The sequence below is a fragment of the Meleagris gallopavo genome, chromosome 1 (assembly GCF_905368555.1).
Source record: "Meleagris gallopavo chromosome 1, MGAL_WU_HG_1.1, whole genome shotgun sequence".
Lineage (NCBI taxonomy): Eukaryota > Metazoa > Chordata > Aves > Galliformes > Phasianidae > Meleagris > Meleagris gallopavo.
Genome location: NC_139404.1, coordinates 33,442,888 through 33,731,245, shown reverse-complemented (window position 1 = coordinate 33,731,245; position 288,358 = coordinate 33,442,888). Strand labels below are relative to the sequence as shown.

General features: G+C 42.1%; 3 protein-coding genes across 18 annotated transcripts; 1 reads left to right on the top strand and 2 right to left on the bottom strand.

Annotated features, from left to right (window-relative positions):
* Positions 1-84,160: 84,160 nt before the first annotated feature.
* Positions 84,161-167,824, bottom strand: MSRB3 (methionine sulfoxide reductase B3). Of its 12 annotated transcripts, none has more exons than XM_085220592.1 (9): positions 167,684-167,824; positions 164,592-164,702; positions 150,276-150,402; positions 146,195-146,299; positions 137,452-137,560; positions 135,562-135,639; positions 125,173-125,201; positions 91,459-91,556; positions 89,401-89,914 (listed from the first exon to the last, which is right to left on the bottom strand). In XM_085220592.1, the coding sequence occupies exons 2-9, from the start codon at positions 164,619-164,621 to the stop codon at positions 89,774-89,776; spliced, it is 717 nt and encodes a 238-aa protein (XP_085076718.1). In that variant the 5' UTR covers positions 164,622-164,702; positions 167,684-167,824; the 3' UTR covers positions 89,401-89,773. The 12 variants fall into 12 exon arrangements, with proteins under 12 accessions (XP_085076729.1, XP_085076745.1, XP_031409391.1 ...); XM_085220641.1 differs by lacking the exon at positions 89,401-89,914 and adding an exon at positions 89,921-90,379; XM_085220636.1 differs by lacking the exons at positions 89,401-89,914; positions 91,459-91,556 and adding exons at positions 99,199-99,383; positions 99,894-100,007.
* A 199-nt stretch (positions 167,825-168,023) lies between these two features.
* LEMD3 (LEM domain containing 3) lies at positions 168,024-216,959 on the bottom strand. 4 transcript variants are annotated; one of them, XM_019611253.2, is made up of 14 exons: positions 215,443-216,959; positions 198,367-198,420; positions 196,875-196,912; positions 194,679-194,745; positions 188,781-188,848; positions 187,516-187,595; positions 187,289-187,437; positions 185,405-185,506; positions 184,439-184,541; positions 184,012-184,190; positions 175,683-175,764; positions 170,683-170,788; positions 170,522-170,600; positions 168,024-170,235 (listed from the first exon to the last, which is right to left on the bottom strand). In XM_019611253.2, the coding sequence occupies exons 1-14, from the start codon at positions 216,863-216,865 to the stop codon at positions 170,072-170,074; spliced, it is 2,694 nt and encodes an 897-aa protein (XP_019466798.2). In that variant the 5' UTR covers positions 216,866-216,959; the 3' UTR covers positions 168,024-170,071. The 4 variants fall into 4 exon arrangements, 3 of the variants coding, with proteins under 3 accessions (XP_019466798.2, XP_085076683.1, XP_085076691.1); XM_085220557.1 differs by lacking the exon at positions 198,367-198,420; XR_014882375.1 differs by lacking the exons at positions 168,024-170,235; positions 170,522-170,600; positions 170,683-170,788 and adding an exon at positions 177,314-177,437.
* A 14,513-nt stretch (positions 216,960-231,472) lies between these two features.
* On the top strand, positions 231,473-273,166 carry WIF1 (Wnt inhibitory factor 1). 2 transcript variants are annotated; one of them, XM_085220575.1, is made up of 10 exons: positions 231,476-231,717; positions 231,804-231,943; positions 254,325-254,433; positions 258,730-258,870; positions 262,824-262,919; positions 264,454-264,549; positions 265,598-265,693; positions 269,268-269,363; positions 269,663-269,758; positions 272,338-273,166. In XM_085220575.1, exons 1-10 carry the CDS (start codon positions 231,585-231,587, stop codon positions 272,457-272,459), a joined length of 1,125 nt encoding a protein of 374 aa, XP_085076701.1. In that variant the 5' UTR covers positions 231,476-231,584; the 3' UTR covers positions 272,460-273,166. The 2 variants fall into 2 exon arrangements, with proteins under 2 accessions (XP_085076709.1, XP_085076701.1); XM_085220583.1 differs by lacking the exon at positions 262,824-262,919 and having other exon boundaries at positions 231,473-231,717.
* The last annotated feature ends 15,192 nt before the right edge of the window (positions 273,167-288,358 follow it).

Genomic DNA, 288,358 nt, shown 5'->3' with positions numbered 1-288,358 from the left:
AGATACATGGGACCACTGTAGTAAAAACAAAGGGATTGTATGGGTGGGAATAGGAATAGATTTTGCAAGGAATGTGGATTCCCAAAGGAAGTGGTAACATTCATAAACTCTTGAAAACCCATTTTCCATACCCGCCACTCTCAACACCTTCTACTTATAAACTGTGCTGTTCAGTAAAACCTGCACTTTTCTGGCCTGCTGTGCCGTGGTATTATGGTTGAACAAGTGGGGTGAAAAACAGGCATGTGAAATTTTCACAGTGCAGCACACACCAACACAAAACCTTGCCTGGTTTCAAATTTCTTTACCAATCCAAAACCCAGACAAGCTTCATTGAAAGGTTTGTTAAGGTTCATGAACCGCAGGATGAGTTTGGGGGGGTGCCAAAAAAAAGAAAGGTCTGCAAGAGCAAGCAGAAACTGAACAGATCTGCTCCGCGCTCTGCCATGCACTCACTAGAGGTCTTGAGCAGCTCCTCTCCCTTCTCTCCAATAGCATGGCATAGTAAGGCTGCTGATTTCTGCGTGCCCCAGGAGTGTTGAGAGGATGAACAGCCAAGAAGCGTTTGTATTTGCAGAGTCCCACCAAGACTGGAGGGGGCTGTGGGGTCTGGTCCACAGTATAGGTACCTGTGCTTGGTCATGGGAAGCTGTGATGCCCTACAGAGACTTTCCCAGTAGAACCATACCATCAAAGCTCCAACAGAAGAGTCACTGTAATGACAATATGTGCTATTTTGCCAAAGAGAATTTCTTTTATTTCTAACGTACACAGTCTCATGGATTTTGCAAGGATACTCCCACTCCTTTGAAACAAGGGAAGTAATTATAAAATGCAATTTACACAGCAGGGCATCAGAAAGATAGACTTTGGCCTCATGAAGGAGAGGGAGGTGAATGGCACAGCTCTGCTGCAATGTTCACAGGCAGGCTGCAGACCGTACATGCAGAGAGAGAATCCTAGCAGTGTACAACAACTCCTTGCAAATCATCACGATGTCACAACTGTAATTAGTTTGCTAGGAATGGTTCTGAACCTGGGTTCAGTTGCAATAGAGTCATTTAACTTTTTAGAAACTGCTTTACTGAGCATGTAGGAAAAGATGCTGAGAAAGAAAGAAAAACAAAAGGGCAAACATGAGAAACACAGTTAATATTTACATAATTAAATGGTCCAAATACCAATGTTCTTTTTGAAGGAAAAATCATGCCAGTCTTGATCACAGCTCTACAATTTCCAAAAAAGAAAAAAAAAAAAAGAAAAATGGTTGTATAAAAGGAGTCATCACTCTGATGGCTTCAGAGAAAGCTTTGTTTTAAAGCTGAGTAAACACGCTAATCTGTTGGCTAATCTACATTGCTGTTTGGAGAAATTGCAACTATTTAAACTTACGAGATTCTGTGTTAGAAGTATTCAGGTGTGTTACAAATAATTATATATAATAAGGTATCCCACCATGACTCTACATGTAATCAGGCACCTTATTTTGCTGTTTAAACTTCCATGATTGCCTTTAAGAGGAGCCGTGTGGTTTCTGACCGTGTTATTAAAAGTACTTAATGTATCTTGTTGTTTTGTCTATAATCTTCATTTAAATGTTGCAAGTCTGCAAAGCCCTGCCCCACAAATTCCTCAATACTAGGGGGAAGAAAGGTTTTTCATGTCTGTAAAATAATGTTACTCGGTATTAAGATTATTTGCAGCAACCTCATTCATTGTGGATTGATGAAATCAGAGACTTTGTGACAATCCCGTAGCATGTGCAGTGGAGTGTCGAGATACTGATTACAGCAAGCAATTTTGTGAAAATTTGATTTTGCACCAGCCATACCAAGCAGTGTACAATACATTCAAAAAGGAATTTTCTGCGTGTTAGTCTAGACATAAGGTGTAGTGAGGGAGAGAAATACTAGATGTGATATTTGCAGCAGGAAACAGAGGGGTCTCTGCATTTTTACTTCATACATGATGAAGTGAGTTGCAAGTTCAGATGGTTGAATGATCGTAGATTGTGTTCTGAAGTATAGCTATGCAACAAAAATATATATTTTTTATAGGAAAGGTGCAGAAATCAAGGATTTCAGCTGCAAATTCCTTCAAAAAAGGGGTGCCTCCAGCTTTCCAATACTTCATACGATTCTCAGCATTTATGTGGGGAAGAATTCATTCCAAAATGTATGAGTGGAAGTAGAATGGCATGCATAAAGGGATTCATTTTTGGGGAACTAGACATGGCCTCAGCCAATTCATAGAATTGTAGAATTATAGAATCATACAATCATAGAATTGCCTGGGTTGAAAAGGACCACAATGATGATCTAGTTTCAACCCCCCCTGCCATGTGCAGGGTCACCAACCACCAGACCAGGCTGCCCAGAGCCACATCCAGCCTGGCCTTGAATGCCTCCAGGGATGGGGCATCCACAACTTCCTTGGGCAACCTGTTCCAGTGCGTTACCCCCTTCTGTGTGAAAACTTCCTCCTAATATCTAACCTAAACATCCCCTGTCTCAGTTTAAAACCTGCCTAAGAAAGATCAGAGGCCAACCACAGTGAAATGTAAAACTCATCTACCGAACATGTTTATCCTCTCACTACATGCTTCAGAGTCCGTGTCTGTGCTACTTTTTCGTGTACATGGGCACATGTGCACACGTCCACACATTCAGATGAACCCCCATTTATCCTACAGACAAAAAGAACAAAAGAGAATGTTACTGCAATTTTCAGGTCTAAACAGCTGAACAAGAATAATCATTAAGTTAATAATGCACCTTGAAAATAATACAAAGATGTAGGATAGTTTCCAAAAAATAAAAGAGTTGGTATGAACAGATCCATCAGCCACATTAAAGTTTCATCCTGCAACTTTGTCATTTCTGTGTTCTTAACACCACTAAATGTACTGTAAAGCCAATGAAATCTGAACATATTATTACTTCCAATGTCTGCATGATACCAGTTAGGAGTAAATTAATGTTTATGCCACTTTACATTTCAGAATATTTTATGAACGCTGATTAAATATGACATCCTATGTAAAACTTGTCAGCTCAAATTAGGTACATCAAGTATATTGTTTTACAAGAGATTTTTTAGAATATATTACATCATGCTTGCATATCACTTTCCAAAAAAAAAAAAAAAAACCCACACCAAAGCAACCAAATGCATTTTTCAAATTAATACATTCTGTCGCAAAACAAATGTTAGGAAGATGAGCACTGCAGGATTATCTCCTATGTACTGATAACAAAACTAAGACACGGGCTTAGATCTTTGCTGTTGTGATTCTTCTCTCGCAGTCTAACCAAGTCCTATGTAAAAACAATAAATTAATTTACTCTCAGCAATGTTTTAACCATCATATTTAATGACTTAGGTGGTTTGTTGTTATGATAAATAGTCACTGAGTTTTATTTGAAGGATGGGGCATCAGATTCCTCTCTTTTATCAAATATCTGAAGCACTGCTATCTCATCTAGGAATGCAGTGTTTCTGGAGGATGCTTAAATGTTCAATCAGGTTCCCCCCCAAAAAAGACGCATGGAGGAATCTTAATAACTGCCTACTTATAAACTTAATACGTACTGACTGTGTGTAGTTTCTTAAGAGCTGTAGACGTCTTCTAGCACTGTGACATAGCTGCAACCCCTTGAAACCATAAAAACCCATTCTCTGTCTAGTGTCACAGGCTCTCTGGGTGCGATAATCACGTTAAATGCGCACTTAACCTCTTAGCAGTGCACACTGCAAAGCCACCAGGATGTGTGCTTCTCTATGAGAGCTCCTGAGGAACGGGAGGCCGGAACGTCAGGATTACAGGGCTGCCACCGCTAATGACTGCTCTCCAAACAAGTCCTGTGGTCATTGACTGGGCAAAGCTGGAAAGCTTCCAACATGGATGTTTAGACTGCCTTGACTAAGTGATACGTGGGGACTTCTTTCTACAGTGCTGTTAGCGTCTTATTGTTAACATGGAATAGGGCTCCCTGAGAACACTTTTTTCCTTGGAGAAAAAAGCAAAAAAAAAAAAAAAAAAAAAAAAAAAAAAAAAAAAAAGAGAGAGAGAGAGAGAAAGGGAAAAGAACCGGGGGGGGGGGGGGGGGGGGAGGGAAGGGGGGGACGGGGGGGGACCAACAAGAAAAATAAACAAAAAACAAGCCAGCATCACATATTAGCTGGAGGAATGACTGAGGCGCTCCCAGCTGACCAGCAGTCGCCGCAGGGGGGTATGCGGCCCCACCGGCGGGCCCGGGAAAGCCTGAGGCGAAGCATCAGTTCCGGGCTGGAGGCACCCAGCAGCCATCCAGCCCGCACCCCTCGCTGCAGCCCGAGCTGACGGAGCAGCTGCCGGGGCACTGTGAGGAAAAGGCGTGCAACGGCGGTTCCCGCCGCGCGAGTAGCCGGGCCCAGGCTCCTCCGCCCCTCCGCACCCCGCGCCGCACTCCGAGCCCGGTCCCCCCCTAGCGGCCGCCGCTGTGCCCCGTGGCTGCTCGGCGAGATCCCCGCGAGCCGCAGCGAGAGCCCCACGGGCCTTCCCCACAACCCCGTAGCACGCCTCGCGTGCCCGATGATGTGGTGCGTCGTGCTGTTGTTGGTACTACGGGCCCTGGCCGTGGTCAGCACTCTGTGACCCTCTGGCCTTGCGTTTACAGCTCCTCTTGGGCCTAAATGCACAAATTGTGGTCGCTGGTTTTGCCACCACCGTGATGTGGGTCAGCATTCCAGCCTATCTCAACATGGAGAGGAATGGGCGCTGTGGGAATGGCAGGATTTTTTAGTGGCAACTTAAGAACGTTGTTTCAAGAATCCTATTCCGAATTCCCCTTTCTCTTCAGGTCTGAACCTGCAGGTCCCACCCACTTGGGTTCAGATTTTGTTTAAGAAAGGCTGCCACGAGGCAGAAATGAGCTGAGAGAAACCGTCTGTTTCCAAGTGTGGGAGTGCATATGTATCAGGAAAGGGAGATGTTATATTTGATCCTACATATGTTTATATGTGCACAAATAAGGCATGCTGTGACATATGGATTTCCTATATTTTGCCTATATAAACAGACACATAAAATAAATACACACCAATGGACAAAAATAGTGCATGGAGAGAACCTGCTATGCAGAAATTCTCTCCCTGCAACTGTAGCATGAGTATGAAAAAGCAGCCATAACCTCATCTTTGCTTTAATAACCACAGCAGATATAAACAAATATCAAAACTGGAAAGCCTGTAAAATACAAGATAAAATTTTGAGGGGGAAAAAAAGAACATTCATAAAAGTTGTCAACAGTGTAACACATTCCCCATGCGTACTGAAAGCTTTGCAAGACCTTGAATGCAATAAAATGTCCCCAGTCCTAATGTGCCAGGCTTTATTTCTGTTGCAGAAATGCTCTCTTAGAGCTGTTTTCCAAAGACTGTCACAATTTGTGACAACGTTTTTCTTCTAATTTGTATACACCAAAAATGATTTCTGGAGAAGCCCGCAGCACTTTGCAAATAAGCAAATATAATAGTTGCAGAAAGATATATGCATATCTTCCAGTAGAAAGAATGCTTTCCTCTCCATCAAGTCTTCAATAGAGGAGTTGAGTTCTCTGTATCGAGAGATTTGTAGAATTTGTAGAATTCTGGATTTATCTTATCCGGAGTCTATACCCGGTCTCCCACTTCTTTCTTTGTACTCATAACTGTTCTCTCAGCTTCTCTGCCTCACAGCTGCTGCACTAATAATTTATCTGCCTGGTCACCTCCCTCATATGAGCTGAGCTGAGTTTTCTTCAAAGCCGAAGGAGTGAGCAGCAGGGTTGCATGCGACACAGGCAGCACTGACAAGGGGGGGTGAGCAAGCTACTCCTGCTCTTTGGTCATGAGTTCATGAGCCTTGTAAAGCTTCTGGGTTGGGTAACCAGAGAAAGCAGAGATTAAAGATAAATAACCTTTGAGATGAGACCACATCATCTTTGATCTAAGGCAAGTTTGCTGCACTTTTTCTGCAAGCTTGCACTAAAGCAGACCTAGCAGGCTGCAGGGGTGCCAGTGGAAGAATTGTCTGATTGGTGCTGGGTGCAGATGATGCTTCATGCTGCTACCATCAGTCATAATGGCACAGATGAGTCTGAAGGCAGTCAGGCATCTCTGTGATCCAGGTGCTAGAGCAACCCATTGGGAACACCAAGCATTGGCACAAACAACAGCAGCCTCTAAGCTTCTCAGACCTGTACTGGAAGGCTCTTCAGCAGGACAAGTCAGGAACTGAGGCAAAAGAAAAGTGGTGGAGTAGTACTCTGTGCTTGTAAGAGAGAGCAAAGATTGGAGCCAAACTATGATATCAGACAAATATATGATGAGTGCTCCAAAAGAAATGTCTCCTTTTTTATTACATTGGCCCACAGTGTCAGAGGCAGATGTTGGTGGTATGGCAGTAGAGGCTGAACCTTCTCACCTGTATCCCATTACATTCTCTTGCCACATGACAGATAGCAGCAGAGGGGCACTCTGACACAATGGCATGTGAGATGGAAGTGTGTATGAAGCAAAGGTATGGAACTGAATTCCTCCATGTAGAAAAAAAAATCATCCACTGATGCTTGCTGAATGTGTATGGAGACCAAACACCATGTGTCAACACAGTGAGGCAGAGGCTGTCACAACAGTGCAACAGTGAGGCATCTCCACTGGTGCAGATTTCTATGAGCACAGCATGCAGGCTCTCTTTCATCACAGGTTAAGGTGCAGAACTAATGGTGATGACTATGTTGTGTTTTGTAGTTCAGAATTTGCTCTTATCAAATAGTAATAGTACTCTTTGTTGTAGCTTCCATGGAAATGAATAGGAGGCATTACTTTTGGAGCAGCTTACATATAAAGTGGATTCATCCACATCTGGAAGTAGCAGCCAGGCAAATATATGCAATATCAAGCATTTGGAACGGGATAGCTTCTTCTGAGTCTCCATGACATGACCCAGGCCATGGAGTGATAAAAGTTAATATACTGTATATGAGCTAAAAAGTTATTTCAGGGCACAATTCCCTCCCTGTTGCATCCCTCTCCCTTCATCTTCTGCACTCCTTTGTTTGAATGGCATTCAGTGCTGAGCCAAGCTTCCTCATTTTTATTGGTTTTGCTGTTCACTTTAACGTTTTCCTTTCCTTTACCTTTATACCTCTCACAAAGGCTGAACAACCTGGTGCATGCAAACACACTGCATCTTTCAGCTTCTGGTGAGCAGACCTCAATATATATTCTTGTTGATCTATCCAAGCAAGACTTCAAGACAACAAACTTACCCTAGGCTGAGTGGCTGTAGCCATGAGTGTGGTGTCTGGAGGCCTCAGATTTACCTAGATATCCACAAATCTGTATGGGGCTGGCAGCTATGGCAGAGCCCTTCCAGAATCACAGCTGGAAACCAGGGGAGACATCATAGGTATCTAATGCATCACCAGATGCAATAGATAGACAAGATCCCAGCTGGTCTACTTAGACTCATGCTGGTGCAAATTGGAGTAACTGCACTGCAAGGATCTGAGTACATTTTTGGTCATGTTTTAATGATGTGGAGAAGAACAAAAGGTAGATGATTCTAGACTGAATCAAGTGATGGGATAGAGAAGAAGCCATGCTCTTCAGGCCCAAAAGCATGTCCCATTACAGCATGAAGAACTGCTGCCACCAGGGATGCCCCATGGCTACTGGTTTGTAAGCAAACTACATTTGAAAACATAGCTTCAACAAGAAAATGGACAACCCCTAAGTCTTTTTAATTCCTCCTCGAAGATGAATTAAGAGAAACTAACTTTACTTAACAAGAGAGTTATACTAACTATTCTTGTGTTTCTCAAGGAGCAAAGAACATTTGTTCATTTGCTTGTACCTACCAAACTGCACATGCTGATAAAGACTGCATATTTATGCCATCATTAACATAATTTCCTTAGTAAACAGTTCTGTCTGAGAATCCAGATCCTTTTAGAAGCCTTGTCCCTGTACTAACATGGGTACATTGAGTTGCAGAATGGGACTGAGACTTTCCAAGAGCTGGAAGGGAGCCAGGCACCCAGCCCTGCCTGGCTGTCCCTGAAAGCCACACATCTCAGTCCCTTTGGAAAATCCAGCCTAAGCGATTTGCCCCAAGGTCACGCAGTGAGTCAGTATGTGAAGTGGGAACAGAGCCAGGCTATCCTGACTCTCTGTTTCCTATCCTAACCACTGGACTACTCACAGGATATTTGGTCATGCAAATCTCATTGCACAATATCTTGTCAGCAATGTTTTGCCATGAAAAAACTGTCATCCCTAACAGCACATGGGATGCCTTGAAGATAGAAATAGTAAAGTTAGGCAGTTGTATATATTCAGTACTACAGATGACACATCCCACGGTCAGATCTCATTACAATCAAACATTTATGGTGAAAGGGCCAGTATGAAATGATGCAGTCCTGATAAAATGGCCATTAAAGACCAGATGTATGCACCTGGAAAATGAGACAGAGTGCATTAAGAATCAGGCCACAAGTATTCCATTTCCTATTTGGGGTCAGATCTAAAGTCAAATGAGATCACTTCTCATGCTGAGAAGACTCTTTGCATTATTAAAAATTAATGTGAAAATGTGAAATAATGTAAGCCAGGTATTTATATGGGTTCATCTAGCCCACAGAAAGATATGTTGCATTTGTATATATAAACTCGGTTAGCTGGTGAAATAAATATAAACTTGTTGCTACATCCAGAAAGTTTGGCACTGTAGATTGAACTGTCACCAGAGTCAACTGTCTATCCAGCTATATATGTATTTTTAAAAGTATGTTTTCAGCATTTACCCTCTCAAATATGGCAGTGGAATGAAGAACTGTTATAGGTACCTTCCAATTGCTCATTTATCTTTATAAATTACTATAAATGTAAAATAAAATATGTAAGTAAAATGTGACGTTTTTATTCCATGGGAAAATAAGAATCCAGAGAATTAATTAATAATACAATGCATTTTTCTTCTTGATCCAGCAACAAGTAAATACAACTGGAATTTAGAAATCATTTCCCTTGGTAATCTATACAAAGAATGAACATGCTGGAGGCTTTGCAGTGGGATGTCTGTTAACTGAGTATATAATCTGTCACCTTTCCATTACAATGTCTTTAGTTGGAACACAAGACCAAGAAAAACACCATTTTGTCTTAAAAATAGCCACAATCTCCCTCAGAAGCAGATTACACTGAGCTACAACAGGCTCTCTGGATGGGGAAAATGTTCCTCATTTCCGCATGCCCATAGATTGTTTGCATTATTTACACTGTGGGACTTCCGAGATACATGGAGGAATGGAGTTTATCCTCCTAAGCTCTGTGGAAACATGTCATGAAAAAATAGAACCTGCCTGTAGATAGAAATTTTACACTTACACGATGCTTTTCTGTACTGTTTCAACAGTGCAAATCTGTTCCAGCTGCCCTTTTCCCATACATTTGCAATGCCATAGTTGGCTCTGGGGTACATGGAAAACACTAACATCGCTTTTTATCATGATGTACCACCAAAGATGGGGAAGTGGAGCAGTCAGCCAGCTTTGTCTTTGCATCCAAATGGATAGAGGATACTGCAGGAGCAGATCTTTCCGTACAGTTGTGCCTACAGGAGTGCTAAACAGGTCAGGTGATCTAACCTACAATTCCATTCACAATGAAAAGTAAAAAAAAAAAGCAAAACCTAATATAGCTGAGCCTCTTTGATAGAAGGGGACATGAGCAGCCAACTCTGAGGAAACATGTCTATGGCAAGCACTGATATCTTTAGTGTTGATTTCTTTGTTACTAAAATTAAAATGCAGGAAATGAGTATATTTGGAAGCTCACATAGCTGAAAAATGCTTCTAAGTGGTTCACAATTGCTCGATGATTTTCCTCTTTACCAGGCTGCCAGCACCATTTTAAACACACTCCTCTTCTCTTCTGCTTTTTACCTCCCTGGAAGTGGAGTTCCAGTGAGTGGTGGCACAAACCTAGGTAAATAACAAAAGGTTGTTGGAAGGAAGCAATCAAACTCAGGTGCAGATACTCCTGAGAAGTCCCAGTGAAGCATGGCCACGTCAGTTGTGTGTCTACAGTGACCTTTACATCCTGCCCTCCCCTGAGAACTTCCTTCTCATTCCTGTTACCTCTGAGTCTGAACTGGAAAAACTCTTCACCAAGAGGATGGCCTAGCTCCTACTAGGGATGTGGGAGTTACCAGAGAGCTAGGCCAAGTGGACAGTGAGGTCACATTTTCTACCTGGGATCACTGCTCAGCACGGAGCAGAGTCTGTTGAAGGAGAGCTACACAGTGGCAAAAAATGGCCGTCAGCCATTCTCAGAGGTGAGGGTGAAGTCTGACGGGGCAGCAAAGAAACATTTCCCCTCTGTTCCCCTGGTTTCCCACTGAAAAAGTGAGTTCAGGAAAAAAAGGTAGCCTGTTCAGTATGTTTACTGTTTTCTCCTGAGCGGTATCTTGCACAAAAAGACAGGAGATTCAGCATGCGGCCCATGTGTGTCTGAGTCCATTTCTTTGTGCTTGGAGAGATTTCTGTGCAAAGACAAGGTTCACACTTTCCATTGGATCCTGAGAGAGGGTGCTTCCAAGTAGGTAACATTACACAGCAACATCTGTTTGACAATGTCCCTAAAGGGAGAAAACTCCACCAAAGTGAAGGATGTAACTGCTTTTCCTTCCACAAGCAGGAAGATCACAGAGGCCTGCACTGTGTTTATACAACCCCATCTCCCAGATTGACCGAAGTCCTGAAGGTCGGAGATGCGCACAGGTTCTGCCAACTGCTATCCACAGCAAATGCAGGAGAACTTCACTTTGGAGACTTCAGATCCCTCTAATTGGAGCTGACAAAAACTCGTAAGCAAGACCAAAACTTTACAGTGAGTAAGGCTGTGGGTACTTTGATGTTTGTGTCCATCCTGTTCAACTGAGTCAGGATCCAGATGCAAAAAATTCTCTGTTCCTCAGAGTAACAGGATAGCACGAATCCTCGTTTTTCTGCTCTCTCTCCCTGAGTCAGTTTGTTGTACATTTTGTTCTCTGCTTCCATCTTTCACTTCTTATTTTCAAAAGATTCTGAGATTGACTTAGGACCCACTTGAGTCATATCACCACCTTGATGTCACCACCCTGATTCACACTGTTCAGCTGTCCTCTGCTAAGAGAACACAGCTTACAAAGCCTTGGATGAATCAAACAAACAGAGAACATTTTTTATGAAAGAGGTTTCAAATGAGATTTCAAAGACAGGTTTAATGCTGTGTGACTAGTGCTTGGGCATGTGACAACATCTTCCTCTTAACAAAGCATTTTTTCTCAAAAATAACATGATGATGATACAAATGATTAATCTCTATTTCCCCCTGCTTTGACCTTGGATCTCCTGGTTGTTCCCATGAAATATACAAATATAATCTACTCCAGTAGCATTTCAGTGTCTTAGAAAAAGAAAAACAAAGCAAAACAAAACAAAACAAAACCACCACCACACAACAGCTATAGAACCCCTAAAAAAGTACTTGCCTACAGTAGGATGTTAAAGCCATTTCATTATTTCATTTAAACTCAGCCAGTGCTGGCTCTGGATACACTGAAGGTGTAGACAAAAATAAATACATTGATCTCTTATGGCGCACATGGCTAAAATTCTGTTGCAGGAAAGAAGGTCAAAAAAAGTAGGCATGTCTTCTTCTGATGGGTTACTTAGGGCAAATCTCACCTATGTGTGCACATTTCATTTGTATTCCAGTCCTTAGTTTGGCTCCTTCACTGAGAATGACCTGTTTTGTCTTAATTTTATCCCTCCCTGAAATGAGGGGTTTGTATAAGAGCTACACAGCACAGCTGCTTGGACCATGCATAGGCCAGTTTACATTAGGCCGGTTTTTCTCGAGAAAGTCATAGTTTAAACAAATGGTTATGTCTATTTTAATCATTTTTGTCTTCTTTTGAAGTGTTTTTTCAAACATTAGCTTTTTTCCCTTCAAAATCATGTTTAGTTTTACAAATTGGTCTGCTCTGTCATGTCCCCTTTAAACACAGCTGTTACTACAGTGTAAACATAGGTTTTAAAATGTAGATAAACAGTTACAAGAAAGAGGGCTTCAAGTGTTTTTAACACATGGTCAGTTCTTGCTTACTTGCTTTTCCTTAGTTTAAAATTAGAATTCATAATACATGCTGTATTTCACAGATGTCAGCCCTTCAATAATAACACTTACATAGTGCTTTACATTTTCAAAGTGATGAACAGAGAGACACCAAGACACAATCCTCCAAATGCCCCTGTGAAAGAAGAAAGCATTATTTTATAGGTGGCAAAATGGAGTTACTCTGGTTGCAGTAGGAAACATTTGCAACATTTTCCTACCATTGCAAACAGTTACAGTCCTGTCAGCGTAAGAGCTGCTGGAGTCCCACTAGTGCTGCAATTACTGTATAGTACTTCTTTATGTAGCAGCAGCCTCTCCAAGTACAAGGCAGAGCCCAGGGCTTGCTCACTGTAACAAAACAGTTGGCCCCTGTTCCAAAAAAAATTATGGAAAATCAAAATCAGTGATGCAAATTCCAAATGTGGATGTAGAGGTAGACCCCACGCTGCCACAAGAGACTGGTCAAAAAGGGAAATGAAGTAAAATGGCCAAGGCCATCACAAAGGGACTCAGTCATGTGAGTTCAAGTCAAGATTAAAAGTTCCTTTGCTGAGTCTATAGGCACTGGTCCCCACCAGGCAACACCACCTGTCTGCAACAGAGTTATTCTCTTCCCTTTTTCGAAAATGTCAGTATGTTTAGCAGCGAATCTCACCGGGACGTTACCTGACCTGTTACACCCAGTCATGTAACAACAAAGTGTGCATTATTTTAATGTGAATTCTTCTGTGAATGAGAGAAAGGTCACGGGGATCGTAAATCTGAAGGGAATATTTTCCTTTTAATGAATTAAGAATGACTTCAAACTTAGGAAGGACTAAAATAATATGAAATTATGAATGAGTTCTCCATTCATGGTTATCTCTAACAACCAAAAATAAAGTGTATGGCATTTGTGCTGCTCTTATATCAGACAAGTGGGAATGCACACAAAGCCAATAGAAGTCTAGCATAAAATATTATGCCATTCATTTTTCTACCAGACTGCACACTGGTTTCCCTAGATGAAATTACACAAGTGCTTTCATCCCAAAAACTCATTTTCAGATACTTAGAACTATGTTAAAACATCAGCTTTTTGGAATGTGTGTTTCCAGTGCTGGACTGAGCCGCTTCAATCAAAACTGGATAGGCCTTTTGAGAAAACGGGGAGTGAAATACTATGTTAGAGGTACTGTAAAAACTACTTGCGTTTTTTTAAACTGAGACCAGTTGCTTCATAGGAAACACTTAGTGCTTCTAATTTGCCGTGAATGGTAGAACTCAGCATCACATGTCCTTTGTAGAGTTAGGCACGCAGATTCCTCCTGAGGCCATGGTCTTTCTATTGTAGCTTACTTCCTTTGAGAAAACCAGTTCTGAATGGACAGAGTTCAGACTGGTATGTTTGCAGGTGCACAGTAGATTTTGTCACACAATGGGTTATTGATGTAGGAACAAGGATTTTTTATGGTGTAAGGTGATGAAACTCAGAAAGACACAGAGAATTAAGTCTTATTTCACTTTAGCTACCAAAAAATAAAAAAATAAAAAAATTGGTCCCTAAATTCAGATAATCTGCGGTCATTGATAAGAGACAGAACACCACAAAAGGAAATTTTGACTGACATAAAATGGTACCTCTGAAGAAGAGATGAATCGCTCCTTACAAGTGTTCTTGTTAAAGAACTACCTTCCAATTAGCTAAAATGTTTGATATAAAACCTCATTTAATATCAAACCCACATCAGAAAAATAAAAGAAATTTCTTCACACACCCTGTATTGCCTACAGCACATCTTTTGTTATGGGTATCTATGGTGTGTGATATGAAAAGAGAAAAAATGGAGGTTAACTTTGCACATAATACAAAGCATACATAATAGCAGTTTTCTGATATTCTATGCCAGCATACTAATTGAAGGGAAATTTCAGTCCTGTAGCTTCTCTGCTTTTTTTTTTTTTTTTTTTTTTTAATAGTAGAATGCAAGTAGGCAGAAGAAGACTTACACTTTTATTTGGTGGATGCTCACTTTATTCTGTACGATATGCAAAAAACAAGGCTGTATCAAAGGGGGGAATCCCCAGTGAAGATCTTCTACTCTCTGGTACATTGTTTCCAGTATTTTTTTTTTTTTTTTTTTTTTTTTTTTTTTTTTGGTGGAAGCCTTGCCTTTTTGAGCATGAAAATTGTGCAGACTGCAGGAGCACTTGAACTGCTGTCTAGAAAACAAGGGAATCCCTTTCTCTGTTTACACTTTTAGATACATCTAAGAACTTCCATACCACCCACTTTCAGAAAAAAAATAAAAATAAAAAGGTGGGAAAGAGAGAAAGAGGAAAGCAAAAGGAACAGGAACAGGAAAGAAAGAGAGACAGGGAGGGAGACAAAGAAAAGAAAGAAGAGAAAGAAAATAAAAAGGAAGAAAAAAAGATGAAGAAAAGAAAGAGTGAAAGAAAAGAAGAAAAAAGGGAGAAAGAAAGAAAGATAAAGAAAGAAGGAAAGAGAGTAAGAAAGAAGAGAAAGAACAGAAAGAAGAAAGGGAGAAAAAAAGAGAAAGATTGTGATTGAGATTTTTATGATGTATCCCATTCTTTTTTCCTTGGGAACAGAATGTGAGGTGGACAGTGAAGAAAAGTGATAAGGAAAGAACCAGTTAGCTCCTCAGTGTCCTGTTTTCAAAGCTAAAATTTTGCTAACACTTTCAGAGAAAGGTCCCTTTTAAAAGAGAGAGGCTAGCGATGCTCAGGACCTTTGTGGGGCCACAAAGGCACTCCTGAAGCGACTGCTGCCATGTTTGACTAATGGACACACATCATACAGGGAAACACCTGCTGTTTCCCCACTTCCTATCCCCACCATGGACACGATCTAATCCAGGGTCATTTTTTTTCAGTAGTAGAAATACACATGTCACGCACCTTCTGTACTGTCACATAAACAGCTCATCTTATGTGCCTGTGCACCAGGCTACACAGACTTTTTGGTAAAGAATAAGGCAAGAAATTTCATGTGTTAAGTTATACACCAGAGGGAGTCCCTTGAATGTAGTACAAACATCCAGATACTACCAAAGAAAAGTTAATTTTAAAAATGACGGGACTCAAGAACTGTGGTCCATAGTTCACTCTTTGGCTCCTCCTGTCTGCAAAAGTTCATGACCATCCAGTATCATTTACACTCTACGTTTTATAGGCAGCCAAGTTCAGGATCTGTTGAAAGTGAAATTGCTCCTTTTTTATATATATTTTTTCCAGGATGGATCCTTAGCTATTTCTCATTGAGAAAACCATATGAAACTGATTTGTTGTAGGCAGTATTAGATACCAGGTTTCAACTAGGTTGATATGGAACAAATACACTTCTCACATTTAGAATTGCTTTCAGGCAATAATCAAGCCACTCAGCCCTACATGGTGTGTGCAATGATGGAGAGCCCTACTCTTCTCCCATTTCACCCCTTACAGTGGACATGGAGTTTTAACATCAACCCATTTGCTGAAAGGAACCTGTTAAATAATTCATCTCCTGTTTCCATCCATTACAATTCCTTTACCCTGCTCTTCTAGGAACATTACAGATTTCGTGACAGAAGACAAGCCATTCTGGTTCTTCCTCTCTACCTTTTCATTTGTATGCTAGTTGGTAACATTAAGCTGCCTCCAGAAATGATGTTCAGGAACCTGCCATACGCTTAACGACTTCAGGAGTTTACTTCAAATCCAAGCTTTGAATCATCATGGAGATGCAGTGGGTGAAATGAAGTTCCTAATATTTTGACAGGTACTCTTTCTCACTTTTTTAAAGCAATGGAATGGACCTTGTATTGTCTTCTTCATTTCATTGGGCTCTTTACAGAATAGGTATACTACGCAGCTGATTTTTTTTTTTCCCCCGGTAACATAATGCCAAAAAGGCAGTGTCCTCATTGGAGGCAACTCTGTTAATTAGAGGAAAGGCTCATATTGTGTGAACATTTGATAACTGACTGTGGGCTGAGCCGCTGCTGCTCTTTGTCTGAGAAATTCTGAATCCATTAGGCTTATAGCCACTCTGTTCTTCTGAGGAAACTACAGCCCTTGTGGCCCTTCCTGTTTCCTTTCAACATTCTTAATGTGATAGTGGAAGAGGATATCCTAAGGTCAGACATTAAAATGTAAAGTTGTGAGGTGATGATTAAATGGGAACACAATGAAAACTTCACTCTTCATTATTTTAATATAGTACAGCCTTTGCTGATATAATCATTTCCAGCAGATATTTAAGATAGTTACAGAAATGATGAAAAGAAAGGGTTTCCATTTATTATCTTAATTATATTATGTGTGTTATTTTCATTTTTTTTTTCTTTTCTCAGAAACCAACATTAAACATTAAGGTTTATGTCCTACAAGCACATTTTAAAAGACAGTAACATATTTTCAGCTCTTTATTGCTCTTTGATCTTTCAAGGTATAAAGCCTCCCAAAGTGTTACAGCAGTGACTACTTCAATTAAGAGTCAAAAACATTTTCCATCATAACCTTCTTTTGGCCTGAAACTGTCCTTCCTCAGTCACTGCCTGATAGAAACTACTTTCTAAAGTTGGGGAATGTTCACTTTGTTTTTTTTTTTTTCCTTGTGGTAACAGTGGAGAAAAAGAAGCAACACTTTTCTTGAGGTAAGTGGTTTTTTGAACATAGGTATAACAAAAACATCTGAAATTCTCATTTTGAAGCTCAGTGACCATTCAACATCTTTCCATAGGCTGACTGTAATTGGTTTCTTCTTCAGATATATCAAGCCATGCAAGCAGCAGAAGTTACAGACTCCAGGCATGCAGGTAGATGTGTGGGTAGATGTGAGCTACTGGCTTGCAGGAAAGTTATGACTCAGCAATGGGAGAGCCCAGCAGAACTGCTGATGTGCTTGAAAAGAGAGACACATTGTGATATCTTCTTAAAATGGACTGTAGCTAAAGGGCAAATCCAGCTCGCAAGCAAAGAAAGCAATGCATACTCCCATTTCAAAATCACAAAGTAAAGTGCTGTGCTGTGCCCTACATAGTGATGGAGGACACTAGGACTATGGCAACTTTGCTTCTCAGTTGTGAGGGAAATGACAGCAGAAGGTGGAACTGGCAAAAGTCATGTGCATCCTGCACCAACTTTAGAATTTTAAGAATGTTAATGCAGAAATAGAGAGACAACTTTTTGTTCCTCTTTTCCTTGCAGAACACAATTGTCAAATATGTAATTATTTAGGGTTTTTTTTAGGGTGTTTTGTTTTTTGTTTTTTAATAATGGAGATTCCAAAATACAGAGGACAAGCAGCTAAGTTAAAGATTTCTATAGGAACTCCACTTTTGCATCTCCAGACATTTTTGTGATTTTAACCATTTGCCTGTAGCAAAGCAACAGTCTAGGCCTTTTCCCTCCATTTAATTTTAGACTGAGTATAGGCTGTATATTGTGTGAACATTTGATAACTGACTGTGGGCTGAGCCGCTGCTGCTCTTTGTCTGAGAAATTCTGAGTCCATTAGACTCATTATTAGTACAATAACTAAATTAAAAAGTCACATGATTTCCTTTCTGCAGACTGAACGGATGTGTCTGCATAGCTCTAATGAAGGAGAGTTAGCACAAGAATAGAGAGCTTGCACTCCAAGCACATCACTGCTTGTACAGCGAATGTGCAAATAATGAAAGCCCATGTGAAATTACAATTTCAGTGATGTATTCGGATGAGTTGTGATCCTCTCTTATCTCACATTAGGTCTTCATCTGGATGGAAAGTAAGATGGAAGTGGATGGAAAAAGCTTAGACAGTGAAGATGTGCTAATATCAGGCACATCAGTAAAAGCTTTGAGACTTGGTCTCTAAGTTGTTACACCTGGCTTTTCCAATTCATGTCCAGCACTTATTTGGAGCATGAGCTCACTGTGGGCTTATGCAAGAGGTCATGAATTTGTTCAGTTTTAACTCTGAGACTGAGATTTTTTATTTTCCTTTTTCTCCATCCTTCAGAACTGTTAGGGCTGTCGCTACATCACCTCAAGGAAAGGGAGCAGACTCAAGGCATTTTGAAGAGACAAAAGGGATAGCTGTTGGACGGTGCTGACCTCTTTCATGTCCCATTGCATAGAGTCAAAAGCTGGCAACGCTTTCCAGGAAGCGTTCAGCAATTTGCAGGAATGGGTTCTCAGGATCTAGGTCACCTAATGAATTTTAACAGAACAGAATCACGTTATGAATAGAAAGTACCAAATAGCAGATACTTTTCTTTATTTAAACTGCCTGCCCATAATTTCTGAAGTACAATTGACTTCTTTCAGTCCCAGTGCTGTTGCAAAATTGTGTGGGGATGACAGAAGGATTTGGATAGTTGAATGTGCAATTCTACTCCAAAAGCTAGCTTCAAAATGGCATTATGTATTAATGATTCCCAGAACAAATTTGCTTGGTTCACAAGTGAAAAGCCGAGGGGTTTTCTAACTGCCAGCTCTGAGAATTCCCCCTGGGATGTGAAGGTCAAGCTTGTGCTATTTCCTTCTCACACATCATCATCACCGTCATCATCAGCAATAAAGATTATCAAGATCAAATTATGCCTCAGTTACAGGGGGTTGCACAGACGTAAGGAACTGTCATCCTGTGGCTGCAGAGTTGTGCTGGATGGACATGTCACCCCGAGACCTGAGAGTGGGACAGGCTCCAGGCCACTCTCCTGTGCCCCATGGGGCCCTGCCTGCATGTGACCCTGCAACATCACCTTCTGTGATGTGAGCTGCCAGCCCAAGTGGGCCCTGCGGGGATCTGTGGATGGAGTCAGATACCATGCAGGCAACCTCACCCAAACAGAATGTGAAGGCTTCTAAACACCATAGCTGGATCCAGGGTGACAGCTAGGCCTTGGTGTGGATGATCAGGACCCAGACATAAGCTGGGGTTGCCTTCTGGATCACAGGGTTCAGACCATGGGCTATCTGTAGACTTGGGCACATGCCTGTGTGTGAAGAGCAGCTCCTGCTCCTGAGGAGGTAGAGGAGGTAAACGACTTCTCATAGCTTTCTGAAAAGAAAGGCAGCATTTCAGTGAGATTTAACTCACTTCATAAAATAGTGCCTAATAAGGAGCATGGTACCTGGAGAAAGAAGTGTTATTTTCACTGAGTAGTGTTATTTTTTTCACTCCTAAAAGGAGGCTGAAATTCATATCCATCTCAGGGTGATGGGGGTGTCTGAAATTACAAGCTAGCACGATATATGTCATCTCTTTGTCTCTGGAAGAACCAAGACATGCTCCAGCATTTTTTGGGAGGTTCCCCGTTGTACCTCCCCATGGAGATACCAAATTAGACAGGGCTGGGCAGGAAAGATACCTCTGCAGGATTTCAGGATCAGATTTCACATGACTTCTAAGTCATTCCATAACACAAGTGAGAAGGCAGGTGGCTTTGTGTGCTTTCAGAGTAAGTTCAGGGGCATTGTCAGTTGTGTAGTGGTTTTGTCTTTTTATTGGCTTGTTCCATTTTTTCTGTCCACCTGTGTCAAACTGTGCGTGGGAGTACTTCAAGGGCTTCACTGCAGCAAAACCAGGAAGAGATAAAAGAGAACTACATTATGTATTTGTGAAACCATAAGCTTTTTGATGTCCAATTTTCTTACATTACCTTTTGAGCAATGTAACTTTTTTTGGACTTGAGCACCTCCCCTACGAAGACAGGCTGAAGGAGCTGGGCTTGTTCAGCCTAGAGAAAAGAAGGCTGCTAGGTGACCTCATTGCAGCCTTTCAATACCTAAAGGGAGCCTACAAACAGGAGGAGAATCAACTTTTTGAAAGGGTAGATAGCAGCAGGACAAGGGGAAATGGTTTTAAGTTGAGGGAGGGAAGATTTAGGTTGGATGTCAGGGGGAAGTTGTTTACAGAGAGAGTGGTGAGGTGCTGGAACAGGCTGCCCAGAGAGGTTGTGGATGCCCCGTCCATGGAGGTGTTCAAAGCCAGACTGGATGGGGCCCTGGGCAGCCTGGTCTAGTATTAAATGGGGAGGTTGGTGGCCCTGCATGTGTCAGGGGGGTTGGAGATTCATGATCCTTGAGGTCCCTTCCAAGCCTGGCCATTCTGTGATTCTGTGATTTTGTGATTCTGTGAGTGAAGGATATTAAGATCCATTTTCCAAGCAGTGCAATGCACAGCCTACAAAACTCTTCTTAAAATGTTGCTTTCGCAGGACTGCAGAATTAAGCTTTAATGGTACCATGGTACCATCAACCCCATGTCCTGCAGAGGATGCTTGCAAGGGAGAGGTTGCTGAAAAGAGGGAGAGGTTGCTGAAATCCTCACCTTTCTCTTTGCATTCCTCTGTCACTTGCTCTCTCTCTAAAATACCCTTGACACTGATGCTTCCATTGGGTTTCTTGTTCTGGAACTACTCTGTCCCAAGCCATTCAGATTTCCTTTACTTTTAGTATAACCCTTTTGTATGAAGAGATTGAAGTGGGCATTTCATTTTCATATCAAAGATATTATCTCATTCCAAGTTTTACTCATACATCAAACTTCTATGTATGTGAACTAAACAGTCATTTTTGAACAGATATCTTGCTGGGCTTCTTTGGATCAAATTACTCTGTTTATATGATGAAACACCAAAACAATTACCATGTGTCTTACAATACAGTGGGAGCACAGAGCTCTGCTGGGAAAATCTTGTGCTAAACAGACAAGCCAAAGGCTGTAGGCACAAAGAAGTGAAGAGACCTACTGTGCACCTTCCCCAGAGCTGCAAATGAAATACTGTGAAAGCCAAGCTTTGCTTCTGTACTGGCGTCCCCATTCCTAAAGATATGAATCAGGTGCTTCTTCCCATATTATAGAATTTTTGCATACATTTTTGCCTTGGTATGAATCAAAAAATGAAGCAATCTAAGGTTTGAACATGACTGTTTTATACACTTTTAGTTGCAAAGAAGTGCACTAGATTCACATGTGCCATTAACACGTTATTATTTTTGTATATACATACAGTATATGTTTGATCTATAGCTAATGGAAGTCCATATATTGCTAATAATTTGTACACTGCAGACAGTAAGCCCATGGAAGGGTAATAAAATCTTTTTATAATTGTTGACCACCAAAATCACTTTGGGTTCTATACTGCTAGAGACAGAGAGGATATTTTCCAGCTTCTTCAAGTACATTTTTTAATGTCGTGCTTCCTTGGTGACTCTGAAATTACCAGCCAGGCCTCCTAGAAAGCTGATTCAGAAGCAGCATGAATTAGTTACACATGGATGATATGACTTACCTTTCTGGCAGGGAAGGAAAGTGTACAGGACTATAAGGCACTGCTGCTGACATGCCTCAAGGACCAAAGAGTAGATTTCAAGAGGGAAGTCAAGAAGCAGGGTGAAAAATGTAAAGGTACCTGCCATGTACTCCTCACAACCTCTTGTTAATAGTTTTTCCTGCAACAAACTTGACACTTGCTCTCAACAGATATCCACTTACAACAGTTTACAGTCAGGTAACTTACAGCACCATATTTCAATCTCATGCTTAATCTTGCACAAGGAAATATGATAAGCAAGCACTCTAAGACATCATATAAATCCCCTTTGGATTAAATTAAATGACCTGCCAATTGCTTCTAATGCGACAGTAGTCTTTTATTTAACAATAGTTAAAAAAAAGGCAACCCTTCCTCAGTAAGACTCAAACATCTATGGAAGCTTCTGTTTTTACTTGTAGCCTTTAATGTTATGCCCAGACAAGTTGTCTGTTATCATTTACTTTTACAGCAGGTTTCACTGTTGCATTGTGTAATAAACACATCTAGTAATTGCTAACATTGAATATCTAATAACTTTTGGAAAACAATTCTGGTTTGAGATTGTATATCTAAGAACTGCTCTAACAAGTAAGATTGCATGATTACTGCCATTAATAAAAGGAAAAATGAAATTGCAGAAGTCCTGGGTTCCCTAGTATGTTTTAGGAAATCATCTATCTTTGCATTGTTTCTGAGACTCTGGTACCACTGTAACCGTGATGCAAGCATTAATGCACTAAAACAGATACTTAATACTCTCTTTTTGAGTATGAAGGAGTTCATCCCCTCTCCTTCTGATGTATAACTTAACAATAACAAACTTTGTGTCCTCTTCACACCAATTTGTCCTCATCAATCTTTCACATAGACAGTCTGCTAGATCTACCTTGACTCATGTTGAGTGATTAACTGAAAATTCAGACAATTATAGAGCTTGCACGGACCTCTAAAGGTGCTGGGACACACAGACCAGATCCAGCCCACCAGAACAGCCAGATCATACCACAACTCCATCACACTCATACTCTATGCTCTTTTTGAGAGATGTGGTCCTGGATGAGCTGTCACAGCAACCTGCAGCTGCTCCCTCTGGCATTTCTTGCTGTGTGACTAGATATGCATCCCTCAGCTCCAGTTTCTAAAAGAAAGGTCCACATACAAGATGATATTTATGTATCCTCCTCAACTTTTCTTCTACTCTGATTAATCAGACTTCATCCTGAATGACCGTTTTCTGCTCCTTTTTTTCTGCATCTCCATTCCCTTTCTGGTGAAAAGGAACACAATTTTCTCTAGGTTTTATATCAGTTGTTTCACAGGCCATGTACAGCTATTTTCTGCATCTCTTTTGGTCAATGACCAAGCTGGACCGTAGCAATGCTCAGTCTAGTTAGAGGATGTATACAACACCTTAGTTGGTTATTGTATTCATCTAAGACTGTAACTGGAATTCTTCCCAGTTTAGAAGAAGGCCTATAATTTAAACAGAGGACTGAACCATCTTTTATCCAAACTATTTTGTGGATTTCATGTTTCTGTACTTATTGTTCCTAACAAATCAGCACTTTACTCAGCTTATATTGATGGCTGATATTGAGAAGTTTGAAATTAACCAATGTATTCATGTGTCTATATGTATGCATATGTGCATATTTATGCTTCCCACTACTCCCAAAAACTACTTTTTTCACCTCCTACTGGAGGACTCCTCACATTTTTCTCTATGGGTGTGAGTATGGCTGTGGAGAGATGCTCTGGTCTCTGGTAGGAAAAAAGAGAGAGCAAGGACAGACAAGAAAAGAGCCAATCTGCTCTTGTCTGCTTCCTGGCCATACCTACATCCCTCCCATCGTGTGGCTGATATCAGGCAGACTACAGGCCCTTGGCTCCTTCCTGGCATAGCTCCAGCATTGCTGGGCAAGGGGACTCTCATTGGGAGGAGCTTGGACTGCTCCACATGTTGTGGACATGCTCCTGCATGTGACAGAGAAGCAAACTGCCCTCACCGCCACATGGGATGGGTTCTGATCCCAGCTGCCCATCTGCAGGGGTGGCTTGCAGAGCCTCCTCTGTGGTGCTCCCCTTCTTCCCTTCCTGTGGGTTTTCCATGAGCTCCTTGCACAAAAGGAGTAAGGCTAGACATCATGGAATCTCTGACCCCAGCACAATTAGTCCTGGAGGTCAAGGGGCTGTCAATTGGCATCTTATTTGTCTTGTTTTCCATGTTAGGATCCCTGTCCGAGGCAGGAAAGGAGTGGTTATATAAGCAAAACATAAAGGCAATTGTTTTCTGGGCAATGAACAGATCAGGTGAAGGCTGTTTCCTTTCTCCCATCTGCTGCATTGTAGACACTCCTAGGCAGAACAAGGGACTATACAAAAGCCAGGGGCCAGCTATGTGGTCCAGTATTGTGTGGATCTAATTCTTTAATCCCATGCCATTCTTACTAAGTGATCAGTGACTGATTGAAATGAAAAATCCCGAAGTATTTATTTTAACAGTGCAAAATTAGAATAACTTGAACCATGCCTAATTAAAAGGAGGCGGCTGTACCTTCAACAACAAGCGGATCAAATTTAGCTAGCTGTAGGATTGACATGTCTCCAGTGTCATCTACAACAAGAACCAAACACTAATTGCCTGACACTGTTGAATACCTCATCAGCTATGACTTAGGGCTCTCCCTATGCATGACTTCAAAAAGCAAGCCCGTCTTTAAGCTTATCCTGGTTTTGTGTTTTTCAGTGGACCTGTTTTCCAATGCTAATGGAGTTAATGTTCTTTATTGCTACTCTTTCACAAACTACTTTTAGTGAAGCGCACTGAGGATGCTTTCACACAGTCTGGATTCGCTAATTGGAAAAAGAGACAAATCTGAACGGCACCGTGTTTCCCCATGTCATCATGGAGCAGCTGATTCTGTTCAAAAGACCACAAGGAACGGTGGTGGCATACTTCATTTTCTCAGAACTCTCAGGAGAAGGAAGAAAACAGGAAGATTCTAATAAAAATGCTAAGTACGATATATTATCTTGCCAACAAGATCTTGTCCCATAAAGCCACTATTAAGAACAAGGTCAAAATATAAAGAATATGACCACAACTTTTTCAACTACTTTTTCTGAAGTCAGAATATGATCATGGGTTTTCTCAATGGTTGAGAAAGAGTTAAATCAAATTCACAGATTCTATTGTGCTGCAAGACAGTCTGTACACTGTCAGAGATATTATATCTGCAACTAGAGTAATCTCCAGTTCTGAAAACTGACTGCTATTGTGGATCATGCTATGCTGCCTTTTCTTGGCAATCTATCATCAGTAAGAAGAACTACTCTTCATTAATATCTGTTTTAATGGGCAATCTGTGACCTTGCCTACTCTAAGGCATGCAGTATAATGTTGTGAAATGAACTCAGCTAGCTCATGTGGCAAATCATATGGGAAAATGTAAAGGAAATGGTGATGTTGGAATTTAGAAAGACTTAAATATTGACTAGAAAATGCATGGAAAACAAACAAACAAACAAACAACTACTTACTTCAGTCTATGTACCAGATCAAAGGTGCACAGTATTCTAGGTACAAACCCAGGAGGAAGTTGAGGGTGAAATGACTGGTGTTTTGAATGGGAATAAAACTTCCAGAAAGATATCAAGAGCTACAGAGGAATCCAAACATCCAAACTGAGAAAAGAAATTGTATGGACTCATCAACTTTGAAATAATACGTTTTAATAAATATAATCCATGATGTGGACACTCTATCTGTAAAAGAAATAAGTATTCAAGGAGATGTTGTTACTATTTCAATCAAAATCACTTGATTGATTGATCCACTTCTCATCTTAAAACTTAATAGAAACATCCTAAAAGATAACCAAAGATAATGCAGATACACTTCACAATTTTTAGAAGCTAAATTTCAGTGAAACTAAATCTGAATGAAAGAAAAACAAGGAGTTAAAACTTAAATCATAGATTGCATTAGAATCTCTGCATCAATATGATTATTTCAAAGAGATTCTGACTTGCAGTTGTAATATTTCTCCGTACTTATTAAAACTTTGCTTTATATAGATATATTCTATATTTAGGTCTTGACTCAACTGCTACATGGTTTTATAAGTCCACCAGAATAAAAATAGTGACCTATAGCTCACAGCTGCTGTAGACAAATTGTTTTCAAGAAAGACACAATCAATCATGTGCTGGAACCTTTTTCATATTTAGAACTCATGTTTTATTAATACTGAAACAGTAAGGTTTGTTTTTTTTTAACATGAACAAATGGTTCATTTTTAACAAAGTGAGATTAGGTAGGTTCTGCTCCCTACTCTCACCCTCTTTTTTAAATAGAATCCCTAAATTTTGAGGAAGAGAATAAATCTGTTACCCCAGTCCCAGTGTCTTGTGCTCTACATTTTTGTGTGGAAATGCAACATGAAACTAATGAAAAGAAGTAAGGTTTCCTTATCCGTATGGCTTTCATTCAGATCTTCTTAGTCAAGACTGCTGAGCCATGCTATTAAACATACATTTCAAAATAAATTTTGTTTTACACTTTTATATATACTTTTATACAGTTTCTTTATTTCACAGATGAATTGAAAAAAAAAAAACAATTTGAAAACAAATGTTTATGGTCTTGTGAGCCTCAATTGCTAAGAACTCTTGCAAGGTTAACTGTGAAAAAAATGAGGCAGATTTTGATTTTCACTTTCCAGGATAAAATAAGAAATGTGAAAAAGAAAAACAAGGCCACAATAGTTAATGGCAAGTGCACTGGATTTGTAAAATGTTATCTTTTTACTAGGATGTCATCTGTCACATGAGTGGAGCTGTGAGTACAAACTTTACTTTTATGTGCAATAAGTCTATTGATTTGTACCGTTTCTTCAGCTTGCACAATTGTTCTGCATCAAAGAAAATACATCCCTTTCCAGTCGGGCAGTAACTGCAGCCAGCACCTCTCTCATGCCGATCACATACCTTTTTTTAGGCAATATATTACATACAAAGAAACCATTGTACTTCCTTTCCTGCCAAATGTGATACAGCTTACATGAGACAAAAGAGCAGAATGGTTCCTTTTAATAGATCTTGAACCTCCAAGTAAATATATAGAAGTTGCTCAAGCGCTAACCTCTGAAAACTGAACCCTGCAGCTTTGATTGTAGCAGCTCAAACAAACCCAGCTCTTCAGGGCTTGCCCAGCGGTAATTGCAATAAACAACACACAAGAGCTCCCAAATATTGCTCAACCAAGCAGGGTGTTGGCCGCTAGCCAGCTGTCTGATGGCCACTTCTGACCCGAGTGCGGCAGCGTGGTGGAACAGATGGTGGCAGTCTAAGGGACCGTAGTGGCCCTGCTCTGCAGACTCTGGGGATCACCTGAGGAGCAGAGGGGAGCCGCTGGGTAAATCTGTGGACATCTGTGGATCACATTTGGCTTCTGCACTTCCCCTGGTGTTTAGGCAGAAAGAGTCAAGGAATGATACGCACATACACGAGTTGTGGAAAGTAATAATACAATGGAGCATGACAGTTTAAGCCAAAATAAATTAGACTAACAGGACTTCCCATTCGGAGTAGCTACTAGTAGCAACAGTGAGTTTTTTATTACATTTACAGCAAAACAGTGTAAGGAGAACTTGGAGAGGAAAACAGTTTGGGTTGAGAAAAGCTAGCTTCCATTCATGCTGAAGTCATTGACAAAAGGATGAATGCCTTCCTGAAGAGCTGGGTTGGCCCAACATGAATGGTGATTCTTGTGGGTAGTAACACCATATGTTCTCCATGGCAGAGCCCTAGTGAAACACTTAGTGGTGAAGGGGGCAATTCCTAACCACTGTGAACAGTATGGAACTTCCCAAATACCCGGGGCAGTTCCATTGCAGCCTCCACTTCCTATTCTCCACTGCCTTCCCCAGAAAATATGTCTGAGTCCATAAAACTGACCTTTTCACACAGAGAGGTCTTCTGAGGAAAAGAGGAAAAACAAAATTTGAATTCTCTTTCAGGATTGCCAATATGGCCAGTGTTGCTTAGTTGTAGCTTCCTGTTGACAAGAAGCTGAGGGAAATAATATCTGCAGAAGTGTACCAAATGAAAGAAGCCCAGCTAGAAGACAGTAATGAAGAGACCAGGCAGTGACAGCATACAAATTAATCTGACATGATGCTTTGTGCAAGAAAACCAATTGCTATTTTTGGACACATTCCGAGGGAACCCAAGTAAATCAGTGACATAAAGCATTCTCCTTTTCAGAGCTCAGGACTCAGGTGTGAGACCCTGACTCATCTTGGTGAGTACTTAGTCACACCTGCAGACCTACCAATTCCAAGAGCTTAACTCACGTAGTCTGCTTTGATCTGGGCCCTTTGGTTCAGATGAGCCTATGATAAACCAGGGCAGTATCAGATCCAGCCACACAGTTAAAATGTCAGGGGCCATGACCTACAGGGAAAAACAGGTAGATTTTGCTCAGGTTGGAGAAGATGTGACAATTGGCATATCCCTGTTGTCAGGAGATGATGCAGGTGTTAGTGAATGATTAAAAAAAAAAAAAAAACTCTAGAAAATAAGTTCCATCAAAAAGAGAAAAGAAGGTGCAATAAAACTGTTGTAGTAAAACTCCTGAGTGCAACAGTATTAAAAAAAATTTAGAGAAGTGTTCAATCAGGCAAGAATAAGCATATCCTGAGAAATCGCCAAGGCATATAGAGCCTCCCTGAATAGATGCAAGACACAGCTAGACTTAATACTTAGAAGTGTATGTTCAACAAATACAGTATCAAAGTAACAATATTAATAAGCAGTGCAAACGTATCCCCTTCAAAACCAAGGAAGTTTTTCTAATCGTTTCCATAACAATTCTGTAGTACTTAAAGAATGCCCCAATCTCAAGAAAAAAAAAAAGAAAAAAAAGTCAAAGGTGTATAGATAAAAACAACCGAAAAAAATGATTAAACATCAACATTGTTCCTAATTTTATCACGGTAGGGAAATTAACATAAATAACATTTTAAGCCTTTCTTGGTGTGTGGCAAAGACAAAACAAGCTAGATTTCAGAAAGAGGAAATCCCATTCTGTCGGGCTTTTGGGAGATTACTGATATGCCAAATGGCTTGTGACTGCAAAAGCAAATCGGTGGTGGACAGCTTGGGTAACCAGTCTCAATACAACCAGGCTACTTTCTGGAGATTTGCACAGCATAAAGGCTCACATATGCTTCACTGTGTCTTGAAAGGTACTCAATCTAAATAAGGCATTTTTATACGGAATATTATCACAAGACTTCAAGACCACAGTAAATAAGTTATAACCCAGCAAGAGTACGAGGTAAAACATCCAGTCTCAGGATCAGGCTTCCCAAGCTGTTGTGAGATAAATAGGGAAATTACTTATGCAAAGCACATAGCTGGAAGTCACAGTTTAACTTTATAGCCAACACAAGGCTTTCCAAGTCAAGGAGATATTAAAAATGGTGCCAGTATTATTAACCTGATTCACAGTCTCCAGATAAGTCCTTTCTAGCCAAGAAGACAGTATATCTAGCAACAATATTTCTGTCTTTCCAAAGCTGAAGACAAGACATTTCAAACACAGCCAAATAGCAATGACATTCAGACATTCCTCCATAACTTAGACTGAACTTACAGTGTCCATGTGAAATACAAGATGAGTATTGTCAATATGCTCTACCTTATATTTTCTAATGATCTCCCCAGCTGGCTATACTTTAAAAAACAGACAGAAAAGCTGACCCATATTTCAATCCTCAGTGATGAGTTCAACCAGCCATCACTAGGACTGAATTCCAGCACTCTGAAAGGACAGGAACCACTGGAGAGCAGCTTCAGGTAAAACAACAGTATTATATGCTGTCTATTGATGTATCTATCCATGAACAGATACATCACTATTTGCCAAGAGGTCCAGCAGGAGCAGGAAAAAAATTACAGCTTCTTTTGCATGATATTGGCTCCCAGGAAATGATGGAACAACATCTGAGCAACATCCTCTAGATGGAAGAATCATTACCTCTCTCAAAAAGGAGGAGATTTATGGTTGGTTGTCTCTGGAAGGTACTCCAATAGAAGAGATGATTTCTTGAGGAGGGTGAAATGGCCATATATTTTAAAATAGCCAGTGTTTAATCTTCCATAGATAATGTGTTAATAATGACTGTGCCTCCGCACTTGCCTTAAGTAACTGTGATAGAGAGAATTATACTTGGTTGTTTTCAGAACATAAGAAAGTTGGATGTGGCCCCACCAGAAGCTGACCTGAACCCACGCACAGAGCAATGGCTGATGAAAACTCCAAGTTCCTAGTCTATAGAAAAGAAAAAAAAAATGCTAAAAGCCCACTCACCTTTGCCAAAATGAGTAATAAGAAATTATTCGTAATACTTTATAGAAGGTGGGTATAGGAGGTGATAAGCTGCAGCACATAGCACTAAGGATGCTTGTATTCCCTGTCTTCAGACATGACTTTCCCTCTGGATACCTAAAAGCTCCAATAAATGATCAAATTCCAAGATCCTCTTCAGCAATTTCCTCTCCAGGCTCTAATCCAAATGCTTCTGCTCCACATCCTTTTAAACTCCAGTGGCTTACCTGAAACTGAGTAGCAACAGGCTTCACCTGTCAAAAAAAATTCCCTTATGATTCTTGATGAGTCACTTTCCTAGCTAGATGAGTAAGCTACATCCATTTGTCAGTAGGGTCGAGCACTGGAGGAGGCTACCTAAGAAGATGCAAAATCTTTACAGTTGGAGGTTTTCAAGCCCTAACTGGACAAAGCTCTGAGTGACCAGGTCTGATTTCAGTGTTGATCCAGGTTTAAATGGAAGGTTGGACTGGGCGATCTGGAGACAAGCCTTTTGGTCTGAATTATTATTCAGTGCCGCGACTTGACCTAATATAAGAGCAACTAATGTAAGATGGATCTGTTATGCTGAAAGATAGTCCTGAAAGATTTCTACTACAGCATTAAGAGCAAGGAGGAATACTTGCCTTGTCATAAATGAAATGGTATTTCAATGAAGATCTCAAAACCAATGGCCTCCGTATCATGGGTCAAAGCCTGATGAACAGCCCCACAAATGCTTTCTGCAATAATATGAGTACAAAGTTAAATTCACAGAGTGCCAGTCATCACGTAAGGAATCTAAGTTATATTAAAATCAGAGTCACAGAATTGTAGGGGTTGGAAGGGACCTCCAGAAATCATCGAGTCCGACCCCCAATCCCTTAAGGACTACTCTCCAACACCATTGCCAACAACTCCCTAGGATCATAGGAAGATTTGTTCAATGGATCTGTCAGTTCTTTGGACTGTAAAACTTCAAGTTTTGATCTCTCCCATCAACAAAAACAAACAAACAAACAAAAAAATTAAAAACCACAAAACAGCCATACATTGCTTTTACTGAAAGACAGAAACTTCTGACGAATGTGAGTTCACTCACCTCTCCCATCTTAGTGAGATCGCTCAATTATCAGTGGGAACAATGGGGACTTCTACAATGTTTTGAGGTAAAATGTGTTGTGTGTAAACCTAAAAATAAGTGGTGAAACTACAGTGTTACTTGTAGCTGTTTAAAATTCTTACATTAACGTGTTTGAGTTGATTCAATATTTAATTTTAGAATTCTTAATTTCAGTGATAAATCTGAATTTCATTTGAAATAAGACATTGCTTGCCTGATACCACTTCAACCTTGCAGACCTAATGAACACATTTGAAAAAATCAGTTAAAACAGTAAGAAAATAATTGAATATTTTCAGACATTTCAAGATTCCTTGCCAAAAGTTTGAGAAATAAATCTGAATATTGCTCACTTTCTTAAAAAGATTTTTTTTTACCTGTAGACAAAATTCTGATTTGAAAATTTTTTATCACATTGAAAAGCAGAAACATTTTTAAACAAATGCATTTTCCATTAGGAATAATACGAAACAGGTGAAAACTCTGAGCAAAAAAGACTTAATTTTGACAAAAAACGTTTTTTCATACCCACATATCAACACTTCCTTGGTGAGAATTCTTTGTGTCTGGAAGTTACTTCTGATATACATGGTGTAAGGGAGGGAAGAATGAAGCTCTGGTATGTACAGCACTGTCAGACGTATTGGAATAACCTCAAAGGTATATGAATGAAAATCCCAGTCAGACTGTCTCTACAGGAAACAGTCCATTCAAGGTCTGGATTCCTTTCAGAGCATTCACTAGCAATATATATTAGCATTTATCAGTAAGCATTAAACAAGTCTTACAGGTATGTTACTGTCTGTTTGTTAATGACCAGTACAAGACTTTTTCCAGGGTCACTGGCTCCCTGTTTGACTTTCATGAGAACAGAGCCAGTGAATCTCTGGGGCATGATAATTCTTCATCTCTTGCAAAAGACACAGATTTATCATTCAGCTCTCCAAGGGGAACGCAGCACGCTTGGATTGCGACAGTTACTTTCTGACATCTAGTATTTAATGTACAATATGTTACTTTTTGCATGTATGATTGGAGGTGACTTTTTTGTTTTTTTTTTTTTTTTTTTTTTTTTACGTATGTTAATCTTTGATTTGTCATCTGAGGGCTGGTTTATTTTCCAGGTCCATTTGGAAATACGTGGAGTCCAAAATGATTAAAAATTCCAAAGTCTGGGTTCATTTCACTAGGAATGAGCATTTCGGAAAGAAAGAAGGAGACTGGCAAACTGTCTTGCATGCAGAGCTAAGGGCCAGGAATCCCTCAGCTCCAGCTCCTGCACCCAGGTACTTTTGTACAGGTACCAGGTACAAGTGAGTGTTGTCCACACGTGTACATAGTGAATAAGTACATAGAGATCCTTCTGACTGCCATTTACTATGACAGTGTTTGCTTTTCTCACTCTTCAGGCTGTGCAGACTGGCTCTTCATGCTGAGCTGTTCTCATTTCCCTTTTAGTCTCTAAAAACAAAGACATTTCAGATTTCGGGTGGTATGATGCTATATCCTTCCCCTGGCATCCTCAACTGTAACCAAGATCCGTGATTAGTGAGAGGGAGTATTTGGCAATATAAAAAATCTCATATTAATTTACTAGACCCTATTTTAATACCTATGCAGACAAACAGCTTGAGTTTTCATGAGTTCTTTATTGAATTATGAAGATTTCATTGTCTGACTGGGCATCAGTTATTACATTGCTTCTTTAATCTAAAAAATCCTCAGAATACTCAGCTGTGAAAATTCTTCCTGCATTTGTTGTCTAGACGTAGGAGGAATGCTGACCCTCTTCTCTGTCAATGGGCAGCAAATTCATGGCACCACATGAACTAAACCTCTGTAGTTTCAGGCAATGGGTGAGGGACATCTTGATCTGCAGGTTTTATCTGGGCAGTCATTGCTCAGTAGCCATCAGCAGACATTTCCTCCTTGAACTTGTCCTAATCTTGTCAGTAACTCATGTATCATTTCAGTCCCCACAGCATCCTTGTAGCAGCAAGCTCCATAATGTAATCATGTATTACGCGAAGAAATTTGCGTGACTTAAATCTTGTTCTGCCCAGGCATTTCACTCAAAGGCCTCATGGATTTTGATTTCCCTCCTCCCTTTTTTCAGTCTATTATGTCTTCTTCAGCTGCATTGCTTTCTAGTTGAGGATTTTCAGCATATTTAGCTTTTTTGGTATGCTTGCTGTTCCATAACTGCTTATTGTTGTGATGTTCCCTTTTCTGGTATGCCCCCATTGAGATGGATACATGATTTGACAAATACATCCAGCATGGATTTGTCCAAAGGCACCATGATGCTCCTTGTGTTCTGATGTCCGCTAGCAATTCTTACCACCCAAAGAGACACTTTATGTCTGTCAGAAAGCATGGCAAGCACACACAGAGCACTCTTTATTACACATATCGGAGTTGATTTGTAGGCTTCTACTTTATGATTCCTACAACATTAACAAAACAAACCAAATGAGCAGAAGCGAGAAGCCTGTGCAGGATGAATCATCTGGCAGCAAGTAGCATTTGATTGTATTTACCACAGTGTGAGCAAAGCACTTGCTGTGAAGCTTCAGAGAAGGCTGAGTTGCATGCGGTCACCCCTGGGCCAACCCTGGCCTCTACTGTGCTTGCTACTGTATCTCATTCATCTCTTGTCTTTGGAATTTCTATTAATCCTTGAAGCATCACAGAAGTACAAAAGGTTTTCATTACATATTGCTGAGTGTATTTCCTTAAGAAGGTTCTTGGCATCCCATGGAAGTAAATGAATCACTGGCTCCTCTGGCTGCTGCATAACTACTTATTGTTTTATTGAACAAGAAAGTAAGAAGTCACATAAAACCTTGCATACTATAAATGGCCAGGGTATAATTCAGACCTGCCCATGTGCACATTAATTTATGCATTGGTCTTTTTGGAAAAAATGTCAACTGAATAAATATAGCTTAGTCCGAGTACTTGAACCACAAATGACTTTTATTATTTTTTTTGTTAAATTCCATTCACTTTTTTTCCCTTCTTTTTTTGGCTAGTGAGCTTTTTGAGCGTGGAATGAAACCATTTGCTAACAAGAGGAAAGAGAGCTAGGGCTATAGAAACAGCACATACCTTTTCCAAAGTCATTAAGAGCAACTTTTGGCACTTTCTATATATCAGACATAAAGCTTTATGAACCTAACCCTTAATCTCTAGGTTCTCTAACTGATTTATATGTTTACTTATGGCATTGTGTCTTTTCTACTTCTAAAGAGTGCAGTCAGGTCTCTTAAAATTCATACGCAAGAGACCCTCTTTACATCAACAGAATGGTGTGAATTTCAAGAAGTACTGCGAGCTCCTTAATGCTTCAGCATCCCCGGAGTCTCAGTTGCACGTGTATTTTTTGGAAAAGCTCAATCTTAGTTTCTTTCCCACAAGCCCTTCAGTTTGTCATAGCTTTTCTCAGAGGCTCTCCCAGGGCCTGGTCCCCTAAGTGCCAGCTGTGAGGTGCTAAGTTCCTTCAACACTGACTGATGTCCACGAGTCACCGCAAAGAGGTGTTGACTAACTGCAGCTCCCTGGGAAGCTGATGGAAGGAGCAGGTGCCCAGCATTTCCCCAGGGGATGGCAAAGGTGGACGGGTAACATTGCAGCAATGGAAAAAACTGGAAGAGGAGTATGATCACTCAGTATGATCTCCACAGATTTCTTTCTTCTTTGGACACTCCTTAGATGGTGTGCCACTGATACTCTATGCAAAGGATGCAGACAATTTGCCTCTCTGCAAAAATGATGACTCCTGAGAAACGGCAACAGGAGAGCTAGGAGAAACAGCATACATTATGTGTACTAGCCAGATGGCTGGAAGGAAGGAGAAAAAGCAGCAGCCAAAACCAAAATGGTCACTTTAGGACTACAGCTGCATGTCTGTCAAATATTGAGGGCAAGTTTTGCAAAAGCATGAGCAAAGCATAGTGGGAAGCTTTTCAGAAAGGCTTCCTATAAATAGGCAGTAAGAATCGAACAACAATTGCGTACCAGACTGTTGCTGAGTGGTGAGCTGATGGTACACCCTATATGCACATATGCAGCATAGACGATGTAAAACGTCACGAACAACCTGACATAGCTTACTTGTTGCTTCTGTCCCACTGAAGGGACGAAATGTGCATTATGCTGTTCCACATGCATATCGGAGGCAGATCTGCAATAGCATTAAACTAGAAATGTAAATAGATGGAAGACTGATGCTTGACATAAAAGGAGTCATACATTCAAAACTTTTCAGAGGAACTGAATAGTAAGTTCTTGCTCTATGTATAGCATTGGCTTTACCAGTATCTCGGAATGCGCATGTCTAGTTGGGAAAGCTGAGCATGGCAGATAAGTTAACCCCATTTATGTGCAGAATTGCAAATTACATAGGAAATCTGAGCTTTAAGTAATCCTCTAGATGTGCAAAATATATTTACTGGTCTATACAAAGGCACACATTGCCACCATTTCTTTTTGCACTGCTGGGATCCAGATGTTTGGACTGATTTCATATTGATCTGCTTGAAATGACGGAGAGCTGGTGAAGCTCTGCTCTGGAGCAAGTCCTATTTTCTTCAGAACTTTCTCTCTCCAGAACAAAATAAGTGCATGGACATTTACTTTCAGAGATTTTGACAAGTTCTGCTTTTCAGAATAACTACAGAAGTTCCCATTGGTGGAACCTCTTAAACTCCTTTGCTGGTTGATCACTGCTCTTCTCTACAAAGAGGATACTGGAAAGTTCTGCTACTGAGATGTTTTGTAACGTGTTAGAGAGAGGCAGGATGAAATTTATGTCACCTAATTGTAAATGACTGCATTATCAATTGCCAGACTAACATAAAGTTACTTTAGGGTAAAACTATGTCAGTGTCTTAAGCTGAATTTGGATACTACTTCTGAAGCAAATACCCTAATTGCCACGATTTTTTTTTTCTCATTTTGCATTGTGAAGTCCTCTCAGGGTGTGCACAATGAATGGATTCCTTTTGGATGAAAACTAAGTCAGAAAAGGATCTCTAGAGGAGTATCTAATGAGCACCTGATGAAGACACAGCTTTAGGTCCATTTTACAGTCAGTGGAAAGAAATGGGTAAATGCTAGCCTGGAAGTCTTAATGCAAGTGTCTTCTGCTACTTTTACATTTTAAGGAATAAATAAACTTCTAGCTCTATTGATGAGGATGATGATAGTCCCTATGCTCTGCTCACAATGTATTCATGAAGCACTGCCGAGTCAGGATCTCCAGGGTATCAATACAAAGAGCAAAACCATATACCAAAGCCCTTTTCTACCTTTAACATTGACCTGACCCTGGAAACTTTCCCACCTACTAAGAAACACATATTTCAGTTTTCTGTTGGCGCACCTGAAATACTACCACTTCCATGATGATACTGCAGCATTGTAAGCAATGCAGTATTTGTGAAAAGGACAGCATCCCCTCTTGGCATTTGATTTCTCCCTCTACTTTTACTTCAGTAAACAGAGATTTCCCTTTATACATTTCAAAAGCAGCAAATAAGTTAGGCTTCTCCCATGTTTATTTACTGAAATGTTGACTCCATTCAATATAACCTTCACCTTGCCTCCTCCAATTGCTACAATGCTTTGCACCAGGTATGAATGTCAGCTGGAGTCCTGAGCAACTCACTCATCTCCCAGGTTGCATGGATGCTCTGAGCCATTCAGCTCTGAAGTTAACAATTCACCTTGGCTTTAGACAGATATATGCCTAACGGGAAAATAAAGACTATGAATATTTGTGTAACTTTTGGCTAAGCTAGCCATGGAGAGACTTCCTATTTTTAATAATGAATGGAAACATGCAGGTTAAGCCCAGAGGGATGTATATGAGAGTAGGAGACATCAGGCTCAGGATGACATGATAGGAAAAAATGTCTTTATTTTCTATTGACAATATAAATGTTATAGTTTCCTCAGAATTAATGTTTCATCTTCCTCAGGAACAATCCACTTCCCTCACTGAGATAAACGACTCAAACTTTGTCATAGTTTATTCCCTTGCAAACCAAATTTATGCCTTGTAAAAGAGAGCATCTTCTCCCATTGCCCTCTTAGTGATAGAATAACAATCACTACAAGTACAGAAAACCCATCTTACTCCAGCTGAGTTCAGTTGGAGACAACTGGCTTAGATCTCCTACTATTAAGGGAGGAATGTCTTTATTTGTATTATATATGATGATTACTACCGATTATCTCTGAAAAGCTTTAAATAAACAGGGATGTTAGTGTATGATTAAAGAACTAATGAGCTCTGAGTTACTTGTTTCATGTGAGTGGAATTTAGGGAAATTTGAGATATGAATTAAACCCACAGTCCTCCCCCTTTGGAAGGCATGTCTGTAGTTTCTCCAAGACCTACTTCATCTTTCTCAGGTGATGTAAACTCAAAGAGCTTTCTTGGCAGTGGAGTAATGACAGTTTCCACCAAATGAAGCTCTGGCTCTGTTTTTTCTGCCTACCCATAGGACTTTTGTTTGCAAATGGGCAATTCTTATAAAGCACACAGCAACGTACTCATGCATTTTGCAGCCACCCTTTGAGCAATTTTGCTTTCCTGAAGAAAGCTTTACTGATGATGAAGCTTCGCTGTTCCGTGGAATTGAAGAGTCATTTCCTTCATATTTTTGCTGGATTTCTGTGCAATAAACAGGAGACATAAGCTGATATTAAATGCCAAGCTTCAAAACCCATAAAGAATCAACATCAATCAGTCCATTTATGGATCAATCCTTTCCATGGACTTCTAAGAACTTTGAATGAGCAGAAGCAGAGATGTCCTCTGTTGCTGACATCCTGCAGCAAAAAATGGATACTTAAGAAGATTAGAAAGACACTGGCACAGCAGCACTCTGCTTGCAATCAACAATGAGACTAAGGCAGTGTTATTGACCAGCAGAGATGCCAAACCAACTTAATGGCATAAGGAAACAAAGAAGTATGATAAGTATTTCCTTAAAGATCAGCTATCCACTTTGCCATTGTAAGGAAGGGAAGGAAGCTTCAAGCTATCAGACAAGACCAGAAATAGATCATCAAAAGCAAGCAGACTTCAGGAACTTTGAACTGCCTGAGATACCAAGAGTTTCTACATGGAAGAGAAGTGCTAAGGGAATTCACCAATGCTACCTCAAATTTCCTCAGAAATTCCTCAGGAAAAGGGAGCCCCAGTGCATAACTAGAAAAAAAAAAAATAGTAAATTTCACATGAAATGTCCACTGGGGAGAAAAGTGGGAGGAAGCTAGTATGTTAGTGGGCCAAGAGCAAGGGGAAGAGAGACAATATCTAGCCAGCATGTGGCCCCTTGGTTTGTCCTCACAGAGGAATGCCATGTAAGCATGGAAATGGGGCGACTTTGGGATGATGAAGAGTCCTGGACAGTCAGGTTTACGTGCTGCTAGGATAGACGACTTTCCCTTGCATTTAAACCACAAAACTGGAATTCACATATCTGATAGCTCTCTAGGTGAGACACAAATCCTTTCACCTTTTGTGCTGTAGTCCCTTTCCATAGATCACACACAGCATGAGGAACGTGCCCTCCTACTAGTTCTTGGCCAAGTTGCATCTGAACAGCACCTTTACCCACTGTAGGTGAAAGTCAATGACAGTCCTGTAGTTCCACCTTTCATCTAGTGGGATGAGTGAATGCACTTATAGCTTATACAGCAGTGTAACTCTGCATACTGAAATACATTGTGGTTATGCACTGGTAACTTACCTACTGCTTACATTAGCTGGAGCCTAGAAATCTAAGTATATCCTGTTTTTCTGTGGAGTACAATAATTTGACATTCAAAACATGGGCTCTGAGTGACAAATGAAAAGCCACAGTTTACCATTAACAAAGGTACCTTTCCAGCCTTCTTTTACTTTCTCAGAGAGAAAGATTTTTGCCACAGAGACAGTTCTGAGTGGTGATAGCATAGATTGTCACAGGGTCACTGCTCCTTCCCTTTGACCCAGCCCATAGCTCTATGTGGGGTCGGATAGTTCTGCTCTCCACAGGGCTGAAGAAAACCCATGGTACTTGCACGAGAGGGTCTGCACATGGAGGGTCCGTGACCATGGATCAGCTTGGTGCAGGAGTCACATTTTCCCTCCCACTTTCTCTGAGAAAGAAATGTGAGGCCAGAGGAGAGGCAAGAGACTGAAGCGAGGACAGGCAGCCAGGGAGGGGGAGAGCAGGGGAAAAGGGGCTGGCAGAAAGACTAGGGTGAAAACCAGACAGAAACCAGAGAAAGCGAGGATTTCTGTGTCTGCCTTTGACACGCCAGAGCAGTTCATGAGAAAGGCAAGCTTTTGATAAGGAAAATATTTTATTTTCATTGTTAACTTAAACATTTGCAGACCCCCGAGATCAGAGAAACTCTTGGGATGCAATCACACACAAAGACAGATATCACATTAAAGGCAAGAATAAGAACAGCAATATTACCCCATATTATTTTCTCCACGAGTGAGAAAAGCAATTGTCATATTGAGAGCTGGGGGATTACAGATAGGATCAAGAGGTGGCTCATAAGATGATCTCGTCCTTTAAAGCAGTTTCACACCCTGCAAGAGCTTGAGTGCATCTGCGGGAGAGCAGTCCCCATAGACCTCACTGTTATACCTCTGCCAGATGTGAGGGCCCACAGGCAGTATCTGATCCTGCACGGCTACAAAATTGAGTGAACCAGTGCTGAATGAAAATCCACATCACACACTGCTTGCAGTAAGTGAACACAGAGTGCTGCAGGGGAGATGCAACATAAAAAAGTGGGCTGCCAAATAATGTGATCTTCCTTCTGGAAATTTATGGCCTGCAGGTCTCTGTGCTATTCCCACATGAAGATATTTGCTGGCAGTGCAGCCACAGGATGGCCACCCCCAAGTGCTGTGGGTAGGATCAAGATGGAAGCATATGCTTTTCCTCCTGTCCCACTGAGCCTGCATGTGAGGATGCCTTATCATCACTGCACTGCTGCGACTCTTTGATTTCTCTTTAGGGACTTCTGGTACATTCACATGGTGGCCCACCTCTGCAAAGGGGATCATGGTCCTGTGCTTCATGCCTACAGACAGAATAGAGTTGCAGAGGCAGGCCAGTGAGACAAGCTCTCTGCTCTCCATTCTCAATATGGTTCCTCCAAACAAAAGCTGTTTGTACCAAGAAAAGGGAATGCCAACCCCACCAAGGCAGCTCTGCAACCGTAAAGTCACATACCCTCACTCCTGTCTTTTTCAATTCTGTTTTTACTAACCTCGCACACACATAGACAAACGCTACTTTTAACCTCCAAAAAAAAAAAAGGATTTTTTTTTTCCTATTGGGCTAAATGCTGAGGTGAAATGACTTCATATATTGACCAGAGTTTGGCTCCAAACATGCTGAAATATTTGTGTGAGGTTAGTGTATTGGGACTCAGCAGAGTGCCATACAGGTTGATGCAAGCGATACACTGGTTGCCACAATACTGCAGATGTCGGGATCTGTTGACTGTCCTGAACATGCCTCAATGCACAAAGCACTTCTTGCACCCAGCCTCGAGCAGCACAGCCTCACACTAATGAGGGCGGAGATTTCATTTTGCTCATTGCAGTTTGCCAATCCCCAGGCATTTTCTAGCAGAGGTACAAACCCTTCAGAGACATCACACATGGAGATGGCTGCATGGTGCAGATGAATGCGTTTTTCTTCATCACTTTTCACACACTTCTTAGAAACCATTCGTTCCTGGGCTGAAAAGAAAAAAAAACCCTCAGATTTTAATTGCACACAACATTTCAGCTTTTAAATGACTCCTCTTTGCTTCAGCAACCATACTTGGCCTGAGGAAACATGGTTTGTACTTAAACTCATAGAATGGAGGATCTCTCTGTTTCTCCTCCATTTCAGGTGATGCAGGACATGCCCAATGCACCATGAAGTCTCTGTGGGGTCTTGGATCACCCCCAGGTGTGGGGGTGTCATGGGGCAGGGGAAGGTCAGCAAGTGGCTTTGGGAGGGGGCTGCCCCCAGAGCCACCCACCTGCATGGTGACAGAGGATCTGTGCTGGACAGGTAGATCTGGTACCAAGTGCATCTCCATCTTCATAGCCAGACCACCTAGGTCTACATGAGACTTTTGTCCCCTTTTCCAATCCCAGCACCAGCATATATATGTCCTCAAGTGGCTGAGGCACAGCATTTAAATTTACTTATCCTTGGTCAAAACTTCCACTAATTTGATCACAATTTTGTGAAAGAAAGAGTTAATACTGAGCAGAGGCTTTGGGTATTTAAAAGTGAGAGATGGAAAAGCCAGGACTGACACAAGATTTTAGAGTGGTTGAATCCAGGTATCCTGGCTGCCTTCAACCGGTCCCCCTAGCCCACCCCTGGCCTCCATGCTCCCTTCTGCAATGCAGCAAGTGCTGGGGAAGCCAAGAGGCTGAGATGCTGATGGCATCCTGAGCTCCACGAGGGCCAAGGCAGCTCCTGGCCAGGCCAAGGTGCCAGGGCTGCGAGCCAGCTTCCTCCTGATGACCCCATAAACCATGCTATGCATGGCTCTGGGCCCCAGGCCTCTGCCATATGCTTACAAACACACCTTCACTTAGGAAGGCTGGAAATCTCATGCTTTTAGTACAGAATAGGTCACTCCATACAATTCTCCCATTTTATGTGGGCATTTTTAGTACTGATGCAAACACATACACATTTCCAGGTACAATCACTACCCCTATCTTGTGAAAATTCAGGTGCTTCTTGCCTACTGCCTGCAAACTTGAGATTTGTGTTTTCCATATGAGGTTTAATGTCTAACCCAGGAGCAGTTTAAATGCCCAGACAAGTGGGGTTAAAATCAGCAGAACAATTCCCTCTGCAGTCTTAAACTTGAACGTCCTTTTCCTTCAGGTGGGGCAGCCCATTCCCTGCAGCTGGGAAAATGAACTGGGTACCTTATTTCTCTCTATCCTCACTTCCCCATTAGCTGGAGTGTAATAAGGCATTGCAGGCTTCAAGCCTGATTTGAGTCACCCCTTTGGCCTCTGCTCGATGTGCGTGTCTGTGGAAGGTATAGGGGTTTTTTTCCTTTCTCTCTTTTCTGTTTCAATTTATCTCCCTCACTTAAGAGTTTGCTGGTGAATACAATGGCTTCAGACTGGAAAGTGCTGAAGCTAATTTTCTTGTTCTGTCTGAATGAGAAGCAGTTGGCTCCTGCAGGAGGAGGTTAGCCTTCTCATGTGGTTGTAATCTCCTTAACTCCCAGCCGCAGAGCTCCTAATGCCTGCTGCATAAATAATCCACCTTTCATACATGCCTGTGTTTGTCCTCATTTAATTCTTTTCTGCATTTCTGTCTCTAAAAGCTCTGGCCTTGGGAGGGTCCCACTGTAAATGTATTTCTCTGAGTGCTCTGGTTTTCTTTGTTCCTGTAGCTTTTATTGCTTGCCGTATGTCCTACCACCAGAGAGGGAGGGAAGCCTTCAACACCACAGAAAAAAAGTATAAATCTCCTGCTGTAGAAGGCAGGGTCCCTGCAGCACCCTATGTGTGTCACCACGTCCTCCACAGGCCTGCAGATGTCACCTCCATGCCCATGCTCCCACTTTTGTCTATGGTGATTCTCCATGCACAGTCCCCTCTAGGACAGTGCTATACAGCAAGCTTTGGTCTGATTGGAATAAGATCCCAAGGAAAACACTCATGAGTGTAGCTAAAACCTAAAGAAAATTCTTCACAATATCTCCAAAGGTAGATGGCTACCAGGGAAGCTGAACATGTTAAAATCCAACAAAGTTTGTAGTCTGTCATGGTGTCTTTCTGGAGGCTGGAGGAAAGTGACAAGGAAACCACAGTCTGGGATCTGAGAGCTGTTCTGACAGTCTCTCCACAGGCAATAATGACAGTCTGTCTACTTATAAAAGAAGTAGATTATTTGTTTATAGCCAAATACTGCCTACGAATGTGAGCCAACTAATAGGTTTTGTGCCCCTGTTCAGTGAGGCAAGTTCAGGTGAAACATCAGTGTTTTTCAGTCTAAATCAATGTACCGCTATATAGCTGGAGAGACCTAAGGATGTTCCCAAATGCCTAATAAGATCACCACTGGAGAAAGACCTCACTCTGTTAGGAAAAGCACAGGTGATATCCTGAAACAGAAAATGAAGCTGTTCCTGTATTTATTTCTTATAAATCATTATATGGATATTAAGAAACAGGATGTTTCTGCCTCTGACAGGAGCTTGTTGCCTCATGGTTATGTCTTGTGATTCACGGCATGATATGCACCTAACATCCTGAAGTCATCTGCATGGCACCAATGTTGCCGAGGTGACTGAATGTGCAGGTTGTGGGGCCTAGAGCAGGACCTGCAAGGAGAGGTCTGTGAGTTGATGTGACCAGAATACAGCTTCCCACTTCCTGGGAAAAGAGCTGAGGGGAGATGTTCCCTCCTTAAGTTGTTGTGTATCACAGACACCGCTGACATCAGCAGAAGAGATAGGAAGGGCAGAATTTTCATAGTCACAGGTGTTACATCTTTAGATGTAGCTAAAAGATGAGAAATGGGATTTGAGAATGATGGTTTGAGATTTAAGTGCATGATGGTTGTAAGCGTTTTTGTATTCTAGTGAATGTAACACCTAGATCTCTGAAGAAGTAAATGCAGCACTGTTGATAAGTGTACACAGGAATTGGTTACAGTGCTGAGAACAAGCTATAACATATCTATCATGTCTTAAATGTCAGTATCTTAGGGGTAAGATTTTAGTATCAGGAATCAAAACCCATAAGATGGGGGAAAAAAGACTATCAGTTTTATCCTTTTCATCAAGCATAAGTTGACATAACATTTCAATTTACTGTCATTTCTAAATGTAAACATTCTGAATGGTTTCAAACACTCCAACTTTGCCACAGCATTACAGATCCAACTCATGATGATGAAAAGTGCAAGTATTTTGCAGCCTGGACAGCATTTAGGTTCTTCAGCAGGTAATAGAGATATAACAGAAATTAAAACTTGGTGAAGCAAAATTTGAAGGACTAAATCCTCCTCCTTTCAATATTTAATTGTTAACTTGAAGGCTTTGTGTTAACATAGTTTCCTTCCAGCTTGCTAATCAACAGTTTGATTTTGCTAGATGCACAGTTCTCTTCCTCTGAATCCTAAAAGCATATTATTTATACAGCATAATCAGCAAATGAAAATGATCTTGTTCACAGAGAGTCCGATTCCCACAAAATATCCACACCCTTCCTTGCTCATGAATTATGGATGTCTGGGTCTGTGCTCTACCAGAAACTTGGCTGGGCTATGTAAAACCATTTTCTGGAGAGTGTGTTTTATTTTGAATGAAGAAGGCAGGCAAGAGGCCAGTAGGATTAAAATGGATCCTTTATTTAAAACACTTTATTTAAAACTTACAAAACACAGTAGCTCCTGCCATTTTGTTAGTCTTTCCTGTTTCTCCCCAGAACCCTTTTCCAGTCTTCAGCCAGTGCTCTCCTGTATGCTTGGCATCTTCCAGGTCCATTGGTGGGTGCCTACTACCAGACCTGGTCAGAACCAAAAGCTGACAGATGGGAGAACAAGGGGACTTTGTGGCAGCCCCAGCCACCCAGTCACTGCATCCATTCTCCCAGCCCTTGCATCAGGAAGGTGCAGCCATCTTTCTGTCCTCTCAGCTCATGGGAAAGAGTTCCTCAGAGTATCACTGCAAAATTTAAAGTTGCTAAATCATTTTGCAATGGCCTCCAATGAGAGAAACACCCCTATTAGTTTAAACGTCGTCTGTCTGTGTGCTGCCAGACCTACGGGTGTGTAGACCCTGCCCTGAGCCTGGGTCCGCAAAGCTAAAGCGCTGCTGATCACCCCTCAGGTTCATGGAGGTGCCCATGGACCCGCTACCCAACAGGTCCTCCCTGTACAGGAGTCTTTCCAGGGCTGCTGCCCCAGGGGAAAATGGTCCTTTGGCAGTCTACCCTCCAGGCAGCAGGAAAGGACTTCTCCCAGGCTGAAACTTCTTCCCTTCCTCATGACACCCTCATTACAACAAGCAGCCTTTCCACATCTTCAGTCACTGCTCCTCCTTTCTTATTTAGTCTTGCCATGTTCACTGCTTATCAAGTTGCTTAAGCTCAAGGACTTTGAGTTTTATGGGTTGTCAACACCTTAGGCACTATCCTTCAACAAGCACCCTGAGCCGTGGGAACGACATTTGCTGCCCCTGTTCCAACACCTCTCCTTCCCTGTGCCACCTCCCGCCAACTGGGACTGCGATGAACAGAGGAAGGTCCTTCTGGGAGAGGAAAATTATGCTTAAAATGAGCTAAATAAAAAGGAAATCTAAAAAAGAGCAAGATCCCTGTTAGCAGCAGTTGGCAGCCACCGTGTACTTAGGAGGACCCGGAGGGTTCCAGAAAGAAAACATTTGTCTGTATGCTTTCCAAGATTTGTTTTGAAAAGATGCCAGGCAGAGCTCTGTAGAGCTAAGTGGAAGTAGCAAGCATGATGGTGACATCTTTAAACCTGGCCGGCTACCAATGGGCTTTTACAGGGCCAAAGCGATAAGGCTCATAGATTATTTTCTTTGTTGTGAAGTCACACGGTCCTTGTTCTTGATAGCTCTGTTGGTATTTATCCTAGAACACATGTTAAAGAAATAGTTATGACACTGAGACAAGAGCAACCACCATAATTTATATGGGAAGGCTGACATTCCAGCATCAAGTAAAAAAAATCACATGGCATTTGCCTTTTTCAAATCACCTCCAGGCAGGATATCCAGTCAGACATTACCACAGCCCAATTAACCTGATAAGAAGAGAGACAACAGTTAATGTTCAGAAACACACAGCCCTCTCCCCTTCCCCTGCCTGAAAGAAAAAATAATGAGAGTAGGATTATAAATTTATTATTGTGTCTATAATAATCAGCCCAAAGGCACGGGGAAGAGACCTTTTGTTGAACTAGAAATTAATAAGGACTAGCATTGGGAGACCTGCTTAGAGTACATTAGAATTGTCTTTGAAAGGGTTTCCCGCTCCCCACCCCATACGATTCTTTGAGCTGCAGTATCATCTGAGGGAAAAATACTGCAAAGTCTGACAAAAAGCATCGGAAGAAAATGAATATATAGAGGAAAGGCTGAGACGAGATGGTGATCCAAAGGTTACAGGCTCAATGTTCAGAATGTCTCTAGTCCAGCCTTATGTTCTATCTGCAAAAGATGCTGAGTTAAAATCTGTATCACTGTTATTTCTGCTTACAGATATTATTAAATTGTACATAGTAATTTATTTCCTATACTATGTACTTTTCTGGCTCATAAGCAAACTAGCATCAAGAGCTCCACAGCACTGTAAAAAAAAGCTGCCTTGTGATGTATGAGGGTCACATCTCTGACTTCTGCTATTTCTGCTCTGAGTAACTGAGGAAAACTGTATTGTTTGGTGCTTAGCCAGCTAGAAGCTTGTTGAAGTCTATAATGCCTCAAAACAGAGAGAAGAAAGGAAGAAGTGTTTCTGGAAATGTGTAAATGCAAAAAATACAAATTTGTCAGCAGTCACCACCAGCAACGAGAGTGAGAACTGGATGTCAAGGATGCTTAATGCTTTGAGCATGTAAGAAATGGAGCCAGGAAAGGAGGGGAAGAGCAGGGAAACGCATTAAACTTCTTTCAGTGGCAAATTCCATTCTAGAGGTATATAAATATCCCCAGACAGACAGTCAAGAAAGGGCAGCAGTCAACAGGAAGATGACCTTCCCAAGAAGACAGACAGCAAGACTTGCTGACGAAATTATGTGTTTCCCTGATATGATGGCACTTGCTCCATATCCTGTTCCCTTCTGTATTTCAAAGTGGAAAGAGGAAAAGAGAAAGACATGTCAGTTCCAAGGTCACACACTAAATCAACTTGTAGAGAAAAACGGATGCTCATGAGTCTCGATCACTAAAATAAATTCTCTGTGCATGACAATGTGTCCTAGATAACACTCTCCCTGGTAGAATGCACCTTCTGCCATGTACATTAAACCTATCTTGTAATCATACCACTTAGGTTATTGCTTCCTTTCTAAGCACAGCGTAATCAGGAGAGTGAAGTGCTCCTGCCTGTAATATCCCAGTAGCAAAAGTGGTGCTGCATGAAAGAATGGCTTTCAAATGGTCTGGGAAAAACACTTTCAGGGGACGAAGCCCCACAGTCAGACACAAGAACCAGCCTATTTTTTCTTAGGCAGGGGATCAGATGGAGTGACCCATTCTGGAAAGGCAGGAATAGAGAGTGGATGAAAACTAATAGGTGTCTAGAAGTGAACTGCGCAGGCTTGAGATGTAGGAGTTCACAAGATGTTGCCTACTCTTTTCCAGATGCATGAACACCCCAGGCTGAAGCCTGGTCTCTGGCTTGTGCCACAAAGTCAGCATGGGTTTGTACTCAGATTCAGGAGAACAGCAGCTTTTTATGATTTTGCTCACATCACATGGGACAGGGTTATCATGTCTACTGGTTAAAATACATTTCAAAGCAAGCTTCAGTTTACATGATTATAGACAAGCCCTTAGTGTGAAGCAGCACGGCATTTTTTTCCAAAGCAGAGACTCAAAGCAGAGCTCTATTTCCTGTGCTATTTAAAGAGATAAAACTAACCTAAGCAAAATCACAAGACCCTAAGGAATAGCAGTTGTATGCAATTGCATGTGTTCACTGTTAAAAAAAAAAAAAGTGCATGGGAGTAATCATGAACACAAAGAAGGGAAAGGTGGTCCACCTTTAGTTTTTGCATTGTGGAATTCTGTGTCTTTTCCTGTGTCTGTGGAATTTAACACATATTATCAGTCAGCCTGTGACAGATATGTTTTAGCAGAGGGTTCAGAAAAGCCTTCCTCTTTCTATCTGCTCTCCAAGATACTGCAGTAACACAAACCATTCCTTTCTCCATCTGTCTGCACAGTTCCTCATTATTAATTGTATTTCCCAAGGTTCTGGAGTGTCTTCAGTAACCTTGGGAAATCTTGTTTTCAAACTCCAAATGTGGTTTCTTCCCTGATCCCTCTTACATCCCCCTCTTTAAAATGAAAGGCTCCCATTCATAGTTACCCTTTCTTTCCTCCTCTTTTGCCAGTTTTCAGTCCAATATGCTCATTGTCCTTCTATTCCATGACTTCAGACCTTAGACATTTTAACCAACAGTGGAGAATGTTGTCAAATGCTTTCTGAAAAACAGAGCCTATAATATCCTTTCCCGTTCCTTACCAGGGCAGTAATTTCCTCAAAGAATTTCAACAAATTAGTTAGGCATGATCTCCTTTCCCTGAATTGATGTTACCTGTCTTTAATCAAGTTCTGCTTTTCCAAGTGTTCCCTATTTGATTCCTTAAAGGAGTTTCAGAGTTTTTCCCTTTGCAGTGAAGTCAAACTGACAAGCCTGATTTTTCCCAGCATCTAGGGAAGCTGTCTTTTTGTTTCCATTAAGAAAAAAATGATAGGAAGTAAATTTCAAGTATGTCCAGCAGCCTCCCACCCAGAGACATTTCTTCCCTTGAATCCTTAAGTGCAGTCAAGAAGGGGACACATAAGAAGACAAGGGTGGGATGCAACATAACAGACAAGCGTGTGCAATTGGGCTTTGTATTTTAAAAGCGAGGAAATAAATCAGAACCAGCATTTCTGAAGTGGTCTGAGATTTAAATACATGAATAAAATTTATGTTCAGTTCCTCCCACAGGTGGGGTGATGGTTGGGAATCCTTATGACTGAGAGAATAATATTCTGCTTCTGCCTCTTTATCCTCTTATTTCCTTCTTGCCATCAAGCTCCATTCATAAAGCATCAGACACCCAAAAAGGGACTCCTGGCTCTCCAGTCTGGTCTCCTGGTATCACAGGCAATCACATTAAGTCATCCCTTTCATAAATTCCCTCCTAAATCTGGATAGGTTATCTGCTCATGTTACTCCTACAAAAGACTATTCAGAAACTCATCTCTCTGCAGTTCTAATTTTCCTTGTTCCTATTTCCAGACTACATTTTTCATGACCCATTAATGTCCGTATGTCTTTGTGCCAAGATTTTCCTTCGACTTATATCTTGTTTCTCACGGGTCGTCTTTCCTTCTTGTGCCATCTTGCTCTTTTCACCGTTTTTCTCTCCCTCTCTCCTTTTTACTCTCATCTTCTCAAAATCCTCTCTTGTGAAATACTGTCTAGAAAAAATGTTGCTGGATCAGGCGCCATTCCACTGGGCTGAAAGACTGTCATTGAGAGGCTGAATACATCAGGAGGGACATGATTTAGATACCATACATTGGTCAGACTGCTGGCAACGGACAACTTGTAGCATGCTCTGGGTAAATCATACCATTTCAAAACTCAGCAGAAAAGATTAAGACTAGTATTTGAGATATGCAAGGGCAATAGGCATGGTCATTCAGTTGTGTTGCCTATTCTGGAAAACATCCAGAGCTATCTCACCTCCTGTAAATCTCACATTGGTAGATTTCTTCACTGTAGAGCTGATGAGAATTAATTAACTAAAAGACTCTAAAAATAACCATGACCTGACAACTGAGCTCCTGGGGCCAATTCAAAGCCTGGCATAATGCAAAGGGTGAGGGTATCACCTCAGTACTGCACACCTGCTTTCACAGTCAGGGAAGGGGAGCAGGAAGCAGAGTGGGCAGCCCTGGGACACGGCATCACCTTGCAGCACCATGCCCAGCCCCAGCCAAGGGCTGAGACACACAGAGACGAGTAGGAAGAAGGAGGCAGTGGAAAGTGAGCAGCACAGCATTACTCTGTGTTTTTGGGAGGCACATAATATCAATCATACTTTTCATTACTGCAATGCGAATGAAGGACAGCCCTGCAACACTGGTGGTGGAACAAAGCAGGGGCTATTTTCTGGGAGGGGGATATTAATACACTAGCCATAAAGTGCGTAGTGCGTGGTCAGACCTTCATGCAGCAGTCAGACAACCTCCTCCTTTCATAACCAACAGCTTTTCACTGCAGTGGCCGCACTGTGACCTAAAAAGCAGCATTACCTCCATTATTAAAGCCCAATTCAGAGAGGGCTTCCAGATCTTCTCCAGAAACAATAGAACATTCCTTTGTAAAAGGCTAATATTGTAATATTGAATGCTAATATTTTGATGGGCCATTAAAAGACACGTTCTATCACAACATTTTTACTACCTTTTATCAGATTTGGCTTTTTAATAAGATTTCTGATTGACCTAGAAGTACCTGCAGTACTACACCTAGAAAGTGCATCCTTGCTACAAAGACTAAAATCTGTGCCTGGTGTTTTACTAAGATCATTCACTTTCTGTAAATGCTGTGATTCAGTCAGTTTAAAACAGTTTGATTTTGCCTTGCAAGCAGACAGTCAGCTGAAGATGTGCCTCCTTTTCCAAACCCTTCCCCCAGCCTGCTGTTCTTGGCTGCCTTTCCAATGTTGAATGCTAGGTCAGCCCCTGGTAGTCAACCACGCCGCCTACCCTTGGGCCTTACCAGGACTCCACATGCGAGCTGAGAAGTGAGGAGGAGGACCTGGCTCTGCCCCTTTGATACCCACTGTGCCACTCATCCTGACTCAGTGTCCTGGGGAGAGCAACGTGACAACTGCGACCGCTGCTGCTTGAGCAGCTGGCAAGGTTCCCCCGCCGCTGTTTGCCTTTGGTAGCTTCAAAGTGCTCCACCACCACCTCCCTGGGGGCCACCAGATGCAGGTCTGCGATTGCCTCCTTTGTACTCCATGCCCACTGCTACACGACTTTGGGAAGGAAACCACAGAGAAATGAGCTGTGAGTGCATCCCATGATCCTCCTATGGTGGGCTCAGAAGTCACAGTGCTGTAAGCCTGCCTCCACGAGCAGTGATTTCTTAGCTGACAGTTGTGCATGTGGAAGGCTAATAAGCTCTCACACTGGTTTTCAGCCAGCTAATAGAAATCAGTTGTGGTTTATAGCTAGCCCTTGCCTCCATATGCATCGAGGAAAAAGCCACTGGTACTGTCCACTGAAGTCATCAGCATTTTTTCCATGTCCAGTCAACTCTCAGTGTTATTCTCAACAGACTAATAGAGAACATATGTAAATTGGGATGTAAGAATATATTTAGTGTATTTAGCTTCGAAAAATGAAGTTAGGATGAAGAATGAACATCGAGGGAAAGAAAAAAGAATGGCTGGGAGTATTTCTATCAGGGCACAGCTAATCCATGACCTGGATGCGCTGCTCCCAGGTGATGGAGAGCTGACTGCGTTTCAATCACAAATGAGACTTTTCATTTCTGCTTTAAACCAAAGTGAGCTTGCGTTCTCTGGGCTAACCTCCATCTTTTTCTCATTGCAGAACTTGGCACTACTCAGCACAAATAGCATGCCTCACTCGAGGAACTGTGGGAGTAATGAAGCAGGGCTCTCTGGATGCTGCCTGAGATGCATTAGTGGAGCGGTGAGGCACTTCCCACAGCACCTGCCCAGGCTGCTCCTGGCAGTCTCAGAGCTGCTGGGTTTTCCCTTTCCTGATCTCCAGATGAAAACAACTTTTAAAGAGGCAGTTCCCAGTTCCCATGACATGCTCAAATTTGGCAAGTAATGGCAGACACTTAGGTAGAAATAGAGAATTCACCCTTCCCCATTTGTCATGACCTCTTTACCTTTGCTCTGTTCCACATCTGGTCCTCTTACTCCGTGCCTCCACCTCCAATGCACCTTTTCTTCTTTCTTTTTCTCATTCTTTATAACTTATCCCTCTCTTATGTTACCACCTTTCCAAAACACAATAGCGTAGACCTAACATGATGTTTCCTGCTATCATTCCCTCCTCACCTCCTCACCAGTGGTCCTGGTTTCTGCTGTGAGATCTTTAGGAAATGGCCTTCCCACCACCTCCTCTTTGCATCTACTGAGGGAGGCCATGGTGCTGCCTGATCTGCAGGCCAATCAATGTAGCTAAAAGCAGTGATAACAACTGGCAACTTGGCTCTGGCTATTTAGTTCCTACATGTGTCAAATATATTAGCTATCCTTCCCAACAAAATTGTATTTTGATTCTTTAGAAATCATATATCAGAAAATAGGAGCAACTCTATAATTTATACTTATATATTCAAGGGACAGAAGTCACCTCACCTGGCATGTGCCACTGACCCAAGAGAATGTGAATTTTGAACTTAAGCAGTGAGGATGAATTTTTCACAAAGCATTTGAAGATGGAATTACTGCCTAATTTTCTTAATCATTTTGTATGACAATCAATGAGAAGGAAGTCCTGATCCGCTCCTAAACAGTTTACAAGTCAAAAGAGTGTTGAACTTTGTCCAGTAAATTATTCATTATGAATTGTTCGCACAGCTGTGCTCTACATGCAAGGGAAGCTCAGGTTCTTATAATCTCTCCTCATGCAGAATATTTTGTTACACGGGGAAAACAGTTGTTCAGAGGATGCTCAATTTTTATATTCTTGTAATAAATTAAGAAACTGTTTGATCCTGGCATCTGTGAGGAATTCACTACAACAAACTGTCTCAGAATAGTTTTTAATGGAAATGATTAGAATGGTTGCCATTAAGAAAGAACTTTGGTCCAGTAATTACCACAGAATCCCAAATGATGTAGTACAGGAAAATATATTTATCCCAGAGACAGTCTGTGGTAACTGATGGTAAAAGTTGCTTCTTTAGGAGCAACCACCAAAACTCCATCTGTTTTAGCTAAAATATCTGTCCAAGTGACCCCAATTTCAACTTTATGAGGCTGATATTAATAGGGAATCTGAGGAAAATGAGCCAGAGTTTAGCTTCATGTCACTACTCACATTTTCAAGCTCTTTATCAAGTATCTCTTAAAAGTGTCCTGTATGCTCGAGCTCCGAGCCTGTCTGTAAGTGATGGACTCATCTTTAAAGAAACAGATCCACTTAATGTGTTCAGCTACAAACACGAGCCTATTGGTGCATATGAACTAACATGTCACCCTGTGATTGATGTTTCCCTATTACTCTGCCAAAGTACATTAAGTTAAGCTCTTTTTTGTCTCCACAAATAGTAGGGGCTACAGATGCCCCTCATTTGTAATCCTCAGGAACTAGCACAACCAAGGGATGGGAAAAGGTGCTGGTACCCATTGCCTGCCTCAAACAGATTAGGGAGATTACTAAGAATCCTATAGTACAGAGGCACTATAACAAGAATAAAGTTCCAAAGCAAGCGAAAGCAGAGAGGAAAGAGTGCTGGCACTGGCTGTAAGCACTGCCAGACAGAGCAGATGACTATATCTCTGAGCCCACACTCGCATTTGATGGTATTTCAGCAGCATTCATGACTTCCATCTTCCTATCCTTTGCTGTTTGTACCCCATGTGCCACAAGAAATGTGCACTGAGAGAAGTCACTTCCAGCGCTTTGCTGGTATCCTGGTCCTGCTGAAACCCATGGCCAACCTACCAACTGCAGCCAGGATTTCTCGATCCCCAGAGCATGTCGAGGCACGTCTGAAAGCAGTCTTTTTCTCTGCAGTGCTTGTACACAGGGAGCTCAAACACCAAGCACCTATATTTTAAGGTTGTACAAGAAAACTTCCCTTAGACTCTGTGCTTGGGCTGCTTGCTGGAGGCTTGCAGTGCAGCTGCAGGCTGTGTAAGGAACCCACTGGAAGTACTTGGAACTTGTAGAGCTAACATCAACTCTTGTAGGACACTTCCAACGTGTCTTTTCTCAAAACACTGCTGTCTGGCTTTTCACTTGGTGCACACACCAAGCAAGTTAAAGCCATTTCTGGACAAGGCATATGGGTGCCATGTTGCTGATAAAAATGTCCTCGTGCTGTTCTCGGAGCACAAGTGCACAGGGATGCATGGGCCAGTCCTCAGGACTGCTGCAGGAGGAGAGGGGATGGGAGGAGGACATCGTACTTCTCTTTTACCTCATGTCAAAGGTATTTCCATCTCTCATGTAAAGAATGCATGTTGTAACACAGATGTTCTCCACTTGACGCATATTACAAGAGTGAATTTATGCCGCTTCGCTTTAAAAATATATAGAGAAAAAAAAAGAGGAAGAAGAAAAGATAAAAACAAAGTAAAGGTGACTGCAGTTCTCTGTAAGGAGCCTGTAGGATGAGAATCAGTCTCTGGCTCTCGGTGTGGCTCGGAGGAGCAGGGCTGTGCTCCGTCCAGACAGGAAAGGAGCCCCAGTATCCAGACAGCACAAGAGATACCAGCTGTCTTTCCAGACACCATTATCTGCTCGCGCAAGTCACTGGGACCAGCTGAATGACCTTCTCCAAGGAAATCTACACAGAACTCCTTGGAGCTCCACAGTTATCCAGGGAATAGAGCTGGCACAGGTCTGACCCCAGAATCAGCACAGCCATTGATGTCTCCTCCTGGGTCCTGCTATTAGCAAGGGCTGACGCTTCACTGGTCTTGTGCTTGTAGCCACGCAGAAGGCTGGCTGGGCTGGACTCTGGCTGTGTGATAGATGAGCAGACATGGCTCTTCCATGTTTTCCCTTGATTTAGAGATGACCAAGGGTGAGAACAGAAAGGTCCTCCTGGAGCTGGCACCAACCTCTGGCACTGAGTCCACATCCCTTCTGCATCCATCACCACCAGCTTAGCCAGTATGACGTTTCATCTGAGTCCTATCACCCAACACTTCTGCCATGAAAGTCAATATTCATTATATCCTCCAGGTCTAGTTGCTCATGCTTGTGGTACTATATCTCCAAACAACACTCTTCGCATGGTGCTCATCACCTTATATGCTCCTCACTCCTTTTTTTACCTCTGTGTGCAGGGAGTGAGGCCCTATGGCATGAGTTAACCCATGAGCTTCCCAAACTTCCTGTCCCTATGCCTGACTCCAAGCACCCCATGCAGCCTCTACAAAGGTCCCCAGCTTCACAGCATCTCATGGTGCTTGATCAAGCTCTCCTCTTTCTGTAAACCCCAGGACCTTCAGCATCATGGTCATGTCCAACATCTTCTGTCACCCTTTACCACCTGTGCTTTTCCTTTTTCCCTTTTTCTTGGGCCACAAGGAGGCTCAAGATCAGCTTCCACAGTACACACGAGAATTTGGAAAGCTCCTCCCAGCCCTGGGTGAAGAAGCAGTGGGGGAAGAGGGAAAGGTAGGCAGGGCAAGGCAAAGATGTGAGGGGTGGGAGAATCTGGAGGCTGGGAGCACGGTCTGGGCAGGGATGACACTGAGGTAAAGGGTCTTCCCCCTTCACGCTAAACTGAGAATTCCTTTTCTTTTCCATTACATAGCAAACTTCATAAAATTGCATACATTTTCTTCTCAGAGTTTCTTTCTTGGATGTTGTATTCAATTTAGAGATATATCTTTAGCTTCAACCAGTTTAATTCAGATGGGATTTTTTTCATTACCTTTACAGAATCAAATGTTTCATCCTAGAACTGCTTTGTAGTTTACAGTGCAGAAGTTGTTTCAATATAATACAGTTTTAACAATCATATTTATAGAATTTCAATTAAGATGAGTACAAAAATAACATACAGCTCAAAGATAGATGGATTTGGGTGGCAACTTGGTACTGAATAACCAACATTAAAATGAACGAGTAAGTGATGACACAGGCACCAAGCAAAGTCTCCAAATGCAAATTACTGACAGAATCTTATATTTGTGTGCATAAACACATGCTTCCTTCTCTTATCTGGAAATGCTAGGGGTTGAATTTCTGCATCTGCCTTTCAAAACAAAAAAAGACTCCTGCAATGGAATTCATTAGTGCAGGATGGTCTATATTTCCAGGGCAGCTGAAAAGGTAGTAAAAGCAGAATTATTCACTTCTCTTAAAATTTAAGTTTTGCGAACACTTGGATATTTCATATCTAGAGGAAGAATGTTCCCTTTTGGAATACAAATAGTTTGATCCTGCAGCCACTCCACAACCATATGGAATGAAATTGAAAACAAAAGCCATTTTCATATCTGCTATCTGTCTTCATTTAAAAGGTGGAGCTGAGTGAACTTTCCTGTTAACTTTCCCATGAACATTCCCATGAATAAGATTCTGTTTGCAACAAAGTCAGACAACTGGGGCTTTCACATAGGGCATAGTTGGTACTGATGTGGCCATATTTGCTTTCTCAATTTCAAAGGTTTGGCATCTCTTTGCATGGAGAATCAAGTGCTTTAAGCTCCCCATCAGCAAAGATCTATGCAGGTACCTTGTTACAGAGAAAGACAACAGCCATGGGGAGGAACTGCTCAATATATTCTCAAAAAGACCTGTGGTGCGCATTGATGTGAATGTGCAGTACTGATGGAGTTCAAAGGAACCACGTGGGATAGCTTTTATAAACATATTTTAAACTTACTGACTTATTTCATTTATTATATCTTCTGGAAGTAAAAAGGTGGAGTTTTTCTCCAGTATTTCTTTGGAGATAAAGTCCTGCTTTCTTGAATAGAAAGCTATCACGAGAAAGGTTCTGCTTTCCAGTGTGTGTGGCGTAGTCATTTATATAATGGGGCCCAAGTGCATTCTGGAAGATGGCTAGGCCAAGGAAGCCAACTGTTGTTAATTTGAAGGACAGAAGTTCTTGAGAAGTACCGCAGTAACTCAAAAGTGCATAGAGGCTGATCCCATTGAACTAGCAAATGGTTTGCCGTAGACCAAGTCAAACTTCTGTCACAATTATTTATCTGCTAAAAGAATCGTAGAACAACAGAGTGACTTGGGTTGGAAGGGAACTTAAAGACCATCAGGTTCCAAGCCCCTTGCTAAGGGCAGGGACACCTCCCACTAGATCAAATTGCCTAGAGCCCCATCCAACCTGGCCTTGATAGCCTCCAGGGGGTGAAGCATCCACAACTTCTCTGGGCAGCCTGTGCCAGTACCTCAACACCTTTGTGGTGAAGAATTTCTTCCTTATATCTAATCTAAACCCACATTCTTTTAGTTTAAGACCAATACTCCTTGTCCTATCACCGTATTCCTTAAGAGTCCCTCCCCAGCTTTTCCGTAGGCCTCCTTTAGGCCCTGGAAGCCCACAATGAGAACTACCCAGAGCCTTCTGTTCCCCAGGCTGAACAAGCCCAGCTCTTTCTGTCTATAAAATCTAAAAACAAATGTAAAAAGTTGTTATTTCCAATGATACATAGCTTTCATTATTTATCAGGTAACGTCTGCTATACTGTATGTTCACAGAGTATCACTGCAGAAAAATAAACTTGCTTTTGTAGATCACAGAGATAAGCTGTTCCCTACAATTGCTGTGGTTCTGTTACAGAATTCAGTTTCACCCCTTTCACTCTCCAGAAATCCATTCTAGCTTGATTTTTTCTCTCTCAAATCTCTGTTTATAGATCTCAAATGCTGATAAGAGTCTACAGTTTCTCCTCTTACCAAACAAACCCTTTCTATAGGGTGCAAAGCATCTTCCCTGGATTTCACACAAATGAGGCACCCGTGTGTATTCCAGTGCCTCATTCAGTGTCATAATCCAGAAATATCTAGATCATCTGCTTGTTGGCAACATTTCAGCTGTTTGAGGAGTTTTCAACCATCCAGCAACCTCTACTGGGTGTACTGAGGCTTTTATTTCACTGTTGGTTCCCCTGCTGTGCTGCCAATGACTGACGGCATGCATCAGTCCCCCTGTGAGCACGATGGACTGTACATAGTTCACCAGGACATCCCGTCGGTTTGTGAACTGATTCAGGAAATACTGTCAACTATGTGTTAGTGATATATCCCAGATCTTCTCATGACTCATATCTTTAAAGGTTTTTTAAATTATTATTTATTTCAGCAATTGGTGATGACTGGAGGACGCCAAATCTGGCCAATAACCAATAAGGATTTGTTTTAAAATATCCTAAGCTAAAAACAGACTAATTTACTTCTGGAAGACTGACTGAGAATTCATTTTGCTAGTCTCTGTGGCCATATCTTCACACAAAACTTCAGCTGCATCTGATTTCTCAGCATGCACACATTTCAAGCACACGCATCACACATTCACACAGCTTACACACTCGTGGACATCTTGCACTCTAACACACACACCTGGAGCACATATATCTGACACACTTGAACCTACATGCATGTCCTGCCCTTGCAGACAGACACCTCACTCTCTTCCATCTCACGTGCACACGCAGATACCTTGCATACTTGCACATCTTGCACACACACACTTGGAATAGCACAGGATGCCATGGACATGACCACACCCAGCTCTCACTCTCACCTCACACATCACAGAATCATTTAAGTTGGAAAAGACCACTAAGGTCATCTAGTCCAACTGCCAACTCACCCCCACCATGCCCACTAACCATGTACACAGTGCCACATCTCCATGTTTCTTGAACACCTTCAGGGACGGTGACTCCACCCCCCCCGGCAGTCTGTGTCAGTGCCTCACCTGAGAATAAATTCTGAGAATAAATTCTTCCTCATATCTAACCTGAGCCTCCCCTGGTGTAACTTGAGGCCATTACCTCCTGTCACTCACACTCCTTGCACACAGCCAGTGCTGTGCCACTCCTTCAGTGGGCACTGAGGGAACTCACTGCTCATCCCCAGCTCCTCCCGAGGCTGTAATGGACCTGTTATACACCCATAAGAGTAAACCTGGCACTGAAATGGAGAGCTCTTTTCTCATGCAAATCTTTAGCATGTCAGGAGACAGTGCAGTGGGATAAAGGAACCTAGTCTCGTCTAACCAATCAATGTTTATTAATGAAGTATGACAAGCTTTGTCTCTCCCTGCCTGTAAGATAAAATTTGGATTAACCACAGTTGATTTTACTGTTGCTTTACTAGTCACAACATAACAAAACAGAAAAGAGGATGTGTTTGTTGACCACCTGTGTGTTGGCAATAGCAGAGGAAACAAAGGCAAAAGCACAACCCTTGCACCCATCCCTGTCACCTTTGTAAATGGCCCTTTGAGCCCAGGTGTGCAGTGGGGCAGCAGTGTGCTGTTTTAATGAAATGCTGTACTCGCCTGATCTCAAATGCCCACCTGCTTCTGAAGGAAGCTCCGGTTTCTGAAGATGCTTTGCTTCTATTTTAATTGACATTGACCTCAGTTGAGTTACACAGCCAACTAGCTAGAGGAATCTGGCTCATCTCATCTTGGTTGTAAGCTGATCTCTCACTTTTCCAGCAGTCTCCTCCCCTCCAGTGAGGCAGGATCTCCTCAGCCTGTGAAGACAGTGCAGGACCATGGAAGTGCCGGGGGGCTCTGACTTATTCCACAGCATGTGGAATGGAGAATCTGTCACCCCCTTAAAGGTGCACCGCTTCCCAACCAGCCAGCTAAGAGCTGAGCTGCAGACAGCCACCAGCCCTTTGGTGTCATTTTGATGTACTTCTGAAGGTTTCATCCAAAATTTTAATTGCTCAGTATGCACAGTACATGAGGCCAAATCTCATAAGATTAGAGGCAGGCTAAAGAAATAAAGCTCCAATATTTGGATGACTGACCACCTCCTTGTTCTCCTCCTATCTTATGGATAAGCAAGGAGGGTAAATTTGGACTTTTGATAGCTATTTAAGAGTAGAAAATTACAGATATGCCATTAAAGAGCAATCTACCAGGACACCACTAATCTGGTAGGACCTGTTGGCTGGAATTCGAACTGACAGGTCCTGCAGCTAGCTGCAACTTCCCAGCTACACATGCATTATCCCAGATCAGAGAGAAGTCCACAAACCGTGGAGAAGTGGTTAAAGCTATGATAATTGCTACAGTCCTGTGTTTTCTACCAGCAGTGAAATCAGTCTATAACTCCTGTATGGAAAGAATTATTCCATACCACTGTCCATTGTTCTGCATCTTTACCAGGAAACATGGTTATTACAAGATCGGGTCTCTTATGTTAACCCTGGAAAAGAAAAGAGATACATTTTGTTTTTAAAATATATTAAAGAAAGAAGAAAGAAAATCCTTTCTGATCTGGTAAATTGCTACTGTACACATTCATCGAAAAAAGAAGAAAGGCTTTGTAAAGAACATCACAGGCATAGCACAAACCAAGCAAAACCAAGAAAAATCGAGGTTAAGGCAGGCACTGTGTGCTCAGTTAAACCAGGGATAGTATATTAAACCTTCTAAAGAGAGCCAAAGCTGAGCTGCTCTGTGTAGCAGATAGCAGCTCCAGCAGACAAATGCTGCCAACTATGGCTTGGAGCTGAGTGGCGTTGTTTCTTTGCCTCTGTGTCTACAGCAGTGCTCATCCTCTGCCTCCATGGGATAAGCATGTCCTGCAGCATTGTTTGAGGCAGTCCTGGGGACAAAGGGAGCAGCAAGCCCCGTCCTGGAGCTCACCCCATCACTTCCTCCATGGGAAGTGCCAGTGAGGAGCCCCTGGGTCCCTTAGAGACAAGGCTGCTGAAGCCTGATGAGGCAGCCAAAATGATAGCCGTTAACCGTACTTTATTTTATAGAAGTGAAATGATGGCATTAATAAAACACAACAAATGGGTTCAGCACCATTGCCTCCCTGTGTGACATTCTCTTGGGGCAGAGGAGAAGGAGCTGTTTCCAAGCTTTGCCATGTCACACGTCTTGTTCTGCTTCAGTCACTGTTTTCAGCAGGAGGCAGATTTTCCCTCTCCTGCAATAAAGCTCTAAATAGACTGCCAGATGAGAAGACAAAAGCTCCCAGCCCCTTTCACCTCACAGCCACCCCACAGGCCTAGTTACTCACCATCCTAGGTCTTTGTGGCTCCTGCCTTCCCTTTCTCATTGCCTCAAGAGTGGCTGTGGGGTGAGAAATAGAGGTGGTTCCCACTAGATAGTCAGAAATCAATTCTTCTTCCATGTGGGCCCAAACTCTGCTAGCAGGACAGGCAGAGGAAGCTAGCTCTGCATCATATGAACCAAACTGCCCTCACCTGCACTGGCTGAGAAGCAGCAGCTCTGGGAGCTTCCCACCTTGCCTGCATGCATCTGAGGGCCACAGGTGGCATTTGGTGAGTGTGGGCTCCAGAACCCTTTCCCATGACCCTGCTGCTTCCAAGCCTGGTGGCATAGGCATTTTCCAGACTTTCTCATTGGCTTCCAGGGCTGGTGACTGCTAGTTGCACAGAAGTGAAATCAGAGCCACATGGGGCCTGGGACTGATGCTACCTGAGTGAGATGACGTGCCATGCTTGGGAAGACTCCTGGCCACAGCGGTGCCCTGTTTCTTGGCCATGGGAAGGGTGGCTCTGCTAGTGGCAATGATTTCGTGACATGGTTGTGCACACAGTGCCATTTTGGGGTTTCAGTGGGAAGTCAACAGGCCTGTTTGCTGCTGAAGCCACCTGAGATATAGCTGTCATGCCACTGACCAAAGCAAGCCTGTACAAAAGGGCTTTTGCACTTCTTGTCTTGCCTTTTTTGGTTTTCCCCAGATGAGTCTGCTCTTGCTTCCCTAATCCCTCTCTCTCTCTCTCTCTGTCTCTCTAAATACAAGCCTGTACATAGCACAAGTAGACCAAAACTTCTGTTGCATACTTGTGGTACTGTTGGCTTATTTCCCTGGATTAAAGTACTGCATGTTAAAGATGCCATATACACTTCTATTTTCAGGCAACTCTTTTGCCAAATACTTCCTGGCAGTCTGATGGGCTGGGTTAGGTTTCCTGCTGGCAAAGTTAGGCAACAGAAATGTAAACCTAGTGTCCAAAGTCCTGGGAAACTAAATGTCAAGCAGCAGGAAGGACTAACCTCTCTGCTTGTAAGGGGTCATCACGGCATAAATAAAATGGTCTTACTAGAATAGTTGAAACAAAGAAGGGAAATGCAATAAAGCACCATCTTGGAAAATCTGGTGAATCTGTGTCCAGACACAGAGAGGGCTTGTGAAGAAGGTTGCACTCCTGCACCTAAAATAATGTGTGGATTCAGGAAAGATTACAACATGTTACAGGCAAAGTAATCACACCCTTATGGCTTGGCAGAAAGTTCTGAGATACCTTTTCCATCACTTTTATTAGATTCAGTCTAAAAGTGTCTTGCCAGATATTTGCTGCTATCAGTCTTCTTTGTCTCCATTACTTCTGCTCTACCACCACACTGTCGTCTTAAAAAATCCCGAAGCATTCCAGTTCTTTCAACTAAAGAACAGAAGTGTTGCAGAGTCTCTTTGAGGCTTTTCAGGTGGTCAGATATTCCTTCTCAGAAACTTTCTCCTCTTTCTTCACTCCCTGAATCCAAAGCTTGCTTCTCTTCCTTGGATGCAAACAGTTTCTCTTCTTGCACTCTTCCAGTGCTGGAAGGGATTTGTGTGGAGCTCTCCAATCTCAGCTTCTCCTGTCAACACCCACCAGCACTGGGCTCTTGCCCTTTTAATGCTTTCAGCCCCCATTTTGTGCTTATGCATGTGAATATGTTTGCACATAACTGCAGGAGAGAAATTCATGGAAAAAGGAAAGGAGGTAGAACATTTCCATGTAAGTGCATGGAATTCAGGAAAAAGCTTCATGTGAAAGACCCTAATAATAATTTAAAAGACCAAGTAAAGACGATTGTGGTTGTCTGAATTCACTTGCATTGTGAGCTTACAGCCCTTAGGCCAAACAGGAGTCTGGAGGATTTCTGCTTTGGAAACAGTCTCACTTGGAAGGCATGACCAAATCATGCAGTCTTGAAGGTTCAAGACCTGCCTCTAGCTGGCCCCAGGTTTGAAGATGACTCTGCTAGCAGAAGACCTACTAATCCATGACTTGGATAGCAGGCCTGGACAGAAACCAAGAGGTTATTTCAATTCTGGAAAATAGTACAATATCTTTTTTTTTTTTTTTTCCCTGATACATTTTTTACCCATTTTTCAGATTAGTGGCCAGTTCCATAGTTCTCCTTAAAAATACTAGTTCTATATAACAATATCAGTCTTAACTTGTTTCAATTTTCATAGAGCTCTTTTTGTAATTAACAACAACATTAAATCAAGAGAGCTGTTGTTTAACATTTCAATACATTTTTGTTTGAAGTGATTCACTCAGCTCATTTTCCTGGAAGAGGTGATTTCTGGGCCCATAATCCTCTAGGTATGCGTTTCATCTTCCAATATTGAGCTGGTATGGGCACATGGAAAGAAAATCTTATCTTGTTGAATAATACCTAATACTGTTTCCAGAAAAATAAATAATGATTTGGCACCTCTCCAACTGCTAATGCTTTATGAGTAACTCCTCAGTACCCAGAATTTTCATCCCTCTTCTTCAGTACAGGAACAAAGAGTCCCAGGCATGCCAGGTGAGAGTTGACAAAACCATTTGCCTAGTTTCACAAGCACATGACTTCCATAGGCACTCACTGAAATAACAAAAATTCCTCAGTATTTTTGCGGCTATCTCATGCCATCTCAGGAGCTTGTTTGCTCTTTCCCTCTCTTTGAATTTTTACTTCAATGACAAGTATGAACTCCATGCTCAGTACAGGAGATGTATTTAATACACAACAGTTGTTCTCTTATGTGCAAGTGGTTTCTATAAAGATACCATCTATCACTGCTATATATTAAATCACATCTTTTTCTATATGGCCAGTCTTTGTGAACTGACATATGTGGGGATAAATATTTTTCCTGTAAAATAGGGAATGAACATATACCAAAGTAACTTCTGGAAGAGGGTTTTTAATCTGTGCTAAAATGACTAAACATTGCCAAAATATCTTACAAGCCTAAATTCTGTTTTCAAAAGGAATGAGGTTAGTGAATAGATGTAGATACGTAATATCCTTATATAACAAATAACCTAATGCTAATGTGGTTATCCCAGACGGTGTTTAAGATCTTCATCCCTTCATGCTTCCAGCAGTGACATTCCCTGGGTTAATACATCCATAGGATCACCTTAGAGCTTTTGAAGTTCATTCTTACTTCCCACAGAGATTAGTCCTTTTGATGCATCTCCTTTCTCAGGCTGGTGACTGATATGAAAAAACCATCATGAGCATCCCAGACTCACAACATGCTTCTTTACCCATCAAACCAATGTGGTTTCTAACTAACCAGGAACTGATAGTTTATTAATGGGTGCATATCAAAACAAATACGTTTCATGGAATTATTTCTGAATCTAGAAACATTTATCAGCCCACAAACTGGAGCTTTTTAAGCAGTATTGCAGGCTTGGTGTCTCCTGGCAGTGGCAGATGGAAAGCTCAGGTCTGGGTCAGAGCCAAGGCTCTCTGGCACTGCTGCATAGCTAGGCATGTGGCAGTTCTGGAGGTCCCAGAAAGGATGAGATGAAGGGGTTTCTACATGTCCTGTGTCACTGGAGCAGTCTCACAGATGCTCTGGGGTAGCCCTTAACTCTTCAGACCTGACAGCCATCTGAAAAGACAACCCCCTCACAGTTGTTGCATTTGTTTTTGGAAAGTGGGAAATGCAATGGTTTGAGCATCTCAGAACAAAATATTTTCAGAATTTCATTTCCATAGGAAAGGTAAGATGTTTTAAGTTTGATTCCAGTCTGGAACAAAACTGAAAATGACAGTATATCCTACAGAAAAAAAAAAAAAGCCAGGTTTTGACAAATACTAGCCCAGAAATACTTCATTTTAAAAAATAATAAAAATTAATAATTCAGTCTTCACTTGCTATGCAAAGCAGCCACAAGATGATTCTTATGTTGCACGAGGATATTCTGTATTTCCCTGCTGCCCTTGGGAGCCAGGCATTGCCAAAGTGAGCCTTCTGCCCTGCTCAGAGATGGGTGGCCAGTGGGAAATAAGGGAGTAATCAGAAAGATGGAAATAATTAATTTCTAATGCTCTGAAAAAAAAAACAACACTTTTCATCAAAAGCTTAGAAGACTAGAAAGAACTGCAGGCAAGCAGTATCATGAGCACGTGGACTGAAATTTTACATGTTGTCCTGCAAGGCAGCAGAGAGCCTCAGCTTCTCCTTCCATCCATCCTTCCCTGGGGGAGGAGGAAACCCAGTGCTACCAAGGACAGCTTCTTCTGTGGGCATCCAGCTCCTGCGCCAAGCAACCAAGTGAGTGGCTGTTATCTATAGACATTATCCAAATACTTGGGTTTTTAGGTAAAGCTCCTAGCTGAAGCTCTAATTTTTTTCTTTCTTCTTAATTCAGCACATAGAGCGTTCTAGTGGAGAAGACAAATCTCATGTATTTATCACTGTTGTCTGGACATAATTAGATTCTCTCAGTAACGAAGACCTGGATTCTTTTGTGGACCTTCTTAACAGGTCTTAACTCCCAGCTTCTTGATACCTGCAAGTGAGCAATAAAAAATAATCTCCCAAGAGGACCTCTGATCTTAAAACAAATGCTGTTTAATTCACCACTCATTAGAAGTGTATCTAGATTGATTTATTGAGCACTTCTGACCCCAAATCTTTTGAACAGCATTCCTTCACGACTAAGTAGAGAATGGATTTGGACAACAGTTCTGGCAGGAAAGAGAATGCAAGCGATTCTTAAAAACATTCACATTGTGTAACCTAATAGAAATATACTACATGTTGGCATGCATTTGGCCCAGACCAGAATGGGTATGTTTTCCAGTCAGGGTTCAGGTAACTTCTGTAGTAAATAAGGCCAGAACAATTCATTAGTTATACATTTGTGGTTGTCCCACCTTTGTGTATTTTGGAAATATGCAGCCACATTCAAACAATCAGAAAAATGGCAATATCTTTGGGCCCAAAGGAAATCAGTGTTTTTGGTAAGAATACGACAGCCCATGGCAACAGAAAACATTATATCATCTAGGGGATCAGTTTCTACTTGCTGCTTAATATTCAGAGAACAGATAAATGGAAAAAAAAACTCATCACAAATGTCCCATACTTGAGTGGCTATAGCCAGTCTATAGCCAGTCATAGACAAATGCCTTCTAGATGAGAAAAGCACACTTGTTTGCTAATTGCATCCAAGCAATTAAGAGCATGAAGAGACTTGGTCTCTGTTCTTTCAGCTGTAAACAAAAAAAAAACCACCTCTGAATCTTCTAACAGGAATCAAAAAAGTGCAGATTATAACCTTCCACCATACGCCTTGCCATTCCATTTGGCTGCAGAAACAAGACGCAGCCATGGATGATGCATGGAGTGGGCTGTTGGCTGCCTGCCTTGTTTGGCCAATGAAGGTATATGCAGTAAATCTGGTATGAGTCTTCCTGCTCCTCTGGCTTCTGGTAAGCAGGAGAGTGCAGTATTTGGCTTGTCTCTCCCTGCTGAGATCCAATAGCAGAGGATTTGCCAGAATATTTGCATACTCATAAATCACAAGGAGCAAATGTTGCTTTAGGTGGCACTTGAACAGTAAGCTGTGTTGTCAGCTCTCATGACTGTATCAGAAGATACCCAGTAACATTTTACTCAATACTGCTTCAGAGCAAAAGTTATTATTTTAATCAGATATCACATTCGCAGGAGATTAGGAACCTGAGGAAATGCTTTATTAGTGATTTTTGAGGATGTGGGCTATATTTATCCCAACTGATTTCAGGCCCAAATCAGATGCCTTTTTCTGGCAGGCTTCTTCTGTGCTAAGCAGAGGGCTCCCTCAGAGAACTAGATGGCAAGGGATGCTTCCATTGGTTAAGGACATAAATTAGATCTCTCTTTCTTCAAGATAGTGAGAACCAGGCAGAAAGGCTTACAGTTTGGACAACAACAACAGTAAGGATCTGATGGATCAATCTGAGGGCATTGCCATGCATATGGGCAGGTTCCTTTGAGTCTGCTCCATCCCTTGTGCCTGGCACACAGAGAATCAGAAGTTTCCCAAAAAGGAGTAAGCTGGGCTGGCTTCTGCCTTTGTAGTGGAGGTTGGTAGGGATGGGGAAAGGCATCCCTCGCTCCTGGAAGACTGCATGGCTGGGGAGGTTGAGCTGGTGGGACAGGTGTGCACATCTCCCTGGACTTTCCTGCATGCAGGCTCCCGCAACGTTGTGTGGCTGTCCTTCTCCTCAGCACATCGCTCTTGTGAGAGCTGACCCTGTGTGATGAAGTCACACAGGGCACTGGACACATTCGGAGAGGTGGGTGCCATGCCCACATTTCTGCAGGGGTCAAGGTGATAGCTATGAAGCTGGCCTTGCTTTGTGTCCCACTGTGGCAGGCCCTGCTGTGGTAGGGCCGGTGGGCTTTCTTCTGAGATGTGAATGGGAGCCTCAGCAGTGAGGAATGGAAACTGCCCACCTCCACGTAGTGTCCCAGCCAGGAACAGGACTGTTCTGTGCTGCAGGCGGGGGAGGAATCCTGCACTCAGTAGGACCTACACCCCAGAGAGCAATACAAAGCCATTAATTACACTGCAGTGCTAACAACAGGTGACAGAAAAAGCTTTATATCTTACACCTGCTCGCACGGAAAGTTTGTTCACTCTTCAGAGACCTTTCCAAAGGGCCACACAAGTGGCGAGCCGAATAAAGCCAGTTTCAGCCAGATCTGCCTTTTGCTTGTGCTTTCTGGATAAAAAAATATGTGGTACATGAAAGAGCTCTTTGAAGTGACTGATGTTGATGCTGCAGTGCATTTGGGAGAGAGCTCAGAATAACGCTCCTGATGGTGTCAGGCATCAAGGGGAGATCTTCCTTTGTGAGCGGGGAGAAGCCGAGGATATCTGAGAGCTCTGAGACGTTGTATATCTATATTTAAGGCGAGGGTAAATTTAGACTCTGTGGAAAAAGAAGGGTTCGTGACACCAGGGTGAGTGCGGAACAGCATCTGCCTCTCTGCAGTAGGGCTGCATCCTGTCTCGCAGTGTGTCTGCAGCATCGAGCCTACCTTTCCCTGGGTGGCTGCTACAAATTACTCTGACTGCAGGGTAGTTTTCTGACATTGGAAAATATTCTCTGCAGATGCCAGTGAGTGGATTTATTTTTAACCTAAGGAAAATTTGTGATCTAGGGTCTCCTGAATAAAACACGCAACCACCTATGGGAGGTGGTAATTTTAACGGCAATTTAAAGAGCTGCCAAATGGGCTTTCTTCTCTAGGTGGTGAAACAATTCGTTGTGCTAGAGATGGAGTCATCCACACAGAGTTGTTCTAATCTAATTAGAAAGAAAGGTGGAAAAGCATCATGAAAAACCAGGAGAAAATAACATCAACTTTGTGTCACATCCAGGGCTGCTGGAAAATCCACATCAGAAAATAGACCGGGGGTTTGTGTAGCTGGTGGAAATTTCCTTATGTGAGGGTATATTTCAAGTGTTATTTAGGGAACAAATGCTTAGCCTACCTGGCCAAAGGTATAACAAAGAGCAAAATCCAGCCTGCCTCCTCCTGTCAGGCCAACAGGCACCATGCCAAGATGTGCTCCATTACCTGCTGGCATGAAGCTCACCCACAGCTGCTCTGCCCACTGCCAGACAGGCAGCAGAGGACACCCATGACATTTTCCTATGGGACAGCAGAGGGTGGGAGCTGGGGTGACCTTGCATGGTGCTAGCAAAGGGTCATAATGGTGCTTACATGAGAAAAAAGAGCAGGAAAGCAGAAAAGAGAAGGAGATGCATGAGGTCATCTTTGAGCTCCTTGCCCCTGTCATCTTCCTATTTTAAAAAGGGAAGGCTCTGGGGCACAAAGCAGCCCAAAGATGAACTCAATCTGTTCAGCTGGAAGCATTTCCCCATTCATAAAGTCATGAGTACGTCTTACATATTCCTGTGTGATTTGAAAGAGGAAATGCAAATACTTTATAAGCTTTGGGTTATGAGATTAACTCAGCCTTATGTGTCCTATCCTGTCCCAGAGAACGTGATGGGAGGTCAGTTATCAAGTCACAGGGGGCAAGATAAAGGTCTATATGAGTTACTATTTTTTATTGTTAAAGCTTGTCTTATTGGGTCCAGTCCAACATCATCTGAAGCCAATGAAAGGACTCCTGCTGACTTTAACGGGAGCTCGATTGGCCCTATTGTCCTTTGTTGAGTAAAGTAATTTTAAAAGGTCAGGAGGAAAATTAAAAGAAAAAGAAACAACAACACTGATAAGCTATATTCAACATTCTCACCTTATAGAGAAGAAGTGTTGTCTTAGCTGGTGAGTGTAGTTCAACTTGCCCTTGTAGGCTCTAGTAAGGATAACAAAGTTCAGTTTTACTAAAAAAAAAGTGAAAATGAAAATTGCTGCTTTCCAATTTGATTATCTGACTTCTATCTGCTCAGTTTACAAATAAAACGTACTCCGAAGTTAGATCCTAATCTCAATGAAACCAACTTTTTGCTGGTGTCATTCCACTGACTTTCATGGATTTCATCCTGGCTGGTACTGGTGTGAGAGCTAAAATAAAATGCCGTGATTGCAATTGCTCTGGCTGTGGTTTGGCTTGGTCTGGGAATGTCTTGCTCCACTTTCAGTATGGTTGCTCCTCCATCTGCAGATAAAGCAAACTGGTTGCCAAACTGAGAGAAGAAAAATAAGGAAGAGAATTAGTTAATGAATCTGTAAATGGTGTGAAAATGGCAGCAAAGCACAGCTGATTTTCAAAATATTGCCTTGGTTTTGAAGGACTGAGAAGATACAAAGGAGATAAACCCCTGGAGTGTCTTCCAACTGCGCCTCTGTGAAACTACTCGCTTTTTGGACTCCGAGTCCCCTCCAACTCTAAAAACTCAGACATGGGTTTTGTCACCTTATTCAGCAGATAAAACGATTAAATGAAAAATTGCTATTTATATACAATATCTCTTCAGAGCCCGGAAGCAGACACATCTTCATCTGAATAGCCTTTGGACACAAGATGTTGGAAGATTCTATTAACAATCAGCTTCACACAATTTTTCTTTTCCAGATTATCCCTCTTCCACAATGCTTATAGAATCCAAACAGTGTAAAACCTGCTGCCTATCTTGGGAAATGGCTGGAAGACTTTGGTTTTGATTTTTAGCATTGTCCTTTCTAAGTGTTTCATGCTGTGAAATTCAGATAGTTTCCTCTGATATAGGCAGTAGCAATAGGAAAATTAAAGTTTACCCTCTCTCTCCCTCCCCACTTTATTGCCATTTTCTATAGTAAAGATTTTCTCTGCCAAGCTGTGATGAATCAGACCCATCTTTTCAGCAGATGGATACACTAAAGGGGGAGAAGCATGGCTCCGTTGGGCTCCTCCAAGACGCCCTCTGAGCGGTTCCCTTTCCAGGCAAGTTTGCATCCCAAACACAGCAGGTTCTGGCCATCAATGAAGTAACCCCTTCCTCTGACCTCACCTCCCACTGGGCAAGAATGCAGTGCATGGGCAGAGGTCACTGTTACTGCCATCTTGCTAAAAGCATCCAGCTTTCCTTCACAAAACAAACCACTTCAGTGACTTCAGATGGAAAAGGAAGTAACCCAGCAGAAAAATGAGCACAGTTTTCTATTGAGTGAGAACCAGTTTACAGTATAATACCAGCCACAAAAGGGTTGAATCAAACATTGATAAAATATATATTTTAAAGCAGATTTCTAAATGAGAATCAAGGAAAGATTACTTTGCCCATGTCTAAGCTTAATGGCACACTTACACAAATAAGATGAGAAACTGCAGCTGCGGGGAACACTTGTGCTGCCTGTTGCCGTTTACAGAACAGACATTTGGGACCTATCTGGCTAATCATGATATATTTTTCATGTAATCATCTGTTTATGTCTCTTTGGTTTATATTTCGTGGGACTGGGCTGCGGGCCAAGGGGCTGGGGGCTGGAGTTGGCAAAAACCACCAGCCCCATGGGACTCTTGGCTGGACCCACGGCCACAGCTGCCCCAGTCCCACATGGGAATGGACTCCAGTCCTCCTGCCCTCACCCCATCAGCCCATCCTTGAGGATGCAGGGTGCTCGAGCCACATGGGAAAAACCCCCGCTTTCTTCCCACAGCATGTATTGTGCTGGAGACATGGACCAGGCACACATTCAAGGACATCCACGCATATGCTGTTTAGCATACATTTTGACAAAAAAAACAACAACCATGAGGACTGATCCGCACACCTACTTCCAAAAGCCATCCATGAGAGCCCACTAAAGTGCTTCTGAAGTACAACAGCAACCTGCTGCTACATTTGCGCTCAGAAGAAACAAAACCCAGGCAAAATTCAAGCTAAGCAGCTCTTAAGGCACTGGGAAGTGTCCAGCTGCGTGTGAGAGATCCTGCATTTCTCCCACAGTTTTCCAGAGGACGCTGAGCGGATGCATTTCTGCAGCCATTGCAAATTCAGAGATGAAGGAAAGATAGGAAAGCAGGAATCTGTGCCAAGGGAAAGGAAATACAGAACAAGCTTGTAAGGGATCACAAACAGGCAGCCCCATAGCGGTGAAATGCACTGCACCTGATCATGCATGGACAGGCAATGAAACTGAAGAAATGAAAATGTGGTCTTCAAAAGCACTCAAGCTGTGCTAAGAGAAGACTGAGATGCGCAGGGTGGCCAAGGATGGGAGCAGTGTGTTGAGTTGGGCCCTGAAGGGACACCTGAGTACCATGGGCATCTTGTTTCCCTACCTTGCAATGGCATAATGCTCAAGATGTAAGAGTACGTTGCAGGTATGGTGTGTGGTATTTGGAGACATGCTGATTCGGTCCTAGTGCAGTCAGCTGCTGCCAAAATTATAGGTATGTGTTCTTGCTGTGCTACAGGACAGCTAAGGAGTAGGATGAGAAGGATGAGTCAGAAGGATGTGCCCCTTGGAGGCTGGGACATCTTAACTCATGCACTTGTGGGGAGATGACTTTTCATCTTTTATAGGGTTGGTTACACAGTATAGATGGTTTTCTTGCATCACAGAATCTGTTAGCCAGAGCCTGGAGGCCTTTTCCCCACTTTGGACATGTTAAGTCCTGTAACTGAATGAGGTACAGCTGGCCGCCAGAGAGGCTGGTGGTTGCTGTGCTGGCAATTTTTCCTTTTGCTAGTCATTTTTAGGCAAGCCAGGATGTTCCCAGTTCTCAAATCTCTATCTAAAAGCTCAAGCCTCAGGTTGCTTAATATTCTGGGTGTTGGGGAAAATTCAGATCCTTGCAGTGGGATGTATGCCTCCAGAAACTCTTTGTAGTATTTGAGACTCACCATAACATTTGAGTGGATTCAAATTTTCTCTGTCTTTTTACAATAGCAACATGAGAAAGTGCAAAGCCTCACATATCTGATGATTGCACGAATGGGATTTTGGGGGGAAAATTATTTCAGTCTGATCTTTCTCCATTATTTTTTAACTTTACATTCCTCTGTTTGGTTCTACTTAAGAAAAAAGTAGAAACAAAAAGAGGTGGGCTACACCTCTGGGCTACACTTCTGGGAAAAACAAGAAATGGGAGAGTCCCCACAAGACTGCAGGTGCTGATGGCACCCAGCAGGGTCAACTGTGATTGCCAGCTTGGGAGAGGAATGGCCTGGTTGTATGGGATGGTGACAGATATCTACCCATGCATGGAAATGCCAGGTCTGTGCATATGAAAAATAAATCTCATGCAAAATACGTGCTTTCATGGATCATCTAGTACAGGTGAACTTTTTTTTATATCATATTGCACACTAGGAAATAAAAAGAAAACTGTACTGACAGAATGCATTGACAGTGCCCTCTTGATGGCAGATTTTTATGCGTTTTCCAGAGTCTTTAATGCTCTTACTTCAGAGCCCTTCTCACTGTGGATTTACGACATGTTTCCTGCCTCCCTCCTCCTCGTCTGCTCCCCCATCTCTCTTACTTGAACTACTTTAAAGTGACATGTTGACACATATTCATGTGATGAAAGCACTGGATCCAACCACATGTGTTCCTCTCTGTCCCAGTGACCCACAGACCAGCCAGTGCCCCTGGAGACTGTTGGGTTCAAATGCACCCAACAGGCAGGGAAGAAGGCCCTGAACAGGGAGCTGGAAAAGCTCCTAATTGCCCTAATTGGCCTGCATGGAGAAGTCAAGGTATTGCTCTTTTTTCAACCCTTTGAATACATACTTGGTGCTACTAGGCGGGACTCTTGCTGCTATTCACTCACAGCCTGTGGTGGCAAGAAGCATTTGATGGCTCCCTCTGGAACAATTACTCTCTAGTAATTCCAGTCACATACCATAGATGTACTCACCTTAAAAAGCCCAAACCCACCCCTCTGCCCTCCAGCGCTGTCCCTGGTGTCCCTTCCAAGGCTACCCATATTTGGGCCCCCTTTCTGAAGTATATCTATAGCAGCAGAGATCACTTGTTCCACAGAAATGGCAGTGAGTTTCTCAACAGCTCCCTGCCACGGCCTTTATACTGGGCAGAGGTTTTTAAAGGATTCACATTTTCAGGGCTGTGTTCATCCTTTGAAACCTTTGTGTTCAATATTTGAAATAATGGGGCTGCTTCCTGCAGCTGTCAGAAGGGCTCAGGTAGCTTGGCTTCATCATTTTCTTGTTCCTTGTCATGCTGCCATAAGTTAATTCTCAGGTGTTCTCTGTGTAAATGTGGAGCCACATCTGGAAAAGCTTAATGATGCCAGAGTCTGGACTTTCTCTGTCCCTTCATCACCACATTCAGGATGCCACTAGTACGTGATATTACCGCTATTAAGGCCTTTTCCCTCACTGAAGAGTCAAAAATAGTATTTTCAGCATAATACTTTTCAAATATTTATGTGAAATTATGTAGATCTTCTTTTTGGTCTTCTTGTAAAAGCCCTTGCCAGAAGTTGTCTACAAGGATATTAAAACATTTTCCAATGTTAGCATGACTCTTAGAGCTCATCACCAAGATTATCAAGGGAATAGTTTCTGAAGAGGCCCTGGAAAATCATCACAAAACCTCAGTGCTGTGGGAGCAGGCCCTCACACACCTTTGCAAAGCATTGCCTATTTGGATAAGTGCAAACATCTGCCACCTGCAGTAAAAACATTCATTGACAAAAACCAGTTCAAACACGGTGCAATGCATTTTGATCGTTTCAATTTGCAGCACAGACCAGACATGGTTTTAAAAGGATGAAGCATGTCTGCCAGAGCTGCAGAGTGCCTGACACGCTTGGCACTTTGCAGCATCGCCTTCCTCTCCCCAAGCCCTCTTTGCCCCTCAGAAAAGATCACTTGTCCCAAGATCAGGGATTCAGCCCTCTGCCATGAGCACGAGGCCTGCGGGCAAGTGAGGTGAGCTGCCCACATTGCAGGCTTCCCTGCCATCTCATTTATTCCCACCCCAGGGATGTCTGGTTGAGCTGCTGGGCTACAGCATAAGTATTTGCATTTGAAGAACTCATGCTTGAGAAGATCTCACTTAGTATTCTCTCTCCCTGTGCTGCTGCTGGCTTCCTCCTGAAAAGTTGTAAAAAGTGAAGAAAAATTTTCCACTATAGATTCGCACCAGCCAGCAGTAAATGGATTGGGATATCCCTGAGCTCACATTTGCACCTGTATCACTGATTTTAAATAGTACATGCCTGCACTTCCATCATTTTGCCTAACACTTTGGACTGTATGTGCTTGTGCAACTTGTGCACCCCGTAGCATCCTGCTGCCCTGAGTCACACAGAACAACACTGCATTCTACTAAAAGGTGCTGCCTCTTGCTTCCACTGAATCTCTTGTTTGCAAATTTCACTGGTTCCTTTTGAGTTCTCATACCATAAGAACTGCTTGTTCCCCATCCATCTTCTCAAAATCATCTTATAGCAACCATATGACCTGCCAGGATACTTGGAATTATATAAAGAAGCAAAGTTTGAGATGGAAACAGTTTGATAGCTGCATCCTCAGAGAGCAGTTAGAAGTGTGGGAAAGAAACCCACTGTACCCAGAGAGGTAGGTGCTTGTATGACTTCTCATCTAGGTCTGGCCCCTCACCAAGAGTTCTTTTTGCCACTGTTGCACCCTCTGGAAGGTTCCTTAGCTCAGGTCAACCCACTGACCTAGGGAACACCAGTTCATTGCAGCACTAGAGTTTTGCTCTCAGCTCCTATCTGCATAAATCACAGTTGGATATCTGCATATTAGGGGGGAGAAAAAAGGAAAAGTGGATCAGTCTCTGCTTCTAAGGGCACTTCAGAGAAGTCTTGCTGCCATCTGATGTCAATTGTCTTCCAGCCCTCATCTTGCAGCTGTGTAGGGAGCCTCTCCTCTTGCAGCCTGGGACGTGGCAGTGAGCAACATGCTGCTGAGCTTTGGGCTGTGTCTTCTTTTCAAGACATTCAGACTGCTTTAGCATACTTACATTCACAGAGCCGCTCATTCCCCAGTTATGGCTTTTGGGATCTGTTCTGTATCATAGCCTTCTCTAGGTGGCATCATGTGGGTATGAATATCACAGAATCACAGAATTGTAGGGGTTGGAAGGGACCTCTAGAGATCATCGAGACCAACCCCCCTGCCAAAGCAGGTTCCCTACACCAGGTCGACAGGTAGGCGTCCAGGCGAGACTTGAATATCTCCAGAGAAGGAGGCTCCACAACCTCCCTGGGCAAATAGCTGAATAGCTCTTTTGGCATCAGCTGAATAGCTGATGCCAAAAGAGTATTAAAGAGTTTTCACATCGTGCTTACCTGGTATGTAGAGCTAGGATAGATCTTAAATGCGCATTTCTTTCTTTGTATCACAGAAGGGGCACTCAGTATCAGTTTTACTGTCATTGAAGGCTTTTACGATATTTTTTTCAAATATTAGGTAGCAGAATCATAGAATCATTAAGGCTGGAAAAGACCACTAAGATCATGCAGTCCAGTCGTCAACCCACCACTACCATGCCCAATAACCATGTCCCTCAGTGCCATATTTACACATTTCTTGAATGCCTCCAGGTACAGTGACTCCACCACCTCCCTGGTAGAAAGATTTGGTTCTCTATTCGTATAAATGGGGAAAGAGAGGCAGAGTCACAGAGCAACCAGCACAACAAGGGCCATCAGGCCGTGGAGGAGATCCTGTTGCCACATGCATTTGAGCAGTCTCAAAACAAATGTGCTTTGCAGTATTGCTCATGCACATGACACAGGGTTGCAGAGGCACCTCAGAGCCACTTCTGCAACATGCAGTGAGCTGCTGAGGAGCTCTGCAAGGAAGAAGGTGCCTATCAGCTCCCTGTGACACGGCACTCACAGCTACAGGCAGCCTGCTGGCACTACGTAATGGTCCACAAGCAGGGCAGTCTGAATGGCACCTTTTGAATCTCAGCCTTTCATGTCTTGGCAAATAGAAAAACAGACATTGATATATGATGAATATAGTGAGAATTGTATTCTAATTGGAAAGAAGACATATGTTGCCTTGTACTGGATCGAGTAACATGAAAGATTAAAATGGCTGTGCTGAATAATTGAGATCCCAGTCATATAATTTTTCCTATCATTTTAAAGTCATGCCACAGAACCAGCAATGTTCCACTAATAAAAAAAAAGGTTGCTCACAAAAAGGAGAAATATCAAAGAGCCACTGGCAACAAGGGACATTAAAAAGAGACACAGACATTTTCCCACTCACCTTTTCATGTGCGCAAGTCCTACTTTATTAAGCTTTGATTCTTTCAGAAAAATAGAAAGACAAGAAAACTGTGGCAAACAGCTACTGTAGATCACCACAGCTGTAAGATGGGGCTGAAGATGCTCTTTTTACCTTTTCACCCCTCAATGCTGCATGTACATGCAGAGCTGTGTTGCAGTGTGGAATTAGCAAGGACCGGCAAGACTTGACAATTTGAATGACTACATTTAGATGCAACTCTGGGGGCCAAAAACAGAAATATATCCAAGGTTGAGGCCAACTTCATCCAAAGGGATGGTTCCTAAATTTAGTGTTGGTAAACAGATTCCTGTTTGTCCTCGGTACCACAAAAAACCAAGGGCCAGAGCCACAGGCGCACACAAAGCCTGTGTCATATTACCAGTAGCTTTAAATTCAGACTACAGCCTCTTTTAAAAGATAGTATTTTTCCAGAAATGTTTATTTTAAATGTAGAGCTGTTATTGTTATTTCTGCTCAGTGGTGTAAAAGTCCAGTTGGAAGAATTTTCTTTCCTCTGCACTGAGGTTGAAAATTCCTGGAAAGCCATGACAATATTCAGCATTCATGATTACACAGACAGACATATTTCATGAAAATTGCATAGCCTTTTAATACTGGATTATGAATGAGCTCTAATGTTGAAATTATATTAGATTGAATTTCAGAACGTATTTAACATATTTCCATACAGCAACCTTGGGATGCCTTTTCAATAACAGTGATTATTACGGGCAGGCTGTTTTTTATGAAAACATTTGTTCAGGGTGGACAAGGCTTCCTGAAAAATGTTGTACATCTTTATGGCTGACGTTTTAGTTGTTTTGAATTAACTTTTTTCACAGCCAGAATGAAACGTTTCACCATATAAGTCTTCATGCATGTCTTCAAACAAACCTGGAGACCTTGCTGTGCATTTTCTGAACTGTAATACAAGAAAACCCTTGGTGAATGAGAGGTGAACATTTTGCCCCCAAGTTATCCTCTCAAAAGATGAATACTCTTAGCTAATGTCTGGCTTTGAAAAGCAGCATTTCTCTCAGCTGATTTGAAGGCATCTCTAAGTAGGTATCATCTTGTAATCAAAGCCAGGCTTACTCTTTCATAGCCCTCATACTGCTGGCTGCCCAGCCCACAGATTGTGGTGAGGACAACCTCTTTAGTTCCTGAACAGAGCACAGCAGAGTTCAGGTCTGTCATTGCATAATGACAAACACATGGAGATAGTGCATCACCCAGACAGCACATGCATTTGGAAAGCCAATATCAACAACCTACCTTTGGGATATGCCCGTAGGCACTGTCCCGGTCTGTCCTTGTGACTGCTCACCTGGCACAATGCGAGGACGGTCACCCAGGTCAGTGGTTCAGCTCTACCAGGTGGTCCTTTTCCCTTCCCTTTAGAAAGGTGCAGAGTTCATATTCCTTTTCCTGGAACGTTAATGGCTTAAAATGCAGTTTATGCCCTACGAGGAGCGACTGAAGGAACTGGAGCTGTTTAGTCTGAGGAAGAGGAGGCTGAGGGGAGACATTATTGCTCTCTTCCAATATCTGAAAGGTGCTTACAGTGAGAGCGGGGTTGGTCTCTTCTCATTTGTGACAGGACGAGGGGAAATGGTATCAAGTTGTGCCAGGGTAAGTTTAGGCTGGATATCGGGAAAAACTCCTTTACAGAAAGGGTGGTTAAGCACTGGAGTAGGCTCTCCAGGGAGGTGGTTGAGTCACCATCCCTGAATGTGTTTAAAAACCACTCAGGGACATGATTTAGTGGAGGGTTGTTAGAGTTAGGGTAGTATGGTTGGGCTGCGGTTGGACTCGATGATCCTTGAAGTCTTTTCCAACCTGAGCAATTCTATGATTCTATGACTCCATGATTCATTCGGAAATGTGTCCACCAGGTAAGGCTCAAGGTCAGTGAGGTGTGTTTGGCAGTTTATGTGGTTCTCTACCAGGGCTGGCCAGCTTGCTTCTCCATCGCCACCCGCTGTCATTAGGAGCACCTGAGTCACCAGACTGTGTTGATGCTGAGCTTCCCTCATTCCCACTGGTGTCAGTTGGAAGCAACTCTATGGAAAATACATTTTACCAGTGCAAGGCACTGACAGGCTTTCCCTCAACCATTAGGAAGTTTGATAGCTCTCATTAGTTTAGTCATTGGAGAAAAGAGATGTGTGTTTCCTACACTGGTGGTACAAATGCTCCCCTCGCTTTTATGCTGCTGGAAGAAATGTGTATTTTCAGGGGAAAAACAGTAATCCATTCACAGTATGCTTCTAAAACCGACTCTATTTTATTCACCTCTCTTAAATGGTCAGAGCAGTGTAACTGGATGCCACAGCCTCTATACTCCTAACACCTAATAGAGATTCTTTGAAGGGACGTTTTGAAGACATTTGAAATAGGAAGCTCTGTGCCCTATCCTCACTGCTGTTGTGAAACTCCAGGTGAGCCCACATAGATGTGGATTTTTATTACAGTTTAACACTGCTAAACACCATCTTGCTGGTTAAGAATGGGCTGAATCATCTAAAACTCACTTTTACTTTTGCCCTCTAACTTGACCCACAGAATGTATCTACTAATTAAATGTCAACAGGAAACAAATGTCTTCATGGAATAAAAGCAGTTATCTACAACAATTTTGGTTTGTGGTGAAGAGGCAAGGATGAAAAAAAATCCACACATAGAAAGTCACATACATTTTAAAACAACATTATAAACTTGTGCATGGCCACCCAGATAGGACGGGAGAGGCTGGAGACACGCAGTTTCTCGGATTCAATAACCTGTGGGGTTCTGTGCTACTGCAGTCGAGCAGCCCTCAGGTGGGATGGCTCTCAGGCTCCCAGCACGGAGAAGTGCAGCTGTGCATTTGCTTGCTCAGTTCTAGCCCTTGAGATGCAATTCCAAAGGTAAGTGAAATCGTATATGCAAGTGCCTCAATCTGTACAAATAGCTGGAAACTCTCACACTTCTTCTTGCTCCCCTATATCACCTCCTCAATAATTCATTTTTTATTTTTATTTTTTTCTCACACAAATGATTTAGAAGGATACCTAGCACAGAGAGATCCCCGTAGCCTGGATGGCTGACTCAAATGAAAGAAGAAATAAAATACCTGAAGGGCAGAGGAAAACCTCCCATCCCACTTGGCACCTGGGCATTGGAAAAATGCCGATCCTCTCTGACCAAAACGTTTTTAGATGCAACCCACTCTTGGGCACTGTCTCAACCTTTGAGGAAATCACTTTCCACTGCAAACACTGACTGTAGTCAATGTAATATATTTATTCCTCTCATCTGAGGATCCCCCACATGCTTTGAGGTATTTGAGTTCATGAGTGGGAATACCAAATATTATTCCTATTGCTCAGTTCCTGTACGTCAGTTGGCTCTTGGACGCCCTCCCTCTATGTCATGGTGTCAGTGAGGATGAGCGAGGCTGCCCTTTGGCCATACCACTGTTTGGTTTAAAACATTAGATTTGGGTCTTGCTAAAAGCACCTCCCACCACTGCTGTCCTTGTTTTCCAAAGTAAACAGCCTCTGGCGTCTTATGACCTGAACAGCCCCAAGTGTCTGACCTTGAAAAACAAAAAATATTTCATTTGCAAAGAAAATCTGCAGCCGAAATGATTTGGGGCACTGCTTTCCTTCCTCAGCAGGATGTTGGAATGTCCAGGCTCTGGTAGGATCTGCTTACATGCCACAGAAACACACAGGAACATATTTGCCCTCTAATGATATATTAGGCAATGGTTTTGAGTTGGCAGCCACTAAAAGCCCTAGCCAAACAAAGATAAAATTGTGATTTATCAACAAAGAATACTGAATTCATGGCCACTTGTGACTGGTGCTAGCCTGCAAAGCTGAAGTTAGGAATGAGGTGAAATGATCACCTTACTCAAGATACTGTGTCTCAGGGCTGAAGCAGCAAAGGTGTTTGAAAGCTTGCAAAGGAGGACGTGGAAATGGAGCAATACTGATGCAGGAAGAGTTGTAATTGGGTGGCATCACAGAATAATGCAGCAGTGGCTGCACTTCATCTGGTATGCACTTTTCCTTTGAGAATTCAGCCCACTGTCTCCAGGACTCTTGCTCCCTGTACAACTTCTCTGGAGTAGCAGGATGTCCCAAAGGCATCCTATTCCCACAGAAAGTTTTAAATGAATCTTGAAAACAACTTCTTTGTACATACCTTGAGGAACCTCTCCCAGCACACCTTCCTCTGTTCCATCCTCTTAACCTTACAGTAGCTTTGTTTTGATGAAGGCTGTGATGTTCAACAGATACTGGAGCAAAGTTAAGACTTAGCACCCATTTTTACAGGCTTTTAGCAGCTTGTGTTATTTTATTTGCAACGAGTTAGGCCAATCTCACAATCCCGCAGTGGAAATTTAGAATTTAAGCTGAGCAGATGAGGTAAACAGCAAGTGGCAAAACACTAATTCCTCCCTGCCCTTCCCACACTTCTCCTACCCTTCCACCTCTTCATTGCTATCTGCGAAGAAATGGATTGCTCCTACACCAAGGAACTCAGCCTTGTCATCATCACTGATGCTCACAAGGATACTGCCTGCAAACCAGCCCCAGCACCACCTCTTTCACAAAAAACAACAAATGAACAGCAAAGAAACCACCAGGGATGCCAGCTGTTACAGATCCCAGCCAAATGTGGTGTTTTGGAGGTGAAAGGATCTCTATACCATTACAGAGCTTCCAAGTTTCCCAGTCCCAAGGGTGTGCTTTCAAGGGAAGCAAAACCTGTTTCAGATCACTCCAGATATTTTCTGCCCTGCCCAGCAGTTACACCTGAGGATGTTCTCCAGATGTTTGTGTTTGTATGAAACATACAATAATAAAGTGGTAAACTGGAGAAGACAATGCCCAGACTGCAAGAAGGAGCTGCCTGGGAAAACATGAAAACTAACCAGCCCACACACAAAATCAACTTGTTCACATTAATGGGATGATGAAGATGTATTTTACTGGCCCTTCTGAAGAACCACCACTTTTCTCTGCAAGTAGGCACACAAGATTTGCCCAGTTTCTCCTGTTGCCAGCAGGGGAGCAGAGTCCTTGCACCTGGGCAGATGGAGCCTGAGACAACATGAAGCCCAATTGCAACTACAGTGAAAAAAAAAAGAAAATGTCATTTTCTGGAGTGCTAGCTATTGAAAAAAACAAAAGAGAAGAAAATCCATGCAGCAAGTGAAAAGTGAGGTGGTGGAAACAGATCTGCTGCACGAGGGCAGTAAAATTTCCTGGCCAGAGGTTAGACCTCCGATATCATCTGTACTGAAACCACAAAGGGTACCAAATGAGAGTGCCCTGCCTAAGACATCCGCAGAGTGAAATGTCTTCAGTGTTCAAAAGCTGTCTAATAAGAGACAAATGAAATAGGAGTTTGAAACTGGAAGCCTTTTCTCTTTCATTTTCTGGAACTGCTTCTCCTTTTCTACTGATCTATGCTGGCTAAGGGAAAGGACTGAGCAGGCTGGCTCAGAGTCCTAGAAGGTCTCTGGGGAAGGTGTCTGAGTGTACTATTTCTGCTTAATTTGGACTGCTCAAGCAGGCCCTGATCCCAAAAACATGTGGACATAACGGAGACCTTTTTTCTTAGTGCCTTTAATATTACACTGGTGGCCTGTATAACGATTTCAGGACATCACATGCCTAAACTGCACAGAGTTTGGCCATTTCAGTGATTTCACCAATTGTGGTTATGTTTAGTAGTATTATCTTGCTTTTTATTAAGAAATTAAAAAAAAAAAAAGACTGTAAAAGCAATGCAGCTGCTGAGTACTAATGTGGCTCTTATCTGAAAGGAGTAGTCAGGAGCTATAGTATCATTTCTCTCTGTAACAAAAAGGGAGCAAGAAGTGAGGCTGTAATGCAACCATTCAAATATGCCAGATTAAACATTTTTGCAGGTTTATTTTGGGACCTGTAGGTGGCCTCATCTTAATAGTCAATAAACCAAGAACTATTAGTTCAGTTTATCAACAAACTAAGCAACACTTTCTCTTCTTGCTCTACTGAATCTGGATGCTGATAAGTTTGCTTCCAGTGCAGCTTACAGCTTGCCATTTCATTCTGTATGCAAGAGGGTACAGTGAACACTGATTTCAGTGCTGGAAGTGTGGACATCTGTTTTGTCCGCATCTTTACAATCTTTCAAGGTTGCAAAGAGAGACCGTGAAGCTCTCAGTCAGGACCAGTAGAGTAATCTGTATCAACTGGTTTGCATTCCATCACAGACCACAGGTGAATAAGCAGAGAACTGCTGACAGTGCACGGACATCAACCACGGGCATTTTGTAATGTACTGAGCCATAAGAACAATGAATGTAAGTCACATATTCAGTTAGAAAAGACTTCAGCTCGTTGCTTAAGCCAATTCAGTTGGCTAAAAGACTGCAAAACAAGGATAAGTGAACCGAGATTGAGACATTTCAGTACAGCCAATAGACCACCAACATCCACACTATGCATCATATTTGGTATGATGAGTTCTTCAGCATCGCCTCATCAGAAGCACTGACTTAGCATGTTGTCTTACTGAGCTGAGGGAAAAAGTCATTATTTGGGATGGAGAAGATAGGGAATAAAATGAGACTTAGCCAGTGCTACAGAAAGTTCTTTTGTCACTGTTAAAGGGGGCAAAAACATCACGTGCCTCATGTGAGTGTGCTGGGCAGGCCTCACTTCATGCACCACTGTGACCTCTGTCTTGCATTGGGCATGGCTGGGTGCTTCAGCTGTACCTTGCTTTTCAACAGAAGAGGACAAAGCTTTTGGACGTCACTTACCTGTAAGTCTGAGAGGCTGAACTTCCTCACAAGCTTCCGCTCCCTTCCTGGAGCAATGTCTCTGCTGTATAACCCCAGATGTGAGTCTACCGCTGTCCGTATGGGCACATGTACTATAGTTGCTGTGGTAAGGCCCCAGTGTTAACAAGTTTACATACACAAAATGTACTTTTTTAGTGGGGTGCCCAGCCCTGCGTCCCATTTTGTTAGGTACCAGTTAGTCCATCAGTCTGGGAGCATCACTCCATCACAGGTCTGAGAGGGAACTACAGGCTGAGAAGCAGTATTAGAAGGGAGTAAGTGTTGGGCTAATGAACATTCTACTAAGGTGGTAAAATAAGTCTTCATTGTGTCTTAAGACGTCCAGCATGTGAATTAATCTTGCAGTAACTCCCAGGTTCCTGTGAGTAAAAGCATGGAAGCAGGTTTGAGAACAGCCTGCAAGCTCTTCCCCTCCGTTGCACCCATCTTTCCAGACCCACCACCGAGCCGATTTACTGAGTAGCACTACCCTGCTGCCCACCATGCATTCCCAACTTGTCCTTACAGACAAAGCTTTGCCAAAACCCAACTTTCCAGCCAAATTTCTTGGCTGCAGATCGAGCCCAGGCACTGCGGGGTGCCTACAGCTTGCATGTCACTTGCCAGCCCCCACATCAAATCATCTGGAAGCAGACAAAACTTTTGCTAAGGTGAAAGCCGTGCCCTTTTCTAAATATTTCCCTGTTTACTGGGCCTGGATGCTTGTGATGTTTACCCAATGGACAGTAATGCAAGGAAATGTGAGACCCTGTGGTCCTGTGCCCCTAACAATGGACTGCCTGAGACAAAGGGATGCCATACAATATTTACAGTTCAGACACAGCAAGAAAGAGCAGCTCCTGGGCTGTAGCAGGCGGCACATAAACCTGCAGCAAAAACAAATAAATGAGGGAGGAGAGCGGGATTATTTATAAAGGGATTTATTTTATATTCGTGTACAACAAATATATGAAAACAAATTGAATTTGAAAAACGTATATTTGATTTCTTAAAAGTATTGAACTCTTTTAAGTAAAAAGGTACTGAAGCTAAAATTATACTTGGATAGATATATGTTTGTGTACGTATATATATATAAAAACATGTGCAATTATTTATATATATAGTATATATAAATAACGTGTGACACAGTATTTTAAGGTATGCTATTTAAACATCTGAGTAACAATAGAGATATTATAAAATATAGTTTGCTATTTCTACACAATTTGCATTTAGTTTTCATAAGCATCTAGACAGTGCAAAATGTAAAGATACGGAAATATTCTCCTATTGTTCTATACATTGTGCTATTCCCAAATTTCCTCTGGCATGATCATAACCAGACTGAACCAAATTTGGAGGGTTCAACACTAGCCCTTCCTAGCATCTTCTAAAAGCAATAAAAGGAAATCTGTCTTGCCTTGCCCTGTGCTGTAGTATAGTTTGCACACAAGAGAGAACAATGCATTTCCTATGTTAAATGGTCTAACTCCCAGAGATCACATACACCTCACCATATTGACTCATTTCATTGCACTCCATATCCTGCAAAAATAAATCTCCTGTAGGACAGCACACATTACTGCATACTGAAGTTCAAGCAATATATTTCTTTAACATAAGGCAGAAATAGACTGAAATTTGATAACACTTAAATCCAACAGCAATCTGGAATTAAACCACATTTACGTACCACATTTTTATAGATGCTGCCTTTTTTACGTTTATGTTAGAAAATGTGGTCGAGAAAACCTACTTTTCTTTAAATAAAAGTGAGGGATCAGAGCAGCCCTTCTCTAAGAAACTGCTAAAAACCGACGGGACCAGGAGGAACTTGACTGCCTTGAAACAGCACAGGTCAGTCCGCAGCAGCCTTGTTAGTAGCTATTCCTTGTATGACATCTGGGGGAATGCTCATGCGAGTAGGTGCTCACTGCACTTTCAGCTCTAAGTATTTATCATCTGATTTGCATGTAGTCTAAGCTAAGGTACTGTATGCTTTTTTCATGCATTTGTTATTTGTATTGGCAATTCTGGCCATTCTGCATGCTTTTACAGTTGCTGTATTTTAACAGAAGTATGTTCGTACTCTAGGAAATGTGTTTATTATCACCGACATAAAAACCTCAATCCTGCTTCCATAAAAATCAGTGGTTGTTTTGCTCCTCCTGGAAATAAAACTGGATCCAAATATGTTAGTCACACGGTTTGCTAATAAAAGTGAATACTGTATTCATCAAGTCTCTCAACGCTTAAAGGCAAAGCGGTGTCAGCAAATGCTGTATGTTATAGCTTAAGAAACAGTATTATGCACAATTCTAGGCAAACTTATTCAATAAAATCTAAAAGCAGCTGTGAAAAACACCTTATGGGATGGCAAATTTTGCTGCATGAAAACTGCTGGAGCTTTGATAGGTCTTTTTTCAATTGGTTTCTTAAACCAACTCTGCACTCATGTCCTACATCGCAATTGCACAAAACAAGGGCTGTGGCCCTGCAGGCAGCACGTGTCCAGGCCACAGTCAGACAGGGCACTTCAGGTGTCTCTGTGCCTGCTGCATTCCTCAGCTCCCTTTCAGCAGAAATTGTTCTGTTTCCGAATCCTACTGTCAAGCAGCTGACCAGATAAAGATCTAGCAGTGCTCCGGTTCATCTCTGCACTTGTCCATGGAATGGCCCCGTGCAGATTTCAGCCTTAATTCGGATTTCAGGCCTCACAAAACCAAGTCTCATTAGAAGCTTGCATAAGTGAGCCTTACTGGTTAGAACCTTTATTTGAATACCAGAGGGGAAAACAGATGCTGAGACAATGTTTACACCCTTTCTAACCACACCCTTGAAATTTTGGCAGTAAGTTAGCCAAAGGATGGGCTGTGCATCTTACCCATCTCTTCTAGTTGGGAAGGAACAGCCATAAATACAAGCCTTTGCAGGGTGCGGCTGAAACTCGGAGATGGCTGAATGCATATGACCAAGGGCGCGTGCCTCGCAAGTCAGAACAAAGCAGAGATGTGCTGGGAATCCGGGATTTCTTATACCCAGAAATTTCCTATAATCTGGAGATAAACACAATTCCCATCCCCCACACAAAAAGGAACATTATTCAGACCTACAGTAAGAAACTCCTAACTCGCAATGCCAAAGCCCCTTGATTTAAGGATTCCCCAAAGCAATCTCTAAAAAAAAAAAAAAAAGAAAAAGAAAACAAAAGAAGAAAACCTGTGAAGTCAGTCAATGCATTTTTCAATCCAATTATATAGTAAAATGCACTGGCAGGCAAGGCCCCAGCTCCAGAAAGGAGCAGAAGAAAAAGGATGGTGCAAAATGCTTTCATACATTTACACATTCTTAGGATATAAGGTAGCAGGCAACTCAGAAAACATGCCTTGTGAGCTGTGCGGGATGAGAGCAGCTCTCTGCGGGTTTCCCATGTCCTACAGCTCAGCTTTGCCTGTTTGGGCAGGACGGGTGCTACCACTGCCTTCCCCGGCGCTGTTCTTCTCTGCAGGTTTGAAGGATAACGAAGCAGAGTTTATGCAGTACCGTTTGCCAGTTGGACGAGGTCCATCATCAAAAATGTGCCCGAGGTGTGCACCGCACTGAAACAAAACACAACAGAGTATCACTGGGATTCTGCACAGCCCAACGGCGTCACAGCAGCATTACGCAGTGCCGCTCCCAGGAAAGCACACTGGTGCCCATGTGGCCCTTGCAGTCGGGATCCACAACCTATGTTTATGGATGAGAGCTATCCAGGAAGATGATCTGCTGATACCACCAGTGCCTGAGATTTAAAGCCCGACCTTCCTGCGTGTTTCATGTCATGTCATTGCACGTGTCCAACTAAGCTGCTCTCTGCTGAATCCTCATAAGGAAACATTAAGCTCCCTGGTGATCCTGGCAAGGACCTGGAGCAATGAAGACACTCCTCGCAGGATGTCCCGATACTCATTCTTTTTATCTCTACAGTCTGCCATTTTGCTGAACCTCGGGGTCCTTTTGAGTGCACCTCTGCTCCCCTCCCATGGAGGGAATGGAGCTCACCCACCACCACTCATCCCACACTACTTTCTGCAGCACACGGGACATAGAGACGGGTGACTGAAAGACACCCATGGGGAGACATGTAAAATATATCTCAATGAATACTCTCTAGCTGGGGTTAATTTATAAATAGGAATGATGCTAAATTTGTTTTCTGAAAGGAATATGAAACCACAAATGGTCCGTTGACACTTCAGTGCTATATGAACTGGCTTCAGACACATGCAGTGTTATTTAGGGTAAACACAACTGCTCCTGTCTGAGGGAAAGGTACAGTCCCAGGCTTTTCAGAAAAGAACAGCATTTTGAAGTTGATCCAATTGGTCCTCATTCAAAACCAGGATTACTATCCCCGCACATTGCAGCTGACAACATATCAGGATAATATTAACTTCTCATAATTAGTCACTTAAATTCCACAAGTTCATTTTTACAGTCTGCCACGAGAAATAAAAAAAAAAAATAAAAGGTTGCACTGGAGAAATATTTATCTTCAACAGGAAAGTCATGCTGCTTTCCTAAAGAGCCTTCGCCTTTCAAGTCAATGGCTGATCTCAGTGAGAGCTGGAATGATGTAACTGAGATCACAGCGCTGTTAGCAGGCTCACAGTCAGACAGCAAAAATTAGGGAGCGCCAATTATTCTTAACATTTAATTAATTCACAGCATCCCAAATACAGAGAGGCACTACTGATTACTCTGAGTGGTGAATGAGTTAGTGATGGCAACTTTCTACCCTGCAGTTAATGTGCTGCTAATGTGCTCCTGCTGTTACTGCTTTTAATTCATCAAAGCAGTAAGAAGGACGCCTGCAGAAGCAGGTAGAGTCTTGGCTTCAGGTTATACTCTCAGCAGACTTAAGCTTTCACAGCAGCTAGGAAAGACAGAAGTGCTTCTGGTTAGTGGCAGCCCACAGAAATCCTCAGGACCTGCAGCCCCAACCTCCACATCCCAGAGCAGATTCCCAGCTCCCACTGACAAGCAGAGGGAGCACTGTAGCCCAGCAGGACTTTGCAATGATGGAAGAAAAAACAAGAAAATAGGAAAAGGCAAAGAAAAGTTGCAGAGGTATTACAGAAGACAAAGCTCATTTTCCTGGAAGATCACTGTCTTGCAACTTTTTCTTCCATTCTCCAGCCCTTACTTCATTTTCCTTTACGCTGGAGGCCCTTCTTAAGTCAGCTTGGACAGAAAACCTGAGGAGTTTCTACAAGCGGAGTCTCTCACAATGAAGCATTTCACTTTGATTAAAGCTGTTCCATACCTCAGAAAAAAATCTGAAGAAACTTAGTGTCCCAGAGAGAGCATTTTTCTAAATGCTCAGCATCTTAATTAAATCATCTCGAGGAAGAATGCTTCAAAACCTCCTGCCTAGAAGTGTTAAACAGATCTTTTCCAGATTAACGTTTGCCTGAAGATAAATCATTCCCTCTCCATTGGACAGAAACAGAAGAAGAGAAACCATAGAGAGAAACAGTATGCAGGAGTAATATACTCACAAACATATAGACTAGGGAGACAATCTATCAAAAAGGCTTTCCTCAGAAAACCTGAAAAGCTGTGCTCAAGTTCAAGGTAGTCGCATTACACCTCTTTGTGCTGGCAGAATCACACCAGGGTTGGATTACTACAAAATTTGTTACCTTTTGAGATTACCCCGCACCAAAAATTTATGTGGCAATTCTCTCTGTAGAGGACTCTATAACTCATCTGCCCTGAAAAGAAATGTAATTCAACCCTTTGTATCGCAGCATAAGAACCGCTGGCCCTCAGCTGAGAGCACAAAGAATGAATTGATTTTGCTGTCCTCCCCACGCACAATAGGTGCTGACCATTTTTCTAGGGCGTACATGTATGCCTGCAAAGCCTCCCCAGAAGCAACAATCATCTGTTGTGGCCTTATGCTCAAATATCCTTGGCAGAACGCACTGGGACGGTGACATGGTTGGAGTGAAGCATCTGAACTATGTGTTTAGGAGCAGGAAAGGGGGGGCTGCTGCTAGCTGTCAGTATGCTTGGATCTCCAGCCTCCTGGTTCTAATATGCTGCCAGGAGTTGCAGAGAGCAGCTTGCAATCAGCTGCTGCAACCCATTCTGAGTTAGGAATGTGCAAACAACTCTTCTGCAACTACAAAACTTTATTGATTCTTACAGGTACAAATAACAGCAAGGGAGACCTCGGGGGAAGGAACTCTCAAGCAGGAAAGAGAAAGAAGAGAGAGCTGCAAACAGATTTACATTATTCCTCAAATGCATTTGCAATTAACTTCCACCTGCCACTAAAAATTGACCTTTTAAATACATCCAAGGTAACACATTTCCAAAAAGTTATTTTTAGGATAAGCCGACGGATGTCTTTGCTTTATATTACGGCCATTTTCCCCTACTGTACGCTTTCTATTACGGAGAAGATTAAAAGATGTTTCTTACTCTCTCAGAGAGGTGAAAGGACTTTGAAAGAAAAATCAACTACGTTTTCATCTGCAAAAGATTAATAAGGGCTTGGGTGTAGGGTTGGGGTGCTTCCCTCCTCTTTTGCTAAGGCCTGCCATATCAATCCCGTGCATTTCCAAGCTGCAGTAAAGTTGTGCCTTTCTTTGCAGCTGCACGTGCGATTCACATTCCGACGGCTCTGAGGAGGAGAGGAAATGGTTTTGTTATGGATACACAGTGTGGTGGTATTAACTTGTGCTGAGCAGTGGCTGCAAAGATGTTTACCACTCTTCAAGCTATTTCCCTGTGTGACTTGATCGTCTGTGGGGTTACTGCACCAGGAAGCTGGCAGAACTGATCACATGTTGCCAGTGGATTATATAGCGACTTTGGTTGCATTTTTTTTCTTCAGGCTGTACATTTAGCTTTTGGTTTTGCTCCAAGTTTATGGCGTCTGTATGTGACTGCTGCTAATACTGATGGTCTCAGGTCTGCTAGTTTTGTTTGGCAACAGGCAAATGACATTCCCAGATTCCATGTCCTGACCACAGGCTGCCTTGGGCTTTGCTCCAGTGAACCCAGGAGCTCTGGCCATCTCCTGAAGGGTGTCAGCAGACACATTTTCAGCAAGCTGGCAGCACGCTTATTTTAGCACTGTTCAGCCCTAAGGAGAGGTGAAGAAAGTAAGTTACAGTTTTGATTACTCCGGTAATTACTGATGAAGCGAGAGACTCCCATCCTGTAGTCCTGTTGCTACCTTGCTAGGGAATTTAGGGAAACGGATGTTCCAAAAGCATTAAACAGATCTCCTAAACCATAACTTTAATGTAAAAACTATAGAACTGTGCACAAGATATGCTGATTTGGCCATAAATATATTGGGCCAGACCCTCTACCCAGAGTGAAGTTAGCGGATTCTCCAAATAAAGATGATCTTGCCTCTCTTCAGGAAACTTCTAAACTCTCTTTGAGCATTCATATACGAGAACTGATCAACATAAAAGGACGTGTATCATCAGCATTGAAATCAGTTACTCTACCAGCACTGCTGTCTGAAAAAAGCACAGCAAGTTCTCACGGCCCAAAGGAAGCCCTGCTTCTCTTAGGAGGAAAGTGGGTGCATGGGGCACGGTGCTGCAAGCTGCTGGGTACATCTGCCGAGTGCCTCTGCTAGGCAATGACTGCACTGTTCCCTTTGCAGAGCAGCACAAAGGGTGAGAGCAAGCAGAACAAGACAGATAACGGAAAATTTGGGCATGATGTGAATGACTACTGACTTCATTATTACGGCAGACAGGATGGACTGTGCTGGGAATGTGTGCTGGGGCTCACTTAGCACTGTTGCACGGTAATGTGCAGTGATGGAATCAGCACACGGGCAGTTGCTCCACTGTTTCCAGCTTCCATCCCAGCTGCTCACATGTGGAGGAGGTCGGCCAGGAGCAGAAGCTCCTTTGAAGGGACCCTCTTCAGGAAGACAATTTCTGTAGACTCAGCACCAAGCCTGGCCATTTACATCTGCTCTGTTAAATCTCACACCAGACAACAATGTGCATTTCAACAAGCCCTTCGTGCCTTCAGTCATTCCACCCAGCTATTATACCTACGGCCCACTGTGCTCTCTTACAATGATTACTATTTAATGGAACTGAAAGGTTTGCAAATCTTAGAGAAAATACAGCACGTTGTAATGATTTTTGCAGCCTTTGCCATCAGAATGGTCTTTGTGTGCTATAAACTAACCTGACTGCAGGATATTTCAATCCGATGCATCCCATAGGAAAAATCATCAGTGAGAGTAATTGTATCGGGACTGATCACATCATAGAAGGAAGGCCAACCTGGAAAAGAGGAACAACGTAAGTGTGAAAAGATAGTGTATATGTGGCAGAAGATGGCATTCAAAAAAGCAGAGATATAATCACACTTTGAAAAATGTTTACTTCATTCCAGAGCCTAGAAATACCAAAATGGAGATTTTAGGTCACAAACCATGTAAGTATTTTGTAATTTTTTTCTCTAAATACAAAATTTTTATTAAGCTGACTCTAGCTGTCCATCTTGTATCTCTACAGATACTCTCACACGTCACTTAGTTCAGACAGGAAAGTGGTCAGGTAAGCCAGATTCAGCCTCATCATCAACACAAAACCCTAGTGAAAAGCAATTCTATACCAGTAGATGCATATCAAGTATACCTTTTCAGCCACCCCTCAAAAACTAGTCATAGAATCATAGAATGGCTTGGGTTAGAAGGAACCTGAAAGTTAATCTAGTTCTAACTCTCCTGATCTGTTCCTATGTCCCTAAGGACAGTTTCCCAGGGGATCTCATCCAATAATTTCTTCAACAGCCAGAACTTTGTTCTCCTGATGTTCAGGATCCTGACTCCACTCTTTGCCAGGCCCATATTCCTCAAGATCAGAAACTCAACCAGGGCATGGTTACTATGGCCAGACTGCTTCCAACCTTAACCTGTTTAATGATCTTCTCTGCATGTTATGTCACTACTCCTGGCCCCACCCCTGCTCTTGAGAGGACCAGGGGCTCCGGACAGCCGTCTCCTCACCCTCGCTTCTCAGCTTTTGGAACTTCCTCTCACATGGTGAGAGGTGCTGCTCTTCAGAATGTGGCTGCAGTGATGCCAACCACCTCGGAAAATGTCATCATATGCACCATTTCCTGAAGCTGAGTTCCCACATAAGGACCTGATAGGCCTTAGGGTCATGTCAACATCCACCAGGGCCCATCTGAAATCCCACCATCCCTCTCATTCAGTCTCCTGCCAAATATTGCAACACACACAGATAACTCTTGCTCTCTGTGTATTAAACATATGCCCATGCAGAGGGAACTTCCTTGTTTGTTCTTCTAGTATCTGCTAAGCATTTGCTACAGATGATTTCATAAAATGCAATAAGCTATTAACAAACAGCAGCAGTTGTGAATCACTGCATGCAGATGAGTAAAGGATGCATACAGCTTTCCATGAGTAACAGAAGTAGAATTTCCTATCCAGTAAAAGAAGATGTGGAAGCTATCTAAATGTGGGTAAGGAAAACGTGTAAACTCAGAAAGAAAACTGTATGTCTTCAGTTGTATCTTAAGCCATTAAATAGAGAATACACTTACTAGGATGCAAGCAAAGTAGTAATACAATTTTAAGAAAAAAATGCTCAGAAATGCATTTCTCTCTCCCTTTTGGGAACCTCTGTACATATACAGCAGCATTCCTGAGCCTGCAGCCTGAAGGCACTGCAGGTCCCAAGTCCTGTGCTCCCCAGGAGCCTACTAAAATCACAAGTGTTTCCCCTCCCAGAACTCACTGCAGAAGTAGAGTCATTCTTTTTTCCCCAAAAGTATTGCAGATGGGAGAGTAGCACACAGCAGATAGACCAAAGTGCAAGAAATCTGAATAGGGAAAATATCCCACAAGACAGGAACTCAATGCAGCAATGACAACCGTAAAAAAACAATTTATAAGTTCTTCCCCTCATGCAAAATAGCCCTGCCAAACAAATACCTTCACAAACAGAAAAGGAACAAACATATGACAAGTTTTGCAGAAGGGCTTATCCTGTTGACAGAAAAATTGATGCCTCCTAATCAGTGGCACCTCTCCAACATCATTCATCATCTCCTTAGCTTGGCCTCTGTCTAATGAAAATTGAGGTTTTACAGAGAGCAGGTCAGAATATTTTTAATGAAACATTTTAGTTACTGAAATTTAAATATTTTGCAAACCAGACATTGGCTACTTCTCAGTTTGCCCTCATATGATGGCAGAGAATTTCCAAAGACAGAACTGCTTAGAGCAACCAGCTATCTCATCGTGTGAAAGCGTTTGGAGGAGGAACACCGCAGTGCTGCAGAAATCCTCAAAGGCAACCCTCCCTCCTCCACAACGGCAACAAGGGGGAAGCTTCAAAGGCTGCTACACAGAGATTGAAGCAATCTGTGTCTTGCTGAGAAAATTATCTTGTGAGAAGACTTTGGAGGAGATGTGTTTATGTCAGCTTTGACATTAAAGAAAGACCATCCATCCTTCTTTCTCCAGGCTTTTCCTTTTGGTCTTCCCATTCAGCACAGAAAAAAATTATTTGCTTTGGATACATTCCATGCACTTTTAAAAAATGAAGTCATCTGAAACCCATATAAATTGTCAAGCTCCTCCTAAAGAAGCCTTTGGACCCAAGTGGAGTAACTTCAGCTTCATTCTACACATGACACGTATTCCAAACACTCTACCATTGCCACATGTGTTCCCCGAGGCAGGGACTAGGAAGCAGCCTGTGCCACCATGGTGCAAACCTTCAATTCTCAGTCATGCTGTTTCTCCACTGCGGCTTAGGCACCAGGCTCACTAGGCACTGGGACAAACTGGTGACTCCACGAGGGCTGACTGAAACCTGGGCAAACCTTGGGACAGAAATGTTCTTGAGGGCACTGTGAAACACTCTGCCAGTCAACCCTGATGAGACAACAAACAAACTGCTCACCAAGTTGCGGAGCTGATCTCACCAGGAAAATCAGTCCCCCTCTGCTGTCCCATTTCCCCTCTTCAGAGCTAAAGTGGAAAACCTATTTGATAGTTTGCTAAGCCTTCTCTGGCCATCTCTTCTACTATAAAAGCTGCCAGGAACAAGCTGTGGAAGCAGTCTGCTTGCCAGTACATCAGGCAATACCCAGTGACATTGGAAAACAAATTAGATCGCTGTAGGTTTTTCATATGCTCGCTCTTTCTTCGTAAGTGCTGAATGACCCAGCAGTGGATCGCCCTTGCAAGCTCCCAGCTACTTTTCCTGCCATCCCACTGGCTGCTGTCAGCCACTCCTTCCCTTCCCAGTGCCTGTTCCTTCCTACTATAAGGCTGCAACATGGCTGACTCACTACTTTAGACTGCTGCTGACTGTGCAGGAGCGCTCTGGCCTGCCCCTGAAGGCTGTTTGGCTGTTTGGCTGGGAAAACTTCTGCACTGAAGCAGGAATGGGTTGGAAGGAGATAATTTTGAATCTCTTCTGCTTCTACTAAGAGAAACAGTAATCCTTAGATCTGTTGAGATGGAGCTGTGAAGAAGACCCTTTAAAATGGTGGTGCTTAGTCCCAAACGTCTACAGGTTACGACCATCTGTCAGATCTGTCTCAGCACATCTGATGGGCAGCAGGAGCAGGAGTGCTGCTGTTTGAAGGATGGTAAACCATGACAGCCAGGAAGAAATAGCTGCAGGAGGAAAGGGGCAAAGGGTAATTGCAGGAGACAGGATGGAGCAGAGAGGGGATCTCCCAGCTGAGTGAACAACTTCAAATGACATTTGCCCAATTTCTCTTGCGAAGAACAGCTCAGCTTTGTGCATACATTTATCCCAGAATGTAAAGTTTAGTCTGAGGGAACATATGACACTAGAATGGTCAGCAATTCTTATCAAATTATAGATATTTAGACTGGGATCATTCTTACTTTCACAATCATTTGACATCATACTGGCAATATAAAGCAAGAGTCTGTTGTGTTTGTGTTTATTCTAGTGACCCTTCATGCGGGAATCAGACCATTATGTTCTAAGGGTCAGTTTCTGGTATGTTAAGCCAGACATGCAGATGAACGGTTATTCAGATATAGCAGGTATGCTTTATTAGACCTAAAATACACCAAATAAAGGAATGATGTTTTATTCTGTCCAGTACCTAAGTGAAAACCATTTGGAAACTGAATATCACTGACAGATCTTTTCCACTCTATCCTGCATGAGTAATAGAAGAGATCTCATGCTACAGGGCATCACACATACAAAGTCACATCCCATTCTTTCTCATTTTGGTACATTCCCCAAATGTTTCATAAAAGCTGTGCAGCATTCATAAAATTCACCTTACACCATCTCACCAAAACTGAATATTTTATTCCTCATGATGGGCTTTGTTCTGGCAAAGAGTAGACAGCCATTCTTACCTCGTCATCAAATAATATTTTCTTCAGAGCAGAAATTGTGTGACACTGCCTTGGGCAGCAGAAGTGAGAATCATAGAATCATAGAATTACTCAGGTTGGAAGGGACGTCAAGGATCATCAAGTCCAACCGCAGCCTCACCATAGTACCCTAACTCTAACAACCCTCTGCTAAATCATATCTTTGAGCACCACATCCAAATGGCTCTTAAACACATCCAGGGACGGTGACCCAACCACCTCCCTGGGGAGCCTATTCCAATGTTTAACCACCCTTTCTGTAAAGAAGTGTTTCCTAACGTCCAACCTAAACTTACCTTGGTGCAACTTGAGGCCATTTCCCCTTGTCTTGTCACCTGTCATCAGTGAGAAGAGACCTACCCCTCTCTCACTGTAAGCACCTTTCAGATACTGGAAGAGAGTAATAAAGTCTCTCCTCAGCCGCCTCTTCCCCAGACTAAACAGCCCCAGCTCCCTCAGCCTTTCCTCATAGGGCTGATTTTCCAAGACCTTCACTAGCCTCGTTGCCCTTCTTTGGTCCTACTCCAGTACCTCCACGTCCTTTCTATACTGAGGTGCCCAAAACTGAACACAGTACTGGAGATGAGGCCTCACCAATGCCGAGTACAGGGGCAGGATGACATCCCTAGTCCTGCTCACCACACCATTCCTGATAGAAGCCAGGATGCCATTGGCCTTCTTGGCCACCAGGGCACACTGCTGGCTTGTGAGGAACAAGAAGGAAGAGAAGTATTGGCTCTGGTAGCCTATGATGAATGACACTTCTTCAGCCCTGGTGATAGGGTTTCAAATTGTTTGAAAGAGGCATCTTTCTCATGGTCAGACTTATTCAAGATACCTGACTGAGTTGGTACTACCAATGAGCCACCTAAGATGGGCACATTACGGGCAGCTGGCACAAGGTGAGTATCATGACAACATGGGCAACCATCATGTGGCAGTCCAGATAGCAGACAAACTGAGCAGTTTGTCCTTAAACTGACATGCCTAAGTCGTGGCAATGCATTCCATATGCCAAACATTTAGCATCTCCTGTGTACTCCTGGCAGAAGAATGAAGCCCCAGCCGGAGCAGACCATCTCATTCACATTAACACAGGAAATTCTACAGCACCTTTGTCCCGTTGGCTTCTCCAGGACAATGCTGACCTCAGAAAGACATTTGGTTCTGTAAACATTTGGAACAGTCTAGCTGTTGATTGACTGATCAATTTTAAAAGCATCTCAATCATCCTTCCAATTTTGCACGTTTGCATGCATTTTACTGTACTTAGATCTCCAACATCCTAATAAATGGATGCAAGCACTTAGACATCTAAGTGTTATAATATGAGCCTATAATTACTTGCAGAAGCGAAATGGCAGGCTGCTTTTGAAAATCAGCCCTGCTAGGCTATTTTTCTCCCTCTCGTGAACTAATATTCCTTTTGACATTTTTTTTTTTGAACAGTACAATTGTATCTTAAAGCATCTAGCGCTCTGACATTATTCCCATTTCATACACCTGCTGACTGGAGACCTCCACAGTCTTTTAATAACTGTGATGTCAGTAGTTATGTTTTTCATTTTAGAACCCAAAGAGACCCAAAGTTCAACCTGCATTTTATCATTCTTTTTTGTAATTATTCCAAGCATTTACTTCAGTGAGTTATTTACAGATGGAGAAGTAGGGAGAGATGGAAGATGTTAGAACTACCAAATGGCACCAGATGGAAAAGGGGACCTTGACCTGAAAAATACCTCGTTTCTCTGATGTGCTGTATTTTTAGAATTCTGATTCCCTTTTAACCTAATGCGGATTGATGAAAACCCAAAGGCTTTTTAAGGTAGAGTATCATCATTTATCTTCACTGAGAAAGCTATGTCTGTGTAAAAACATGAAGCATATAGGACTGAAAAAAAAAAAAAAAAGAGGTAATAAAGCTTCTGCTTTGAAACTGCTGTAAAGTTGAGGGGCCTTCACTTTCTTTCTCACACATTTATTGAAACTAAATCTGAAAGACGCAGGCATCCACAGCTCCACAGCTGTAACTTCTCACATACAAGTTTAATGCAGAACTACAAAGTGACATATTCCTTTATGTAGAATGCCTCTGCAAATACAGGGTTATTTTTCATAATATGCTGGGTCATTTTTCATAATATCTCCATGATGATGAATGCATAATAAATATACACACTTACAAATGTTTTACTGTCAGGTAACACTACTTTGAGTGGAGGTCCATTTAATTTACCCAAGTGTATCTAAAAACAGATTCAGGCACAGAAACATTCATGTTCATCAGCAAATGGCTGCACATTGGATACATATTTCATGAGAAAGAAAACATGGGTTCTTTCCAGCACCATCCAGGCAAAGTGATTGTTAGGGAAAAGCTGAAAGTTCACTTCTAGAATGTCATTTGACATCTGAATTTTTCAGAATGAGAGTGACCCTGATGATTCTTGAGCAATGAAAACATAGGGCCTGCTCACTTCAGCAATTAATAACTGTATCACAATACAGCTACTGCCACAATTGCTTCCTTAATCCTCTCCCTGATTTCTAAAATACTGCTAAATACAAATTGGCTGTTTTAGAGCCTTCCTCTAAAACACTTTTGACATCTCCAGCATCTGGGCTGCTGTTAAAATCAACAGGTAGGCAGAAGCTGGGATCTTCCTCAAGTCTTCCTGCAAAGATTGAGTTACTAATCGTTTCTTTCTTGGTTCTGGTTCAACAAAACTACTGAACCTAACTCACTTCCTCCCAAAGGATGGCTTTCTCCCGTCATCTGAACAGTGTCTCTTGTTACTTTAAATCACGGGTAATGTTTTTAAAAATATATCTTACACATAAGTCAGTTGTAGATCTTCAGCATCAAAGGAGCCAAGCAGAATCATGTAAGGCAGCATAACCTTAAGCTATAATTTTAAAATGCCACTAAGAAATGTCTCAAATAGTTTCTAAAATTTACTGTTGACCTAGTAACCTTAGTCCAAAACATTCAACTTTCAATAAGTGTTTTTATTTTCCTTCCAACAAATATATGTATCACAAAGTATCTTGAAATCTCTATTCTTATGAGTTATTGGCACAATTCACTAAAATAACAGAAGCTTTCAAGCAAGACAAGTAAATCGGGATAATAGTGTAGAAGGCAAGCTTTCCAATAGAAATGATTTGACAGAAATCACAATCCTAATGGAGTATGTTCACAGAGAAAGTAAAAAAAAAAAAACAACAAAACAACAAAAAACAACAAAACACAGAACAAATGCAACTCAGTAATAATCAGCATCCGGCACTGAAACGAGCAGCAGTTGCAGATGAAGTACATATTTAAAAGATTTGTCACAGGGTGTTTCAAGTAATGAACATCCACAATTTGTTGTTAGACCTGCTGAAATATTTTCCTGTCACATTGTTGCACATGTCTGGGAAATAAAGTCTGTGAAGAATGGCCAGAGCTCAGTTACATAGAAAAACTGTAACGACAGAAGTTGATTTCTAACAGAAAATTGGTTTTAATGAAAAAAAAAAAAAAAAAAAAAAAAAAAGGAAAAAGGAAAAAGAAAAAAAGCTGCAGCCTTCATTGTCTTCCTTTTGGAGTGATACTCCTTCTGCTGACTACCATGCCCATATCAGCGTGTGCTGCAGCAGACAAGCCCTCCTCGATACAGCAAGACAAACAGGCCCTCAGTGCAGTTCTAAAGTTCTGAAAGAAGGCAAAGAGTTATTACACTGATGAAATACTAAAGAAAGACAAAGGCCCCCTTTTTTCTGTTTACTTTAGATACTGAATGAGATGCCTTGGTAAGGGAACTTAGTCACAAATAACTGAGGAAGGACATCATACTCTCAGCCAGCAAGGAAATATTTGTCTGGGCCGAGATGAGGGGCAGCTGGCAGCAGGCAAAGGCTGCTCAGGGTGCATGGAGCAGCAGGGTGAAAGTGGAGCCACAAATGCCAGCTCTGCCGCAAAGGGCTTTGGTCATGGAACGAGAGGTGGGGTAGGATCCTTCTGATGGCACTGTGAGGTGGTGGGGAACAGCCCCCTCCTCTTTGCCCTATATTACAGATTATCAACCCACCCTTACAACAGATGCATTTCCAGCACAGGGACGTGCCTAGGGAGTTCCAGGCCAGCCAGGCCCCATGAGGAGCCAGCCCTAAGTCCTTTCCTCCCCCCAGGAGCCACATATGGACTGACCACACCATGGCCCACCTTGCACCCAGGCCCAGGGAGTGTGACTGTACCCTCTGCTGAGGCCTGGTCTGTTCAACGCATGCCTGCATGCTGCACCAAAGGATGCAACAGCAATAGGCGGTGCATAAAGTCCTAAAAGAAGAGAAAGGGAATGATTTGTGGGGTTAGTTTGTTCGGAGTTAGTGTTGGCTTGGGGAGAGGTTTAAATCTTTTTAACAACCTCTTGTGCAAACAAAAGGAGGTACGTAATAATGTTGACTAGAAAATAAAGACCTTTCTCCACAGAAAAGCCTGACAAAAACAATATACATGTATACACACACCCCCACACACCCTTTTTCTTTTATCTGTGGAAAACTTCAACTGAAACTGAAAATTTCTGATTCTGAAAACTGAAACTACTGCAATTGAAAAGTTCATATTTCAAATTATAATGTTCACCTTCTGCTTTGCTTTCTGTCACAATTCCTGAAGCAAAGCATGTCCTTTGTACTAAACCTGGTATTTTCTTTCAGGAAAGATTTCAAAGAAAAACTTTTCACAGACATACTCTATGACAAAGACAAAGGAAAGAAGCAGCCTGGCAAACTGCTTGAAACTAACCTCATGAGGAGTGCTTCTCCTTAATGCCGTGCTGGGGGAAGCCCAACATGCCTGTGGAACCACCTGGGCACGGACCAAACTACACATAGGTCTCTCATATTTTGCCCACACTATTCCTTGTATGATTGCATCCTTGATCTTATTTTTTTAACAGATTCTACTATATTTTTGGCTTGGATAATAATAATAAAAAAATAGAACAAACACAACTGTATATCAATGATGACGATATGGAATTCATTTTCAACCTAAACTAAGAGCATTTGTAATGAAGTAAAGGACAGACCGTCACAGTGGAAGTCAATTACATTCATTACATGTTTTTTTCAAACAAATAATGCTGGTTTATAAACATCCAGCTCACTTCAGGGTCTTGTTTTCTCTTACACTACCCTAAAATACACTTTAAAAGGAATAATTGGTTTGGAAAAGAAATATGATGCAATAAACAAGAGGAGAAATAAGAGAAGTTTTAGAGAGAATCAGCGAAAAGGAAATGAGCCAATGTGCAGGAGAAGATTGGAAGAGGCAAGATGCTGGAGTGGAAAGGTGGTCTTTCAAGAGATGCACTCAGGTAACTCAAGGAAAACATTCTGCACTTGGGAAAATTTCTCCCTGGCTTCTCCATTATACAGCATGTTCCATTCTGTAATGCACATTGACAGCTCCTGGACAGTTTTGGGATTATCTCTTCCATAATACAGAATGGTGCTACAAATTTTTTCTTCCTTGGGCTCTCCTTTCTCTCTCTCCTCTGAGCCTTTCAGATGTCCCAGGACTCAGACATCTTCATGGCTCACACAGAGACCAGCACAAGTTGTCCATGCTCAGAATGCCCCATATGGCCACAGATTATATGAGGCCACTTTATATGGGTCACACCAAGGCCACTGGCCCCACACAGTGAGTTTGATACGCAGGTCAGCCGTCAGATGTGTCTGATGCTGGGACACTCAGGACAACACAAGAGTCTGTCTTCCAAGTGAAAACACTGAAGTCCTTTCTGAGAATTACTTCCTATCAGTTATTAATGCTTTGGTGACTCAAATTTGCTCCATAGACACCCTCCCAGCTACCATCAGACTCAGGTGGTTTATAGTGCAACTGCTTTCTTCATGTCGCTACACACAGTTGGATCCAGTGTACCCATTCAACAGATTCTTGGGAAATAAGGAGAAAAAAAAAAGAAACTTCTGTTCCTGGTGGTGTCACAAAAATCATCAAATACACAGATCAGCTCCACCAAAGAGCTTCCCCACACATCCACATGTGACAAGTGAAAGAGCTTTATTTTGGCTGAAATCAGATAGACTGTGTTATGCCGGAAAGAGCAAAAGGAAGAAGAGCAAAGAAAATGCACGCAGACCATCATCTCTTGAGGAAAAAGCTGATGTGTAGCAGCTGGTGAAGATGTTCTTGCCATTCCCCCCGTTTTGAACTGTCCAAGAAAGCAGAGGTCAGAAAACACCATGTAAAAATATCCCACTGGCTCAATTCTGGAGCAGCAAACTGAGGCAGCCCTACTCTGAGGGGGAGATGTATCCTCCCGGGGCTGGACGGCTGCCAGCAGCCCCCAGCCGGCTTCCCCACTCTGGCTTGGGGGTGGCAGCCCCAGAGGGGGCCCACTCGTTCCCTGCCGGTGCCACCAAACGAGGCTGCACAGTAGACGATCCCAGAGTGCTTTAGCTTTGTTCGTGTCTCCACCTGCTGCCTGTGCAGTGAGTGTACCCGCGGCACGGGTGCACTTGCCAGCTGGTTTCTAGCCGTGCTTTCAGGAGATCTGTGAGCTCAGCCTCCAGTAAAACTGCCATTTGGAAGAGATGCGTGGATGGAATGGTAGCAAAAATAGAACTGGTGAGCAATTTCTTTCTGCTTTTTCAACCCAGCTTTTGGGAACGAACAGTGCCATGATACTGTCTGGCTCCCCTCCACGTTACTCCTGTTAGAGTATGCCCCTACACAGTGTACAGCTAATGATATACAATATACTGTGTTTGTCCCTTTCCTGCCACAAAAAGCTCTTCAAAACCTGACATCAAATCATTAACTTGCTGTTTGGATCTCTGAATAAAGAATACAGCAACCTGCTGTAATAATTTTTTCCCTTCAGAAGCACAGACCTCTGCACTCATTAAGAAGTGCCAAAACTATAATTTTGAGAAATTGACTGTAATAGTCTGTAACAGACTGTAACAATCGTCCCTCACCGCTTTGCTGCCACAGGTCTACACTGCAGTACGGGTCTGCAGACCAGCCAGTGAGCAGTGAGCCTGCTTGGCTCACACAGGGCGAGACCAAAAACAGCTGGGGCACACCAGCAGGCTCCAACAAGAGCAACAGCAGATTCTTTCCTTCTCCTGCCTTTCCTTCTTTTCCTTTTCCAGTCCTGGCCTGTTATACCTCATCTCCCAAAGCAGAGTGGTGAAGCTTCCTCACAGCTTTCACCTTGCCAAATAAATCTGAGCTTGCAGTGAAACTGCATCAGGTTCCCAAATCAGGTCCACTTGCGCAAAGACATTCAAACGTGCCGCCTGACCCCAATACCGGATGGCAGCTAGGCACCATCATGCTACGCACGGACGGAAACAAACACCAACGAAGTTCTTGTGTAAGCAGGCCAGTTTGCGCTACAATCACTCCATAAATTTCTGGAACTCACATGTCAAAAAGCATCATCCTCAACTCACTGAGCCTTTCAAAAAAGAACACACCAGGGCTCTGGAATTCTGGCCTAACCTGGGTTTCACCCTCTTCCGAGAGGACTAAAAAAAGACAGGGAAGGGATATACAAAGGCATTTCTCATCAACTGCTAAATGGTCCAATATACTCGTAACCTTAGCTCTCTGCTTTATAGCAAGTGAGTGATGAAAACCTGATGGGACAGGCTTGCAAGCTACACTCTAAAACTGAGCCACTGGGGTGCATTTTCAGAATTGGACAAAAATATTCTTAAGTGGACACCTGGAAAGGGCATGGGCAGCCAGGGGAAATACTGTCAGGAAAGAAAGAGTTTAAAAAAGCCAGGAAAATCACTGATTAAAACATTAAGATGTGAAGTGCTGGCATAGATGTGTTTTCTTGAAAAGCAGAAATCAGCCTCTGAATTGGCTCCTCAGACACTTTCGGGAGACCTCAACAGCAGAGTCATTTAGAAAGCAACTCCTTCAAAGAGTCCAACTAAAAGTACAAAGACATAAAATTCCAGTCAGACACAGGAAATTCTTAGGGGAATACAGGAATTTTATGAGTCAGAAGATAAAAATCCCTCTGAATACCTAACTAAACTAATCTAATGAAGTAGTTACCAGGAACGGAGTTTGATGAATCTGCATGTCGTGAAGGACAAATTTAAACAAACAGGAAATTGAACAATCTGAATCTGTTTCCATTTTTACTCCCTGTGCCCAATCCTTTTTTTCTTTAAAGGTGCAAACCAAGCTGACAGCTGCAGAAGCTGCCGAGCCAGTCTGAGGGGACCATTTTTCACCAAGATGAAGTCTCAATTTAAAATAAACGAATTGCCTGGCTTCCTTTTGCAAGGTTGGGAAGTCGTTTATTTATGATTCATTATTTGCACTATTGTAGACCCCACAGGCCCCAGTGCAATCAAGCCCACTAATCACTGCGAAGGAACACAGGGATAAAGAAGTCTTTGATGTAAAGTTTATAATCTAACATGTAGCTTCTTTCCTGTCAAGCAGAAGCTAGGCTAAATTCTCTCCGGGATTTTACCCGTAGAGGGTTTGATCCCTACATCAGGTCCAGCTTTGTACCTAGGCACAGGGTTTGCTTTTGGCATGGAAAAGTCCTCCCTGGTTTCCACTCCCATGAAGGGCTTGTCTTTAGGCACACAGACTTTCAAGACCACCTTGTAGTGCAGTAGTACTGCACTGAATGCTACCATAGTCTTGACTGAAAAAGGAAGGGTTTTACTGATGCTTAGTGTTGCATCCTGAATGTCTTTTCTAAGGAGACAGAAGTTTTTCTAGTTTATAACCTTTTTATTCCACATTCACTCATTTAGGAAATAAAACATTAGAAATTTGGACTGTGCACTGAGCCCGCAAGGGATTCTTAAAACTATGAAGATTGCTACTGTTCTCACAGTGCTGCTTCCAAAATCAAACGATGGTTGCATTAAAGCCCTTCTGTTATTTCAGTTTTACTTTAGCTTGAAGGACATAAATCTACAGGGAAGCCCGAATTTTTTCTTTCTTTCAATGATATTTATGATTTCAAATGTCTTTATTCCAGAATGAAAAAAAAAAAAAAAGAAAAATTCTTATTAAACAAGCTTTCCTCCAAATCTCATCTTGAGTTAATTAAAATGTTTCATGATGCAAAAATAAATAAATAAAATAAAAATAAAAATAAATTAGTTTTACTGGAAACAAAATATTTCAACTTTGATATTTTTCCTCTTCATTTGATATTACATGCTAAAAATTACATGCTAAAAATTATGCTAAACTAATTTTCAGATGAGAAATGAAACTTTCTTTCCAAAAAGACAAATACTGCTCTCTCCACTCACATGGCCTAATGTGCTGCAATAGGCAGCGTGTCAGGCAGAGGCCGAACTGCTTGCAGACCACTTCTACATAAATTTAGGGTACTGCTTAGTTTCCTATCTGAATGGCCTGTCTGGATCCTCCTATTTGGGGTTGATTCTGGACTCCACTTAAAATACTCATTGTTTATATTAAACAGACAAGAGAATGTGTGATGTATTTTAACTGTCAAAAGTGTTGTGAACAGCAGCAGCTGGAAGAAGAATGTTTAGTTCCCTCCATTACCCTCAAGCTTTTTAGAATCCTCTATCAGCAGCTGCATCTTCCTCTTGCAGGCAAGAAAAGCCAGGGAAAGCAAAGGGGTAGCACAGCAAAGCTGCTTGTATGGAAAAAATAAGAGATGCATACAGCAGCATTGTCATCATTAGGACAAAATAGAGCATCACTAAATATACAGTACTGGTGCATACGTGAATGTTGTGCACATTTGTGTATAGAGCAGCTCACGCTTGTGGCTCCCACCTTGTGCCTGTTTGCTCACTCTTGGCCCAGGCCAGAGCTGTGATGCAGGCACCGATGGGAGGTATCACTTGAACCATTTGCTGCATGACACCCCTATAAAGGAGTCTTGATCCTACTGGTTCTGGCAATACTCCTACATCTCCTGGACAGGGAGTCAGCAGTGTGTGGGGGCCATCAGTAAGGGGAGCTTTCTACTTCCTGGCACTTCCCTCCCACAGGGCATCTCAGGGGAGTGGCTCTTGCTGGGCCAGTGGGCTCAAAGCAGCACAGAAGGCCTGTTACTGATCAGGTTGTTTTAAATATCTGTAAAAACTTCACATTTTCAAAAGCAGAGAAAAATCCAACTACTATTAAACCATTTTGTATATTTCCTTGAGGAAATAGGAGCATAACAGCACATCAGCTGCACACAGACACATGGTTCTTTTAAAGTCAGGGGAAAGGAGCGTATGAAACATGAAATAAAGGGAAGCAAACTGCTGCAGTGCAGGTTTTCTAGGAAGGCCTCACTTCTGCATTGGAGTTCAAGGTCTTTTTTTGTTCCAGTGCCACATTTATAGAATGGCTTTGGCACGCTTGGGAAAGGAGCAACTCTTTTGTTCATCCCCTCAGTCTGTTACTTGTCCAATTGCCACTGGTGCATTAGTAGGAAAAATAGACCTAACGAGGTATAAAATAATGCTCTGTGGTCAAAGACAGCGCTGTCCCTCACTTCACTTTAATATTTACTTCAAAAGTAAACTCTGCTGAAACCTCACATAAATAGTGCCCCATGAGCCTGCAGGTTATTCCCAGCTCAGCAAAGCAGCTGACTCCCACCCCTCACACCCACAGCCTGTTTGGGTGCTCACTGCCAAGCTCAGCACTAAACTCTGGGAGGGAGCAGGCAGGTTGGGGCAGGTAAGGCTGGGCAGGAGGGGACTTGGCCTGCAGGAGCATGGCCAGGCCTGCTGTAGGCCAGCTGGGAAGCAGTAGTGGGTCAGGATTTTAATTTGAAATTAATTTAATGTGTTTTACACCTGATGTGTCCAACCTTTCATACTCAGCCTTTCCACTCTTCTCCATTTCATTAGTCTTTCCTAACATTACAGGAAATATTCCTTTTCCTTTTTACACAAAGGGGTAGCAATGTGGGTTTCTGAGCTTTCTCTTGGGCAGTCTGCGCTTGGGAGCGTGAAGTCAAAGAACCATCTTTGGTTAGACTGGATTTTGGAAAGAGCCATGCAAAGATGTTGTTTGGGTTTGAAAGACAAGTTTGTGGTTCATTTTAAAAGCAAAGTCTTTCAGAGACTTTTGCCTGAGTAGGCAGAATACAAAAACTTTACAAGGGCTCAGTAGGAAATTTTCCATAAAAACATTTTATTAAACAAAAGAAATGTAAAATGCTTACTTGCTGAAAATGAAGATTTTCAAAGGGATGTCTGGGTTGCAAAGCCCCACTGAGCCGAGACAAGTTAGAATCTCATAATCATTTAGGTTGGAAAAGATTCCTAAGATCATCTAGTCCAACCATCAACTCTGGGTTCCTGCTCCCTGGCCATTCTCTGGCTTAGCAGTTTGGAGGGAGAAACTCTAACGCTCAAAACCAAAAGAAGATTATTCAACTGTATTTTCTGAGTCAGATGAATCAGTAAACAGAGAGGTCAACCAACCGCTGGAGGCAAGGCAAGGCAAAATAATACAGGGCAAGGAGAGGAAGGAAAACAGAAATACAGTTCCTGTGCCAGCAAGGTGTTAAATTGATTCACCCACCTCATTAAACCTCTCCTCAAGGAGTGATGCTAAAGCAGCGCAAATGCACTATGGTGCAGAACTCAGAGCTGTTTTGTGCCTTGTGTCCAGGACTTGCACAGGAACCAAGATGTCTCTGCTCCAGTGACAGCTCTCACTGCAACACCTCCCTTTCTCCCCTTCCAAAGCTCTCAGTTCACTATAATGCCAGGACTCTGGAGACTCCCTTCCCACAGCACTCAGCTAACTGCTAACCCAGTGTCATGGCACATCATTCCCGGGACAAACCATCCACAGAATCACACAGCCAACCCCTGTTTCACTGTCTGGGTCACCAACAAGTTATTCCTGGTTTAAAGGACTCCTCAGCAGATTGTTCTTGGTTGGATCCCATCTATCATGTTTCCTTATTTGCTCCAGCGCAAATTGCATGATAGGAACAGATCTCAGGAGGTCTCTTCCTCAAGGCTCCCTATGCCTGTACAAAAGATCACCTCTATCGCAGCATTAGAAAAGGCAAAATACGAAAATTTAGAATTTAAAATAAATTACTCAAGTTATTATCTGGGATAAGTCTTTCCTTGGAGAGCAGGGAGCAGAGGATGCACTTTCCAGGAAAGGGGCTGAACAGCTATAAGATGTATATATTGATCAAAAAAAGCTACAGTATGCCAGTTCCCAACCCTGTCTTGGATATAACAAATCTAACCTTTGACACCAAGCTACCCCAATGTCAACCCTGCTCTATTCAACAACCTCAGACCTTTCTCAAATGCTGCATAACTCCACATAAGCACAATGTCTGTTTGCTTAAGTTCTGAGCGGGCAAAGCGGATTTAGCAGCATTGCAACAATGAAAGTTGCAAGGATGGGGAAGGAATGGAATGCAAGAGGCTGCTGAGCCTTCCCTCCCCTGCCCTTCATGTGTTCATCAGATTGCAACTCAAATGGCACACATGCTGGCTTCTGAGCACTCTTAGGCACAACAGAAAAGCTCTGCCTGCAGCTAGCTAAAAGAAGCTGTTCCAAGGTTAAAACTCCACTGAAATATATACAGCATCTACTACCCTGAAAAGTTTGTAGTCAAACTAAAAATCTCTGTGCCTCCATTACCTTCTTCCCAGCTTCCCAGAAAGCTGAGGCGTACCAACATTTTTAAATGTTTGTGCTGTAATTGTATCGTTCCAGGTGTTCTCAATAGGATTCTTCCCTATAAAACAACTAAAGAGGTAAAACGCAGTCCAGGTCTCTGCAGGAAAAGAGCAGAGCCAATAGCACAATCAGTTTGTGAAAAATGATTCAGTTCCCATGCCACGAGCAACAGCCCATAAAGCATCTCATAGAAAGTCCAAACACACCCCGCAGCTCCTGGCTTTACAGCAAGGACTGGAGGACCTGGGGACCACCGGCCCACATTCCAAAGTGGACCTTACAGTGCACTTTCCTCCCCTGCAGGCAACTTAATGATCTGCCAAGTTTCAGTGCTGGCCATATCTGACGTCAGTTTCAGAGCCCCACCTTCCACCAGATTAAAACATTGTGTACATTTTGACATGAAACATGGGGGTTCATCACTTGCACAGAACACCGTCCTATTGATTTGGTTTATTTTTGGCAGGGGGAGAGTGGGAATGGGGAAAGCATTCCTACTCTACTGTAGTCAAAGCAAAATTTTCAATGTTTACTATCTCTACTTCAGTGTCCAGTACTGCTATCAGGAGCTACAATGTTTGTTTCGTGATGTTACTCTTAAGTTAAAAAGCGTCTTTAATCTGCACCCTAAGAATTGTTAAGTCAAAAATCCTTGCAAAATGAGGAATTGTTTTCTAGCAAGACCTGAGCTGAGGGGGTCACCTCTCTGTGTGCAGGGATGGATTGCCCCCATTGTTGCTGTTCCCAGGGGTCACAGGCCAGTTCGGTTGCATTGTGCCAGGGCATCACCGAGGAGAAAGGCCGTCACGGCTGGCTGGCTGCACCATCCCGGAAACCAGCCCGTGGGTGCCACTAATTAAGAATCCAATTAAATGGGCCCTGAATTTGGTTTTAGTTTCTTTCTAAATCATTACATTTCCTTGAACTGCACGCTGTAGAATTCTACAAAATTTTCTGCAAATTTCTCTAATTTTGTAGAAAATGTTGGCTCGAAATACCGGAGCATTTGGAGAAAATTCAGTAAGCTCAACTGTTTTCCACTTTCAATTTTTAAAGCACATAGTTCAAGTCTTTGTCTGAAATGTTCTCTTTCCAGTATCAACTAATGTTAAGGAAATAGGAGGGATATATATACCGTAGTCTAGTTCAAGACATTAAAAGAAACAGATCTTTTGTTTTTGCTTGCCAGCTTAAAGCAAACTATACTGCACATGCAAGTCCCCAGCCTTGTTTCCAAGGTCAGGTTTGCTTCTCAAATTAAAAAAAAAATTATATCAAACTGTTCACACAGCTTCCAGTTGTGGCCACCATAGCCTCTGTGACTATCTTCAGCCACCTCTGTTTGAACATTTTGTCTCTTCATACAGTAAAAGTGTACAGCAATGACAGTACATCCATCCAAATGTGTAAAATGAGTAATCAGGGCAAACAAAAAAATTATTTGCAGTTTTACACCAGCATATTCTTCTGTCATCCCTTTGCTTAAACCATCTGCTTCCCTAAGCCCATCACACTATCAATTTTCTTATTTTTTTCTTCATTGATCTTTAATAGATTATTGAAACATTTGCATGGGCTTCAGTAAGTATCAACCGGCTTCCTGAGAGCGAAGGATTTTACTGTCTTCACCCTTGCTTTGACTGTTTCTAATATACATGCTATCATTGTTCTTAATTCTCTAATTCCCCACCATTCAACAATTTTAAAACAGGCTTGTGCAAATAAAGCATGATGGTGAACTAATGAGATATGAGTGGGAAGTTTCCAGAAATAAAGCCTGAATTAAAGACAGACTGCGTATCTTTAAATTTTTATTTTATTCTTTAAATTGCACTGAAGATGACACTGAATGCTCTTCATTTATTAATCTTTACACGTTTGAAGAACACTGTGCCTCATTTTTTAGGTTCTTCAACAGACTGCTTTTTATTTTTTTATTTTTTTTTAAGTATGAACTAATACACTGCTATTGCAGAAGGTAAAGCAGAACCACAGGCTGTAATACATTTGATTGCTTATGCATTTTAATGTTATTGTCTACATCCATCTGTGCAAGGTTTAAGCCTGGCACTGGCCAATGCTTTATGAAAATTTCAAAAAGATATGCAAGAACCACTGGCGAAGGAAGGAAAGAAATATACTGTTCTGCTTGTACAAATTACAAAAAACTCATTAAAGCTCAATCATTTGTGGATGAGTAAAAACATTCTCAGAGGCAAATTGCCAGTGTAAATCTCATGAGTTTCAGCTCCTGAAGTTTCCCAATAACCCTACTCATTGTGGGAAGGAGGGAGGGGGATGGACAAAGTCCTGTCACCATTCATCCCTTTTGTGATCTGATGAAGGTCAGATCCACTCAGGGCCAAGACTGCTGGATGAAGATCTGTGTCCTTACTCCCACTCGGATGCAGGCAAGTTGCCTTGCCATGGGTCTCAGACACGGACTTTACAGAAGGTGGGAGACAGTCCCAGACTCCCTTCCCTCTGAAAGAGGAGCCGAGGAGGAGCAGTCCCACAAGGAGCTCCCAGCGTGCTGCACTTCCCAGCCCAGAGCAGGTCCTTGGGATACTGATCTTCTTTGCGTGAGAAAGCAAAGGAGAACATGAAAATTTATGTTAATGTGTCATTAAAGAAATTACTTTTACAGAGACTAGAACAAGTGAGTTAAGATTGCAGCTCTGCTATGTTCATTTCTCCGGGTTTTTAGGAGTGGGACCTTTTATACAGCCTACGCTGAGATGCCTGGAACCAGTGGAGTAAAAGCAGCTGCTGGCGTGGGTTCCAGCAGCGTTCCTCACCAGTGAGACACAGCCCTGCTAACCATACTGCTACTACGGCACGGGTCCAGGTATGGATGAGGTACATCATTGTTGTGGAATGACAGAAGAGTCTCAGACATGCAATAAGCAAAAAAAACCAGAACAAATTAAAAAGATAGATCCTGTACTTCTGATCTCCACCAACACCTGTTAATGGGGTGAGCAATGGTCAATGTAATTTCAGTTTGCCATGGCCTAACACGGACACTAACTCCTGACCTAATATCCAGCTCTGTCAGTTCTCTTTCAGTCAAGGATTTCCTCCTATCCTCTAATGCAGGAAGGGGTAAAATTTCAGGGAAACGCTATATCTTCCCCTCTTGTCTCTTAAACTCGTTTCCAGAGCCCTCAATACAGTATTTGTGCAGCAGACTTTATTTACTAGCACATTTTTTCCATCACTCTCCAGCCTAAATATGTCTTCATCAGTTTCCAGATAGTTCATCTATCAGTGCTGGCAGTTGATGTTCCAAATCCCACCCTACTGCAAATCCATATTCCTTGGACTCTTTTTAAATCCCTTAAAGATGGAGTGTGTTGCAGGAAAAAAAACTTTGAGTCAAGGTGAGATAATAGCATGGAAGGGAGCCTATGCGTACTTTCAAAAAAATCTTGTGGCTAAACATTTCTTCAATGAGAACATAAACAGGAAAATTTAGTTCTCCTGACCACTGCTTTGAAATGCAACGTGCTGAAATAGAACACTTCTGTTTCTAAATGTTAATGTTTTAAGAAGACACCTTTCAGTTTTCACAACTGCATTTATTGTGTCATCTATCCTCAGCTTGGTTAAATGGTTAGCATAGACTACAAGACTTTGACTTCCTGAATGTTCCTAAGAAGCAGCATAAAATCAGCAAAATTTCTGCCAAGTAAACTTTTGGAAAATTTTACCTGCTTTCTAAAAAATGCCAAAGATCACTGTAATATTTGGGTCCTGACTGAAATTAAGTTTAATACATTTCCAGCATTTTTGATTCATTCTCATTACCTCCAGGCTGTCTTTCTATATTTCTCTTCTTGCCCAAGAATAAAGAGTGGTGAATGATGCATTTACAAAACATGTTTTGCCAGCTTTTACAAATCTGATGATTCCTACTCATTATTATTTCAAGAGAAACAGAATAAAATTGCTGCAGTTCACTGGGGTAATTATAATTAGATAGATAGATAGATAGGTATAGATATATTTTTTCCCCAAGAAAAGGGAAATGAAAAGAAAAATAAACAACTAAAATAGACTCATCCAAGACTGGGTGAATTCGAGACCAATCACAAGTGGTATTCCCCAGGGATTGGTACTGGGGCTTGCCCTGTTTAATATCTTTAGTGATGACCTGGATGAGGGGATTGTGTGCTCCCTCAGTAAGTTCGCAGATGACACCAAACTGGGAGGAAGTGTCAAACTGCCTGAGGTAGGAAGGCACTTCAGAGGGATCTGGACAGGCTGGATTGCTGGGCTGAGATGAATGGGATGAAGTTCAACAAGACCAAGTCTTGGGTCCTGCATTTTGGCCGCAACAATCCCAGGCAACATTATAGGCTTGGGGCAGAGTGGCTGGAAGATTGCATGGAAGAAATGGACCTGGGGGACTTGACTGAACATGAGCCAGAAGTGTACCCAAATGGCCAAGAAGGCCAATGGCATCTTGGCTTGTATTAGAAATAGTGTAGCCAGCAGGAGCAGGGAGGTGATTATACTCCTGTAACAGCTCTGGTTACTGTGTTCAGTTTTGGGCCCTTCAGTAGTAGAAAGGCATCCAAGCCTTGGAGCGTGTTCAGAGAAGGGCAATGAAACTGCAAGGAGTCTGGAGCACAAGTCTTATGAGGAGCAGCTGAGGTAACTGGGATTGCTCAGTCTGGAGAGGAGGATGCTCAGGGGAGGCCTTATCGTTCTCTACAATTACCTGAAAGAAGGTTGTGGTGAGGTGGGGGTAGGCCTCTTCTCCTGCATAATTAGCACTAGGATGAGAGGGAATGCCTCAAGTTTTGCCAGGGGAAGTTCAGGTTGGATATTAGGAAAAATTTCTTCTCCAAAAGAATGGTCAGGCACTGGAACAAGCTGCCTGAAACAGGGAATCTTGGTGGAAGATGGAGGTCTTTGGAGGTCTTTTCCAACCTTGGTGTTTCCATGACTCTGTGAACCTTCCCATAAACACACTACTCCCAGACTATGTGTACAGGTGGTTCAGCAGCATCCTGCACAACTCAGGAGTGACTGGATTGTTCATCTCTTAAATTCACTTTTTTTTCTACTACTCCTCAACAGCAGCAGCTGAAGTAACTTGAGGACCTCCTGCACTCAGCCTCAGCTCTCTGCACATCCACTGTAGACACGCATAATCTCCCTTAAGTTTAACTATTCAAATTGCATGCCCAGCTAAAGTTAATGAGCAGGGATGGGTACTTAGACTCAATGCACCCTAGTTAGACTTCTCCAACAGAACACCTCAGAATCAAACACTTCAAATATGGATTTTGTGACACTCATGGACGTGGTATTTGGAGAAGGGTTCTAAGATCATTCTACACCTTGGTCATGTCTGCTGAAAAGACTGGGCCACCTGTTCTCTAAAGAGCAGTGGGAGGGAATTACTACAGCATACCAAATGGTAATTCAGCCCCCTCTAACAGGAAACAAGGTTGCCAGGACTCCTATCAGATCACACAGGGATGCATTTCTTTCCCTGCAGACATACTTTCGGCCTCCGTAATTTAATTCACTGTCATCTGGCTTAAGGCCTGGTCATGCTGTCCTTACTTGCATAAAACTTGGTGCAAATTGTGTCTGACTTAAACTGGCAGCATTAGGCTTCATTGGTGTTTTGACTTAGCACTTAATCCCAAGCAGATGGATGTCCACATGTGCAGTGGCAGTTGCAGTGGTATGACACAAACTTGTCTACCATTACATCTTAAATACTGTGGTTGCCACTAAATTAAGTCAACAAAAGGCAAATTAATGTTCTTTACTTCATACTCAGATCAACCCTGTAAGGATTTTAAAGGTGATCACTGAACATTCCAGTTTGATTAAAAGCAGCTTGAGTTTTTCCTCTCACTTTTAGTACTATAAAACCTGAAATCAGTTTCGATAAGAAAACAAAATGTGAGATAATAAAAGCTGACAGATCTTTCATATGGTTTCTTATTGGTCATAAATTTACAACACTCTATCAATGAAAGAAAAACATGAAACATTTTAATCCTCATTGAATCTTTTGTCATTAATCATTATCATTTGGCTAGTTTATAGAGTCTAATGACATGAAACTCTTTTTTCCTTCAAATCACAGACCTTTTCCTCTTTCAACTCATGCTAATCATTCTCATCATCTTACATAGGAAATATGTTAAGGTTAAGGGTTTTTTTCCCCTTCTCTGACAAACCAGAGGGAAGGGAAAAAAAAAAAAAAAAAAAAAAAAAAAAAGCTCCCTTCTTTCTTATTCAAATTCATGACTTCATAAATCATATTAATCAAAACACAAAACGTGCAGTTTTAGACAACATGCACTCAGGCAGGCACAGAAGATACTGTGCTTAATGAGACATTACTTAAAGCAAACAAAAAAAAAGAATACACTTTATGGTGGAGAGAAAATAATGAAAAAGATAGCACACATATTGGCTGTAACCATCCTGTCCCGTTATATTAATCAAGGCACACAGGCAAAAAACACCTCGGTGCTCCTGTATGTCTAGTGTCTGGCTGCAGCTGGCTCATCCTCTAAGACAAGCTCATGAAATCAAAGGAGCTATCTGACAGGGCTGGAGGGGTGCACATGCAGTATACCACAGTTTTGCTCTCTCCTCTGTGCCAAAGACTGCAATGAAGCTGGTAGCAAGGTGCTCATCTCACTGTTTATCCATGGCTCCAGCTCTCATCTAGGCTGAACTCAAGCCAGACGCTTCCAGAAGATCACAGCTCAAATGACTCCATTGCTTTCTGAAGTAGGTGCTGTCCTTATTGACCTAAGGATTCCTTCCAAAATGGGAAGGGAGAGCCAGGGCAGCTGAAGGAAAACATCCAAAGTAACTCTCCTTCTCCCTCAGCCAAAATGAGGGGGCTGGATTAAATTGATTTTACTGTGGAAGTGAGTAGCCAACAAGCAGCAGATGCTAGGCTCTGTGGATGAAAAGGTGGGAACACTGCTCAGCTGAGGAGTCAGGTTTTTCATATTTTTTTCTCTGATTTTAGCAAGAGGTTCCTTTCTCCATGAGAAACAGAGTGAAATTTAGTATTTCAGAGGCCATCTTGCCACTTTTCTCTCTGTTCTCCTTTGACCTTATCTATTTTCAAAGAGACATAACTGAAAGCACAATGAGGAACAAGGGATACCCTTTTATAGGATGACTGACGCAGTGGTCTACCCAAAGAAGGGTCTAGGAACTACTGAGTCAGCATTTGATTTCCCAGCACAGCCATAGTCACTCTTTAAATCAAGGAAGGGCCCCAACCCAACCTTCTCAGCTGCTTGGCCTCCAGCCAAATAAATGATGAAACTTTCTGTTAGTCACTAGGAAGGAGAGTAACAGTAATTCTCAGGTGAGCAGGAATGAATGGAAAGGGAATGGAAGTACTTAAGATATTTTTTGCTGCTTTTCCTGAAGGGTGGAATGGAGACTGACAAATTTACTGATTCAGTGTAAATTTGAACATATTGGGAAGGAAGTACAGCTTTAAAAGCGACTACCTAAGGAAGAAAAATCAATGTGTTTGAGAATTCCATCAGATTGTACCAAATACAGTCTATATTAAAAATCATCTTAGTAAGTTCTCTTCAGTATTATCAAGGCACCATGTCTCTGATTTACCACCCTTTTCCCTTCAAAATTTGTGTTATTTCCACAATAGTAGAAAACACTCATCCATGGACTGATCCATGATGAGCGTGGAGCACCTTTAACTTGTTCGGCACCTTGCAAGATTAAAACTCATTTCATGAGCTGGCATTAACGAAGACATTCAACTTCCTCCACGCCCCATCACGTTAAGTATCATTTATACTGGCAAACACAAAGTTGGTTTGCACATTGTTGTGTTTTCAGAAATTAATGTGTGTGAATGATCCGAAGACAATTACATAAAAAAAACTTTCTAGACGCAAAAGTTTTTGGAAGTTTTGTATTCTATCTATATTCTCTCTTCTATATGCCTTAGCCCTAATCATATCTACATGTAATTTAAACTCTGCTAATATTACATACTAGACTCAAAAGCATCAGTTTGTTTATTAAATCTATATCCACAGTCATGCATTCTGCTACAGAAAGCATGTACTTCAATTGGGTGAAGGATTCTGGACCTGGGAAAATTTATATCAATTGTCTTTCTTCTTCGCATAACTGAGATCCCCTTGACACAAATACTGTAGTACTGGTGGTGACTATCATTTAGTTGAATATGTTTACCATGCTGCTTTTTATACTACTTTTCAGAGACTCATTTGCTCAAACTTCATTTGCGCAATCAAAACGGGATACTTTGCAAAGGCCACCAATTATTTGATTTATGGTGGACTTAGGAGGTGATCTCAAGTGAGAAAACCTTTCCTCTGCACCGAGTCTCAGGCGTGCTCAACAGAAAGAGACAGCTCTCTCCCTAGAAAGTCTTGTAATGTAAACAAGCTCAACAGATGATGGGCAGGAGGAAAAAGGCATAGGGAAAAAGGACTTTTACCCAAGGTCACTGAGCTGTCAGCCACGCTGGAACAGGGTACAGAATCTGTTAATACCCATGCAACATTAAAAATATGAAAAGCCATCCAAATTACACCCAAACCTGCGCAGTCCAGCCACCTACAAACACCCAAATGGATGCCGGTGGCTTCCGCACCAGAAGAGAGTGGAGATGTGAAAAATTCTCATATCCTACAGAATTCCTGTTTACTGGGGTCACGCAGTCAACTAAATAGTATCCCACTTTGCCATTCTTCAAAATCTCTTCAGAAGCATATTTGTGATGCACAGTGCCATATTATGCCATAATACTCCACTTACAAATGAATTACAGTTCATCTTCCAAATTACAAAGCAGACAAGCAATTTCCTTCCCCTCTTCATGGTTAAATGAATAGAGTACTAATAAGGCAGTGAAACAATACAACTGACTCAAACTGTACATGGTGTGGGTAAATTGCATTTGAGCTATATAACAATCTCAATGAGCCACAGCTGTGACCAGAAACCTCCCTGCTTGTCCATTCTTGGGGCTTCTCTTGTACATACTTCATTTTTGTCTAATTAAATGGGACTATGGTAAAGTTTAATTATCACAGTTATTCTGTTACAGAGCTAATGTGACTGAATGAGTTTTCATCTATAAAGAACAGAAAAAGTCTTTATACTCTTTGTGAAGTTTGGGAGTATGGGATAATTCAAGAGTATCACCAAAAATCCTCTGCTTTGTCCACTGAACAAGACTGCAGCAATGCAAGTAGCTTTTGAAAAGTAATTAGGTAGCCTTGATCAGTAAGAAGTTGCACAACAATTAACAGATTAATAATTAACAGTTAACAGCAAGAATCACACTTCTGTGTTTAAGAAGTCCAGCCAGGACAGTAAGGATGTTACACTGCTGAATGTTGCTAATTTGAAAGAGAAATTTCCCCAACTGAAAGAAATAATTCTCTTATTGGTCAAAGCTATGTGAAGAAAGAACACACATATGACAAATGAAAAATGCTCAATCTACATCATAGCTTTTATTATAATTTAACAGAGCACTGTAGTTTCAATCCCATGTAATGAAACGATGATATAAGTCACATCTTCTAAGACTACTTTTTCCAAATTGCTTCTAAAAGACAGCATTTTTTTAAAGTAGCTATTTACGATGAAATGTAGAAAAAGAAAGATCAACTTAGGTACCTAGAAAAGGGGGTAAAAAATTCCTCCTTAATAGATCTGATGAATTTGCTTACATGAACAATATTAAAATGGAAAACCTAAATCTAAATATTTTCATTACAGGGCCAATTCGAACACACTGCAAGCTTCCCAGCAAGATCCTCAGAGCAAGAGAAGAAAGAAACAGCAATGATTACTGAAGTTTATGTAAGACAAAAATAGAAAATTGTATTTGCCTTTGTTGATATTATATTACTGGCTCCTTGAGCAAGGCCTTTTAATGCACAGTTCTTACCACATGCCAAGAAAGTGCTTCTTGCGGGAGTGGCACAGTGAGCATCTGTGCTAGCCTACAAGGGCAGAGCATGGTTTAGTAGCTGCCCTATTAATGAGACACAAATAGGACTTACTGCAGGGAGGCATACATAATTCAAACAATACAAAATAGAAATTACACATATCTTTAACACAGAAAGATTGAAGTCTGTTGTGAGTATGATCAAGGCCTTCAGTTGCACAGATCCAGCTTCACAGATCTAGCTTCCCAAAATCAACAGTCTACCTACTGATAATTCCTCAGCAGCTGAGAAGAATCATGCCCCTGACAGCAAGTAATAGCCAAGCTCAGATGCAAAGATGAACTGAGAAACTGGGAGAAAAAAAAAAAACAACTGCAACTGGAACTCAGCAATAGAATTTGGAAAGGTGCACATCTGGAATCCTCTCGCAGCTGGCAGCCTTCTTCAAAAAACCTAGACAAGCAAGCTTTCCTGCATGCTTACGTTTTTAATCAGCTCTTTGCTGATTAAAACACTGTTCTATATGTTGAAATAATTTGACCGTATTTTGCCGTACTTTAGAAGAGAGAGAATTGGATGGCAATCATCTACCACAGGTCAGCACTGTTACTAGCACATAATTCGCTGGGATGTATCACTTACATGTCCCAGCCATCCATATTCCAGATCACATTTAGTGTGGCCCTGAAAGTATTCACCAGATGGTTCAGTTTGCATCTGGATCTAACGACTCATCCCACTGCTGATCAAATATAGCAGACCATGCTTTCCAGCCACTGCATCCATAATGATCTGCCCATAAAGATGTCAATACGAAGAGCAAAACAGCACTACCAACTAATGACAAGTAAGATCATCTGAGCTGCTGTTCTTTTTAGGCAGCTGCTCTCTCCCACTGCCTCACTGTGCCAGCTCATGTACCCTTTCAAGGATCCACACAGTCGTGGTGGCCAGAGAGAAGGAAATAACTCTTAATTAAGAAGGAGACTCTGGAGAGGTTTGCCTCATCCAGAAAGCTGTGCAGCACCCCTGCTATTCATTATCCATGCTGATTTTTGCCACTTTCCCTGTTACAGACTCCGACAATAATCTGTTTACGTTTTTAAATGAAATTCCTTGATCATAGGTTGATTTGAATGAACTTGATACGATTTTGTTATGAACACCAAATGTCTTTCTCCCCCAGCTCCTCAGCCTTGTGAAGAAGAAATTAAGAACAACTCTAACAATCTGGATGCAGTTTCTGGATGAAGAAGTTGCCATCAATAAACGTCAGAAATTGAGTCTGTAATCTGTACTTAGATCTACCCTCCAGTTGATAGATGGATGACATTACTTGCTGCTACAGAGACTTCAGGTTTCAGGCCAGTTTAGTGTCTTTTAGGTTTTCCTGGTAGCAAGGATCAGAAAAGGATGCTCGCTTTAAAGATGTCTCAGTTTTCATTTCTTTCTTATTCAGAAGATCTCCTTGTACTCTTAATAGTTGTACTGGTGGCTTTCATGCAGTGGGACTGATAAGAGGCTAAGGGAAATCAGGGCTGATAGAGTTTGGAAGGTTTGCTGCTGAACATCTGGAAGTGTAGCTGAGAGGAATTTATGGGAGGAAAATATCTGACCACCTCAACCTTATAATTTTCTTTGACTGTTTTCTGACACCTGTGCTGAATCATGTAGCCTAGCAAGTCAGTACATTGTAGGACCTTAGTAAGGGAACTATAGCAGTAAATACAGAGGCGAGAGAGGAAAGGGTGGTGACTTTTTATCAGGACAAAAGCATGACAGCACTGTGCAGAGCTGAAGACACAGGGATACACTCTTTCTAGTGGAAAAAACAACATGCAGAGAGGAGAAAAACCTATAGTGCCATGAGTAGACACTGTGATTCCAGACAAGCGAAGGAAATTCCAGAAACTGTCGGGGTTTCCACAGCTTGCTTTGTATTTGATTTCTGGGGTGGCAAGGATCCAACAAAAGCTGGTATATGTAGCTCTAGCTACATGGGCAGCTATTATAGCTTAATTCCTGATGCTAATCAGACAGTTTTCCACACTATGTACACAAATGGAGATACAAAATCACACAGATAATCTGTAGATTTTGCTTAATCTGTAGAGATGTTTGGTTCAGTCAAGCAGGGAGAGAGAACTGTTTTTCGGAGATGCACATCTGGATGCACATCTCTTCTGAGAGGAGTGCCAGCTGGCACAGGAAGCGATGAAGAACATGGCTGAAGGCAGCCTGCACCCTTGGGCACACCTCCCTCTTCTGCCAGTGCTCAGAGGTATCACTAAAGCACAGAGCTTTCATCATTGTCATTCACCACACTCTGCTCGCCTTGACTTCCTCTGTTCAACCATCTGAGTGACATGCACACAATAGAGACTCCACTGGAGTCCGAGTGCATTGTCCAGGGACTTGTCCCTTCTTTTTAACACAGAACTCAGATTTCTTTCCCTTCGTAATATCACCGCCAACGCTATCACTTAATATCACACAGCTTACAGCCACAGTGACATGCAGGATACAACAAATGTTTCGGAGGGTGCCTCAAGAAAACTCCAGCCCTCCCTGCAGGCAGTAGGAAACTCGCCGCTACCATTCACTGGTGAGCAGAGGATGTGCTAAGACAGTTGTCTGAATTGTCTATGCTTATTTTTCTATTCCTAAAGTAGAATTAACACCATTCGGTGACATCTTTTGAGATCTACAAGTTCTCCCTGCTATCAAACACCATTAAAAAACTCTCTATTTGTATGATAATTAAAAAAAAAAAATTCCTGAACTTACTATTCCAAGATGTTTCTTATATTTTAAATTCAGTCTTATCAGCCTTGTGTTGCTCTGCACCAAATGCAAATGCGAGCCTTTAAAATTTGCTAACCAAGCACATAACACTAGAAGCATTTTAGACACTCCCAAAATACTCATAATTGGAACAAAATTGATTCAGCTGTGCTTTTTGTGGTTTACTTTGTTCCTTCACAAATTTTGAGAAAAACTATTTTTTTTTTACAACCTTTCTTGCTTTCAAGTACTTTTTTAGAAAAATCTATTTTCAGTACCAGGGAAATCCATCATATTATGACAGGAAAGCAAAATTGTTTCATTTCATAAGATCTTCTAACAGCATGAAGCTAATCCCCTGGCCTCTGAGACAGAAACTCTGCCAGCTAGACTTATAAAGTCAGCAGAGAAAAAAGTTTCTCAGATGGAACTGTTAGTCTTGATATGAAGAATGTGTGTCCCCTACAGATGTTATAGCTATTTATATGATAAATCCCGATCATCACTATAGGAATTTTACAGCCTTCTTTTAAGTTAATTCTCAAGTTCAAATTAATCTTCTTCTGACAATGTTTGCCTAATATTTCAGTGTTGAACAATATTTCCAAGGTTTCATTTACAGTGAGCCTACTGGGCACTTTTAAAGCTGTATCCCAGACTTTGTACTTGCTTTAGAAAGACTTCTTTCAGCTCTTCTATGTTTCACACATAGTTCTAGGAAGGAGAAGTACAATAAGCATTGATAAATGCTTAACAGGGGCACATCTAGACTTGCAAGTTAACTGGAATTAACATTAAGGTTAATTTAGAGCATGCGACAAGTTGTAGAACAGCTCCCTGCAGGAAAATACTCATTCTAGAATGAAATTATCTCATTCTCAGGTTCAACACTTGAGCTGTTTTGAGTAACATGAGATATGCTCATACAAAGCATGTTTGTGTCCATTTGCAGGACTGTTGCTTTACTCAGGAACCACAGTCTGGGGAATTCAAAGCGAAATGAGGGACATGAAAGTACCTTAAGGTGTCTCTGAGGAACTGAAGGTCATGTAGATGTAGAGTCACTGGTTTCAAATGGCAGCAAACCCTTTTAAAAGCAATGTCACATTTACACATCTCAAAGGCATGCATTATGCAGAACGTAGTGCTACACAGGGCACTACATCCCCTCATACAAGAAAGAGAATTTTTTGCAAAGATGCTTCTCTGTCATCACCACACCAGTGCATACCTCCTCTCGCTGCCTTGACTCTCCTGATTGCCCAAGGGCGGCAGAAGGGTTGAGCTTAACGTCTGCTTTGGGGAAAGCAATGGCAAATTGTTTAGTGGAGAAACCAAATCAGTGATGTTTTATTTGAGTGATACATGTTGACTTGACCTCAATGTCTCCATTTCTCTGCTTCCCTCACTTTCTGGCAACAAAAGATAAACTCTAAGTGCTTATACTATCTGACCATCAAGAACAGCTCTGTAGAAGAACTGAGCACTATCTCTGCAAGGACAGGCTGCTGTACTTTTCACAAAGATAAAGGTTTTTTCAGTCTTGATGTCTCCAGCCGTGAAGTGACTTTAAGGTTATGAACTTTCTGCGATTTCTTTTTTCTTAAAATTCCACTTTGTTTGCTTAATCTGCTTTTTCTATTATCTTCTAACAACTCTCCTTGGATATGACACCAAAAGAGGCAGCACTGATAAAAGAAAGTCATTAAAAGTCTGTAGTTCTCAATTCCAAGGATAACATTTGTGGCAAAGAGCAGAATGAGAGCCAGAGCCCAGCCTGGGCTGTCAGCGCTGTCAGCCACCCACATGGCCATGCACTGGGAGAGGAGCCTTCAAACCTTTGGCAGATGGCTGATGTCCCATGGTAGGACTATTCTGACCAGCATCTTCCTCAGGGGCTTAGGGGAAAGAATCACAAACAGAGTATGAAAGTAAGGTGCTGCAGAAGAAGGAGGAATAAATCTTCAAAGTTCCTCAGCCCTGGAACGTTCCTGTATTGCATCGCTGATGATAGACGTACAAAGCACTCCAAAGTGAAAAGCAACACAGCACAAGGCCTTGAACTCCTGGTGACATCCATGGTGCCTGTTAACACTCAGCAAAACAAAGTTAGCTGACTACCTGCTGCAAAAAATTCTGGTGCAAGTCCAGAGAATATTTAGGAGCAGCAAAAATTGTAGAGACAGAGAAGATCTTGGGGCTTTTACTGATCATTTCTAGTTACATATTTTTTGTGTGATCTACAATAAATGGTCCTGACTTCCAAATTTCCTACTGCAGAATCTGGCCATGTATAAGCAATGCTTGTTCAGAAGAGCAGCGAGGCAGAGCAGTGCTTGCCACCCTGCCCTTGGGCAACCAGGCTTTTCCAGTAAGCAATGGTAGAAGACAGCCCGTACACAAGGAAAGAAAGCCTGTGGGGCCCACACAGATGAAGAAGAGACATTTATGAGCTCACATTCAGCCTACAGAGCCCAGAAAGAGAGATGACATCTACTGAGCAGGCGTTTGCCATCACAGCGATGATGACGAAAGTGCGCGGATACTCTGTGCTCCCAAGGAGATCCCAAAGCCCCACTTTCATGGCCACAGCACATGGTGGGAGCTCTGCTTCAAAGAAAATGTCAGAAGAGTGTTTGCAGCCTAACCCACTGAGCAAATCGAAGTTCTGCAGATAACATTTTCTCCTTAAGTGAGACATTTGACATCCTACTCTGCACCATGGTATTGGTGTCTTTATTAACAAGGAAAGGAGGTGACGGGACAAAATGTGTGAAGCTATCCTCCCTTGTAAAACTGATCTAAGAAACAATCTTAGTATATAGTTCACTCAAGTAACCTTGAACTCTCAGACTAAAATCATAATAGAAGCAAGATGACTCAAGTATACAAGATGTAGGAATTAGCTATATAAATGCTTCCTGCTGTAGATTTCACTCCCATACAGTTCCAAAGATAAAATCTAGCGCGGAAAGAAAAAGCAAAGTAATACCTCACATTTCAAATCCAACTCATGCTGCAGCTGGGATAAAAGGGAACATTCCATTTCATAAATAATCTGAGTAATATATATTGTAAAATTCATATCATTATAAGCAATTACAACCACCGCATTAAGCAAATCATATAGAAGATAACTTAAACACAAGGTTGGCCTGAACATAAGACTGCTATAATATCAGGCTTTCAGTTTAAAAAGTCATTTCCATCCTAACAAAAAATAAATTTTGAACGATCGTTTCAGGCAATGGGCATTTCAGCTAGTTTCAGGACAACAGACTATTCTTAATCTACTGTTGTTTAACATTAAGGAATGCCCAAAAATAGTTAACCGAGTAAGTAGCAGTCTGCTATTAGGAGCTCTGTTTTTCTCCCAACTGTTCTTCTGTTTGCTGTCCCGTGTTTTTTGTCTTGTTAGATACACATTAACCTGTTAGACTGACCTTCACTTCCCTCTCAATCCCTACGACACATTAAAATTCTTTAAAAAGACAACTTGAGAGAGATTGCCTTTTGGTAAACCTCCTAGAGAGAGCCCTACAGACTGGTCTGGCATGCATTGTGTACATGCATCTGTCATGAAAATTTGATGACAAATCATCTGTTTCCTGACAGATAGGCTGCACTGACTTCAAATTCCCATGAAATGTCTTTGTCCACCAGGAAGAAAAACATTCCCCTTTAAAACAGCGATCATTTTCAAAACTTCACTTCAGTCCTCCATTTCCTTTAGTCTGCATTATCATTTCTTTGTTCTATAATTTTTCTGGATCAATTAAAGTCCATCAGGAGATACATCTTCCCGATTATCTTTTGGGGAAAAAAGGCAGGATATAATGAAAGGAACAAAAGCAAATGTTTCACAGTAATGACGCTGTTTGCAGAGGGTGAGAAATGAAGATCCTTTTTAAGACTGACCTACCCCAGTTTGTTTAAAACTAAACTGAACTTGAACTGATAAACTACTCTTTTGAGATTAACCTGAGTAGTGTACATTCAGCAAAACACTGTAAATCTAAACATACCTGAGTTGGAGTCAAACTTCGTTTCTGACCTGCAAAAGAAAATAAAAAGATCACAAGTTACAAGATCTGCTTCATGCCATAAAAGCCTTTTGACAGACTGATACCCTCCCAGCAAATATTGTGTTTAACAAGGCTATCTGCCTGTTTTGTTAATATTTAATGCATTCAATAGCATTTGAACCTATAAGATAAATAAGATTCTTAACATTTTGGGCTTTTATAACAAAATGTTACAAAGACGATATTTTAAAAGACAAATCGCAAAATGAATGCAGAAAATAGAACATAAATTTAAAACAGGATTAAACTATATGCTGGTATTCATGACATACTGTTGTTCCTAACAAATAAATATTGTTTTCATTCATTTTCATTTTTAAAAAGTCATTAACAGGATTTGATTTATTCATGAATGTTTCCAATCTATTTTTGAAGCAGATACCATTTCATTAATGTCATATGTATTGTATCCAATGATCTGCACTTAATTGAACAACATCCTAGGAGGGTTTTGTTTGTGTGTGTCTTCAATTTACTCACTCCGCACATAGGAATAAGTGGTTTGATTTTCCTAAAAGTGGAAAGCAGGGGGTAGAAGAGAGGGAGAGAGGAAGGGAGCCAGACCTAAATTTTAACTTGTTTTAAAGTCTTTGCAAAAAGACAATGATGTGTGCATTATGCATCATTAGCTTTGGTCGTGCACTACAGATTTCTCTCTCTCTAACAAGCAGTGTTTTCTTCTAAGGGCTTAGCACTTAGCAAATGAACCCTATAACCTGTATATTTAATAAAAGGAAGAAAAAATTAGCCCTTGTGGGAACATCATGTTTCAGATATAGGTTAATAATACTTGTAAATGTAGAAGCCTTTGAAGATCTCAATTCAACTGTGGGAAAACTTAAGTTGGGTAATTACTCTCAAGATGCTGCTGATGTGCTGTCAAGCAGAATTAACCCTCTGACTAGGCCTATCTACACAATCTGCTGTAAGACAGCATTGTCTATATCTCGCTCTCAAACCAATTAGCAGGCATGTTCCAATCGGGTTCATATTGCCCCCTAACAATCAGCAGCACACATGGTTGTGGCTGTCACAGCGGGACACCAGGTCCGACCTGCAGGAGTTGTGTTAAAGGACATTACATTGGCAGGAAAATGCATTTCCCTAGGAGTTCCAAGGGGGAACTATCTAAGGGGATCTTTCTAGGGAGGGGATGTATTTTTGGAAGCTACGGTCCTTTTTTAAAAAACAAACAAACAAATAACAGCAAAACCAACAGTTTATAAGCTCGTGCATGCAAATCCCCGCAGATGTATTTTACACATTCTATATATTTTGCGTAATTGGCACCATAATACCCGTACTAAAGATCTATACTACAGCAAAAAATTACAACCAAATCAATCCTGAGAAAAAGCAAACTAATTTGCACTATTGGTGCAAACAGTTAAAGCCATCAGAAAGGAAACTACTCCCTTCTCCCTTCCTGCTCATTCTCCGCCCTCCCCCAGTACGCAGTCTTTTATATTCTAAGTAAAGCTCAGGTGGTGAAAAGATGGAAGAGAAAAATCATAGTTTAACTTTCTAATTAACAGAGAAACATCAAAAGCACTGAAGATGAAATGCCTTTCAAAATTCCACCAACACCAACTGCCCAGCTACCAATCATGCTCTCATTCGGTAACACACTTCAGTTTGTATTTATGAACAGAATGAAATCCTCGCCCTGCAAAAGGTGTGTGTCAGGCAAGTGTTGCCTTGTACCTGAACACTCTGCTGATGAAGTTGTAGGCAACACTTCACACCCCCCGCTCACGCCTCTGCAGGCCTCAGTCTAGCACAAAAGCCTTCAACAGCTATCGATGCAGAATAAAAGAAATACTGACATTTCAATTTTCTTCAGGAAAGGAGAGTTTCCAACAGAGCTCTATTTAAGTGTCAGCCACCAGATGATCAGTTCATTTCCAGTTTCTTACTCCCAAACAGGCCCTCACAGGTTTTTAACTGACCTGTAATCTACCCCCACAGTAAACCAATAAAGGGTAAATTATTTGTGTGTTTCTTTCTATTCATCTGTTAATTTTTTTTGCAACAGACACGATACCCAGAAAAAAGCCTAAAAAGGCCAGGAGGGTCCTGCTCCATCGCTGCAGCAGAGCTAAGGGCCACCAGCAAAGTGTGGCAACCGCCTGGGTTGGCCAGCATCCCATGGGAACAGTGACTGGGCATGGTGGTGGCAGGTTGATGGCTGGACTTGATGATCCTAAAGGTCTTTTCCCACCTTAATGAGTCTACGAATCTGTGATTCTATCCTGACAGGTTGCTCAGTTGTTAGTAGTACATGCCTTTTGCTGTATTATTTTTTCTTCTGTTGAAGCATCTTTCATGATACAGCACTGCACAGCCACTGTACTGACCCATGATGGCGCATACTTAAAGCCGTGCAAGATGGGGCTGGTGACCTTTTATTCACCTTGGCATGGATAGAGGCCCTCCATCTTGCAGCAGTAACAACTAGCCCAGGGGCTAAGATGGCAGAGAGTAGGTGGGGAGGGGGGGTGGGTCACAAAGGTCACCGGGCAGCGTAATGAGCACCAAAGCTCCACGCAGTCATAAATTACTGGACAGCAAATCGGGAAACCGATACGGGGAGATAAATGAATTGAACCTTGTCTGGCAACAGCAGAATGGCTATGAAAGAAAATACAACATGGGAGGTAGCACTAGGAGCCACTGATGGCCTCAACCTTTGTCATGGCCATCGTGTCACCATGGGAAAACAACACAAAATTTAAGGCACAGTATTATATAAATGATTAGATGTTAGAAAAGTACAGAAAAATGGGGAAAAGATAATACTTCCTGCATTTTTAGTGGAACCAGCACTTTTCCCCTAGATCTTTTGGGCACTTTGTATCGTTCTCTTTATAGCACAGTAGGCAAGTGTATCAGAAACTAGCTGCAGACAGGTGTTAAAAATCTGCAACTAAAAAAAAAGCCAATAAATAGAAAATTGTTAAATGCTAAAAGTAAGTTCTAAAGGCATGTTCTACTACAAACAAAAATATTCACTGTGATTCTTTTATACTTTCAATACCACGACAGCTAGGAGAAAAAAATTCTGTGCATTTTTTTTTATTGCTGTACATGTTCTGATATCCAACATAAACACCCCACCAAATAAGTTGCACTGTATAGAGCCAGGCACTTTACAAACTGCTTTTTATCATCTATTACACATGAAGGTAAATTTTGAAAAAAGACCATCTTTGTGCATGTTTTTCTCTGCTTTTGCTCCATAGAAGTACTCTGAAATGCAGGGCATTCAGAAATATCTTTGGAAATCTATGTGAACAAAAAGAACAAGGGGACATTTATAAAGTGCTTTCCATTTCCAACTGTGATATTATTCAGATACATACAACACATGGAAATACAACTGCTAAGTAGCTCAATTACCAAAACTTAGTAGACAAGGAAAGAGGAAGCTATCTGAAAGGTTTAGCTAAGGACAAGGTACCACGATACTTTTATGTAACTCAGAGATAATTAAATCCATCACAAACAACAAAATATAAAGACAGTCAATTTGTCTGTACCGTGAAAAGGTGAAAGATTTGGACCTAGGTCTTTTAAAAAGCATTGTAAACCTGATCCTCTATATGCCAAGTGGTAAGAAAGAGAGCGAAAGTGGGCTTGTGGGGAAAAAGGACTTACTGCTGCATTAAAACTGGCATTTTCTTTCACCTTTTTTGATGAAGTTTTTATCAGGTTTATTACGGTTTGGTTGAAGACGAATAAACACTGAGAACAGCCTTAGAAAGCAACACAAGTCTCTCAGAAAGCATTCAATGCGAACTCTGTAGTTCTGATCCTTGTAACAATTCCTTTCTTTGTAACAGTGAGGGAGTCATTGGATCCTCTTGGCTTTCTTATACCTTTGCATTAGCAGTTTATTCCAGACTGTTCCTTTAAATTTGTTTCGCTTCAAGTTTGTTAAGCACAGCATGGGAAGGGTCAGATACTGAAAATACAACTCCTCCCTGATAAGGGCTTCAAAAAAACAACTGTTTTACAGTTCTGCAACTGTAAAAAATGACAGTCACACCTCTGGTACAACTTCCTTCACAGAGCACTTTATTCCATGCTGGCATTGGCAGTTTGCTGAAGAGACAAGGATCTAGCAGGTTCCTAACATAATGCAAGCCAACCAGTGTCCTGGCCTGGGTCACTGAGCAGAATAAAATCATTCCTCTCTTGGCAGTTTGCACCCAATAGTACAGAAAATACTAAGTTGAAGCATCTGCTTTCTTGGCTACAGCGCTGTTGCTAAGTTAAAGAAAGCCAGGACAGAAGTGCTCTGTTGTGCACACATCGGTGGACTCTGTGCTGGCCCAAACCATGCTCGTGAGAGCCAGCACATAAATGGGCAGGACAAAGGTGAGGCACAGGGCTGCACAGGCCAGGCACCATCTCCTTGAGCAGCATAAGATCACACTGCTCCGCTGTGGAACAGAGGAGAATTTAGGCCAACAAATACCAGCTATGTCTTGACACCTGCCTTTAGGACCAGAGAAGAGGCTTTCATCCATTTTGTTCACAGGTATGGACATAGCTCTTCTCTCCTGAAAAAGTAAACTATCGATTGGACATACTCGCTGACCTTACTCATGAGCCCAAACGCCAAGTAGCAAGGCAAGCTTCCAGAAGGAAAAACACAGAAGTATTTCAATGTAAGAATGAATGCCTGATGGAATACCTAGGAATTTACAAGACCTCCATCACCAGGGAATCTGAGGAGTGTCAAGGACCAAGGCACTCCACAGGCAGCAGCGGAAGCAAAGCTGGGCTTCAACTCCATTATGGCCAAGAGACAGGTACCAAGTGCCTGCTGAAACTCCTCATAGGCACTTCCCAGTTCTGGGCTTGCATAATGCCTCTCTCTCTTCCACCCTCATGTGAATTCTCTGCTATAATACAATAATATATATATATTATTTATAATAATATTATCTGGAATAATCTAATAATGTAGCTGAACTCTTGCTCAGGTCTCTCCTCAGAGAGGTCATGAATGTGATCTCTCTCCCAGTTTCACAAAAGATTTAAGCACTTAATATCGTTGAGGTTTAATATCTACTCCCTTGTCAAATTTGGCTGAAATTGGCGAGTAGATTAAATAATAAGGTTTTGTTATTGAGAAAGGATTGACACACAGACAGCATGATCCTGTGAGCCACATTTCCCTAGGAAGCCTGGTTACTGATGTATTTTTAATATTGCTTTCCTAGGCTACAGAAAAAAAAGACCGATTCACTGCTGACGCAAGGCATGAGAATTTCTGTTCTGCATATGATGAAAAGATTCAAAAATCTTTTTAACATTTAGAACATGCTAAAACAGCATTTAAACATCATGTTAGTCAATGTGTACTCTCTGGGTGAGTTCTGTCCAGAGTTTGCTCTAAAATGAGGGTTAAAAATAGGTAAATATAGAAATCTGCACTTCTGTATTCATAATCCATAACAATCCATTGTACTTGATTTTTATTTCAGGCACATATGTACATAGTAAGGCATAAGGCAGGTTAAGGCCAGATGGAATCTGCTTCTCCAAGTTGTGAGACTGATAAGCAGTCAGTACAAAGCAGCGTGTTTTCAAATAGGGGAAATTAGATATCAGACTTTAAAAATGACAGACAATAAAGGGAAATTTTACAGTAAAATCAGTGGAAGTTATCTATGCATATTTTTATGATTACGGAAATCTCTATATTCATTTCTTTGAATTTCTTAATATGTTCTGCAGACATTTGCAATTCAGTAGAGCTCAGCAATAAGTAAATGAAAGCAATTTCACAGGCTTGTCTCAATGAAACTTTGAAATATCTAAAATGGTAAATTTGAAGTTCTCTGTTCCTTCTTTTTTAAATCCTAATTACCACCTCCTATAAAATCTACATCAATCTTTTGCCTTTTGGAAATCATACTTGTTGAAAAATCTTCTGTGAACAATGAGGTCCCCCATCTCGCTGCACTTGTTTGTCCCGCTGGAGACAGTCTTGTCCAGATGGCTCTGATAACGACAAGCACTGTGCTATTTTAATTTCAGTCAAGGTGATTAAAAGCACATAACAACTTGTTGCTGAGAAGACTCAAAGCAAAGACACAGCAGACTCAAAACCAAGGCTGGTTTCAACCCTAAATTAATAGAGCAAGAGGAAACTAATGCTTGATGATAGCAACATCACTGTTTGTTTCTCCCCTTTTCTAGGGGAGAGTCACAAAAAGCTGCATCAGCTCTTACAAGTTTTAAGATCCTAAAGCTCCTCAGAGCTATGTAAGACCCAACATTTGGGTTTGGAGAAAGAACTGTTTGACAACACTCCTGCTGGCTGATTCCTACACAAGCAAAAGCTTACTTATTCTAAATGAATTTTATTAAAAGGAAGCTCCTGGTTTTGACACACAAAACTAGAAATTTTATAAAGAAACTGAGAGTCAGTCTGGATAGATGAAGTTGCTTCAGTAGATCTATTAGACTTATTATATCTTGTCAGAGATGCTACAGCAAGTATTTCATATGGGCTCTCCTTGATAGATGGCCAGTGCTGATTTGTGCCCAAATAGTGAAAAGAAAGCTATAGATCTAGCATAATGACTGAAATCCTCCCTTATGTTAAGAAGAAGAGGGATATTATTCTAATGGCAGCATCACACAACTATGCTTTTTCCTCCTGATTTGCTTTTAGATGCCTGAGAGATGTTGAGAAGACCAGATACAGTTCATTGAAAACCAAATGAAAACATGACATGAATACGGGTGTTCCTGTTTCTCCTAGCACGTGTTCAGAATACCCAACACCATTACTGAGAGTTCCTTCCAGGAAGCAATAAAGGCAGTGGTGGGTGATTTATTAAGACTTGGCAATTCTTTCCTTGGCCCTAAAAATTGGAAACTGACACAACAATAATATTTCTTTTTTAAAGGGAAGTCATTCTCCTCAGCTTCCCAGTTCAACCCATGTATTCCACGCCATTCTCACACGGTCTTGCATATAGTAAAGGACATGACTGTAGCTTATTAAATATGGAATATTATTCTCCTATGGTAATATTGCAAGCTGCAGGTTTCATGCAGGCCCCTTCTAACCTCTGCTTGCCATGGCAGTGGGCAGAATGGTATCTTAGCAGAGAATACAAGACAATTCCTTGAAAAAAATAAAGTAGGTGCCATCCTTAAGTGTCATCAGCATTTAGAAAATACTGAATTTACTCATGCCATCGGTGGCTCTCTGCAAATTGACATGGAAACAAGCACTACTGCTGCAGAGGCTGTCCAGCCATAAACGTGGCACACGAAGAACGAACACTGGAGAATACAGCTCACAGGCACTGAGTTTTTTTCTTGGTAGCTCAATTTTCTGCTGGATCAATGTGCAGTGAAGGGGAAGCCATGAAGAACAACCTAGAGGAAGGTGGAGGGCCGAGCTGCTGCCTTTAGCATAAGCCTGCTGCTAGACTGGGGTGTAACACAGTGTAACATAAAACCGCACATGGGCTGGCTTGCAGAAAAGGAGATACTTGAGATTAGTTTATTGTCTCTCTCATTTATTGCTTTCTTTGGGCAGCTGTACTGGGATGTAGGAGACTGTCTGGCGTGAAAGTTCAGAGATGGAGTAATTAGATTCAATAGCAAGATTATGGATTTTATGCGTGAGCCACCTTTGATTGTGGAAAAAGTTAAAGCATGTTCTCCATAAAGCTTGGGAGGTTTCTCATAACACTAGTACAAGTAGGTAGATGAAGAGATGTTAAATTCCTAATTGTTTCTTTTATCTTTCCTGTGATAGAGACAGAGTTCTGTTTTAAAGACGTACCAAAAACCAGGTCTTTCATCTGGAGTGTAAAATTCATGTGTTCCCTGACCTCGTGTGTCACATGGTAATGAAACAACGTAAATCAGAAATGTTAAAAGTTGAAGTTTGTTAATATTACTGCTGAAGCTTCAGTCTCTTTCCCGGTTAAACTGACAGGTCCATTGTCCAAATATATATATTTACAGATTACAATGACATGAAGAAAAAAATTAATGGACACCCAATGAGAACCAAATGGAAATACAAGTTTCAGATGACTATCTGGAAATTAAAAAGAAAGTTAAAAAAAAAAAAAAGATAAAACCAAAAACCACTTACATGCATTTTAACTAGAGCAATGGCCTTTCTTTGTGTTGTCCTACCTCCTTATTCCAAAGCAAATATTCCGGTGATTCATACTTTGTGAGGAAAATTTAGTAAATAACAAACATTTTGCATTCTCTTATTTATGCTATCTTCTCACTTCTTTAGTTGGCCAGGCAGAAGGAGGCACCAGGATACAGGAATGTATCTTCCCTAGTTGCAAAAAATTGTCTTCACAGTGCTAAAAGCAGTTTTGTTGGTGCTGAGCATAATGCCCTACATGGATCTTGCAGGCAAAAGGATAGATGAGGAGAGTTCCTACTGATACTGCAGTGACTGCACCAGTACTGTGAGAGCACCCATCCCACCTCAACTCTGCAGCTCTACGTGGCCCCACAGACAGAACTGATGGGCCCCTACAGCCCTCTCCATTTGTTCTCACCTCGGCCAGTCATGTCAGCAGAACCAGCAGGACTCAGTGTGGATCAGAGGTGGTGAGAGCTCAGTGCCATAAAGCAACACAAAAGGCTTGGGAAGCTTGGGACACAATGAGGAAGGCTTTTTCAGGTGCCCAGTGGCCTGGGAGTTATTAAAAATAAAAAACAACTTCCCTCTTTCCTCCTCTCTCCTCCCATAAAATCCATGGGGAGCCTCAAAGAGAATCTGAAAACAGGGACATTTCCATATAGCTCTTTTCACAGAGGGAAATCCAACTCATTACCTTTAACTTACAAAAGTCGACTATGCCAAAGCATACTGTGCTTTTAGATAATCACAAGTAAGTCTCCTGTTGCAGTTTTTTTCCCATATGAAATGGATTGTGAAAGTGACTGGAAAGTAGTTCACATTCATTTACGTGAACTACTGCTGTCCAAATCTCACCTTACAAAAAAATTACTCTTTCTCCAGCAGATGACAGAAAGGGAGCCAGTCTTGAAGGCACAAGGTGAAATCCTGGCTCCATTGTATTCATTTGCTAAACGTGAATTGACTTCAGCAGAGCCAGGATTTCCCCCACAAAGATTTAGCTATAGTAGGCAGGGGAACGTCTAAGTGGCAGAGTAGAAAAACAGGTTTTGGAGCCTTTAGATCCCCATGTGTACCCCCAAGCCAAGCACCACAATAACACATGACATGAGAATATTACCTTGGCTGAGCTCATAATGACCAGTTTTCCAACTCAAAAGATTCACATTATTACTAAATTTTCTGCAGGTCATCTAACAGAGAAATCAAACTTAACAGAAATGAAGTTCTTTTCTCGTCTTTACAGACAGTCTCTGGAGAAAAACTATTGCTGCCACATCTTGTGATTCTGGGACTACATCAATTTTACTTTTGTAATCTATTACCAACCCAGTTTTCCTTACGCTATGCTGACCGTCCTGCTTCATGGTGCTGTGAAGGTGCCTCTCCAAGTGAGAGGGCTGAGACAATGTGAACTGAGAGAAAAACTCAAATGAAATTCTTCGTCTGAATGAAGACAATTGGCCAAAAATATGAAAAAAAAAAAAAATACACGAGGCAGAACAATGCAGTGATTGAGAAAATTCAATCAGCGCTGCTTCTACCACCAAATTTAGAGCTGTAATTCCCACAGTACTTCTAAAGAGTATTTGTCATGCAGGACAGAAAATTTATTATGTCTTTCTTAATCCTTGCCTCAGTTTCCAACTCAGCTCTCTCTGCGTGTTAATTGGGATGGATGAAAATCCAGTAAGTGATGTCATTTTCCTAGTTTTGTTTGCTTAACTGCTTGAATTCTAAAAAAGCATCTACTTATTTCTCCATTCTTGGACACAATGCTGTAGCATGGATGCAGAATTGCCACACAGGACCCAGACCTTAAAGTTGACTGCAAGTAATGCTAACGGCCAGAACTTGGCGCTATCAGAGCAGCAAAGTACTCTATTATAACTTGGCATGGGTGCACATGGAAAAAAAATATATATATATTTAGTCAAAATGCCTGTTCTAATGCAGTGTTGTCTCACTATGAAATTTGCTATCTTATTTATTTACTATTTTTATGTATTTATTATTATAACCTTATTCATTACATTGCTTCTCTTGTACTCCTTACCAGTTTGAATGATTTATATTCTCTTACACAACTACATCAATACTGGAATATATGCAAGATTATACTGGAACACAGCACATAAACTAAGAGACAGTAATCTCAAAACTACATGTAGTATACTCACTTGAATAAAGGAGTTCCACAAACAACACATTTGTATATTCCTTGAGCTTTATGATGTGTGTACTCCCCCTCAAAGGCACTGGGAAAACAATAACACTACATTTTAAAAATAAATAGAAGATTTTTTTTTTAAAAATTATTAAAGTAGGTAGGACTTCAGAAAAATATTACAGAAAAAAAAAAGAAACAATTAAAAGTTTGTAGTTTTTTTTTTTTTTTTTTTTTTTTTTTTTTTTATTAAATGAAGCAAATAAAGCAGGCACAGGAAAAGGGGAATGTCCTCATTAGTTAGTTTCAGGTGTTACGTATCATGCAAGAGGAAGCAAATTGCCACACAGTTCAAAGGACAGAACAACAAAAAGGAGAAAAACTGGAATCTTGGTAAGTGAAATGCACATTCTGTAAACACGGATGCTTTCAAATTTAGTTTCATCCTATGTACTTCTATGCAAGAGGGTTTGCCTTTAGGAAATGTTTTAGCAGTGAGTTCAGATGCTGAGCGAGAGGTGCAAAGCTCTTGGGTGTCTGCCATTGAGATGATAATGAGGAATCAGTGTTTGGTTCGTCCAACATGGGCTGCCAGGGCAACAGAAGTATTGTAGCTGAAAATGAAATAATTGCTCCATGATTTCAAGCTGCATGCGCCTTATATTTGTAGCTGAAAAGCAATATTACAGCTTTGAGGGAATATTTTTCTAAGTTAACAATCTAAAAGGCTAGGAGGTCATTCATCTAATACGAATCAGCTGCGCTAGTCCAACAAAAAGCCTATGTGCTCCGCAGCTTGTTTTTATTATCCTTTCACCCTTTTTATGAGGTCCAATTTTTTTTTTTTTTTTTTTTTTTTTTTTATAAACAGGATTTTTAAGAATGACCTTATCTCCGATTGTTTGTGCACATTAAATCACGTTGCCGGTCCCATACACAAGAGGGAGGGACGCGGGGCAGGAAAGCCTCGCAGCGGGGGCTGCCGTCCCCATCCCCTGGGCAGCCTGGGCGGCGGGGGGGTGAAGGGATGGGAGCAGGGGATCGGCCCACTCGGCTCGTCCAGCAAACAGCACGCTGTCGGGAAGAGTGCCGCCTATTAAGCAGGACCCCATGTGTGGTGAAGAGCCCTTTCAGGTCATGAATGAAAACAAGCGGTTACATCATTAGTACATTTGGATCGGAGGTAAAGCCGGGGCCTTATGCCAAGCTCAATGGTATAAATTAGACAACAAAAATGGTTAGGCCTTGGCAAGTTACCTTCGTGTTGGAATCAGCTGAGAGAGACTTTATTCACTAAAAACAGTCTTGGAAGCAAGTCTCTTTTTTCCTGCAGGATTCAGGGCTGGCTTCCAGCGACTAAAGCCATGTGAGGGCAGTTATTGAAAATTTTTGACATTCCAACCACAAATGAGCCAATAAATACCTTCTCCACATGTGCTTCAAAAAGAAATTGGAGCGCGGTGGAAAAGAACTAAATTATGCTACCTTCTTTCTGCAGCCAAAATGTCTATACTTACAATGACCACCTTCAAAACTTCAGCATCCTGGCACGGGGCCATTTCCCTCGTGGTTCTGCTTACTGTGATGTCTTCCAAGAAGTGTACCTAAACCGCTATTACTTCCACACATTTTGTAGTAAACTAAAAACAGACTCTAAACATAAGCCCTGCGACTTTATAAGACATACAGTGTTCATTATAAGTCACACAAGACCCCTGGCCGTGGCCTCCATGCTGCAGATGCTTGTCTTTCGGTGGTGTTAATTTGTAGGGGTTAGTAAACAAGTGCAGAATTCCTGGAAGAAAAAAGTTGCCGGGGAGGATGAGGAAGCGCCAGCGAGAGCAAAGGGAATCAAGGAAGATGCCTGCGTTTCGAGGGATGCGCTCCCCTCGCCCTGCCTTACCTTTCTGTCCCCTTCTCCTGAGTGACATGGTACTGCAAGGGTGTCAGCCGCTTCCTCAGCTCCTCCTGGGAAAAGACCACCTTACAGTCTTTTTTATCCCTACATGACCCTGCAAAGGGAGAGGATATGGGAGAAGGAGCCTTTTTAGCTTAAATCCTGAATAATTGCTTTGGCAGACGGCCACAGCATAGCTTCTGCATTCACTTGTCAATGACCAGACCGGTCCCTAATGCACGAAGAATGGCTCAGCTGAACTGCAGCTGATTATTTTTTCAAATCCAAGTTTAAAAAGAATTTTGCTCGAGAGCCAGGTGATTCCACTGGAGCAGTGACAATGTGCTACAGCCAAAGCCCTTCCGTGTGTTATACGCTAAACTGTTGCGCACAAAATCATTCACAAGAAAGTTACATTTTCCAGCCATTTAAAAAGAAAGAAAGAAAGAAAGAAAGCTGCAATATATCTATATATATATATAAATATATATATATAACTACAGCTGAAATGTTCTTTACAAGACATCTATATCGGAGATTTATGGTAATGGGCATATGATGTTCAGCCACAGCGTCCAACAATTTCATACCCCTTTAAGGTAGTTTAAAATAATGATAGACCTTTAGAATTCCAATCCAGTTGATTTAATATTCAGTAGCATCTTAGTCCTTTTTTCTTTACAAAGGTAGCAGTTGTATTTTTCCCAGTTGAAGCACTAATAGGAGCCCTGAGCGGCAGGTCATTATGCAGCATGATGTATCAGGTTCAACAATAAAGTTCCTTTAAAAATTAGGGTTGCTATTGGAATTACCCATCTCTGAGAATCTCGTATTATGCTTAATTCACACAAAAAGGAGTACATAGGGATTACTGTAAAAAACATTTCTATGGAACAAAAATGCACGTCACATCAAGGAAGAAAAATAACAATAAAGCTGTTTTTGAATGAAAACTCCCAAAGTAATAAGAGAAATTGCCAAATATTAAAATAACTTGAATAATCACTTGCAAAAACGAGCTGACAAAGCATGGCAGGAAAAAAGCGCTCTAATGACAGTAATTAAAATATGATACAATTAGAAATAAACAGTCCCGACAAAAATATTTTTTGCTAGTAATGTATATACGCTCATAAAAAGACCAATTGTGTTCCCAAAGTAGAGGGAACAGAGCTACCCATCTGTATGTCATTTAGTACAGGAGAGGCAATGGCAGGTTTAAATTACATGGTATTGGATTGCAATTTCCTAACATTGGATGCTTTTCTGCTTTTTTACCTTGAGTCATTACTAAGGAGTGTTCATAAAAAGTAGCTTAAAGCACAGATGCTTGCAAATCATTTAAGAAAAGATGTTTCTTTCTTCCTCCCCCTCTTCTTTTTTCATTTTTTCTAATGTGTGGGGGTGGGTGAGTAGGGGAGAGAGAAAAAGAATAATGTAGTTGGTCACTACTGACTAACCCTAGGAAGTATTTTCAGGAAGAAAAAAGTAAAATTGAAAACATCTGATTGAAGTAAATAGTGCAAACATAAAAAGCTTTACTAGTGAAAGAAAGGTATTGAAAAGCGACTTTATTTCATAAATTAGAAATTACTTTTGATCTAAACATTCTTAAAAACAGATTGTTTTCCACTCTGAGCCCTCTCATTAGCTGTGCTGCAGAGCCCACGTTTTAATGGCAGGCTTTGAAAGGGCGCTGCTGTACGCCTTTGTTAGCTCCAATCTTATTTAGGAGAGGGATAAAGATTTCATTCCAGGTCTCTTTGTTTGTCTTTCAAGAACCACTAAAGCAGTATTCACACAAATTTTGCAGGAATGTGCCCTGTGCCATAGCTTACAAATTATTTGGTTTTGGTGCACTTAAAGGTCACCTTCCAAATTAGCAAAATTTTCCTACATCCTGGCTTTTCAACCTTAAATGTAAATATTGTTTCCTAACTGTAAGTGAGGTTTGTTCTTTACAATGTTTGGTTGCTTATTTAAAGATGTCAGACTTTGGAGGGTTATATTCTCACAACGTGCTGGGCTCTAGGACTAGTGAGTCCTTCAAAGTAGAGCGAGCAGGGAAAGGAAGCACACGCATTACATAAATAACTATTGTTGTGTTGCACTACGCTGCTCAGAAGGAAACTGAGAGCTGCTCTTTCGTCTGATATTGCAGTATCAAAAATTGGTCTAGAGAGCAGCAAAGAATCCTACAGACCAACACCTCACTTTTAAAAATATCTCCCAATTGTTTCTTCCAGAACGTCCATTTGCTCTTCAGTTGTTTCAAACAAGCAAACTAAGGATATCTTCGCTGTGCAAAAAGTCATGGAAAATACTGAACGTTTTGCAGAATAGCCAGCATGCCCTCTTTGCACTCCTTGAATAATTTCTATCTCAGAAACAAGTGTTCTTCAACTAGCAGGCTAACTGTTACTCACTAGGAAATTTCTGTATGCCACTTGATCCATTACATAGATCAGAAGTAGGGAGCGTGTTACAAAAGATTTTTCCCCACCACTTTTAAAAACTAACCTCCTGTTTTACAATACAGACGAGTATTTCTATCTGTGGGGGAATCTTGCTAATCTGCGCTGGGGTAAATTACAACCTGACCCAACAAAGGACTTTCCAGGTTTCCAGTTTAATAGAGCACACGGCAGCAAAAAGCTGTGGTTGCTCTACAAATCACACAGGCAGTCTCTCAGTCCAGCCCTCAGCTCTAAGGAACAGCCCTATTCAGGTAGCTGCACTCACTAGCTAACTACTAGCAGCGACAACAAAAGGCTCAAGGAATTGACTGCACTATTCCCAGGTTGCTGCAGAGCCAGGGAGGTGATGAAGGCTCAACCATGACCGGAGAGTGGGAGGATGCATTATCTGAATCACGCCCCATCTACAAGCTTCAGGAAGATGGCAGGATGAAATTCTAGGAGCTGAGTCCTTCAGCTGGGAAGGAACTACCATGCAAGAGGACAAAAATGCTCAGCCTGCAGTACACGACCAGCCTGCCAATCCAAGGGAAACCAACAAGCAATGGTTGTTAAAGAAGACAAAGGTGCCCTGGCCGCCCTCCTCACCCTGGTTCCCTGCATGAGATACCACCTGCAAGCTATGGGAAGGGATCCTAATCAGCAACAAAACTGCAAAACCTTTCTGGGCAACTCAGGCACAAAGTAAGGCCCCACTGTTCCTTCACAAATGGTGCAGCTCCCAGCAGGAGAGATACAATGCCATCAGTTGTACACACAGCATGGCAACTGTGTGATAACTCTGACAGTATGGCTAGACTAAATACACAGTGAACATAACCAAGGTTGGGTTCATTCTGTCTTTGGACTCTGAATGGGATCTGACATTATCTAGAGCTGATGCTCCTTCACCCAGCTGGTCCAGACAGGGCTCCAAGAGTGGACTGAATGCCATTCATGATCTGCTTGTGCATTACTCTGGCCGCACAATTCACCCTTTTCTTTGGCAGACATCTACAACGCTTGCACAGGTTCCATTGCAGGGTCTGAGACCAAGCGCAAGCTTTCCAGTCAGCGCAGCATGGTGCCTTCATTCTCCTTGCTGCTCGTCAGGAGAGCAGTGCACACCACCATTCCATACCCAGTGCTGACAACGACTCTTCAGGCCACTTGCCTTCTGTCTTTTCCAGCAGTTCCATCAGTGCTAGAAGTTGCTGGAATCTTGGAACAGGATGGAAACCTCGAAAGAAAGGCCGGGCCCACAAATCTTAATGTGTAAATATAAAAAAATAAAGCACAAGAGGGTGAAACAAACAAAACCAGAAACACTTCTGGACCCTTTGCATCATCCCTGTAGTTAGGAATGGCTTTTCTCAAAAGAAATGCAAAGTGTGCTGCAATTTATTGTTCACCCTCAGACCATGCACATTTTAGAGTTCAGCCCTGGTGTCTGGAGGCCTTCTGTAAAAAAATGACTTGAACAGAAAGTATTTTCTGGGTGTTGACCTGATAATGATGACATTAAGCATCTCACCTCACATATAAATTCCTATTTCAATTGATCTTTTCAAGCTTGTGGTTCATAACACAGGTGAACAAGTGCCATTTCCTTCAATATAACCAATCACAAGGAAACTAGCAACAAGATACGTCCAGACAGACTGACATGAGTTTGCAGACCATTACTCCTCACCACTCAGCCCTTCGCTTGCTCCACCATGCCGGAGGTGTCAAGCAGTGTCTGGCGTGCCCTGAAATACCTGGCACTGCGCCTGATGCCTTTCCTCCTTTACATCCTCTTTTGAACTGTTCTAATGATTTTCTCTTACATCCTGTTGCTTCCCATCACTGCAAAATTAACTCAGCATTTGAGCTTCGTGGAAGACACAGCATACGTTTTCCTCCTTCTGCGTATGCTTATATTCCACTAGCACTAATGGACATTACAGTCATGCATTGAACGCAAACTGTTAAGACTTCCTGAATTAAATACTGCAAGATCAAACATTCCAGCAGAGCACGGACATATAATAAATTGGGTTTCCAGTCTTCAGTACTATTTCTTTTAACAAACCCAAGCATTCTGAGGGGCCTTCCTGCACATTTTGCTATATCTATACCAGCACAGCCCCAGTCATGCAATGGACCTGTGTGGGCAGACCCCCGAGGACGTGCACAGCTCCAGTAACTGCAGAAGGGTCTGTGAAGATCTCAGAGGACCTAGCTCTAAGTGTCTCCTGCTTCCCAAAGCCCCTTCACAGGTGGGTCCTACCTCACTCATCCACAGTGAATTATCTCACACTGAAGCTAAAAGGGACCCTGCAAGATTAGAAAATATTTGTGTACGTGTTTTTAAATTAATCTCCTTGCATATGTTATCACCAACAATCAGGTTTATTAAACTTTGACTCTCTTGGTTTTATTCTTTTAAATTTTGTTTGTACAGTTTATGCCACCCCATGCACCTTTGGTCTGCATCAGGAAAAAAAAAAAAGGTGTGTGGGGGGTGGAACTGTTGATCTAATTAACAAAAATTAAAACAACTCTTCAAAATGCAAATCAATGCAAACAGTTCTGTTAGCTTGTAAATTTAGAAGAAAAAAGTTCTACAAAGCACAGTATTTGATACATCTTTATATAATCCCATCACAAGCCATTTTAAATCACCTCAGCTACGACTGCCCAGGAGAGATTCTACAAAAGAACTCTGAAAACTGGGAGGTCAAGTTTAAGTAAAACCCAAACTTTGACATTAGGGAGACCCTGTAAACGTTTTACACATTGAAAAACAGATTTGTGGTTCTTCTCTGAGGGATAGCTCCTTTGCTTTCTTTCTGTAGACAGCTAACTCCCATCTGCTGCTGAAATACCATTTGCAGTTTCATGCAAGCATTAGGAGTAATGGAGTGAAGTCCATTTCCACTATATTGTGCGTTGAAAATCCAAAAGCCAGGTACTGGGATAACAGCCTCAACACGGGCTCAAGAACAACACCAAAAAATATGTCTCAAAAAAACTGTCTTATTTAGTAGTCAGGATGGTTACACAGCTACAAAGGAAGGGCAAGCCAGATCTCTGCAACTTCACAAGCTTCCCATGCAATCATATAACAGAGCTGCCACATTTATTTTTTTCACCTGGCCATCAGCATGTCTCCTGTTTTATACACACTTATATACTGAGTCATCAGCAAAGATCTTCTGTGTAAGAACACCAGCTTCCTGAGCACTAAAACTCAAATAAACCCACTGTGGTAGCAACAGGGACAGATCTAAGGGGCAGGAGCTGCCTTACTGCTTGCCCTGAGCTGTGAGTGCTGTGGTTACGTGGCCAAGGCCAAGGTTACGTGGGTGATGCACCAGCCAAGGAGACTTTGTTCCCTGCAAAACGAATCTGAAGCTGCCTGCCCTCTCTGCGAATGTAAAAAACATTCTGCAGGGGCTGGAAGTGTTTTGCATATTGGGAAAGGGGGAAAGAAAAGCAGCTCCATTCGTCTACTCTACTTCCTTATCTCATATTAATGAAATCAATGTCACTACCAGCCACAACCTCGCTCCCACAACCTTTTGAGGTTGAGCACTCTGAGAGCAGCCTGCACCACAGGTGGGGGTGAGCATGGCTGCCTCACCAGGACAGTGGAAATGGCAGCACACAGCCCCTCAGAGAGGCTGGTGAGCAGAAGCACTTCATGCAACAAGGAGCAAAAGTCCTTGCATTATCACTGCCACTTCTGTCAGGCCACAACAGCCAAGGACAGGCACAGGGCAGCCAGCCTGCCTGCCTTGCTCTTGGGTGCAAAGCAAGCAAGGCAAGATTGAGATCCACAGGTACAGCAGTGGGGAGGGAGCATTTATTATGATCGATTTCTCTTCCTCTCTCCTCTAATAGACAAAGAGACTTTTGTTTTGCTGATATGATCCCAGCACCTTTCATGGGCACTGCATTTGTTTAAATTAAAAGCAAGAAAGGCAGAGGCTCTTCAAGGGAGACTAGAGCATTCTGTATCTGGTCAGTAGATTTCTGTCAGGATCAATAAAAAGGTGCACAACATATGGAAAGGCATTTTATTAACAGCAGAATTAAGCTGAATTTAATAAAAGTGCTTTATGCTACCTTTTGCATTTAAAATATTTCAGTGAGCCATCAAAATAAGTTTATTCACACGGCTTTAATAAAGGTCTAACCCTGCAGCGGAAACAATTAAAAAGTCAGCATTTGCCAGCGGTTACCGCAGTGCTGTGTAGCTTATTGTAGCATTCAGACTGTAGCTAAATCCTCCTGCTGCTTCCTCCACAATAGTGATGTGTGGCCTGCGAAATGAGCACTGCGTTTCAAGAACTGAGGTGCCTCGAGTGCCTGGGCTGGGGGTGGAGGAAGGAGCTGGGGGAGGTCTCCCCTCCGATTCCAAACAACCCAGAGCTAAACCTGAGCCCTCAGCACGGAGCCTGACTGCCCCGGCCTGCTGCCCCACAGCTCCCAGCCCAGCAGGAGGGCATGGCCAGTGGGAAGGTGCCGTGCTCCTGTGCTGCAGCTCTCACTTGGCTACGGCCACCATGGAAATCAACATGGTAGCTCCCTCCCCTCTCAACACGCATCAGGACTAAAAGGTTGGCAGTTGCCAGTTTCTCTCCCTTGCAGACCTCCCGGGTCGCAATTTCTCTCCACTCCTCATTTTCTCTCAAGACAGTGACCTCCAGTGAGCAAGCTGTGGTTATTTAACCCAGCAGCTGGACCTTGGTGCTTCCTGTGCCTCCAGACCCACTCAGCGTGCCATCCAATTCCAGCATGTGCATCCCCTGCATGAGGGACCTGCTGGATCATCTCCTCCATCGCTTGCAAACACATTCTTACTGACTCGAGGGCTAACATCCTACCCTTCTTCCTGAACTGCACCTTTTCTTGCCTGCCCTCCCTCAGCTGTGCAACAGATAACATCTCCTTCCCCTCTGCGTGCTGTCATCTCTCCTTCCCATCACATTCCTGTCTTCTTATGTACTCCTCAGAGAAAGGCCAAGGCTGGGAGTGCTTTTAATTGAAAGGGAAAGAGTGAAGGCAACCCGTAAAGGTGTCCTCAGACCTCCAGTCACACCCAGATGGCCTCATAACTAAAAGAGCAGCTTTGTACTAGAACTTTTAAAGCACAGAAACACAGTCAGCATCAAAACTTCACCTTTTACATCCATCTTTTGCTGCAGAAATGCAGTAAGCCCAAGCTGCTCTGGGCACAACAGTGGAAGGCAGGGAATTTATGAGCTCTCAAAATTAAAACATTCTTGTGAGAAAGGTAAAAATGGCTTGTGGTGAGTCCCTTATAGGAGTAGGAAGGGAAGCAAATGCCTTAAAAAGGTCCTTCAGGGACTGTGTTGAGGAATTGGCTCTGTGCGCAGTACTGGGGGCACAAGGATCTCCTCATCCCATGGCTCTCAGCAGCTGACAGAGCCCTGAGCAGCCTCTGCCCACAGCCTTCTGCTACAGAGAGAACAAGGAGAGGGGTGAAAAAGGTATACAGCCTGGGTACAAAATAAGGTGCATTAACAAAGGGTTTCTGGTCTTCTGTATCATCGCAAGTTTTGCAAGCATCAGGCATCATAAGGGTATCACTCCCAGTGAGATATCTACAAATAAATGTCATGTTAAACTGTATTAAATAAGACATTACGTTAAACTGTATTAAATAAGTCATTCTAGACTGAATACTGTTGTATTAAACATTCATAAACACAGGATAACATTTTAAGCAAAAACAACATTAAATATACTTCCATTAAGACAGTTATACAGACTGATTTTTTAAACCATTCTCAAGCCATTCAAAAAAAAACCAACTTTATGCTCTATTATGACAATGCAGCATTCTGTTATCATCACTATCACCAAGAAGCAAAACAGACATACAAACACATGTATATTAATGACACACGAACAGCTTCGCATGCTGCTTGCTGCTGTGCTCACACAATGCCTGCTCAAGTGTCAAATGGATGGTTCTCCTAATCACTGGGAGGCAGTGGACTAAATAATTGGTAAGACTGTAATGAAGTGAAAAACAAAACTAAACTTTTTTTTTTTTTTCCAAATTGATATATTTGCTTTTTTTTTTTTTAACTTAATTTAGTTTCATAGAACTAAGTTTTAACTTTTGCCCCCCAGTCAGTTCTGAGGAACAAGAACATCCAGCTGAGACCTTGTATGACACATGTAAGCCCAGAGCAAATTTTTACATTCATGTTATAAACCCCAGAAAATAGGGATTTATAATGAAAACACTGACAGGCATTTAACCATAGCCTTACTAGCGGCATTGTTATACAGCAACTCAGTCTCACTTTTATTCTCTTTCAGGACACGTGAAGAGCCACCTGTAATCATACATCTTTGGTGATATGCATTACGGAAAGCTAAGGGGAAGTTAAAACAGGAATTATAGAAGTTACACCTCTGAGCATACAAACATACGGTATGCAACATTTTCAGATCTACCCAGTGAACACCAAGGCTAAAAGCAGCCAACATACTTGGAATGCATGAGACCAAGGTCTTTTCTAGGCCTTCAGTGTTGAGGGCAGATGTGGCAAACGCTGCGTGCACAGACAGTGTCACTGACACGAGCAGTTGGAGAGTTCACAGGGACAAACGCACAGGAATAACTCCTGTATGTAACTGTTTGCAAGATCTGCTCCTCAGAGTAATCCTTTCTGTTCAAAGTTCAGTTTGGAGACCCAGTAACTTTCTGTTCACTAGCTATTCATTTCAATTTTATGGCAAGACAGTTTTACCGAAACTGAGATGAATAAACATTTAATAAAACAAGTGAGAAACAAGCTATAGATGTTTGTTAAATAAAGACTTACACCATATGCCCAGCACCATCTTCATACAGATGTATTGTATCGTAATCTAAGCCTACACGAGCATGGTTTCCTACTGGTAGTTATTTTAGTAATTAAACACTTCACAACACTTCAGTGTTATCTAGAACTTTATTATTTCACACGTGTCCTGGAAAGAAATACCAACTCTACTCCTGTCATTTCTTCATCATTACTTTTGCTTATTTTTACAATTTTCTTTCATCTACAGAGGAGGAAAAGCCAAATTGTCTCATGCAACAAATGTGATGTAAGCAGCATAACATTCAAGGTGTTAAAGGAATTTTTTTAAGAAATGAGAACCCATACTAATTAAAAGACACAGCAAAGCAAAGTAAGATAACTTTTTACTTTGTATCTCGGTGGTCTGCTACAGAAAACATGTACATGGAATCTGCATAATCATTATTTCTATTGGTTACTTGTTGTATGCACTACAGCAGCTTAAATAGCTTTTGGATTAAAAGTTTGTGGTTTTTTGTGTGTGCGTGTTTTCAAAAAAAAAAAAAAAAACTGAAAAAAGAGGGGATTTAATTTCTGTGAACTAAATCCTGGCAGGTGCTGAGTGCATCCCACATTTCTTTGGAAATTTAGAGCATTCGATCTCAATAGGGCAGACTCAAGAAACAGCATCTCTAAATCACGCAAAAATACAATGGAGCTGTACTTTGCTGGAAATCAAATCCTGAAGCGATATGGTTGAGTCTGGGTATGAGCACAGATTTATGTGATTTTCCCAATGGCCATGCGTTTACTAAAATACTTTAAAATATTCCTAAGGTCTTGGGGTGTACTTTATGTACGAATGACCACTAAACGGGAAGCTTTTCATATAGCTCGGGGTGTGGAACAGCATATGCTTGGTGCCATCTACTGGGGCTGCTGGGCTAGGGCCTGGCGCTGCAACGCTGTAAGCAGCGCACTGAGGGCGGGCAGCACGATGGATTTGCACACATCGAAACACCTAGTCCTAGCTTCAAAAAAGAAGTATTTTAAAAAGACCATTTAGAAAAGTGCGCTCACACCACGGGTGCTAATATACAAGTGGAGAAAGGGAACGTATGAAGACTTCTCAGGCGCTAGGATTAGTTTGGTTTACCAGTCATCCAGCATAACTTGCACATGTTTGCAAAACAGCGTCTCAGAGAAAAGACGTCCACGCTGTTCTAAGGTACTTCTGAGCATCATGCCATTCGTTTAGCTTGCTTCTGATCTACCCCTGTGACTTTGTATTAAGGACAAAGTACACACAATGTGACATCATTCTGCTCCATGAAGGACGGACAGAGCACAGAAATGAAAACATACTTTCACATTGAAGACCTTGTCCTGTAAATGTTTAACTGTCTGGAATTCAGAACAGTGCTGAGAAGCCCAGCTCAAACCTAAGACAGTACTGGCCTCAGGCAGAGCCTTTTGGCTTGGTAGCAGAGCTCTAGGCTGAAGCCTGTGCCAGCACTTTGTTCCCTTGCACTGAGTGGACAGGGGTTGCAAAAGACAAACTGTCTCCTTCCTATGAAATCTGCCATTCGGCTGGTAGCAGGACAAGCTCCGCACCATTTGAGACTTGCAGGATCCTTGGCCTGAAGTGATACCGTTGCTGAGCTGCAATTCACAAAGAAAGGGCTGGTGGGAAAAGCACCAATACAGTGTAATGGTAGAAAAAAGTCATGAGAACTTGGGGCGTTTTCTGTATATTCAAAAATGAAGTCACAGTGGATTGTGGCATTTAAACAGATGTTGCCTCCAGATCTCATTCCCATGTTTAATTTGATACATGCTACACCATTTACTTGTAACCCCCTCAGTTCACCACACACAAAAAAACAAACCAAAGGCAAAGCAAGTCTACATTAATTTATAAGCATCTGGGGAATTTAGATTACTCTTAAAGTATGTGAGATATGTGATTGTATATTATTCCACTGTTAGCAGATGAATTTTGGTTTAAAATATATACGTAAGTAGTCAGTGGGTGGAACTCGATCTATTGATGCTTGCACAGTTACAGAGCAAATGGACAGGAATAGATAGCAGCGCTAAGGATTGGACAGAACTGCCAGCACAATGCTTCACCAAGAGGTATGTAGTAGAACCTAGCTTCCTGCAGACGGTGTTCCCAGCTCACCAATGTGACATCCCCTTTGCAGAGCAGGGACAAAATAACCAGCACAGCGACTGTCCCTGTGTTAGGGCAGGCCCCGGCCATGTGAGCACACATCAAAAGGTGCATCAAGAGGGCTAAGGAAATTTGCTTATCCTGTATTTTTAGGATTTAAAATCTGGCTCGGCAGCAAATAGAACAGGAAACAAAGGTCAGACTGACACATTCTGGGCTATTCTCTCTCTTCCTCAATATGTGTTTGTAGCTCCTATCTAGGTTAATGGGAGTTTTGTGCACATGTGAGGGAAAACAGAACACAAATGCTGCGAAAATTGGACTCAGATTTAGTTCAAATAGAATGTAATCAGCTTTAGAGAGTCCATCAGCTTGAAAACTGATGTCTTATCACTGAAAAAATCTTTAGAACATCACCTCCATATGCTTGTTAAGTACGGCTCTAGAAAAAAATCCTTATAACATTCTGTACCCTTATGAAACAGTTGTGTCATACAGACACCCACGCTGGTTCTTATTTGATGTTTCAAACACTGATCAGCCAGGATCGTATCTTTCTTTTATCTAAGTGTCAAGAAAATTCCTAGTAACAGTCAAAATTAACTCTGCAGCTTGTATTTTCTCTCCCATAAGCATGTACACTGGCATTATTAGGCAGACATTACAAATACTGTTGTTTCAGTGAAATACAAAGTACTGTTAGGTTTGAGGTACAAATCATACAGGATGGGCCTTGTGGCAGCCCTTGCAGACCTAGCAGCAGGCCTTGGACATTGCTTGAGAAGTGTAGTTGCACTGAACATGAGGTTGCATATTTCCATTTAGTTATTTATTTACTTGCAGAAGTTTCAAGCCACTAAATATACCATCAGAGGGGAAAAAAGAATTACACTTTAAATTCTGAACACTTTTTATACATAATTTTCAGTGTAACATATTTAAATTACATTGACACTTTTAAAAGGGAAACATTCAATGCAACCACAGCGCACTTCTAAAGATTTTGGAAAGGCTGTTATCGGATGCAGCTGCAATTCAATGCCGAATTCCAGTAAGTATCTTTTGAAAAAAATTACAGACAGCATTGAACACAACTGATCTTCAGTTTAATTCCACTGCTTTTCCAACAATGAGGAGAATAAAAAAAATTCAATTCAGAATTTGTTGGGCAAGGAAGCTGGACAGCACTGCCAAGCAGAGTAAAATCTAGGCTATGGAAACCCTCAGCCAAGCCAGTGACTTTAAAAGAAAAGCAAACAAACTTCTGGTTCCAAGGCAAATTTAAACAAAGCAGAGCAACCCATAGCACAGCATTTCCTGTAGCAGAGACACCCATTGCTAACGGGCCTTCATTACGCATGACACGACAAGCAGCACCCATTCAACCTGAGGGAAGCCCACAGGCTCGCAGGGCCACTGGCTGGCTCTTTGTCACCAAATGCAGCAGGTTGAATGCAGACATCACTGTGATATCCTCACCAACAAAACCAGAGGCAAAGAACAGGGGCAAGAGCTGAGTAGGGAAGAAAAAAAAAAGAAAAAAAAAGAAAAAAAAAAGATGAGAACAAATTAAAACATCAAAAATGTTAAGAAACATTCACAGAAAAAAACAATGCTTACAAGTTATTCAAGACCATCACATTCTAAATGCACCTTTCTTGGTAGATTTCTTCTGCTCCCCCCATTAAGGTTTCAGTACGTAATACACAGCCTTCTGCGGAGCAGCTTTCTGTGCCACACATGAGGGAGGGGATATCTTTATTGGAGGCCTTTAAAGCAGATGCTTAAGATCCCAAACACTGAGCAATGTGGGGCAGCAACCTGCGCGATCGCAAGTGGGGAGGCCCTGAGGGGCAGCGCTGGTGGCCCAAGCTAGATGGCAGGACTCCTGCTTTCAACATCCTATAACGTGGGACAGAGCCAATGGGCAGGATTTTCCTTTTTGTTTTGTTAAAAAAACCAAGCTCCACATTTCTGAATGGTGAGCGCAAGAAATCAGTCATCACTAAAAATTGTTCTTTTGATGACTCGTCTGAGGAACGTGACATCTCACTGCAATAAACTTGCCAGATATCTCAAACCCACGACTTCTTGTTTTAAAGGCAGGAAATAATTTGCATTGTAAACCGTCCGTGAGATATATTTAAACAATCCCCTGGCCAGTTTAAATATAGAAAACAGAGAGAGACAGCACTCGCAAGGTTTTCTTTGGGACAGATTTAACACCAATTGCTTCATTTCCCCGCGATGGGAAGGAGGACACGCAGCTGCCTGGCAGCGCGGCCGCAGCAGGGAACGTGAGACAGGACGCAGCAGCATGGCACTCAGTGATGCTGGAGGAGCAGGCCCAGGCCAAGTGGTGAAGCACAAGCATGGCTCCTTGTGAGGGCCTCCCCTCCATGTGGGCCCCAGCGCCCGGCTCGTGCTGGGCATGGTTTCACGGCGGGCATTTCCTGAGGGAGGGGGAAGGCGATCGCAGCCTCTTCCGACCCCCAAGCAAGCAAACGCGTAGCGCACGCTGATGTATGTTACCGCATCGCTCTGGAGTATATCTGAGGGAAAACTGCTTGTATTAACATGCCTGAACTCTGACTTCTCCAAACTAAACTCGCTGCAAAACCAAAACATTTTTGTGTTACTAAATGGAGGCAAAGAGGAGGGGGAAGGTAAGTACCGCACAATGAACAGCCTGAGAGAGCCATTAAACATAAATAAACATGTCATTTTCACGAGTGACTGCAGGACCGGTTTAAAAAAAATAAAAAATAAAAAATAAAAAAGGAAAAAAAAATCCTCCAGAGCAGACTACCGACTAATAAAAGATCAAAGGTCTGTCCGTAACGAACACTACAAATAAAAACGTGACTTTTTTTTTTTTTTCCCAGCGACCTTCGCTGCCAGGAATAAAGTGCGCAGTGAAAGCGTAATTACCCGACCGGGCTGCAGCCTCGCCGCGCTCCCGCAGCCGGCCATAAAACCTTCCCACCCTGCCCGGCAGCGCAGGCCTGCCAGCCGCGGCCATCTGGCTTGTGTCAGTGCCGGCGAGGCCGGCGGGAAGCGCGGCGCTGAAGTCACCGCGCAGGTCAGCCGGGGAACAAAGGCGCATTTTGCCCTTCAAAAGCTGGGGTGCCCCAGCAGCGGGGCCCTCAGCCCGCCGGCGGGGTGATTTATGGCTGCGCAGATCCCGCTGCTACCGAGACTGACCGGCCCCATCTAGCGGTCGGCACCGAGAGAAAGCCTTGAGAAGGGAGGCATGGCCAGCAGACCACCATTCGCCCGACACCAAGCCGGGCCAGCGGGGCTCTTCGTCTCCACAGGGCCGTGCCTAAGCCCGGGCCAAGGAGATGTGCTGGCCATTGGGCATCACCGCGAAGCCTCCTGGGCTGTGGAGGCGAAGGTGGGTGGTGAGGAACAGCCCCAGGGTGCCAAAAGTCACGCCCTGCCCTGCCTGTGTGTGGGCACGTGCTGAGCAAAGTCCTGACTACAAGCACAGCAAGGACATCTGGTCCCCAAGGCTGACGTTCACATCGCATCACAGCCCTGCACTCACTGCTGGGCTACAGACCACCAGCTGCTTCAGCAGGGACTGCGTGTCAGCAGAGCTCACCACGCAGCCTCCTGACAGCACAGAAACCTTCTGTCCCTGTTGATTCAATCTGGGAGCATTCTCACCTGTGTTGGAGGCTAGAATGCCAAAAGGTAGCCAGACTTACTCCTCTCCCACCAGCTTCTCACAGGGAAGCCTTGCACCTATCTGTGAAACATCTCCCCGTGCAGCTGGGTGTGGGCATCTGGGTGAACACAAATGCACCATCATGGCTCTGCGGTTCATCTGTGCCGCTGCGTGCTCCATCACGCTTATCAAAACTGCTTCTTTGTGGCACTGCATTTACCTCTCCAGAACAAAACTGTTCTCCTCCACCCTTTTGTGAGAAGTAAATGGAATTGTAACTCTCTCAAGCGTAAGCAGTTGAGAGGAAATTATATGAATTTGCCAAGGATTAGAAAATAGATCTTGACCTCTTGAAAATGTCAAATATCTCAGCGTTCACCAAAATGTTGTTATTTAGTCTCGACTATTTGTAAAGACTTGGAGGATATAAGTCCTGAAAGCCCAATAAAATATAACCGAGCATTCACGAAAGTATTTTATTGCAGTTAACATATTTTATTCTTTTATCACTGACGTTTTGATGGCTATTTTTACTTACTCTGTACATTGCAGCAGTGCCTAGTAGTTTCAAGTAGGACTGGGACCTCCCAGTGCTATGTTCTGCATACACAGAACAAAAATCTCTGCTGCAGGGTGCTTATAGTCCAATATTAAAAACTGCTCGTAAAGAATTAGGAAAAAGAAGAATAAAAGCAAAACCATTACTATTGATAAATTTGGTGTGAAGGTGCTTAACAGCCCTGCCTGTTGATTCTCTGGGTACCAAGATCAGTTTGATAGAGAACAGCAGTGATGTAGTCTTGCCAGCTAAGACCTTTTCTCTGCTCTTTCAGCAAATTTGGCTATATGCTTCAACAGGTTTAGGAACTGGGTTTGCATTTCAGCTGTATTAGACAGAAACCAACAGAGCTCGACAAACACAGGAATGAAGCACCACCCTGAAGTATTGTTGCTGGTGTTTAACCTCAGGTGCTACACCCACTTGGATCTCTGCAGGGCCCAACAAGAGCCCTACACCACTACCGAAGGCACCAACCCAGCCCTAGGGAGCCAGCAGTGCTGGCACAGCATTCTGCCTTGTCAACATGTCCCTGGGGACACGGGGACTGCATGGCCTCAGCCATCATGCATTTGAGCCAAAGGAATGCTGCAGTATTGCAGTATTGTGCTCCTACCAAGCAAGCTCATTATCTACATACCCCACTACGTTTTCCTGGTGGGATAAATGCTCTGTGAAGAGCCCAGTGCAATACACACAATCCAGGAAAGGGGAGGCTGCTTTCTTTGAAGTCACTTTTGGTCACTGGTGGGGGATTCCCTTTGCTTTTGTGGTTTTTTTTTTCTGGGGGAAAAGTATTAAGATCCCTGCAGTTCTGTCCCAGCTCTGAATGGAGGCTGCCCCCCAAAAACTAGGACACCACTGGCTCTTTCACAGGTGTCCCCAGGTGTCCTCCATAGTGTGACCAAGCTTCCTGGAGCCCCTTCCCTGCACTTCCTCCTTTAATGAAGTACAGAAGGGGACAGCAGGGAGTGCATGTCTGCCTGGCTCTTGTGATGTGGGCACAACGCTCAGTGATACCTTGTGAAACTTGTAAATAGCAATCAAACCAGTCTAGTGGTAGCTGTATCATTAGGTGGAACTGCAACCCAGGAAAGCCTTTGTTTTAGGATGCTGACATCCTAATGTTGACAGATGGTGAAATACTGCCAGGTTTCAAGAACTTCTATACCTCAAATTGCAAACGTTGGAAGAAACTGCAAATTAGGCCTCTCTCCCCCCCAAAAACAAACAAACAAACAAACAAAAAAGCACATAACCATAACTGTTAAAAAAATGTAGGGAGTTGTAATTTGTCAGCCTCTGCCTGCAAACAGAGAAATTTCTCTGTGAGAGGAGCAAGTTGAGAGAGAAAATTTTGGTATGATCGTATCTCGCTTTTAAGAGCTGCAAGAGAAACATCAAGGGTTTCGTAACACTGTTGTTTTACCTTTTTCCATATTTAGTGTTTCTCCTGAAAACTCAGAATTCCTAAAATTACATGAGAATCCCAGCTCTCACAAGAAACATGTGAAGCTGTAGCCCTTTCATAGTAAATTAAAAATTAGCAGTAAAGCAACTGGGCACCAATTCTTCTGGGAACAATCTTTTTTTCTTGCACCAATAACGAGACTTCAATAGTGTGAGACTTCGACTTGTTTCCCAATTTCCACCCCCTCCCCTCCAGCCCCAAGTCTCTGGCCCCACTCTGAGGACAGGAAACAATTACAGATCCCTACATGCTTGCCAGAGAGCCAGGCTCCTATGTCAGGAATTTGAGAGCCACTGGACAAAGCAGAGGAGCAAAAACACTGCCATACTGGAGAAACCCAAACAACTAGGAGTCAGAAGCAAAGACCTGTAAGTTTTCTACAATCAAGTGTTACAGTAACAATTTAATTTTAATTAGTATTTGTTTTGCTAAATTTCTCCAGTCAAACAGTTGCTTTAGAAAGGTTTTGTTTGTTGTCCTTTTTGTTTGGCTTTTGACATATATCAAACTATAAGCAAATGTTTCATGGATAAAATGTAATGGCATATTTAACATATACATTTATTCCAGTCTTAGCATTTGGACCTTTTTTTCTAATTTGGTTTTGGTTACCAAAAGTCTGCCAGGAGTGCACAATCACCAGGCACTGCAAGAATAAGAAGTGCAGCCCTGAGAGAACCACATGAGCAAACGTCTCAGCATATCATGGATTTCTTCATCTAAGCAGCTGTGTAGCCCATTTTCCTTTAACACACTCATTGCAAAAGCTGAAAGCCTGTGGTCTCACCTGCTCCTTCCATTGCCCTTGATGGTTTTTAGGGTCTTTACGGCTGGTGCCAAGGCTGGGAGGCAAAGGCAATGCTTAACAGCTTGTAGGGAGATGTTTAATGGGAGCTGATCCAAAATCCAGCACAGCACTGTCAACTAGGGCAGGAGACCAGTGCACAGGAAAACTTGTTAGGAGCGGGATGAGGACTGCCAGTCATTTACTGGAGAAAGGGGAAGGGAAGAGATGCTGTTTCCCCTGCAGATCCCAGAAGGTCTCTGATCTTTCACCAAGCTTCTCAGCTTTGAAGGGATGATGCTAGCCTTCCCCCATACCGAAAGCACTATCTTTCCACAGGTACACTTCCAACCTGGGCTAAGATACCTTCCTGTCCTGATCGAAACTTTAAAGTCAGTTGAAAAAATATTTGAAAATTCATCCTCGAAGAGAGATTTTAGGATTTGCATTTTCATATACTTCTACAACAACTGATATTGCAAACTGAGAGTGTCCCCACAAGTTCCTGCTTAGCTATTCATACATGTTGCAAAAGCTCATTGATTAGTGTAAAATATTTCAGTCATTAGCAGCTAACAACATGCAGCAAAACACTGTAAAGATCATTACAAATATGACCTTCTCAGAGGCTAACTAAAGAGGCATATAACATTTTAGAAGAAACTAATTGTGTTAGCTTTCCAGGAATGCAAAAGAAGTGTAGCATTTAATTTGTGTGCTTGTACATTTTATTTTTTCCTCCTTCTCATAAAATACAAGCTTCTCAATTAAAGCCACACAAGTCAGAAGCATTCAGCCTGAATTCCCACATCACTTTTAACACTCTCAATTAAAGCATGTTCTCCATAGCTGTTTGCGCTGGAATGTGCAAACTAAATGCCAATCCAGTCTACTTTTAGGAAGTTTACATTGCGCCCTGATAAAAGAGGTCATTACTGCCATATCCCATAATATCTGAGTGGAAAACCAGGAAATGTCAAGCTCTAAACTTGAAGTTACTACTACTACTACTAGAAAGGAACCTAAGTGATGAAGTTCAAAACCTTTTTCCTTTCTTCAGTTTTAAACATTCTCTCACCTTGGATTTTGTTTTATATCCTGAAATACTGAGTGTGTTTACAACTTAAATTAAACCTAAGTTATACACCTTTCTCCAAAACAGAACCTATGATCTTAACACAAAAGCAATTTTCACATCAGTTTGGACAACACGTGCGTTGGGATACTGCCAAACCCACCTACAGATGCTACCTTCCAGCTTCAGAGACCCTTACTAACACAAAAGGTCTTTAGCAGAAGAAGCAGAGAAGTTGATGACAGCGAGGAACGTGTAGCATCCCCTAAGGCAAGGCATGGCAGCTGTCTTTGCACCACAGAGGGGTTCCCTGCTGGTCTCACACAGCTCCCAGCATTGTGCCCACTGGCCAACTCACCCTCACATGAAAAGGGAAGATATGGCCCAACCTAGCAATGCTATTGATGTATCATTTACAAATGCCAGCAATATTGCCAACATTCATTATTTTAACAGTGACAGTTAAGAGATGAGACTCCCACAACCAGTTTTAGATCCCAGTACAGATTAAAATCATCATCTTTTCAACCAGGTAATCCAGATTCTCAAACCCCTGTGTGCATTTCAGTGTAAACTCACTGATTTCAACACCTGAAAAGGTCTGAAAACTTGCCAAGTAAGGAGGCACTACTTTGTGTGTCTCTGAGTTTGCATTCATATTAGAACAGTTATCCAGAAAAGTGATTTGTAAGAGGAAAACATCTGAGCATAGAATAAAGAGCTATATTTAATTTTCATTTAATTCCTGAATGGAACTAACATTCCTTCTAGTATCAGCTGCCAAAGATGGGAAGCTCCCAGCCCCTTACAGGAATGTGCCTTGTTGGCTGAACCAGGACACATCGTAGCTCCCAACTCTGTCTTGTGAAAAACCAAGAGGTCTGGCAGTAATGTGCTGGTGTGCCAGGGTAACTGAAGCCCACAGGTGTGTCCAGGGACCAGAACAAGAAGGCAGGAGACAAAGGGGATAATCGGAAGCAAAGGCTTTTTTGAATGTTGCACACTTGCAGAAAAACAAGATGGGGAAAGCACATTGAATCAGAGGAAGAGAGGGAACCCCAAAAAATAGGAGGGCAGAGGACCGGTTCCGATAAAGGCAGAGCTGAGAGCTCCTGAGCCCCACATGCGTTCCCACAGCTTCCATTGCCAGACTGCCTCCAACAGCTCCAGCTACCAATACTTCCCAAAGGAGAGCCTACATAGGTTGGTTGGGATTTTCTCCCCTCCTTTTCTCTTCCTCCCAGATCCGATGCACTAAAATAGCATTGCTCTGCTCTGCTGCACTTTTGGTTTCTCTGCTTTGGTTGCCTGCCAGCACTCAGCACATTCCTTGTATGGCAGCAAGTTATAACCATGGCAGTCACAAACTATTCATAAATGGGTCTTTTCTGAGAATAATAATCATCATCTTTTCAACATCTTGAAAAATATCTAATCTTTTCCATTCCAGGCAGTCCTTTCCAGTGCACTGGTAAAGGATTAATTGCTTCTGGTGCTTACAGGATGAGATACAAGTGTTCTGGAAATAACCTTTTAATTTAACAGTTCCTACCAGCTAAGCCCGAAAGCTTTTTGCTTTGCTCACCAGAGAAATATTCATTGTCAGTACTAAAAGAAAAAAGGCTGTAACCCCCTCCCAAGTTGTGGGCTATTGCCATGCACGGAGCTTCTCCCGAGAGGCAGCCAGCACTGGGGACACGGTGCCTACTTTTACTGCCAGCCAGTTTTGGGGGGGCACACTCTCCCCCTCCATCAGCACTTGCCGCGTCAAGTTTACCAGCACAGCAGAACTAACAGGCTTTCTCATCTCTCTATTTTTAATTCAGGACAAATCCCATGCATCATTTACCATGAGGTGAATCAACTTTCTTTTCTTAGCAGCGAACAGAAGCCCTTCACTTGGATTTTCTATTCTACTTTCCTGAAACAACTTTGTATCATTCTTCGAGGAATAATAATAACTTTAAAAAGATACATTCAAGATTAAACAGATTATTTTGAATTGGAGTCATTTGAAACAGTGTTATGAAGTGCTCCTTAGCTCAGGGCTCCTTGCTCAGCAAGGAGAGGAGAGGAGAGGAGAGGAGAGGAGAGGAGAGGAGAGGAGAGGAGAGGAGAGGAGAGGAGAGGAGAGGAGAGGAGAGGAGAGGAGAGGAGAGGAGAGGAGAGGAGAGGAGAGGAGAGGAGAGGAGAGGAGAGGAGAGGAGAGGAGAGGAGAGGAGAGGAGGAAGAATTTAGAAAGCTTTGTAAAAAGGTGTCCTGCTCTCTGGGTGAGGTGGCGTGACTGCACATCACACCGATTCAGATCGGTTGTTTTTTTTTTTGCCATCCCAGCTCCAGGATCAGCGTTTCTGAGTGAAAGCCACCAGAGCTGCCAGTCTCTCCCAGCAGTCTCCCTTACATGGAAATTTTCTACAGAGCCGTGTCTGAAACCGATACCGCTGCTCACCACCGAGAGGAGCCGTCGCCCTGCCTAAGTTTGCACAGTGCCAGGAACTCATCCTTCAAGTGACAGCTTCGGCACGGAGAAGTCTATGCAGATGTCGACAGAATAGAAGCCTTTAAAAATGTGCCTTTGATCACAGGAATCATGTCATGGTATTTAGAACAGCCTTATGAATACACAAGAAGACCTCGGCCTTTTATCAAAAAAATAGGTTATAAAAATTAGCATGAAGAAATTTGAATGCCACACAAACAGGAAAGAATTGATCACAAACTGTAATAGTAACGTTAACCATGCTAAAAGCAAGGAACCTTTAAGCAGTTAAAAAATAAAATTAAAAACACATCCAATCCATACCACTAAATAAAATAGGAATTCTCCAGTCTCCCTCTGTCACAGAGGTCCTTCTAGTTATAGGGAGCTCTAAAGCTCTGAGAAGACACAACAACAGGGCAAAAGGAGTATTCATTTTACACTGTTAATGCTTTTTAAACATGCGGCAGTTTAAGAATGGATAAACGCAGCATTTAAAAAATATACAGATATTTACATGGATGTGCTGCACCTCCAGACATGGTGAAGCTTCTCTTCAGTTCATAGCAAAAGAAATACTGATTCTAGCTGAATATATAGTTTGAATACTTGTTTTGGTTTCTTCTTCCTCTTTCATTTTCTCTCAGATATCCAGAATGTGAGGGTGCCTTTTCCAAAATCTAGCAAGCCTTACAGTTTTGCAGTGCAACCCCTACTGAATTCCAGACACAAACAGCCCCTGCAGCTGCCAGCAAAAGGCGCTCACCTGGAGATCACAGATGCCTCCGGCTGCCCCACAGCACGGTGTTACACGCAGGCTGGAGCCTCCTGGGGCTGGGGCACATCCCCTTCCCACTGCAGGGCTGGCAGCAACAGCAGCCCGGTGGCACTCACCCCTGGGCAGCCAGCCCGCTCTGTGACAGCCAGCCTGCTCACCGTCCCCTGCTCCTTTGGGGGGCACAGGTGCGTCTGCCCAGATCGTTCACTTCTTCTCTCAGCCTACTTGAAGCTCAAGGCTTCCAAATCCCCGTGAGGATCAATAATCCAAGAGAAATTTGGGTGTTTTCCTTGTATAAGCCGTACTGAAAAGTGACATCTGCCCCAGATCCTTCAGCAGAGACACGGGCCCCGCACATGCATGCAGCTCCCTCCCCGCCGCCCCGGACTTAATTAAGTCTTGCCCCAAAATGCTGCTTGCTGCTGTCCTAGTTGGAGTCCTGCTCCACAAAAAAGAAGCACTGCAATTAAAACCCCATGCATCATTTCCTCTCCCCTTGGCCCTGATATCTCACACCAACATGTTAAGCCCCCCAGTGAAGCTGTCATGCCTGGATGCTTCACTGCCCCTGCAGAAGCTTCCTAGCAGCCCAGCCCTACTCTAGGCACTCAGGACTTCAGCACCTGTGAGCAAAATGAGTGGCTATGGATGTATCAAGTTTGTGCCTACTTTGAGGTTATAAAAAGACACAATCGTTGGTCACAAGTCTGATATTGTTCCAAAAGTAATACCACCTATTCATTTCCATAGAAATGACAACAGATACAAAGAGCACAACATTATTTAATAGAGAAAATTCTCAGCTACAAAACAGTACATTTCAACACAGTCACCACCATTAGCTGTGCAATTTCACTAGCAATGAACAAGAGTCTGAATACCACACTCATAAAAAGTGGCACCATCAGACGTGCCCCACTGTTGCTGTCACCACTGCTGAAATGCACCATCCACTGCCTCACTGTGCTCACATCCACTGCTTGGTCTTCATAAACGTTCAGCAAGCATTGATGAATGTCAATGGGAGCGATGTTTTCCACATGGAGGAATTCAATTTCATACCTTTACTTTATGCGTTTTCATGTCAGACACCACTGTATCAGACTGCCCCTCTGCTGCCATCTGTCACACAGCAACAAAATGGAATGGGACATTGGTGGGGAGGTTCAGCTTCTACTGCTGTACCACCAACATCCACCTCTGACAGCATGGGCCAACACAATAAAAAAGGAGCAGCAGCCCTTGTATTTATTCAGTGTGTTATTTTTACAGCACCGGTATAAATCTGCAGAAAGTTTGATAAATGCCTGCAGAAATGCCAGAAATGGAAAAGAACAAGTTTAGGTATTTTTAACCTGAAACAGTGAAGGCAGTAACAGGTCCACTGCCTAGAAGGGACAGGGGAGGGGTCTGTCCCCACACCATGCAGCACACACGGGGTCCAAGCACAGCCCTCACAATGCTTTGTCAGCTTCATAACACTGCACAAATGCTGACATTCCGTTTGTGGCCCCAGAACAAAACTATCCAGATGAATACCCGATGAAATGGAAGATATACTAGAATCATAACTGTTTACTGTGCAGTACCAATTGCAACCAAAATTATGCAGGGCCTGTATTAATCTTCTGCTAGAATCTGCACAGCTCAATCTTGCTCAAGAGCCACAGAGCTTCCTGTGAGAATCTCACGTTGTGTGTTTGCTCAGAGGTGAATGCTGCAGGAACAAGTGCCAGCCCCAGGCAGTAAATCACATGAGCAGAGAGAATGAAAGAGGAGCAGATGGAGGTGCATAATTCTAACCCCATTGACTGCTGGTAACTCAAAGACCCAGAGCTCAGGATCCTGGTTTCAGGATGTTTCTGCTATGACCACTGCAAACGTTCCCAGCACCGCCACGCACGTTCACAGGTCTGAGGTTGGTTCTGCTGAGGCAGCTCCAGGGCATCTTAGCCCATGGCACAAACAAGCCCTTATTTGGGCTGAGCAAGACAGGACGGGCAGAAGTTTGAAACACAAAAACTACAAGCAGCGCTCTCTACTCCAAACCCCACGTACCTCTCCCATTGCAGTGTCACTGAGCTGGTTAACCACAAGCACAGTGGACTTTACCTGTATCGATTTCATGTCTTGATCAAAGGTAAAACACAGCCTGGTTACACATTCCCTTTCTGCAGTCAAGATTTCAAGGGACATTAACAGTGCTGGAAATGACTCTCTCAAAAGCTGGGTGATAACTTCCCATTTCTCCTCAAAAATCACCCAAAACACTCCACAAAGCTACCATTCATGATCTCCTGCTCCATTACACAAATGTCATGAAAAACTTGGGGTGATCATCATATTCCTCCCAGCATCACTTCTCTATCAACAAAAGGTGTACTCTTGATTGCCCATTATCCCCCATACTTGAGTCTCTTCTCCTTCCTTGCCACTGCTTTGGGGACCGTGTGTGCCAAATCAGTCACACTGATGTGAATCAGTGTATTCCTGGACTATGAAGCTATCATATGTCTGCAGCCCTTCTCTGAGGTTGCACTTCCTCCTCTGACAGGTTACAAAACTCACCCTAAAATATCTGGGAAATAACTTGGGATAATCATTCAGAAAAGAGTAAGCATCTCCGAGGATTTCTGAAAGGCTTTTGCCTTTCTCGAAGCTCAGGGGTAAGGTGACAACGTCCACTTTGAAAAAGGGAGAAAGTGATTGGTGTATTGCACACCTGTGAGCACACCTCCACATCCAGAAAGCTTTTGAAACAAATTTGAAAAACAAACAAACAAACAAAAAAACCCACATAAATAGGCAATTGAAAAGTAACAAAGCGATAGGCAGCCAAGATGGATTTGTAAGATCCTACCCCATCAAACTAGTACATACTTCCTTTTCATAAACAGACTGGAAAAGCATCTTCCTTCCGGATCATGGTACCACAGCTTGGGAATGCAGTGGGCTGTCAGGCTGGGAGGACACCCCAATGAGCTGCCAAGGGCCCAGCTCTGATCAGCACTCTTCCTGCTGCTGGGATCTGCAAGCACTCCTATGTGAACTGCAGACACCAAACTGGAAGGAGCATACAGCACCGCAAAGAGCCCAGCAGAATTCAACATGATCCTCAGGAAGTGGAAAAGGGTCCAAAATCAGTTAAATGGAATTCAGTACAGCCAAGTACAGAGAGATGTACAGAGTACAGCCAAGTACAGAGCCAAGTACAGGTCTTTTTTTAATTAAAAAAAAAAAAAAAAAAACAACCCACAAAAGCACTCAAATGCACAAAATCAAAATGGAAACTACAAGATAAGCAGGGGTACCGCAGAAAATGATGTCAAGGTTACAGTGCCCATAAGCTGAGCCAATACTGTGATAACTGCTGCAAAAAAAGGCAAATGACGATTTGGAGTTTATCAAAAAGAGAAGCATAATACCTAATAGCAGGAGCTGAGGAGGGAACCAGCTCTGCTCAGCAACAATGAGGTACCAGCTGGAATCTCAAGCTGGCTTGGGGCATAAGACAGAAGAAACTGGGGAGAGCTCAGAAGAGAGAATGAAAGTGATTCAGAAAATCTAACTTCTGCAAAGACCTGGGAAGAACTTTATCTACAAGAGCTACTGTGGTAGTGCAACGCTCTGAAAACCTGCGTCTCTTCTTAAACAGCAATACACTAAGAAGCTATTACACTGTGTACTGCTGCCACAGTTATTAATTATCATACTATAGATAAAACTGTATTATGCTAATCCTTATGCAGCAAAGCAACAAAAAGCCTTCCTCTCTCAGTCAACTCTGCAAGGGCAGTCTGAGGCTCTTGCACAGTATCCGCAGTAACCTGACCCAGCATGGTTCCACCACTGCTGCAGCAGCTCGATGCAGCTCAGCACCTCTCTGAAGTCCAGAGGCAAGCAGCAAAGCTGCCTTGAGCTTTTGCAGATGGAGTGCCAAGCTCTGTGCAAGACTGGAAACCAACAGTCCCCAGTGCTTCCCTTGGAGCCAGCCACTAATTGCCTGCAGGAGCCAGGGCAAAGCACGTCCCCTACATTTCTCTTATGGAAATAGGTTTTGATAAGATATGCTATCAGCATGGAGTATCCTTCCACTGATTCTAATCCTGTAAAAAATAGGAGGAACTAAGGATACAGTCCAAAAACACAGTTCCCACAGCAAGCAGTCAAAGACTAAGGCTCTCTGCCCAACAGTGCTGATTTTCTTTTCCTGCAGCCTTTAGAATGGCAGAGATGATTAAACTACAAAAAACCCCAAACCCCTTTATCTGGGAAGTTTCACTGTGCATTTCAGGCCCTAATGTCTCAGAGCTGCCTAGCTCCCCTTGACCGTTCTGCCCTCCCGAAGCCCACAGCAGTGTGCCCGCTCCCTCCTTGCCCCCAGCTCGCCCATCCCACAGCCCCACAGCCGCAGGAGCCGAGCCTCACCAGCTGCTCTATCAGCCCTGCTCTCAGGATCACCACTGGCTCAGCGCATGGCTGGACTCAGCAGGTCCAGCAACTCCACATCAGATCAATGCTTGCTCTATATAGGCTCCGTGCTCTGGAAGCAGACACAGGAATCCTAAAGCCAGGCTCACTGCTCTGTCAAATGCTATCACGTGGACTGAGAGCAACACCATGTGAACTCGACCCCAGGCAACCAGCTGCACAGAGCCCTTCAGCAGAACAGTGTTGCAAATCACCCAAAACTTCCCTGCCTGCATTTGGAGGCACAGCATAGTCAAGATCAAGGTGCTGGGGAGCAAGACTTGGCAAGAACAGGGCAATGCTTATCTGGGCAGGGTATGTTCTGGACTGCTTTCTTCTGGCATTGACTGGCATGGATCGCTTCCTCAGGAAGCTGTTGAGATGCCCTGGGTTGATTTCTTTTTCCTACTCACATTGTGCAGCCCAAGTGAAACTGATGGCATTTGGCAGTCCCTTCCTCAGAGCTATTGTTTCCTGGCAGCGGGGCTTTGTTTTCCATCAGGTGGAAGGCGAAGGCGTTGTCCCTGTTTGGAGGAACATGGAGTTACAAAGCTCCCTGGGGACATAATTCCAAGCGCCACACATGGCGTCACTCTTAAGAGTTCTTGGACACGACAGCACTTCCCAACAACACAATACATGAGCACATTGTGTACGCTTTGCTACGCTGCTGTCTGTGTTTCAAACATATTAATCCCCATGTTCAGATGCCACTGGACAGAGAGCGCAAACCAGGGAGCTCAGCAGAAATCCTTTCTTCAGACTTTATGCAACACTCAAAAGCTGAATCATGTTTCAATACAAAACTTACTGGAAACATCGTTCCCAATGCTCGCTATAAATAAAGAAATACTTGTGCCATTAATCATCTTACAGAACATGCTATGCCAAAATGTAAGTCTGTAGAAACAGCAGAAGTGTGTTAGCACCATGTAAGTTTAAGCACTGCCCTTGCTGGGTTTGGGCTATCATTGTTTGAGCTCCTCGGGTGCTAAAGCCCTCACTGAGAAAAGCCTCTTTATGCCCAGGAACAGTGCCGGATTGTGTGGCTGTCAGATAATGCCACTGGAACTGAGCTGTTACATGAGAACCAGAAGGCTGGAGCTAAGGAAAGAAATTATAATTTCCAGTTGCCTCATCATGAATGGAGTTCCCAAAGAATTCTCGCAGCCTATTTTCAGACAACACCTAAGGATCGCATCCTCACAAGTGAAGGACACAGAAGTCCTCTCTAAAAACCAGAATGCCACTCTGCACCCTCTGGCAGAAGCTGATGCTGTAACACGTGCTCCCTTCCCTTTCTTAGACGGAAGATTGAAAGTTAGTTTAGGACACTGCTAGTTTCTTACATGTCCACAGATTTCCACAGAGGAGGACTTGAACGTTCAGTTTTGTGCTTCTGTTCAAGCTCCTACATCCAGTAGTTTGCTGAGAACCAAACATCCTCCCAGTCTGAGCTAAGCATCTGGCAGATCATAATGCAGCCCTGCAGAAGTAATAAGAGTGAGGGAAGGGATTGTTCATCTGCAGCCCCTTCTTGTTCTACGAGACACTACAGAATGAACGCCCTAAAGGCTGGCAGGTTTTTCTGGTTTTGTTTTTACGTTTCAAAGCTCTCTAGTTCATGTAGAGAAAGTTGCCTCTAAATAAATCCATGTATGGACGCAAATACTCCAGAGCAAGAGACAACCAATTTCCCTCCAGCCTTGGAGCCTGTTCCAAAACAAGGAAAATAAAAGATCCTATTCCCCACCTATGACAGAAGTTGCACATTGCTTAAATGTTGATCTGTAATGAGGACGCTTGAATGACGCAACCCAGAGGAGCTGTGTGACAATTGGATGGCTGTCCTGCACTTGTAGCGATGCCAACGGATGCAGACAGCAGACTTCTTAACCTCCGGCTGAGAAGATTAAATCCTTAACAGCGAGATCTCTTCTCCCCCTTCTCCCTCCTGCTCCCCTCTCCCATGCAACACAGCCAACAGCATAACAGAGGAACCTTAACGATATACCTAAAAGGGAAATTTGATTTTCTAGCGTTGCTCATGCACAAAACAGGCTAGGCTTTCAGTGCCACAAACAGGTATCATCTTACAAAGCTGCCTGAATGCAAGCAGGCAAACAAAATCTTTCCATGCCTTCATGAATATCAGGGCAAAACACCAAGTGTTTTCCTCATGTGCAAGTTTCCCTAACCACAGAGCCGTGAGGAATCCATAGGGCACACGCAGGCGGAAAAAGTGCATTAACTCAACGCCAGCAGGAGGGCAGAGCAGTCCTGCTTGGAAAAACCAACGAGGCCATTCCGTCAAAAGATTTTATTTGTGTCAAGGATCAACTGCTTTATATGGCTTTGTCACCAAATATAGCGACGCTACCCCATACACAAAGGCACTATTTTTAAGGACGGAGCTTTTGGAAGAAAAATTAAGAGTTCTTTTCTCCTCCTAAAAGCTCTTCTCAGATGTGTACGATACAGATCCAAGAAACGTCAGACAGGAAAACACCCAACCAACCACAGCTGAGCTACGTGTGGCCCAACTCCACTGGGCTCAGCAGTTTCGGGGAAATCACTGCACAGCTCCATCCAAACCAAACTTTCCTTCATCTGAGACTTACAGAATTATTCAGTACCTCTGGTTAAGCCGTTCACCTTACTTAATTCCCGACACAAACTCTACACGACAATAAACGCTGTTCTAAACGAAGCCGCGCCTCCAGCGACGCCGCGATCCTCTGAGAAGCTCCAAGCGGGCGGCAGGCGAGGATGACGGGCGCACGGGAACCGCTGTCACAGAGGCGCAGAGGGCACCGCTACCGACCAAATTTGGCAGCGGGGAGCCGTGACAAACTGCAAAGGCACGCAGCAGCGCAGCAAATGGCCCGGAATCCTCCGCTAAGAGCGCTGCGAGCACCCGTGTCCGTTCGGCGGGGGAAAGAGCACCGACCGGACAGACAAACCGCCTCTGGGCTCCAAACGCGGCACTGAGCCCCGGTGCGAGCGGCTGCGGTGCTCCGTGTCGCTACGCTGCTAGACGGGGACGGGAGGAACCGAGCTACACCCGATTCCCGCACGTCCCGCATTGGTCAGCAGCGCAACACAACCCGCGTACAGGCAGGGGACAGCCGCCGAGTTCCGAAAGCGCACGCGAAGCCTGAGCTCCTCTCGGGCCGGTAAAGCTTCACGTACGCAGCGGACGGCCGCAGCGCAGCCAGCAGGCCGTGTCCTCGCACCGCTACCGCTCCGCCGCCTTGCTCTGCGGACGGACAGCCGGCACCCAGAGCGGCACGGCGCGGAGGGTGGCGGAGCGCGGCACGGCACGGCCCTCCCGCCGGGCCCCGCTCCCCGAGGGCGCCCCCGCCCCGCCCCTCCCCCAGCAGGTGCTGCCCGGCCCCGGCTCGCTGTCCCGCCGCCCCTCCCCCGGCCGCAGCCCCCGGCCCGCCCTCCCCGCGGCGGTGCGGGGCTGGCGAGGCGGCGGTGGGAGCTGCCCGCCGGTTCCTACCTGCGGCTCCTGCGGCGGCCGCCAGCGCCAGGACGAGTGCGGAGAGGAGCGGCGGCGGCGCAGAGCGCATGAGGGGAGGCCCGAGGGAGCGGCGGCCGCGGCTCCAACCCCCCTCCCCCCTCCGCCCCCCGGGATAGCGGGGACGGGCCCGGCGCCCAGGGAGGCATGACGGGAAATTCCTGGGCACCGGCGGCCAACGCCAAATAAGAGCACGGCACGGGCGCCCCGGCCCCGCAGCGCCCAGCTCCAGTGTGCGCCGGGCCCTGCGCGGAGCCCCTTCTGTGTCCCCGCAGCCCTCGCGGGAGAGAGGCGCCCACAGATGTACGACGTCAGACGCGTGTAAAAAAAACCCTAATAAACCTTTAATTCGAGTCTGGTTCGCATAGCGTCGGTTTTTACAGGACAAGGTGACAAATTACAGCAAACATCTGATTTCTCCTCTCAAATGTTCGGTATAATACACGTCCCCCTCCCTCGTGCAGGAAGGGACACTGGTCAACTTAACAGTTTAAGGTAAAAGAAGCTGCATAATAGTACATGTTACAATAATAATGTACAGTGTTTACAAGAAGTATATTTCAGAAGCAAGATGGATGCAGCTGCATCAAGAGGCGACCTTTGAAAATGCCACAACTATTTTTACATTCACTCTTGCAACGGGTCACAAGATGGGTCACTAAGGTCAGGTTAACAAGTCACTGATGCACATCGATACAATGCCATTAGTTTATATACATATATATAGTACATATACATGTATATTATACATATATGTATATAGTAAAACTCGTCGAAATCTACCAGTCCTGGCACAATTCACTTACCCATCAAAAATATGTACTCGTCCTCGGTAAGTGGAATTCTGCGTGGCTGATTATATATTATATATACTCATTCATTAGCATCTGAGACATAAAACTGAGGATTTAAAAGTTCTCGGTTAACAAACTCTCCAATAATAAACATGGTGCCCATAAAAGCACGAAGGTAAGGCACAATAGGATTTCTGTTGCAGAACAGTGTGCATCATGTTTACTTAACCATAAGAAAAACGTGCATTATTTGTGCAAGTCCATGCTGCAAATCCATCGTATCTACAAAGTAAAGTGAGTTTCAGTTGTTTCTTTGGACCGGTGCACTTCCAGTCCCAGCATATCCTTGTGGGATATACCCCTTGCTATTCAGATAACATCACGGTAGGAGCGATGGGATTGAAGGAGCCAATCATCTCAGATTTGCAACTACGCTTCTCAGCAACAATTTTGCACTTCTAGGCAAATTTCTGCTAAGTTTACAAACTCACAATCACCAGATTTACTGTCAGCCGTACTTGCAGCTTGTGTCAGCCAAAATTGTAGCAGGGAAGCGAGCACCCTGTAACATTTTAGAAGGAAACTGCTTCATCACTTAATCCCAAATGGCATTTTGTCACAGCCCTGGCAATCGTAGTAATAAATACAGCTTTTCACAAAATACTTTTCCAGTATCTGCCAATTGTGTCTTTATTGCTCACAAATTTGAATTTGTTACAATTGGTATCAGACCTCTCACACAAAATCATAAGGTATTTTAATATAAAACCTATAAAAGATATTTAACCTGTATCTAACACTTTAAGGTATTTGGCCTCTCGTCACGGTGCAGCCAAACCCATATAAAACATCAGGTTTTGAATAAAATAGGAAGCCTATCCACTGCTTCGACGCAGACATCCTCACAGAACAAAACCAGTTTTGCCACCACCAGCATTTACATTTATATACAAAACCCATTACATCCGCATTCAGCTTGGTTTCCCTCACACTTATATGCAACCACTAATGCCAGATTAACGTCCCCCATACCCTAGCTGCAGAAAATTATTATTTTACGGCAAGGAAAAAAAAAAAAAAAAAAACAACTAATATTGAATGAAAAAAAATATATTTTTTTCTTCTTTTTTTTTTTTTTTTTTTTTTTAAACTTATTCACCATCAGGAACTGTAGGTTGTTTGTTACAAAATACCCACAAGATTATTTCACAGGAAACTATGGAAATACAGGAAGTCTTCTTTTCTCCATGCTTTTGTATTATCAAAAACACCTCTTGGTGCAAAAATACAGTCACCACATCTGAAAATGTTTAATGAATTCGGTATTCCACATGCAAAACTTAAATGCATTGCTTTAACGTAGCCCGGATAACTTCCTGAAGCAACTTCTTTTCCTGTCAGCTCAGTATTACTGCCTCACTGCTAAGTCCCTTTGGAAACAAGATTTCTGGAACGTTCCAACTTTTATTTAAATCATTAAAGTATTACATACAAAAAGCACTAAAAAAGGAAGACGGCAGCCAAACAGGAACACTCCTGTTGCAAGTAACAGTCCTAGCGGTTGTAGAAAGTCTCCTCAGGAACTTCCCTGAGAATGAGTTGTGCCTGTCCGAAGACGGAGATGTGACATAGAGTTCATGTGTTTGTTTGATGGCTTTAGTGGAGTGTTGCAGGTGAGAGCCTGGGGAAAACGATGATGGTATCGATCTAACCGCAGGTATTTTACTGTTACCAGCTTCCCTGTAAGGTGAAGAAATAAAACAACAGAAGTCCTCTAGTTTACCATTATTACATTTTGCCTCAGGATGTAGCGAGCGAACCCAAACACGTTCATTATAATGAAATTAGTTTACCAGGTGATAAATACTAATAATGGATATTATTATGGATAATACTAAAAAGACAACTTTTATATCTAACAAAAGTATCGAGATGTAATAAAACATTTGGTCACTTAAAAGGACTCCAACCACAACCATCTTCTGCTATTTCTACCCACATTTTGCCACGAACCCTGATTTCTTACCATCAAACCAAGAGCCATGTAATGCCTTAAAAGCCTTCCCCGCATACTCCGGAGATAGACACTTGACATATACACAACCCTGCAGTAAGAAAGAGTTTTTGTTACAGTCCAGCTGACAAGGAGAAATAACACCATTAAGTTGTTACCGGAAGGACGCTCACCTCACGTGAATTTTTGTCCACAGCAATATGAACAATTCCATCGTTATCACTGCATTTCTCCAAGATTGCTTCTTGAATTGCTAAATGCCAGTGATCACCTATTTCCCTGTGCAAATAATAGAAGGTTTAACTAAGTATGTCTACTTTTAAGAAGTTACAAAAGATGACAGAGGAACAAAAGCATTAACAGCTCTAGCAGCATGACAGAACACTAGTCTGAAGTACACAGATTCTGATTCAGTAGTTTTTATAAAAATGCATGTTTTCTCCCATCCACACGTTCTATGCTTTGGTTTACACTACCAAAATGTCTTAGAGTATACTAAGTAAAATACTTTGGGGTTTATCTGAAAGATATATTCGAGAGGACATTTAATGCACTCTAGCAGCTAACAGGTATTTAGTCCATAGGATCTGATTACAGCAGTTCAAAGCGTAAGACTTTAAGTTGCATATAGCGTAATGCCAGGTCTTTAGCATCCTTTATTTTTCTCTACAGATATACTCCTCTTGCACTATGCTACTTAGACATACTCTGTACATTTCTGACTGATTATCTGAACTGAGATCAAGAACTTGGATAAAGTACAAAACCATATTTTAAGACGTACCTACTTGCAAATAATTTGGAATAAAAATTGAAGATCTCAGCTTTCTCCATTCGCAGCAGAACAATTTTTGGTTTTATGACATACAGGAATTCAATGTGATATTTGAAAATCTCTTCAGAAAACAAAGGAAGTTCCCTTTGGTTGTAACGTGCATGGTACTAAAGTTCAAAATCCCTTAGGGCAGAACTTTCCATGCGCACACATGCATGCATGGTAACTATATCTCTTCAGAAAGGAATACCAAATTCAGAGAGCTACTCAGCATCTACTGTGTCAACAGCCAGACAAAGTTTAGTTATAATACTCACCTTTCTCCTCTAAGATAAAAGGCAGAAGTAAAACATTTTATATTGCTCCTGATTAGAGAAACTACTTGGGCCTATGGGTAGGCATTAAGAACATTCAGAAGTGGACTCAAGCCTGAAAAATCCACTTGCTACAGAATCAAAGTTTTTTTCTTCAAAGGAATCTCCTGACGCTTCCAACCATCATTCCCCAGCGCTTCAGAGTTACATGCACAGAACTGTTTACTTGAAGGCCAGTGTAAAGTCTACTCATATTTAGTTCATGGAGAGTAAACATCCTCCTGTCATACTCACAGTAATCTCATCCTTGCCACCTGAGTGGTTTCTTTAGGACTCAACACAACCTTCTGGCATATGAGACAGACTGAGTACTTCAAGCTATCAAATGGTCAAGTAAATTGGGTCAGCTTCAGAAAATTCAATCCTATGAGCCAAAAGGAACAATCCACACTTTGGGTGTTGCAGCCTGTTATCACCACCTTCCTATCTGAAGTTGCAAGCAGTCAAAGTCATCGTCCCACATCTACTTAGACAGGTTGGCTGTTGTTCCATGAAGGACACTCTTCAGCTGTTCCTACCTCAGCAGAAGAAGAATAGGAGAAGACAACTGCATACAGACCTCTGCCACTTTTGTTGTCACCTCTACCAGCAATCACAGAGCAACATTAAATGGTCAGGCTTCAGCAAGCTGAAGGAGCTTCTTAGCTACTCAGACATTATTCATCGCTGAAATGGCTGCTGCCTTCCCCAAACAAAGCATCAAGTTGTACTTGTCCCAGAAGGTACCCAAAGAACATGCCGAGTGAGCTCCAGAAATAGAAGTTAGTAAAATCTGATTCAAATTTTGGCAGGTTTTTAATGAAAAAGTATTTTATTGTTAAGATTAACGAACCTTTAAATATATCACTAGAGAACACAAAATATATTATTTTTCCTGAAGGTGCTGCAGTCTATCTGGCCCCAGTAAGATAAACCTAAGCTGAGGGAAAATAATTTCAACAGCCTTAATACACCCTTTAGCCTACTTGAATGGCATCTGCACAAACAATGAGTCTACTTTTTCAATAATACTATCAAAAGCTTTGAGAAGTTTTCCTTAAGTAAGGCCAAAATTCTTGAAATATCTGCCTTCTTTCTCATTTAGGATAAAAAACAGACAACATGTACCGTGTAAAACCCCGCAAATTTCGAAGATACATCCTGCTCAGACCGAAAGACAAAATGTTTTCTTTTTACTAGCTAAATATGGAGGGAATATACAGGACTCATTCCCTTTTGGTAACAGTTTCAACATTATTTAGAAAATAATAACATGCTGTGCTCAGAATGTTAGGGAGATAAAATAATTTAAAGTTACAAAAGCCTGGAAATCTAGGCTTGGGTTCACTCCTTCCCAGCTCAGGACTCACGTCCAAGGGGTCAGATTTTTCTTAAACATGCTGTTATCAGCACAAAGCTAGCTACTACAAGGAGAGATCATATTGTTCCAAGTAGGCAATCATCTTTTCAGCTGGTTTGCTGTAAACCAAATATTCTTTTTCCCAAACACTGCAAGTCACTCTGTAGTGCTGTACCGCAGTACTCTGAAGCGCTCATTTCCTGTTTGGAAATTTAAGTATACTATTCATATACTGTGCTTACTGTGTTTTGTAGACTTGGGACATGAAACATTAACAGCTGTCAACTAACTTGGACCCTTACAAAAGGAATGACTTGCCTTTCCATGATCCTGCAAATACAGCCCATCAGCTTTCAATGTGATTCTTGCAGGAACGCAACAAATGTTTTATGAACCCTTCTCATCACTGTTTTAGTGGCAGATGCAGAAAAATTGTTTATTCAAATGACACCTAGACTGCTATTTCCAAGGACAATTCTGCATCTGGCATAGTAAATGCCCAGGACATACAGTCAAAACAAATCATAATTTTAAGTCAGCTGCTGTGGTCTGAGGGTTCACAAGTTCCAGGTAAGTTTCCCGACTTTAGACAGTGGAAAGAATTACTGACTCTATCAGCACTGATAAATACAAATTAACCAGCATATTTTCCAGATGATTCTCAGATCAATACAGAAGAGCACTATCACGGATGGCTTCTACCAGCTACTGGCATACTGTTGAAGCATACTCAAGTTGTTTATAGTTAGCATACAGTAGCATGATACAAAGAACAGCTTAAAACTTATTCCTTTAAACACATTCTGCACCCTTTGCAAATGTCTCATCTGGAATCAAAAAACATTTGCTAACTTAACCACACACACAGTGGTATATTCTGTGTTTCAGCTAGTCTAAAGGCATTCAGCTCTTCTAGACTGGAATAAGAACATTGCCCTTCTTCCTCCTTTGACATGAGCAGTTGAATAAAGTATTTCTTCTTGCACAGAGGGTTTGTTGTTTATTTTTAAGTCACTCCAAGGGTGTCAAAAAACACATTCCCTTAAGCAACAGCCCTCTGTAAGACAGCTAATGGAAAAGAAGTGGGCTGGAGGGTACAAAATGAAATTGGACCAGGTATCCCACTAGGACTATAAACCATCAGTTCAGTAATGAAAGACAACACTCAAAAGGAAAGCTCTTAAAAAAAAAAAGTTTTCTTTTTTTTTTAAATGAATGTATTAAATAGAAATTGCAGTATCCAAATAGCTGAGTGGACACAGATGCTGGTTTATAAAACATAGCTTAACACACTTGTTGACTGGGTCAGTTCTAGAAACAAGTCTACAACAAAGGCATCCCTATCTGAGAAGACTGTTTTCAATGATGTAACATCCCAGTTACTAGTTCCATTGACAATATAACAATTAATACAGTATAACACTAAATGTTACACTGAAGTTTCAGGAACTGATTTCTGCACTACTGGGACTGATCAATCATAGTCTCCTTTGTAGCAAGGACTGTAAGGACACTGATCTCACCCGAAATTCTCAGCAAATCTTATCTTCCATCCTCCTATAAAAGGATCTATCAATCTACCTAAGAACAATGCCTACATGTTCAGTCTTGCTGAAGCTCTGACAGAAAAAACAGTGGGGGTCTCTGTCCACGACAATCACCAAGCCTTAAAGCCAACAAGAAACGGTTTTTAGGGTAGTTCTCTATGCTAGGAATAACATTGTGCTCAGCTACACTAGCTAACACCTTTCTAGATAATAAGATAAGAAACTAAAATAACAAAGAATGACTAAAAGTGAAACAAAATTGAAGATATATACCTGAAGTCAGCAACAACTTATGTCTACCCTCCACTATCCTCTCCATATTCTTCAATCTCAATTAGCATGACAGTATTCCTGAAAAGCAGCACAGCACCTTCATCTTTCCCTTATGTAACCGCATCAGGGTAAGTTACTTCAAAGAGGTTAAAGTCCTTGCACTGCACTGAACAAAGATTAGAACCAATGTCTTAATTCTCTGTGTAAGGCCCCAACCCCTAACACGATCTAGCCCACATAAGGACAGTAGGTGAAGCTTTAAAAGACTACAAACATTTAATTATCTTGCCTTAACTCCTGACACGTGATTAAGTTTGGAACTTCTTTATATACATTACACGTGAGTATTAGAAGACTACGTTGCAGTAATTTGCTTCAAAACCTTTTGAAAAACCCATTTGCTTAGGTAAGCAGTCACAGTGCCATAAGATAGCAAAGATGCTTTTAATTCAGCATTTCAAATGCAAACCACATGACTTCCACCACAGTCTAAATGCTTCGGAATACTTAATCCTTGAGAAATCTGTAATCTTTTAGGATTGGGCCCCAAAAGTCTTCCCTGTCAGTTGCTAGAATTGAACGTTTACAGAATCAATCAACGGAGAAGAATAAGTCATTGCTTCAAAGAGCATGATTAAATGCCACACTCTTAAATAAATGACCCAAAGACAAGAAACAAGACAATGAAGGACAGAAGACAGACACTAAAATTATGTCTTCCCACAGATGCTAAAGACAGATCTTGTACAACTGGCTTGCTTCTTTCAAGGTATGCATGTTTACTCACTTCTAAACCCTTCCCAGAAGACAAAAGCAGACACTTTCATACGAATACAGAAATACAGAGAGAACAGTTCTTACTTACATAACAGGGTCAAACATGTTGCGAATCTTTAGACATGGTGTCAAGCTGTTTGGAGGTGAATTTCTTCTATCTAGATGAAATGCTAAAAAAAAAAAAAAAAAATTTAATAGTATTTATTGACATGCACAATGTTATCCAGGTAACAACTCCATACATTAAAAACAGAATACTTTCACCCACATATGAAAAGGCTTCACACAAATTAAGTTTCTCCAATCTTTTACTGCACTAAGGAAAATGTACCACATCTATTAATTATTTTTTTTTTTTTAAATACAGAACTTTTAGATGCAAACAGATAATGCATTCTCTCATGTTCAGTTCATAGTAAATGAAAGGAATTAAGGGCATTTAAAAATACCATACATTTGAAAATAAAGTGTTGGTATTGTGTCTTTGAAAAGACAGATGCTCTTAGAAGCTGGATCAAGTTCTTGGAGTTGTAGGTTAACACTCAGTTTCAAATACCTAATAAATTAACATCCCTTTCCACTTTGGGGGCAGCCTGTTGTCCATTTGACTAAGAAACTGGGAGAGTCAAACACACATCTGTGTTGCAGTAACTATCAAGAATGTCAAGATGCTCTACACCTGTAATCAGAAACTTGGGGAAAAAAAAAAGAAACGAAACGCACCAAAAGACACAACAGATACAAGAAAAATGGAAATTAAAAATAACGAGAAATTCTTTCAAAGATGAGCAGTCCCATTAAATATTCATGTGAACTTCTAAAATAAATATCTTCCTTCTAAAGTTCCCGAATTCTACATTTGGGAGTCACAACAGAAGATTGCATCATGAAAAAAGGAATAACGGAGCCCTTTGGATTCAGCTAAGGCAGTCCCACGTCACGAGGGGCCAATGATGTGTGAATACTGGCAAAACAACTTCTAACACTCAAAAGAAGTTCCACTTTGAAGATTTGGAGATGAGTAGATGCAAGAGTTTAAGGATCAAAACTCTCAACAAGACAAAAATCATGTTCCAAGCTGAGGCTACTGCTTCTCCTTTTCAAAGCCTACTTTGTAGATTCAAGATGCCACATTCCAGATGTTACAAGTCCAAATTCTGGGCAGCAGTGCTTGGTACTACTGACCTTTTAAAACAACATCTTGCAAGTACATCTAAGATACATCAACATCACTGTTCTTCTGTAACTCATCAAAACAAAACCCTACTGTCAGTCACACAGAAGATACTGCACATCAAAGGAAAGTGCTAACAATGAGAAAGCAGCCTGCACAATACAGCACAAATTTAAAAAGAGAAATTTGAGGTTGAAAAGAAAAAAAGCATAGTTATGTATTACAAGTTACAAGACGTGGCCTCTGAATCTAAAATGAAAACCACCACAAGTTCCTCAAATAATTATAACTGTTTTTATTAGAGCATACAAGCACACAGTCCAAGTCACCAACAACTATAACAATTGTCCAATCTTTCTTGAGAATGGATTTCTAACTATGCTGGTGACACTGCACCCATCTCTGAACTGCCTACATTTTAAGGACAAGTCCTTTTTCAATAGCACATGGTTTTGTAAAGTTTTTTGTCCCAGGTTAAAAATTACAAGAGGGTATACAATAAAACTTTACAGAACTAAGCAACATTGAAAAATAAAAGGCCTTACCTTACTCATGTAGGTTGGCTCCAGCAGATCAAGGGAGGGTGAAATGTCACCAGCATATTGTACACTGGGGCACAAGACCATACTGGAGAAGGTGATCTGGGGTGGCCTAGTCATGGACCCGGACCTGAAAAGGTGTGGGGTTGAGGAAATTATGTGCTGATTGTTAATAGCTAGGTTTATTCAGCACATTCTTTTATTCCAATGATAAAGAACGGTGAGATTATTTGCAGAAACTGAAGGCACGCAGGATCAACATTTCTAAAAAGCTATTTCTGAACTAAAGATAAAATACAGTCATTTAAGAAGGCAGCTACACCAGTAAGCTGTGCAAAGTAACAATATGTAAAGTGCTTTTGTACGCATCTTCACTAACACAACCCCTGCCTGCTCCCATTCCTAATAATCTCTCAATCGAAAGCTCAGGAGGATTTCAGGTGTTTGCAAAGATGACTTCAGCCAGAGCAGAACACCAGCACTGGTGCAAAACTGATCTGCTGCCAACTTTATGTAAGCTCATAGTAATAGAACAGATGTGCTTGGAGAAGTATGGTACATGAAAATAAAGGTAAATTCTGTTTTTTTCTAGAAATGCTTTCAAGTCACTGTAAGTTAAAAGTTTTTCAATACAGATGTAGATCCTTATGCATAAGGGAAAAACAGAACTACGGAAATCACTGAGGTACAAAATAATTGCTACCACAGTGAGAATTAAAATGTAATACCAGAAATTAGACCAAAAGGGAGCTAGTGAAGAAGCAGGCAAGGAAAAAAAATAAGGCAGTTCGTCTCGACAACAAAATTCAAAATAGTGTGGTAAACAGATGTCTCTTGAACTTCATTGCACATCTGTAACAATTAATTTTACCTCTTCCCTATGAAACAGCAAGTTTAAATTAATAGGTAACAAAGATATTCAAATTACAGTATTGATTACTTAGAAGTTTACACTGATATGGAACATAGTAACTATTTCCACAGCAGCTGAGCTCCTCAGAACATGGGCACGCGCAAGCGTTCTTGTAGGATAAGTGTAAACTACACTTAACCAAGCATCTTAATTGCCATTTCTTTTCCTAGGTCTCAACAGTTAGGATTACAAGATGAGAGCAAAAACACAGATATGAAATGAGAAAGTGGAAGCACAACCCTGCGTAGTAAATCACTGATAATTATTTTAGGACTTTCTTTGGGACCAGAGAGCACTTTCAAGAAAATCCAGTCATGCTGCACCCCTGTCACACTGCATTTTATTACTTTAAACTGATTAAGACAGCATCATTCCACACTCAATCATCAACAGCCAAAAGGGAGCGTTTTCAACAACCCCTGCACCACTGTGACTGAAAGGGGTCTGTGATGGAAAAGTGGCTCCTGCACAAGCTTCAAAATGAACAACTGTGGCACAGCTTCAATACCACTAGTGTGTTACTGCAAAAGAGATTACCCAGCATCTCCACCATGAGTTATAAAACAGCACAACTAATCTTTAGATTTGGATTCGATGCATTTGATGAGATTGAAGACTCAGATAACTGTACTTCTGACAAGCAGATTTATTCACGTTAAGCCACAGGTAGCTAATTTATCAAGTACTAGCCTTTCATATCAAAGCAGGAGAAAAAAGAAAATGCTCTGTTGAAATTCTAAAGTTAAGCACTGTAACGCAACACACAAGGTTTGCCATGGGTAAACAGAAAATACACTGAAGTCAAAATACTACTAAATGCTAATAAGAAAGGAGACTCAGGTTGACTTGGGTTTTAATAGAGTTAAGTTAAGCTACAGAAGGGATGGAAAGCTAGATGGGATCAAAACTGCATTTTACCACAAGAATATTTTCCAGTTTTCTTGCAGTACTTATGTGAGCCTTTTCAAATGGAGAAAGGACTGTACACTCTTAGAAACAGGGGAGGAGAGCTATCAGTCACTCAACATAGCAGATTAGCTTGCATGCTTCAGGATGAAATATCATCCCAGTCGTGGTACTTCAGAGAGCCTTCTTATCTTCAGAGCTTTAAAGGAACTTTAGCCACTCTTAGTTTAGCTTCTTTGGAGTTCATCGTACATATTTTTCCTTACAGATGCAGTTACTGAAGACATGACAAAACAATAGCATCTCTTCATTCAGAAGCAATCTGAACACACTAAAAAATATTCTTTATTCCTTTGAGTTATACTTTGACCTAAACAAGATTATTTTTGAATTGACAATATCTTGTTCGTTATTTTCATTGAGCTTACCTACCCACTCTTCTTTTGACAGATATGTCAACCATTTACCCAGTAGATGATACCCCGAAGGACACTAGATTTGATTCTGACACAATTAAAAAATCCCAAACTACTGCCTTTAAAAGCACAGGTTGCATCCTGCAGGACTGAACAAAATGCCACAACACTTGAACTGTGAATGACTGCATAGATACAACAGAACCTAGACATTCATGCACAATACAGGTCCCACACTTAAATTCATGGTGTCATATACCAATAACTTACTACTATGCGCTGATGAGTCAAAAGGATTTCAAGTTTACATACTCTAAGTACTGTGCTCTGCTACGAGCTGTACCAGGTTCCAAAATTTAAAAAAATAAAGTGTGGTGTTGAAATAATTCATAAGACCCCAATCCAAAATTCATTCTGCTTCAATATGTATTGAGTTTGTTGAGGAATTACCAACCTGAAGAGCATTTAAAGTAGTCTCCAGTCTGATTTATGAACATTTATCTTCAAACTTTAGAACACGAGTACGAACTCATTCTATTTATTTGTAATTCCAAAAACAAAGGCAGTGACATATACTTAATTGTTAATATCAGGAAAAAACCTTCAAATGTGAGAATAGCCTGCTAACTGGATGTACTAAAACACAGAGTCCAAACAACTTTGTTACTTCAGCAACTCCCAAGCTCTTCTGTTACAGCTGAAATATATCATTTCAATTTTTCAAATATCTTTGCTGAACTACAAACTTAAGAACCAGGAAAATAGTTGTTGAGAAAAGTGTTAACAGAATAGCTGTTAATATATCCTATGCTGTAATAAGAAGCATAGAAGGAACCCTACCAAGTAGATATTCTATGCAATGTGAATGAGGCTAAATGGCACAGCTTAGAAGCAAAACACATCTATAGTGTGCTGAAGTCAATATTGGACGCTCAAATTTTCATGGTACCAACTGGAAGCTACTACTGAAGTTTCCTAAAAAATTTTAGAAGCTACAAATCTGTTGGAGACATAAATGAGTATTTCATGTAGCAAAACAACACCTGAGCCATCTCAACCAAGAATTCTTCCACATGAAGGAAAAAACATTATCAAGCTATATATACTGAGGTCAAATCTAACAAGAAAAGCTGGGAACAAATGAGTGATAAATAAGAAATACAAGAACTTGAGTGCCATGTTTGACAGCCTGCACTGAAGAATGCACAACAAAAGATTTAACATGGTAGCGTAGGTAGCCTGTAGAAACCACAGTCAATTTAAATATCTGAAACTCAGTCATGACAGTATTACAGAGAATGGAATAGACAGCTATAACATTCACCACTGCTGCAACTTTACCTAAAGCACTCTCACATTCCTACAGGATGTCACTAGGCGGGGGGGAAAGCACTGCAATTCTCATAAATTTACTATTCTCATCTTACTAAAATGTTGAAAAACTGAAATAATGTAACATAGTTGTCACAGAATATTACATTACCACTATTTCAAGACACCAATTGCAGGACCTTAAGCCTGCAGTAGTGACAAAATAAAAAGGAACAATACCTCATTTCCAATGAATGATTAAAAATGAGAAGCGCAATGCTAAAACTAATGGCGTAACTTTGTGAAGTATATTATTATATCCCAATACAACGTATCACACAGACAAAGCAAAAATTGGATCCCAATACCACAAAGATCCTCATCAAATAACATGCAAATCTCTCAAAATACTTGGCTTTACTGACGGGAGAGAATTGCTTGCTTTTGCTTTAAACTTAAAGAAGCAAAACTTAAGGGCTGAAGGCATACACACACTAGCTGGGATAAAAATCAAGATGTTAGCACTCCTTTTATTCAGGCAATCAAGCCTGCTACAGTTAAGTGTGCCAGGCCACAAAGCAGCTCTTTCTGTCAGGAAAGGAAAATAACCACAGTGGAAGAATCACTTTAAAACTATATCCTCTATACATAAGGAATAATAAAAATATTGTTTCTTACAAGTAAGAACATATGTTAATTTCCTTTTATTGATATAAACCAATTACTATTTGCATTAGTGAAACTAAGACCAAAATAAGCATACTCTAGATGAACATGTTAAGAGCGTAGCTGCTTGTTAGTAGGAATTGTTTTTGTTTGCTTAAGTGGGACCAAGAAGGGAAGAAAATCTGTTTGGTTTTTAACAAAGCTTCTTTCAACATCTTGTTCAACATGTGACTCAACCTCAGCAACATCCAGTTAACAAAAACAAGCTAAACTAAAAACTGGAGAAGCAGCAGCTTCCTCTTCCCTTACCAGAAAATAAGCCATATTATCACCTGATAAACTAGGATTCTGTAGAGTTTACATCAGTCACACCGATGAAAGAATACAGCATTTCAGAAGAAAAAAAAGACACTCTTTTAAAGAGTCTCAGGATTTAAACAACTGAAGATTTTATGTTAAACATTTACCTTTGTTGTGATCAAAATCTAAGTGACAATCTCTTACATAGCAGCCCCAAAATTCAAGACTTAAGACTTGAAAACTTTTAAGCACAAATGCACAATGAAGAAAGACATTTATGACACAAAGGAAACACTACTAGGAGATGCCCCACATCCACACACTGCCAATTGAGAAAACTTCTATCCCAGCAGATTCCCCTTCAAAATAAGCATGCAGCTCTTCTTCCAAACTCTGATTTAAGGTACATGACTAATAACAAGACATTCATGATCTAGAAGCTCTGGTTTATGGGCTGTCAGATAGAAACAACTGCATTAATTCTAACAAGTATAAGGGATAAGAGAATTCAACCAACCAAAGGAGTGCTTTTTCACTGAGGGAATTAGCTGATGTAGTCACCAAGCCAGTAACTATGATATTTGATAAGTCATAGTAATCAGGTGCAGGCTGGTGACTGGAGAAAAGGAAACATCACACCCATTTTTAAGAAGCAAATAAAGGATGACCTCTGTCAGTCTCACCTCTGTACCAGGAGAGATCATGGAACATATCCTCCCAAAAGCTACACTAAGGCACATGGATGACGTGAAGGTAATATGAGAGAACCAGCATGGCTTCAGCAAGGGCAAATTCTGCTTCACTAACCTAGTGGCCAATTACGATGGTGTCACTGCATCAACAGACAAAGGAAGAGCCACTGACATTATCTATCTGGACTTCAGTAAGACCTTTGACACAGTACCACACAACATCCTTCTCTCCACATTGGAAAGAGACAAATTTGATGGGTAGACTGTTCAACAGAAGACAAACTGGCTGCAGGATTGAGTCCACAGAGTGGTGGCCAATGGCTCAGTGTCTCAATGGAGATCAGTGACAAGTGGTCACTGGGGTCACTGCTGGGACTGATACTCTTCAGTACCTCACTGTCAGTGTCACTGATGAAGATGAGCGCACACTCAGCTAGTTTGCTGATGACATCAAGCTGTGGGTGTAGTTGACACACCCAAGGGACAACATGCATCCAGAGAGACCTAGACAGGCTTGAGCAGTGGGCGCAGGTGAACCTTATGAGGTTCAACAAAGCCAAGTGCAAGGTCTCTCACCCAGGTTGAGGCAAGCTTCACTACCAATACAAGCTGCAGGATGAAAGGACGGTGTGCACTCCTGCCAAAAAATACCCAAGGGCACTGGCGGATGGCAAGCTGGACATGAGTCAGCAATCTGTCCTCACTCAGAAAGCCAACCGTATCCTGGGCTGTATCAAAAGAAGTGCCAAAAGAGGTGATCCTGCCCCTTTACTCTGCACTGGTGAGACCTCATCTGGAGTACTGTGTCCAGATGTGGAATCCTCAGTACAGAAGAGGCACAGACTTGTTGGAGTATGTCCAGAGGAGGATCAAAGGGATGGTACACCCCTCCTATAAGAGCAGGCTGAGAGCTGGAGCTGAGAAGGCTGTGAGGCAACCTGATAGAGGTGTTTCAACATCAAAAGGGGAGCTACAGGAAAGAGGGACAGATGACAGACTCTTTAGCAGAGTCTGTGCTGACAGAACAAGGAGAAATGGCTTCAAGCTTAAAGAGGGTAAATTTAAGTTGGATAAGGAAAAAATCTTTTACAGTGAGAGTGGTGAGGCACTGGAACAGGCTGCCTAGAGATGTGGTGGATGCTCCATCCCTGGAAACTTTCAAGGTGAGGTTGGATTAGGCCCTGGGCAACCTCGCATAGCTGCGCATGTCCCTGTTCATTGCAGGGACAAGAATGACCTTTAAAGGTCCCTTCCAACATTTTGTTTGTTTCTTTAAATTCATGGAAAGGAACAAGTAACCTATTTTGGTTGTATGCCCTTAGGTATAATAGAAAAGCTTATTGGAAGCATTCAAACTGAATAAGTAAATCTACAGAATGGGATGACATAAAAATGGTGCTGACCTTACAAAAACTCTTAAAGAGATGAGAGAAAGCAAGTCTTCCATTCCCAAGTGACAAAATACCATGGAACAGATTATAACAATTGTATTTGTAATACCTTGGCCTTGCCACACTTTTGACGGTATTACTAAAACTTTGTCACATGCAGCAGAAGGTTGCATCCATTTCCAAACCAAGAACTCAGCACTGCCTATTCTTCGTGTCTCTGTGCGAACTCTAGATTCATTTGCCGCTAGGAAGTCAACTGCTCTACTCCAGACTTTCCTCATTTTCCTCCTTAAAAAAAAAAAAATGAAGAATTACAACGTTAGCATTATAATAGTCTGCACAGCTGACATCAATCATAGGAGCAAATCACAGAAGGAACTCGTGTTCATGTTTTTTCCATACCTTTATTGATTAGAATCTCCAAGAATATTATTCTATGTAATCTACTGCTATTTAATTATAGCAACCAATTATAATTACTAAGTCATATGCTTTATTCCATGTAACAAAATGAAGTACGTACAGTGGGTACATACCTGTCCTGAGCTGGTATTAGAGAATCATGCACATGTGAAATAGGCATATAAGGTTGCAAGTCTTTATTTTCAGAACATGCCTCACTGTGACTTCTTAGAACATCTAGAACACCATAAAAAAAAAAAAAAAAAAGGGTAAACATCTAGTACATACAAACATGAAGAAAAATATCAATAATGACTATGAACAGTTACTCCAAAATCCCTTTCCAATTCCAGTAATTTTAAAAAGTTTTGAGGTTTTGGAGTTTTGAACATTTTTAATCCTAATCCGGCTGAAAGGCAAATCAAGAAAACTAGCTGTGTGCATAGTACCTCCAAGTACCCCAAAGAACTCTGGAATAAGGGAGAAAGAGTTCTCACTTGACTATTAGCAAAGATGGCCACTTTTGGAAATAAAAGTGCTTTCCCCCTACAACATCTGACTAACAAACATAAAAGTACGTTGAAGTAGAAAGGCAGAATTGCAGAAGGTGAACATGCATTCTGTTTTGGTAACACAATTTTGCTCAAGTCAACTAATTAGAAGGTTGGTTTTTTTCCATTATAAAACAGTAAGGGTAGAAATGGTAGCTAACATTTAGGCGTTTTGGATAAAGACAGCTGAAAAACAAAGATGCAGAAAGCAATATCACCATGTATCTAGTAAATAAGCATTGTATTTATACTGTTTACCAATGTAGATAAAATACTGCCTTGTCAATAGAAATTCATTATAGCTATGATGACGCACTACATAAATTCAAAGCTCCTCAACAAAAACTTAAAGTTTAAAGTGTAATTAAAAAAAAAAAAATACAAGTAAGAAAACCCAAACCACAAAGCAGGCGTTTTTCAGAAAACTGTAAGAGCATGACAATAACTAAACACATAGAAAACATAATTGACTGAACTAAGGCCAGTAGTCTGAAAGCTTGTGCACAGGTGTAAATATATATATCAGATACGGGATTCAAGAAAACATACCTATGATTTTTACCACCATATCATACATCTGCCTCGTTTCCTCTTCTTCTTTTGCCCAACGATATTTCATGTAGTGCAAGACTCCCCAAACAATTGCTACACCTGCATCAAGATGTTTAAATACTCTTTAACAGTATTAGAAAATTGGTTATTTAACATGACACATTATATTTAAGAAGTTGCTTGAATGACCTAACATTTTATATTCACATTTCAAAGTTAGTGAAGTACACTGTCCTTGCTGTCCATATTTTTTATATTTTATTAACACAGCAACATTAACTCTTAAGCTTCGAGTTGTAGATGCCATTGAGAAAATGTTTTATTGTCTCAATAATGGCCTGGTACCCAACTGCCACTATTGACATTTGAAATTTAATTTGTGAGGACAAGCAGTAAAAGAATTATCTTGGAAAAATTTGAAATCATCATAAAAGTTAAACACAATACAGAACTCGTTACGATGTTAAAATGCACAATATTCACTAATTTAAAGATAAGTCACAGTTTAGATATACAGGTGAAAACTAATCAACTTGAACAGCAACAGTTTAATATTTCTTGTCATGATGTACAATGTACAACATGTTCTTGTTAGATTATCTTCTAGATGCTAAAAAAGACAACCTAGTTAAGAACACCAACCATGTAGGCAGAGAAAGTCTTATTTCTTCCATCTCAGACTGAGGGCACCACTACACCCACGGTCTCTTAACATGAAGAACAACACACATACAAACTGTAGTCATGAAGTTGGCCTTCAGGCACCAGTGATCACAAAGCAATGTTAATTGATGGAAAAAGAGACTGAGGGACACCATCACTTTAAGTCAAAATGGGTATTAATGACAACACATCCAACTTTTACATGATGGTTAATTTCTGAAAAGGTACTTCGTATTAATCTCAAATGTAGATGAGTTGTAACACTGCATGTGTGTTGGCCCTGCACGTGGCAGGGGGATTGGAGATTCATGATCCTTGAAGTCCCTTCCAACCTGGCCATTCTGTGATTCTGTGATACTAAGCAATTTGCTCAGCATGACTGATGAGACCTGTTGTTGACCTGTACACTGAGTTTTGCCTCCACCTTCCAATCCAACCCTCATATTCACTATTATCAGAAAGACAGCCAGCTGGGACAGCTTGCCTTGTAGTTTCTCAGAAAGCTAGTGAAGGACGTTAAAAAAACCACTATGAAATTGTTAAGAATCTATGATCTGATTCTATGATAAATGACCTCCTGAATATTTAACACGTGCATAAGATTAGTTGTACATCTTCACTTCTTTCCATGTGCCTGGTTAGAAATACTGAAACGTCTACACTCAGTTGGTCCTTCTTATTATTCTGCACCACTTTCAGCATGGATAAGAATTTCATGTATTCTCAAGTTGAAGTAACTTAACTAGAAAACTATCAGATTAAGTCTCACTGAAAAACCAGATACCTTTTCTGTAACAGAGTTACAAGTAAGAATGTTTGGTAACAACCAGGTAATTAAACTTCTCCTAGAAATGGAAATATAACTACAGAAAAGATGATTTTCCTCAAGATCCTAGAATAACAATGAAATAGTCTGAAAATAAAGGCCAACATGTCTTTTTTCTCAAATACATCCAAATTTGCAATTTTTTTTTTTTTTTTAAACACACAAAGCATTGCTTTGGCAGGGAAAAAGCCAAAGTTTGCAGAGAAGGAATCAGTTTAGCTGACTACATCAACAGATGACAGCAAATAATGCAAAAATACATGCGTGGCTCAAAAGTGTAAAGCAGACTATGTTGTAACCAGGATACTGACTGAAATTCAAGAAAGCAGCTCTCTTACTATGTAAGTACATAGGGAAAAGTTATAATTAAAAAAGCATTTTTGGCAGCTTACCTAAAAGCGGTATTGATAATCTATGAGTTACGCTAATAAATGCACGGCGAAAACGACACCTGAAAGACATCTTTGGACTAGTGGATTCCAGGTACTTCACATCTGTCACATTAGTGACATCCACATCATTAGGGTCACTGCCAAGACACCTATTAAAACATATAACACATTTACAAAAAAGAACACATTCCATCAGAACACACTGCTATGAAATAAAGCTCACTTACTTTATGCCAACATCTTCCCCACTATTCAATATCCATTGTAGTGCTGTATTAAATACACTTTCATATTCTGGATCTATATTCTGTCAAAAGACAAATATGAATCAGAAACTTTCTAAATAAGCAGAAAGTATCACGCCATAGTAAAATACAAACATTCTGCAAAGATTAGGCAATTTGCAGCAGCAGTCAAAATTAAATGGCTTTGATCTTGAATTTTCAAGTTTTGCACAGCTTCTCACATTGGCAAAGTGATTTCATACATGCTGTGAGCAGCTACAGGACTTGCTAATATTCCTCAAACAATTACACAAAAAGTCAAGTCACCATCACCCTTTATTAACAATTTTGACCTACATGGTAAAAATAAATTCAGCCACTAGGCGGTGCTCATTGAAAACCTATTTCAGAAATAAAACCAGTTACAAACCCAGGTGAAAATTGGTCCTATAAAGAGCAGCTGAGGTATTTTTTGGTTTAAGTTTTTTCCTCAAGCATCTTAGTTGATAATCTGCAAATAATCTTATGTTTGTAGTTCAGGAATGATATAAGTATGTAAATTCCCATGTAGTTAAGTTAGTTGATACTGGTTATTGTAGGAGGACATAAACTGCAATTTGAGCAAAGTCTCCATAGTTCACCTTACATGTCCTCTGCAGAAAAAGGAAAGCAAAACAATGGAATTTAATACTCTATTTGAACTGAAACTGTCCAAAACAATTTTTATCTCCACCTTTTCTTTGGGTCTTACATCAAAAGAAAAGCCCCTAAGGAAAAAAAAGAGGAACAGCAGCTATTTCCACTTTGAGAATAAAAAAAGTTTACCATCAAACACTGAAATTCAGTAAAGGAATCACATCTATAATCACAAAATGAGGCAATGTAGAGTCAAGTAAGGTTTTGTACTGACAGATTTTCATGCAGATTTTGAGTTTAGAGCTAGAACAGTTGTTACAATAGCAATCATTCTTTTGATATAATAGAAATGCTAGTCCATTTATCATCTATCATCAGTTCTTTTCCCCTGCTGCTTTTTTTTTTATTTGCCATTCCTCTCCCCCAGAATCTCCCTACCACTTCACATAAAAATCATGAGCAGCATGCGTTAAAGATATTAACTCAAAGCATTTCCAATTAACATTCGATTCTATTTCAAATATTAGTCACTACATTAAAATGAAATCACATGAAAACAAAAATAAGACCTTAAAATTTTTGATTACACAGATCTTAAGTAAGAACCAATGAATAATATCAGAATGACTTACTTTCAAATATGCAGCTGCCTCCTGGACGGTAAGGTTTCTTTGAACAGAGCTGCCACATTCATGTTTCCCTGGTAAAATTAAATTTATTTTGATCATACATATTACTAATCGTATAAAATAAAATCACCAAAACACAATCATAATCTACACAAGCAGGAGTAGACAAATAATTCTCTTAAAAAAAAATCTGGATGAAATATAAAAAAAGACCGTCACAGCTAATAATATGTACAAATAACATCAATACAACTTCATGTGATGATCAGAAAACATACTTCAATATTTATACTGAAATTGGAAAAAAGGTAGTATAAAGATCAATCAGAAGAACATTACCATGAAAGAGCTGCTATACTCTGACTCAACATCTTCCAAACAATTTAATTCATTTACTCTGAAGTAGGTGTAAGCTTTTATAGAGAGCATGCTAGTTCTAGTTCTATCATATCCACAGCAGTACTTCTGGCACTATGAGGTTACCACATTACAGCTTGCTCCAAGTTACTGCAGTACTTCTTTCCCTTCCTGCAGGCTTACAACACAGCAATCTGCCCCCAAACCGCTGGTTTTACCATCTTCCTAATTCTTTCAGAAATAATGCAGAAGCAGCCAGGAAATAAGGCACAGCCAGTTCACTGCCACGTACCATCTTCTTTCTCATTTACTTTTACTAAACTGAAAGAACTTAATTTATGCTAAAATAATTAGTGACAGTCACGCTAAGCCCTCATGCAAAAGCAAAACATCCAACATCAGTTTTATCCACTACTAGGTTATTATTCCCTTAGAACTGGAAGAGAATAACAAATCATTTCTTTCTTGATCCTTCTGAAAAAAATCAAAATTAAAAACAACAACAACAAAAAAAACCCCCACCACCTTGATATCTGTATCTGCACCAAAACTGTAAAAAAAGGAAGAACAAATCCAGCCTATCACTAACTCAAGATGAGCCTTACCCTCCTGTACCCATACCTATTAATAATTCCCAAAGCAATAGCAAAGCTAGGGAAGTTTATATTTTGTATACATGTGAGATTCTTAAACTTCTGTTTACAGTCTCACCAGTTATTTCAAGATGAAACTACTCCATACTGGGCTACCTTTTAAAGGTAGCAAATGCTAGTATTAACTATCTAGATTCAGGGTAAAATTAGCAAACACTACCACAAGCTATGGGAAATATTTTCACGCCTCGCTCACAGGAGGGAGTTCCAAAGAAATAAATGTTTTTATGAAGCAGAAGTCTTTTGCAGACTGTTTTGTTTAATATCCTTCTGATATGAAAGATAGTAGTTTAAAAGTTGCTTCACTTGATAATTAGCACACATCTTAGATTTAGATCTGATATGATAGCAAAACTAGCCACTAGTGAAAAATGATAGCGTTCTTGCCAAAAAAGAAGTCAGCACAAGAACTGCAGCTGTAAGTTATGCTAGCTTATATTTTAGGCAGACGTTCTTTTTGTTCTGCATAAATTCTACTACCTGCAATGTACATTTACAGGCATCAGTGATTTCATGTTTCAAGAGTGGCAGACTTGGGAGAACTAGGTATCTTATTCATAGTCTCAAGCACAAACACATTATTTAAAACTTAGAATTTTTAGTCAAAAAAAATCCCAAGCATATCTTGCTAGAAGCTCTACCTACAATCTCAGCCAGGTATTAGATTACATAGCATTAACATGACTACTAATACTACACGCAAAAAAAACCTGAATGAATAAGACCTGAAGTTTTGAAGCACGTCAGTCACCATTTGAACAGAACAGCTTAAGGGAGCAAGGGGATGAAACTCTTCTGCCCAATGGCTTGGGGGTTTGTTTTTGTTTTAAATTATAAGAAATAGTAAAAGGATGCAGTTAACAAACAAAGAAAAAACAAACAGTACCATAAAGCAATCAGATGTCAAGACAGTGAAAAAGGCATTCCTAAAAGAAGCCAGAGGATTCATTTTAGATTTTTACTCTTAGAAGAGTACAGCACTACAACCCACATGAGGACAAAAGCTCCTTTAGAAGCAGACTTCTAGCAGTTGTAAAATAATCTTATTTGCCTCCTTCCAGGAATGACATTTGCACAGTATGCAGCCAACATGTCAACTTCATAGCTTCTTGTCTCATTTTTAAAGCCAGCAGACAGTTTCTTCACTGCACTTTTCCTGACAATTTTTTTTTCCCAACTGAGCAAATTTACCTCTTAAAAATGCTTTTGATGCTCAGGCACTGACAATATTTAAGGCCCACCAGTACAAATTATTCTCATGAAATCCCAGAAGAGAATAAATAAAAACCCATTTCATCTTGCCTCCCACTCCTGAAATCAGTAAGCTAATCACTCATGTAGTTTCAGCCCTGTGCAAAAAGCTGCTAGAAGTGCAGCTATTCATTCCTATTCCTCTGTTGTTGAGGATCGGAAAGCTTGAGAATTTTCCAACTTTCTGCAAGTCAGGTAGATGTCCATGCTAATGCAAGCAGCAAGATATTCCTATGTGCCACTTTAGCCACTCTTTTAGCTAGTGGTTCTGCAAATGAAGGCTTACATTGAGTTACTTTGGTGTAACTATTAACCACTTGGCTTGGAAACTCAGTCTGATGCTCAGAGAAGTGAGTAATCGAAGAAAAGTAAGAGCAGAACAAACGTTGTGAGAGCAAGTACAAATGACTGATCTCCCATAGGCAAATTCAACAACAAATTCTAAGTGTGGAAAAACAGAAATTCTTATATGGGTTTTAATCAGGTTAAAAAAGAAAAATCAAATATCTGAAGAACTACAGGTTAAGGAGTGTGGCAGAACAGGAGCTGCCAGATAGAGTAGCTAACACTTTAAATTAATGTTAAGGAATAGCCAGTGCTTTGCCAGCCTTGGATTTACCGACGAGTCTCATTCCATACCGAAGTCCAATTCACCTCACATCTCAAGGACATGTACTGTCCTTTAGTGCAGAAGGAAACCATTCAAGTCTCACAGACCTCTCTGTGGAGAATGCCAAGCCAAAGATGCTTCTCACTAAGTCAAAATCCTTTGTGCACAAGGAAACACAGGAGATGCTTCTTTGGAGGATGGTGACCAGGCTTATTCATTTTGTAAACTTAAGAATGGATCCATCTACTGAAGACCCTCCACAAAAGACAAACATCCAGTAATTAATACATACATGCCGGAAGGAAGCCTAATTTAAATAAAACAGATTTTGTTTTAGAATAAAGTGTTAGGCACTGAACTATACAGTATCTACAAACCTTGCTGCATTTAACAAAGGCAGAATGAAAAGACACAAAGAAGAATATAAAATTCAACCCAGAACTGAATGAGCAGATTTTGCTTCTCCCTCTGATTTCTTCTGAGGCAGGCATTACTCACCACAGATTTAGTAGACTAATAATTCTGAGAACAGTGATGCATTAAAGGCAATCTATTTTTACAGAGAATAGTTAAATTATTTTACATAATATCAGAGCACCACAGAATAGAATAGGCATCTTCAATTGGAACATAGTATATTAAGCCAAATAAAAATAATGAAGCATTACAGAGACTCTTTGTTACTTTAAAAAAACTTCCAATGCGTCATCTTTTATATTTAAGGCCCCATCATTTGCTCTCCAATTAAAGTTGACAAAGCAGAAAACACTAGCTCAATAAAAATACAAGAAGCTTAATTAAACAGAAGGCTAGCAACTGAATTCTGAAGTGATCATCTCCACTGCAATTAGAACACTGAATAAAGCTTAACAGAAGACACTAGTGCAAGTTTCCATCTTGCCTTTTTAATATTAACAGTAATAACATGAACAAATGATTGATAGCCAAGCATGAAATGAGAGAAACTTTTCCAAGTATGCGACAGGCCTGAGAAGAATCATTTTTACTAAAATTATCTTCCATTACTTCTCTCTTTTGAGATGCTGCATTACGTATAAAAGTAACACTCTTAAACCCTGCATCTCTCAAGCAACCTCCTGTGTCATACAACTTTTAAACAGTTTCCACCTGTTGTGCCAGGCTGACGTCACTGCAGGACTGAAAAAGCGGATGGCAGACCTCTACCTCTCATACCCTGACAACAGTTGGCACTGAGGATAACTTCTGAGTATCAATGAAATAAGTCATTCTTCAGACTGCATGCAAGCTATTCTGTTGAGCAACAAGGCAATATGGTTTCAATTTGAGGACCATCCAATCAGAAAATATAGTTATATTTTTCGAAAGTAAGCACTGAAGATTCTCCTGGCCAGAAACAGACTAACAGAGATCCTTGAGATTTAAGGAAGAAAGCAGCAGGTCATCTTGGAGCATATATATATTCCTCTTGTAAGGAAGACTGCAAAACGTATTCTTTTAAGTGTTCATCACATAGGAAAAGAGCAATTAATGAAGAAAATTCACGTTCCTTCACAGATGCAGAAATGAAGCACTGAGCATTTTTATCCATGCAAATAAATCATCTACCATACAGCCACTGGAGGGCCAGATAACACTGAGGAAAGGGCAAGCTGTTACGCTATTTCTCTTCCTCTTTTGAAGAAAGAATATAATTCATTACTTCCATTTCACACCACTCAGCGCTTTGCTGCACATAGCTGTAGGTCTCAAAAGACTCTCCTGCACAGCACAGGTTAGTTACCTTGCGTGAAAGAAATCTTTCTGTCTCAATGATTGATAGGACAGAATTATCCACTATCATCTATAAAGCATGAAATAGTCTGAAACAGATAAAAATATCAAGACATAACTGAACCAAGTTCAACACTACACAACATTCACAATCAGAATGCAATAAATTTAAAACTAAGAAAAAAAAAAAAACTATCTTGAACACATTCAGGTTAAACATCCTTTCACTAGCTTGGGTTAAAGCATACTGTAAACAAGGAAAAATTTTGTGGGATTTGTCCAAACATTACTTTTATTCACTGTAGGTATTGTAAATATTCTGAAAACAAAAGCTTCTGCAGGAAGATCACTCTTGCAATTTAAAGGTATTATAGAACTGCTCAGATTTCTCACACATTTCCTATATAGTTCCGGACACAAACTGTCTGTCTCACAGCTGTTGCCACATTTTCACCCTTTGAGAAACACCTACGTTATCTGGCAATAGTGAGTCTTTATACAGAGAAAACAAATATGCTGAGAAGCCTTCTCAGTGGTACTTGCTGTTGCAAAACAAATAGTTGTCACAAAGAACAGTTACGAGAAAAAAAAACTGAACCACTGCCTTGTAAATACTAAACAAATAAGCAAGGATATTGAACAAATGGTAATCAAGGAATAGTTCCTGCTGTAAATCATACTAGATGTCAAAGTTATACAATAGTCTTAAATTTTATCATTTCCCAATTATGATGTGTAGATATCTATACAATTTAAAGCTGCCTTAATTGTGAAAGCACAGTGATTTTATTTTGAATATTCAATAATTCTAAACACCAACTCTTACACAATACTATACACACTAATGAAAAGTTCTATGTAATTAGTTTAAAGTTAGACTCGTTTGTCTAACAAGGCCATCTTGTTTAACCACTAAACGTTTTTGCTTGATATGAAATCAAGTTGTAAACATTTTTCCACTAGAGTGAAATAACCACCTTTCCCTCACCACATACAGCATGTTTAAACCTTGTAATATCAAAAACATAATCAAAAATCTTGAGATCAAAATATTCAGTCTTCCATGTTAACTCAAAAAAAGTGGCAATGAAAGATGCTACACTGGTGGAAAAGGCAGTGTACATGATCTAGAAACAGGACTTCTAGTTTCCCAAAGCAGAGCTCTAAGGATAATCAGGGCCTCAGAATACACCAGTTGCTGCAAATCATTATCTGAGCACAGACATCTCAGTAGCTGTTACAATAATACTCATAGTCACAATATTTTTGAAGTGTTACCTGCTACTTGTGCCAATTTATCATGAAGTGCATATAAGCTGTTCATCATGAGACTTATTTCATCTTCCTAGAATTACAAACAAAACCATTGCATTAATATTAAAACATTACTAGCATGACATTTTCTTACACTTAATCCAAAAATTTTATACATCATCAGAAGAATTTTGTTTTATACACATGTACAGGTAGAAGACTATAACATTTCACACATCAACAACAACTTAAGTTGGAGATTTTGAAAAAAGTATTCACAATACTCATTTTTCAGATCTCAACTGAAACTGAACTAGATTGCTGCCTGGAATCTGTTTGCTCAGCCAATTAAAACAGACAGCTCAGAAGGTTATTTTAATACTGTCGAGAGAAAAGTGCAACGACCTACTGCAGGAAACCTGCTTTAGCAGGGAGTTGGGACTAGAAGATCTCCAGAGTCCCTTCCAAACCCTACAGTTCTGTGACCCAAAAGAAGCCAAAAGAAGAAGGGTCTTTTTTGAAAGCTACTATGTAAAAATAAAAGTGAGCTTTATTCTTAAGAGTGGGTTGTGTCACCACACAAGGACAATACTGGAGTATCATACAGCCATATGCCCCATGTAAGATTCACAGACAACAAAAATCTGATTTTGCTATCTCCAAACTACTGTAATTTTTTAACGAAAGCTATAGTTTGCATCATCTTTTTAGGGTTTCCTGCATAGGCTACTTGTATAAGGCCTATTTACCAACATACAAAAATGAACACCATAGAAATGTTACTTTACAACAGATTTAAACTTCTTTACCAAGACATTGAGCAATTTCATTGAAATTCATTCTGCAACCTTTTATATTGGAATAAGTTACTCAAAATATGAAGACAAGGAACAAGTTAATTATATACACTTGAGTAACCTGAAGGCCACTGCAAAAAGTTGTGGGTTGCCTTTTTGAAGCTGGCTCTGATTCCCAGGCAGAGCAAAATGGCTCAGATAAAACAAGAACCTTTATTCAGAAAATGTGCAAAAGAAAGTTTTCCAGTCTGTTCATCTTCTGGTTTTACGTCCATTGAAAAAAAAAAAAAAACAACAACAAAAAAACGTGTTTTTAGTATAACTCCCTGCTGCATGAGTGCAGTCTGACAACATTTTAAAGACTGAATAGCTCCAATTATTTTCCACAGAAAAACTGCTACCAAAAGGAAGAATACTTTTCATTGATCAAAAATTTGACAGATTAATTCCCCACAGACAACAGTAGAAACTGCCTCTTGTATTCTGGTTCTACAAATCCACCACAGTATTACAGTTGGCACTACCCAGGAAGTTAACCAACCTCATTAACCCATTTCCTGAATGGAAAATATCAGCCCTTTAACACAAACAGCAGTGCTCTAAGTTCAGCTTATTTGCCTGTCAGTACCTCAGAACCTACTTCGCAAAATTTAATTTGTTCAGAAGACTCAGTAAAAGTTTCTTCTCAAAAACTAGCCAGAGCTATTGAATGAAAATATGCAGCAACTCAATTGCAGAGCTCAACACTAGATCCCCCAAAAATTATCTTGTGAAACTTTCACATACATGCCAATGAAAAGCAGATCACTGTTTACAGGCCAGCCAAAGAGACTGAAGGCCCCCAGAAAGAACTACTAAAATGCAAGTTGCAGAACGAGACTAACCCAGATACCTTCCAGGATGACATCTCAAAATAGGTTATCCTGATATTCCAGTTGAGAGAGCGAATAGGGCAACTAGTAATAGCACTGATTCAAAGTGAAACAGACACATTTTCAAATCCATTTTCTGAAGACAACTAACCCTTGGCTCTTCCGTAGTACTACGGGAAGACCATAACGTCTCACGACAATCATCTCTTGTCAGTTGTCCTTTCACAGTTGAGAAACAAATGGTAGCAGTAAAGGAAAACTGATCAATTTAGCATCAAGAAAATCTTAGAATATTTTTTCCTCATACGTATACAACACAAATTAGGTAACATTTTCTCAGTATATAAAGCAACAAGCATGAGATAGCCAAGTCCTGTAATCTTATTTATACTGCCCAAAATGAAAAACAAAAACTTAAAATATTCAAGTAACAAGAAATAGACTCATCTCACATCAAACATTCAGAAACCACACCGTTCTGATAAGATCACTACGGCTTATACAGAACCATTTGACAGACTGAAATCTCAACATTAAATGTTTTTACTTACTTCTATGTTTTGTAGTTCTCCACTGAAGGGATTCTTGACTATCAAAAAAAAAAAAAAGAAAAAATAATTCATTCTATAGTTTGAAAATAGTTAAAAGTACATCATCACTCGGATTTTATAACAATGCTGTATTGTTTAAATAAAAACAACAAGTCCATAACGTGAGAAATAACAATTAGGCAGCTATTAGCATTTGACATGAGCTCCACATTTTACATCAGGCTACAGCAGCATTTAGGTTAAACCAGAATCCTGTTTATCTGCATATTTCACAGTTTGTTCGCACGCAAAGAAAAATGTACTTGTCATTTGCCAAACAGTTGCTTTAATGACTCAACCACATTAAAATCATAATTTGAAGGCTTTACATACTTCAGGTATCTATTTAAAAAGTATGACTACTTTTTTTTACTATTATTAAGCCATAATCCACGTAACAGAGCTGTACAACTACACGGTACTTGATGTATTGATGGAAGTAAGAGACAACACATTGAGGACTTAGGCGAGGAGTGTAATGTGCCTAAATGACCACTCTATCCCAAACAGAACAGTTCGTACAGCTCCTTAAAGCATATGCTTATCTATTATATTCCTCTTGGCTACAACAATAAATTCCTCAAGCAAGAGAAACTGAAGCTAGACACATCATTTGCACTCAAAAATGACTGCCTGGTAACTGAAAAACTACCAAGGCAGGAAGCAAACACCATTAAAGCACAGTTGCCTCTCTAAGCTACGAACTCAGACACCCACAGACTAAGCTTACACAGCAGTGAGCAGTTCTGTGTCCTATTCAAATGGGAAATGAAATTTTTACTGGCCTCAGTTCACAAGCACAAACACAATCAGGATAAAGAGAACATCTTGGGAAACCAGTCACAATCTTGCAAGTCTGGATTAAGTGCCACCATATTGATGCAGAAAGCACACCAAAAATGGGCATGCACATGGGACACACTGCTTAATGCATTTCTACAGTTCAACCTTCTAACTGAAGCACAGTAAAATACATGCACAGTTTTAACTGAAGTCCAAAATAAGTAACTCCATTTACACAATATGGTTAGCCTCCACTCCCAAGGCATCACACCTGTTTCCACTGCATTCCTGGTTGCACCTGAAGGCACCCAGCAACAGTCTGATACAAACCTGACCCACACAAAGCCCTTCCACACAAAGTTCTTCACAATGCATCACCAGCTGCCTCCTGGCAGCCAGTTGACTGACAGCATCCAAAACCATAACCAGGATGACTAAGTTGATCGATTAGTTTAGTCACAAATGGGAAAAACAAAAGAAATAAAGGTAGAGACAGCAGATTTCTTTACATTTGAAGCAAGATTTCTCATGTAGGGGGAATGGAAGGTACAAAGGAATTGAAGCACCAACTCATAAAACAGCGGTTCCCTGACCTTTGCCACATGTAATGTTATTTGGATATGTAACTGCTCAAGTCATAGTTTCTGGAAAACAGTGCAACTTACATTACCTGCAAAAACTTCCACAGCACTTCTGCCAGGAGACAGATGTTGACCCACTTCACCTTAATTTTGAAAAACAAGCAGAAGTGAGAATGATTACGGATTTATTACTCCTATATGTAGCGGCGATAAGGAACGATTAGAGCCAACAAACCACGTGGGGCAACAAAAATGTTTTCTGAGTAAAGAAAAGAGCCTGACCCTTTGAAACTCTGCAAACAAAAGGCTGCTCATGTGCCTAGGCTCAGAAGTGTGTCACTTGCCCAAAGCAATAAACAAGTTCACTTCCTCTGACACTGAAGGAAAAAAAAAAAAAACAGCCCAACACAGGGTCTGGTTTTTATAGCCCTAAACACTTAATTTGGATATCAGATTAATAAATGCTAATAGAAGCTGAGTATGTTCAAATCAATCCTTATAGTGCTTGACTTCATTCTTCAAGTGCAAATTCTCTGAGACTGACTACCAAGTTATCAAGCTACCAACTTTACAAAGCTTCTATGTATTTCATTCATTAACTCTGTAGAATATTTCCAGCAAGCTCAATTTTTAATCTCAATAGCCTGAAACGGAATTAGAGACAGTCAAGGCTCTAAATGACTGCCAACATGCAAGTTTATTTGTTACTTATCCAGACTGGGTAATAATGGGCTTTTCCCAAAGTCAACCTTATTGTGCATATATGAAAACTTGATGGTTTTAGATGCAGGGGAGGCCCACAAGACAGAATAGCATGTAGATTTCCATATATCTGATAGACATGTTTCAGAACTGATGAAAGCCATGGAACAAATACAAATACAGTACAAGCACAGTTGCAAAGATGCAAAATGAAAGCTGTCAGCTGCAGTTCCACGTACTGCAACTAAACAAAGGCAGTGGTGTTCCTGTGTTCACACTGAGACTGGGGAAGTTGTGAAGTCAGTCTCACAGGTGAACAATTTCATATTTGGATAAATTGAAAGACTGCCTTTATGAAGCATCCAGATGAGATATGTCTATGTTTCAATGTTTGCCTCTCTTTCACAAAGACATGATGAAAAAACACTTCCCCTCAAAATGACTGAATCAATCCCTTTACCTCATTGCAACTCACACAGTAGGATTTCTTAAATTTGTGATTTTATGGGCAGTTAACTATTAAGAGAGAGACATTCCATGCAAGATGTCAACATAGCTTAGGACACCCAATGCCTTAAGAGGCAAGTATGCAACATGCTACTGCAGCAACTCATCACCTATGTGTGCAACTGATAGCTGTTAAGAAATATGGATCTACTTACCACTAAAACTTGATTAACTAGCATCAATAAGGCCCCTCCTTAACTACTTTTATTTCTTTATTTTTTCCAGTTCTGTCCACAATCAAAACTCTTACCAAACCATCTCACTTGCCACAGCCTCCAGCGCAAAGTTTTGATCAGCTGCCCCAGCTCATCTAGGTTGCTTCAATGCATTACATCCAGATTATTGGTTCAAAAACATTTTTTTTTCACAGTTCTTAAAATACACAAGTTTATCTTAACCAGCAACAAGTCCTTGTTCTACCAAAGCAAGTATTAACTAATTGCTAATAGAAAACTTTCTTATGTGAACATATACTCCCAAGGCTTCCCAAAGAGAGTTCAATATCTCAGCTATACAGCACTGAGTAAGAGACTTCAAAGTGGCTTATCTATCAAGCTCAATTTTTTATAAGCTTCAAAGAGCTACATCTCCAAAACAAATGAACTAGCTGAGTGTTCTGCATGGAGGTTTGCTATCCTGGAAGAAGAGCTTTTTTCCCAGCAAGGTTTTCCCTTGACTGATAACAGGACTATTTAACCTGAGTCAGAAGAAAATAAAGTATTTCTTACTTATTAAGATATTGGAACAGGAAGGGATATTCTATTTAAATTCCATTTTGAAGAGGCAATCTTATTTAAATTCTAGTTAATAAAAAACAAGACAACAACGCTACTGAAAAGCCTGTGAAATTAATACAAGCAGCACATAAATGTTTTTCAGATTAACTGAGTGCCAATAACCTTTAGAAGCATCTTTCATATGTATCTTAGTTGGAGCAAGCTGTAAATGACGACTTACAGTGGCAGAACTGCTCGGTCTCAAAGAACAAAAAATCACCTCTCTAAGGGTCACAGTTCCAAAGCATTCCAGCCAAAGCTGTCAGCACAAACACACCAAGTATCACAGAGATACTCAATTTTAAGAATACAAATGCGGTCAGTGTCAACATCCAAGGTTAATTTCCAAGGGAATACAGCAGCTGTCATCTTAAAAGCAACAATAAAACCACTCACTGGCTCCAGTTTCCTGTTAATACATTGCTAACAATTGCAGCCAGTGTTTACAAAAGAATCCTTCAGTTTTTCCACAAGGACAAACAGAGAGCACAAAGTGGGATTTCTCCTCTTTGTCAATGCATGCTTTAACAGACACGAAGCCGTAGCCTAGCTGCAGACATTTGTGAACGCGAAAGTCAGCTCTTACAGAGCTCCAATAGGCCAAGTTCCAAAGACTGACACAGCTTCACCTAGCAAGAAGATCTGCACAAACACCTTAAGCAAGTGTATTTTAATTTTTTATTTTTATTTTTTTTAAAGATAGATACGTATCACTAATGCAGTACAAAACTAAGGTCTGTGTTTATTTTCTGGTCACTAAAGTTGGATGAAAAAAAAAAAAAGTCAATCTTTCCACAACAGGCATCTAGAGCTGCAGTACCCTGTCCTGAACTGCATTACCATTCTTGCTGTCACAGCATTCAACACTTCAGCAGATGATATCAAAACTGACGCATGAAGTAACAGTCACAGTGGGACAAACCAAGGACTCATGAGCAATGCCAGGAAGGTTTTATTCTTCTGTTCTTAACTGGACAGAGAAATCAAGAGATCACAAGCAAAAGCAATCATCTGAGCATAGGAATATTGATGCTTCAACAGAATATTCCCCTAGCCATCAACAAATTTTCACCTCAAATTTTCTGAGTCAGAAAGAAGTTTTCTTTTCCTATATGCATCAATACCAGTGTACTTTTCCCCACCAATTTGTCTAGTCTTTCATTAATGCCAAGCTTCAGCAACAGACGTGAATGCATGAAAAACCATTTGCTTTGCTTTTTCTGAACCTGCCTCTTGCCAACTTGAGAAATTCCTCCTCATATTACAGGAAGCAGTGAGTAATCAGACTGCATTCAGCTCCTCCATAATACTCACCCCCTTACTTCATTCCCCAGTCCTTACTCTTCCACACTGATGAGTCCTACCCCTCCTTGCCATGACACCATGTGCCTTCAATCACAGTACAATTCTACGACTCTTTTTTCAGCTTTACTTTTCTACTTCATCTTTTCCACCGTTGGGAAACAGAGGTAGACACTAGTCAAAAATAAAGGAGCACTATGGATGTTCTCAAATATATATTCTCAAGTACACTTTGTGCTCAATTCCCTTCCTCAAAACTCCTACCATTGTGTTTGCTTCTTGACCACTACTGAAAAAATCAAGTTACCATTTTTGACAGAATCGTTGTAATCTCATAATCTACTTCTGAAAGAACAGTGATTTTATAAACCAAAAGCAACTTTTCAACGCAACTTTAAAGAGCTGTGAAGTCACATTTGCAGAAACAAGAATGAAACCCGTCAATATTACTTCTGAATGTGATAATTCAGGAAGCGCTAAATGCCATCTCCACAAGGATTCAGAGACTATTTACAGCAATGCACAGTTCCAAGCCAGTAACTTCCACAGAAGCAAGCACATTTTCCCTACAAAGAGAAAATTACTTTTTGCCCGTCTACTAAGACACACACAGACTAACCCCAAACTATTAGTTTTGTTTTTTTTTTTTTCCCCAAAACTTGTCCTGGAAAAGACTTGTGCTCAATAAGAGGATAGCCTAAGGCTTTCCATTAGTTTTCTCTTCATTAGAAAAAGAACAAAATAAAAATACAGATAATGTACTGTTAACAAAAAAAGCAACAATGTTGGAAGCTCTGCTATCCAAAACAGACCTCTGTGCTGCCTTGGAAACAAGCTGTCATTAATTTTGTAGTTCAAGTACTTTCAACATCAACCAAAGGCTCTGCCATTTTATTTTTGGTAACTCAAATCAAGCACTGATCCCACCTAGCAACATATCATCTATGTGTCAGACAGCTCCTAGTATGTCGTCTCAACGCTCCTAAACCTTTAAGTTTGGGGGGAGGAACAAAAACTATTACAGGTCCTAAGATCTACATAATAACAGGATGTCTACACACTTTCTGTAACACACTTGGAAGGCACTCCTTTTAAAAGCTCAAGAGGATGCTTTACCACTAGTACGTCCTATTTAAAGTAAACATGGCAGTCCCTTTGTGATTCCAGAGCTCCATCTTTCAGACAGCTTAAACAAAATAACCCTCCCTTTATTTTCCTTTCTGCAATTACTCAATACTCAAAGCTTTCTATGATCTCCAACTCCAGATTGTTTAAATTCAGGTGGAAACCACTTTAAACAAGTAGATCAAATATACGTGCTTTTATAAGATGACACAAAGTCACACGTAAAGCCAAGCAATTCCTTCACCACAGATATTCTTTGCTTCAGAACAGGTTTTTGTACTTCTAAATCAGTACATACATAAGATGAAAACAACCTGCTCGACAGCAGCAGTTTGACCAATCTTTGGTCACGCTCTTTTTGAACAGTAATGCAATCTGCCAAAAGGATTGGAGAATTCTAAAAGGATGCTAAGGAAAGACAGAGCTCCAGTCAGTTTTTGAGCTCAGTCAGTTTAGAGAACTTTCATTAATAATTTTCTTCAGCATCATTTGAATTAATCCTGCATGTGAATAAGCGAGATAAGAGTTGATAAAGCAACCAAATTACTTCATTATCACTTCTCTTCTGACAAAAATCTCCTCTCAAAGAATCAAAGTTATCTTTTTGTGACAGACTTCCAGATATTTTTCTTTCTGTGCTAGTAGTAGCAAAGCCCTCATTATTTTAGGTAAAAGAACCTATATATATGTATTTATAAGTGGGGTCGAAGGGGAACTCTCCATATTTCAGTCAGATCACCCTACATAGAAACATTCAAATGCACTCTTGCCTATTCAAATACTGGTGAACATAGACCCAAACACTGAGAGATTCTATTAATAGAACCACAGCAATTCAGTCCATGTTTAAGGTGATGAGCATTCTGGGAGAGCTTCTCATCAGATTTGAGGGCTGGAGCACCTTTCCTATAAAGAAAGGTTGTGGGAGTTGGGATTGTTTGGCTTGGAGAAGAGAAGGCTCCGGAGTGATCCCACTGTTATCTTCCAAAACGTGAAATCAGTTGCATGCAGGAGGGGGACAGACTTTTTACATGGGTAGACAGTGACAGGACAAGGGGGAGATGTATATAAACTCAAAGAGGTGATGTTTAGCTTAGATGTTTGGAAGAAATTCTTCTCTCAGAGGGTGGGGTGGGGTGAGGCACTGGCACAGGTTGCCCAGATAAGCTGTGGAAACCCCATTTCTGGAATTGTTCAAGGCCAGGCTTGATGGGTTCACAGACAGACTGATCTAGTTGTTGGCAACCCTGCCCACCACAGGGGGTTGGACCTAAATGATCTTTGAGATCCCTTCCAACTCAAGCCATTCTACAATTCCATGATTTAGTTTCATCTGAATAAAACCAATACTTTCATTTTTAGTGCTTGCGTTATTTATAAAAACTCTAGAAATTCTAAGTTTCGTGCTTAAAAGATACATTTTGATCTGTGTAACGTCTATAAATACTACAGCATCAGAAAAGTGAAACAGAAGAGCAGGTTGTCAGTTCTTAAGAACTTCACTTGTCTTTTTTTTTCTAATAAATTATAAAATAAATCCAAAACTTAAACAGTTGCCAAAACACCAGTGTTGACTTTAGAGCAAGTTTTGACTACAGTGTTGCCACTCTATCAACAGTGCTACTGGTGAGAACCTGCTGTACTAAAGCACCCACTGCAAGTTACTGTGTCTACGAAGAGAGTGGAAGACCTTGAAAATAACCGTAAATAGGCATATAATGATAAAAAAAGGTAAACGAACCCACACCAGAATCAATGCAGCTATACGCTATGAAACAAACCTGAGAATAACCATATCCACAAGAAGGTAATACTGCAATGTAAGTCCCTAGTTCTGTCAAGAGATGAGAAACTCAGGCAGGAAAGTCTGTTCTGTACCTACACAACTGCAGGACAGCTACAACAGAAGTATCAAGCCACCAAATGCTTACCTCAGTATTTCCAGTTAACAGGCCCACCCAGAAACTGGTCTTCACACCTAATACTATCTCTTCTATGCTTACATTAATCTCTGGAGCACGCTCAGTAGAAGAACAATTTGAACAAGAGCACATTAAAATGTTTATTGTAATGTTTAAGTAAATGTTTTATAGCAATGGAATTCGCACGCACATTTTTTTACATCACATTACAGAACACACTGTATTTCAGTGAGGAAACACTTCTCAGTGTTCTTTTAGAAAGAAAATAGCTTGGAAGTGTATTTGCAATGCACTGTAAAAATCTGTTAGTGTAACATTCCTTGCATACATATACACAAATGGTCTGCATTATGGGCTAGTGTTTTATGTAGGAGAAAACACTGAGGCTGCTTTTATTAGCAGCTGTAAAATATTATCAGGAAAAACATTATATTTCAGACACCTCCCAGAACTTTACAGCAGGTAAAGAATACTTTCGCCTTCAAGAGAACCACAAAAGGCTTCTATATTAACTCTTCTTTCTTCTCTGCTCCCTCCCAAATTTTTTAGTTCCTTGTACATTGTAAGGTCAAGAAAAACCCAAGACTTCAATAAATGAACGCTGAAACGGACAATATATTGAAAAGCTGTAAAATGCCTTCCTGAAAACACTGCAGCAAAGACAGCTCTAACACCAGATTAGGAAGCTGCCTGGCTTTCCTCAAGCTCCCAAGTTCTAGCTGGAGAGCAAACCGGTAATGCAAGTGTTATTAAAACACAGAAGGTTTGACAATTATTGGGAAGTTGCAATTAAATATTAAATACATTGTCATTCCCCTGAGGGGCCAATCTGCATAGAAGTACTCCTCCTCATCCTGCACAAGAAGGAAGGAAAGATTCCTGTCTTGAAGAGAGTCCAACATAAAAATACAGTCAACCTCTTCTTCCACACAGACTTCAGTTACAAGGAATTAGTATCATGCTACAGAACTATGAGCAGCTTACAGCATCCAAAGACAACTTCAAACAGAGAGCACTGACAGAAGAATCCTTAAAAGACCCTCAATCATGAGAGCTAAGCCATTAACAAATTCAAGATAAAGATCACATTGGGATTTTTTTCTTTTCAAAACTGGTGTTCTGCTGTGCCTTTGTCCTTTTAACTGTTCAGCCTGGTCCGACTCTCAGAACCTGCAAAGAAGTAGCAGAACTGCTAAGCAATGGTCCATAACCTATACAAAGCCTGAAAAGAGCTGCAAGCCTCTGAGAATAGTAACCCGATGTATCCTAGGGAGAAAGAAGAGCTTTCTCTCCATTGTGCAGGTGATATTTAGCTGCTAGCAGGTTTCTCCTCCTCACAGAGAAGAGCTTTCTGGGAAAAAGCAATAGGCAGGTTACCAATGTATCCATACTGGCTACAGAGAAGCTGCCCAGTAGGTACAGAAGTCTGCACAGCTCCAAACCAGGATGAGGTCAGCAACATTTGAGTGAAAATGAAAGGAAGTGGGTGATACTCAGCAACTTTCATTTTTACTCAGCTGGAGCAAGACTAAAGGATAAGGTAACCTTCCGCTCTGCCTCCACCACCACCTGCCCTTGGCTGATAGCTTAACTGGCAGGTTCAAACAGAAGTGATTATCTGAAGAGAACAACTGGGCTACCACAGCCATACACCACAGCTGTCCTTTCGCTTAAGGCTTACCTTTACCTCCTACTCTCAGCCCAAGAGTCTGTTTGAACTAAGGCCTGCAATTTTGTTATCATAATTGGTTTGTGGTTGTTGTTTCGTTGTTGTTGTTTTCTTCCTTAACTTAAAAAGGCTACGCCTAAGGAGGTGCTTGTGGATTGAGGTGCTGGTAACAGCTACTAGTATGATGCCAAGATTTGGGTAAGCAGCTCTGCATAGTCCCATCTTCTGAATGGCAAAAAACACAACAAACCAATTCATTCCCTTACAACAGGGACAGGCAGATCCTATTTGGCCTTTGGACCTCAAAAAAAAAAAAAATAAATAAAAATCAACAGAGCTGGGAATGAGATGTCCTGGTATTTTTATGCAATTCTTTCTTTTTAGTCTGATCCTCCCACAAAGCAATGACATTACTGCCAAACGCAACATATAGCAGAATAAAACATATCTGGATTTAACATCTCATTATTTTTTCCTATTTCAAGTGTCACCTCCTAAATCCACACCATTTTATTGTTTCTTCATGAACAGCATCTTAAGCTGAAGGTCAAGGGAAAAACAATATTTCAAGTTACAAATGAGAAAACATTAGCAGCTGCTTTGTTCAATTCCATAGTACACAAAGCACACCTTTGCTCAAGGTGAACAAGCTAAAAAAAAAAAAAGGCTATGGTATTTAAAGACACTGGTCACAATACATTGAGGATCACCAAGTCAGACACACATCTGCCCATGCTGAATGGCTCAGCTCTGAAGAGTACTTAACATACAGCTGGTATTTCTGGTTTTCACTGTGAAAAGAAAAAGGAGTAGCTCAAAAGACACTGTACAGACGATACAGCGCTAGGGCTCTCCTAGATGTTCTCAACAGTGTTTCAGATTTTTCTAAGGGTTTATCAGAATGAACAAAAGTTTGTCATCTTCTCTACAAAATATGAAGTATGCAAACATGAAATACCCTTTTAGATACAGTTCAGACTACCGATTTCCCAGTTATTCAGGAAAAAAGACCTTTATCTAGAGCTGCTCTTGGATAAGCATTACTTCATAGGCTTACAGAAAAACTCAAAAATAAGAATTAAGAATAGTTTCTTGTCCAGAAGGAAGTCTGCATTTTCTTAGCTGGGCAAACTCTGCCCTGGACAGCATAAGCTTCCTTTAAAAATTAAAATTAAAACACCACACCATGCCTCTCATCTCCAGAAACTTCCCATCAGGTCCAAACCAATACAGAAACAGACTGATGAATTTGACATCACACTCCACTCTTCAATATCACACTGAGGAATTTCATTAATCATTTTCTCTTATTTACAAAGTAACACTAAACTCCTTCCAAGGAATTTCTAAGAGGGAGGAACAGCCCAAACAGGACAGCCAGACTGGCTCTCCCCCAGTAACTCTGACAGGATTTCCAAGCCTGAAAGAGGCCTCTCAGGGGTTTAATCACATATACACCACTCAGTCTGTCAATGGAAAGTGAACAAATATCCTCTGTGGTTGTCTGAATAATACTGTTTGAACAAGAACAAACAGCCCACTAAACTTTTAGACATAGGTCAGATGTCAGAGATGATCAGAAAATGTCATGATTAACGTTTCACCATTTCCCTGAAAACATGTTGTGAATAAAAAAAAAGAAAGCATATCACAATCAAGAGCATTAAGGCAACTGTAACAAAAATGTACCTTCTCTTATTTGGAACCCGTCACTTGCAGTAAATTCTCCATTGCTCAATTTCTACCAGCAGGTTTTGCATCAGGTTTAGCTACATTTCTGTTCAACCAACACATTCAGATAAAGCTGAATTTGTTAGAGATGTGACGTGATGTTTGGGAACACTGCACCTGAGATGTCTTTGTTGCACAGCCTGATGATACCAAAGAAGTCTCACAGAATGAGCCTGCTGAGGGATGTTTTGTGGTACAACTACAAAATGACATGATGGGAATTAAGGAGGCTGATGGTTAAGGTGAGTGGTTTTTGATACGCTGCCTTCTGAAAGCATCCAGAAGCCAACGTAAGCACTAGCAAAGGCATAATGGAGAGGTCTAAGGCTTCTCTGCTAAGCAATTCACGTACTCAACTGACCTTCATAGAAAGTGGGGAGAAAATGAAAATTAAGATCCAGATGTTGCCTTAGAAACCAGCCTGTTTTGCGCAATTCATCCCTACAGTCCTCTTGCAATAGTCTTATTCAGTGCACTAACAAGGGTAGACTCATGACTCTTTAACCAAGATGCTATCTAAATACAAAGCCTCCTGTACCTTTCCAATAAAGGTCAGGATGTGTCCTGTATATAAACTCTGTATTAAGACTTACATGAATAAATGCAGTCTCAGAAAACAACTGCTTTATATACAATCCAAGATGCTGTCTTCCAACTTTTAGTTAAGTAAATGATCTCTATTTCTACAATAGAGAAAAAATGGGCTTAGGAATTAGTATACAAGCATTCATTTGTGAAGAGTCATATGTCTTACCTACCACATCATTACTGAAATCCAACTGATCTACTTAGTAGGCTTTAATGCCACTTAATTCAATGTTAAACTTCTTTTAACCTCCCTTCCATCTCTTCCCCTCTCCACATAAGACAACCTTCTAAATCAATTCAGAGCATAATTCAGTCCATTTAAAAGAGGTAATGGAATTTAAGACTCCAAAAAGTCACTTGTTCTCAAGGTACATGCATTACAAGACGAGCAGAAAACTTGATTTTTCTCTGCAAAACATCAGATGTTAAATCACTTCTCCAACAAACTAGGCCCAAGAATCATGTTGAGTTTGCCAGCTACACTTTTAGTATATATGACATTCACTTGCTCCTTTACCCTTTCTTTCTCCACAGTGCACTGGAAACACAGTAGAAATGAGAAATGACACTAAAATATATGGGTGAAAGTACAGCACAGCAGCAGGGAAAGGGAGACAACAATAATGATGTCACAGAAAATGACCATAAGTGAAATATAGACGGTTGGGGCATTAGTTTCCTCATCCCTAATGTATTTCCTTATTACAAATGGTAAGTTAATTTCTTACTCATCATACAGTATCCTCAAGTTATTCAAAAATACTCGATTCAACTTTACACCTCTGTTATCAACATACCTTCAACTCCTCCACCTGGGCTGAGGATTACTGAATTGACAAGTTTCTAAAGATTACTCAAAGCTTCTATGGAAAAAAATATCAGCAGTATCTCAGAATAGGTTTGTGTGAACCCAAGGCATTTATTTGCCTACACAGAAACTGCAGAAATACTGAGATGACATGCAGGTGCTATCTTATCAGCTGTGCAAAGAGCCCATACCTGCATGCAGTCAAAGCATCCAGTTTGTTTTATTGTTCCCTCATTTTCCAGGTACAGACTGTGCTCTGACATCAACTGCAAAGCCTTTACATCACCACTTTCACTCAAGAACTTGATCTTTTTTTGTTTATGTTTACAGGAGGGCTCAACAGCAAACATTATAAACTGAAGCAAACCCTCCACAGAGTAGGAACCTGCATGAGATTTGCTGCAAGTTGTTCAGTGGTTCACCCATCTGCACTTGCATCCATCAATACGCTTCTCTGCACCAGTACACTGACCCTTTTCCAAATTTTGCTCAATCCTAATTCTTCAGTAACCATGACACAAGACATGAATAGTTACTTTGATTAGAGGCAGAGTTAATACCATCCTACACGTTATAATTATGGTAAAGTTTTTGTCACTATCTCTTGCAATTCTAAACCTCCCAGCAAAAACAGAAGAAGCCAAGAAGTGAGCAGTCAGGAAAAGATACTGCTATGGAATTTCTTAGACAAAACAAATCCCCTGGAAATCACTATTTCTTTTTAATGTATCTTGACCAGTCAACGCACTCCCTTTAATCTACCTCAAATCCCAAAACACAAATACTTTTTCCAATTGACACAGTTATTCAGGAGTTTTTAACACGTAAGGAACACATCCGACGATTACAAAGGACTTTGTCCTTCTCCACAGCACTGGAACAGCAGTTTCATTAACAAAAAAACTAAAGTACTTGCTTAATTTACTTGTTTGTTAAGCTTTTTTTGTTAACTGATCAAACAAGGTTGTCAAACAGCAGCTCTGTCCTCCCATTCACATGTTCATATTATTTCTAAAGCACAAGGCAAGAAGCCTGACAGGGATCAGCTTGGTACAACCCCACCACTCCTGACAGCTTAGCTGAATAAGCACTAAGCCAAAGTTTTGCAACCTAGTACTCCCACATGAAATACACATCAGCATGTGTTAAGTGTACATGATGTTTCTAAAAAAAAAAAATCAGCAGACCCCATCAATAGAAAGATTGCAGGTCTGATTCTCCTCTCCTGTTGGTATACTTTAAGAAACAGTACAAAGTGGGGTTCCGACAGTGCTACACTAAATGTATGTCCTTGGGTAATACGGGCTCCTCCTTAAAAGACTTCAACTGTAACCACTGTTGCTGTAACAGAAGAAACACAAGTTTGCTGTTTGCTTTCCCACTTCTGTGCAGGCTGCAATGCTCCATAAACATGGAAAAGTTGCAGATCTTTCGGATCATAAACTGCCCTCAGTTCTCACACCAGAAACCAAATATTCTTTTGTGAAAACTACTATGTGCTACGAGATTGAATGCAAACTTTCAATTAGTTTCTGACAGCTTGTGCAATCAGATCCTGTTAGAGCTCTCCTGCATTCCCACTCCCCAAGCAGGTAGTTTCAGTTCTAATTTCTCATCACTCCACAAAAAAAAAAAAAAAAAAAAAAAAAAAAAAAAAAAAAAAAAAAAAAAAATAGCCTGTGACAGTAATGTTGCAAATACATTTAAAGAACATCTGAAATCATGGCATAAGGAAAGTCCTGTGCATGTCTGCAAACAACAGTACTCTTAAGGCGTGCATCCCAGGTTAGTTCTACATATTCCAAAGGAAGTACAAACATCTATCTCCTTAAAATACAGGCATTATGAAGGCAAGCCGAGTTTCAACACTTATTTGTGAAATGCCACAGCACTTCAGCAGTAATTTGCAGACCTGTGCACTTAATAGTCCACCTCTTGTCTTTCACACAGCAACTCTAGCTTTTTAATCAATGAAATTCCCTGCGCAAAATTCCATGGAAATTTCAATACATGAGATTTTTAGAAGTTAAAAAAAAAAAAAGAAATGGAATGTCAATGGAATAGAATTAAACTATTCGAATTATATTTTCTTAAGTTTCCACTTGCAATATAGACAACTACTAGAGGTTTCCCTAAATTAACATTTTAAAAATGCAAGTTAGAGTGAATAGACTAAAGATTGTGCTACCAGCAGTTATTTTTTAACTTATATGGAAAGATCTAAATCACTAACGAGATCCCCCGCTTTCAGCCTTTCCTCTAAGAACCTCAGACAATACAGAATAACTACCTGAACGTTTCAAATGGAAGATTTTCTTTTTTCTGTTACATCAACCACTCCCGATGCAAAGTACTGGAGCAGAGGGCATGAAAGTAACATAAAATGCCATACCTTTGATATTACTGCCTTAATCAGCACCTACAGTAATAACCTCACCTTCCAGAAATTACACCAGGCCTCAAAGTAACACCCACGGTTCTTAGCATTAATTTTCCTCGAAAAATAACTTTGTAACTAACTCCCAGAAGTGCCAACAGCTACTTGAGATGCACCAAGTAACATCACAAAATTAAGTGAATTAAATAGAAAGAGATGATGAACTCTTTAGAGACCTCTAGGAAGAAGACAAAAGTCAAGTTGACCATTTTCCTGTCAAATTATTATGCAAGATTTCATACAATCCCATCACATTTAAAAGTAGGTGTAAGCAAGACATGCTTACAGCAACAACCACATGAACTAAGTTACCAGTATCAAGTACAAGTAGACCTTTTCATGTATAAGGCTGTCACAGACAGCAAAAGCACAATCTACTCACACATTACCTTTTGTGTAGTCTTAGAACCATTTCTTTCAATAGTTTAAGAAAAGCCCTACAGATAATACATTTATCAGCATCTTAGACAACTAAGTGCTGAAAAATTTTACCTCAAGTGACCACATACAGCTTAGATACAGAAAAATGAGCCAATTCTAACTCAACTTCAAACACTGTCTGCCACATGTGCAGAAAAACTGAAGTACTTTATAGCTCTGAATAAGGAAGTATTTCAATATTTTGCACAATGTGACAACCTTCTTCTGAAGTTTTCCATTTCTTATCTGCAATATTTTACCTAGCCTAAATCCAACCCTAGTACTTTGTTTCAAGCCTCCACTCATTACAAGCATCTCACGCTCACATCACACCCCAACAAACCTATGTGCTAACACTGGCTGTAGCTGGTGACCAATGTTTTTCAGTTCACACAAAACAGCACCTTATTTTGACAGAATTTAATGTCAGAAAAAGAACAAGACAACCAACTCAAATTTGTCATGTTCCACACCCTGCAAGAGGAAAAAAGCAGCTCAAATATACGAACACCTATCTTCTTACATTCTCACATTAATTGTGATAGTTTGTAGTTGAAAATAACATTTTTCATAATGAAACCATTTGCAAACAATGAAATCTTGCCTAAAGCCAAGTAAAAGACAAAAAAAAAAAAAATACCCAGTACCTAATTATCTAGCTGAAAAGTTGTTTCATGAGCTATTCTATTATTTTTAATAAGAATGCATGAATCAATTCTGCTTCTAAGAAGAAAACAATACATAAGCTCAAGAACTAAAGGACTCATTCAGATGATATTCAACCAAGCTTAGGGAACCACCCAAAAGACAACTGGTTTCCTTCCCAGTAGGGATGCATTTTTGGGGTCTGTCTTGTCTTTCTTGTCCATCATATGGATCTACTGTGTTCTCTTCACACACATACACTCCAGAAGTAGGAATTCAATTAACGTGTGCTGAGCACATGTGCAAGGCAATTCCCTGCACATTTCCACATTACTAAAAAAAAAAAAAAAAAGAAAAAAAAGTAGCCTGTGTCCTGCTCTACTTCCTACCAAAGAAGCTAGCCACAAAAATGGCTGTTTGTTTCCTTCAATGGGCCCTATCCCTCAAGCCCAGGGCTGCAAGAAATGTGAGTGCCAGAATCAGAACACTTCCTCAAAAAATCCACTTTCTAGAGTTCCTCTGATAAAAGAACAAACAGAAGCAGGCCAAGGACTGGTTTAATTGAACTTCTGAGCAACCCTGAACCACCAGACCTTTGGCTGGGCAGCCAAACCAAAGCAAAGGAGAACATTCCCTGCTTACTAACTCCATCCTTGTCAACTTTAAAAACAATATACTCAAAAAAGTGATCCCACATTTCTGTAGGAAGGTTCACACATTAAAACAGGTTGTTTTTTTTTTTCCAAGACAAGGAGCTCAGGGTATTTATTTTCTCAGTATTACTGTTGCCCGCACAGTTGAGACATTCAGTTTTACCAATCAGCATGACAGGGCAAGTTTTAACCATGAGTGACAGCTGGGAAGTTTACCCTAGGAGCTGAAAGATCATCCTCTCTATTAAAATAATCAGAATTTAAGAACTTAAGACTAGGACAGAAAAAATAAGCAAACGCGTGTTTGTGGAACTGCACAGCTTATCAGCACACAAAACCATTTATATAGGTGTGGTCAGAAGTTAACCACAGAACAGGAGTATGGATGGTCCCAACAGTCACACTGCAACAAATGTGTGTTCACTACCTTCCCAGAAACAAGACTGAACAGTAGTTATTAAGAGCCACGCGGACAGTCAAAGAAACTACAGGAGATGCTCTAGCCTCTGCTGGTATTAACTTTTCTAAACACTACATTCTTTGCCTTCAGACCTCCCACAAAAAGCATGAAAAATAACAAAATATTCTGCTATTACAGTTATTGCAATGTAATGAATAAGGTCTGAAAGGGGAAAAAAAAAATTAAAAACAAAAAATAAACAGAACACTCTCTGCTACTTCTGCCCTGTAACTTCTAGCAAATCCCAAACTAGCAGCAGGATCATTCCACGTAAGACGCTTGTATTAGTGCTCATGCATGGCTATACACATGTTACACATGCCCCACTATCCATATAAAGAAACACTTCACATTTTTCTCCTCAGTGATTGCAAGAAAAATACAATCACAGGAACAGGTTGCCTAAGGAGGTTGTGGATGCCCCATCCTGGAGGCATTCAAGGCCCGGCTGGATGTGGCTCTGGGCAGCCTGGTCTGGTGATTGGTGACTCTGCACATAGCAGGGGGGTTGAAACTAGATCATCATTGTGGTCCTTTTCAACCCAGGCCATTCTGTGAATCTCCAAGAACCCTCTAATGGTCTCACATCCCAAAACCGGCTTTTCAAACAATTTTGCATTGCTCCCAACGAGCAATGACATGATTTTCCATTCTGATATTATTGCCTCCTTAGTTGGAAATGGTACACTTCCATCTCCACATGTTTTGTGAATAGAAAATGGTACTTTCTACATCCATTCCAAAAAGTTGCTTCCTTGTATTAAAGATACCCCAAGTAATATAGGATTAAAAAAAAAAAAAAGCCGTGAAAATCAAGCTGCAACACAACAGTATTTAGTGTATAATCACATTCTCATTCTAAATATATAAGAAAAGCACATATTAGAAAATAATACATAACAGGTCCAAAGTCTGCACAAAGTTTGTTTAGCACTGAAAAAACACCTCAGCCTAGCATCCTCCCCTTGCCTCAATACACAACCCCAAAGACAACCTGCTTAATCACTTAACAACTATAGCGGAACCTTCACCCTGCAAGAATCCCAGGTATCCAAATGTGCATCTTCTCTGAAATGCGTAAAAGCCTTACCTCGTCGATTGTCTATTAACCATGCATCTTCTAGACTGAACAAAACATGAAATTGCTTTGTGAAGAAAACGTGCTAGAAAACAAGGTATCAACAGATTACAGCAGAGAATAACCAGGATACGGGTTTATCCCCAGATGTCTAGCAAGCTTCACTACATCACTTTTGGAAGGCCAGTCTGTTTCTGTGTGCTCCATCCTAAATGAGAAATTTACAGAACAGCAGGACCCCAAACTGTGCAGCACAGACTGCCTGAGAACGCAGAGTTGGATTAGCAGCAGTACATCCCGTTGCAGAAATTAACTGTCCCTTCCCCTTGACCTAATACTTACTGTTGGCTCCCACATCCTCAGCTACTCCAGAACCTCTCATTCTCAGGTATGTGAATCCCAGTATCAGAAAGAACAAGCATGCAGCAGTTAAGAGGAACATGGACAGGTAATGTGCACTGAAGCCTCCAGTGGTGGATACCTCCTCTCTTTTGAACTGTTGGAGAAGCTCCTCCTCGGGCTCGGAGAGATTCTTCTTGTAGGTGTTTTTCAGGTAGGCGTGATTTGAACCCGTATGATTGGAGTGGTTGAGTCTGAGGGAGGCGCTCCCGCCCGGGGGGAGGCTGTTGGTAGCGGAATAGATCCTGGGCTCGGCGCCGTGGCTGCCGGCGGCCCCGCCGAGGACGTGGTTGTCGGTGGCCTTCCTGGCGGCGCCCGGGGGCTTGGCGCCGTCACCGCCGTCCGCGTCCGTGGGCGGTGCCGCAGGGGCTCTCCTGGCCGGGCCGAGGCGATACCGGGGGCCTGCGGGACCCGGCTCCGGTCTCTCGCATCTTGCCTCCGCCGCCGCCGTCTCCTCGCGTCTCCCGCCCCCGTCTCGGCTCCCGGCAGCGGCCGCCCCCGCCGCCCCATCAGTCGCGACGGCCGCGCCAGTACCGCAGCCCCCGCCGGCCCTCTCCCGAGCCGTCTCCATCGCGCCAGCGCCGGCCGCAGCGCATCTGCTCGCTGTGAACGGAGCGGACTTGCCGAGGCTCCGCCTGGGCCGGCGGGCCGCCGGTTCCTCCCTCGGTACCTGCTGCCGGGCTGTCGCCTCCTCTTCCTCCGAGTCGGAGTACTTGTCCCCGCCGCAGGCGAGCAGCCGGCTGCCGTTCACGGTCCGGTTCTTCCACCGCCGCTGCTCGCCCTTCTCCTCCTCCTCCTCCGCGCCGTCGTTTTCCTCCTCGCCGCCGTCCCCGCGCTCCCAGGTGCCTGGAGCCGCTCTACGGGCCGCCGCCGCCTCCCACCAGGCGCCGGGCTTCCGCCGGGCCGCCTCCTCCGGGGGCGCCGTGCCGCCGCCGCCGGGCCTCGCACCGCGGAAGAGGGGCGAAGCCCGCTCCCTCCTGCCGCCGGCCTGGCCGCGAGGGCCGGCCTCCGCGTCCGACTCGTCCGAGCTGAAGCCCAGCAGCACTTTGCCGCCCCCGGCAGGGGGTGCTGCGCGGCTCCGCCCGCCGGCGGCGGCCCCGGGGAGACAGGGGTGCTCGGCGCCCGCCAGCCGCCCGCCCGCGCCCGCTCTCCCGGCGCCGCCGCCTCCGGCCGCCGTGTTATTGTTGTTGCTGTTCCGGGTCTTGTTGGCGCCGCCGCGGGCCCCGGCCCGCTCCTCCTCGCGCAGCTTCTTCAGCTTCTTCAGGTAGACGGGTCGGGTGCTCTCGGTGACCGGCCCCGGAGAGAAGCCAAAGCGCCTCAGCTCCGAGAAGAGCTCCTCATCCGTGAGCTGCGCGGCCGCCGCCATTTTCCGCTCCCCCGCCGCCGCGGCGTTTCCTACCCACGCGCCGCGCCGCGCTCCCCGCCGGAACTGACGCGTGCGCACTCGGCTGTGGCCTAGACCCGCCCGTCACCCCCAGGCGCCGCCCGGCCCCGGCACGGCCGCGTCTCCGGCGCTCCGCGAGCCGTCCTGCCCTGCCCTGCCCTGCCCTGCCCGCCCTGCGCTGCGCCGCACCCGGGGCAGGGGAGTGGGGTGGCCGGTTCCCGTCAGCGGCCAATGTGGGAGGAGGTCGGGGGCAGGAGCTGGTTGGACTGCAGTAGGGACCCCTGAAAGGCGCTGCAGGGCGAGGCTTCAGCGCATCTCTCTCGGATCGAGCGCTGAACGTCTCCTAACGCCGCTTTCCAGTCACAACATTGAATGCACCCAGACCCCACCTGATCGCTTGGTGTCAGCCGTCTGCTCCTTCCTACCCAGCCGCTCCTCACCCCTGGCTGGGCTCTCCTCTTGTAGAAAGACAGGCAGCGCTGTGAGGAGATGTTGCTGTGATACACTCAGCAGTGAGTGCTCCTGGAAGATGTGCCCTGAGCATCACTCTCCTTAGGTTCACCATTGCCTGGAGATGTTGTTTTCTTTAAGAAAATATGCTGTCTCAAATTTAGAACCATGAAAACTAATGACATACATCAACGTGTGTTTATCAGCTGGGTGTTTGTCAGAATGGTTGTGCCAACTGGCATTTCTCAGCATGGGGCATGTGCCAGCCCTCCTGATTGCCCCTTTGCATGCAGGCCTCATGTGGAGCCTGCAAAGTCCCTTTCTGACCTGCGTGCCTCCGTCTGTCCATCCCAAATGGCAAACTCTTGGCCTATCCACTGATGAAAACGCTGTAAAGACAGCACTGTTTCCATTTCAATCTAACTGTAATTGCCCTTGTAGGAGTGCACACACAGTGGTGCAGAAGCAGGATCTGGTGGTAAGAGTAGGTGTACGTTTTCTGCTCTAGGTCTGCTGCAGTGAGGGATGTGGCCTGCTAATGTCAGAACTGAAGCTGCTAAGCTCAGTCGTGGAGGAACGTTTGCAGAGCAGGAGTTCAGATGACTGTAGCTGTGTGCTGAAGGCTGAGCCAAGCAGAGCTAGAAGAATGTCATGAAACCATCCTTCATAATTATGATGAATTGTGATGATTAACTGCTGTACTCCACCCTTCATTTCTGACCAACCACACCTGGAAGCACAGAGCCAACCATCTGATCTCAGCCTCCTTTAACATAACCTTTCTGAAGCTGCGGGGTCTGTTACTGGGTTACTCTGTTGGTGCTGCTGCATTCCACATGCAGGGGAACCATTTCACATGCAACAGTGTGCTTTGGAGCAACACACTGAGCTCTGTGTGTACTGAAGATTACCTTCAAAATCAATTCTACTGTACATTAAACCACTAACATAAATGCACCCACTGACTTCTCTCCCCACCTGAAAGTAGCTAACTGATATTCCAAATGCCATGAGAAATGCTTCCAATATTCCACCCCTTCTCTTCAGTGTGAGCAGCCCAAGCCTTCCAGCATCCCTTTGAGCTGATCCCTGAATATGCCCCCACACTCAGTGCTTACCTCCTGCTGCCTATGGCACTGCCCAAAGCACCTGCAATAAGTCCCAGGTCTGATAACAGTGGGACAAGTGCATTTCTGGCTACACACTGACACCTTCCTTTTATGAGATGAGTGTGTGCTGTCCTAGAACTGTAGATCCCTTGATTTTATCAGTATTACTCAGATGTTCCAGCTTTTTATAACAGCGAGGTCATTAATTAGTCTACAAACCTGTTTACTTGGCAGCAGGAAGGCAGTAAATACTCTAAATTGTCAACAAATTAATCACCTCCTGCAGAACTATATAGTGCATATGCACAGAGCAACTAACTGAAAAGTCTGTATATTCCAAGTCGTCCTTGAAAATGTGTGCCAAAACATTTTGAAATGTTTCAAAAGTATGTCTCCTGGTTGATACTAAAGTAGGGATACTACCAGTCCCAGATCTCCATGTTTGTTTATCACTATAGATTTGTATCAGGATCTCCAGGTAGCAGATTTTTTCAGCAGATGCCAAACAAAGATAATCTTTTAAAGATAATGACTGCAGGGACTGTGGAGTTCATTCTTTGGGAAAAAAATTGGCTGTTGGTTTTTTGAACAAGGTATTTTGAATTTTCCTCTCATCTTTAAGAATTGACGTTCTAAGGAAATCTCTGGTTCTTCCATCTAGTGAAATTGTGTTTTTGTGCAAGTCAGCAGTCATGTTCCTACCAACCTCATTGGGCCTGGGATTTGAAGTAATATCTTAATACTGCTTTTATCTTTCTTTCCTGATTTCAAGTTTGTGTGACGTCTATGAATTTTATTCAGACTCTCTGAATGACAGTTTGCCTTTCTAGGTTTAGCATGTCTTTTACTGCAACTTCGCATTTTGCTGATACATCTTCTGCTGATATGCTTTTGTTTCCTGAGGGCACCCTATTAATATTTAAAAGACCTATGCCATCGCTTGCCTTTGGATTGCTGCTGGTTTGTGGGTGAGATAAGGGCACCCACAAAGAGTCTAATGCTTGTACTTCCCACTTGGTGCTGGACTGCTTGCTCTGTGTGAGCACAGCGTGTTAGATGTCTTCATCTCAGAAAGAGGCCACTGTCTCCACATTGCAGTGCTTGCCTATGAGTCTCATAGCAGCTCCCACAAAGTGTGTGATAACTTGCTATGACTGTGCACCTCTTGTCTCTAAAAGGGAACAATCTTCGCTTGTAAGTCTGAGCATCCAGACTGTCCAGCTCCCCAGGAACTGAGGTTAAAGTACACCAGCTATCGTAAGACACCTCAAAGCTATTCACAAAGAAAGAATAAATCTCTTGCAGTACAAAACAGTCAGTCAGCTGCTGGCCGCTAAAGCTTTCTTGCCCTGTTGTCTTATGTCTCAAAGTAATTGTTGCTGTACAAGACTATTGGATGCTGTAACATACATTTAAAGTGGATGACTAATGGATTGTGCCATTCATTCTTTAAATCACTGCAGTGGGTTATCTCCTGAGTATTCCAGTTAAATTTGAAAAGGAAAAAATGAAGCTGATCTTAGTAATCAGACAGCGTATTTTTCATACTGTTTGACTTCTCTTAGCATATAGAAGCTCTGCTAATGTGTAACACATATTTGTGGTCCAGAATCAGCAGTTGTTTTTGTACATGCATGTGAGCATTTACTTTCCTTCTATTGAGTACTTCTTCTATTGCTTTCAAGGACTGGGGAAACTTTCAAGTTCTTTACTATGAGAGTGGTGAGGTGCTGGAACAGGCTGCCCAGAGAGGCTGTGGGTGCCCCGTCCCTGGAGGTGTTCAAGGCCGGGTTGGATGGGGCCCTGGGCAGCCTGGTCTAATATTAAAAGTGAATGGCCCTGCCTGTGGCAGGAAGTTGTAGATTCGTGATCCTTGAGGTCCCTTCCAACCATTCTGTTGGAATGGGCCATTCTGTGATTCTGTGATTCTGTGAAACATAAAAGCTAGAGAGGCATCCTTAACCACTGGAGGATATTGGGATCCCATCACCCTGAAATTGACAGAGCACTGAATGCTTAGAGATGCCTCATTACCTACACTCTTGTACCTTTCTTGCTCTCTCACAACCTCGTGGGATGCAGATATGTTGAATAAACCTAAGGAGATATTTTGATGATGTCCTGAACATCCTCTAATGTAGGGGCAGACACAGCACTTTAGCCTGCGACTTTGATAGTGTTTGGCAGCAATGTAAAGAGCGGTGTAGTCATAGCCACAAAGAGCTCACTGTTTACAGTTCCATCTCTGACTTTGATTTATTGTGAATGTCTTGAAAACTTATTTCATTCATTTAATAACCTTTAAAAGAAGAGCCATCATTCATGGTACAGAATGAATGAACTTTACTTCTTATGTTTTCATTTTAAGGCTAATTGTGTAATGCTTTTCTTGTGCCAAAAGGCTCAGATTTCACTTTATTCAATAAATAAGCAAAGCACTAAATTCAGTGTGTTCTAAATAACTATCAGCGCTACTGTAGGTGAAGGCTTCTGCCAGTTTAATTGCTCTCTTGTACCCATAACACAGGAGTAGTTATTCCTTATCTCTAGAATACACATTTGCCTCCATGACCTTCCATCAGAACTGCATGCAAGATATGAAGGCAGGAAGCCAGCAGTCCTTAACAAAACCCACGTTTCTACAGAACCTCTTTTCATCTCAGCAGCACAGACTGCCACAAACAAATCGGTCTCCCGCTTTCAGCTTTTTATTGAGTACTGAATCAATTCTTTTGTTGCTAGTGCTCAGTGGTGTGGGCCTTGCGTACTTAGATTTTCTTATGCTGTGCAATTTTCTCTGTCAATAATTGCACATAGAAAATTTCTCCCGTAGAGGGAGAAGGAACTTCCTTAAGAATGACTCACAGGCAAGGGGAGTGAAGTCCCACTGGCTCTAAGAACTACCATTCCTACTCCAAATACGTGCTGCATTTATATGACTTTGTTTTCTCATAAAAATTAAGAACATTTAGGGGATCATCACAACAGATGATTTTGGCCTAGTGGTAAGTTATCCACATCTCCACTCTAAAAACATCTTAGTTCTACCTGAACCAAAGCTTCTGTGTCACATCATGGGAGTATCCAGCATGCACTGAACATTCCGGTTGTCTGCCGTGTATAGACAACATCACTGCACTCAATTCCCATCTACACAGAGTGGCACATTGGAGGTTTTCCTTTGTCACTGCTTACCCTTCAGCTTCTGGGGTATGACATGGCAGCTGGCCCAAGAGTAGGCCACATTCCTCCTTTGCACTGCTCAACTCTATATGCCTGCTCTGTTGGCCTATGTTCGGGTTCTGCGTGGCAGAGAGGACCAGTGAGTGTCTTGGTTGGAGAATGGAGCTAAGGATGCCCAGCATCTGAAGGCCTGGAATATCCATAGGAATATCCTCCAGTTACGGGGCCATTTGTTCTTATCTCTGCATGGTCGCTACAGGCCAAAGATCTCCCTTTTCCCCTTGTGTGAGGTTTCATATAAAGGCCAGATCTTTCAAGTTCACTGTGTGCCATGCAGCATCCTGGCCAAAGTTTTTATGTAATTTTTCAGACCAGAGACACATCTGATGAGCCATTTAGCTTATTATATGTGATCTGAAAAATCTTATTGAACTTGCATTAGAACTGAAGTCCTTTTACTGTAAACTGTTGGACCAGCTCCAATAATACTTCTGGGAAATCGACACAGCAGGAAAGCCCTACTCCTCTCCCTGTATAGAACCAGACAGGAGCAATCCCAACGCTTTCTGCCTTATCTCCAGCTCACCTTCTTGAGACTGAAATTGGGCTGGAGTGGAATAGATCTCTTTTCTTGTGGAAGAGAAGCATAAAATATACGAGAAAAAAAAAATCCAACACAGATATACACAAAAAAATCCACATAGAGTAGAAACAAGGATAAAACAGTAGGAATATGGGAAATTGTATAAAAAAAAGAAAGAAGGTAAAAAGAATAGAAGAAAGGAGAGGGAACAGCAGAATAGCAATGGCAAAACACACAGTAAGTTAGAAAGCAAATACTGAAGTGGTTGCTGAAGATGTAACACAGAAAGCTCTGTAAGACAGCGTAGAGCTGATGATTCAAGAAAATCTAGAGGAAATTGTTAGAGAAGCTCCCTGTGCAGCTGGAGTGAGAGAAGGCAGGGGAAAAAAGCTGTGATTCTGCTCTCCATCCCCACTGCAAGGGGAGCAGTAGATGAAAGCGTGAATAATCCTCTCACGACTTCATCCATGCTGCAAACAGTTGTGCTCCAGTTGTGCTCCAGTTGTGCCTATGGAAAAGGAAAACAATACTTGCATAACTGAAAAATTGGAGACCAGTAGCAAACCTAATCACACACACTCTGAGTAACACGACAGAATCTCCTCTAACTTATCACTGTTCATCAGCTGTGGACAAAGGCTTTTCGTGCTAAAATTAGTATTTGTGAAAAATTTCCAGGGAAAAAAAAAAGCAATTACAGTATGAAAAATAAAACGTTGTCAAATGTAACAGTGCTCTGAACAACCAAATCTCCTCTACAAAGAACCAAGGAGAAAAAAACTAACTACTCCTCCACTGTGGCCACTGTACAGGGGAGGCTATTCAGAGAGTTCTGGTCTGAGCAGTGTGAGAAATGAGAACAAAATAGCTTTCTGCCCTCTCAACCCAAAATAGTCAAAGCAATCTGCAGTGGGATAAGAGACAAATTAATACTCAGTTTTGCGGATAGAGAACTAAGGTACAGGGCAGGGTAAGGGTAACTTCTTACACATTTCTGTTTCTTATTGTCTTAAGTACTATGAGTAATCTTTAAAAAGTGCTTAAATTGAGCAAACACTCCAGTGTTAGCGGCATAAAGGACCCAAATGACTCACCTGGGGTCATAAAGACAGCTGTGAACTGTGAACAGAGATGTGAACTGAGCTCATGCCATGAGGACACCAGAGGGAAAGCAAAGAGACCTGTACTTCGCCCCTGGCATCCACTGCCTTGCTGTGTGGCAAATCACTTCCTCTTCAGGTGACTCAGTTTCTCCTACAGGCAAACGGAAATAATGATTCATCTTTGTGAAAGTCCTCTAAGAACGAAGATGGAAAATGTTGTAGAAGAGTAAAGTAGCAATTCCATTCCAGTGCTTTCCCAGCCCATTCTTGGTCCTTGACTTGCTGGATATTTTAGAGAATGATACCTTGGTTACTGTGAATGGTATTCTTGTTAGAGAAAATGAAACTGAAAATTATATGGAATTAAATGCAAGATAACTGCTATTATATGCTATAAACAAACAGAAGATGTACCAAAAGAAAATGTTCTGTGTTGCAGAGTCAGTCAGCCAAAAAATAAAATGCCAGTTGACTACTCAATCCAGAGGAAAAAAAAAACCCAGTATGTAACCATGTAATTTAAAAAGTTGTCATAACATAATCAGAAACAAAGTGGGTAGATATAATTGGACCCTTAGAGATGTGCTGAAACAGGCACAGACGGAAGAGCTGAATGGGAAAGTGTTAGATCATGAAAGGAAGATTTTTAGAGTGAATAGCCTTGTTAACAGCAAAAAATATGTAACAGTTGAAGTAAGATAGGGAGACAAGAAGAGAACAGATGAGATTACAGGCCTTGTATTGTGGGTTTGTGACTAGGAAAACTGAATTAACTCTGTGACAAGCTCAGATAGTAACACAGAGAAGATGTGCAAGCTAAGCTTTCTAATGAGACCTTTGCAGCTGTTCATGATGTTCTAGATGTTCAAGTTCAGATGTATAGAAGACCACTTCCTAGAAACTAATCACAAATCTAACTGAAATTAATTGGAAATTCATCCAGAAAGATACAGGATGGAAACCTTTCCAGCTAAAAATTATAATAACCATTATTAATTACTCGCACACAAATTTTCAAAATCCTACATGTACATTTTCAGCTTAGTGTACATTTGCCATTTGTTATATTCATATGAAAGACAATCCATAAATATCCAATTAGACAGCAGTAGCTTAGCCAGCTATGTTGATCAAAATGGTACCTTTGAATCGATTGTTAAATCTATATATTACATATGTAAATTAGCATATAAAATTTAGAAAATACACTCCGACCTTTTTTATAAAATGTTTAAAACTCTCTGGCATTGAGAATTTAGTGTAATCTCAGTCAAAACAATATCATCTCTTACCCGGGCACGGTTTCCATGTTCCTTTGCGGATCCTCAGCTCAAGGACAACCACATGTCCATTCTTAGATACATCTGGACCGACTTTGATCTTGTGAAAGAAAATAAATATATAAAGGAAGCAGAATTGTTCTGTGAAAACTATAAGTACTTCAATTGCTTCCGTATATTTTGCACAACATTGACATGTATATCATATCACTGTCTTGTAATTTGGTTTGGGGTTTCTTTTATAACACATCTTTGCTTTCCATGGCTTATTTTACTAACTCTCTGGAGCATTTCCTATTTTAATTATCATTTAAAGCCATGCTTTAGGACATATTAATCCTTAGTCCTTCCCTTAGGAGCTGATTTACTATGCACAATTCAGCACTTTTTGCATCATTTTACATCATTCGTATTGACATTGAGTTGGCTACACAAGTTCCCTCATCCTTCTGCTAACTGAAGTCTGGACCCTTTTAAATCTATTTGCAGTTGTCAGGATTTTCTGAAAAACTCATCCCAGACAAAAGTCACTAAGTACCGTTACAGGCATGTATATATTTTAACACTTTCTTTATCCACCATTGCTCTCAAAATTTAGTTTTATCTTCCAACTGCTCCACAATTTGTCATTATTTCTTCTCCTTTTGACACCTGGTAATGCTGTAGTACTGCATCTGATATCTGTTGCTGAGAACACACACAAATTCCAGATCCTCCATCATCCCCTTCACTGAGTCTTTAGGTTTCTTCGCTGGAGTTACCTGATTCCCCACTCTGCTCAGCCTGTTTGGTAAAGCCACAGTCCTCACTGGGGCTACTGAGTGCAAGAGGAACTTTGCAAGTCAGCACCATGCTCTGCAAGAAGGACAACATCAACACATTAATACACATGTACAGAGATTGCTGTGCTCACTTCAGGTGCTGCCTGTGTAGTTTGGACCCAAAAAGGGTCTTGCTTGTTCTCTGCATGGAGAAACAAGGTTCCTGTGTCTTGGCTACTGCACAAACCTTCTCCAGGAATTAAAACAAGGAAAAAACCCAGAGCTGAGCACTCTGAGAGGTGCAAGTCCCTTTATGCATCACTCAGGCACCTGCTCTCACTGCCTGCTGCAGTCACAGCCCTGGTCCCCTGCTATATCCACTGACTTCAGCAGGAAGCAGTGCCAGACCTCTGCAGAGATTCAGTAGTCTGTTCTTTTCTCAGAATACTCTATTTTGGTTAGATAATTTTCAGACGTGTCATTGAATAAATGTGAAAGAAGGTTAATGTGATTAAAAAGTGTTGTAGCTACTGTGTTCAATGCCAGGCATGTCCTATCCTCTTGCTGATTGGATCCTTTTGTGCTTTTTGAACTTGCTGACACCCTGTCCTCCTGCGTCTGGCACTGCATTTCTTCCTCTGGCTTTCTTCCCTGAATGTCAGGATCAAAGCCCTTGGCATTTGGTTCTCCAGCTCTTTGCCCTTCATCCCCAAAGGACTGCAAAGCCTTTGTCCTCAGTGCAGATATTTTGATTCTCTTTGCCTCCTCCAACATGAAAACCCCTTCTTGGTCTGCTTCTCTCCAAGTAATGCTGCAGCAGAAAGTCACTGAGCGATGCATTCCGTCCTGTGGGGAAATTAAGCTTAGCAATTTCTAGAAGTGCTATGAGATAGAAAACAAGGAGTGATACGTGGATGCCTGGGAAACGGGAATTAAAACTTCTCTGGAAGAAAATAATTTGCTGGAGGAAGAATTTTCCATGGTTAGGAATGTAATAGGCCCTAATTATGAGTTCATTATTTTCGTGGCATAGTTCTTTACTGGTTCAGATGACTTCATTGTGTTAATTTTTTCCTCCATTTGGCTTTGTCTGTAGTTCAATGTATCATATAATCACAGAATGGCTTAGAGGTGGAAGGCACTTCCAAGCCTCTGCCATGGGCTGGTTGCCACCCAACCCGCTCAGGCTGCACAGAATCCCACTCAATTTGTCCTTGAGCACCTCCAGGGATGGGGCACGCACAGCTTCTCTGGGCAGCCTGTGCCAGTGCCTCACCATCCTCTGATTAAAGAATTTCCACCTAATGTCTAACCTAAACACCCTCTCTTTCAATTTAAAGCCATTCCTCCTTGTCCTATCAGACCACGTAAAAAGTTGGTATCCCTTCTGTTCATTAGCTACGTTCAAGTACTGGAAAGCTGCAATGAGGTCTCCCCAGAGCCTTCTTTTCTCCAAGCTAAACAAGCTCAGCTCCCTCAGCCTTTCTTGATAAGAGAGGTGCTCCAGCCCTCTGATCATCTTCATGGCCCTCCTCTGGACCCTCTCCAACAGCTCTTGTTCTTGTGCTGTGGGCTCCAGATCTACTTCAGCACATGGGTCTTGACTGGAACTCCTAGAAAACACTCCTTGAAGATATCTCAGTCATGCATTCCCGTCTTTCTGACTGCACAGTGAGGAAAGCAGCAAAACTAGGGAACCTGAGAGGTTTTGCTGCAGGGATAAAGGCATAATTTGCAGGGATAATTCTGCACTGCAGAATTACAGAAAGAAAAAAAAAGAAGAAAAAGTAACATGACAGGAAAGGAAGAGCAGAGACATCAGCAGCTCTCCCACTGCCATATGAACCACCCAAAACCCACACAAACCCAGGACACAGGTAGCCCTGTTCCACGTTCCATGTCTGCCACTCTCTGGTTTAGTTGGGAGGTGCCTGGGACGTGGTCTCAGCAGCACCTGCATCTTGTGTTAACAGGATGAGCAGCGAGACAGGCAGGGCTGCCCATTTGGCAATGCTGGCTTTACCACTGCCTGGCCTGGATGGTATCCCCACACCTGGCCTGTGTGCTGCTGCAGCTCTGTGCCAAGGCCCTGCTGCCTGGCTGCCCTGCTGCCTTGCACAGTGTGGAAGGTGTGACAGAGGTGTGAATGGAGCTATGCAGCCCTTCCCTTTGCACTGCCCAAAATGGTTTGGAAACCACCTGATTTGGGATTATTTCCTTCTCTTGTGCTGTTTGATGCCAGAGGGAAACGTATGGCCTAAGATGATCTTTTCCTACTTTGCTGTTCACACATTCTATACCATATGCAAGGCATGATCTGAGGCTGTGGCATCTGTAACCCCCCCCATGTCTGTCCTTCCTTATCACGGGTGGACAATGTAAATTGTATTCTGCTCCCAAGGCCATATTAAGGTGACAGACTTCTCAGACATCAGCTACAGTTTTCTGAGAATGCTCCTAAAAGCTTTCAGTATGCTTTTTGATTCTATCTCTGTGAAATGTTAACAATGTGATTAGTTTTAACCTTGACTTTGCAAGCAATAAAGCTTTCTTGCTAAGTAAGTCACAGACCAATGAAACTTGCACAATCTCAGGGTTGCAGAAGCTGAGCTCTTACTCTCCTGTGTATGAGATGAGCATTGGAGCCCTTAGGGCAGCTACATTCAGCCACAAATCACAGTTCTCACACATTTTACTCCTTTTCAGAGATCAATAATTATCGCGTCTGCCCACTATCTCCTCCAGAATATGTAGATATTCAACTGTCTGAAGCTGATGTTGTAAGTAGAGCAATTTGCATAAAACAGACTTTTTTTCCACTTTAGTACAGCACAATAATAATTTCCAAAGGATGAATTAGGCTAGATGTTAGGAAGCAATTCTTTACTTGGAGGGCGATGAGGCATTGGCACAGTCTGCCCAGGGGAGCTGTGGATGCCCCGTCCCTGGAGGTGTTCAAGGCCAGGTCAGATGGGCTGCCTGACCTGGTGGATAGCAACCAGCCCACTGCAGTGGGGATGGAACTGGGCGGGCTTTAAGATCCCTTCCAACTCAAGCCATTCTATGATTCTATGAATCACTGTCAGCACTCTATGTTCTTTGCCATTTCTAAGGTACAAACTTCCTCACTTCTGCTCTTCTCTCTTTCTCCCCTTTTATTTTTCACTTTGCCAGGATCATCTGACTTTCCCTCCAGTACTCCTCTGCAGGACTGAAGGAGGCTGTTAAACCCAGACAGATTGAAGTAACAGAGGCAGTAAGAAAAGAGCTAGAAGAGAGTGAGTTGATGCAGAAATAGGAAAATTAACATTACTAGCAGCCTCACAGGGTCCTGAATCTAACATAGACCGGACTACTGAAGTTTGCCTCTCATGTCAGACTCTGATTTCACTCAGAGAAGTATGGTCTTTGACTGAAGATTTGCCTCATTTGGGGATGTCTCTGCCATCCCTTCTCCATGTAATGCTTCTGATGTGTAACAGTGTGTGAGAACAGATTGCACCTCCTATCACTGACAGCACAGAGGATGTCTCTTTTCTTCCTCTGCAGTAACTGCTTGCTATAAGATACTCCCTGAGACCTGCACTTCTCCATCAAATCACATGGAAATCCAGCATCTGCTGTGCTCAGTGAGAGCCACTGCACAGCCCTGTATAAATGCTGAAGTTCTGGGACATGCAAGGGAATGGTTTTCTATGCATATACTTCAATATGAACATGTCCCAGGAATATCTCACAGCTCAATGCTTCAATGCAACTTGAAAACATCCATCTAATCTGTCTAATTGTGGATTTTATAACTAGGAACAGTACAATAAAATATGACAACATAGAACTAATTTGAACTATTCCTTTTACTACATTTTTTCAGTTGTTTTCAGAGTGTGTAATTTTCATTATATGTAAATATGTACTTCCAATCAATCAAGTTTTGAAAAATCTGAAACAATAGCTCACATGCATAGAAATGATTGATAAAAATGCAGTCAAACTGAAAGCCAGAAATGCACATTTCTTTGTGGGCAATGTCTTCGGTCTGACAGCTTTAAATCCAGGATTCACACCTTTCCCTCAAACACCAAATCGGCTCTGGAAATGGAACTTGCAGCCTTTGGGCAGAGGCTGAGGTGGTGTCAGCAGGAGGATGATGGGGAACCGATGCCTTCAGGCAGGCAGCAACGGTCCATTTGGTCACGAGTTGATAAAAGAGTGTTTCTTTAAAAATGAAGGCGTTGAAGTCTATCTTTACTACAATCTATTAAAATAATGACAAGTGCAGTAAAAAAAATAATAATAATAATTAAAGCAGCATGTGTTTGCTAGATTAAGTATTCTCTGCTAGATTAAATATTCTCTTCTTAAATATTTCTGCAAGCTCCTGTCTCATGTGCAATACATTTTCTAAGTCCAGCAGCAGGTGAGGCACCAGCTTCACACACACCTGTCTTTTTGGTAGCCAGCCTAGTCCATGGCTGTTTAGAATCACAGAATCATGGAGCCATTGAATCATGGGATACCCCAAGGTTGAAGGGACCCATAAGGATCACAAAGTCCAGCTCCTGGCTCTGCACAGGGCCGCCCGAAAGGTCTGTCAGTGCCATGCTCTGCAATGGGTGTGCCACGAATGCAGCAGGAAAAGGAGCAGAACAGAAAATGGAATGCTGTACTGTAAGCAATATGGAATAAGAGAGGGATGTGAGAGACAAGCCACGTTCCAGACAGCCACGTACAGCTGCCATACCATGAAATGAAGAGCATCTCAATCAAAGGTGTATGGAGCTGAATATCAGCTTCAATGCATTGGAAATGATGGTGGCAAAATTTGCACAGATGGGTCCCATAAATGCTCATAAAGGAACATAACATTTCACACAGAGTGTGGTGAAGCACTGGAACAGGTTGCCCAAGGAGGCTGTGGATGCCCCATCCCTGGAGGCATTCAAGGCCAGGCTGGATGTGGCTCTGGGCAGCCTGGTCTGGTGGTTGGTGACCCTGCACATAGGGGAGTTGAAACTGGATGAACATTGTGGTCCTTTTCAACCCAGGCTGTTCTATGATTCTATGATAAAGAACCCCTTATGCATGTATAGCAAGAACTATTGACCAAACTGAAGGTGGGTTTCCTGGATTGCATCATTATTGTTGACAAGATGTGGTGTCACCACTACAAGCCTGAGTAAAAATGACAGCCCGTGGAATGGCCACATTTCCAATGTTTGAGATGCAGTCCTCAGTGGGTAAAGTGATGCGTGCCGTCTTTTGGGGCAGACGTTTGCAAGCGCGACATGCAGGTTCTTGTTAATCGCTGGTGAAAGCAAAGCTAAATGGTGGCGATTGTGTGTGTTGAAAAACAGCGTTTTGTAGCAGAGAATGCGCTTCAACAAAGAATGTCATTGTGCCGCCGCTCGGATGGGCAGCTGCGAAAGCGTCGGGGGCCGCGAAGGAGCGGCTCGGAGGAGGATGGCGGCCGCCAGGGGGCAGCCTCGTCCCGGGAGCCGCCGGGAGCCGGGGGCGGTCACTGGGGTGAGCGGGGCAGTGGGGCACGGGAGTGGTGCTGCGATCCGGAGCGGTGCTCCATTCTCCTGTGTGTGAGTTTGTGTAGTATGTATGCGTGCTGGAACAGGCTGCCCAGAGAGGCTGTGGATGCCCCGTCAAGGCCAGGTTGGATGGGGCCCTGGGCAGCCCGGTCTAGTATTAAACGTGGAAGTTGGTGGCCCTGCCTGTGGCGGGGAGTTGGAGATTCATGGTCCTTGAGGTCCCTTCCAACCCGGGTCATTCTGTGATTCCGGGATTCTGTGATGCGTGCACGCCTTAGGGAAATGTGTGTGTTTCTCGTGTGCTGAGCCGCGGGTCCTGGAGGGAATCGTTGTTAGCTGCTCAGCTAAAATAAAATAAAATAGAACTGAAGTAAGGAGTCGGCCACTATCGTTTCCACACGTGTGAGCTGGCGCGACTCCTGCCGGAGCGCCACGCGGGGATACTCGGGTTCGTTCAGACTTTATCCATCCCGGTTGGCTTCAGCTTTGAGAAAACAAGCAAACAAACAGAAAACTTTCTTAGGAAAGAATACAGAAGGAGCACTCCCGCGGGCGAGGTCCCCGCCGCGCCCCGCCCCGCCCCGCCCGTCCCCGCCCGCCCGCGGGTGGCGGCGCGGCGCGCAGCGGCAGAGGCGGCGGAGCGGCGCGGGCCGGGGCCGGGGCCAGCAGCGAGGCGGCAGCGGCGGGCGCGGAGCATGGCCGCGGCGGGGCGGCTGTGCGCGGCGCTGCTGTGCGGGGCGCTCAGCCTGTGCGGGGTGCGGGCCGCGGCGCGGCAGCCCGACACGCTCTACCTGTGGATCGACGCGCAGCAAGCCCGAGTCCTCATCGGTAAGCGGGCGAGAGGGAGGGAAGGAGGGCGGTGGGGCTCCCGCAGCCGTGCCGGCGTCGCGCATCGCACCCTATGCCCTCCGCAGGCTTCGAGGAGGACATCCTGATCGTGTCCGAGGGGAAGATGGCCCCGTTCACTCACGACTTCAGGAAAGCTCAGCAGAGGATGCCGGCCATCCCCGTCGGCATCCACGCCATGAACTTCAGCTGGCAAGCTACCGGACGGGTAGGTGCGGGCGGGGGCATCTCCGGTGAAGAGCCCGGGGCCGGGCGGTGCGGCCCGACGGGGCGCTGAGATGCGGGGACGGCCTCGGAGCGGCTGTACCGGCGGGGCGGGTGTGGGCACCTTCCGTCGGCGTGCGGGCGCTCAGCGCGGGCCGTCCGCCGCTCTCCGTTCGCTCACGGTGCGCAGCGAGCCGAGGGTGCCGGTAAGTAGAGGTAACCCTCAATGTGCCGGTTTTCATCGTGAAACTGTGCTTAGAGCCACGCATCTCCGTGCGGATTCTTTTGTTGAAAAAGCGAGGGGTGCGCGATGTGTTTGCATGAGCGCACGCAGGTAGCTGCGCTGCTGGCAGCCTTCGTGTAAAGCTGGAACGTGAGCCTAGGTTAGCATGGGTACAGAAAATCTCAGGGGTAAAATGATTGGTTTTTACAAGGCTGAACACTGCTGTTATATTTTAGTACATACCATGTATTAGAGCTGGGTAAAGATGAAACTGTATCTTCAAACAGTCAGTGACACCTGAGTGTGTGATTCAGCCTATGGCAGCTTCACCCCCATGGCTGTGTTTCTGGCTGTGTGAAAGAACCCCTCCTGGTGATGGATCTGCTTGGCTCTGCCATGCTGTGTGAGGCCCTTGGGGTTTGGCTGTGGGTTCTGGAAGCGCTTCACCCCGTGTTGTAGAAAAGGAGGGGAGCACGGAGTGGCATCACTGAGGCTGAGGGAATTGCTCCAAGTTGTAGGAGCTCCGTCTGGCTCTGCAGAAAGAACGTGGCACTGCCCTCACTGCAAAGGGTTGTGGGCTGAGAGACAGCGCGGAGATGTGTTCTCTTTCTGCAGCCCGTGGGGAGAAACCTCTTTGAGCTGTGGCAAAGCTGATCAACCAGCCCTCCTTCTCTCTGCTGAATTAAGGCAGTGTGGGAACAAAGATAGTTAGCAAGTAAACGTGTACATGGTTAAAGTAACATCACAGACAACTCCATTCCTACAACAGCATGATGTCTTGTGGATATTTATGGGTCTCGGAAGTGTTAAAATTGAGAGACTTTGCATTGCAGAGTTTATAATCCCATTTTTACAAGTCCATTTCTGTGTATACTCACTACAAACTTTGGCAGTCTGGTCCTATGGCAGTGGGTGTTTAAACAACTCTGCAGGTGAAGTGCAGGATTTCAGACTGAGCTACGGAAGGAGCTCCAGCCTGCGAGTGTTTGAGGAGTTGGGTTAGAAAGGATGGACTTCACACCCCAGACAAATCACCTATTTTTGTCAGCACAAACCTGTTGGACTTTGCAGTCTCTTAGAGACATTCAAATACAGTTGTCTGTTCTCCTGCAGTTCTCCTGATCCTCCATGGAAAGCAGATCATCACTGCCCCTATTCTTCCTGAACCTGTACCTGATGAGAAGGGACAATAGAAAACATGAGTGTTTTTGCAGCCCATAGGGCAAAAGCACTCATCAACATACCAGTTCTATGCATCTTAGTTGGAAAGTGCCCACAGCAGTGTTGCAAGTAGAACAGGATAGCAATTCCTTGTGGCAAAAAGAATATAATTTCTCTAGAATTTCCAGTATTTCGTAAAAAGAAGAAATGAGACTGTAGGTGCTAACAGGTTTTATTTCTGCGCTGTTTAGTTTTTAAGTATAAAGGTATTTAGATGTTCCCCAGCATTCAGGAAAGTGCCACCTTACTCTGGTGGAACACTTCTGTCTGGGATCTGGGCAAGGATGGGAGAAAGAGGGCAGGTGAGGTGAGAGGGCAGGAAGGGAAAGAAAAAGCAAAAGCAGAAGTAGTCTTTGACAGAATAAAGACATACAAGGTATCAAAGTACTATGCTGCTTCCTGTAAAGCATACAGCATTACCTGGCATACAGTTGTTTTCTATTCAGTAAAACTGAAACCCTTTCTTCTGAGATTCATGTGTCTTGTGTCCTTCTGACCTCTCAGTGCCATGGGAGATTTGAAGATATCTCTTTAGGACTTCATGGCTTTTGGAGCTGTCAACAGTAGGTCACTCCAAAAGTAATGCCTCCTATTAAATTACAACAAGTACAAAGAGCACAATAACACTATTTGATAGAGCAAATTCTCAGCTTCAGAACATTGTTTTTCAGCATAGTCACCACCATTAGCTGTGCGTTTTTGCCAGAGATGAGCAAGAGCCTGCATGCCGCGCTCATAAAAATCAGCACCAGCAGATGTGCTCCACTGTTGCTGTAATCACTGCTGAAATGCACCACCCACTGCATCACTGTGCTCACATCCACTGCTTGGTCTCCATGAACGTTCAGCAAATGAATGTCAGTGAGTGCCATTTTTTTCTGCACAAAAGAGTTCAGTGACACACCTTTGTTTCATCCACATTTCCATGTCAGACACCACTGTGTCAGAATGCCCCTCTGCTGCCATCTGTCACACAGCAACAACATGTAACAGGATATTGGTGGGAAGGTTCAGCCTCTACTGACATACCACCATCATCCGCCTCTGATGTCATGGGCCAACAGAACAAAATAGGAGGCATTTCTTTCAGAGCAGCCTTTGTATGTGCTACGTCCTCTATTAATAACCAGAGCCCTTTTGGGTCTGCAGACAGCAGGCTTCTAAGTGCATATGGGAATCACAGAATGGCTTCGGTTAGAAGAGACCTTAAAGCCCACCCAGTTCCAACCCCCTGCCATGGTCAGTGTTGCCACCCACCAGCTCAGGCTGCCCAGAGCCCCATCCAACCTGTCCTTGAACACCACCAGGGATGGGGCATCCACAGCTTCTCTGCGCAGCCTATGCCAGCACCTCACTGCCCTCATAGTGATGAAAAAAAAGCAATTATGTCTATGCCATGACCCAGTTCCCAGCCCTGATACCAACAATGCAGGGGCAGGTGGGCAGCAGCCAGCAGTGGCTGCTCCATCTTGTGGTGCTGAGCCCCTCCTGCCTCGTGTCCCTGCCTGCACCTGTGCACAGCGGGTGTAAATGTCCCGTGGGCATTCTGCTCCTGAGGTAAATAGCAATGTAGGTTGGTAAATAATCCAACCCAGAGAGTGAGAGTACTCCTCTGTCTTGCACTGCTGTATATGTCCATATTCCAGTTCAGAAACTTATGCTGAATGTAACGTGTTCAGGGCAGATTCTGTACACTGAAGTGGAAAAACTGTATTATAAAGAGTTAAAGCTGTTTTCATTAGAAAATGTTTATCAAAGTAAATCATCAGTTGCCTTCAGTCCTTAATTCATTAGTCCTAATTAAATATTAGGTGATATTAGGGAGAAATAAGCCAACAATAAACAAAATGTGTCTCCAGATGCTGAATCCCTGCTTTTTCTGGTGAAGTCAAGATAAGTTGCAGGTTATGAGAAGCCAAGAGTACCATAGAATGGGTTCGTTACCTTCTTATGCACTTTATGTTTTCACATGTGAGCTATATGGTGCTGGATGCATGCTTCTTGTGGTGGGGCAGGAGTGGTCCTGCCCTCAGAGAGGAGGTGTGCATGTGTGCCCAAGGGATTGAGTGCCAAAGGAATGCTTTCAGCCTGGGAGCACCTCTGGCCAACAAAGCACAGACATCAAGAGATAAGGGGAACCTGTCCCTGTGGGAAAGGCTGGGTCACTTTTGAGCAAAAAGTTACTGATAGCAATGAGCAAAGTGAAAAGATGCCCACCTCCTAGGGAGAGATGATAGATATCATAGGTATCTCTGAGGAGACCTCACTGTGGTCTTCCAGTACTTGAAGGGCGCATATAAACAGGAGGGGGAACGGCTGTTTACAAGGGTGGATAGTGATAGGACAAGGGGGAATGGTTTTAAACTGAGACAGGGGAGGTTTAGGTTAGGTATTAGGAGGAAGTTTTTCACTCAGAGGGTGGTGACGCACTGGAACAGGTTGCCCAAGGAGGCTGTGGATGCCCCATCCCTGCAGGCACTGAAGGCCAGGCTGGATGTGGCTCTGGGCAGCCTGGTCTGGTGGCTGGTGACCCTGCACATAGCAGGGGGGTTGAAACTCAATGATAATTGTGGTCCTTTTCAACCCAGGGCATTCTATGATTCTATGAGTATATTCTTCAGCATTTCTGTATTTTGAAGTGGAGCTCAGGGAATTTAGGTAATTCCAGCCCTTGAAGGCTAGGGCTGGTCTCAGCAATGTGATCATCAACTCCAAGTAGCTCCATGGCATCTCTGAAATTACCTTATTTTACTGAGTCACAGCCTGACTGTGAAGATCAAATGGAACCCCAATGATGCCAGGAGTTTTGTTTCCCTGTCCTAAGGAAAGCTAATAAACCGCAGATTCTAAGGCAGCAGTGTTACAAAACTTTGCTTCCTTCAAACATTATTATTTGCTTGGTAAATGAGAAGAAAAACAAAGAATGGTGGGTTTCAAAACATACATTTCTTCAAAGTAAGCTTTTTTCAGAGTGACTGCCAAACTTTTCATAAAAATCTTATTCATACCACTGATGATCCAGTGATCCTTTTAGGCTTAGAAAATGAGTAATACTCACAATTCATTTATTTTCCTAATAAAAGTGGGACTGTTCTGGAAATTGGGTCAAGGCAATTGCCTAAACCTGCGCTCCCGGGACTTACAGTAGTACCTTCACTGCGGTTTCATGTCACCAAACAGAGGAAATACTTTGTTTTCTGACCTCTGTACTAAAATTCCAATGTGGAATGTGAAGATGTTTACACACTGTGAGCATGATTTTCAGACAGGGGGCTCACGTATCGAGTGCATTGCTCCAAACCTTTCATATTTAGATTCTGTTCAGCTGTGGTATTTTGCATCTCAGTGTTGTAGACATGCCACCAGGGATCAAAGTAATGCTGTAGAGATCCCACTTCACTTAGCAAAGCAGGCATGTGCCAGCCATCTGTTGTATCTGCTGATAGAAAACAGCAGGAACGTTTCTCAGAGTTTTGCCAAGAAGTAAAAGGGGAATTTATTGCTCAGCAGAGATGAGTTACAAGGCACCTTGTCGTGTAAGTGACATCTGGTTTCCATAGTAATTTACATGCTAGATGTTTAAACTACACAATTATTCTCTTTACGCAGCAGTCTAGTGCTGTGTTAAATAAACCATTCTTCAAGATTTTCATTGTTTGTCCTTTCTATAAATATTCTACTATATTTTTAACAACAACAACAAAAAAGCTTAAGAAATAAATTTTTTTCACTACTTTTACAGTAGTTGTTGCACCGTGCAACATAACAGTTGAAAAGGCACTGGAACTAACAGGACACCCCAAGCTTCAAGGCTATAGTTGTGAAGTGGTTTGCATTTGTCTCCCCACATTGCTAAAAGTTTTTTGGAAATTGTGTTTTCTGATCCACCCAAGGAGTCTTCTCTTACATTCTGCATACTTGTTTTATAGTTTTTAAAGAAACATTTTAGTTTTTAGACTATTTGAACATTTCTCACAAAATGATGCCACAAAGGCAACATCAAGATCAGCTTCCTCATGTTTCTGGCTGATACTGCTCTCTCCTGGGTCATTCATTCATCACAGTCTTATGGAACGAACACAATGTGGAGTGGATATCATCCACAACGTGATAACTAAATTAATTTTTAAAAGGTTGGGTTTTGGGAATTGGATGACCAAAGCTAGTCAGTACCCTGTGGATCAATCCACAGCCATCCACCCTGTGGCTGGAAATATGGAAAAGAGTACAGGAAGAACCTTTAGCGGGGAAACTGGAGGCAGGTTTAGGTGTAGGGTTTTGTAACTGCTGTGCTGTGTCTTGTCTGGGAGGAGATGGACACGGAAACAAGCACCCTGTACAACTTTGTATGTGCTGTGTGAAACACTGCTTTTCTGTTTGCTTTGAATGCAATAATCTGTCTGAAGTCTCTCAAAGGCTTCCCAGCGCCCACTTGAGGTGTCCCAAACGCAGTCTTCTGTTTTACAGATCTCTCCATTCCTCTGACTCTTTTTCTTTCCCTTCTCTGAATCTTCCCTAGTCAGATTTCTGGATCACCTGCGTTTTTTTGAGGAAGGCTTCTCAGGCTTAAATTCAGTATTCATGCCGTGAGCACACTAGACTTGTAAAAGTATAATGTTTACCGTTTTGTTCTCTAGAGCATTCCTAAAAGATGCTTATAGTCCATTTCTCCTTTTGACCATACTGCCAAGGAATCAGCCATAATCATCAGGGCATTCCTTCCTGAATAATACTAGTGGTTGATTCAAAATACCTCATTATGTTTCACATTTTCTTTCCCTCTGTGTGTCACTTCTTGTTTATCAACATTGATTCTCACCTATGATCCTACCAACCTGCCATCGGATATCAAAATAACCTCTTCACAAATGGCTTTAGTTGTGAGCTGCCTAATATTAGGAAACTTTGCCAAGTCATAATAAATCCCCATTCCTACAATTGTTATCAGTATTTTGAACAGTGCAGCTCTCTTGAAAATGCCTTAGTCAACTCTTTTCACTGCAAGTGCTGATGACACACACACCGTTTCTAGAACAGGACAGCTGTCACCAGTTACAAACCCACCGGAGGACCTCCTTATCTCATGACACCTTCTGGGGGCTTTGGTCTGAGACACCGTCAAAAGCACTCCAGAAATTCAACTGGGCAGCACCGACCAAGTCATCTCTATCTGGTGAGCTCTGACAGGTCCCTGAAAATGCTTTGCTGTGTCTTCCCTGGATGTTGCATCTAGCTCTGTGTCTTCTTTCCTTCAGGAGAGATTTCAGACTTAGCTTTCCAAGTCCTCATTGGAGCATCATGCAAAAATTGGCATGATTCCTGCCATGTTCCTCTGATACCAAGGCTGGTTGAGTAAGTTTTATCCCCACAGCTGGGATCTTTGCAGTATAGTATTGAGTACCTCAAAAATCCTTGGGATACACCATCAGGTTCGTGCATTTGGTTATTATTCCCCTCCTTCTCCCTTACCACCAAGAAGCTTCAGCTTGAAACATCTCCTTAAGCTTCATAAAGCAAAGCTCTGATGTAGCAATTTACCACACTTTTCATTCATAAATATATATGCAGAACATTTATTCAGCTTTTTTTTTTGTGCTTTCCTGTCTTTTTCTACGTGTTTTCCTTTGCACCTTCTTCATCTGTTAGCCCCATTGACTTGACAGCTGCCTGCTCTGAAGAATTTAATGAAAAATGTACTAATATTTTGACAGCTTTCAAGAAAATCTACCACAAATGATTATTTATCTTATTGCAGCTTTTCATGTTACTTGCCGAGGTTTGTTCTTTCTTTATCTCATTTTTTTTTCATTTTCATCCACTTTCTAAAACATGATATTTTGTTTATTTTTTATTTTGCTGTTAAACCATGTGAATTTTCTGTTTAGTTCTTTGTTTGTTTCCTTTTTAAGGTTCAGGGAACTGTAACTGTTTATTTGTGGCCAAACTCCTTACTGCATCATAATGCAACCCAAACATAGTGGAAAATGCAATCGCCCAAAATGCACAATGAAGAACAACAGCAATGTCAGTTGCACTGAAATTCTTATTCTTTCCATAACAAAACATGCAGTATTCTTTGTAGTGAATGATGTGTATAAAGTTCAGTAGCTGTCTGGGGATATGGGAAGATAGTTTTATTGGTATTTCAGTTGTGTAAATAGCTTTTTTTTTTTTTTTTTCTAATTGAAAGGTAGCTGAAGAAACACAAAATCAGTCATATTTTGGAAAAGCTGCTGAGTATGTGGTTAACTTGACATTTTTTCCCTGCTGTTTGCTTGATGGAGACTGACATTTTGAGATCTTGGTTATAATAAACTGTGATTGCAATAAAATGCATGTAATACTGTAATGAAAGACTGGCTCTTCTCATATAAAATATTGTTCAGACCCATGCCCAAAAAGCATCTGGTTTATCTGTAACAATTTGAGCTGAGCCAATTGTGTAGAGCAGTTAAGGGAGTGTGCATGCATTGAGGTCAGAGCATTTTCCCCATAGGTGGCATCCTGGCAGCAGGTCTGTGTGAGCTGGAAGTCCTTTTGGCGTCTGCCTGTGACACTGGCCCTACAGATCTCTAATGAGAGCCATTGGAGTGTAGAAGAACCTGTAGAAGATTAACTTCTTTCTTTACGCTTATGTGAGAAGAAAGAGCTAAAATAGACAAAATCAGACGTGCCTTCAAAATTCTGTCAGGCATCTATTCCTTTGTGCCCCTTTGCTGGACTCCCTCCAGTACATCCATGCCTGTCTTTTACTGGATAGACCAGACCTGGACCCAGTGCTCCAGAAGCATCTCATCAAGACTGAACGGAGGAGAAGAATCACCCCCCAGCTTGCTGGCAGTGTTCTTCCTAATGCAGCCCAGGAGATGTTGGCCTTTTTTGCCACACAGATATGTTGTTGGCTCATGGTCATCTTGGTGTCCATCAGCACCCCATCTCCTTCTACCATCTGCTTTGTAGCTGGGGAGCCCCCAGTGCCTACTGATGCATGGGGTTGTTCCTCCTCTCATGCATTTGTACTTTTCCTGGATGAACTTCAGAAGGTTCTTCCTGTCAGCCCATTTCTGCAGCCTGGTGAGGTCTCTCTGAATGGAACACAATCCTCCAGCGTACCCTCCTGGTTATGTATCCTCTGCAGACTTGCCGAGGACGTACTCTGTCACAATATCCTGGTTATTAATGAAGATGCTAAACAGTGTGAGAACTGGTGTGAAGTACACCACTACTGACTGGTCTCCAGTTGGACTTCCTGCTGTTGATCACAGCCCATTAAAATCCAGGCAAAGAGCAGCCCCCCTCACCATCTACTTAACATCAGTTCCACTTTCTCACTTTTTCTGTGAAGGCTTTGGAAGAAACTGTTTTGAAAACCTTCCTAAAGTCAAGATAAACTCTCCTCTCATTGTTAACACAAAACAAGCTGGGCTCTATCACAAATCCGAGACTGGCTTGTACAATCACAGAAGCAAACCAAAGTCTGACTCAGAAAATTATTATAAATGTAGCAAAGACAGTAATCCTGTTGTATGGTGGGACTGAGAAGTCTTTATAGATCTATGGTACCTGAAATCCACCATAGTATTTGTTCTTTCAGAGTCCATCCATAGGAGACCACTCAGCTGTACAGAAATGCTGAGGAGGAGTTGGCCTGATAAGTCTGTCTGACTTGGAGAAGAGAAACTTGTGGGATAGAAATGCCTTAGTAAAGGCTTACAGAGATTTGAGATGGATTTGTTTCAACCAAACGAGAAAAACCCTGGTTTTTTTTTTCCCCATCTATGTATGAAAGTGTGCTTTGTTTTGTAACCAGCTTCTTTGGCCATACAAGGAGAAGTGGGCAATTACCTTCCAGCCGCTCCAGCACTTGCTGCCATCACTGCCAACTACCTCCATCAATAACTTAGAGACCAAACATTGCTTTCAGAACTGGTCCCACAAATCCTCTGAAGTTACCCTTAGTCTGGATAAACAGCTAGCAAAACCCAATTGATGCTAAGGGAAATAAATATGCCTGACATCAAACCTGGCGATCTCTCAGCTGCAGGTTTTGGCCCAGCACCAGGGCAAACAAATTCCTCAAACAGCAGCTCACTAATGAGAAGACCTGTCACCAGCTCTGGGAGCCCAAGCAGAGATCCCAGTAGCAGAGCAGCAGAGGCAACCCTCGCATTAACGGCTGCTGGGGAGAGGCAGCAGATCTTGGGCCATCCTGGCCATCAGAACCAGTTCAGGGCTTTCAGTGCTGCCATTATGCACGTGGTTTTTTTCCTAAGAGCATGAAGAAGGCATGGTGAGATCACAACCTTTTGATGAGCGGGAGGAGGTCGGCTCTACCAAAATATTATTTACTCACTCTGAACTTGTAAATGTGTGAATATTGATATAGTCAGTGGGAATTTGAGACTAAAAACCACATAGGCAAATAATCACCTCCATTGAGCAGCTTCAGCACAACTACCACCTTCAGTCTGTTCCTTTAAACTTCAGTAAACACTGCTTCCATTTTTCCAGGTTTGAGCCAGTTCTCTTTCTTGCAGAGGTTCTGGAAAATAAATTGAACTGTTGAAACATAGACCGTGGAGAGAGCAGGTTGAACAAAATTTATTTTTTCCATATGAAGTCACACATACACTGAGTAGCTGCCAACAGCTCCATGCCTGAGAGATTCAAGGCAGGGACCTCTGTCTTCAGGGACAACGGACCTCTGGCACCTGTCCCAGAGGAGGGGGAGGCAAAATGCAGATATCTGGGCCTGTAGTCATAAGCAAGAGATGACATGCACAGCCATACTGTGTGCTAGGAAATACTTCACTTAGCTGGACGTATTGATCATTAGCTTGGTTGGTTTTTTAAATTTATTTATTTTGTGTGTTCTTTTTTCTCTTTCCTTTCAAGTTTGCACTGGAAAATCTATTCAGATTGAATTGACCAAATGAGATTTCTGTATTGACAAGGGGGCACAGCTGAAAGTGTATGGCCCAACACATTGCTATGACCCAGTGCACTGCTCCCATAGAGCTGCGATGTGCTGGTAGTGGGTATGGGTGGAGATGCTCAAACTGTCCCTCCTAGGCAGAAACCAGAGGCCCATCAGGAGCCACCACAGCTTTGCTCTTTTACTCAATGTATCAACAGCCTTCTTTTAATGGGACAAAATCTGCACATTACTCTGCCCACTGATAAGAGCTCAGGTTTGGGTCATGCCAATGTGCATATTCTCTTTACTTAAAGGGCCCTTTTAAACTGTGCTGTCAAACATTTGCAGTCAGCTGAACTTTATCATTTGCATAGTCGGTGCCATGCTGCTGCTGTTCCTGTGATTTGCTCATACAGGAATTGAGACCTCACAGTGGAGTTGCAATGCTTAAAACATTTCTAAGTATTTAACTTGCTTATATAAGAGCTTTATTCATCCAAAAGTGAGGTTTTCTCATCCTAAAAAGCATAATTAATTAGTGTAAGTTCATTCAGTTAGGTTAATGGGGAAATATTTAACAAGATGAGGAATCCTAGAGTTTGCTGGCTGAGTGCACAGTTACCTGGAGGCATAGAGCCTGAAGCTCTGCAAGTTCTCATGAAATCTGTTTCCTTACCTCTCCCCATCCCCAGCAGCTCCAAGAGAAATTTCTGTCTCTGATTTTTTAATTGTTCCCTGTTGCTGTCCACAAGGACACAGTAACTGCAGAAAGGTCTTTCTTTCCTTCTTGGCTTAGAGCAGGGATGGGGTATACCCAGTCACAGGCCAGTAGGCCCATGAGCAGTGGGAAGCAGAAAGTGAGTTTTGTGAATGATAGAAAGGGACAACCATTACCCTTCCGTGAAAATGATAGGACACATTCACAGGACATTTTACTTTAAATGCATAAGTACTACTGCGACGATAGTCAAGCAGCAAAGAGGTGTTTAGGTGAAGCTTCTTTCATCTCTGATTACAGACACAAAGATAAGCCAGAAAAATCAAGTAATGGTGTGCCTACATTAGTTCCTATGGTAAAATCCAAGTGACATTTCTGGTAAGCACAAGATGAGCTGCCGACACTCAATGCATAGAAAATATTTGAAGACATTCCTTTGTAAAAGGAAAAAGCCTTGGATTAAAGATAGAAACCACCCACTGAAAACCCAGTTATTGACTAAACATGTCTTTCAGTATAACGTGGAAAATGCGCCTTCTTGTTGAAGTGCATTGTTTGCTAATAGCCTACAAATAAATCAGCCTTTTCCAATAACAGATTTCTACTAATTTAAAAATCTGCCTGTGGAAATGAGGATGGGTATTTCCATATGATGAGTATGGTTTTCTTCCACATACAGTTTCCTAAAAACCTCTCTAACAACTCTTGTGGTCAGCAAGCTGTGGCATTTCCCTTTCTGCCACCTCTAACTCGTAGCCCCTCTGTCAGCTAGGCACAACTGAAAGGTACAGCAACAAGCTCTTAAATTAAGGCAGTTGGCCTTTATGGGCAAACATATTTCCCCCAGACCTCTGTGTATCCTGGACTGTGCAGCTTACAGCTGCACGCCTGGCTGTGTATCAGCATTCTGATGTCCCTGGCTGACAGAATGAGCCACATTTCCAAAGGCTGCCCAGCCTTTGCCGGCAGATCCGCACGAGGGAGCCCCTATGCTGCGCGCACCGCCCAAGGCTCTGTGCAGCATCATCTTCAGCTGAGAGAGGTCACAGCCTGTGCCATCGCAAAAGCCTCTGGTTCAGCACAGCTGGTAGCTGACATACCCTCGTGATCACCTGGTCCAGCGTACTTGTCCGCTCTGTTCTCCAGCGACCCAGTCAGCAAAGTGACATGCTGCGTTCTACCCCGAGTACAGCTCCAAGACCACATTTTGTGAACATCTTTGGAATCCAATGCTGCTGCTCCAAAGAATCCTGTTAATAAGCACTGCCTTAAATTTAGATAAATGTGAGTCAACTCAAACTGTTCCCAGTGTACAACCTCAATGAACAGCAACAAGTTCATGCTTCTGAGGGCAGAATCATATGCATGGATTGTTCATGTTTTCGTCATGCCTCAGTGCTGCTGGGAATGTGCATGTCTTACTTGGGGACATGTTCTGTTGATTTCAGCACTGGATTGGAGAAACCTTCTAGCTCATGGTTCTCAGCTTTGTTTCTCCCCCTTTCTAGGATTATGAAATCTGAGTTTTGATAAGAACATTTGATAAGGGAACACTTTGCCTCCCTTCCAGCATGGTTCCATTGTGGTTTCAGCCATGCCATTCAGCTGACAATTTTTTTTGCCATCCCATCCCATCCCGTCCCATCCATCTTATCACATCCCATCTAATCCCACCCCATCCCATCCCATTCTTCTCATGCCAGCACAGATGTGGCAACTCAGGAAGGGAGTTGGTCTGGCTGAAGACTAACCTTACCAAAAGAAGTGACTGATTGTCACCTTGTCCATCTTGGGCAGCTCAGCCCATGGTCAAATGTGAAGAGGGCATTGCCACAGCAACATAGTACAGATTTGGAGAACAGACCTCACAGCTCAACAGTGTTTGCAGCACATTCTACCCTGGTGTTCCTGAAAGCACTTGGACCACACTCAGCCCAGAGCCTCCCACTTGATTCAGTCAATTAAGGCTGTCTGGGGGGATCTGGAGAGCCTCCAACCGCCTCTGACTCTGGCAGAAGTGATGGACTGTCAGCATATCAGGGACTTACTGAGTGACAAAAAGGATAGTTTGCCTCAGCCTGCAGCGGCAGACCAGATTCACCATAGCTGTGTGCCAAGGAATGAGCTGCAGCTCTCAATCTCAAGGAAACTCTTTATTCCCAGATGCAGGGAGTTACCTCAAAGCAAAGTACAGATTTCTGCTGTCACTGGATTCCCTTTGGTTTTTCAGCTGAACTGTCCCAATAGCTTTTTCTCTAACAAAAAACAGGGCTGGGGCCTCTGCAAAGCATTCTTCCAGTGAGCTCCCATTTGCTGGCCCGCGCTGTCAGGATTTATGCTGCTTTTATAGGTCACATCATTCAGAGCTAAAACACCCAGTAGGATGTTGCTTTCACAAAATGAACTTCATGTGCTTTGGAGTAGGGTTTGTTCCTGCAAGTTTATGTGAAGGGTTTGTCCAGGAGCTCTACTTCATCCCGACTGATATCACTTCTCCCAGTTTTTTGTCATGTTCCTCAAGTGAAGGACTGCCCTGATCATGGCAGCCCTGCTTTCGGCCGGGAGCTGTACAGACACAGACTCTGCCTATGCAATAGTTGTAAAGACAGAAAAAGTTGTGTGCAGAAACTGTTCAGCTCCTGACCAGAAACTGGGGTAAGGCAATACTTCCCTGCCTTATGGTGAAGGTAAGCTCATCTTGATGAACTTCAAGTGTGATTATAGAGGCTATAACTATATGAGGGCCTGTGTGGTAACTGGAAATATTACACTAATATATGTCCACAGACTGAGGTCTTATCTCAATAAGCAAATCACTGTCATCTCAGGTACGCAGCAAATGGATGTCAGGGGAAAATTCTTCACAGAGAGTGGTGAGGTGCTGGCACAGACTGCTCAGTGAGGTTGTGGATGCTCCATCCTTGGAGATATTCAAGACCAGGTTGGATGGGGCCCTGGGCAGCCTGGTCTGGTAGCAGATCTGGAGGTTGGTGGCCCTACCTGCAGCAGGGGGTTGGAGCTTGATGATCCCTGGGGTCCTTTCCAACCCAAGCCATTCTGTGATTCTATGAAACACACATGGGATTTCATTTGTTTGTTTTTCATATATTGATCATTTAAATAATTAATTTAGTTCTTTCATGGTAGTACCTAGAATTTCCTTTGGTGAATGGCAGCTTATAGAATAAGAGCAAAATGAATATTCACAAAGAGGCATTTAAAACCCATGCCGAAGACATTAAAAGAGGAGTGTCAGGGAAGTATTTCTAACAACCTGTCTGAAAAGAAATGTTTTTTTTAAAAAACACATTCACTCTAACTTATACGCACTAGCTTGGAATACAAGCGAAGGCCATTATCTACTGAGCAGTCAACGAAGAAAGCCTCATTTCCAGAGGTGCTGCAAGCTTTGTTTCTCTGAGACTCACGAAAGTGGAAGCATCACCCCTGAAACCTTGGAAGGACTCCAGTCTGACAGAAGCTGCTGTGAGATTTCATAATTTTCAAGACAGATCATTGCTTATGTTTTGGAAAGAGATACTTATGATACAGGAATGCCAGTTAAAGCCAAGACTGAAACACATGGACTCAATAAAGGTCCAATTACGTGACCTTTGCTGTTTGCCACGCTTTTAACTTGTGTACGTTATTGATTACACTTTCATGAGATCATAATCAGAAGATTGTTCTTTGGTAATGGTGTGCTAGAGGAGCTTTATCCTCCACTTCAAAGCTGTCCTGGGAGGCTTAAGAACAAAGGGTTGGGAGTTTGAAGCCTGGCCAGAATGAATCTGTGAGCATTATCCATGTTTACCACTGTGCAAGGGGCGGATTAGCCTATTCTCTGACTGTGAACTTTCTCTCATCACATCGGGTGAGCCACCATTTCTTAAGGTTTACATTTGTGCTTTTAGAAAAGATTCTGTTTAATTAAATGTAGCGTTTGCTCAGATCTCCATCAAAACTAGTCTAAATTGTTACTTGTTAGTGCAATCATTTCCCTAATTGTACAGGTTTTATTGAAATTATTTTACATTATCTGAAAGGAATGAGGCTAATTTATTAGTTACAAATAAATCTATCTAGAGCTTGAAACTGCAAACCGTCTGTAATCTATGTAGAAATGCAGCCCCAGGACCAGCCAGCCCAGGTTCTCATTTCTCTTTCAAGCTGTGGGGGGAAGAAAATAACCTCACAGTTTATTCTCAGTGTAGATAGTACTGTGCAGATGTGTCACAGGTTTAAACAGCTGACTTGTACAGATAGCATGTACATATATATATATATATATATATATATGCTTCACTCTTTTTTCCTCAAAGGAGCAGCAATAATTTCCTAATTTCCCCCTTTTTCATTAGCACAGGAAACTGGCATTTTGAATATCTCTGGTCATAAAATCCCTTCTGGGTACAGCACTGATCTTTTGCCTGGTGACTAAAGAGTAAATTAGCCCTTGTTATGCCAAAGGAAGAAATAACTTTTCATCAAAAGAATTATTACTAATTCTTTGGATTCTGGAGCAATATGCATCCTCAAATATTTGAAGGCGATGTAGGGTTATGCATCTTCTGTTTTTTAAATCTGAGCTCTAATTACTAATTGTTCTTTCTGTGCGCTGCTTGCTTCTCTCCCCCAGTGAAGAGAGATTTTATTTTCATCCATAAGATATGGTAGGAAACAATTTGAAGGGCATATGTATGCAGTCCAGCCTGGTTCATGCTAATCATTCCTTGCTAAAGACTTTCAAGATGTAGTTAGCTGTACATATTTATCAAAACCACAATGTCTTTGTCTCTTTTAATTGTTCAGAAAGTAAGCAGTGAAGCAGGAATAAAATGTGTTACAGGAAACCTGTTAAAAGAGAAAACCAAACATGTTCTCATTTGCTTCTGAGAAAGCAAGATGGAGGAGGAGTAAGGAAGGCCTGATCTTCCCGCACTGAATAGCTATCAGTGTAATGTGACTTTGTTTTTTAAGAACTGCATTCTACATGCCTTTGTAGCAGCTTACTCATACTTAACCTGGGAATTGCTTGGAAATGAATCTGTTTTTCCTTGTGCTGCTTTCTGAGATGCCAGCCCTAGGGAGCATGACCCTGCACTCCGAGCCTCAGCCCCTTACTGATCCAGCATCAGTGGGTTGGCTCCCACCTGCACCAACGCTGTATTTCATTAGCAGACTAGCAATGGATTAACAGACAGAAATACGATTTGAGTGTTGGGTGGTCCTGGAGTTGGACTCAGTGATCCTTGTGGGGCCCTTTAACTCAGGATATCCTATTCTATGATTCTGTGACGGGAGTAATTGGCATTTCTTTGGCAACGTGTCTCAGGCAGCCTGCTTTTGCTGCATGTGAAGATGAGTTTCAAAGTTAATGACTTCCTGAGCTATTTGGGTTTTTGTTTTTCACTGGTGTCCCTCTAGAGCCCCACCCTTTCTGCCAAGTCAAATTCCAGTCTCAGGTGGGTTTTCAATGAGTTCTTCACATGCTACAGAGCTCAGAGTGTAACAAGAAGAAGTATAAGCTCAAAATGACCAAGTACTCTCTTGTTTTCTATATCATCCAAAGACTAGACAACTGCCGGAAGCCTAATTGCTAAACATAATCTCAATCTGTTACTTTGTGGCCTCACTTCATATTACTTCTCTTTGAAGAAATTCTTGCCTCATTTTTTGGAGGGCTGGCTAATATGTTCTGCAAAGATTTCTGTCAATCTCTTTTGTACAGAGTATTCTTGAAACCCCATGATATCATCTTCCAAACTTTGGAGCTCCTTTTGGTAATGATCAGGTAACATTTATTTTCCAGCTTTCTAAATCATTCTATTGAAGGGTCTGATCTGCCATCCACAGTGATGTGCCATCAAAGACATTAAGCACCAGTTAAATATTTCACAGACAAAATCGGAGAGGTTTTAGAATCATAGTATAATAGAGGTTGGAAAAGACCTCTAAGATCATCTAGCCTAACAGTCTACTTACCACCAATATTGACCACTAAACCATGTCCCTAAGTACTGCATCTGCCCTTTCCTTAAACACCTTCAGGGATGGTGACTCCACCAGTTTTGTACCATTCTTCTTATGACATATAAAACCATTACAACCACAAGTGATTGTTGTTGCAAGTTGTATGTAGGGGTTCACTCCATTGTTAAAAAAGTCTTTGTCCTCATGCACGGACTTTCCTCAGTCCTCCAGTTTTCTTAACATGAATAAAGACAGTGTAAGAGACTCTGCAGAGCTGTGCATTTCAGTACATCAGTGTGTAATTAACACTGTAACATGCTGTACTTTTCTTCGAGATATTTCATTGAATTCTAATTTGGGTACTTCTTTAGAAAAACAAAACCATCTCTATTTTTCCTTTTTTTTGTATGTGTATCTCTCTTTTCGTTAATCCTACTGCTTCAGTTCCACCTTCCAGGAGGGGACAATGCAGCAGGTAAGTCAAGCTGCCTCCTCTGGCAGAAAAACAAAACCTTGTAGGCAGACAGTTTATTTGCTGTCTAAGGAGGATCATTACGTTGTTCATTACAGCAGTGTCTAGACTGCACTGCAATAACAAAATGTGCTGCTGACATATTCATAACTGTGGCCAAACTCCTTCAATAGCCCCATATGCACACTACAGCTAGAGCCTCTCCTCGGCTGAAATTCATCTCATTTGCTTCGTGTTTCATCTTGGAACACAGAAGATGCACTTCTCTGATCTAATGCAGTTACCATCTTGGAGATGCAGTGGTCCATGCTGTAAACACCTAGCAAACATATACATTGCCTCACTTTGCTATTTTATGTATGGCATACGCAGCTGTGAGCATCTGCTATGTATAATGCATGCTAGAATCTTCTAAGATGTGCATAGCCAGAAATATCTATGGATCTGGGATAAGAAGGAACTTCTTTTGATGAGTTTCTTCTCTTAAATGAAGAAAATAGGCATTAGGGTATGTTTGCAATTTAATTGACAGCAGAATGGAATGCCAGCAACAACCTCTTTAAAGTAATGAGAAGGAAATATGGTTCATTTCTTATTTCTTCTTGAAAAGCTAACACACCTTTTATTTTCTTTGTTTGAAAGGCTGCAGATTTCATTAGGTTCTTGAGCTGAGACATACAGCAGTTTAAGCTACTCTGCTTCACTTTAATGTATAACCATTACTTCTAATCCTCCAACTTTCATGTAAAATGAAGAAAACATATAGCACATTCCTGCAAATGCTTTGATTAAATATGAAACAAAAACAAAGTAGGCACAACATGGCATTTAAGTGATGAGAAAATTATAATGCAGTAGATCTTGCCCTGAAGAAATGATTTCTGTAGGAATTTTAAGTGTAAAACCAAAGTGCCGACAGATGTTCACTACAGTACTTGTTAGAGGGCTTCATTATTTTTATTACCTTTTAGATTCCTCTGATTTAAAGAAAGCGTCCACTGAAAGTCCATAAAAGTTAATCCTGACTTTGGAATTACTTGCCTAAAATGAAATTTCCTCCCTTTGCTGAAGGTTTTGCCCACATGGGGAGTGGTTGTGGGGTGGTCGTGTGGGGTTCCTGCTTCTGGAGGCACCAAGTCACCAGACGGCGCACTTAGGGTCTGCAGTGCATCTGCCTCCCTTTCTAAGGCTCCCATACAAAGTGTTCACACATAGGGAAGAAGTATTCTTCCTTGGGTGCGTGCTGAAGTCAAGCCAAAACCAAAATCTCTTCCACTCGTGTCAAAGATCAACCCTTTATTGGAAACCCAGTTTTCTCTATCACCTCTTTTAACCATTTCTTTATGATTTAGCCTCAGTACCAGATTTTGTCCCTCAAATGCCAGACAGTACATAGACTGGCTTCAGACACAAAGTCACGAGAATGTTTCTATGAAGGAAAACGGATTCTAGATTGTGGTTCTTTTCCCATTATCTCTCAGCAATATCCAAAGGAGTTTTGTTTGCACTACCAGGTCACTCACAATGACTGCTAACAGTATGAATTGTGGTAGTCACTATACAGTACCCAAATGTCCAGATTTTAATTGCACAGACCTATCTCTTCAATTAAACATCATGATTAAATTTCATGCTAGGCTGAAGCATGGTAAATATTTACTGAGGATGTGTTGTTTGCTTTTCAGTCATGCTGATTAATGCAGGTTAATTGGCAATCAACTCAAATTACACCAGGACAATACTGGAGACTGGATATGGAGATTGTGTCAAGACAGATTGCTTCAAAACTGGTAGGATTTATGGCAGACAAACCTCGGATTGACAGGTTTGAGGAGCTGAACTACTCTCCTTCATTGTGCTGTCACTCTAGACTGATTTTGTGTAGTACTTTTTAGCTTAAAATTTGACCAAATTAGTCTAGCAAATGTGATTTGCAAATGCACTCTGTAGCACATGGTTTCATAACTTCATAATCATGCTAGCTGGGTCTACTTGCAGTATTCCAATTTTTTTGATAACACCATGTCAAGAAGGTCAGACTTTTTAAACTAAGCAGATGCACAGAAAGGGTGAGAGCAGGTATGTTTCCCTAATTCAGATTGGTTTTCCTACTGAGATGCCTTTTGCTTGTGCAACATCTCTTCCCATCTTTTTAATGTGTGAGCAGGATTTACCTCCTGCCTTGGGCGTTAATCTCTGCTGCACCTCTGTCCTGGTTAAAGGAATTCCTTCCTTGAAAGGCAGTAATGGTTGTGACTCATGGCACAATTGGTTGTCTTTTCCACTCCTAACTTTCTTTTTGTCTTTGTCCTTAGGCATCATTTAATTACAGAAAATAAAATTCCAGTCCATTCTCTACACATCAGGGCTTTGGCTCACAAATTGACCTGCTACAGCAGCCTGGCTAGAATGGAAATATGGGAACAGAGCTATTTGGTTTAGTTACCAGTTGTTGTTTACTAAAATAGTAAGAACATAATGTTTTAATATCCCAGCCCATTATGACCTGGTTTAGATACAACCAAACATCAAAGCTAACCAATGAGAAACAGACATTGCAGCATTGACTCAGTCACTGTAATATTCTATAGATGTGTGGAGACATATAATTATTTTTCTGAACCAAAGTTTTATTTGAAAACAAAAATGTTCACAATCTAAGACTTTATGGCTTGTTTTCATATTTTGGCATGGTGTATTGTAATGGAAAAAAATTCTTTAATTAAAAACAGCCTTTTGAATGACTTCAATTTTCATCTCCTATTTTACTACTTCTCTCTATATCCCGTCTCCCTCCCACATATGCTTCATGTGTTTAAGCCACCCTCAACAACTTCCACGGCTTCCTTCCCTGCTGTTGTTTGGTGAAGCCTCCTCTGAGGCTTCCATGCCTACATAATAACCTTTGGGCAGAGCACAGCCCCCACAGACTGGGGTCACTTTGCTGTCTCCACAGAGTAAGTGGATGTGCTGCCAGGCCTGAAGAGGAATTCCACAACAACCTTTCTATCCATTTTTGGAAAACTTTGCTGATGGCACCAGGATTTATAGGGCTCTGGTCTCTCACGTGCTGTTAGAGCTTCTGCTCAAGTTAGTACTGAATCACAGAAAGGCTGAGGCTGATCTGAAATGAGATCTTGAGATCAAGCAGCCTGTCCTCCTGCTCAAGCCACCTAGAGCAGGATGCCCAGGACCATATCAGTTGGGTTTCAGATATCTCCACAGTGAGTCTCTACAGCCTGTCTGAGAAACACATGACAGTGTTCAATCACCTTAAGGTAACACAAAGTGTTTCCTGATGTTCAGAGGAGCCCATTGCCTCCTGTCCCACCACTGAGCACCACTGAGAACAACCTGCTTCCATCTGTACTGCTATGGATGGATAAGATTCACCTGATCTTTCTCTTCCATAGGCTGAATGGTCCCAGATCTCTCAGGCTCTTCCATACATCAGGTGCTCCAGACCCTTAATCATCTTTGTGGCTGTTCGCTGGTCTCATGACAGTAAGACAGGAAAACTGGTTATGAGAGAAAAATGACAATCTTCTAGCTAAGGACATTGACTGCCACAGACATGAACTAATTGCCATTTATTAGCTCAAAGTTCTCGTAAAACTTTAGCTTTAATCTCTCTTCACAATTGTAGCTAAAAATCAGGCTTAACAATACCATATGTTGTCAATGAGTTGCTGTATGAAAATATATTTTTACCTCTGCCCATTCTAAGGCTTCAACTGCTTTTCTGAGAGCAGCAGATAAAATTACCTGTAATCCTTTCCATGTTTCAGGGTAAATGAGAAACCAGACTTTAGGGAAATGGCTCATTTCCTCTTGCTCAGTGCACCTGCAGCTGTACCTTAGGAGTGCCTGTGTCCATTAACAGCAGTGGCTTGCTGAGGTGCATGTATCTCAGGTGTACATGGTGTGTGCATCTATGTATGCTGCAGGTGCATAGCATTAGACAAGAGGATTCCCACTTTGCATCAAATATGAAGAAATGCTGAGCAGGTGACTCAACAGAGAGGCTGAGCTCCTATGGAAGGAAGTAGCAAGAGCTACAATTTGTTCAATTGCACAGGTGTGTATAGGCATTAATATGAAGATGGTGGGAAGTAGCTTTCAATCATGCCAACACCTTTTGGGGATAGCCAAAAGAAATCACGTATGTCAGGTTTAATATTGAGTGATACACAGCCTGCTCTGTGGGAGAGCTCTCAGCTCCACCCCTGGAACAACTCGAAGAGCTGAGACTGAACCAAGCAGTGTTGTAGCTGTAAGCAATGTATGTGTCCCAGCGCGGCACTCCTGAACATTGCATTCATCGCTCAGCACCGACTGTTCCCCCAGGGCAATGCACTGTGCTGTGCAGATCCTCAAAAGGCAAGTTTGGATATTCTCACACCACAGTTGCATCATGCTTGTGGACATGTCCTTTAAAGTGTGTTCATGGTGCAGGCAAATTTTCCAGGCTCACCAGTCAGTTCTGCCCAGAAAAGCAACTATAATAATTAGTCCACTGTTCATAATTTTTTTTCATGGTCAGATAAAAAGTGCAGGCTGTAAAAAACATATTCTCTATATAACCTCAGTTCACTGTATGCATGGTTTTTTTTCTTCCAATTATACAAGTATGATGTTTACTGTATGGTCACCTGCAATTCCTGAAATAAGAAGAAATTATCCCTAAATTATGTTTAGGTAAGTAAGTGATCAGGGAAGTAATGGAAATAAATCCAGTGAACGGCATAATAAAAAGCAGTAATTTTTTGCTGTAGCTGATACTGAATAGTTTGCTTACATTGCAATTGCTTACATGAATGCAGTTAAAATACATAGCAATTTCTGATGTATTTTGTCATAGGCTGAGTACTTCTACGAATTCCTGTCCTTGCGCTCTTTGGATAAAGGCATCATGGCTGATCCAACTGTAAATATACCTCTGCTTGGAATGGTTCCTCATAAACCATCAGGTTTGTGCTGTTAATGTTAAATTGAGTTTCTTTACAAAACATCCCACATCCAGCAAAGTCTATATGTCTTGAACTGCAGTTTTGAACCTTATCACTAAAGAAATGCTTGCATGGCACTTAACAGTGAATGGTTTGTGAGTGCCTTGCCTGACAAGAGCAGTGTGTTTTGTCTGAGCCAAGTCACATGAAGCTTTTATCTGTAGAGAAATCAGCAGAAAATTGTGCAGAATTGTTGCATAACATTCATGTACATAAAATTGTATTATTGGTTAAGTTGTGCAACTATTGGAGAACAAAATCTTTGACTGCCGTAAGGAATAGTTATCCAATTATTCTGTTTCTCAGAGAATTCAGTTTGCAGGAATTTTACTTTAAGTTGGCATCAGCTGCTGTTCTCAGGCATTCAGGCTCAAAAACACAAGCTCTGGTTTAGGATTTTATCATTTACTTTTTTCCCCTGGCTGTGCACTCTCAGCTATCCACTGCAGCTTACAGCTCTACAGCAGAGGCTGATCAACCCTTCTTTCCTCTCCTCTCCTCTCCTCTCCTCTCCTCTCCTCTCCTCTCCTCTCCTCTCCTCTCCTCTCCTCTCCTCTCCTCTCCTCTCCTCTCCTCTCCTCTCCTCTCCTCTCCTCTCCTCTCCTCTCCTCTCCTCTCCTCTCATCTCCCTCTCCTCTCCTCTCCTCTCCTCTCCTCTCCTCTCCTCTCCTCTCCTCTCCTCTCCTCTCCTCTCCTCTCCTCTCCTCTCCTCTCCTCTCCTCTCCGTCTCCTCTCCTCTCCTCTCCTCTCCTCTCCTCTCCTCTCCTCTCCTCTCCTCTCCTCTCCTCTCCTCTCCCCTCTTTTTCCCTCTTGTATTTAATAACAAATCAACAGTAGCAAGGCATTTATTGCAAACCTGCCTCAGCCCAAGAGAATACAGTAAAGACAACTGAAGAAATATAACAGAGGGAAGAGCACTGCATTAGACTTGGGGTTGGGAAGCAAGATGAGGGGTTAAAATAGATAGATATTTTACTGAGAGGTAGTTGAACCAAGTGTTCCTGTCAATATCAGTGGGCTCTCAAAGTTTCTTTTGGATATTTTCCTACCATCAGTGAAGATGGCTTTAGTGCTTTAGGCACTATCTAGTCTGTGTTTTGTTATATGTCTAATAGAGCTATAAGCAGATTTTTTGAAGATCAAAAAGAAAGCAAGTGTATGTGATAGTTCTGTTTACCCTCATCCCTGACTAGCTTCTGCTCGGAGGCTTCCTGATGTCTTTTTGAAACTCACACATGGGTTACAGATCTCTCTTAGCGGTACTTGTATAGGCTCTTATTTGAGTCCCTACAGACCTCTCACAACTCCAGTCCCTTTGGCAAGAAGTTCATTGCCTCCCACTGTGTGAAGATCCCCTTCTTGTTTTGAGTTTGGCTGTGACAGCTTCATTTAATGGCCTACCTCCAGCTACAGGAGGCATTGCGATTGCAAATGCTCATCCTGCTGGGGGGACTTCAGTCACCCAGACATCTGCTGGAAAAGTAGCATGGCAAACTGTAGGCAATCCAAGAGGCTCCTGGAATGCACTGGGGATAATTTCTATAATTTATAATTTCTATATAATTCTATGATTCTGTGATTCTCTGATTTCTTGAGTCAAGCAATAGATCACCCCCACTGAGGAGGATGCAATACTGTTGCTCACCAAATGAACTAATTGGTGACATTGGGATGGGAAGCTACCTGGGCTGTGGTGACCATGCTATGGTTGAGTTCATGCTCTGGAAGATATGAGACAGGCAAAGAGTAAAATTAGGATGCTAAATTTTAGGAAAGCTGACTTTCAGCTCTTCAGGGAGTTTGTAAGCAGAGCATCCTGGAAAGCTGTCCTCATGAGTAAGGGTGCAGAGCAGAGCTGGCAGATCTTTAAGGAAGATGTGTGGTGCAGTTGGCACACCTGAGGAATGAGATGCCATCCTGAGGGACCTAGACAGGCTTGAGCAATGGGCCCAGGTGAGCCTCATAAGGTTCAACAAATCCAAATGCAAGGTCTTGCACCTGGGTCAAGATAAGCCCCACTAGCAATACAAACTGGGGGATGAAAGGATTGAGTGCAGCCCTGCCAAAAGAGACCTGGGGGTACTGGTGGATGGCAAGCTGGACAGGAGATAGCAATGTGCCCTCACAGCCCAGAAAGCCAACTGTATCCTAGGCTGCATCAAAAGAAGCGTGGCCAGCAGGTCAAGGGAGATGATCCTGCCCCTCTGGAGCGTGTCTGGAGTACTACAGGTATGGAGTCCTCAGTGCAGGAGGGATGTAGACCTGTTAGAATGCATCCAGAGGAGGACCACAAAAATGATCCAAGGGATGGAGCGCCTCTCCTATGAGGACAGGCTGAGAGAGCTGGGGCTGTTCAGCCTGGAGAAGAGAAGTCTCTGTGGTAGCATCTTTTCAGTATCTAAGGGGAGCTACAGGAAAGAAGGGGAAAGATTCTTCAGCAGAGTCTGTGGTGACAGAACAAGGGGAAATGGTTTCAATCTTAGATTTAGATTGGATATAAGAAAAAGGTCTTTTACAGTGAGAGTGGTGAGGCACCGGAGCAGATTGCCCAGAGATGTGGTGGATGCCCCGTCCCTGGTAACTTTCAGGGTGAGGTTGGATCAGGCCTTGGGCAACCTGATCTAGCTGTGCATGTCCCTGTCCGTTGCAGGGGAGCTGGAGTAGGTGATTTTTAAAGGTCCCTTCCAACTCTAAGGATTCTATGATTCTAAGTTCAGATCCAAGTCCGATGTTGTGGATGGTGGCAGTGGTGAGCTTTGAACACCACCCCAGTGCGTGCTGGTGCCTAGGTGGCTCCACGTGAGCTGGCACATCTGATGCATTCTTCAGGTGCAGCAGCGTCTCTGCTCACTCAACAGTGATGGAGCTTGCTAATGATGCAGTGAAGTCTAGGAATTGCTATAGCACCATCATTAAATTTCTGCCACATCTTCCTCCCCACAGCAATTTGTTCAGCTAAGTCACACACAGCCTCATATATGCACTAAATTAATTCCTGCATTTGAGTTGTAAGAAGGTTACTACAGTTTAAGAACCATTTAAACTGCTTTTTATTTGTTGTAAGAGTTTTCTTCCTACCACATGGTTACATGCTTTTTTGTAAATGTCTCTTAAAAAAATGATGTAAAAGTGCCTCAACAATTAAATTGTTTTATGATGAAAACTGCAACAGAACTTACCTGGAGCAGAATGTGTTTCAGCAATAAATTGTTCTCTATTATACCAAAGCAGAAAATAATGAAAATTGCCCAATTATGACTTGCAACACTTTTTATAACAAGCAATTTAAAACAAACCAAATGTAAGGCTGATAGGTCAATATTTTATTCCAAAATCACAAGCCAGTGTCAGAAGAGATGAATAAACAATTACTATTAGCTGGATCTAATTTATGGAGGAGCTAGGAAGAGCCAGTTTTGAAGAAAAGAGACAATCATTTCATCTGAAGATTACATGAGATCACATGAGACCATCACAAAGGAGCATTCCAGAGCTCTGAGCTCTCAGCCCACTTCCTCATTAAAATACTCCAGATTTACTGGCCTTAATTATTTACTTGGACTCTTTGTAGTTCAAAAGTGTTTGAATACTTTTCCTGGAAAGGAAATCTCCAAATATCACCACACATAACAAGTTCTCTCACAGCAATAGGACTCTATAATTTTCGTAAATATTTGAGCCCATTGTCTTATTTGACTGTACTCTCGCTGGCACTTTATGGGGGAAGTTTTGATTAAATCAGTGTTTTATTTAAGTGTTAACTGGAAGATCCCAAGCATTAACTGCAAGATCCCAAGCAGCAAAACATACCTGAAGCAACTATTTCTCCAAAATGCGTGTGATCTTTTTGCCAAAGTCACCTAAGAACCCATGAAAGTGAGATTCAGCAGGATCGAGGCAGCCTAGAAAATTAAATGTAGGCTTCCAGCTCCCTTTGGAGGTTTTGAAAAACGTATCCTTAGATACCTTCATGTGGTTAATTGCAGTCTGAGGGCAGAAGTGTGTTTATTAAGATCCCTATCTGTGCCGCCAACTCTGGGGCTGTGTCAGTCAGGGAGCCCAGGCTCACCTCCTGCGCTGTTGCTGTTGTCTATGAATACGGCGACCTGCATACCTCTGTGATGAACCTCTTCATCAGTGGTGGTACTCTAAGGCTTAAACGTAAATACTTATTATCTTTATTTTTAGTATTCCTATGTGTACCTTTATCTATATGCAAGTAAACACAAAATATTATTGTTATTGTTCCCCTTTAAGTGGTTCAGGTTGGGTTTCCTTGCCTTGGAAAACAAGATGGAGTGGCTGCATTCGAAGTGAACGTGATCATAATGAACGCAGAAGGCAATATCATCCTACAGACCCCTCAGAACGCCATCTTCTTTAAAACCTGTCAGCAAGGTAATGCTAATGAGGACATGACAAGACTGCCAGACTGGGTCACCTAACTTTCTTCTGTTTCCTTAGGGATAATGGCTACAGAATATTGTGGTCATGCAATGCACAGCAAAAGCTTTGAACTCCAGGATGTTCGGTCTCTCTTTGTAGATTTTCTGCTCGTTTTCAATGTGTTTACTAAGCTTTTTCTTGCTGTAAACTATATCTCCCTTAGCAGACTGAGTTGGAGGTATTCCTCCTCCTGTTCACAGCTCATCATTTCAGGGATGTTGATAAAAATATATAATATGAGAAGCAAGTGTGAGTATATGATTTGAAGCGTTTGGAGGAAAGTCAGTTCAGTGTCTAGCATGCCAAGGCTCATGTTTTCAGAAATGACCCATATTTGAGAGAACTGAGTTCTGTGGTCTGTAGCACAGACACTGTCTTCACTTAACACCTTTTGGCGTCATAGTTCAACAGTTCTTTACATCTGAACTTGCACATCCCAACTTAATCCAAAAAGTGTAAATCAGAACATTTTGCAATAGTTAGCTTCCCTCCTCTGGAGCTCAGGATGACAACCGTTTGGGTTTGGATGCAGCACTGTTCAGCTGTCTCACCAGCACATGTTGCCCGCTTTGACATTCACAAAGTTTATGAGACATAACAGCCAATGAGAGCATTCCTTCTTCTCTTATTAACACTTCAGCGTGCACGTTGTTGGTTTGAGTTTGGTAGAATTGTTTGCACAGTAAAGCAGCACTCAGGGCAGGTGATGGAAGCTGGTTCTGGCCATCACCAGGCAAGAAACACACACAGGATGCACTAATAGAGGAAGGGCATTATGAAATTATTGCCATGTTTACTTGGAAAGCAGAGAACCTGTCTACTCAGCCAATTTATGAACAATAAATACTATGTAATAAGAGGTTCTGGATTAATTTGATACACCAAGAACAGCTGTAATTATCACTTTGAAATCAGGCAGTGGAAACTGAAAGAATTAAGATCAGGCAGCTATTCCACGCCGTGTGCGATTCTATCAAATCGACCCATGATATACAAAGAGCAAGATTTTTATTCTTCTATTTAATGTCAGCTCTGAGTCCTACACTTTCTTCTCCACACTGGATGGAGGGTGGCTTCAAAGAGCAGCAGCAGGAGCAGGAGCTGTTTGTTCTTTGAACCCGCACGATGCCTAAATAAATGGCAAGTTTCTGCCTGCTTTGACGCCTTGCTGCTCCCAGTTAACCTGGGAAAAGGGGAGGAGGGGGAAAGGAAAAGGAAGAAAAATGGGGGCTGAATGGAAGTAAAATCGATTAGGTTTTGTGCACAAAGTTGTGCCTGATGTAAACACAACACAGACCGTCTCATACCTTTTCACTTTCAGTTCAGTTCAAAGATACTGAACTTAAACTTTGGAAATAACATTGGAGTCAACTAATCAGGACAGCAGTTATGGATCTGTACTGTGGAAAAATGCATCTTGTCTTGGAAGGGCTCCAAACTTAATTTCTTTGTTGCATTTGTCCAAGCTTTGGATTCTACGTCGTTCGTTATTATTGTTATTACAATTTTGATGTGAAAAACGCTTAAAAATTTAGGAGTATTGCAGCATATAACTCAGGAATGCTGAGGGTAATGACTTGCCCAGTCCCGAACAGCTGAGAGATAGAAGGATGACATTCCATACGCCAGAGGTGGGCAGAGGAGGAGCCTTCATATCCACCTCTGCTGGTGCCTATAGGGGTGGCTCCCACTGCTGCCCTCTGTCCATTGGGGAGCACTCCACTTGGAGGTGCACACACTGGGAAGGATGAGGATGTCCTCACTGGTTTGTATTAGTGTAGGGTGGGTTTCCTCCCTTGGAGAGATGCTGCTTGTGATGAGCAGCTCGATTCCTCCTGCCTGGGCCCCAGGTCACTGTTTCCAGTCTCTTGTGGGCAGCCAGAGAGGCCCCCACCAGAGGAAGTGAGCAGAATGAGGGAACAATTTTGTGGCAGTAAAGAGGCTTTGTTGTGGTCAAGAGGTGACCACACAAAAAATTGTATTTTCTTATTTTTCTGTTCGAAATGGCATGCATTTAAGCATGTATTTTCTGTAATGAATAGCAGCTCTGCATTCAGCTACAAGAAGAGAAACATTTCCAATAAGTCCTAGAGTATACTGTTAGAACAAATGAGACAAAAGTGCTTTTCCTGCTATTACTACTACTGCAAACAGCTTTATCTTTAAAGTAGCATTTTTTTTCCCCCGTGTATCTATGGTCTTAGGTAGAAGAGCATTTTAAAAGCACAGGTTGTATCCTCTGTCCTTCCTGTGTTTGCACACAACATCCAGCCCCCTGCCTGATATCTCAGATTTTCTTACTTCTTGCTTAGTCTCACAGTTACCCTTTGTATTTCAGTTGGTAGAGAAATATTCCATGAGTGCGGCTGGAAAATAATACTGCACATAGCCTGAGCTGCCATAGCTTCCTGTGTCTCTGATCAGCTATTAGATAAATTTTCAAGAAAGGAAGTTAGTTTGTGAATAGATCTAAAGGATATGTCATCTAATAAAGAAGGAGGGAAAACCATTCAAATTTTTTTAAATCCAGGATTATATTTCCCCTTACATTAATAGGAGTTAGTTTGAAGATTCTTTGTGAGCTGTGAAAATGTCTTAGGCAACCCGAACCACTTGAATTTATGGACATTCTGATACTCCTTGTCACTTTAATTGAGGGCATTTTAAAGGCTGTAACTGCTTGAATTTGAACTCAGGTATTGTTCAGTTTGGAAAGGGCATGAATCAACGGTACATCTACACGGCTTGTGAGTGTTGGGTGCCAACACTTCTTGGTGGATGCAGGTGAAAAGCCAATGGAGAAGAGTTAAGGATAATGCTGGCAGGTGTTATAAGCCGCATATACTTACAGCTCTACTACACCTAAGGCAAAAAAAGCATGGTGCCAATATTGCAGCCAACCGCTGTCTAATGGATGATCTTCAAGTTTGAGTTGAGAAGGTTGCAGTAAGATTGTCTGAGTGTTGGTCTACTGCAGAGTATTTTTAACCTCATCATTCAGAGCATCACACAGCATAGAACCCATATGAGGAGGTTACCTACTCCATAAAGCTGCCTTGTGGCACTGGTACCACTGATCATAAGTGATGTCGCATTTCAGTCTCTCCTGCTTCCCTTCTTCCCTTTGAGAGACCTGGGAAGGCATTTTTAAGGAATCACTACCTGGCAGTAGTGCTTTTTTGGGATTCCACCGAATTCAATTTGTTTTGCCTCTTGTTTGATGGGCTCTGGTGTTTTGAAGATGGTGATCATACACAGATGTATTTCTCATCCTTGAGTAATCCAGCCAGTGTTGCCAAACACTTTAAGCAGTGTTTGATCAATAGTTGAGATGTGAATAAGAGTTGGATGATGATACAGGATCACTACACAGGAATGCTTTCATCTTCCTTTCTGGCCTCCTTTCATCCAGCCTCAAAGCTGACTCTTTCATTTGAAGATAGATTTGTCACCTCAGTAGCAGCAGATGTAATAATTAATGCAATGCAAGTTGCAACACAGTCAATTCAAGGCTGCGAAATTTGAATGTGGTCCCACAGACCAAGGGCAGGTCTGACCAGTGATGCAGGTCCTGCACTACCTTCTTGCTCATTCCTTGTGGAGAACTCAGCATTGGATTGTGCAGAGCATCCACATCACTCATTCATGAGCAAAACAGCAGAGCAATAAGATGTGCATGATCTAGCATCCAGCAGATCACACTCTGTCTTGCACATGAGCTCAGACCTGTATTAGGAGATTAACACAAAGACTTTCTCTTCAGAAAGTCTTAGCTGAATTTCACTGCTACCAGCGTTTGCCTATCTGTTATTGTTTTATCAAAGGAATCTATTGGTCCTACTGAAAGATAAGTGACAGCTGAAGTACAAAATAGCCAATTAAGATTGTCATTGTGTTTTATGAAGCGGAGTGTCCAGGAGGATGCAGAAACGGAGGGTTTTGCAACGAGAGACATGTATGTGAATGTCCAGATGGATTCTATGGGCCCCACTGTGAGAAAGGTAATTTAAAAAAATCCTTTCAACTCTCTTTACCATAATCTCAACAAAACTGTAGCTGCTGTAGCCACTCCTAAAAATATGAATGGCCTATTCTAAAGTCACATGTATTTTATTTTGAGTCTACACATCTAAGTGAATTACTGTCATAGTGCATATTAACATAGTGCAATTTAACTGCTTACAAGAAAGATGTTTTCTCTCTAAGGGATTGCTTTTAACAAAAACTGACACAATAGTTAGAGAGTCCTTAACTACAGAGCATCCATCTGGCAAAAAGATTAAATAAAGCTCCTCTGCTAATGAGGACTAGCTGGAAAACCAAGCATGGGGATTTTTGTTCTGCACTGGTTTATATGGAGATAAGATTTAATTTGGAGGCAGACTGAAGAAGAAGATAGGAAGATGAAGGAGTTTCCTTTTTCCTTTCATTACTAATACCTCCAAATAATATTTCCAGGAGCAAGGGAGCAGGAAATTGGTGTGGCTGGGTGAGGATCTTCTTCTTCCTATCTCTTCCTCCCTCCTTCCTCAGTGGGAGGTCCTGCTTGGGACAAAGGTGGAGCAAAGCATCTCTGTGGGCATCCTACTTCAACATGACCCTTCACTCAGCTCCCAGACACATTGACTACATCCAAAATATTAAATACAGAAAAGCAGGGACTGTTTTCTTCCCTGGATTCCAGGCAGTTTGTATTTGTGTGTTAATAAATTCACCTGCCTTCTAAAGCCAAACCCCCCAAATTCCCATCTGGAGGAGCCCTGGCTGATGCTTGTCTTAGGGCAGTTTGGGGACAAAGCCACACCAGGAATGATGGTTTCACAGCACTGGTGACCCTGTATCCCTGCCTGGCTCTGTCCAAATGCTGTTGAACCCATCAGTACAGACCCAGCCTTGCTTCTACCAGTAGTGAGCAGCCACCAACTGAAATATTGCTCCCTGATACACAACTCCTACAACTGCAGGGGAGCCTTGGGAGAATACAAGGGCTCTGGAAAGGGATTAGGGGAAGTGTTCAGACACTTTGGTTATGTTAGAGACTCCTTTCTACTAAATCAGGCAGCTGTGCTTATGGCTGGGTATGCAGTAGCAGAAGGAGGGTTCATCACCCTCAGTCTGCCTGAGAGCCCCACTAATTTACCAACACCTCTGAGTACATCCCCTGGAGAAACAGTCCCATGTGCAGGGCTGAGGCACCAGTTCAGCACCGGAGCGCACTTACAGGGAGTACTGGTATAGTGGGGGCTCACGTATCCAGAGGGTAAAGGTAGGCACTTTCTCGTCCCCAGCTTGGAACTGTAGTGTACAAGAAGCAATTACATATCGAATCAGACTCAATCTTCTATTTTAGTTATGCCGTATACATAAGATACATAGCAGAGCTGTCTTAATGTAACCACTAACAAAAGTGCTTTGCAAAGGTGACTTGATTGATTCAACAGAAGGAAAAGCAGCTTAAGGTACCAGCATGCTGAACATTTAATAGCCAGCTGCTGTCATGCCAGTGACAGTTTTCCTTTTCTCCCTGCTGCTCAGCGCTGTGTGCTCCTCGCTGCATGAATGGAGGGCTCTGCATCACCCCTGGCCTCTGCATCTGCCCCCCCGGCTTCTACGGCATCAACTGTGACAAAGGTAATGGCAGTGGAACCCCCAGTCTTGTGGCCACCCTGTACTTGCATATGTTAATCCCCCTCTAAGAAAGCCAAGCAAGTGGTGAAGGAAGGTCTGCAGGACACAGTGTTGTGATTCCTCCTGCCCAGGCTCTGGTACAGGCTGGGAGCTGCAGGGAGCACACAGCGCTGTCACAGCTCCACGTGCAGCAGCCACAGCCACCAGCTGAGCAAAGAGTAATTTGGCAAATGTCTTTAGCTGACCACTGAAAGCCATGTGACATACCAAGAGATTTACTCAGTAAATAAGTGATCTCTCTTTGAACTCTGGTTTCCTGCAGTAGAATTAGTTTTACTAATTAGTACAATAATTTTCTGCATCTGGACACACACACACACAAAGTCCATTCGTTTTTGTTTGTTTGTTTGTTTGTTTGTTTGCTGCTCTGTGGCTTAGGGATGTTGCTTAGGGATAAAAAGAAGTAAGCAGTTGTTCAGAAGAGTAACATGGAACAGTGTAAGCATCATGCAGGGAGAGCCAAAGGGTTTGCTGCACAAATACCACAGACCTGCCCATGGAGGAGAAGATTGCAGAACATGGCAGGACAAGGGGAAATGGTTTCAAATCAGAAGAGGGGAGATTTAAGTTGGATATAAGAAAAAAGTTTTTGCGATAGGGGTGGTGAGGCACTGGAACAAGGTGTCCAGAGAGGTGGTGGGTGCCCCATCCCTAAAGGTACTCGTGGTCAGGGTTGGAAGGTTTTGAGCGCCTGATGTAGCTGTAGGTGCCCCTGTTCACTGTAGGGAGTTGGACTAGATGGCCTTGAAGGGTCTCATCCAAACCAAATGATGCTGTGAGAGTGTTGCCAGCTTCAATAGCAGGAATGATGTGGTCCTTCAGTGAGCTGCATGCGTGAGGACTGATGAAGATATAACACAGCTGTCTCTGGGGATCCCTGCAGTCCCTGCGACCCAAATGTTTATTTAGGTTGAGCAGCAGAAAATATTAAGGGCAAGCCAGAGTGAATTGATATAAATAATTTAGTTCATTTCTGCTTTACTTGTTTCAGCAAACTGTACAACAACCTGTTTCAATGGAGGAACGTGTGTCTATCTGGGAAAATGCATTTGTCCTTCGGGATTTGAAGGAGACCAATGTGAAATCAGTGAGTAGCATCTCCATGTGGTTTCCCTTTACATCAACTTATTCTGTGTCAGTGTCTAAGAGATACAATGTGACCTGGCTCTGCTGGTTGGCATGCTTAGAGGGCCAGATGCCTCTAGTGAGACCCTTACTGATAAGTCTGAGTCACTGCTGGACCATCCCAGACCTTGTTTTGTTGTCACTAGTAACCGGGCTTGGTAGCAGCTTTTAAGTCAAAAGTATGCAAACATTGCTATGTGCCCAGCCTTTGTGGAACAGATACTTACAGAAGTTGCTGCAATACACTTTAGTGCACAGCAGGTTAGGTTTGAGCCCATACCCCCACAAGGGCTGCTCTAAGCTGGAACAGAGGGGTTTGTGCTGAAGAGAAGTCTGAACTGTAAGAGCTGGGAGCTTTCACTTAATGTATTAAGTTGCATTCACGCAGCAACTTGAAAATCCACCTCGCAAACATCAAAAGACTTGCTGTTTTCAGAAGGTTAGCATCAAAGCCATTGAAAATATTTTAGCTCCTGGTTGATCTAAGTGTGCTGTGCTGTGTAAAGCTGGGGGTGGAGATGCGGCCAAACTGGAGCAGACCTGGGAGGTCAGCTGTCAGGCATTTGATCTCATTGAAAGAAGACTTTTCTCACAGCTCTGATAAATTGGGTTAATTCTATAGTTCCTCACACTTGAATGGTGTATGAGCTTTTTGGTTTGGGGAACATACATCCACATCGTGCTTTCTGGGATGAAAGCTTCCACTGTACATGGAGCTTCCCCACCTTTCTGCTGTAAATATTCCCACTGGATTTCAAGGGGCTGTTACAGGAGCACAGACAGCAGCATTTGGCCTTGGATGTGTAAAATGTGATTGCTTTGCATGCATCATTAGGGACAGGTTCCTCTCACAGCAATGAAATGTATAGCAGCAAATCCTTGGAAACACATGGAAATAAACTCTAACATACTCTCAGCCATTATCAGATTATAAATGAATTATTATGCAAGGGAAGGACACAGATAACTCAGGCCCTGCATTTTGCCGAGTATTTAAATGTAGAAAAAGGTGAATGTTTTATCATATGTCTATGCATTATGAGGAATTTTACATCTCCTTTTCAACTGAACTAAAACTGAGCCAAATGGAAGCAGTAAAGGTGTATTGTTATGAAATTATTTGACTGGGATAGTCAAATATATAAATATATAAATATATAAATTCAGATCAGGGGTCACAAAGAGCAATAGAGTGGGTTCCCATTGGATTTTCCTTTGTTTTCACCAACTTCAAATTCAACCTTCTGACAGGATCCCCTTTCTTTCTTTCTTTCTTCCTCCAAAAGTCAACTTTTTTTATACTTCTTAGATAATAAATAAAGTTCAAACTCATGGGCTACATTATTTTATACCAGTGTTGTTGGGTTTTTGGGGTAAATTCTACTGCAGAATGTATAATTTAAGGTACTCCATTTAACTGGTTTGTCCCAGAGGCTCTACAGGTCATTAATGTCTATTGCGGCTTGAAACAGGTGCTAATGACTTTGGCTTCTTGCAAAGGCTTACCTGTGCAAATCAAATTAAATTAGCTAATACACAAATATTGAACCAATTTCTGTACAAAAGAAGGGAGAATATTTAGGATCATATTATGGAGAGCTAAACCAGGAATCTATTGATGAGAGCAAGGAAAGCTTATGCTCTTCTTTTTGAAGCTGGACAGCAGTTGTTTGTAGAGCATGGATGGCTGCTACCACCTTGGGCACTGCTGCCAGCTCAGCAGTGAAGGACTACAAGAAGTGCTGGACGAGACTTAGAAACACCAGAGGAGGAACAAAACTCTTTCTGTTTTCTTAGACCCAGGGCCAGCTAAATTCAGTCATGGGGGTCTTGGAATAATAAAATGAGAAAACCTTTCAACAAGCAGAAGGCCATCTTCCAAAAAATGAGCAGTGGGGTTGTTTTTTTTCTAATCTTATTTAAAGATTTGGAGTGTTTGTCTGATAGTTGAATTGTTCTCTAAGACTCCACAGAAATTGCTGGGCCCAGCCTACTTTACTAGCAAGCATTCGTAATCATCCAGAATATTTTTCTACATGTAGTCATGCATTGTCTCTAATTAGTGTTGCAGTTTGATAACAGTTTTATTTCTTTTTGGATTCCTCCTCCATTTGTCACCAACTGTTTCATTGCTTTTTCCATTTGTCAATTAATAGCAGAAGGTTTCCTGTGGAAACATTTGAGTCTTGATTGAACTGAGCTGTGCCGAGCCAAGTGTTTGCAGAACACAGCTCCGTGGAAGTCCATATCACGTGCTTTGACCCACATTCTCCAGATTTACTTCAAGATCAAGTAAAATTCCTGAATTCTCCTAGCATTGCACCTTTCACTTATTAATTACTTCAGATTCAATTGCCTGCAGATTAGAATATCCACAGATTCCCTCTCCAGAGGCTTCTGTGGGGAAATTGTGCTTCTGCAGGAATTCTTCTTAGCACAGCTTGTTCGTCTGGCTGTTTATGAACTTGCTTCAGGGCTATTAAAATAATTATGCACATCAGGAACAAATGTTTCTTTTATACTGACAAAGTACACATATATCACAGAAGTCTGGTGGGGTTAAGTGGAACAGCAGTACTGGGGGTGTGTAGTTCCCAAAGGGGCACTCTGTGATTGTGAGACGAGTGCACTCCCAGGGGTTTTCAGCACAACACACCAGCAGTGGAAAGGAGGAGTGCTGATGCTCATATTATCATGTGCAGCTCTGTTTATATCATTAGAAAGGCATTGGAGGACAATGAGAAAGCTGCAGCAGTAACTGTGGCCACTGAAGAGGCCAGGAGAGAAGGTCCACCTTGCTGAGCACGTCCCCCTGCACTGAGCATGGCTGTGCTTTTGGAGGCTGCACTCCTACAGACAGTGGAGATTTAGTTTGGTAAAGAATGCAGACCAATCTAACAAGAGGCTGACAGCCTGGTCTTCAGGGGCTTCATGCTAACTGTGAGGAAGTCCTCAGAGGCTTCTTGGTGTGAATCAAAGGTGGCTCTACCCCATCAATGTGGATCTCCTGCCTCTTGCCAAGTCAGGACCAAGCAAACTGTCATATGTGGTCAGACCCAGCTTCCTCTTTTGGCAAAGCATGAATGTGAGGAAAAATAATTTCTGGACAAAAAGCCTTGAAAAATGTCTGCCAGTTCTAATTACTGTCACCAAAGATGCGCAAATGGGAAAGAAGGGCATGTTTCTTTAATGTGCCTTTCTTTTTGCACTGAAGCGTGAAACAGTCCTCATGGCACAACCCACAGCATCACAGTGCTTCACAGCCTCTTGTCACAAGCAGCCAGGCCTGGATGATCTACTTCTTTTCTGCAAGAGGCTGCCTTGCCTGTCAGCTCCCGAGCTTCCCTTTACTTAAAATCTCGCTCTTATGCCACCAGGTTGTGTGCTCTCTGGGCACTAGCAGAGGAGCCTTCCCCTCAATCCACAGAGCACACTCTGAGCCCACAGCTTGATGAGTTTTTGGGCACAGGGCAGGCTTCTCAGACGGCTGTCATGAGTAGGCCTTAGTCTCTTGTTTCTGTTCTTTTAATTTCTAGGTAAATGCCATCAGCCCTGTCGAAATGGAGGAAAATGTATGGGTAAGAATAAATGCAAGTGCTCCAAAGGCTACCAAGGAGACCTTTGTTCAAAGCGTAAGTACCTGTGCACTCAGTCAGTCCTTAGATGAGCATTGGGCTCACAGGGGACCTCTCACACTCTAACAGCACTAGCTGCCTGTTGTCAGAGTACTTCAGGTCGATTGACTTCCTGGGCATACAACACACACCAGGCTGCAAGGAATTACAAGACCAGACATCTTTTTACAAATGCCTCCCTCCAGTCTGGCCTGCATCCTGGCTCCCTATGTCTGTGTCAGCATGTCAGTGTAGCAATTGCAGATGTTCCTAGAGAAATGTCACCAAGTCCAATGTATGTGCCCGCTTTGTTACAGCTGTCTGCGAGCCTGGCTGTGGATTGTATGGGACCTGTGCTGAGCCCAACAAGTGCCACTGCAAAGAAGGCTGGCACGGGAGGCACTGCAATAAAAGTAAGTGAGAAACAACCCCCAGTGTGTGTCAGGGCCACTTACAGATGCTATATGAACATGACAGCTTCAAGAGCCTTTCCACCACCATCACTAATTCCACGCTCCTCTTTTTCTTCATTAATCTAAACAATAAAACAAAGATTTTGCATTCTCCATAATGCTAACTACTTTTTTAAAACTCTCTAAATTGTTTAAAATTCTTTTACTTCCTTTATCTTTGTATAATAAGGTCTAGAGCTGGGGTCACCCAGGCCTCTGGGGTGACATTGTGTCTTCCACCTGCAGTGTGGACTGTAAGTCCCAGAGCACTCCCCAGTAAAGTCAGCTGACCTTCGAATGTCAGATTGGCATTTTTACGCATAAAGTTCTGTCAGGCTTTAAAGATGATTAAAAAATCAAATTGCTCTTTGGAAACTTGGGAGAAAATTTGAAAGCTTATACAGAATCTATGCCTAACACCTTCCATGTTTTCTTCTACTCTTCCTCACCCATGTTCCACAGAATACAAATTATATTGTCTCAAAGCAAAGTTGAAGTCTTTAAAATAAATTTTTGTTTTGCTACTTAAGCATTAAAAAATTATTTGAAATACAATTGGATATATACAGTAACAAATTTAGACTTAATTTTACATTCCATGTGCGATAAGGTTTTGTAAGTAAATCATAGAGTCATAGAGTCAAAGAGTCATAGAATCATAGAATGGCTTGTGTTGGAAGGGACCTCAAAGTTCACCTTTTACTTTGAAACAGTGGCCTCTTGACCTGTTACTATCAGACCATGTAAAATCAGTCTCTCTCCTATTCATAAGCTCCCTTTAAATACTGAAAGGCTACAACAATGTTTCCATGCAGTCTTTTCCAAGTTGAACAAGCCCAGTTCCCTCAACCTTCCTTCATAGTAAAGTTGCTCCAGCCCTCTGATCATCTTCAGGGTCTTCCACTGGGTCCTGCTCCAACAGCTCCATATTTTTCTTGTGCTGGGGGCCCCAGACCTGGATGCAGTACTCCAGAAGATGTCTCAGAAGGACAGAGCAGAGGGAGACAATCCCTCTTCTGATACAGCCCAGGTCACAGTTGGCCTTCTGGGCTGCAAGCACACTACTTGTTCACGTCCAGCTTTCATGTCCACAAGCCCTTCTCCACAGGGCTGCTCTCAAGGATTTCTTGTCCATGAGTCTGTACTCATGTCTGGGATTGTCCCTGTTTTCAAGCTTGTCTATGTCCCTTTGGATGGCATACAATAGCTACACCACTCAGCTTAGTCTCATCTGCAAATATGCTGAGGATGCTCTCAAACCTACTATCCAGGTCAGTGATAAAGATGTTTCTGTAAGACATTCTGTATGTACTTTCACGAAGGATTAACATTTATCTTAAACACTTGGCAAACTATTCATGCTTACTGTTTTCGGTAGCAATATTAAAAAATACTTTAATATTCTTATATAGCAAGTGAAAATGTATATATTTGGAATGAACAGCCCACAAAAACTAATTGTCTGTACTACAACAACAAGAAAAAAAGCAGAGTACCACTGCCCTATAATGAAAATTTAGTTGTTATATGTTAATGACAGCTATGGTTTTGCTATCTTCATTATGTGGAGTTTGGGCAAAGGCCTGCTGCATTTAGCACTGAAAAAGTCTTAGTATTCAGCAAAGAAAGTGATATAGGTGACTGGAGTAAAATTCACTCCCACTTAAGTGCCTGTATAGGGCTTAAATTGCACATTCAAGTCTATGTTGCATGGCAGTTCATTTTTCAGCTAAATCCAAGTATCTCTTGGCCTTGATAGAAGATCTGAATTTAATTTGAGAGACTTAGTTCATACACCATGTAGCTGTGAGTTCAGCAGTCATACAAAATTCTAGCTGGTAGCCTTTAACGTCACTGTTTAGAAGAACTATCTTAGAAAGTTCATGTTTGTATCAAATGAACAGCTCCTCGGGGAAGCTATTTTCTTAAATAAGTGATTGAAAAGCTAAACCTTGGGCTTAATTTTTTAAAGTTATTTCCATGGGACTTACAGAGTTAGATGGGTAAATGAGACTATAAGTACTGTCAAAACAAGACATTGAGATCTGTGTTCCATTTTTATCTGCAATAACAAAGCAGCTCTGCTGGGCCTTTTTCAAAGTACTTTCAGACTACTTGTTGTCACTGCTCTTTCTCTTTGTATCCCGCTGTACAGCAGAGCACAGCTTACACCACTAATGCTGGGTCACCCAAAGGGCTGCTCAAGGTGACTCTTAACACTTTGTGGGCTCACACCTTATGTACACACTGGCATGGGTTGTGCAGATGTCAACCTGCACCAGGTGGCAGCCCAAGTGGGCTGACTGTTCAAGCCTTTTGGGGCGAAGTTTGTCTGATGTTCCTGATCTTTTTGGGCTAATCCTGCCCATCAGCATCTGCTCTTTCAAGATCAGGGAGAGGATGGGGAAGAGCCCGCATGCGTGTGAGGTGCATTAGAAGCTTTTGTTCAAGCTGGGGGACTGTCTCCACTTGAAATATTAGCAGCGCATCGTGAAGCTGCCACTGTGGTTTCTGTTCTCTTGAGCTGAGTAATTTTCCAGGGTATGGAGCCAGCATTCTGAGTGCCCCGAGGCCGGCCAGCACCAAGCACAGGCAGTACACGCCTTCGCCCAAGAAGGCGGAGGAGAGGCACGCTCCACCCGAATCCAATTATATCTGGTGAGCTCCAACATCTGAAATGGTTCGTGTTACACAAAGTTCATAGCCTTCATTAACCTTTCATGGATGGGATGTTAAAACGCTGTTCACTACAGTTTAGATTACTGGCTGGAATTTTATTAGCTTCATTATAAACCACTGAGCTGATATTTACTATTCCTTTTAAGTTTTATAAATACTTCTGTAGCATGATTATATAGGCTTCTTCTTTCAGTGCTTTGGATGGTTTTGTACTATACTCTGGTTATGTTTTAATTTCATTTGTTTTTATTACATATCTGCAATATAACATTTTCCAAAAATTAAATAACAATATTCAAGCAGAAAATTTCCTAGATGCTAACCTGAAACATTTCAGTGATTGCAGATTTTAGTTTGCCTAAGACAAAAAAGATGTCAGTTTTGTTATGTATTTAGATCTTTCCCAAAGGAAAATAAACAAATGTTACCTAATTTAAAAATTGAAGTACTCAACTCAGCATTATTTTTTACCTTAAAATGTTGCAAAGTTCTGTGTATTAAAAATACACTGCAATGGTGCCAATTGAGCAATATAATATATTTTAAACAAAGTAGAACTGTAACGTATGAACTTTTTTGCATTGGCTTGAAGCAATATAATATATTGTAGACAAAACAGCTCTTATATAATAAACTTTTTGTACTGACGGTTATGTGTAAAATAAAGATGCTGCTTTAGTTTTTTGAGTACTGCTCTGTGTGGCCTGCTCCACTCTCGCCAGCACTGGGTTGGGCAATGGCTTCCCTGCATAAACTAATGGTGGCTTGGATCACTTTTCTTGTCCCCACTTCCCTGCTGCTGCACCAGTCCCAAAGGTAGCAGTACTGGGCAGTGACACTGGGCACTGTGCAGTCAGAAGTGTCAGTTTTTGGCCCCATTTGAGGTCCTTCCACTCTCAACCAGAGTCCCAAATGCGGGGATTCTATTTTCACTTGCTCTGTAGCCTTCCTTTCAGGTGCTGCCTTTGAAAGGCAGATGAAGAGGAAATTACCTATTCCTACTGATACTGTTCCAGAGTGATGCTCTCGTCTTGTCTTCAGACTCTTTGAAGTCTTGGCACTCCGTCCTGCAACTGTCACATTTATAATGAGGTGTGGACAGAGATTTAATGGAGATTATTCTTTTCTGGGGTGGAGAACAATAATCATTTCAACAAATAAATACTGACTGCTATACTGCAATTCTGGGAACTCTATTATTAAATAAATAAATAAAATACACTGGACTTGGTGCACAAAACATATCTTAATGAGTGAAGAATATTTTATTAGCTTGATCTTGTGAGTCTTATTTGAGCAAGGGATCCAGAGGCCAATCGAAAGTACGTGCCTTGGCCAGAGAGGGACAAAAGCTCTTGAGGGCCCGCTCCTACATTGCCCTTCCTGCAGTGTGGTTGCAGATGCAATCCCACAAGCCTGGTTCCACAGAAGACCACATTGCTGCCCTCTGGGACCAGTTCAGGGATAAATGTATCTGGGGAATGGAGAGTATGGCCATAGTAGCCTCATTGCACCTGGGGCACCAACAAGAGCAAGGTGGTGTGGCCTTCTGGTGCAAGACAGCAGCACATCTCAGGTTTGTGACAGAAGGAGCCTTCTTAGCCTAGATGTGTAACTGCTATAGCTGGTAGGCTCCAAACCTTCATCCCAGTTCTGGCCTCATGCCTCCCCCCATGCCTCCCCTGAGGAGCTATTTCTAAACTCAGATGCATTTGCCTGCTTTTTGCTCTTTCTGAGGCTAGGACTAGTTAATATGCTGCAGGAAAAAAATAGAGACATTTCTGAATTAAGATTCCTTAGAAATTTTGGCTGAACTTCTCCTGATTCTGTCAAATTCTTAGAAAGTGCTTCCTTAAAAAATAACAAGTGTATTCTTTCACGTAGAACCATTTGAGAGTGTTCAGAGACACAAAGTGTTGCTTCACTGATTCTTGAGTTTCACCACTAATTCTGGAAAAAATCATTAATCATGAGTAGAATACAGCCAGAAAGGTTACAAAAGGAAAAAATAAAAAAGTTCCTCACTTTTCCTTAAACTATGTCAAATTCCTACAGATGAATTTTCTACTACTTTTTGTTCCATGTGAAATCTTGCACTTGAAAGAACAGCATTTGTACTGTAAGTGTGAGCATCTGGACGCAGCCAGCTCTGCAGCCCATGGCAGCTCCCTGCAGTGGACGTGGGCCATAGCAGAGACCCTCCCTGAGGCCTTCGGCCTCTGCCCATGCACTGGTGGCAATGCAGCTCCTCAGGGTTTGCCACAGCCCTCTGTGTGCAGTCTCCCTGCTTCCTGCCCTCCTGGAACGTTCACCACAGCTGTGTCACTTCCCCAGCAAGCTTCAACACAGCCAAGGACCAGCGGTACCTCATTTACAGCAGGGAGCATTGGGAAAGGCCATTTTGCATCGTTTATACCTGCTGCACCACGTTTCAGCATTTCTGTGCTACCCAGCTCCCAGGAAACTTACCCGAATGACCATGACACTATCCTGGCATTTTCCCTACTCCTCATACGACTGATTATCTGACTTTTCTGGACAAACCTGGCTACAACATGAGCTCCTTGTGTGCTGGCCCATGGCTTGCATCCAATCTGACTAGTCCAGCTGAAAGTCAGAGCTCAGTTAAAGCCCTGGCCATTTTCAGTGCACACAGTTCCTCTGTTCAGCAAGAGGGGAGTTGCTGTGAGTACAACCTTTCAGCTTCCCTACCTGCAGGATGAGTTCCCCACCTATACATCTCCCAGCTGGTGCCACCATTAAACAGTTAATGCTTAGCACAACTCAACTCAGTTTTTTAAGCCACTTAATTACATGAAGGAATAAAGCTTTCTTCCTTCTCCATAGTAAAGAGGGTATTCTCTGGACTGGAAACTTGCTATTGACTCTGTACTGCTTTATTTTATTTATCAAGTGTAAGATAGTGATTCACTAAAGACCATTCCAGCTCCAGTGCATATTCCTACAAGGCATTAACTGTGTTGGAAATGCATGGAAATTTTGCCCTAGTTTTACACTTTCTTCCCACCAAAATTACCAGTGTTTAAGATGTCATCAGTTAAACTGATACATTTGGCAAAGAGGTTGAGGGCTTTCTAGGGAGAGGTGTTTGGGTTTTTTTGCCATTTCTGGATTCTTTTGAGATCAGTGGGAGCAAGAACTTCCCAAGCTCATGAAGTCCTGCAGACAGTGCTAAGTAAGGGCAGCAGCCCCAGGGAGGTGGATGTGATAGTGCTCTGGAAGCTAATGTGGCTTTGTCACCAAGGAGCTGGACTGGGATCACCATAAGCCCTGTGGGCCTCTGCAGCTATGTCTGAACATCTTGACAATGCATCAACAATATGCAACAAGAACAAAAGTCAGAGACACCATTTAACAGAAAATCCACAAGTTTCTTGTGTCCAGAAGCTCCCACTCCTGGCCTGTTTGCAGAAGCTGTCCAGTGCCACATAACACTGTGTGTGATTGCAATTCCCCCTGCAGTACCACAGTACCACAACTGTTCCCAACATCTTGTGGACCTCCCACAAGCAGAGAGCAGCAGCCGTGTGGCCAGCAGAATGCCTTCTGTGTCATGTTTCCTTGAGGATTTAGAGGACAATAAGAAAGTAGTTAGCTGGTTTGTATTTTGACTGAAACAGGTTTTGATCACTCAGATGAATCTGTTCTGCTTGGGAGAGACCATTCTTTCTGAAACAAATAAGTAACACAAACACCTAAATCAAATGGGTGAGCTGCTGAGTATAGAAAGTATCTGAAAAAAGCCAGAAAGGTAGTTAAATATTTAGGTTCCTGCTCAATTTTTAAGTGGATCTGGCATGTCTTCATGCAACAGCTCTGACTATGCTTCAGTGCTCTCATATACATTGCAGAGGTTGTTCTGGAAGAGTTTAAGATAAAAGAAAAAGGTCTGCTGCATGCAACATCTTGATGGAAAGAGGTATGCAAAATCCCCACGTTTATGTTGAACTCTGTTTCCCCTCCTAGGAAAAAGCATTTCTTTTGTATGTGTCCCTTCAGAATCTCAGAAAATAGAGAATAATTACAAGGAAAAAGTGTCTAATTGGGAGGTGTGCATTGTCCGTATCACTCAGCTCAGCAAGTGAGGTCCCTGAAAGACAACACAGAGGGCAGCAGCAGTGGAGGTCTGACAATGGCTCTCACCCTTTCCATACAGTACTGTATCGGTGCTTACATGAAAGGACGCAAGAGGACCTAGCAGTGATACTAATGTAATCTTCTGTGACAGAATTAAAGATCCTAACCAGATGCTGTTATTAAAGAGGTGTTGCACCAGTTCCAGGAAAAAGAAAAAAAAAAAGCTTCCAGTATCCTTATTTCAAAAGAGATCTTGGAAAATTTATGAGAATTGAGAAGAAAACAGCAAGAACTATTCAGAATCATCGAAAACTGTGGCGGAACGAAAGGTTTTGAACACAATTCAACAGCTCCTGCTGCTGGAGGAAAGGCCCCTCCCTCACCCACACACCTTCCTCGCAAGGAAAACATGTTTTCTGCTGGATCAGCTACCCCAGGCCACCCTCCAGCAGATCAGCTGAAGGGAGGAGATCTTTACAAGGCATCTCAGCCACCCACAGGATCAACCCTCTTTTAGAAAAATGCCCAGTAGGGTTGAAAGATGGAATCTAGGGAAATGTTAGACTGGATTCAGATTTTTAACTCTGCAACCATTACCATTAGGTTTTTCCTTGGACTGTGGCAGACTCTACATCACTTGAGTATTAAAACCATGACTAAAGGTACATGATTGGCTAGCAATGAAGTTGGAGTCTTGATGCAGAGACCAGATAAGGTTCTGGTTCTTTCCACACTGTGCTCATCCATTCTGAACTTTTGTCTAATTGCTTGTTCTGGTTGTAAACATACAACATGGGTAATAACTCCAGGACTAAGGCCAAATCCTGACCCAGTTGTTATTTGCTTGAGTACCCCACAGATTTAGGTGACACCAATATTCTCCTCTTCCCCAGAACACAGCTGCAATGGTAGGCACTACCATGTTCCCACATGGTCAGTGCTAAGAGCTGCACACACTGCTGAGCGCACCCACCGTGAGCATGAGAGCCACAGTACCACTTCAGCTAGAGACAAAGCAAAGAACTCAGAGCTATGCCGAACACTACAACACATAATTGCTGAAATGCTGTGCCTTTTTTATTTCCTTCCTTGCTCCTGAGCTCCTGGAGTATGTTTTTCACTGTCCCATGGCAACTGTTTCTCCTCAGTATGTTGATATGTGAGAACTGGGATTAAGAAAAGCTATTGTGAAGGAAAACTTCAAAAAAATCACACCACTGGAGGACTAGGAGCAGAGAAATATTCAAAAGAAGGACGAAGAATAGCAGCATGCCTATGGTACAAGCTGTTGTAAAGGCAGTTGCTTTCAAAAGCTCCATAGCAGAGTGAACGTCTCAGTGTGCTTTAAATGAAGTGGTTTTGCAGATATGATCACAGCAAGGTGGCCTTCACTTTGCTGGGTACCACACATGGGTCACAGTGGCTTACGTGATTGTTCCTGCATATTTTGGCAAGTTGGGTACTGCAGCCCTGGCCACACTCCACCCTGGACAAGTGCTGTCTTCATTTGCTGGCAGATCATTCAAGGGATCCTTTTATGCGAGTGACAGCTGAAAGGCATTAAAATGTACAATAAATCGTTCAACTGGAGCTTAGAATGTGTGAACACCGAACCACAAGTTTTGACAGAAGAAAATCAGAATTTATTTTGTGCTTTGAACTGTTTTAGCATTAATGGCCCAGTTTAACCACATATAACAAGAGTAATCTGTTCAGTTTTCAGCAAGGTCTTCCGCTGGATATTGTATACCTCTGTGGTGGTTTCCTGCAACTATTTGAGGTTTCTTACTTGGGATTTTTGTTTTTAAAATGAATTTTTCTCTCTTGAAAGGTGACAGAATGCTAGCTGAGGAAGACAAAGTCTATCCACACCACAGTTCAGCAATAGATCTCATGTATTTCCCTCAGTCCCACTGTGCAGGAATAGAGGATGAGAGGATGAAGACAGCTTGGGATGAACAGCAAGGAACAATGACACCCTTCGAATTGATCCTCAAATTCTCTGCTCCTTGGAGAAGGTCTGCTTTGCATCTTCTGACTTTCAATAAGTGGTTTCTATTGACAGTTTTACTAAGAAGAAAGAAAATAAAACAAATCAAACCACATTGTCATGGGAAATAAAAAGTAATTTTCGACATATCAGAATTTTTTACAAGATGTTTTGTTCAAAACTCTGAGGTCACTCTGTTCAGGAAGTATCCAGTCAGTTTGGTCCAGTATAAATACAGCAGTGAACTAAAACAGAAAGCCATGTTCTGAAGTCAGAGGACCAGAGCAGGGAAAAAGGCAAAGGCAGAAGGAAGTGAGCATGGCAGGCAGGAGATGCTGCCACAGGGAGACTTGCAGGGCACATCCCCAGAGCTGTGACCAGGCACTGCTGCAGGCAGGAGCAGCCAGCTGGCAGCAGAGGCAGCACACATGCACTGATTTACCCTGGCACTGAACTGCCCTGGGAAAACGGGAATTGGAGAGTTCATCTTTTGTTATAGCCAGCAACAGCTCTGAGCTCCAGTTAAGCCCAGGTTCTCATTTGCACAGCCATCAGAGAGAAAGCCTTGGTTTATGAGGACATCAGCGTGCTACAGCCAGCCAGGACGTTGTCAGAGGTGATGGCATTGACGCTGGAGCATGTCTACCCTCTTGCCGCTGAGCTGGGCTCTCCAACCTCGTGTGGCATTCACAAGAAATGTCCAGAGCTGAGCAGAGGTATCACTTTCCATCCAAGAGAGGTGCTCACAGCCACCAACCACCTATCTCCTCCATTGGCTTGGATGAATGCTGCAGTAGCACCAACCTGAGCACCCTGACATGACTATGCTGGACTCCCCAGCAATCGCAGCCTCTTCACTGTCTCATGTGTTTCTGTTGTGCAGTGCTTTAATTCTCGTTATTTTCTTTTTGGCACAGAAGTTGAATGCTGGTGGGGAGCTTGGCTTGTTGCTTTGGAGCAGAAGAATAGAATCTGATCTAGGAAAGGCAGTCCTGATGCTGCCCAGCACAGAGCAGAGGGACACAGGGAGCTTCTTGCCTAGTGGGTGGGTGAGCATCTTGGGCTCTGCCAGGTGGCCCCTCTTCCATTCAGGCTCCCATGGCAGTGCAGCTTCAGCCTTTTTGGCACTAAGCAGTTTAGATGTCTCCCGTGTTTGAAGCTGCTGGAACCACATCAAACGGCCACAAGCAAAGAATGCCGTTGAAGGATTTATTCAGCCTGGATATGAGTGTTGCTGATGAGAGAAAAGGGAGCAACAAAGATTTCTCAGCCACCATTGTGATCTCTCATTAAAAAAAAAAGAAAAAAGAAATAAAATAAAAGAGGTTCCTTTTACTATCAAAACCATTTGGCTGAGCATTTTACTGCAGACTCCGAATAAGTTCCAAATTGCCTGGGTTACATAAGTGCCTCCACCACCACTGAGTCTTTGCTAAAGGAAAACATCTATAATTGATAGTAAACTTTACAGAATGACAATTGTGTCATGCAGTGCATTAAAAAAGCCAAGTGTTGGACTTTTGAATTGAAAGATTACAATTGTCAATTCAAATTCCAAAACAATAATTACATTAAAATGTTATTGTAATTAAACTAATTAGATTCCCACTTTTGTAGTAATTCATCTATGTACAGAAGTAATAAATTGTAACTTTTTTTTTTGCTTGGAGAACCTAACAGTCACTTTTCTTAGGTCTTTTTTTTTTTTTTTTTGCATGTCAGGGAAGAACATCAGCCCCACATAGTTCCATCTTTATGTTATGTCCGCCACAATCAGGGGAGAGCAAAATCCCAATCCACAAGAACATTTGCACTAACTAAACAAATCCATTTTAAAAACTACTCTTCATGAAACCTGTGCAACTTCTCCTTCCCTCTGTCTGCCTGATCACAGTGACATCTGGTTGAATCAAACATCTCTGCCATCTCTCACACTGGTCTGCTGCAAGAACAGTAAGATTTCAGGGATTCTCCATCCCTGGGGTGCCCACTTTCACCCAGACATGGCCCTGTGCAGCTCCAGGAGGCCCTGCTCTAGGCTGGGTTTGGACCTGGTGTTCTCCAGAGATGCCTCCACACATGAGCTGCTGCAATGGCCCATAATGACAGGACACAGACAGGTTGACCTGTAATAAAGCACAGGCAGGCATGAACAGTAGCTATTGTCAGTGCTCTAGTTCTGCTCAGTGTGTGCAGGTGGGTTTGAGGCAACATAAAGCACTACCCACGTCAGACATGTCCAACTGGAGTGATTCCCTCAGACTTGTTTTGATTTTTGAAAGTACACAACAGCTCAGTTCAAATCTTGGGATGCACAAGCAACACTTATGGTGCTCAGATCCCAGAATCACAGAAATTTAGGATCTGGAGGGAATCTCTGGAGGTCATCTAGTCCAACCCCCTGCTAAAGCAGGTTCCCTACAGCAGGATACTCAGGAAAGCATCCAGCTGGGTCTTGAATATCTCCATAGAAGGAGACTTCACAACCTCTCTGGGCATTCTGTTCCAATGCTCTGTCACCCTCACAGTAAAGACATTCTTCTGCCTGTTTGTGTAGAACTTCAGATCCAAACTTCTGTTCCACATCCATACCTGAAGACACTTAGAATTGAAGACAATTTAGCCCCTTGGACATGCATGTCCCAAAGACGCACTTTGTTGTTACCTTTGCATTTGTTAGGCCCATTGTGAATTAAGGCACAAATTGATCATGATTGGCCATGCTCTGCAATGGTCACAATCCCACCTGTCCTTAGTGACCCATTTTGCACGCAGCTGTGCTTTGCAATGTGCATAACCCTACAGAGGCTCCTCAGAGTCTGTTGCCTCCCTCTGTACTGGGCATGGGGTCAGAGCAGGGAAGTGGATGGAGGGCAGTGTGAGGTGAGATAGTAGGGCCAAAAAAAAAAAAAAAAAGCCTACTATAATGTTTAACACTTGATTTGTTCAAAAAACAAAAGTGTCAGGTGAAATCTAGGGATGTTGGCTTGGTATTTTTTCCCCATGCACAGAAGGAACTGTCCAAGCATGACTGTATTTGGAAGGGGAAGAGCAGCAAAAAGCTGGCATAAGGACCACAGGAGCTTGAAATACCACCCAAATTCTACTGCTTTCCCCTGACCGGTAGCCACTGATCTCTCATTTCCCTGTTAATGCAAAGAAAATATCCAGTGCTTGCATTGCTATCTTTTCATCTGGTAAGAGCCACAAAACCAAAACACCTACGATTTAGTTAGTATTTCATGTTAGGAAATACATCAGGTTTTTGGGGTATATAATATAAATACGTCCCACTGCAATTAATGTGTGCTGCTGGGAGAGGAGCAGGCTGCCCCATCACTGTTTTGCTGCTGAAATGCTGCTGCAGTTTCAGTTCATCTTCTAAATGTGGCATTGTCTCCTAAGATTACATTACTAATTACAGCTAATACACCCAAGCTGGGATGAATGCAACTTTGATCCGGGTAGCACCCCTACGCAATCCCTCTGGTATGCAAATAGCTATTACAAAACAGAGCTCAAATACAGCTTGAAAGCAAAGATGTAAGGCCAATTTATGTAGTGCCCCTAGACTAAACAAGGTGTTTATTCCCATGCCAGAGGATGATTGACTGAGATTTACTCACAAAACTTTTCCCATTGAGAATGTGTGACAAACTGCAATCACTACTAATCCAGTTGGCTTAAAAAAAAAAAAAAGTAAAAAAAGGAGGGAAGGAGGGAAGGACAGAGGGATGGAGGGATGGAGGAAGGGAGAGAGGAAGGAAGGAAGGAAGGAAGGAAGGAAGGAAGGAAGGAAGGAAGGAAGGAAGGAAGGAAGGAAGGAAGGAAGGAAGGAAGGAAGGAAGGAGAGAAAGAAAGAAAGAAAGAAAGAAAGAAAGAAAGAAAGAAAGAAAGAAAGAAAGAAAGAAAGAAAGAAAGAAAGAAAGAAAGAAAGAAAGAAAGAAAGAAAGAAAGAAAGAAAGAAAGAAAGAAAGAAAGAAAGAAAGAAAGAAAGAAAGAAAGAAAGAAAGAAAAAGAAAGAAAGAAAGGAAGGAAGGAAGGAAGGAAGGAAGGAAGGAAGGAAGGAAGGAAGGAAGGAAGGAAGGAAGGAAGGAAGGAAGGAAGACCATCTTTTGCTGCAGTTTTGGCTGTGCTGCCTGACAGAAATTGATGGCCAGCTACAGCAGCAGAGCAGGATGGAGGGAGTAGGTGTGGGGGTACAAAAGCCAGAACAGGGCAGGTTTGGGTGATATCAAGAACAACATAGAGGGATGAAAAACGGGAGAGAAAGGGAGAGAGAATATTGTTGAATGGGGCAAAAAAAAAAATGAGAAAGTCAGAGAGATTAAAGGAATGCAAGGACGTGGGAAGCAAGCACAGAAAAGAGAAAAACAGATGTGTGAAAACCAAGGTATTGAGGGGAAAAAAAAACAAACCAGAATAGACAGGTCAAAAAAAGATAATATAAATACTAGTCAAAGATAGTTCCCTTGAACTTTTGCACTGCCAAGCTCACTGAGGCATAAGCTGAACCATGTACTTGCAGCATTTGAAAGCAGCCAGTTCAGGCTTCTATTGCGGCAGTGAAGCACGTGAAATCCCCATATTCTCATATTAAACACTTACAGGTGTGAGCAGAGGAGCTGAGAGCTCCTCAGCACAGCCAGAAGAGAAAGTTGTTGCCACGTGTCACCTCATCCTACATGTTTCATGTGCAACTCTGCCACACAAATCTGACAAATAAAAAGGCAACGTTTGGGAAAAAGAAATGCAGGATCAGAAATTGAGCATTGTGACAGCACTAGAGAGCTGCAAGGAGATGCATTTTATTTGCAGGGATGTAGCAATCATACTCTGGAAAAAAATCAGGAGTTTTTCACTGCACAAAAGCAGTTATTTTGTGTGCTTAAGAGTTATCAAAGGATGCCACAAGCTGTAACAAAATGTTCTTTTTATAGTCAGCATTGCAAACTAAGTCATCCCAGACCCTTATTTGAAAGATCAAAGTAGAACTGAGATAAGAAAAAACTCTACATTCATTGAAAAATAAAAAAATAATTTAACATATATTCTGGTTGCCTTAACATGAGAGTTATGCAAAGCAAGCATTTTACTTTCAAACTCTGATTTACTCTTTCTTCTAATTCAAATCTTATCTCTGTTTATTATCTCTGATTTAATGTCCACATTCAAACACACCAAGACAAAGTCTGTAGCTCTCAGCTGAAATAGTCTTCACCAGTGCAAGTGGAAGAGCTATTCAAACACACACTGAATTGTTCATAAAATTGTCACTTGCAGTAAGTACAATAATGCAGACTGCATAAAAGTCTTAGTGAAATTCAAGCCAAGCAGAAGGCATTTCAGTAGAAACTAAATGATGTTTTCGAGGAGTTAGGGACTAAACTGTGCAAGAGAATAAAGCCCTTCCGATGACTCACCCTGAGCTTATCTGCTGAAACCCTGAATAAATATTCAAGGTAATTACTACATAATCACTAAGTCATGTTGTCATGTGGGCCTAATTTGTTCTGAGAGAGATGAAAAATGTGAATTGTCTCTTCAAGCAAGAGATTGGACAGGAAACCCTAGGGGAAGGAGTTAGGGTTCTTATTTGTGTGCATTATTGTTTTCAAGACAAACCAGGCAAGCCAAGCTCACAGGCCAACTCTAACTGCTCAGTAGCCTGGCCTCCTTCAGTTCTTTAGAGCATTAAGTGGGGTTTCTGTCCAGCTCAATCCTCACTCAGATCATCCTTTTCTTGCAGTCGTGAGGTGTCCATCACAAGCAGGATGTAACTGTGCACATCGGATGGTTCCTGATGAGTCCACCTGTATGATAACTTGAAAATAATATCCATCCCCCTCCTTCCCTTTCTGTTCTAAAAAAACTTCCCCTTCAAAAGAGGAGCACAGGTTTCTAACTTACTTTTTCTCCTAAATGAAGAGATACCATGGAAGTTAACTTACTAAACTGAGTTCATTGTAGCACAGCCAAGAAATGTTGCATAACTTGTGTTGACTTAGCCATGCACTGAAACTTAGTAAATCTTCATATTTACTATATAGTAAAAAAAGTTAAAAGTTGTCTGTCACACACTTAGATTTGTCCATTTGTCCTTGAGCAAGCAAATCTTTAAAGTCTATGACATCCTGCATAATGGTAGTCATAAGCACACCTATGTACCACAGAGCTGAAAGATCGGAGACTGAAAACTGTTTTGAGAAGCATCTTTCCTCTGAGGTAAGGTGCCCAGGGCAAAAAGACTACCACTTCAGTAACAAACAGTGCATCTTGTGGTCACTTTCTGAGCCAAAAGTAAATGTTGCTGCAAAACATGCAATTAACAAGATGCTAAAAATGCTTTGTGGCTATGAAAGTACTCAGAAACATCCATTTTTAGCTCTCAAACTATTTGAGGAGAACTTTGAAGGGCCTCGGATAACCACACTGGTCCTGCAAGAGCCTTCGTCAGCTTCAGATTCATATGTAATAACATTCCTACACCTACGAATCCCTTAAAACATTTAGGTTCTTCCCAAATCTAAGCCTCAGAGTACCTCAGAGTATCAGAAGGATGAGGGGAGAGGCTTTAATGATCCCCAGGTGAGACATAAATTCTTGAAAGAGCACTTGGGATGGTTTGTATGGTTTTCTCCTGTTAGCATGCAGTTCTGAGGTTTGCTGTTCTCAGACTGTGGAGTTCAGGATGCTTTGGAAGTGTTCATGCCTCCATGGAGATCAGGATTCCAACTCAGTGGTTAGTACAGAGCCCTATCCTAAGGGTTCCTATGCAATGAACATTTCACATGAAATGTGGGACTCTTATTTGGAAAGCAAACCAAACTCAGAGACTGTGTGCTCCCCAGTTACCAGCCTCCTACAATTTTAGACTCTTTCTCTACATTATTTCTTGAATTTCTTGTTGTATCATGATCCAGCTTCATATATGTATCTCTGACCTCTTAGGTGAATGCTCTATCACATTTTATAGTAATGAGTAAAGACAGCAGTAAGTGTTCTTTGGAAACCATGAGTGTATATACAGAAAGAGAGCATTTGTTACTGATCTTTTAAAGCAAAGGTCCATATCTATCTCTAGCCTGCCTGGCCTCATTCTGCTAGTGCTGAGGGTTTCCTGTTGAATACACAAATACCTGAGCATGACCCCCTTCCCAGCTGTTTAGATCAAAGCTTTACTTTGTTCGTGAACTTAGTCATACAACCAGAAGTGCCTGGAGCTGGGCTGGAGGTCCCAGCAGGATCCCAGGGAGGGATCCAACACATAGTGTTTTTCTTCCATCTCTCCCCACCTCTCCCAGTCTATCCCAATTATTCACTGGGATATGAGAAAATGCTGGGACTTTTACTTGGTCGCTATGGCATCCCAATTGATCCAGGTTCTGTCAGCTATTTCTTGACAACTGCCTTCCAAAGGGCCACCTGGCCCAGCTGGGGCCAATTTAAAAACCAAAAAACAACCAAGAGAGCAGCTTTACTGGGACTTCATTCATTACTATTATCCTCTGTAACACCCAGCAGTGCCCAGGGTTTACCGTTGCCCACTTTCCTAAAGCAGAAGTGTTTTAGAATAAGGCCATTCAAAAATAAATGAGTAATTCCTACAAAAGCTGTCGAGCACATTCTGCCCTCCTCTGCTTGCCTGGGATTGAGATGAGGAAGTCTTGATGTTGGCTACCTGTGACCATTTTGAGCTGGTGTACTCAGCTGAGGAGGTCTCATCCCTGAGCTGGATAAGAACAGGAAGCAGTCAAAACTCTCCAGGCAACCATGTCTGGGGGGACAGATAGATGGACAGAAGAGGTGGCACTCCTAAAGTTACCATGCGATTGGCAGAACTTCTTTTCTTCTCACATAAATGAGCTACATCCAAGCTAATTCCATTCTCAGAGGAGAACGTAGCAGTAAATGCTACCATTTATCAACTTTAAAAAAGCCAGTTTTTTATGAGAGGAAACTTCAAAGCCAGTGGAACTAGGGTCCTGGTCAGGCTTTGTGATTAAGCCATTGGAGAAATAGGGTCACAGATGAGAGGAAGAGTGTGGTAGTGGATTTAAGATCTGTAGGCCTGTCAGGAGGTAAAGAGGGCTTTCCTTGCTGCTGAAGCCTGCCTCCAGCATCTGTCCTGTCCAGACGGGAGCAAAGCTGTACTGTGTTGAAGAGTGGTCAAGCTGCAGAAAAGTTTGCTCAGTCTGATCAAGAGAAACAAAAGGCTTCTGGCACACAGATTTATCAAAGTGGTCTCTCACAAACAAAGATTTTTCCATATTTCACAAATTATAAAACTCTCCAGTGGATGTTTATTTGTAAATGACAAAGGAACAACAAGCAGATTTCACAGTATGTTGGAAAACATTGGTCAGAAGTTAGTTTATATTTAAAAACAGCTATTGTAAACTTGATTGTATAACATACTGATCTTTAACAGCAGACATCTGCTTATTCCTCTCAGACATTTATTTTCCCACTTTTCTTCTAAGAAAATATTTTGAATACTGGGTAATGAAAGGAGTTCCACGCCATGCAGAATGTTCAAGCCCATAAAAGTCAACATGTGAGTATTTTTCTGGAACATTGCACGAAAGTTCATTTGACTTTACTACCAATATAGTCCAGAGCTGGGAGACAGGTCTGCCACACAGTGTAGCTAACAGTGCTTCATTTTCATGTCTATGTTTTAAAATTCCTGATCTTTAAGCTGTACCGTGATGCCTGTAACATTTGGATTATTATCAATCATAACAAAACGGTGAGATACAATTGCTGCTGGACTGGACTCTCCAAGGCTGAAAACCAACAGCATATACCAACTGAAGGCCGAAGCCTCCACTGAGAGCATGTGCAGGAAGGACACTGTCACCATTTTGTCTATCTGAAAACAAAGATGTGAGATAAGATGTCCAATAATGAAATGCTTTCTTTATCTTCTGTGGGCTGAACATTCAAGCCCTAGTTACTCTGACAAGCTCCCCTGGAAATGGGAAATAGAGGAAAGCCCAAGCAGGGCTTTTCCTTCCCGTTTTAAGTTCAAAAGAACCTGTAGCTCTCTAGCTGATGTAATTGTGTTGTCAGTGTAGCTTTAAATGGAAAAGGAAAAAGAAAAAGGAAAAAAGCACAAACTTCAGGTGAATCACTCTGTGTGAGTATTACTTGTTCCCTTTACTGACCATTATGGAGTTCACATATTCACACTGTATTGGTGCTTTAGTACAAAGACACTGTTCTATTCAGAGGAGAAACTCTCAGCAGCTGTAGCAGCGTGAGCTGGGAAAATTGGAAAAGCAGTTTGTTCAGCCCCCAAAGGAGCAAGAGGAGGTGCCTGGCTTTACTCAGCGTGCTGCGAATGGGTGAGTGGATGCCGCAGCCAGGGAAGCCCTTCCAGCTCCAGCCACAGGAATGGTTGCAGGCCCAGCTCTCTGCCGCCAGCTGCCTCGCACCAAGCCAGTCTGGGCACCACACTAGGTGAAAATAAGACAACAGTGGCATTCTCACTGGCTTCCCCATGGGGCAAGACAAGGAACAAGTGTGGCTGCCATCAATAAATGGTACGTCTCATCTCACTTGATGTTAGGCAGGGAGTTACATGTATGCTGGTTGCCACGTGTTCCCTCTTCAGTCAGTGGAGCCCTTTGCTGGGGTGACTGCTTTGTTTGTTTGTTTAAGATGGGAAGAATGAGGCCGTGGAAGTGCCTGTTCCTCTCCTTTAATTAGATTTGGCGTCAGGAAGACTCTCAGCTACAAACATCTACCCTGGTCCAATGAAACTTCTCTGAAGCAAATGGTCAGACTGG

Coding starts and splice junctions, on each gene's coding strand:
- LEMD3 (XM_019611253.2), bottom strand. CDS start 216,865: ATGGCGGCGGCCGCGCAGCTCACGGATGAGGAGCTCTTCTCGGAGCTG. Junction 185,507..187,288: donor ATTATCAATACCGCTTTTAG/GTAAGCTGCCAA, acceptor ATCTTGATGCAG/GTGTAGCAATTGTTTGGGGA. Junction 175,765..184,011: donor AAAAGTGTGGCAAGGCCAAG/GTATTACAAATA, acceptor TTTTTTTTTTAG/CATTTCATCTAGATAGAAGA.
- MSRB3 (XM_085220592.1), bottom strand. CDS start 164,621: ATGCCATCAGTTTCACTTGGGCTGCACAAT. Junction 137,561..146,194: donor GCTGTATAACAATGCCGCTA/GTAAGGCTATGG, acceptor CTCCCTTTGCAG/GGTCATGTAGGGATAAAAAA. Junction 91,557..125,172: donor GAAGTTTGACTCCAACTCAG/GTATGTTTAGAT, acceptor CCTCTTTTCCAG/GTTGGCCTTCCTTCTATGAT.
- WIF1 (XM_085220575.1), top strand. CDS start 231,585: ATGGCCGCGGCGGGGCGGCTGTGCGCGGCGCTGCTGTGCGGGGCGCTC. Junction 254,434..258,729: donor GGTTCCTCATAAACCATCAG/GTTTGTGCTGTT, acceptor TTCCCCTTTAAG/TGGTTCAGGTTGGGTTTCCT. Junction 262,920..264,453: donor TGGGCCCCACTGTGAGAAAG/GTAATTTAAAAA, acceptor CCTGCTGCTCAG/CGCTGTGTGCTCCTCGCTGC.